General features: G+C 30.8%; 5 protein-coding genes across 15 annotated transcripts; 3 read left to right on the top strand and 2 right to left on the bottom strand.

The window, feature by feature from the left end:
* The first annotated feature begins 53,919 nt into the window (after positions 1-53,919).
* Bcs1 (mitochondrial chaperone BCS1) lies at positions 53,920-85,427 on the top strand. Its single transcript, XM_075370839.1, has 6 exons — positions 53,920-54,358; positions 61,529-61,668; positions 71,661-71,855; positions 79,232-79,465; positions 81,157-81,274; positions 84,174-85,427. Exons 1-6 carry the CDS (start codon positions 54,036-54,038, stop codon positions 84,427-84,429), a joined length of 1,266 nt encoding a protein of 421 aa, XP_075226954.1. The 5' UTR covers positions 53,920-54,035; the 3' UTR covers positions 84,430-85,427.
* Positions 85,428-94,362: 8,935 nt separating this feature from the next.
* Positions 94,363-109,381, bottom strand: IscU (Iron-sulfur cluster assembly enzyme). The gene is made up of 4 exons (XM_075370744.1): positions 109,136-109,381; positions 97,567-97,791; positions 95,732-95,810; positions 94,363-94,671 (listed from the first exon to the last, which is right to left on the bottom strand). The coding sequence occupies exons 1-4, from the start codon at positions 109,226-109,228 to the stop codon at positions 94,577-94,579; spliced, it is 492 nt and encodes a 163-aa protein (XP_075226859.1). The 5' UTR covers positions 109,229-109,381; the 3' UTR covers positions 94,363-94,576.
* Positions 109,382-117,299: 7,918 nt separating this feature from the next.
* LOC142328461 (CAAX prenyl protease 1 homolog) lies at positions 117,300-164,414 on the top strand. Of its 3 annotated transcripts, none has more exons than XM_075372258.1 (8): positions 117,300-117,543; positions 123,799-123,945; positions 126,407-126,607; positions 128,141-128,435; positions 131,292-131,545; positions 138,292-138,435; positions 147,955-148,163; positions 164,021-164,414. In XM_075372258.1, the coding sequence occupies exons 1-8, from the start codon at positions 117,457-117,459 to the stop codon at positions 164,046-164,048; spliced, it is 1,365 nt and encodes a 454-aa protein (XP_075228373.1). In that variant the 5' UTR covers positions 117,300-117,456; the 3' UTR covers positions 164,049-164,414. The 3 variants fall into 3 exon arrangements, with proteins under 3 accessions (XP_075228373.1, XP_075228375.1, XP_075228374.1); XM_075372260.1 differs by having other exon boundaries at positions 147,955-148,180; XM_075372259.1 differs by having other exon boundaries at positions 147,955-148,198.
* A 25-nt stretch (positions 164,415-164,439) lies between these two features.
* LOC142328459 (PTS-dependent dihydroxyacetone kinase 1, dihydroxyacetone-binding subunit DhaK-like) lies at positions 164,440-230,735 on the bottom strand. 8 transcript variants are annotated; one of them, XM_075372252.1, is made up of 13 exons: positions 230,589-230,735; positions 228,865-229,036; positions 221,419-221,488; positions 216,410-216,520; positions 211,693-211,781; positions 205,232-205,333; positions 198,649-198,855; positions 191,942-192,101; positions 185,858-186,078; positions 181,853-182,012; positions 173,949-174,172; positions 171,320-171,453; positions 164,440-164,578 (listed from the first exon to the last, which is right to left on the bottom strand). In XM_075372252.1, exons 2-13 carry the CDS (start codon positions 229,015-229,017, stop codon positions 164,461-164,463), a joined length of 1,749 nt encoding a protein of 582 aa, XP_075228367.1. In that variant the 5' UTR covers positions 229,018-229,036; positions 230,589-230,735; the 3' UTR covers positions 164,440-164,460. The 8 variants fall into 8 exon arrangements, with proteins under 8 accessions (XP_075228367.1, XP_075228366.1, XP_075228365.1 ...); XM_075372251.1 differs by having other exon boundaries at positions 230,524-230,635; XM_075372250.1 differs by lacking the exon at positions 230,589-230,735 and adding an exon at positions 230,359-230,509.
* Positions 230,736-231,439: 704 nt separating this feature from the next.
* Scm (Polycomb protein Scm) lies at positions 231,440-281,454 on the top strand. 2 transcript variants are annotated; one of them, XM_075371406.1, is made up of 14 exons: positions 231,440-231,808; positions 232,581-232,636; positions 243,681-243,823; positions 246,530-246,671; positions 248,272-248,459; positions 249,587-249,821; positions 251,184-251,369; positions 255,862-256,008; positions 258,877-259,062; positions 264,352-264,552; positions 264,700-264,864; positions 266,908-267,165; positions 277,701-277,795; positions 278,265-278,401. In XM_075371406.1, exons 2-13 carry the CDS (start codon positions 232,609-232,611, stop codon positions 277,754-277,756), a joined length of 1,935 nt encoding a protein of 644 aa, XP_075227521.1. In that variant the 5' UTR covers positions 231,440-231,808; positions 232,581-232,608; the 3' UTR covers positions 277,757-277,795; positions 278,265-278,401. The 2 variants fall into 2 exon arrangements, with proteins under 2 accessions (XP_075227521.1, XP_075227520.1); XM_075371405.1 differs by lacking the exon at positions 277,701-277,795 and adding an exon at positions 281,159-281,454 and having other exon boundaries at positions 231,442-231,808; positions 278,265-278,416.
* The last annotated feature ends 6,904 nt before the right edge of the window (positions 281,455-288,358 follow it).

The following is a 288,358-nucleotide window of genomic DNA, read 5'->3' as shown; positions in this document are numbered from 1 at the left end:
CACCATTGAAATTCGTAATGATTGCACAGGAGTCAGGTACAAATCCAATTAAAGGAAAGCTTATAGTTAATCTAGATTCGATTTTAATGTTCCCATTGCCGGTTTACATTAAACATTAGAGTTCGTTAACGATATTGAATCAGAACAATTACTGGCCAGAGAATAGATAATACCAACCAATAATAATTTGGGTTATAAAGGTTTTTTTATGATGTATAAATTCAATAAAAGAATTAGTAAAATATATCTACATTAAGAAAAGGAAAACGTATACCCATGATTTAATTTTTTATAATTGTATTGTTTTCAGGAAGAGATGATATGCTTTTCTTATCAGATCCTTTAATCAATGGAAAGACTGATACGATTCAGGATATTCATTACAAAAGTTTATAAAAAAGGCAGAGCAGGGAAACTGGCCGAATATTTTAGGTCGTATCTGATGTCTTATCAGCCTTTAATACAATAACACTGAGTGAAAGTTATGCCAGAGCCTTTCGGAAAGTTTAAAAACAGAGATAGCGCAAGTATGACCAAATGAATATCAAATTTAAGTATTATCCTTTAGATGGCGTGCTGTGATATTCTAGACGCAAGCGTTTAGTTTCTTATTTGTGGCGGTGGAAAAAAACAAACAGGTTCTGATATTTTCTGAAAAACACATAAAATTTAAGTTTGGACTGTTATGAAGTACATAGTTTAAAAAGGTTTAACTTCGATGGACATAAAAGAGAGTTAGACTTCCACTTTGAAGGATTCTTCCTCTTTGTTTTGACAGTAAAAAATTGGGCCGCTGAATTTAAATACGGTCCTTCATCATTCTTTCTTTTTTCTGTTTAGCCGTCGGAACCATCGTAAGATATTACTTCAGAGGATGATATGTACGACTGTAAATGAAGTGTAGTCTTGTACAGTCTCAGTTTGACCATTCCTGAGATGTGTGGTTAATTTAAACCCAACCACCACGGATTTGAATACGTGGATACCGGTGTTGTTTGGTGGTTGGGATCTCAGGAATGGTCTTCCTGAGACTGTACAAGACTACATTTATATTCATACATATCACCCTCTGAAGTAATACCTTAAGATGGTTCCGGAGGCTAAACAGAAAAAAGAAAGAATCACAAAAGAACACCGGTATCCGCGATCTAGAATTAAAATCCGTATAAAAGTAGTTAAAACCGTAGATTATACTTTTTTTATAAAAGTATATAACTATTGAACTCTTGACTTTGAAATCAGCTGATTTGCGATGACGAGTTCATCACTAAATCAACCCGGTGGGTTTCCTAAATTCATTGAAGATAATTATCGCTCAGGATAATTCTCGTGGTGTGGTGCTCATAGACTACCTGAAAAAATGCATCACTAGGGAGTATTACACTGCACTATTGGATCGATTGAAGAGTTCTATTCAGTCTCAACTTCCACATCTGGCCAAAAAACAGTATCCTTTCACCCCGATACCCCGATAATGTGCCTGTACGTACGTCACGGATTGTTGTGGTAAAACTACATGACCTACGCTTCAATTGTGAATATATATATAATTACATCATTATGAAATTATTTTACATTCTATTACTAATTCATTTATATCCTTAATATTTTTATATAAGACATTCATATCAATAAATGTTAAATTAAATTTATTTTTTATTTATTTATTTATTACAATTAACTGGATAAACTAAGTTAATACTTCAATTTACATACAACTATTGGATCCGGCAATGCTTTGCTATTGTCAGAATGTTCACCACGGTTCAAACCTCACCAATCTCACTACTATATAAATCATAGAAAAAACGTATAAATAAATAACCTAAAACTTATTTTACTAAATTTAATATCGTTGTATACATTGATAGATATCGTCTATATCTATTGTCATTATCTACATCGATCGTTGTCTATATCAATATAAACTTACTGAGTTATTATGTTATTAAATTCTAGCAGAGCCGGTAATGCTACATTTGAGCATATATATATATGGATTAAATGAACGCAATTAAAAGTTTGGTAAACATTAACAAAATGAACATTACAGAACTTAACAAAATTAACCTTTCCTTTTTACCCTTTCTCCGTTTTCCTCTTTTCCCTTGCGTTTCCCCCGTTTCCTTTTTTCCATTTCTTTTTTCCCCATTTCCCTTTTCTCATTTTCCCTTTTCCAACTTTCATTTTTACCTTATTCTCTTACCCTTTGCCAAATTTCCCCTTTTCCCGTTCTCCATTTCTCTCATCCCTTTCCTCTTTCCCCTTTCGCTTTATCTTTTATAGCCTTTCCCTTTTCCATTTCCTTTTCCCCGTTTTCCATTTTCCCCTTCTTTCCTTTTTACCTTCTTCCCTTTTATCTTTTTCGATTTTTCCCTTTTTTCCTTTTTTCCGAGCGTAAATCGGTCCAGTAGTTTTTTAGTCTATAGCGAACACACATATCGGAAACACTAAAATGGAATCGTAAAATATTTAGCATAGCGTATGTTTCTTTTAGGTCCAACAGATAAGCTGTTTTACAAAAAAAGCATTTTTTTACCTGTCCCAGGTGTCACATCTTAGGTAAATAAATAGTCTATAAATAAATAGTATATAAATAAATCTTCCACTGTCCGCGATGGGAGGAAACACGACAAAACTGACAGGTGCAACACCTGAATCCTCACGAAGTGGTCCAATACATGATTGCTAGCCTAAACAACTGGCAAAACATGGTCCAGTTCATACGAGAAGTCCTCACGACCAAGGAGGAAGAATCCCTGGAATGGGACACCACGAGAATACCCCCAAGACCTAGAAGGCGGGAACCGCTAGTCGGGAGCCCGGTCTATCCCCCGCTAGCCTGCCCGACACAAGTTACGAAAAAGGGCCCGAACCGGCGGGTAGGACGTACTGGGCTACCCGTTTGAGTGGGCGATTGAAAAACCACGTACCGGTGGATGACCATGTCGGCCACCCATTAGAGTGAGCAAAGGAAAAAACCCGAACCGATGGGTAAGCTTTTATCCATTAGAATGGGCAATCCAAAAGATCCAGATTTGGCGGGCCAACCTACCATGCCGGATTTACAGGCGGTAGGTGGGTAGGCCCGTTAGAGTCAACGGACAGGTGTCCGTTGACTCTAACGGGCCAATAATCCGCGTTCCAGAGAGGTCTCTGGAACGCGGATTATTGCTTCACTGCAGATACATCCCAGGGGGGCAGACAAGAGAAAAAAGATAAAAAAGGTATATAAATAGTATGTATATAAAAATACGCACGTATTCGAATGCAACGTTGTGTCAAAATTTAAAAGGAATCGGTGAAGAACTTTCGGAAATTTAAGATTTTGAACAAAACGAACATATACATTTTTATTTATATAGATTATGGAACTAATAACATGTGAACTCTTCCAGTTCAAATAATAATAAATTGTAAAATTTTCAGCGAAATCGGTTAAATAATTTTTGAGTTATTAGGGCACACACAAAACGAAGATTTTCCTTTATTTATATACAATTAGCTCCGTACCCGGACGTCCAGGTTGTCCCTCTCATCTGTCCCAAATATTACTAAAAATGTATAAAACGTTTCTTTTTTAATTGGGCAGAAGTTGATGCCTGATAAATTTTGAAGGGGAATATTTTATTTGGATTTTACTCGTTATTTATTTTATTTTATTCTTGATATTGAATCAAACGATCTAGTAATTTATGAATTTTCAATACCCTTCGCAAAGTACTGTAATCAAAAGTTTTGTTGGGTTTGAAATGTAGGAATCAATAATCTAGGTTTACTTAATATGTACACCAAAAATATGATCAATCGGTCCAGTAATTTTAGAATTTAAAATTTTTCATATTTTTGAGAACCTGGGCACGTTTACGAAATTTCTAACGATCAAAAATCCAACCGAGATAGAACCATCTTGTGAAGTTCATCAAATTTGATCGGTGACTCAGAAGTAATACTCTAACAAACAGAAAGACAGACTTTCATTCTTACTTATATAGATAATATATATATGTATATAAATATATATATAGACACACTCATATCTTTTACTTAATCGATAATCAGAGTAGTACAGATCGTTAAGCGTTTGCCTCCAATTTATAAGTTTTACATTTGACTTATCTTCTCATTAAAATATGTGTATAAGAGATATAATAATAAAATAATTAAAATTTTATCAAAATCATACCAACTGTTTTTGAGAAATTTAACTTTGAAATTTTTGAAAATATTATTCGTTAATCTAATTAAAAGTAATTATTTTGTGTTTGATTTGGACTGGTTCCAATAAAAAATTTTTATTAATTACCTAATAATTTATTCATTTATTTTTTTAAAGAATTTGTGTGATTATTTTTATATTTTGAAACATTACTTCGTAAAAAAAATTTAATTACTTAAAAAGTCAACGTTATAGTAAAGTACCAAAGTTTACTGATGATGTTTTCGTTACACGTTTTCGTTTTAGAATTCTTAGTATTCAAATGGTATTCGTGTAACAAAATTTCGTGTTGGATCAGTCAACTGTGTCAGACAGGTGACGTTTTCTTAAATGAACGTTAAAGTAAACATTTCCTTTCCTTTAGAAGTTTATGCCTTGTACACAAAATAACTTAAAGAACATTTTCCTACATATGAAATTTTCGTTTCTAAAGTAAAATATTTCATTCACAGCTGTAGCTTAGATTATGAAATAATATTTAAAATTTAAAAAAGTTTCAAATTACTACAAACGTTTTTCTTTATTTTCAAAGAATATATTTCTTTAGAAAAGTCTGTAAATAAATAACAATTAGTTTGCTTTAATTTGTCCAGTTGCTAGCAAACTAGTCATGAGATAGTGCCGTTAATTTAATCGAAATTACCAAAATAATTATGGATAAAATGGACATTTAATTCTTGTTAAAATTACATAAATATTTATTATTATTCTTTAGCCTGGATCTAGTAAATCATAATTCATCATTGATAATATTGACCACTCACCTGACAAAAAAATTATCTTTAACTGAATAAAATCAATCGACAGAAAAAAATCCCTTTCGGCACGCCGTAAGGCGGAGGTAGATATCACCGGTGCTAAGTGGGATAAAAAATATTTCCATCTTAAAGTTAAGAAAAACTTCAAATTTACTCAGTACGACAATGGTTATATGTGTAAAAACTTTCACATGTTTACCATACGAAAAGCCTCCCATCTTCGTACAATTCCAGCAACATTTTGGTCATCCTTTGCCGTAAAGGTTGGTCATATCAAATCTTGTTTCAGACAAAAATTTTGCGTAATGTTTAGAGGACTAACGATCACTTTAAACCGATTCGATACTGTGTCTATTAAGGAAGGTATGATTTTTTTCTTCTAAACCCCATTTTTTCACCCCCTGGGTCAGTGGTTGGTGATATCAAAAAACTTTACTTAGATAAGTTTTAGGCTCTTATCTAAAGAATAGTAGGAAACGAATTCGATATTTTACTTAAAAGAAAGTCATAGCGATATTTCTTTTTTTCGAAAAAGACCCCCCATTTCCATCCCCATGGTCCGATTTTGGCTGTTAACAAACCCGACCGAGTTATTGGGACGACTTATTTTTAAAGAATTTTATTTTTAATTTTTTTTTTTTTTTTTTTTTTTTGAAAGTGATCGGCGCAAAATTACGGCAGTTATCGTGTCCAAAAAAAGTGAAATATATATATATATATATATATAAACTTTTGAGCTGACAGTGGTATGGGATCTAGGGGTTGTGAAACGCAAGATATGTCCATATTTTCCGGAAGTGGAATCATGGTACCCATCACAATAGGTAGTTTTCTTATGGAATCTATCTTCTTTCTTTTCCTGTTTAGCCTCTGGGAATTGCCGTTCAGGTATTACTTCAGAGGATGAATGAGGATGATATGTTGCGTGTAAATGAAGTATAGTCTTGTACAGTCTCAGTTCGATCATTCCTGAAATGTGTGGTTTATTTGAAACCAACCGCCAAAGAACACCGGTATCCAAGATCTGGTATTCAAATCCGTAAATAATAACTGGCTTTACTAGGACTTGAACGCTGGAACTTTCGACTTTCGTTGATTTGGGAAGACGCGTTCGCCACTAGGCCAACTCGGTGGGTTTATGAAATCTATGTAATAGAGTGAAAGATAAGAGAAAAAAATTATTATTTTTAATTTATTTACTTTATCTGAGATATTTTTGAAAAATTCCATTTCAAAAAAGTAAAAAAATAAAATTAACTTAGTTTTGTTAATTGATTGTAATTTTACTCCACCAAAAACTGGAGAACTAGTTAACTTTTAACTGGAGAACTTAACTCTTATTGAGTTAACATTTTTTCAGTTGTATGAACTGTAATTCATTTTTAATATAATACATATTAAATATGTCTTCAAATATTTTAATTCCTTAATATTAACTCTTTTCGGTTTGGAGACTCTCCCCATGAGAAATTATACAATTTTTTCATTATCTTCTTTTCTATTTTTTAAAATTTTTTTAGTAGTTAATGTAATAACTGTAAAACATTTATCTTATTTAATATGTGAAGGAATGCTCTTAATGAAAATTTCTTCTCCATTTAAATTCTAGAAACACTGTGTTAACTACGTTTTGCTTGAAACTAAATAGCTAAGTATTTTCCATGTAAAACAGAGATTCAATAATTAGATTATAATTTACACACGTACAACTTTATAACTTAACACGTACATAAGGATGAATTTAAAATATTTACATCAGAATTTGTTGTAATTATTTACAACAGTCCCATATATTATTATTATTATTATTATTATTATTATTATTATTATTATTAATGATTGGTTAAACATTTTTTTTTACAATTTAAAATATCTATATCTTTTTTCCAATATTCTGAGATACAATAAAAATTTTATATTTCGTTCTAATTTTCATCTTTTTCTAAAATATTGAAAATTTTAAAGTTGTAATATTCTTTCAAATATATCGATATTTTTATGAATTTTTAACTTAATATAACTTAACTGATATAAAAAAAAAAACTTAAAAGAATGAAATGATTTAAAATATATTTAATCTGATAGATTGCACCAAAATATCGTATCTTGCCTAATAGATAATCTGTTTAAAAATATTGATGAAAAATCCATAATTTTAAGAAATTATTTTAAGTAAAATATATATCTGAAATTGGAGGAATATCGAATTTATTAAAAATTTATTAAAGTCTCTATCTCATGACATCGATATGTCAATCCGTTTACATTCTACAAAAACGTAAAACATATCTTATTGATAACAACTGTCAATAAACCCATTAGTTATTTTTTCATCTCCTGAACAAAAATGTCTCTCTGTTTCAATAATTATTTAATAATAAAAATAATAATATATTTTTTCATATTTATCAATAGCCTATTCTACAATTAAGCTGATAATAGATTTCTTATAATTGGAAAAAAAAAATTATGACCATAAAACTAATTAATAAACTTTATTTTGACACAATTAAACATCTACAATCTGTTTCTTAGGAACAATGAATAGATATATGTACTGAATGTCTATTATAATTGGTTTGAAGTAAAGAAAGCTCATCAGCAATTAACTGTTCTATATTCCGTTTTATTCTCACCGGGACCCTGTAACAGCTGCTGTTGAATGATGAGATGAATTTTTTGTAGCGCATGAAAAAATGTCATGCCTGACCGGGACGCGAATCCGAATCTCAGGATGAAAGGTAGAGATGCTATCATTTCACCATCGAGATTGACAATTAATAAATTATACTTAAAAAATAATACAAATAGATGATTTATACTCGATTATAAAAATAAATAAATAAAATAATCGTTAAGCAAAGAGTAAATAATATTAGTTTTGGATATCCTAATTGAAAGTATAAATTTTACCCGACGGGTTAGTGAACTCGTCATCGTAACTCAGCTGATTTCGAAGTCGAGAGTTCTAAGGTTCAAATCCTAGTAAAGGCCGTTTAAAAGTAACTACTTTTATATGGATTTGAATACTAGATCGTGGATACCGGTGTTCTTTGGCGGTTGGGTTTCAATTAATCACATTTCTCAGGAGTGGTCGACCTGAGACTGTACAAGACTACACTTCCAAACATGTACATCATCCTCATCAATCCTTCGAAGTAATCCCTTATAGTGGTTCCGGAGGCTAAACAGAAAAAAAAATAGAAAGCATGAAGTTAGTTTAAAAATGACTATAACCATTGAACCCAGCTCATATGGTCCTCCATATCCATTTTATAGAGTTAGGTAAAAAATTATCTACAAAAGAGTAGAAATAACATGAAGCATAAACCAATAGGATAGATATCCCCCTTCCAAGAAAACATTTACTGGAGGGGATGACCGTTTAATATTATTTTGTTTGAAGAATTCACAAATGTAATTTTAATCAAATTTAAATTTTATGAAGCTGTTATTGCTCCCGCTATCGATATTTAAGAATAATATTTTTGCATTTTATTCAGACTGTAATATTACTAGTTATTTAATTTAGTTAACTAAGAATATTTTTAAATTATCTCTTCTAATAACCTAATTTTGTGATCAATTACCAAGAAATGTTGGGTTACCATTGATTCCTATTATCTTCTCTGTTTATGAGTCGCATTCTTCAATATTTCTTTTAATTTTCCCTAAATTTTATTTTTTTCACGTTAATTTATAAATTTCACTGTTTTCAAGAAGTTTAGTTTTATCTTTAGTTTAACCGAGAACTAGAGGTCAGTTGCTAAAATATCATTAAGTTAGATATTATGTTGAAATTATATCTTGTTGAGATAACTTCCCAAGCAAGTGTTCTCAGAATAAGAGCAACTGTTCAGATAGAGTGGGATGTTTCCATAAGATTAAATTTCAAAATACTAAATTAAATAGTTTATATCGATAGTAAATTTTATAATAAAATATGATACTTCGTCCAATTTAGTGCTTTTCAATTATTTAGTAAGTTTATTGCTAAATAATTTTAACGAAATTCATGTTTTTTTTTTCACATTTAGAGGTGAATTTTTGAATTTTTTTCGTAACATGGTAATATATTGGTCTTAATGTAAATTTTTATTTACCATGTTGCTGTTACCAAAATTTGAAGTATTTTTGATTTTAAACTAGAAAAAAAGGCGGGTCTATGGCCCGCAACAAAAATGTTACGTGGTTTATAGTTCATTATACATAATTTCGTTAAATATTTTTGCTAATTTTAACTAAATAATATTCGTGAATTTAACGTACTAACAAAAAAAATAATACAACGAAAATCTTCAAAATCCTGAACATTTTTAGCTGTTTCTTGAGTTGTGAATTTTAACTCGGCTCTAATCCCATTGTTTTCCTTTTTTATACCCAAACTACAAATATAATTTTAGACAAATCGTTCGTATCATGAAGTCGTTCGAATGAATGAATCGTTCGTGCGCTTCATTCAAAATAAAAATATGAGCATATACAACAAACCAACACACCATGCTTTTTACTTTATTGTACAAGGTAAAGGATGTATTGTAATAGCGAAAAATTTCTGTTTCAGATTTCAACAGAAATATCCATTTTGACCATCCCTGAATCCATTTTGACTAGTTTTGGCGTGACGTCTGTACGTACGTACGTATTTATCTCGCATAACTCAAAAACGATTAACCGTAGGACGTTGAAATTTTTAATTTAGGTCTGTTGTAACATCTAGTTGTGTACTTCCTCTTTTAATTGCAATCGACTGGACCAAATGTGTCCAAAAAAGCACAAAATGAATAAAAATTTGGATTTTGGACTTTTTCTTAACTGTAGAATAAGCCTTCATTGAGAGCTTTACAACGATATATCATAAGCGTTACATATTTTCATTGGTTTCTGAGTTATAGACAAATAAAATTTTAATGAAATATTTCGATCTTACAAGGCACTTCGGTTTGAATCAGACTTCATTTCTTTTTTTTTAACTTTTTTTTTTTAATTTAAACATATTCATTTATTAATAATTATTAACCTCTGACTGTGAAAAAGTTTTACGATAAATGATAATAAAATAATAACAATAAAAAAAAATTAAAAAATTTCAGAAGTTATTAATGAAATAAAATTTTATGTACTTTTCATTTTAAAAAAAATGTGTATATGTAATTTAATAGGCGCCCACATCAGATTTTTTATTAGAGATATTGGAGAGAAACTGAATGATTCGTTGATGGAATTACTTTATGTCCTCCAAAACTGGATGCTGTATGTCAATTTGAAAATTTTTTTTTAATATAATTTAGTAAAAAACAAATTTTAAAAAATTGAATTATTACGTGATTGCGTATATTCTTTTAATTTATTCTTCTGTTTCATGTATAGATCACGTTAAATTTAATCGTATATTTTTATTTATAGAATTATTTTCTGATTCTTTTATCTTATTTAATATCACTTCAAATTATTTGAGAGCTTTTGTTACACATTGTGTTTATTACTTAATAAATAACTTTATGTAGCAAGTCATAACCTGGTTGTCATATCTTGATTCTTTTTAATAAATTATATAAAATATTTATACTTAATAAGCAATAAAAAATCTATTTAAATTTAATTTTTTTTTAAATACTAGAAAATTTTCTATTTTGGATCCATTTTTGTTGCAGAAACAAAAACAGTTTTCTTATTTTTAGTCGATCTGTGTTCCGTTTATCTACTTTATCAGAGAATTTATTCATAAACACGATGCAACTAGCCAGAATAAACGTACAGCTGTAAAATTTGGCGTTAAGCCAAATCTCTTTTTTGCTTTTGCTTATGTCGTATAGTAGGCGATTATTGATTTTCCAAAAGAACTGACTTAAATATTTTAGATTGTTTCAAGTTATAATTTAAATTATATATTGTACGATACTAAATGAAATCTTCTTAATACTAAGTAGGTACATGTCCAAAATTCCGTAATGTTCACAGCTTACAGCATTACTAAACAAACAAATTTAATAATTTTGTATTATTCATTTTTCAATAATTATTTGAAATTTATTACTGTAGATCTAATATTGTAATAATTTATTTAATAGTTATGAAAAAACATCCGTTACATACTTTTACATTAAATTTAAATGTAAGTATTTGTTTCGTCTGAAAAAAGTCGATAAAACGGTTCTGTTACAGAACTTGGTCAGCTTGAGTCTAGACTAGATAAATTACAACATGCTTAATTATAGCCGAGTAAATAACGTTTTGTAAAGTAATACAGTCAATCCAACAATAATTTTAAGGAATAAATTAAAAATTTAGGATTTTATTAAACGTTTAAACTCTAACTGCTTACAAATTATTTAAAAATTATTTTAATAATATTTTTATCAAAAGTCATCAAAGAAATTCAACTATTATTGACTGTACTTCTAAACAAATCAATGGGCGTTATAATGAAATAACCATCCTCTGAAATTCTGGAGTCACAAAATTCTTTTCTTTGTATTTATTTAACTATTTGGTCTTTTTTTAATTTTGTGTCTTAAGGAGACAATTTTTTAAAAACTGTTTAGCAAAAAAAAAATCGATTTAAATAAATTGTAAATAATCTACGAAAAATTTATTTTATTCTCGTGCTTCCAAGTCCAAAAAAATTATTTTTGTGAGACGTATGTACATAAGTACGAATGTATATATGTTTAAGTACGTAATCTCTATTTAGGCTTATAAATTTTGGACCCCTTGACAATTATCTCAAACTTGGTAGACAAGTACTACCTTTGCGGAGAAGGAATGTTTTTTTGCAAAAATTTAGAAAAAGGGGTAGAGGTGTTTTGGCCGAAATAAAATTCCAAATCTTTACCGGGGCACTTAAGCAAAAACGTTTTTCTTAGAAAACTTGAATTTTTTTTATCGAGTCATAAATAATTAACAACATTTTTATTTAATATTCACCTCCTCCAAAAAATTACTTAATTCATTTTTTTAAATTTTTTTAACGACATCTTGCTTCAGAAAAGGAGTTATTGGAAGTATTTTGTATCTATAATTTCTACACAAATAGGCCTTCAAACTACAAATTTTTTTGCCCATTCCACTCCAATGGCTTGTGGTAATAAAAAATATTTTTTTTAATTTAAAAAAAAGTCCACCGGACTGATCTAGTGGTTAACTTTTCTTCGCAATATTACTTTTTTAATAGCTAATTATCGATGTCGAACCTTATTAAGTTCGAATCCTGGTAAAAGTTAGTTGCTTTTATACGGATTTGAATACTAGGTAGAAGAAACCGGTGTACTTTTGTGGTTGGGGTTCAATTTCCCACACAACTCAGGAATAGTCGGCCTGAATCTGTACAAAACTACATCTCATTTACACGTCATACATATCATTTCATTGGGCTAAGCAGGGGTTGCTGTTCACTAGCTGAACAGATTGCAACGTACACATTGGGAATATAAAAATTTTAGTATTTATTTTTAACTTAAATCCATCTCGTAAGTTACCCATCGCATTTAAAATGTAAAAATATTAATTTTTTATAGACTTTATTTTTTAATTAAAATTTGGTTGTAATTATGTTTAATTTGTTTGTAATTATTATGTTAGTAATTATGGACCTTTTTAATTTATTATCATAACAGCGTTCAACTTTCATTAAGTCCTCCACAATTATGGAAATAATCAGTTTTTTCCTGTATTTATTTGACTATTATCATAAAATTAAAAATAAATATTTTTACAACAAAAAGCTGACAACTGTGGGTTGTTTCTGATGTACGGCTTAGACACACTTATACACATAACTTAATTTAAAATATTTATCATTTTATTTAAATATAATATTTTTTCGTTTGTTTTATTTAGTTATTCAAATAAAGCGCGCGCACATACCACATTTAATTCGCGTTAAGGTCTAGTCATACCGACTGAGCCTCGAAAGGACTGAGTTATACTTTTTCATACTTTAAGCATTCTTGTGCTCACCTGTGACATCACAACATAGCATTCGACTACAACAGCTTTTTTTTTTGGATGGGAGTTCGATTTTACAAATCTCTTTTTGTAAATATTGTTATTTTGTAATTTTTAATAAATATGCCTAAGAAAAATATAACCTTAATCAGGCGAAATCTCGAGATACTGAGGATGACCTTGCTCTACAGCCACATCTCCTTGATTTTTTAAGTTTAAAATTTAATGGTATAAATGCTCCATAAATAAAAGTAATCTGACCAAATTTGGTCAAAATCAGTCGAGTAGTTCTGGAGATATAAGATGATTTAGAATGCGACACCTAACACCGAACACACACACGTATATAAACGAACATTTGGAAAATTTCCATCCGGATTTTTGGGTTCCTTAGGTGTCAAAACGTCTAGATCCGGTGAAAACCGCATATGCCCAAATTGGACCGATTACAATACTTTTCCATCTAGAGTTATAGCGCTATCTGGACGGGAAAGTAAGAATATGAAAAAAAAGAATTCATAGTTTTCGTTATTTGTATCATAAAGATAAAAATACAGCATAAAATTATTGATTTGAAAAAATGGATTGCATAACTTGACCGGAAAAACCGGGAAGTTATGTAAATTATTCCCGGCTTTTCCCGTATAGTAATAATTATGTTTTATCTCATCTACTATTCTTTAAAGTCGGCTTCACAGATTTCCGATTAACCAGTTTATTTAAGAATTCTACAAGCACTTATATTATTAAATCTGTTTTTATAATCACTCCACCACAGCTTGGGATGATTATTCTTGTAGCAGGAATGCTTTCTTGGACATCAAAGAAGTTAATAAAAATAAATATTATTTTATTTATGTTGATACAATGATTATCAAAGACTTATTAAATAATATTCTATTCTTATACTTTGTTTTTTTCCTTGTTTTAGCCTCCGGGAATCACCGTCAGGTATTACTTCAGAGAATATGCATGATTGTAAGTGAAGTATAGTCTTGTACAATCTCAGGTCGACCGTTTCTGAGATGTGTGGTTAATTGAAACCCAACCACCAAAGAACACCGGTATCCACGATCTAGTATTCAAATCCGTATAAAAGTAACTCCCTTTACTATGATTTGAACGTTGGAACTCTCGACTTTGAAATCAACTGATTTGCAAGACGCGTTCACCACTAGACCAATCCGATGGGTATACTTTTACTTTACTGACAATATATTTATATTGTATGTACATTATACTACGAGGCTCGGCTGATAAATTTTGCACACTAGCGTGCTACACGGAGACAAAGGGTACTATCGAGTACCCTTTGATTTCATCCTTCTGTCATCACAACGGACCAAAAAGGTCTCTCTGTTACAGTAAAGGGTAAACAGTGTCCCTAATGAGCTTCAGGTAATTTTCACCATTGACGCAATCATCAAAGAAGAAAGGGTCGATGTTTCCTTGGTACATAACATCTCCCCAGACCGTGATGCCGAGGCTTTTTTCATTTATTCGATTACCACATTTGGATTCGACATACGCCAGTAAACAGAATTATGTCTGTTTATATTATCGGGCAGTTGAAAAATTTGGCATCATCAGTTCACACCACACTGTGTTCCACAATGGGTAATCTTCCAACTTGGTGAGACACTCTTCAGCAAACTACAGGCAGCGATCAGAATCATCTTGATTAAACCTGTTGATAAGTTTTGGATGATATAGTTTTAATTTATTATATTTGCGCATTCGCTCTAATGATGTTCTGGGAATTGTGCTGCGGACAGACGACGTATTGATTTGGATTTCTGGGATGACGACACCAATACCTGCTGCAGCCGCTCCTTTTTCTCGGCCGTGTTGAACGTTTTTGGTCTCCCTGCACGCGGCATATCCTCCTGTACGGTGCCCAGTTACATCAAACTCTATACCAAGTCTATACTCCAGACGCATACGGCAATGAACTTCCTACAAGTTTTCGGTTGCGGAATATAAGGATATTTTTTCGGAGCGGTTGCTCTAAAAAAAAATCCTTTTGGAATATAAGTTAAACCCGTCAGAAAATTCACTTTTGCTAGAAGTTATGATGATTCAAACTGTAGTCTACTACTTACGGGCCACCCGTAATTTACATAATTTAGAAATTTATATACACCCTGTTATTATTCCTTTTTAATAATCTTACTAGTTAATTTAATTATTTTATAATTTAATTAAACTCTATATTATTCATATTATCTTACCCTAGTTTTATTTATAGTTTACGCTAAAACTTCATTTTAGCTTTTATTTTTAATTAAAAGGAGATTTGGTTAACATATTAAATTTTAGAATTAATAATAAAATAAGATATTAGTATTAATAATATTCTAACAAATAATAATAAAAAAATAAAATGTTTTATTAATTTAATTTTATAGCTGCTGGTCTAATTTACGAAATCCATTTCACTTCTAATTTTAAACTAACCTAATGACGACGCGATGGTTAGACTGACTGAGTATAGAGGTCAATTAACGTTGTGCTACATCGAGTTTGTAAAACGTGTCTATGCATATGTGTACAATATACAAGAGGGTGAAGTTGTGGAAAATGAACACAATATAAGCTATGCTCGCTTAAATGAAGGGAGCCAAAATTAATATTAGGTCTAATGCATATTAACAGTAGTTTTAATTGGATTATATTCCGCAATATTACCACCTTACCAACCGACCATGTTAGCGCCATATATTATTATATGTCATACAAAATGTTTATATATATATATATATATATATATATATATATCACACGCACTTCAATGAAACGTAATATCATCTAATCATCATCCTGTATATTTATCCAACATTATAATCACGAAATTTACGATAAGGGTTAAGTGGTGGAAGGGTTGTGTAATAGAAGTAAGCATTCCTGGAAAACAACTGTATAAATTATTTCTACCGTTATAATATCTAAATATACCGTGTGTTTTATGTATATTATAAATAAATTTATCTTGACGTTGAATGACATTATCTTCTTTATAGCTTTCCCTCTTTATTAACATCCCTCTACCTCTCATGCATTCTCTTTCTCAATCTCTCTCACTCTCTCTCTCTTCCCCAATCTAATACAATAGAGGATTCGGCATGATCACCAAACAATTTTGAAGTGCATAGAAAAGTAAATAATCTTCCTTCATTTTAAAATTTTTAATATTATACCATATTAAACAGTATTTTACACAATTCTACTTATAATTTTTACTTTGATATGATAAATTAAACTGTTAAAAATTTTTCCCTATTTTTTACACACTTATGTAACCACTGTTTAAATTTTTTTCATTTTTAGTCGGTTAATTTTTTTTGTAGTATTATTAGAATTTTTCGTCGGTTAGAATCTTTCAGAAACGCACTTGAACGCAATCAATTATTAGCTAACATTTTATCTTTAAGGTAGAACCCAAAAGAAAAAAACGGAGACTACTTCCTACCAGGTCGAATAATCTTGTACGTTATGGAATATCACCGTGACATAAAATTGGACATCCGGAAAAGGATCTCGTAGAATATCTCCAGTAGCTCTTACCGTGCAGGAAGGTCACTATCATTTTGAAATCAAATTTACTAATCTTTAAATTCATTCAGCTTTGGTTGTAAAAAAAAAAATCAAGCAAAATCTTCACTCATTAATCTGAAGTTTGCTTTCGTTGTTTAATTATCCTATTCAAAAAAGTATATTCCGATGATTCAAAGATTTAAAGTTCCACACCACATAATAACATTCACTGTGAAATGAATGTAGGTGGAGTTCCTGAGAGAATGAAAATTCTATTTATTTACGAAATCAGAAATTTAAATTTTTCCTTTATTACCCATAATAATATCACTTTCAATGTTTTCAAAAAAATAACAACAAAATTATTTAAGAGACTTTCATTCATTCATTCATTAATTCACGCTTAATTCCTACGCAAACATCATTTTACAAGGATTTAATTGAAGGTATTCGATTAAAATTTGCCTTACGTTTCAATTTGTAATGCCCAAAATAAAAACATGCTCAGACTCTGAACTTTGTTCAGTGGTACACGTTATGGCATAGTTTTCTTTCTTTTTTCTTTTCTTAGATTATTTTTTAATTATTTTTTTTATGTATTACTGATTCTTTTATCTTATGAATTTATTATTAAAATTTATTGCCTTTCACAAATATACATTTTTTTAATCACTCGGCCAATCTTTTTGTCGATAGTCATATAATTCACTTCATACCATATTTTTCCTTTTTTAATAAGACTAATAAAATGACTTTCACGAATCAAAGATCCGTGATGCAATATTGCACTTATTACTTTGTAAGTGTAACCCTCAGTTTTTTATAGTACCCGTGGACACTTTATTTGTATTATTATTACATGAGCTTTTTTTTATTTTGCCATAAATTAGTTCAAATAGTTCTAATTCTGGAATAAAAATTTTACCAATCGAATTTATTTCTGTTTTGTGTAATAAATCTTTGTTGCCACATTTACAACACTTTCCTACTGTTTGTGTTTTATTAGCAGCTATAATCTCTTGTAAACTAATACTTTTATTTTTTCTAATCAAGTAATGGGAATTAAAAAAATTGTTTCATCTTCAGTACTTTCATTTACATAAGGGCATTTACTATTAAAAGAAGCTGTAGTATATTTCAAGTAGATTATCAAGTTTTTTATGTTACCTAGTACTATCAAGTACTGCTACCTAGCGGCGCGATTCGTAAACTCACCTTTTTGAGGAAAAGTGACATATTCGAGTCCCGCGGTTCATCAAATGGAATAAAAAAAGTTGTATAACAAAATTCGAGGTATTGTTTAAAGAATTATTAATTACAAATCTAATTGAATTGAAATATAATGTTTTCGTGCTTATTTTTAAATATTTTTCCATTCATTTCAATTTTAGGTTAGGTCATGTTTAGAATTGTAAGCATAGTTCGTTGACTTCGCCGTGCCGTCTAGTTCTACGGACTCTTACCGACGAAGTTCTAACAAACTTCTTGATTTAAATAAGTAATTAATAACTTACTAAATGATTTTGTTAAATAATTCTGTTTAATAAGTTTTATTTTTAGAATAACTTCCAAAACAGTATTAGAGATAAATTTATCAACCATATACTGACTACATGAAAATAAAATTTTTACAATGAAGGCTTTTTTTTCTTATTACAGTGATTTATTTGAGAATCTATTTATAAACAACTAACAATAAAAAATTACACTCTTTGTTCAATGAATAATAATTATAATTTAGCGAGCTGCATAAACTTATTTTGTAACTCTAAACAATTTACATCTCGATAAAATAACTGGGATTCATGTTTTATGTCGCTAAAACTTAAGTTTTTTTCTAAACTTTACATTTTACCTTTAACAGTTACTTTTTTAAATATCTTACGTATAATGTTCAAATATAAATAATTCTACTGAAAACAGATAGTATTTAGAAAATTTTTTAAATATTAATAAAAAATTTGAGAAATAAATCATAAAAATTTCTCTTTTTCAGTAATACTAGTTTTTGTTTAAACCAACACATTTGGCCTAGTGGTAAACTTATCGTCGCAAATCAACAGCTGATTTTCAAAGTCAAAGGTTCTGAGTTTGAAAACTTAGTAAAAGTTCACTAAGTGTACTTTTATACGATTTGAATACTGTACAGCGGATTACCGGTGTACTTTGATGGTTAGGATTCAATTAACCACACACTTTAGGAATGGTTGGCCTGGGTCTATACAAGACTGCACCTCATTTACATGACATACATATATATTACTGTATATCTTATTATATTCTATTTATATAATCCTTACGTCCTCACTGTTGTCAACATATAACGTTCCGACTAATGTCCCAACTTTTAATTCGAACGTATGGAATGCCTATGTAATCGTGGATCTCAGTATTCCTCGCGAACCATGGCGTTTGGGTTTTGTTCCGTAGTATTTTATTCTCGAACCGATGAATGATCTCAACATTGCGGTTAATAGTTGTGCCCCAGAGTTCAATTACATAAGTCCATACCGGAGTGGCTTCAAGAAAGCATTGAAAAGCAGAATCTTGTTGGATAAAGAAAGTTGAGATCCCTTACCCAATATCCAGTATATCTTTTTAAACTTAATGACAAGCAACTTCTTTTTTTCCCGTACATGATCTCTACAAGTTAAACAGCGATCAAGGTAAAAGCCCAGGTACCTTACCTTACTGCCATAAGGAATTCTGACACCGTTTAAATGAACTTCAGGACAATCTTTTGTTCTCATTTAAAAAAAAATTAAAACATCATTTCTTAAAAAGAGTTAAAATTTTAAAAAAATTTACTGAAAAGTAAAAATAATTTTGTTTTCAAGATAATTACTTTAAAAAAGATTACTACAAGGAAATTGCTTTTACAAAAATATTTCTATTTTATATATATATATATGTTTATATACATTTTTGTATTAAAGAGCGGGCATCAACAGCTATTGTCATTAGCCCAGTGGAAATTGGTAACGTATGAAAAGATACCATGCCTGACCAGGGATTCGAACCAGAATCTCCGCAAAAATGCCGAGTCACTACCTATTCATCAACGGAGGTTGGGTTTTCTTAAAAGTTTTCTTGAAAATCACAGTTTGAATAATTAATTTAATTATAGTTTTCTTTTTTGAAATGCTTTATTATTTCATCTTTTTTTTTCTAAAATTTTTTTATAAAACACAAAAGAAACAAGAACTAAAGAAAATAATCTTTAACAAAGATTAAATGAAAAACAATAAATTACAACAGAACTTACTTGATAAAGATGAAGAAAAAAGTATTATTGTTGGTATAATGGGACAAATAAAATTAAATAATTTTTGTAACGTAGTCAGTTGACAATGTGAAGTTACAAATAAGAATGATATTTTTTGCTTAACTTGCAAATCTTTTTACCTGATGTCGGGTAGCCCACTACCAGGCTGGTCTAGTGGTTAACTCGCCATCGAAAATCAAGTGATTTCGAAGTTGACAGTTCTAAGGTTCAAATCCTAGTAAAGGCAGTTAGTTTTATACGGATTTGAATACTAGATCGTGGATACCGGCGTTCTTTGGGTTTCAATTAACCACACACCTTAGGAATGGTCGACCAGAGACTGTAAAAAACTACAGTTCATTTACATTCATATGTATCATCCTCATTCATTCTCTGAAGTAATATATTACGATGATTCCGGAGACTAAACAGAAAAATAGAGAGAGGTACATTTATCTCCGCAACAGGACTAACGGGTACTTGCTTATAATATCAAAAATTGGGTACTTGTGTATTAGCCAGTCAGTCGGCCACAACCATAATGATTCCGTAACTTTGAAAATACTTCGAAGTTAAGGGATCAGTAACATATTTTACATATTAAAAATACAAGCATTATTGCTTATAATTATAGATACAAATCATAAATAACCTAACCAAACTTAACCACCGCTCGCTAAATTCGACTAATTAACAGTAATGTTCTGATTATTTAAATAATAATAATTAGGTGTTGACTCGTACTGATTGATTACGGTTGCGTGCTGTATAGATTTCTTTTTTTTCAGTTATTTAATTTCGTTATAATTGTTCTTGTTGTTCATTGGTTGTTCCGTTTTGTTGTTCCGATAGCACGGCGGAAATGGATGTGGTGGAATTTCGGCGAGAGGTGCTTCTTGGTGGAGAGATGGAGAAAAATCAGGGAGAAAGGCAAGTCAACTCGGCGACAGCGACAGACTATAGTTTCGCCAGTTTTAGCCGCTGGAAAGAGGAAACGAAAACCAAGCGACGAGGAGAAGGAGGAGGAGCACGAACTAGTGCCGCTCATTGTTGACTTGAAAGGTTTAAGTGAAGCGCGTTCCGCAAAGCGTTCGACAAAAATACAAAAAGCGAGATTAAACAATTGCAATTGGGCATGGCCAAAATAATAGATAGCGTACCAAAATACAAGTCAGAACTTTCAAACAAGGGGACGATGGTTCAGAAGACGAAAATGGTTACGCAGACGAAAGACTGACAGACGAAAGACGAAAGACAGATGTAAGACTCCCGACGGGCTGTAAGGTCTGCGGAACAGGAACCAAGATAGGCTCTGAGATAACAACCCAAACTCTCAGGAAAGTTGGAAATGAAGAATTGCTAAGGAAACTGGAAGAAGGAATCAGCGATTCCTTCTTTTTTTCTTACAAAAATTTACATCTGCAAGTAGACTGTTCATTGATTTTGGGTCCTTCCGAGTAAAAGAGTACGTGGATGTCCAAAGATGTTTCAAGTGCTGCAGATACGGTCACAGAGCTAAATTTTGTAAGTTTACCTTGGTGTGTGCGCATTTTGGTGAGGAAGGTCACAAGCGTGATGATTTTTCGCATAGGTCCGAGGCTCCGGCCTGTGCTAACTGTAAAAGATTGGATAAGAATCGTGAGTACTCAGTTGTTAGTAAGGAGTGCGGCTGTTACATAAGGGCCGTTGAGCTGTACTTTAAGTTCTTAGATGGTTAGGTTCGGTCAACTTAATGCCCAGGGGCTTATGTAGTCCAGATTGAGTTAGGTGAGGTGTACAGAGACGGAGCCTCGATGGTGTCCTTCTGCAGCACCCATATGTAATTAGGGGTGATCTGCCAGGCTTTCGCAACTGGAAAAAGGTTTGTGCAGGGCATAACTGTATGTCGCTATTCTGTGCAGGAAGTCGCTTGATAATGTCTTTACACGGAAGGTTTCTGACGCGAACCATGTTGTGGTAGTTTGGTACTTACAAACACCAAGTTTATTTATTACCCGTAAGCAAACCTTCGGTCAAATTTCAAAAAAATATTTTCGTAGGAATTTTTTTTTTAAATCTGCATTTCCTTTTATTCTTAATTCGTAAAATATTTTATTAAAAGTCATCCACAAGCAATAAATCAAAGTAACTTTCCTCACAAAATTGGGAAAGGAATCTGGGTTTCAAATTTCATAAAAATGTATATAGACGTTATTATTCTATTATTTTATGTTATTATTAAAGTTTTTTTTTTTTTTAAAGTGCACCCAGAAGAGTCAATGCAAGAAATTTTTGTTTTTGGGAAGAACTCTACGATTAATATTAAAATTAAACTAGCAGACAATATTTCAGTAATATACATTGCTGTCTAATTAAAACAAGAACATTCTTCATTCATTCAACTTTGTTAAAACAAGTGGAATTTTTTATGGTTCTTGTTTTATGTATAATCAGTAGAAAAGAAACAAAGTGAAATAATGAATATAAATTGAAATAAAGCTATTAAAGTAAAAACTCTCTTACTTTCATTTTATATTGAACGCAAAGGTAACGTGAAAATAAAACTCATCTTAGCAAATATCTAAAGACGTAACTTTACTTACTCATATGTACGAGTATATAAATAGAAGTAGGAGTTCATCAACCTCATGCCTAAGTAAATTGAGATAAAATAAAACTCTTTATTAAATAATTAATTAAGAATAATTGATTCAGTTTTTATAAATAAGATATTAAAATAGATACATTTTTTTATATTTCACTGTCGGAAACCGTGTAGCTATCTCAGAGATATTATAATCAACAGACATACATATAAAGATTCACGGATATTCTAATTTATACATAAAGATTACACATATAAGCTAGCTGATAAAGTGAACAGAATATCTTTATACAACCTATGAATATAATCGATATATTTAAAAAAGAATGTTTGTCTTTCCGTTCGTCTTTTACACGATCTACAGTTTTATTCCGATCGTAATGAAGTTTTGCTAACAATTCCAAAGAGTTCCAAATAAGAGGGAAATTGTTATCTACATTTCATTTTGAAAAAACCCACGCCCACTCCTTTATAATCGTTCAGTGTAACCTCTAATTAATCTGAAGTTTACAAAAATATAGCAAGAAAATAAAGTCGTTACAATAGAAATCGATTATTATTGAAAAATAATATTACAAAAATATTTAAAAACTTGCTTTATACTTTTTAGTCATACATTAATCAAATTATTATCACACCTTGCATAAATTTAAGTAGTAGGTTAATTTGGATTTAAAACCCTGCATAGCCATTTAGCAAATTTTGCGATTTTTTACACCCGCACCCTTAATTTACCCCCGTAAGGGGGTGATATTTGCAAAAGTAATTGTGGAATATTGTATTGTCACCCGACCTTAGTAACTGTACAAAATTTCATCACTAGGCAATGTCAGGAAGTATGTTAAATTAAGGATGCAAAATTTGGGGACAAAATGGAAAAATAATTGAAAAAAACAATGTGAGTTAAAACAAAGCAAGTAAAAATGATTTTCGAATAATAGGAAAATTAAAAGTAGGAAAATAGATATGTGTTGGAAAATTAATAATTTTAGAAATTTTGCTTTGTAAATTGGAACTGAATTTCTTCATTAAACGAGTACCACTGCATGATTTCGATGAATCTTTTTTTTGTATTTTCTTTCTTTTTTTATAAAAAAACTTTTTTTATATACTACATTATTATAGGTATTCATGAGTAGCCACGGGTAGAAGCTAATCATAAATAATGAAAAAACGTAAACTGACGATATTACAAAAACAGTTATGTTTGTTCGTAATATTTTTATTCTAAGTGTGTAGGAGCGGGTTAAGCGATCGGTTTCTTGTAGAGTTATAAATAAATCAACACAATCAATTAATTAAATTGATTATTTATGTTTATTTTACAACATCTCGAATTATTAATTTGATATAAACATGTGAACTAACAATGCTAGATGTCATGAAATAAAGTAGCTTTTGAGCAACTCAACAACTGTTACAAAATGTAAAAATTAAGTATTAAATGCGCATTTCGATTTTTAAACAATCATCAGTAATTATATATTTCTTTCTTTTCCTGTTTAACCTCCGGTAACTACCGTTTAGATAATTCTTCAGAGGATGAATGAGGAAGATATGTATGAGTGTAAATGAAGAGTAGTGTTGTACATTCTCAGTTCGACCTTTCCTGAGATGTGTGGTTACTTGAAACCCAACCACCAAAGAACACCGGTATCCACGATCTAGTATTCAAATCCGTGTAAAAATAACTGGCTTTACTAGGATTTGAACGCTGTAACTCTCGACTTTCCAAATCAGCTGATTTGGGAAGACATCAGTAGTTATATAGAATTATAAAAATAAACCTTAAAATATACAATTAAAAATCAATACAAAATAAAGGTTTTCCTTTAATCTCATTATAAAATATTTTTTGAATTAAAAATGGTTAAATTATATCTATATTGTGCAGTCTGAACATTAAAGAAAGGTTTTTTACGATAAATCATTTAGCCTATCATCAGCTTTAAGGGATAACTTAGATTTTTAGTTATAACCACCCGAGAGGTAAACTAGTCATCACAAATCAGCTGATTTCATAGGTGAGAGTTCTAAGGTTCAAATCCTAGTAAAGGTCAGTTACTTTTATACGGATTTGAATACTAAATTAAGGATACCGGTGTTCTTCGGTGGTTAGGTTTCAATTAACCATACCATCTCAGTCGACCTGTTTTCTTTTTCTGTTTTGCCTCCGGAACCATCGTAAGGTATTACTTAAATGGTTGATATGTATGAATTTAATGAAATGTAGTCTTGTACAGTCTCCGGTCAACCATTCCTGAGATGTGTGGTTAATTGAAACCCAACTACCAAAAAATACCGCTATCCACGACCTAGTATTCAAATCCGTATAAAAGTAACTGACCTTTATTAGGATTTGAACCTTAGAACTAGGAACGATCGACCTGAGACTGGACAAGACTACACTTCATTTACATTCATATATATAATACTTATTCATCCTCTGAAATAATATCTTACGGTGGTTTCGGAAGCTAAACAAAAAAAGAGAGAGAGATTTTTAGATATAAATTATGAAAAATGAATTCACTTTTTTCTTTGATTTCGAATTTGCATCAATAGAGAAATAACTACCTACAGATTTCACATTTTGCAGAACATCTTTTCTGAAATCATCGTTAACGGTTCACGAAAAAATTTCTGTATCCTATCTCAATGTATCAATACTCATCACTCTTTATTCTGTAATATTCTGCGAATCATTATTATATAATATTATTTAAACAGGAACTTAACCTTCATATTCAATAATTTTTTTATTATCCCACATATTAAAAAATCTGAATCCTTTTAAATCATTGTTGACCATTTTATATTAATAACATGCTTTATCGGAGTGCATAAGAACAAAAGATTAGAAGCTTTTGAAATGTGGTACTATGGGAAAATGTTAAAAAACAGATGAATGGATAAAGTGACAAATGAAGAGGTGTTGCGGCAAATTGATAAAGAAGAAGCGTTCGGAAAAATATAGTTAAAAGAAGAGACAGACTTATAGGCCACATCCTGGAATAGTCGCTTTAATATTAGAGAGCCAGGTAGAAGGAAAAAATTGTGCAGGCAGGCAACGTTTGGAATATGTAAAACAAATTTTTAGGGATGTAGGATCTGGAGCATATACCGAAATGAAACGACTACCACTAGATAGGAAATCTTGGAGAGCTGCATCAGACCAGTCAAATGACTGAAGATAAAAGAAAAAAAAATATGCTTCATTGTCAATTATCGAAAATGAGATGCCTGTTTTAAAATTACTACAAATTTTTATCGTACTCCTTTGAAAGCCCTCCTTCTTCTTGTCTAAAATTAAGGACCGTTAGAGTTGTAATTTAATTTTATAAATAATAAGTACAGTACACCTTCATCTCATAGATTAATCGTTTCTGATTGTTCCGACCTCTACATTTTCTTCAGCCTTCCAGCACCTCTCCTTTCTGTCAGCTTATATTTTCTTGCGAGTAATGGCAGTCGATTTTTACGTATCTTTCAAGACGGTCATTCTAAATCATTCTGTATAACCTTACTCATTCGTCGAAGGAAAAAAGTCTGAAACATCGTTCGATTATCTTCATTTCTCAACCTATCGATCTTGTTGATCGAATAAATTTAATTTCCGCTGCCTGAACGATACTATTATCTTTCTGCCTTCTCATACAAGTTTCACTTCAATATATAAATGTCGTTACAGTCAATGTTTAAAAATATTTCAGATAATATTTTGCCTTATCTTATTTCCTAATGATCTATGAATCATCTCGCATATTAAATTAATTTTGTTAACTTTTTTTTAATATCAAAATAATCTTCATAGGATATTTCATATCTTAAACAGTTAAAGGTGGATAACAAAGTTAATACGTATATATTGTCAGTAATTACTGTATTTTTATCGGTAAATAGTACTATATTAAAATAATTAATCTAAATACAATCGTTGTAAATTAACATGATAATCAGTTATACTCCCGTCTATGGAAGAAATATGTCTTAATCGATTTATTTGATGTCATCGGCTTCTTCCATAATTTCAACCTTATTTCATTTTCTTTTTTTTTGTAAATTTTTATTTTGAACATCGACGTTTTCTTCCAGTGTCCAGTGTCTTCCAGTGTATGAGTATTTTTTTTTATAAATAAAAAAATGTCACGTGATTATTGAAGTAGAATTTTCTATGTACTATAATCCGAAAATTAAATGTAAAAGTTTTGTTTGTTTTTTGTCTATGTCTTATTATAGGGTTTAAAGGAACTTTTTTTTAATTTTTACTGAAAGAAGAATAACGGTTAATATTTCATTGTAATAATGACATTTTTTTCTATTTTTATTTTCTTATAAAATAATAATAATACTTTAACAATAAAGTAAAAACATAATCAATCAAACGCCTATAACTATTACTAATACTTTGTAAAATAAAAATGTTGAAAAGCAACGTAAGTTATTAACATGAGATAATAAATAATAATAATAATAATAATAATAATACATTTGAACTGATGGAACAAACAAACCAATAAATTTCTGTAAGTGCAGTATTTACCACATGTAGGAGAAGGGCGAGCATGCAATATTGTGCAATGTATTAAAAACGTTTTTTGCATATTTTTATGTGAAGATTTGTATGCATGACATCTCAGCATAGTTGTACCGTTATGTATGAAAAATATCTAATGTTATGCAGCATAAATTTGACCCACAAACAAAATTTTTAAAATTGTTTTGTTGTATTCGGTATATTAAGACACGATAAAAAAATTATGACATATTAAGGAAGGAATGAGTTAGATTTGGGTTCGATAGATGGGTGCAATGGATGCAGTGGGCGAGGTAGGATGTGATAATGGTTGGAAGAGGAGGGGCGGTAAGGAAACGATAAAAGATTTCTTTCAATTACTACGCAAAGGACCGTCAAAGATTTGGGTCAACCCACGCAACAACGGATAACTCAGTAACAAGATATGCGCATGCGCGGTACGATACCATGATTGTGCATCCTAACTGTTGTGGTTGTATCTTCATTTTTCCTTCCCTTTTCTTCTTTACTTTCCTATCCTTTATATCCCCCTTCCACCGATACCCGAATCCCTCTTTTTCCCTTTAATCTATCTGTCCTGTGTGTGTCCTATCCTGGGCCACCCACACGCTTGACACAATTCACACCATACCCTTCCCTCTTATTTCATCAATGATAGGGAGGGTATTTTCACTCCAATCTTTTATATATCTTCCTTTATCTTACTCCTCCCAAAAATATTACGAAATCTACTAACTCCAGTATATATATATATATATATATATATATATATATATATATATATATATATATATATATATAAAAGGCTATTGCACATGCGTAAATGAACCGACAAACAAAGAAAGATACAAAAAAAACTGAACAAATATTCTCTGACTTTGACCCTTTGACCCTCATTTTGTAGTACATTGAAAAACATCCACACACGCATTTGCCACTTTAATAGTTTTATATTATAATATTTTTTTTTTTAATTTAAATCTAAAAACTATGTAACGGGTTTTAAAAAACGCAACCCCTTTGTTTGACGACGTGAATTTATTACAAAAATATTAATGTTAATAAAATACTTACATATTAAAATTATCTTTAATAACTTTACAATAGAAATTCAAAATGATTTCCTGTGATCCTGATACAGGTTTGTACACGTTTCATAATATTTGCAGCCACTTTTTGTAATGTTTGCTCAGCAGTGTTTGAAATATCACTTTCAATGTTAGCCTTCAATTCGCCAAGTAAATGAGGATTGTTTTTAAAACAACACTTTTTAAATATCCCTAAAGGAAAAAGTTTGTTGGTATAAGATCTAGAGATCTTGGAGCCCACAACCCTTTTGGTATCATACAATGGCAAAAAATGCCCGTCACACATTCAGCGTTTCATTAGTAATATGACACGTTGCGTTACCTGCTGGAACCAGCATTCTCATTCGCTTAAATCTGATAAGGCAATAAACTGTTCGATTAAGTTGCGGTAAACCTCACCGTTTACAGATTTGTCAAAAAATAAAGGCCTTGTTCCATAACACCGGAAGATCGGAAACCAAACACCAGATTTTCGTGCGTGTAATGGTCGTTAATGAAACGCGTGAGGAATTTCAACGCTCCATATTCGGAAGTTTTGGTTGTTAATGTAGCCATCCAACTGAAACCATGCCTCGTCGCTGAAATAAATAGGATCCAAAATTTCAATACCGTTGTCATCAACAAGAGAACGAAACTGACGACAATGTTGTAAACCTTTTCCGTGGTCCACTTCTTTCAGTTCTTGAACGACACCGATGCGATAAGCATACGATTGTAATTTTTTAGTAGCCTATAAAGCTGTAGATAGTGAAACCCCAGCCTGTGAAGATAAACTTCTGAACGATTTTCTGGGTGAGCAAGTCACGTACTTTCACATCCTCCAGATCTTCTATTGTTAACAGTGACGGTCAACCTGTGCTTTTCCGATCTTTTTCACTTCCAATCTCACAAAATTGATCAATCAAAAGCGATATTGTAGACTTATTAGGAACTGAAAAATAGGGAAATTTTATCCGAAACTCGTTTGTAAGATTTATATGCGCAATAAGTCCCAATAATAAACACACGTTCGTCCATGGTAAACCACATTGTTAATACAATAGAGACGAATTTATACTAGTATGACACTAGTGCATAAGAAGAGAAATAAAATTTACCTATGCGTGACTTCTACCTTCTTAATCTTACGGTTGCGTCCTTTTTGAAACACCCGTTAGAAAAATATTTTGAGCTTATATTGAGATTTAAAATTTAGAAATTAGATCTTTCTACCGGCAGTTTTGTGAAAAACACTGTAATTTTAGAACTGTGGGTGTAACGGTTTGAAAACAGAATTCTAAACTCTATTCTCAAAAAAAAAGAATTATTTGAGAAACTTTGAAGAAAATCTTTGTTGCATTTCTTACATCAGTGGTTTCCAGGAGGGGTGGTTAGTCAGGGGTGGAGATTTAGTCGGTAGGGCCCAGGCACATATACGCACTTAATACCGTCTTGCGGAACCTGTTAGCGAGTCCGACGGGAATGGAATGGAATGCAAAGTTGGCGGGAGTTTATTACTTCCTACTTTATCGCAGAACCTGGACAGAGTCCCTTGCTGCTGGGTGATTCTATCGGGCGTGTTTTTAAGGTTTATTTTTAGTTAGCGGGTCTAATTTTTCAAGTTTTCTTTATTATTATTTAGTATTTTAAGACGGATTTAATTGCATTCCAATCCGTTGTTGAACCAGCGTTATCGAACCCATTTTATGGGCCGACCGCGGAAGGCTAGGCTTATAAAGCCTGTCCTCCCGACGTAATTCCCCTTCAGACGCGAGTCCGACACTGGCTTGGCGCCCATAAATAGGTTTCCTCCACCTCTTTAAAAAGAAAAAAAAAAAGATCTTCAAAGACCACGCAAATAATCATTTCTTTCTTTTTCTTCCATAAGTTTTTCATTCTTTTGGACTGTTTAGCTTTTCTTTCTTCAGTCCATTCTTCTCTGTTGAGGTTTTTCTTTTCACCTACAGGAACCTTTAATTTAAAAATTTTCTATATACTGTTCGATGTAGACGTCATTTTCTGTAATGTTAAACGTTTTGAGCTCTTCTTTTGTATGTTTAACCACCTTGACCTATATAATTCCAGAGTTTATTAAAAATTTGTTTGTTTAGCCCAAACAGGAAGTCAAATAAAAAAATAAATCACAAAAACAACCCTGAAAAAAAATAACCTTGATTGGTTCATTCGGACCATTTGTCCATAGAATTTTAGCCGTCTTTTTCCTATTGTTACGTTCAGGTTTTCAGTTTTATTGTTCAGTGTGGCACAAGGAAACGAGAAATTTCGAAGTAACTCTAAGAAACTGAATTTATAAGTTTTTCTTGTTGAAAACAAAAAATAAATTGCATACCATTAAGTGTCCCAATACAAAAAAAAATCAATTTCTAAAATACTGTCCGTAAGATGATGGCCATTTGAACGTTTGCATTCCTGAAAGCGAATACTGAGATTTTGCATGGCACTTTGCAACACTTTCATGGAAATTGCAGCGATTTCTTCTCGAATCCTAGTTTTCAATTCAGCGATTGTCGTTAGACGAGTGGTGTGCACTTTTACTTTTGAGGTAGCTCCACAAGAAAAAAATCGCACACCGACAAATGTGGTGATCTTGGGGGCTAATGAATATCGCCAAACCGTAAAATTATGTGATTACTAAAGAGGTGTCGAATGACTGCCATTGACCCTCTGGCAGTATGGGCCGTGGCTCTATCATGCTGAAACCAAAGATTATGAAGATCAGAACATTTTTGAAGTTGTTCTGCTACAAAAGTTTGAGCATACCAACATATCATTCAGACGTAACTGTCGTTGCATTCCCTCTCTCATCCTCAAAGAAGTAAGGTTCAATCACACCTCGCGTTGATACGGCCCACCAAAATCTAACCTTCTGGCTGTGTAATGGCCGTTCGTACAATTGACGAGGGTTTTCAGCAGCCCAATATCAACAATTGTATTTGTTTACATACGAGGTATGTGAGGAAAGTAATGAGACTGACTTTTTACTTACCAAAGTTTTTATTTTTTTTAAACAACAATATTATCCCCTTCAAAGTAGTTCCCTTGGGCAGCTATACACCGGCGGAGTCGTTGTTCCCACTCCTTGTAGCAGCGCTGGAAGGCTTCTAGGGCTTTTAACTGGTCGGTCACAGTCTTTTGAATGTTCTCCAGAGTTCCAAAATGATGTCTTTTAACACATGTTTCAATTTCGGGAAAAGGAAAAGATCACAAGGACTCAAATCAGGTGAATAGGGGGGGGGGGGTTTGAAGAATCGTAGGAATGCGTTTTGAGGTCAAAAATTCCCTGATGGAAATGGCCGTGTGACACGGGGCATTGTCATGATGAAGCATCCAGTTGTCTGCAATGTCTGGTCTCACGTGAATCACTCTTTTCCTGGCCCTTTCAAGAACACCTTTGTAAAACACTTGGTTGACAGTTTGTACTGGAGAAACAAATTCTTTATGCACGATACCCCCTACTGTCAAAGAAGCAAATCAGCATGGTTTTGATCTTTGATTTGCTTATTCGACATTTTTTCGGTCGAGGAGATGACGGAGTGTGCCACTCTTCGCTTTGCCGTTTTGTTTCAATATCGTACTCAAATATCCAGGATTCATCACCTGTGATCACATGATTGAAGAATTTTTGGTCATTCTCAATCCTCTCAAGAAGATCAACGCACGCGTTTCTTCGATTGTCCTTCTGCTCCGTTGTGAGGTTTTTCGGCACCAATTTCGCACAAACCTTTCTCATGTCCAAATCGTCAGTCAAAATTCGATGTACGGTGAAAGTGTTTAAATTTAACCGTTCACTCATCATCCTTATTGTTAAACGACGGTCTGATCTCACAAGAACCCTCACACGCTCAACGTTTCGTAGATTTTGAAGTTGAAGGTCTCCCTTAGCGAGGTTGATCTTCAACGTGTTCTCGGCCTTCCAAAAATGATTTGTGCCAGTGTAAAACTTGTGCTCTTGAGAAGCAATGTTCCCCGTAGGTCTGTTTCAACTTTTCAAAGGTCACACTCGCGAATTCCCCAAGTTTAACACAAAACTTGATTGCACAAAGTTGCTCTAAATTTCGATGCTCCATTTTCGTAACACAACAAAAACACAACTTCACTGATGGCACTGTCAAAAATAATGTGCTGGCTGAACTGAGTTGAAACTCGTACTGAGCATGTGGAAGGGATGAACAAACCGGTCTAGGACAGACCAGTAGACAGAGCGTTACCAGATCCCTCGCTGTGTTACCAATCTCATTACTTTTCTCACACACCTCGTATCCACTGATATGGAAATGAGCCTCAACTGACATGAAAAGGTTGTCAACAAAATTGGGGTTGTCATTAACATTTTCAATCATTTTATCACAGAATTGTTATGGTACCACGTAGTCTAATGGTTTCAGTTCCTGTACAACTTGAATTTTGTCAGGGTGAAACTTCAAATCACTGCAGAGTATTCGGTGGACGTTGTTCGGTTTAGGTTCAATGCTGCTGCGTGTTTCCTTGCCGATCGTCGTGGGCTTCTTCCAGTTAAGGTCCAAACTGCTTCAATGATTTCTGGGATTTGTTGAGTTGGTTGACCTCCTGGTGGTTTTTTTTTTAGAACTGAACTCGTTTCCTCGAAATTCTCAACCAACATTAAGACATTCTCAATGTCTAAATGGCGTGGCAAGATGGAACGCGCCCATGACATCCTAAATTGTAATGACATCGGAATTCCCGTTGAGCAACAGTTGCACTGTCACCACTTTTGTAAAATGCCTTCACGTCAAACGCACTTTGTGTACCAACCCACTGGTCCATGATTACTAAATGGCAGTTAGCTGTGTACAGAAGAACTCCCAACTTTCTACCAGCTCCACAGGGCTGCCACTACTACTTTAAAAATTTCCCGTTTCCTGTGCCACTCTGTATGTCTGTTTATTTGATCTCAGTCTGTTGCCTTCTGTTGCATTTCATAATTAAAAATAATATTTTGTCCTGATTTGAAAAATACAGTTTTTTTAATTGCATCAATTGCTTTAGACAACAGGTTTTAATAAATGCCGACATCATCCAGTTAAAGGACATCCATCTTACATTGTTTAATTAAATACCTTACTAAAACTTTTTTCTTTTTCTGTCTAGCCTCTGAAACCACTAAAAGATATTACTTCAGAGGATAATATGTATGAATGTAGTAAATGAAGTGTAGTCTTTACAGTCTCACGACGACCATTCCTGAGATGCATGGTTAATTGAAACCCAATCACCAAAGAACACAGGTATCCATGATCTAGTATTCAAATCCATATAAAAGTATCTGCCTTTACGAGGATTTGAACCTTAGAACTCTCAACTTCGAAATTAACTGATTTGTGATGACATGTTAACCACTAGACCAACCTGGTGGATACCTTACTAAAGCTGATTTATTTAATCTAGCTTTTGTTATTGGCATTTTATATTGCTTTGTATTCTTCAATGAGATATTTATCATAAGACATTCAAACTGTGAACTATCAGGTTGTAATAAGATGCACCATATCACCTAATTCATCGTATTGTTAAACGCCTTGAGAGAGGGCTGTTGCACCATATCTCTCACCATTCTTTTCTATATCCAATTAAACTTTACTGTTCTTAAGAGTTCTCATTTTTTATCATCTATCACATTTAATCTTTTCCTGCCTCTCTTTTTTATGTCTTTAACTGGTGCACTGTTTTAATTTATTTCCTATTATAATTTTTTTTTTAATAAGTATCTATTTTAATTCACTCTCTTTATTATTTTTTTTATTTATCACTTTATTTCTTCACTTAGTCTTTCCTAAACTCCTTCATACCCACATTTCAAATTTATCTAATCTTTCTTTCTTCTCTTTTTCTTATATTCATATTTCATATACATACACTTCTCCATCTTACTACTTATCACTTTTACCAGAATTTACCTCTCAAAACATTTTTTTTTTTTTTTTTTTTTTTTTTTATTAAATACTTCCACAGCTGTCATTATTCTAACTTTTACTCCTTTCCACTTTTATAATTTTCTATTAACGTTGGAACTAATTACATGTATTGTTTTAATTATTCAATTCTTCTTTCCTTTTTATAGGTAATCATTTGTTTATTGTCTCCTAATATTATTTCCTAATAGTTTTCTTAATATTATTTCATAATCTGTTATAATGTCTTCTAATTTTAAAATTATCAGTTTAACAACCTATTCATCACTTAAAATCACCGTGAAATTTTTTAATTTATTTCTCTTTCTTACACTGATCTCTTAATACTCTTCTAGAACAGTGGTTCTCAAACCTTTTTCTTGTATCACTCATGTAAATTATAGATCAGTTAAGTATCACTGAACCACTGAACTATTAAATAAGTAATATGTCATTATGACAGCAATAGATTTATATTCCAGAATATAACGCAATAAAAATTACAATCTTTTTTAAAAGGATTTATTTTATTAAAAAAATCTTGTTCTTAATCATTTGTTCATTTTTTACAAATGCTCAATCATTTTTACAATCATTTTTTTAATAAGTTTTTATAAAAACTTATTTACTTTATAAAGAAATATTACATTATTTCTTTACATTTACCTATGTTACTGATTACAATATTCTAGAAGACTAAAAAATCAGTGAGAAGAATGGTGGTGCTGCATGCTTGAAACAAGTGAAGAAATATCTGATTCAGTTGAACTTAATTTTAAATATAAATTTGGATCAAGGTTCAATTTATTACAAAATTTATTTTTATTTATTTATTTATACTCCCAACAAGGAATTGATAGCAGTATATGAAATATTGATATGAAACCTTTTCATATCCAGTATGAAAAGGTTTCATATCCATAGGAATTCAGAATATAGACAGACACAGATTTTCTTTAAAATATTCTTTTTAAAAATTTCATCAAATATTAGGCAATGGCATTTTATTTCATAACATAAATTAATCTTTAATTTCAATTTTTTGTACTGTCACAAAATATTCTGTATTTGGAAAAGAGTGCAGGTTTTCATTTGAATCAGTATTGTTTTTATTAAAATAATAATTACTATTATCTTTTCTGCTAAGATCACTATAGTTTCCATGTTGAGTGCTGTTTACCTTTCTTAGCTTCATTCTTTTATCACATCTTGACGCGTTTCAGAACCACTCCATTGTCAAAACTTATTGTACTGAATCAGTATTATTCATTATTCGACATTTTTTGGTAAATACCTTTACTTTATCGTTTATTGAAAATCAATTTGTTGTTTAACCTTGCAAACTTAAATTTAATTGATTGAAGTGAATATTTTCAAATCAGATTATCATAGTGTATGTAAAACACTGAAAGTAACTGTATCTATCTGTCTGTAGGATGACCACAAACAACTCATTTAACTATTAGGAATGTTCAGCAATCCTTTTACAGTGGCCATTGAGAAACTTATTTGGTCATGTGCAACATGGTGCGTGCATGGTGTCCCAATCACACCACACATGTAGCAGACTTGTCTGTCAAGTCTGCTACATGTGTGATGTAACATATAAGAACCCATCCGGTGTTGCATGTTTATTCTTGCTAACCAAATAATTGTTATTCTCATTGTTGTTATAACAAATAATTTACTCAGATTAAAGGGAAATGAAGTGCATGATAAAATAATTTTGTATTATACAGTAAAAACGTTTGAGAACCACTGTATTAATAATAATTAATAAATACTAAGACTAAATATCTATTTCATTAATAATTTTGTATTATAATACAAAATTTTTGTATCTCTGTATTATAACAGTCTTTCTTTTGGACTGTTGTGTCTGTTAGTGAACCATCTTGAGAAGTTCTGCATACCATCAGTAGTGTATGAGAATCGCTGTTCTAGATCATTTTTTATCATATCTTCACAGTGTACGAGGGCTATTCAGAAAGTAAGGAGCATTTCCACCTGATGCTGCCAGGCGCACGCCAATCGCGTATATATTGGTATGCTCATGCTCGGCACTCAGTCAGCATTACACTTTTTGGGAACTGAGATCCTGATTGTTTTCTTTAAAAAAACTTCTGGCTGCATACCATTGATCATATTAGATAATTTCACCACCTCCTGTTATCCTTCATTAAGACATTTAATAACTTCTAATTGTAGTTCATTTATCCCTACAGCTTTTCCGTTCTTTATGTCTTTTATCACTCACAAAACTTTTGATTTTTGAATAGTTGCCCCTGTTTCATTCTTATCCATTTCATAATGATTTTCTGTAGGAAGATTGCATGGCTTTCTGTTGCAGGTCTTCTCTATACTCCTTCCACCATTTAATTATCTCTTCCTCTTTGTGCAATACTTGGGCCAATTCTACCATCAACTTCTTTAGTACCCGCATCCTTCCCCAATTTATCCCATGTTACCATTTTTACTTTTTTTCATTAGTCTATATCATTCTTTTCTTTATAAATCTTTTATGTCTGAGCATTTACCTGCAAGCAATATCTCCTTTCCATTCACTAAGTATAAATAATACATCTAATGAACAATATAAAAATTTATTCAACTTCTATAAAAAAAAATTTGACACTCTTGGCCAGTGGTTTCTAAACCATGTTGGAAAGAGAATAAGCCTCCAGAAAATATGAAAAATTTACAAAACTAAAATGGCCTTGCAGTCATTTAAAATGGTACAAGTCAAATATGTTCAACACACTGGGCTGGTCTAGTGGTAAACACATCTTCTCAAATCATCTGATTTGGAAGTTGAGAGTTCTAGCATTCAAGTCCTAGTAAAGACAGTTACTTTTATATGGATTTTAATAATAGATCATAGATACCAGTGTTCTTTGGTGGTTGGGTTTCAATTAACCACACATCTCATGAATGGTCTAACTGAAACTGTACAAGATTACTCTTCATTTACACTCATACATATATCCCTCATTCATCCTCTGAAGTAATACCTGAACAGTAATTCCCAGAGACTAAACAGGAAAAAGAAAGTCAAATTTGTTTGGAAATCAGATTCTGAAGTTATTGACACTTACTAGTTAATTACTAGTTTATTAGCACTTAATATGACAAGTTATTGACACTTTTGAACATGAAAATGTCTTTAAATACAAAAAAGAACATGTGAAGATGTATTTAATTGTAGTAAAAATAAATACTACAAAACAAAAAATTAAATCAAATGTTATGGCTATCCAGAGGAAAATCATTATTGAAGCTTTCTGAACCTTGTAGTGAGTTATTGTACTTAACATAATTTAGGAGAAAGTTTTATTGAATTTTTAACAGATTCTTCGTGATTGATGAATCTTGTATATTTTGCAGATATTTTTACAAAACATAAGAAATGAAATAAACTTATAACTACAAGGAAAGATTATTAAGATTTTTCATTGAATAGATAAAATTGCAGCTATTGGTAGGAATTTATGATTCTGGATTTTTCTTACTAAGCAGAATAATTTTGATTGTTTTCTTACCTTGAATTTTTGACTGAAACAAACTCTACAGTAGATGATCAAGTTTCTATTACAATTTTAGAATATTTGCATGACTTACAAACAACCCTTTTGCAATATTTTGAAAAATAGCTACTATTTTAATTCCGTGGTTCAGAATCCATTTACAAAGATACCCAAATCAACTGGTTTTAGCCCAAGTGATTATGAAAATCTAATTGAGTTAATTAGTTACACTGATTAACAAAAATTCAAGGAACTGCTACTAAATGACTTCCAGTCAACTTTAACGGAAAGGTACAGCGGAGTATCAAACTAGCTAAACATATTTTACTTTTTTTATGACATATTTATCCAAAGCATGATTTTCATATTATGCTGCAATCAAATAAAAATCCAAGAACAGATTCAACCCTACACCAGAAATGGAAATTCAACTTTTTAATATTGTGCCTGACATCAGAAAAATTTTTAATTCTAAGACAGTATAAATAATAATGCTGCGTTGTTAAAGTATTTTACAATATTTATGTTGGTTTTTACTTTTTCCTTTTGGTTGACGATTAATCCACTATATAAGCTCAAACCTTATGCATGGCCATATGGAATGAAAATTTTGTAGCACTAGGACTGACTGGGATTTGAACTTGGGACCTTTCAGATGAAAAGCTGAGACACTATCATTCTGACAAACAAGAAGTTTGGTTTAAAATAATCATAATCTAAGAATAAATTTTATTTTCCTAATGTTAGATTTTCTCATTCATTTTCTTTATTATTTATAATTAAATCTACTTATAAATTATATCTACTTGCCCTATAAAATAACCAAGGTATTTTCATTAATATTTCAATTTTAGTAAAGTGATCCATCACAGACAAAATTTGAGAAACATTGTTCTAGACCATGGCCTACTTGGCCTATTAGAAATCCATTCCTGGTCACAAACACAAATATTTAATTTTTATGACAATGGATTTTTATAACAAAAATAAGTCTCTATTCTGTTTTAGGCAGTTTTTATGGATATGCTAGTTTTGTTGTTCTTTCTCTGATGCTGTTGTACTTGATTATGTGCACTATTTTTCTCAAATTTATTCTTGATTTTTTTTCTATTATAATTTCACTGAAAATTTTATTACATTAATTTTTTCCTCCGATAAACATCCCCCATCACAAACCAGTATCATTCTAAATAAAATAACATAAATATCACTTAGAAAAAAGATAAAATCTCATCTAGATAATAAAATAAATAATTATTGAATTCACAAAACTACTGGGAAATAAAAGTTTACCTTACAGATCTTACAAAAGATCTTTTATAAAACACTTCTTTTGTAGATTTTCATAAATGAACAGAAAATGTTTTACTGCTTGCTTTTGAAACATTTCATTTCCAGAAAATGCTACAGAATGACTATTGAAATAGACAAAATAATAAATGCTCACTGATCTGTTGGTGAATTTTCTATTCAGTCTACTGATACAGTTACTTAATTGGTAAAAGATTACTAAACTAAACTCAGCCCTCTGATTTTTTATTCTCTTAGTTCAGTTTGCTCTGAAAACAACATAACCATATTTATGAAAACCATAAAAAAAATGGAATAAATGCAGAAAAACAAATATACAGACAACTTTTTATTTTACATTACAATGTTTAAATTATAAAAAAAAGATAAATACAGAGTATTCAATTTAAAAGAGGCCCCATCACTCAGAAATGTATACTAAATACATATTTTTGTTAAAATGTATATATCGGTATGAGGTGGGTAAAGTAATGTGGAAGATGTTGAGATGAAATCTCATGTTGCGTGTCGGCAAAAGTTTTTAAAAATTCATAGTCTTCCAAAACTCATAGTTTTCAAAAGTTCATAGTCTTAGTGCAAGAGAATGAGCATGACTACTGGTTGCAACAGGAAAGCGCCACTTGCCACACAGCTTGCTCTCTTACAGAGATGCTACAGGATTTTTTCAGTGGAATAATCATTTCTAAAGGATTGAAGCCATCAAGATCCCTGATCTGACTAGTATTTCTTTTTGTGAGGTACCTTAAAAGAAATTGATTGCATGAACAATCCACTCACCCTGCAGGAGTTGAAGACAAAATTTGCTGATGCCATCCAAGAAAAACACAGGATACAGTTAACAAGATTAGCCAGGAATATCGTGAAACGTGTAACAAGTGCATATAAGTGGATGGACATTATTTTCAACACCTTTCTGTAAATTATTATGTAAGTGTTTGCCAATAAACTATTATATTTATTAACTAAACTAAGTGATGGGGTCTCTTTTAAGTTGAACACCCAGGTAGTTGTCATTACAAATTCAACAGCTGCTTAATTTGGGCAGCATTCTGTACATTGACTTTTACTTTTGACAGCTTGGTTTTCAGTTGAGGATTAAGTAAATTTTTCTGGTTTTTATCTCTTGTCAGACAATTCATGAATATCTAAATGAGAGATGGTGAATATTTAAAATTTTTATTAAGAAATTTTTGACAGATGCTGAATTTGAATCTTTTCTAAATAACTGCGTTTGTACATATACATAAGCTACATAAGTAGCTTCAGTTTGTACATAAGTATTAGCTAAGAATTATTCATGATAATATTACCTCAATTTTTTAAAATATTTTAGTCAACATTTAGTTTCCAGTGGCTTTATCAGTTTTATTAAGAATATCTTGGTTACAATACTGTAGTTTTGGCTGCAGTCACAATCTGGAGAAAGAAATTCTTACTAATGCAGAATTGAAGTGCATTCCATGGCTGCTCATCAATCTATTTAGCATTGTGCATGATCTATGTGGATTCATAAAACCACAGAGCCTTCTTGTAGATTCACTTGGCTAAAAGACTTTGTTAAGACTAGCTTATTCTTACTGATCTCTCCACATATTCATGACATTAATCAAATCACTCCAGTAGTTCTCAAGTTAACAGCCAAAGGAACTTACAAGAGGACAATCGTCCCAGTAAAGTGTAAATATCATGATGGATAGATAACAGTAATTTGTCATTGTTTTTTTTTCATGTTGTGCTCAGGATACTAGTCTTCTCATATATGAAGGAGCAATGTTTGATAGAATTGGGAAAGCCAGTCAGCTTGAGAACATTGCAGAATGCTGATTATGATTCTCATGGTACAGTTGAATTGGCATCCAATTTTGGCATATGAGGACTCCAGCACCACACAGAAAAATAGTACTTCCAATGGACAAACACTAGAACGATTACAGAGCTCCAAAGTACAATGGCAGCCGCATACTTCCTCATATGTGCCAATTTTCTGATTACATTGTTTTTGTTTTGACTTTCTATGGCTTAGTAAAGAATGCTCATGAAAGGATAGTGTATGGTCTGAGTTACAATCATTTAGGTTGAGGTTTGCTTCAGACTAGTCAGTATCTCCTGATCAATCTACCGGGCTGGTCTATTGGTGAACGCGTCTTCCCAAATCAGCTGATTTGGAAGTCGAGAGTTCCAGCATTCAAGTCCTAGTAAAGTCAGTTATTTTTACACGGATTTGAATACTAGATCATGGATACCGGTGTTCTTTGGTGGTTGGGTTTCAATTAACCACACATCTCAGGAATGGTCGAACTGAGAATGTACAAGACTACACTTCATTTACACACATACATATCATCCTCATTCATCCTCTGAAGTATTATCTGAAAGGTAGTTACTGGAGGCTAAACAGAAAAGAAGAAGTGTCTCTTAATCATGATAGTCAGTCTACTGGTTAGACAATTATCTTGTTCGCGTCCTCTTTATATATTTCTCATACAATTAGAATTGATGATTTACATAATGAGATCTTTTGTATACTTTAAAAGCAAATATAAATTGAACAACTCATTTTCAAAATTTGTAAAAAGTGGTTAAATGCAATTCCTTTATCAATGTTGCATCAGTGATGAAGTGAATAAAAACTATAATAAGATCTTCTGGAAGCATATGTTTACAAGCTTAGAAAGAACATTTTTATACATAGATTCATTTTGTAAAATTTTGGAAGCAATTTTGAGTATTGAGAGAAACTGTGTAACAATTATAATCTTTCTGATTTTACATTAGTACACATTATAATTAATATTTAGGAGGTAGTTGTAATTGTTTTTATTTTAATTTTTCATCAGTTATTTGGTTCTGTAAATTTTTTTGGGTTTTTTTTTAAGAATAAGAAGATTTATAAAATTATTAAATGTTTCATGTACAGAATAATAATGCAAAATAAAATATATCTTTGTTGCAATGCTTAACAGTTACTTAAAATAGTTGCAAACAGTTTATGATTTTTAGTAGTTTAATTTAATTGGATTATAATTAAATATTACTAAATTCTAGCAAGCAATTTAGTAGCACAAATTTCAATTAAATATTCAATTAATAATCAGAAGTTAGTGATGTATTACCTGTAAAAGTTCTTGGTAATTTCATTTAGAATACTTGAGTCTGAAACACAGCATGATTTGGTAAAATAAACTTTTGAAAAAATAAAGTGAATCCTAAAATTAAATAATACTGTTTTTTTAAATTCTTCTTTAAGTTTTGCCTATTCAAAATCAATCCTAATTAAAATAATAAGTTACTGGTAGTTTACTTAAAAAGAGTTGAAATTTAAAAAACTAAAAAGTGTATTTTTTAGTTTTTGATGCTTTTTTTTTGTACCTGATTTAAGTTTATTTTGCATTTTTTAGTTTTATTTTTATTTAAAATATGGATAGGCCTCTAAAACACTATTTCTGTGAAAAAGATTTCTTCACAAGTAACAGTTAAAGCATGAAATTTGCATTTTATTAAAATTAAAAAATAAAATGTAAAGATATTGCTACAAAGGTGAGCTAAGACTCAAATTCTGAAAATATTATTTTTTTAATCTAAATTTGCCAGTTAATCTTGAATTTTCATGTGAAAAACCCTTAGAAAAAATAGTTCCATTAATTAATATATCACTACACTATAAAAATTCTACACAATGACAATAAAAAAAATAATAAAATGTTATCATGCATAAAGGCAATGTAATTTTTTACTTAAAAAAACTTCAGGATAAATTTTGTAGAAATTGTTAACCAATAATTGCTAGACAGATTGTAATAAAACTTTGTAATTTATTTGGAATCCAACATTAAGATTAAGCACCAGAAGATATATTATAATAAAGAAAACCCAGATGGGAAGACTTTGGGGGTTGGCAACCCCCCCCCCTTGCCATAACCTCTGCAGTGTTTCTTCTTACTACGCCCAAAGCTGCAGAACACATTACACTATACACGTACGCTACACCATGAACACTACACAAATTACAACATATACCCTTACACAACTACACAGCAACATCCTACACTGTTTCTTCTTACATTTACACTTGGTGGTGTTGCAAAATCTTATGAAATGCAACTATAACCCGAGATGGAAACTATTGTGTCAACAGGTGAATGGCTCTATGTAGTGAGTCTTGAACAATGTCCTCTGGGCACCATGGCAAACACAATTGTAATTAGCTCCAGTATGCGTGCGCTCTGCTGGAGTAGTCTATTATGGTACTCGTGGGACCAAGATTTCAAGTCCACAAATTAATTATATGATAATTGGTGGTCCATCTAGAAAAACCACCAATATTTGTCTAGTGAAAAGGCCTTGGTCAGCTTTGTCTGACAAGGATAAAAGTCCTGCATTGGTATTTCCAATGTGAGAGGTATGCCATACCACAACTTCTTGCCCAAACACTGCAGTATGTGCTAGATGTGCAAAAGAAGGCCACAAGGACACTGACTGTCAGGAGGAAGAAAAATGTGCAAACTGTGGGGGAACACATTCAGCTCGATCTCAAGATTGCCCAAGTTTTAAAGAACAGAAAACAATCCTAAAAGTCTGTACTGAGTAAAAACTTCTTTCCCAGCCACCTTTCTTTTTTTTCAGCCAACTGAAGAGAATATAAAAAATGCTTAGCTCTTGAAACCTGGTTAAACTGGATGTCTCTTTAGCTGCCATGATATCAAGTAAAGCTCTTGCAAATGCAGACAACAAACAGTGCGGATTCTGCAATGAGTGAAGAAGCTTATTCAGGAGTTGTCTGATCAAGTTGCTTCACTTACTGCAACTACCTCTGAGTTAACGAAAAGAATAAGAAGTTGAAAATTACAGCTACTGAAACTAACACTAGTGGGATCCCCCAGAAAGTTCCTGTCCCTTAAGTTCTACCTTTGTGGACAGGGGTAAATATAGCTGGTGGTAAGCCACCAAATAAGCTTCCTGTTAAAGGACCCCACACAACCACTGGGATGTTGTCTGCAACTTCCCATTTTTCAAAATCTCCCTCTCCATCACCACGTCTACTGGAAGATACAGTAGAGGAAATCTCCCTCTCCAACACCACGTCTACTGGAAGATACAGTAGAGGAACCTCTTTCAGAATTTCTTAAAACAAAAAATTCAAAAAAGAAAAACCAGATCACCTATAACTAATTTTGTCATATATTTATCTATATTTCTGTATCCAACTAACTTTATTTACGAGTATTATTCAGTGGAACATTAGAGGTTTTCAGTCTCGTATTGAAGATATGATGTTAGAATGTTGATGTGCATACATGAACCATTAATAATGTGCTTCCAAGAAATGCATCTATTACAACAAGATGCAGTAACACTCACAGGTTATACATATGAAAGTCTTGTGTCTCTTTAGCTGAGTATAGCTGAGAATAGTAGAGAGAATGGTGGTGTTGCTATTTTCATATGAAATGAGGTGTTGGCTACAAAGCTACAACTCGCTACCCTCATTCCTGCTGTTGCTGTAAAAATCTCAGTTCCCCTTTAAATTGCATATCTGCAATTCATATCTCTTACCGAACTCTGAGTTCAATGCGCAAGAAATGTCAAATCTTCTCATGCAAATCCATCGCCGTCATTAATAGTAGGAGACTTTAATGCCCATCATATTTCCTGGAGCTCATCTTTCTGCTGCTCTCATGGAAATATGGTAAACAGAGTGAAACAAGACTTAGACCTGTCTATTGAATGATGGGTCATACACATCCATGTCCTCATCATCAGGTACACTGTCAAACATCGACCTCTCCTTATGTTCAGCAAATTTACTCCCTCATCCCTCATCTTAATTGACAAATTTACCTCTTTTACATCTCTGATATTTGACAATGCTAATAGATATATCCCACAAACATCAGGAAACCCAAGCCATCCTTCCATTCCTTGGTGGAATGATGATTGCCAAAACACTATTAGCAATCGACAAGCACTGCGCAAATTTAACCGCAAGCCTACAAATGAACATTTAGATTCATCAGATGAATGGTATGTCATCAGGTATTCTTAGCCACAAGGAGGAAGTCATGGAGGAATTACATGGACACCATCTCACTCACTAGTCCCACATCTACTATGTGGAAAAAGATCCGTACAGTCTGCAGATCACCTAAACAATCCATTCTTAGACTAATTCCTGAAGAAGAACTCCTTACATCACCTTCCACAGTGGCAAGTATTTTGGCAGATTGTTTCCGTTTGTTGTCCTTCACCTCATCATATAGTAATGAATTTCAGAGGTACAAATTACAGATGGAAGTACTATCGTTGAACGTTGGTAATTCGGTTGGTGAATTAAACTCCCTCTTCATTCAACAAGTCACATGCACTTAAAAACTCACATGACACCTCCCCTCGACCTGACAACATTCATATCAGTATGTTCTCACACCTTCCTAATTTGGTGTTATAACACCTATTGTGTATTTATTATAGTCTATTCTCCACACAAGTTTTCCCTTTGGTCTGGTCAGATTTCATTGTCGTACCAGTACTTAAACCTGGTAAAGGCAAAGGAAGCCCCTCAAGTTACCGCCCTATCTCTTTGAAAAGCATTTTATGCAAAGTGATGGAGAGAATGGTTGACTGCAAGCTCACATAGTACTTGGAGAGATGACCTTCTATGTCTAGAACAATGCGGTTTCCGCCAAGGTTGTTCTTCCATTGACCATTTAGTGTCACTGGAAGCAGCAATTCAAAACAGTTTCCTACTCCGCCAGTGCCTCGTAGCTATCTTCTTCGATATGAAAAGGCGTATGACATGGCCTGGTGATGCGGTATTCTTAACACCCTTAAAGAATGGGGGAATACAACGATAAAGAAGTTTTGGACCGGGTATTTTTATTTCTTAGAAGTATTAGTACGTTGCAGCGAAAGAACTTTATACTTGTCTTACCTATCATACTATTGCTGTTAAAACAAAACTAGCGATTAAAATGTTAACCCTTTGCGGCCGGATGATGTATTTAAAATTAGTTCACTGGGGTCGGGTGACCATTAGTACTGGCCGTAGCCATTTTACCTGTCAAGTCAGAATTGTTTGCACATTCGCGTTCCTCACAGCTTGGATGGCCAGCAGTAATGGCCAGGTTAAAAATCCCCTGAACACCCGGACTACCAGCAGTACTGGCCACTCAAAATACATTGCTACAGAAACAGAGTATTTCTTTTATGTTCAAATGTTGTTGGGTTGCGGGACCGCTCTTGGGTACACCCTAATAAATATGTGATGCAATTTCTTTCCGGCCATGGTGCTTTTAGGGACACACTGCAGAAATTCGGCCTTAGTTCCTTTGTTTAGTTAAGTCCATGCAGTCTTAAGACTAGGTAAGATGTGTTTTTTTTTAGTTCATTAAATAGTAGTACACCAATGGGAATTTCACTCATGCTATTCACATCGGTGGCATCCTGGCCGGGGTGGACTGGAATATGTCAAAAGCCAAGATTTTGAAGACGATCTTCGGTAAAAACTGTAAAGGCTAGGAATGTAGGTGGTGGCAGAGGGTGTATTTCCCTACGGGAGTTAGGATGTTCTGTGATTAGTGCTGAAACCTATCAGACAACCTTTTAACTAATTGTGTATTACATTTCCCAGCGCAGTCTAACAAAAACTACGCTGTTTGCAGTGACAGAAGACCTGGAGGAGAAAGAAAACGAAGCAAATTTTTTGCAAGACTGTCAGAAACAGTCTATACTATGCATGGGCGAATGCTTTGAAAAATACCATTCTGAAACCACGATCTAGCTAGCAAGTTAAACAGATGTATTGGGTAATTCTCTTATACTATAAAGTTTCTTTTTAAATATTATTTTATTATGTTATATTCAGTAAAGTAAAAATAATCAAAACTATGTTAAGCTATTCTTTGTGTGTCAATAAATAAAAAATTATATATAATATTGGCGTTGTTGTTTTAAACTAAATACCCTATGTAAATATTTAGGAATGAATGAAAAACAATCCCGAGCTGGTGGGGCACAGCAGTCAAGATGGCAGCCAAGCCAATAACGTCAGGTAAGCGGCCAACCGTCCGAGCTGTGAGTACTACTAGTGCCGTAAATATTCCGAACTGACTGAGAGGGAGCTGTAGCCAGCTATACTGGCAAAGCCCGGTTACCCGTACCCGCAAACATTATGCTAGTTATGGTCATGCTAATGTCTTTTGTCAATAAGACTGAATTCTGATTTTCAATATTTAACTACCTGTAAATAATTCCTAACAATTACTTTAGATTCTGTTTTGTATGTAATCAGTGTTTATTATTTTTATTGTTGTGGTTATGATTATTATTTGTTTATTATTGAAATTTATTATTATTATTATTATTATTTGCTGTTGCCATTATTGTTATTATTACAAGTTGTTTATTGTCGTTTATTATTATTATTACTACTACTACTATTGTCATTATTATTATTATTAATTTGGGGGTTAATTCTGCCAATAAACCTCCAAAAAATCAAACTTGTGATTTATTCTAAGAAGACAACAATTTCCACATTTGACTATAAGATCGATTTTCATTCCATTTTCACGGTATCGTCTGTTAGAGGTCTTGGTGTAATCTTGGATTCAGGGCTGTACTTTGTACTTTATGGAGCATACTGAAGGCATAGTCAGTAGGGCTTGGCAGGACCTGGGTCTGGTTTTGTGGATCTGTAGAAGGTTTATAAATCTTAATACATGTAATCTTTTGTATAAGGCACTTGTCAGAAGTCATTTGGAACTTAATCTTGTGTTGTGTGGAGCAGTAATCATGCTTGCACATTTAATCTTATTGAAAATGTCCAGAATTGTTACTTCAACTGGATTAAACGCAAATTTAATAATTTGTATGGCAACATTAGTAAAGCAAATTTATCTAAACAACTCAACCTCTTGTCCTTATCCTCGAAGCGAACCTACTTTGACCTTGTTCACTTCCATAGAAACTTACATAACCAACTTCCTATAAGTCATCCTGCAACTATTCATAATCCATATCGCTCAACAAGAGGCTAAAAAATATTTCATACACATGTTGGTTCAACCATATCACCAATAGAAAGATGTACTAGTGTTGCTGTTAATTTTCAAAATCAAGTAGTTTTCTGGCTGCATGAAGTGCAATTTAAGAAGAAATTTATTGAAATAATTAGGGCCTGATTGCTTTCCTTATGCTCAGTCATGGAGCCTCCCAAACTGCCTGCCTCTTCTTGGTGGTCATGAGGGGTGGTGTTTTAGTTGCTAGTCTGGTTTTCCAGAAGCCCAACACTAAAAGTCCATACTCTCAATATTTGCACCCAAATGCATAAATGCATTTCACCTTCAGTACTCCCTAAAAAAAAAATTATTATTGATTTGTCTTGTTTTAATTATGTTCTTTAACTAATAAATTCTAATAAAATAAACATTTTTAATTGTCAATCTCTCAATATCCTGGTCGAGCCACGAACACGCAACAATATAGACAATATATATAACATAACATACATATATATACAAAATTAAATCAATGTAAATTCAAAATTGTAATAATGTTAAAAATATTAGTAGCTAGTTATACATTGAAGTGATTAAAATTTCAAAAATTTGTCTTCTGCTATCCAATACTAGCACCACAATATATATTACAAAAGCCCATTCGCTGTTAGATAATTAAGCAAATAATATACTAAAAGGATAGTAGAATAATATGAAATGCAGCTGTCACTGGTAATTTTCTAAAATTTAATTTGTTGATTTAATTTTACCATATCCTATCATTTTATATAGGCCTAAAGTTTGTGGAATAAATTTTGACTTATGTCTAATAAAAAGCTCATACAAAACACATATAACAGTTGAGAATTCTTCTGACTTTCTTAATACTTTGGTGAGATTATCTTTGTTATCCATGTACATCATTTTATATAGGCCTAAAGTTTGTGGAATAAATTTTGACTTATGTCTAATAAAAAGCTCGTACAAAACACATATAACAGTTGAGAATTCTTCTGACTTTCTTAATACTTTGGTGAGTGGTGAGATTATCTTTGTTATCCATGTACAAGTCATCCATGTACAATCTGTGTGAAATAATCCTGCTTGAATCATCTATTGTGTTCTGCATTTGCCTTTAATTAAAGCGGTGGAAAGAGGATTATGTGCCAGGCAGAACCTAGCACTAAGTAAATCACCCTGGATGATACCTATTTAATGATGATGTTGACTGCATGAATTGGTTCACCACATTGGTTGAGCCATAGTGTGGTCCACCAGTAAGTCATGAGGTTTTCTAAGATGCTGCAGATTTTCGAGTCTAGCTTAATATGCTCAGCACTTCCCTTAACCATGTGTGTGGAACGCTGTCAAAGATCTCTAATGTTCTGTATAAGCAATGTGATGTACTTCCTTATCCTCATTTTCTGTTACTCTGCTCTTCAGCTAGGATGTTGTTTTGATCAGGAGTGATGTAAGAAGCTTGAAAATGGATGTGTGATCATCAGATGCAGACAAAAATGTTGGTGTAAGGTACATTACGCCCTGTCATGAAGGTTGGTATTTACTCAGGATGTGCTATAGCCACTAGGAACAGTTTGGCTAACATAAGGTAGATTGATGTGAATTTTTTGTAACAAAAGTTTTGAACTCTATCTTTCCAGGTGTCTGCTTTCTATTTCTAGGTGTTGAATATTTTCTAGCATGATCTTGTCATCATTCTTATTTTTCTATGATTAATTGTTTTCTCTCCTCTTTGATTCATCTAAATTTGGAGTGATGATTCTGAGGGATAGTCTATATATCACTCTAAAACTGTTTTACCATATCAGGTGCTGAACCCTGATTATAATAATAATAAAAATAATTATTATTACTATTTTTATTGTTGTAAGTTTTTTTAATTCTTTAGAAGATGTTTGTTATCATAAATATTTTTTGCGATTAAAATTTTTCATTTAATTTATAGATCAAAATATTTATTTTGTATTAACTTGTACTGAGCATTGTGTCTGATTGACTTTTGCAACAACAAAAAACCAGACAAATAAATAAAATCTGATGTGGACACCACATGACTTCCTTGTAAGCCTATTAAATTACATAAACACAGTTTTTTTAAATGAATAATACATAAAATTTTACTTCATTAATAACTTCTGATATTTTTTTATTGTTATTACTGAATTATTATTTATCGTAAAACATTTTTTACAATCATGGACTAGGAATTATTAATAAAGTAATATATTTAAATTAAAAAAAAAAATTTAAAAAAAGGAGATGAAGTCTAATTTGAAGCAATGTGCCTTCCCTTGTAAGATCCAAATATTTCATTAATTAAAATTTTATGTGGCTATAACCCCCCTCTATGAATCATGAGACCTTGCCGTTGGTGAGGGGGCTTGAGTGCTCAGGGATACAGAGTAGCTGGACCGAAGGTGCAACCATATCGGAGAGATATCTGTTGAGAGCCAGACTAAGGAATGATTCCTGAAAGAGGGCAGCAGCTCTTTCAGTAGTTGTTAGGGGCGTGAGTCAGAATGACTTAAACAGCCATATCAACATCACTCAGTCCTCTGAGTACTGCGCAGCTGAAAGCAATGGAAAACTACAGCTGTTTTTTTTCCAAGAAAATGTGGCTCTCTGCATTTTCACACAACAATAATGCCTTCCTTGGTAAAATATTCCGGAGGTAGAATAGTCCCCCGTTCGGATCTCCGGGTGGGGACTACTAAGGAAGGGGTCACCAGAAAACTAAAAAATAACATTCTACGAGTCGGAGCGTGGAATGTTAGAAGCTTGAAAAGGGTTGGTAGGCTAGAAAATTTAAAAAGGGAAATGGGTAGGATGAAGGTGGATATAGTAGGAATTAGTGAGGTTCAGTGGGAAGAGGAAGGCGACTTTTGGACAGGTAATTTTAGAGTAATTAACTCAGCGTCAAATAATGGGCAGGCAGGAGTAGGTTTCGTGATGAACAAGAAGATAGGGAGGAGAGTGGAGTATTTCAAGACGCATAGCGATAGAATCATTGTAATAAGGATAAAATCAAAACCTAAACCGACAACGATTGTTAACATCTATATGCCTACAAGCGCCCATGATGATAATGAGGTAGAGTGTGTATACGAAGAGATTGATGAAGCAATTAAACACGTAAAAGGAGATGAAAATTTAATAATAGTTGGAGACTAGAATGCAAGCATTGGAAAAGGCAAGGAAGGAAATATAGTGGGTAAATACGGGCTGGGCAAAAGGAATGAAAGAGGGGACCGACTTATAAGAGTTTTGCACAAAGTATAATTTAGTAATTGCCAACACCCAATTTAAAAATCATAATAGAACAATATACACTTTGAAAAAGCCAGGCGATACTGCAAGGTATCAGATAGATTATATCATGGTTAAGCAAAGATTTAGAAATCAACTCGTTGACTGCAAAACTTACCCTGGAGCAGACATTGATAGTGACCATAATTTGGTGATAATTAAATGTAGATTGGGGTTTAAAAACCTGAAGAAAAGGTGTCAGATGAATCGGTGGAATTTAGAGAAGCTTGAGGAAGAGGAGGTAAAGAAGATTTTTGAGGAGGACATTGCAAGAGGTCTGAGTAAAAAAGATAAGGTAGTAAATGTAGAAGAAGAATGGGAGAATGTTAAAAAGGAAATTCTTAAATCAGCAGAAGTAAACTTAGGCGGAATAAAGAGAACTGGTAGAAAACCTTGGGTTTCAGACGATATATTGCAGATGATGGATGAACGTAGAAAATATAAGAATGCTAGTGATGAAGAAAGTAAAAGAAACTATCGGCAATTAAGAAATGCTATAAACAGGAAGTGCAAACTGGCGAAAGAAGAGTGGATTAAAGAAAAGTGTTCAGAAGTGGAAAGAGAAATGAACATTGGTAAAATAGACAGAGCATACAGGAAAGTTAAGAAAACTTTTGGGGTACATAAATTAAAATCTAATAATGTGTTAAACAAAGATGATACACCAATACATAATATGAAAGGTAAAGTCGATAGATGGGTGGAATATATTGAAGAGTTATACGGAGGAAATGAATTAGAAAATGGTGTTATAGAGGAAGAAGAGGAAGTTGAGGAGGATGAAATGGCAGAAACAATACTGAGATCTGAATTTAAGAGATCATTAAAAGATTTAAATGGCAGAAAGGCTCCTGGAATAGACAGAATAACTGTAGAATTACTGTGCTGTGCAGGTGAGGAAGGAGAAGTTCCTTCAAAAAAAGTGTTATAGTCATGGTACCAAAAGAAAGCAGGAGCAGATAAATGTGAAGAATATAGAACAATTAGTTTTCAAACTAGTCATGCATCAAAAACTTAACTAGAATTCTATACAGAAAAATTGAGAGGAGAGTGTAAGAAGTGTTACGAGAAGACCAGTTTGGTTTCAGGAAAAGTATAGGGACAAGGGAAGCAATTTTAGGCCTCATATTAATAGTAGAAAATTAAAGAAAAACAAACCAACATACTTGGTATTTATAGACCTAGAAAAGGCATTCGATAAGGTAGACTGGAATAAAAGGTTCAGCATTTAAATAAAATTAGGATTAAAATACAGAGATAGAAGAACAATTTCTAACATTTACAGAAACCAAACAGCAACAGTAATAATTGAAGAACATAAGAAACAAGCCGTAATAAGAAAGGGAGTCCGATAAGGATGTTCCCTATCCCCGTTACTTTTTAATCTTTACATAAAACTAGCACTTAATGATGTTAAAGAACAATTTAGATTCGGAGTAACAGTACAAGGTGAAAAGATAAATATGCTACGATTTGCTGATGATACAGTAATTCTAGCTGATAGTAAAAAGGATTTCGAAGAAACAATGAATGGCATGGATGAAGTCCTACGCAATAACTATCACATGAAAATAAACAAGAACAAAACAAAAGTAATGAAATGTAGTAGAAATAACAAAGATGGACCACTGAATGTGAAAATAGGAGGAGAAAAGATTATGGAGGTAGAAGAATTTTGTTATTTGGGAAGTAAAATTACTAAAGATGGACGAAGCAGGAGCGATATAAAATGCCGAATAGCACAAGCTAAACGAGCCTTCAGTAAGAAATATAATTTGTTTACATCAAAAATTAATTTAAATGTCAGGAAAAGATTATTGAAAGTGTATGTTTGGAGTGTCGCTCTATATGGAAGTGAAACTCGGACAATCGGAGTATCTGAGAAGAAAAGATTAGAAGCTTTTGAAATGTGGTGCTATAAGAGAATGTTAAAAATCAGATGGGTGGATAAAGTGACAAATGAAGAGGTATTGCGGCAAATAGATGAAGAAAGAAGCATTTGGAAAAAATATAGTTAAAAGAAGAGACAGACTTATAGGCCACATACTAAGGCATCCTGGAATAGTCGCTTTAATATTGGAAGGATAGGTAGAAGGGAAAAATTGTGTAGGCAGGCCACGTTTGGAATATGTAAAACAAATTGTTAGGGATGTAGGATGTAGAGGGTATACTGAAATGAAACGACTAGCACTAGATAGGGAATCTTGGAGAGCTGCATCAAACCAGTCAAATGACTAAAGACAAAAAAAAAGTGGCTATAACTCTAGAACCAATGAAAATAAGTACCATTTACGATATATCATTGAAAAGATCTCAAGAAGGGCTTATTACTGCAGTTAAGATAAAGTCCAAAATCTAATTTTTTGAGGATTTTGGGCTTTTCTGGACACTTTTGGTTCATTCAGTTGATTGCAATCAAAAGGGGAGGTACACAACTAGATGTTACAACAGTCCTAAATCCAAAATTTCAACATCCTACGGCTAACCGTTTTTTAGTTATGCGAGAAACGTACGTACAGACGTCACGCCGAAACTAGTGAAAATGGATTCAGGGATTGTCAAAATGGATATTTCCGTTGAAATCTGAAAACCAAATTTTTTCGCGATCACAATACTTCCTTTACTTCATACAAGGAAGTAATAAAAGACACATAATGTAAGTTTATTTGTTCAATCGGACTAGGCTAGTAGGGGCAAAAAAGCAAGAACCTTTCCCAAAAAATTACATTATTATGGTATACATTTTTTATCTTAATAAAGAACCTAATGAAATCACCAAAACGTGATGGTACTTAGAGTCACAATACAAGAAAATCAAATGTAAATAATTTGAATGTGTTTGAATGCGGCGAAGATCGAACAACATTTCGTAGTCCGTCGTGTTCATTCAGTTCAATTAGACCTGTACAACAGGAACAGGCTTTCAGTAACTTGCAGGAAGAGAGGTTAAGCCAGCATGTAATAATGCTGAGCTTATGACCTTATTGTAAACAGATTTTTTTTAAATGTTATAACGAATAAATTTGTTAAATAAAAATGACCATAGGAGATTATATATCGACATTATCCGATAATCCTTACTTCGGAGCTGGTTTCGGATTATTTGGTGTCGGAGCTGGAGCTGCTGTTTTGCGTAAAGGATTCCAACATGCTATAACTTTTTTCAGGCGTAATTATATGATTACTTTAGAAGTACCGTGTCGGGACAAAAGTTTTCAGTGGTTATTGCAATGGATTACTATTAAAGGTGCTCGAAAAACTCAGCATCTTAGTGTAGAAACTAGTTTTGAACAGCATGATACCGGTCACATAAAAACAAAATACGATTTTATACCTAGTGTTGGAGTACATTATTTTAAGTAAGTTAGAGTTATTATTTACTTAAATATATTTTTATTTGGCACTTGTGCACTTTAGCTGGTAATACAGTTTAAAAAAGATTTTTGTCTAATAATGATCGATTCTAGACCTATTTTACATGCTGATTACGAATTTTTTCTTTTGATCTGCAGATCGATATTTTTTTTATAACGGATAATATTATAAACCAAAGGTTTGCTCCTTATAATTATAGATATAAATTAGCCAAACTTTAACCTACGCTTGTTTCGCTCACTAACCTCGACCAATTAACAGTAATGTTTTGTTTATTTAAATGAATAGATAATTACAGTAATTACTGATTTATTATTTAAATGCTCAAAACATTACTGTATTAATTACTCAAGATTAGTGAGCAAAGCGAGCGTAGGTTAAGTTTGGTTAAAATATTTATAAAATAAATAAATATAAATGTTTACAAAAATGGTTGTATTGTAGTTGATATTAACAATAACCCAAAAGATTTTTTTTTTTTGGCAATCCCTGACCCATTGTCCAGTCCTGGCTGTTCTAATGACATTAAACTAATCTTGCAATCGAAACTCACTTAAGTCGTCAAAATTATGCTCCAAAACATGCATGGTTAAGGTTGTATTAAATGAAAATGAGTTTCATTCAGCTATACTTTAAATTACTATTGCAAAAGCGTACATCTGCTCAATGTTGTTTTTCTAATTTCTGTTTCTAAAGGCTTCATCAGTATAAATCAGTAGTAGTACCATGTGTATAAATACCAAGTTACAAATAAAGCTGATACTATATTTGTGATTAGCATGTTAAATAACCTTAAAAAATCAAAAAAATATCAATCTGCTAATCAAAAGAATAACATATTCATAATCAGCATGTAAAATAGGTCCAGAATCGATCATTTCTAGACAAAAGTTTTTTTCAGACTGTGGTACCACCTAAAGTGTACATGTGCCTGTCAGTGATTTGTATCTATGAGTTGCTTGTTAAATGTTGGCAGTATTGTTATGGAGTGCTTTTTAGAATTTATTGTACTTTTAAATGAAGTTTGTGCCTTGTTTTCCAATGTATATCATTGTTCAGCTAGGGCTATTAGCAGCATTGCGTTTGTTGATGGTGATTGTGTTTTGTGTACAACACTTCATTTTGTTCATCATCTGGTGTTCTGCCTAGTGGCTTCGCCTTACATCACTGCCATCACCAGCTATTTTTTGTACCAAGCCTTCTCCTTCATCCTCATTTAGTTTCCAAGTTTCACTTTATCCATATTCTTCCTCACTTTCTTTTTCCTTTTACTGACACTTCCAATGTCACTTGTTAAAGATGTCAAGATTTCAGTAACTTTTAACATGTCCTAACCTGTTTCCATTTCTTTTTTGTACCTGCCACATAAGTGCCCTTTTTTTTTTAATCATTACTTCCTCATTCTTCACTTTGACTGCCCAAAATCCTTCACCATTATGAAGGCAGAATTCTATCCAACTTCTTTAAATTCATGAGTTTAGTATATATTTTATTGTGATCATTTTTTGTTACTTATTTTTATTTGTGTTTATATTGTCAGTGAGTGTGTTGTTATATCCACTTGTATGTTCTGGTTATTTTACTATTTTGAGTTGTATATAATAACTGAAATAGATGTGTTAGTCAAATCTTGTTTCTAAAATCAAATAGTTTTCATGAAGTTGGGTTGTTTGAGTGTTTGTGAATGAGCCCGTCATGTAAATTTTCAGCAAATTTTGAAAGTGCAGTTTTGTTTGCTTTTTTGAGACAATAGATCATTTTTATAACTCTTCTCTTAACATTTTTCTGTATTTAAGAAAACACAGTAAAGTGTTGGTGATGGTGATTGTTTTTTTTTTTTTACAATTTATTAATTGAACCATATAATTTTAATTTTTAATGCTTTAAACTAAATTTGAATATTCTTCATAAGTAATGTAAAAAGAAGAAGACTTTTGAATGTGTATTTATTAACAGTCATTTTTTAGGTGTTGATCTTATTCTTATAATCCTCCTTATTGTGTAATTATAATTAATTCATTGTTAATGTTTCCTTACATTTATATGAGGGATATCTCTAAGTAAAGACTGCTGGGAAATTTCCCTCCCTAAGGTTGGCGAACCTGTGTCATTCATGACCATGCTAGTAATGTATGCACTGCATTGTTGTGTGTAAGTTGTTGCGTTGTAGTATCTTTGCTTACGTGTGAGTTATTACGATATAAAACAAATAGGAAAATCGATGTTGCAGCCAACTGAATTACACAGAATCATACGTTTTAAAAACCATCAAAACGTTAAGCCGGCTTAAAATTATAGGCAGTTGGTTGCTGGGTGCAGTGATAATGTAATGAATGAAAGAAATGTTTGAAAATGCTATGAAAGATTTAGAAATAACAGAATTAATGTGCATGATGAAAAATGTTCTGGGAGGCCCTCAATAATCATCGAGGACTTGTTGTAACCCCTCGATGATGAAATCAGAAAAGGTCGCTGCTCAACGATTTCCGACCTGGCCCTTCTTTTTCCTGATGTTTCAAGAGCTGTTAGTGGACACATTGTTCATGACCATTTAGGATTCAGAAAGGTTTGTGCACATCGGATGCCGCAAGTCTTAATGGAACGTCACAAACAAATCCGAATGGGATCTGCTTTCAAATTTTTGATGCACTACACAGAAAAAGGTGATGAGTTCCTTAATTCGATTGTTTCCATTGATGAAAAATGGATTTAGTATTACATGCCAGAGAGAAAATGACAGTCAAGTGAATGGCTCATCCTAAGTCACCAACTAAGGTCAAGCCACAGCCATATTTGGATGCCAACTGATGGCCATGGTCTTTTGGGATCAGTTTGGCATACTGTTGATAGGTTCAAATATAATTTAAGTATTATTGAACAATTTTTATTTTGCCAAGAAATTAAAACCATTACTACAGGCAAAGTTATTATTGTATTTATGACTGTGTGAATAATTACTTTGTTGAACATAATATTTCCTGGGAAAATTGTATTTCTCTTTGTACTGATGAAACAGCAGCATTAACAGGAAAACTCAAAGATTTTTTAATTTTTATCTGGGAAGTGAGCCGAATTACAGTGACAACTCAGTGTTTTTTGCAAAGAGAAGCATTGATTATGAGAACTGTTGATAGGGAATCTTTGGAATGGGTGTTAAGAATAACTATTGAAATGATCAATTTTTTAAAAACAAGACAAGTTAAGTGTAGACTGTTTGAAAAACTTGCAGCTCTATGGGAGCCGAGCATACCAATGTATTGTGCTGCAGTTGGAAACGCATAGCCTCTCTAGGGGTAAAGCTTTGATGCAAGTGGTAGAGCTTAAAGACAAGCTTCTTATTGTTTTTGAAAACAAAATGAAGAGTATTATTATTAATATAGACTTTTGAAAGATAATTTTTGGAATAAACTAGCAAAATATGATGTAAACTAGCCATACTAGTTTGGCTAGTTTGCTGAAATTTCTGACAGATTGAACTCTTTGAATGCAAGCATGTGGTAATAAAACAAGAAACAAGATATTATTTCAACCATAAACAAAATGGAACGGTTTTGCAAAAGATTGACTTTTTGCAGTTTTTAGTTGTAGAAAATAAATTAAATTATTTCTAATTGAAAATTTTGAAAATCAGAAACAAAAATTACCGAAGAATGCAAATAAACAGAGAATAACAAACAATGTCATGCAATTCTGCTATGAAAACAAAATTTCTAGACACTTCATTACAGTCCTTATGTATTTATATGCAATGTCATTATGCCACAATGTCAAAGAGGGCCATAAAGGTTTTGCTGTCATTTCAACATCATACTTATGTGAATCAGCATTTTATACAATGAAAATAGTGAAATCTAAACAGTGTAACAGACTGGTACATCTTGAAGATGACTTGCACACTGGCTTGTCAACCATAATGCCAAGTGTTGACAAACTCGATGGAACATACAAAGCACTAAATGTCACATTAATTTTAGTGGTGAGTTTTTAAAAAAACAATATGTTTTCTTTTTTTAATCAGACTTCTGGTATAAAATGGTTGTTATTACAGGCAGTTACCTTTGTCTTTATCTGACACCGTTCGACGTGCTGCTTGTATTTAGAAGAATGTACCTGCTTGAATGTTAAGATTGACCTATTTACACTGGATGTCTGATACTTAGAATTAGATATTTTTATTATTACCAGTATCATCATTATTAATAATAAAAAACAATAAATGTGTTGTCATATCGTGGTATTCAGTAAAATGTGTTGCCAGTCAAAAAAGGTTGAAAACCACTGCATTCAACTGTAACACTTATGCTTTTACTGTTCATAACATTTGTACATTCTTAACAGTGTTGGTATATAAATTTTGGACATGTTTTGTTCTAACCTGATTATACGCAGTAATCCATTTAGTTTCTTATTAGCAATGGTTTAGATACATTAACAATGATGGGTCTCCAGAATTGAATATTTAAACAGAAATGTAATTTTAATCAGTTTGAATACAATTAGATTGCTTTATATTTGCTAAAAACAAAATTAAGTGCAACTTGCATAATGATCAGGTACCAAATATTTTTATGAACATCTTGATAAATTATTATTTCCTGAACAAGGAGGAAACTGCTTATTTGATTTATTTTTTTGCTTAAAGCTATAACTTAAGGATGGTCGGTTAAGTTCAAATGATAAGAAATTTCACTAATTCCTTTAATACTGAAGGTAATTACTTAACCATTACTTGTGTTACTGTTATATATTTTTTGTTGTAATGTAGCTTTTTTCTCTGTCATGTTAAAAATGTGGTATATTAGAAGTAATATATATATATATATATCAAAGACAAAAGTATAAAAACCGTTTACCACCAATAGTACAGAATTTAATAATGCTTCTTACCTTACGCTTATTATTTTTTAATAACTTTCAAGGTTTTTCCTCATCATCAGTTAAACTTCTTTTTTCTCAAATCACACATTAAAATTACAATATATAAAAATATGTAGTCAAAATATTAAAAATATAAAGTTAAAAAATTAAGAATTTTTTATTATGTGTTTTTACAGTACTGTACTCTGTATCTGTGAACAGAGAGTAGCCATTTGGTACAGAACTGTATGTGTGGCTAGCCACATAATAAAAACTTTTTAATTTTTATTATGTGTTGTAATTTTTATTATTTTTGTTGTAATTTTAATGTTTGGATGTGAGAAGAAAAAAGTTTAACTGATGATGAGGGAAAACCTATATTAAAAAATAATAAGCATAAAGTAAGAAGCGTTATTAAGTTCTGTATGATTGGTGGTAAATAGTTTTTTATAATTTTGTCTGAGGTATTAGTACAGAGAGGAATATGGATAAATACAATAACAAAAGAATTGTTTTTGCTAAGTTAATATATATATAAAACACACATGTACTATATATATTTATGGTACATGTGTGTTGATATGTGCTTTGTTTAATGTCTCTGGAACAGGTTAATATATAATTATAAAATTTTGTTTGGTGACTTACATGGGGCGCTGTCCTATTACATCTTTTATATAAATCAGATAATGGGGTAATGTATTTCTTCATTAATCTATGATTCTTGCCTCAAAATAAATGCATTTTGATAAAAACTTTACATTTTGAACTTTTATAAACTGATAGTAAAATAAAAAATGCCTCTTCAAACCCCACTACATCCAAAAACTAAAAAAAAAATTATTCCAGAATTTGGATAAAATTATGAAGTACATACAGAGCACTTTGGGGTTCATGATTGCATGGTATCTCAATCTAGATTCAATTTGATGAAAATTTTCCTGGGATACTTTTAAAGATGATTAACAATAATGTAAAAATAAATCTTAAAATCTTCTGTCATCCCTCTCATTCTCCTTCCAAATTAAAAATAAAATTAATAAGTATTTAGGGTTTTGCATTTTTTAAAGATTTTAAAATAGAAGTACATATAAAGAATCATACTGGAGTGAAAGGAGGCAGAGTCCTTTCACAGTTCCATGGGAGAAAGAGGGTAATTTTCTAAAAATATTAAATTATTTACTTTTATTTTTTCAACAAAGATAGGTTAGAATAGCTATATTAAAGAAGAAAGTATGGTGATCATGTCAAAAACTGGTATCAAATTTTTTTCAAATCTTTATGTTGTATCAGTTCATCTAGACCAAAAAAAAAAACCATGTATGTATGTATCACACTGCTTTTGGCCTTATACCTACGTATTGACCAAACTGATTTTCTTCAAATTTACCTCAAATATTTCTACCGGTGGGGACATATTAATTTTTTTTTCAAAATTTGTTAAGTGGTTGGGGGATGAAAAAACCAACCCTTAATGAAAAAACCAATTTTGACTTTCTTCAGAGACATTTAAAAAAAAAACATTATTAAACCAAATTTGTTACCTATAATGCTTGTATAAATGATCTTAATTTTTTTTATAATCAACCCTACCTCTTAAAATTGGAATATGTGTTTGTTCTTTTGCCCGATTTTTCTTCAGTTTAAATATTTTTCCAAACAATTTTGAAAGTTTATATTTCATATCTATATGAATATCTATCAAGAAATAACTACAATTTTTTTTAATTGTAGTCCCTGGACCTAAAATTCCAAGATATTTTGTTTTTCTTATTTTAGTTTTTATTAAAGGAGATGTTAGATTTATAGAAAACTTTACTTAAGCAAATTTGTTAAACTTAACCTATATATGAATATCTTTAGAAAAGAGTTTTTCTTAAAATTTATTCCTCAACTCTAAAAAATATATATATTCTTCTTTTCTTTTTGTCTCCAACCCTTTTTAATTTTTTAATAGCTGGAGAAGTCATGCAGCACTTTGTAATCTTTTTTTATAAATTTAAGAAAGAAAATACTTTTCATTAGCTAAGGAGATCAGTAAATATATAAATAAGATCAAAGGTTAATAATTTTAAAATGTATTATCAAGAAATTATTAACTTTAAACTGTATCCATGAGGTGGGAAGGTTAAATATTGAACCTGATCATTGAGAGCTTTGTTAACTCAACTTTTTTTGGGATAGAAAAAACTGTTCTTTTTAACAGTGTTTTATTTGTGTAATTCCTATTATTTTCATTTTATGTATGTAACAGTTAAGTTATTGATGTTGATTACTTTTTTTATGTTTCTTATTAGTTATGAAGGTACGTGGATAAAAGTGGAAAGAGTGCGTGAACAACAAACATTGGACATTCATATGGGTATACCTTATGAAACAGTTACCATGACATCATTTGGGAAAAATAAAGAGTTATATTTTAAAATACTGGAAGAGGGTAAGGTAGGCCTAAATTTATTTTTTAAATTAATTTTCATCATAAGAATTTAAATATTTACATTCTAGCCTCTATGTAAAGAAATTAGCCTAAACAATTATAACGATGAGGTACTTTTTTTTTACTGGGAGGAGATAATGACTGTTTTTTTTCATGCTACATTCTTAGTTGTAAATTTATTGTCCACAATTTTTAAGTGACATTAAACTGTGCTATTATGTCGGAATAATGTTGTTTTTTAATTAAGTTTCTTAAATAATTAATCACTTGAATTTATTGTATATTAGTAAAATAATGTTCATAAAAAATCTGTTTCTTAGCAGACTTGTTCCTTATTTGGAAGAATTTCATTCTCACATGCCAGCGATTTATGCATTTATAATGTAGTGTAGATTTCTAAATTAAACATTACCAAATAATATTTTAGCAGAATTAAAGTGATTCTTTTGTAATTTTGATTAATTGTTCACTTATAATAATTTTTTTTTTTTAATATTGCTTTCAAATTTGAAAATATAGTAACAGGTAATTTTTTTCCATGTTTTCTTTTTTAATAAAGTCTTAAATTTATTTAAGATTACTGTTGAGTATTTCATCTTTATGTTGCAGTCATGGTCTGATTGATTCAATTGTCAGAAATGTGTTGTTACATTATCTGATGATTACAAACTGATGATCTCAGTTTTAAGTTTGCATTCAGCAAAGATTCTTCTGTAAATACTGAAAAGAAACTTGAGGGAAAAACTGTATCAAATGATTAGTTATAGAAGTTTATATTTTATTGATATAGAAAAAGCCATTGGCTGTATCAAATGGTTAAACTAATGGAAATAATAAATATCCAAAGAGATGACTGGAAAGGTAAAGTAAGGAATTAAACTGGAAAATAAAGTAAGGAAAGTTAAAGTAAAATAAGGAATTAGTTAAAGAATTTTACCAGAGTCCAAGAACAGCTATGAAAATAAAGAATGCTCAAACTTTGACCTAGGAAAAGTGTAAGACAAAAGTGCTGCCTATTATCTTCTTTATTATATGTGTTGAAGGTATTAAAAAATGATCTAGTAGATGAAGAACAATGATTGCATAAGATTCGCAGATGACATCATATATTTAGGAGATTATTCATACTCAATTGATAATTTCAAAATTAGAAAGATATGACAGAATATAGAATGAAAATAAACATTAGAAAGATAAAAGTAATCAAGATAGGTGACGACAACAAAGGAAAGAAAAATTGTTCAAAAGAAGGAAAAATTGAAGAAGTAAAATAGTACTGATACTTAAGTAACACATTGATAGAAGATAACAAAAGTGAAAATAAAATAAAAATAAAATAGCAATGGCTAAAGCAGCATTTAAAAGAAACAACTATTATGTAGCTAGATGGAGTTAGGCTTGTAGAAATGTTATTTTTAAATTGTTATTTTTTAAGTGTACTTTTGCATACATTGAAATGTAGACATTAAGAAAATAGACAGAAAAAAATTGGAAGCATTTAGAATATGGATATGAATAGACTGGAGAAGAGGAAATGGACAGTGTAAGTGAAAAATGAAGTAGTGAATGACAATAAAAGCTTAATTCAGATTTAATTCTGTGCATGTTTATAAATAATATTTCTGAATAGCAAAGTTAACTATCTGGGATGTATTTTGGAAGCAGAAAAATTTAATTAAACTATGCTTGAAGGATGAACGCAAAAAGAAAAGACCAGAAAAGAGTAAAAATTACAGATGATCTATCAGGAAGTGAGAGCTAACAGGAACTCAAAAGTTTAGCTGGAAATAGAGAAGAATGGAGATAGACTAGGTGCAAAGCTCTATCTCAGGGCAGATAATCATATGAATAGTAACCTCTTTGCTTTAGGAGCACACAGCTTTCAATTAAGATGTAACAATTTAGGTCATCCTGATTGATTTGTATGCATTGATGCAAAAATTCAAAATAATCTACATAATTATGTACCTGAAACAGACATAAGTCTTTTTGTTTGTATACAAAAAAAAAACTAATACTTTATGGTAAATTTTTTGATTCCATATAAAATTTCAATCAAATCAGTTTGTTTAGCCAAAATATATCGATGAATATTTTCAATATAATATAGAAAGTAAATAACTTTATTTTGCTTCTTTAAGTTGATGAAAAAAGAAATTGTTTATTTTGTGATTTTCATGTAAAATTATTAAAAATTTAAAAATATAAAAATATCTTTAAATAGATTTTACTTAATGATTTAATCATTAAAGCCAAAATAAGTATTACAGTAAATTATGGATTAAAAAAAGCTTTAAGATTGTTACTTATTTACTTTTCTTTATTTTTTTTGCAACATAAAACGATAGTTGATAAGTCTGTGCAAAGTCATGAGATGGCGCTCATAGTTCATTATAGCCATTCATTGATTACAGCATCTGTGCTAGGAGCATAGACAAAGTTTCAGTCAGGTATATCCTTAATTTCATCATTGGTAATCATCTGAGTCAATCCTGACCCGTGTAGGGGAAGACATTCTCCGCCACCCCCCTCCGTTCCTAATCCTTATGGGCTTATACTCGAGGTCTTCTTCAACCCTTCGGCCTTTCATTTATTTCAGTCTGTCTCCGCAGAATGCCACGAGTGACATACCCATCGGTGTACTACTATTTAATGAACTAAAAACAAAACACAGCTCACTGAGTTTTAAGTAAGACTGAAAGAACTTAACGAAACAAAGGAACGGAATTACCTACCCGTAGAAGATAAAAGTCAATACAAAATATAAAAATCTTACATGGAACAATAGCAACACAGTAACAATGAAACAAAGCAAAAGACAAAAACAACAAAAACAGAATACAAGAAAAATCCAAGCAAGACTCTAGGTTCCCTCAGCAATCCTCTCCTTTGCCAAGTACACCATAAAACTTTCTACTATCACCCATTTGGCCTGCCCCTCCAGTTTACACAATAATCCAACGCCTATCCGATAAGATCAAGCCAACAGATGGTCTCAGTGCACATTTACTTGTGCTCGAGCACTCATAAAACACATGGTAGGTGTCATCTAATTGTCCACACTGAGGACACAACCCAGAATCTACCAGGCTGAATTTCTTCTGCAGTCTGTCCCTAAAAGCACCATGGTCGGAAAGAAATTGCATCACATTTTTATTAAGGTGTACCAAAGAAGCGTCCCGCAAATCAACAGCATTTGGAAATAGATCATGCATATAACACCCACCCTCTGTCTCATCCCATCTGGTTTGCTACAAGGCATTGCCATGTTGTTCGATTTCTCAAACTTTATCTGAAGTCAACTCACCAGACTTACCACTGCTGCTTTTCAGACGCAATCAAGTCTATTGGTTTCACACCTCCAATCGCCAAGACTTTGATGGCTTTTTTTGATGCCGCTCAGTATTCAATTTCCTGAAGTTTCGGTCGAGAGAGGATTGCATATAGTGGAATAGGGAACTGTCAGGCATGAAGAGGGCTGTTTGTCATTTGCAGAGAGCTTCTCAAATTGAGGGTGATCCGGAACAATGGGCAGTCCTTGTCGCTGAATACAGGGATCTGAGATCTCGTTACTTTCATAAAGTTCGGACTGCGAAAGGAGCTCCTGGCGTTCCTTTGTTCATGAACAGGGGAACAGGGATCCCTGGGGCATAGTATATAGGGTCTTGGGACACAAATGAAGAAAGGTCTTTCTTCTGTCTGCTCTCTTGACCAGGTTTGGTGTCATTTCGGATACTTCTGAAATTTTACTGAAATTACTAGATGATTTGCTGCCTGATGATAGTGAAGCAGGAGAGACCGCATACCATCTGCGGGTGTGGTGAGACATCACTCAGTTCTGCGGGGATGCAGTCACCTTGGAGATTACTGAAGCTGAGATGTGTCAAGCTATCTATCTATAGGTTAGGTAGGGGCAAGGCCCCCAGGCTTTGATGAAATAATGGCGGAGCTTCTTGTTTACTTGGTTGGGGTGAGTGTAAGAGTTGTCACATAAATTTTTAATAGATTGATGGTTGGTGGATACTTCCCTGTGTGTTGGAAGAAGGGGACTGTAAAATTGTTGTTAAAGGTGGCAACAAGTATTCTGCTGTTACTTCTTCATATAGGCCCTTGACTTTGCTTCCGGTTATTGGTAAGGTCTTTGCAAAGGTTCTGTATCTGCATATAAATGAGGTTAATCTTGATTGTTGATGGAGAATAAGTACGGTTTCGTCCGGAAAAGAGTACTGAGTATGCCATACTTCGTGTGATGAGTGTGGAACGACCAGCGAGACGGAATATATTCTGGGGATTTTGTTGGACATTTCCGGAGAATTTAATAATTTATAGTGGCCTTCTGCTATTAACAACTCCAACAAAGAGAATGTACTGTAAGTGAACTGCAAGTTATGCAAAGTTACTTCAGACATTGGGATGTGTTGCTCTGTGAGGGCAGCCATGAGGTTGGCAAGACACTGTCCAAGGGATGTCCCCCAGGGCAGGGTATTGGGTCCTTTATTGTGGGTGGATCAAACTCCAGCAGGAGTTTGATTCTCTCCTGCAGCTGGGGTTGCCCAAAGGATGTTGCATTGTGACTTATGCTGACGATGGACTCCTGCTGGTTAAAGGATGCTTGCGAAAGGAGGTTGAATTGTGAGCCACGCAAGCTTGCAGGGTGCTTGAGCTGTGGGAGACATCTACACAAGATGAGTTTAGCACAGGATAGACCACAATAATGCTCCTCAAAGGCTGTTTGGCAGCGAGTCGGCAAGTCCGTGTTTTGATTACAAGCCAGTGTATAAAGTATGTTTATGTTCAAAAGTACCTTGGGATGTTTCTTGATGAGAAACTGCAATTTAAGAAGCTCGTTTAATATATCGCAGAGAAGGCCTGCAATGCCTTCTTCAGTATTCGGTGTGTAGTCAATCCTGAATAAGGTCTTCACTTTAAGACCATGAACATGCTGTATAAAGGCTTGTGCGAGGCTATTATGCTATATGTGGCATAATAATATGGCTATATTATGCTATGTGTGCTATTATGCCTGTTTGAGCAGATAGGCTAAAATATACAAATCATCGGGATATATTATTAAGGGCTCAATGTCTAAGATTGTTAATGGTAATGGCTGGTTACAGTACTGTTTCACAGGAAATAGTACCTCAATTTGAGAAGCTCTCTGCAAATGACAAACAGCCCTCTTCATGCCTGACAGTTCCCTATTCCACTATATGCAATCCTCTCTCGACCGAAACTTCAGGAAATTGAATACTGAGCGGCATCAAAAAAAGCCACTGACAAACCAACTGCCAGATCTTCCAAATCCAAGACATCCAGACTCCGATCCAAAACTTGGAGCCTGGTTGAAAGAAAATCAACAAATTTCTTCCAGTCTGCATGCCTATGCAGGAAACAACCCTGCTGAACCAGAACCTTACATTGGTAGCCCTCACCCAAGCCACCAGTAATCTCATAGACAACCAATCAGTGATGATCACTTGAGCAATCATCAACTGCCTTCCAATTACAAATATTGGCAGGGATACCTACCAACAGTAACATCGATTTTCATTCCACCAAACAATCGATGCCCATCTACCTTACCTACATTGGTGGGCAATTTACCAGGTACATTATATAGCTGTAGATCATGCTGGGCTAAAATGCCCTCTATTAATTCACTGCCATCATTGATGAAGCTGCTATGCCACAAGAGTGACTTAGCATTCACATCTGCACTTGTAAGGATGGGACCATCCCAGCCCCATAGGAGGAAAATACCCACTTTGTGATATGTTACTGGTCGCTACACCATCCCTTCCATTCCAAGTCCTGAGGGCCTTTATCAGAGGTCGTCTTTAGACCTTCTAACTGATTACATCTCACAGTTATCAGCCAGGCCTTGGTCGGGATGCCACCAATGTAAATGCCTCGGCAGACATTTGCATCAGTAAAATACATATCAATTTCACCTTTACGTAGGCCTCAAACGGACAGTAAGAATGGGACTAGTGTGATTTATGAAAAATGAATGAAAGAAAATTATGGTGATCAAACATCAATTTTGAAAAACAAAAGTGCATAAAAACTAAAGCCAAGCTGAAAAAATATTATAATGAGTCAACTATTATCAATTAGAACAGTTTATAAATATTTTGGTTATTTTGAAGTGGTCATATGAGCATCAAATGCCACTGTACTATCTGGATGACCTATTGAGGTTACAAGTTCAGAAAATATTGAAAATGTGGTAATGGGGGATTGAACATTGAAAGTACATAAATTCCTAAGACATAGGTTTCTCAAATGAACAAGAGCATCATATTTAACACGAAATATGTACGTATGCAAAAACTGTGTACAAGATGCATGTCGTATTTTCCCACAGTTTATGAAAAACATGATCGAATAAACATTTCTAAACATGGGTAGGGACTGTTTCAACATAATCAAGAGGAAGTTTTGCACAGTTTGTAACATTGAAAAAACTTGGATATTTCACTCCCAACCTGAAACCAAGGAGCAATCAAAACAATGGGTTGAAGTTCGGGAACTTGCTGTAAAGATGGCAAAAACTATTTCATCAGCAAGAAAAATTATTGCTACTTTTTTTTGGGGTGTTCATGACGTAATAATCATTAACTTATTGGAGAAGGGTAAAACGATAACTCGGTAGTATTAAGATTTTTGCTAAATCATCTAAATGAGGAAATATAAAAAACAACATATTTGATAAAAAAAAAAGGTACGTTTTCCGCAAACAAATTTATCCCACTCACTGTTTTGCAGCTGTGACTGCGGAATTGTTCAAATTACACTATGAAATTCTTTCACGCCACTACTTGCCATACTTAGCACCTTATCTGTTTCCAAATATGAAGAAGTGGCTTGCTGGAAAGAAATTTGCATGAAATGATGAAGATATTCTTCAAACATTCCCCCTACTTAGAATATTTGGATGAATCATATTATAAGGATGGTAATGAAAAACCTCAGCATCATTGGACTACCTGTATACATTTGAAAGAAGATTATTTTAAGAAGTACAAAAGATTTTTCCTGAAAAACTGTGTCTTATTTATTTTTGCGCAAACATTCCTTACATGTGCATAATAAATCTGTAAATTAAAGGTTCATGAAAGTTATATATGTATTTACATTAAAAAGATATTTTATAAGATCTAATTAATTTTATTTAGGTTAAAAGTATCAAATCAAATAAGGATAGTAGGTTTTACATTGGTTTTATACATTTTAATAAATTGTTTAAATAGTACATTCGCAACTGTAACAAAATTTGCTAAACAAATACAATGTTCTGGAATTACAAATTCTTGAAAACAAATGAACACTTCTGGGCTCCTACCTAGACGGTAATGGTGTGTAAAGCGAGTTCTGGAGCCTTGGGGTCGGCCCGTGGTCACATGAGTCCCGGGACCGCCCATGAGGAGCCCTTGGTTGGCACCGCGGCTGGATCAAGAGTCAAGAGGGCTCCGCCCCTTGGCTAGACGGTAGGGCGAGCGAAGTGAGCCCCGGATCGTCTAGTAAATGAATAACATCGCTACAGAACTGTTTTAAATAAACTGATTGCTAAATATCTGTGTATTGTTTAATATTTATTTTTAAAAAAAAATTGTAATTAATAATAAGGAAAATAATGCTTAAACAAATCTTTTGCCTATCCATGTTTCATATTTAATTCAGAGACTATTATCAGGTTGTGGTTCTGATGTTAAATTTGACCTGATTTATTAAAATTATTATCTTTAAAGATTTAAAAATTATTTTTTTATACCGTAATTATTCAAAAATAAGACCCCCTCAATTGTAAGACCTGTCAGTTTGACAGGCCTCATTCCTAGAAAAACAGTTCTTCAGGAATTTCTTTGTTACTGTATATACAGTTACTTGTTGGCCAAGGATGAATTTTAACCTTTCATGTGTTTGCAAAACAATGCTCTGGTATTTGATGAGAGGGGTGAGACATTGACCTTCACACAGTAGCAGCTTCAATCCTACCTGCGTTTTTTTACTAGTAAAACAAGACCTTTGGTTAGAACCATAGCAACTTCACTGAAAACAGAGTTTCTCTTGTATTTTATCTGTGTTACCAGTAAGATGAATTCACAGTTACATTAGCCATTTGTGGAGATGGAAAAAAATTGCCTCCTTATGTCATTTTTAAAGAAAACTACCAAGAGGTTTACTTGAAGAGGACTTCACGTTTTATATAGCTTCCATGGCCATCTTGAAGATTCTGTGAAGAATTGAATTGATGAAATGCACACAAATGCTGCAGTTATTCCAGGAGACCTCATTTCTGTGCTGCAACCCTTGGACATGAACATCAATAAGCCGTTCAAGGAACCACGTTAAGAAGTTTTATACTAAATGGATGGCAGATGGAGATCATACATTCACGAAGAGTGGACAAATGCAGAAACCTTCAATAGAGCTTCTTTGCAAGTGGATTTTCAAAGTCTGGGAGGAAATTACTCCAAAAATGATAATCAAGAATTTCAAGAATACTGGCATCTGCACATTGGATGGAACGGAAGATCACCTCATATGCCAGGATTCTGACAACACAACTGAGGGAGAGACTGACATCGATAACGATAAAGAAGAGGATGATGAAAGCAGCAGTGACTCCGAGTAAACATCTTTGTTTCAGGTAATTAAAACACATTACCGCACTTCTTGCATTGTTAAAATAACAGCAATTGGTTCGAACTGTAAATTCGTAAGTCATTCATTTCTGTTTTCAGAGATACTGGTACGTACGAACCTGAACAAAGCCACACTCCTGATGTCAAATAGCATGTATCCTCAAATAACAAGACTTTTTTATCTGTATAACTTACAATAGTTAGTGTTTAATAAAATGTATTAAATTCATAGTTTAGTAATACTTTTATTTTCATTTTCCGAAATACCCATTTGTAAGACCTGCCTCAAATATAAGAACCCCCTCCCAAATTTTGGGGTATAATTGTGTTTAAAACGAGACTCTTATTTTCAAGTAAATACGGTAATTAATTTAAATAAATTAGCCAAACAATAATTTACTAAGTTAATCAGATTATTCTACAGTAGCTTTTACTTCCTTCTGTACCGCTGTCTGTTGCAGAATTCTACCAGAAGCTGTCTGTTCCAAAAAAAGAACTGATTAACACAAACAGGTTATTTTAATGCAATTCATTTTAAGTTTACTTAAAAAATTTTATGAATTCATTTTTTTTTTTAATTTTACATAATTAAGTTCTTTTTTAACTGTTATATTATTGTAATATGCAAAAATGCTTTTGTCTCTGAAAATTTAATTATATTATTAAGTCAGTGTTTAGTTTGTGCATTGCTAATACACAAACTCTTAGCCCATTGATACTTGTATCACATTATTACGTATTCCTTTCCTTCACGGATACCAATAAGTACTCAGTACTTATATGAAGGCTCTTGACTCTGTATCTAAATTTTTTTATGTGATTTACAGTTTAACGCAGTTATTACATAGAGTAAATTGGCCTGTAAAAATTGCCGTAAATCTGACATAATTGCTGTTACAGGTCAGATGCATGTATTATTGTTTTAATTATTACTGTAGCTGTTTAATTCTGCACCATGAATAAGAAATATACCTTTATATCACAGCAAACACTACCAAATACCTTCAATATCAAATGTCGTGACTGGTTTCAACCACAACATTTATTTTTAAATAAAAATTGATATATAACAATTCAGATATAATATGATCATTTTATTAAAAATGATTGAAAATAATTAGGTAACTAATGAAACGCAATAGTGTATAAGAAAAGACTCCAGATCTCAACTAAATAAAGCTATGCAACACAGACAAATCCCGTAGACTTACTATATGATTAGATTGCTTTATGATTCATGCTTTTTTTTTATTAAATACTAAAATATATATTGAAATATAAATGTTTTTATTTTAGTTTCTTAATTTTTGTTATTATCATTAATATTTACTTATATTTGGACAGCCAGACAATTAGCTCTTCAAAAAAATGAAGGAAAGACTGTTATGTATTCAGCTATGGGTGCAGAATGGCGACCTTTTGGTCATCCACGTCGTAAAAGACCTTTAAATTCTGTTGTTCTTGATGAGGGTGTTGCAGAAAAGATTCTCAGTGATATTAAAGATTTTGTTAATAATCCATCTTGGTACAGAGATAGAGGTAAGGTAAAATTAATTTTATGTTCTTATTTAATTATTTATTTTTATTTTAGCTTTATTGTTATTTATTTATATTTTTTTTAAGAGCATAAACATAGATCATGAATACTTAACTTATTTCTAATTAGTGGAAACTAAGATGAAACAAAATTTTCGTGAGATCACATTCTCGTATTACCTACATGAGATGTGGATCTTTTCAAGATTTATTTGCATAATTTATTAAATTGGAAAACTATAAAATACTGAAAAACCCTAAGTGAAAGCATTAAGAAAATTAATCTTAAAAATAATATCCAAGTAACTTGATTTGCCAAAAATTGCAGTTATTTATATTTTTTATTTTTATCCTATAAATACAGTTAGAAATATTTTTGTAAAAAATATTTTTTAACTAAGAAATGTTGCAATATCAATTTTTTTATTGCTTTGCTTTTCTACTTCCTTGTATAAAGTAAAGGAAGTATTGTGATCGTGAAAAATCTCAGTTTTCTAATTTCAATGGAAATATACATTTTGAGCCTCCCCGAGTCCATTTTGACTAGTTTTGGCATGACATCTGTACATATGTATTATCGCCAAGTGTCTTCGACGGCATGTGGCACTTAATAACCTTATGGTAGCCCTGAAAAGGGCCGTTTTTGTTGTTAATTGGCTTCAACGGCTCGTAATTCATAACCTTGGGATGGCCCTAAAAAGAACTTTTTTTCATGTTAGCTCTGAGAAGTGCTGTTGAGTCCAGAAGCTAAACTCTGGTGAAGTCAGGAAGTTGCAGCTCATCCATTGAAGTCAGACTGGGCTTCCCCTCAGCGGCAGTTGGGTCCCACTACAGCATGCCAGTGGCGACCCCCAGAGCCCCGGATTGTCAGGTCAGCATCAGTCATCCTTTGCCGACGTGGCTGAGGCGATTCTCCTTGAGCGATCCCACGCTGGGCTGGCTCTTGCTGCTGATTCCATCAGCCAGGGTGATTGAAGCCCGGCAAGCTGGAACAGGAAGGTAGCGTCCGCATCCAGTAGGTCCCTCAGCTGGCGGGGTTACTGCTCTGGCAGGGATGTTGGCATCCACCAGGAAGTCCCACGTTGATGCGGCCAGGAAACTTCTTCTGTCTTCTTCCATCTTCTTCTTCTTCTTGGTCTTCTCCAGGTGGTGGTCAACGATGAATTAAAAATTCACTCTCGTGCACACTTTTTTATTGAAGCCTGAAAGTGGTGGACCACAGTGCCGCTATGATGGGAGAACTGTGCGATCATCTATGTGGCAGGAGTGATGCTTGTACCAGCGTGTACGTATACTGTGCGCCACCTCACATCTGAGTTACTACCGTGTTCGTCCGCCGATATTAAATTAGGCATGTATGTGGTAGCAGTATGTATGTATACACTGAACTATCTCACATAACTCAAAAACGATTTGCCATAGGATGTTGAAATGTTAGACTTAGGACTATCGTAACATCTAGTTGTGCACCTCCCCTTTTGATTGCAACAACTGAACTAAAAGTGTCCAAAAAAGCCCAAAATCCCAAAAAATTTAGATTTTTTATTTTTTCTTAACTGCAGTAAAAAACTCTCATTGAGAGCTTTTCAATGATATGTCATAAATGGTACTTATGTTTATTGGTTCCAGAGTTATAGCCAAATAAAATTTTAATTAATGAAATATTTGGATCTTACAAGGGAAGGCACATCACTTCATATCTGACTTCATCTCCTTTTTTCACCTTCTTTTTTTAAATTAATTTTTTAACTTTTTTTGAATTTAAATATATTAATTTATTAATAATTATTAGCCCATGATTTTAAAAAAAATTTACAATCATTGGTAATAATAATTAAAAAAATATATTAAAAAATCAAAAGTTATTAGTGAAAAAAAAGGTTATGTACTTTTAAAATATGTATATGTAATAGATTTGGTGAAGCTTCTGATTATTTAATATTAATTGAAAATTATAATTTAGAATCATATTATTTTTGGTTTAATGTCTGTTTAATTTTATCTACATTAAAGTTAACTACAGAGTGACTGAAAAACAGACCAGAAGAACAACATATGTACTGAGTCATACATGCTCGATCTTTAATAAATTACAAAACATTCTTATCTTTTAGTTCATTACTCCTGATATTGTCAGACAATATTTTCCCTAAGTTGGAGTTGATCATTATTTCATTTATTTGTTTATTGTTGTCAATCATTTAATCGCTATTTGGTTTGATATAATTCTTCTGATCTTAATTTGTGTACATGTTCTCTGGTTTTCAAATTTTGTTTCTCTTTATATTCATCATCCTCTCTTAATCTTTTTATTCTTTCTTTGGTTTTAACATTTTCTTCCTCTTTATATTTATCATATTCTCTTAAGTTTTTTATTCTTCCCTTGTTCTTAACATTTTCTTCCCCTTCATATTCATCTTATTGCTTTTTTTAGATATATTTTTTCATGTTATCTATTTTTTCCTGTATGATGTTTCTTTTTCATTTTTGATTATTCATCAAATAATCCAATAATAAAAACTGAATATTTTACACCCTTAGGTCGAAATTAACATTTGTAATCAATATACAAGAGTTCACTAGAACAGAATAGTTTAATTATTAACTTTTATTTATATGACACAACAGAAATTTGAAACTTTTGTTAATCAGCAACTCACGAAGATACAAATAATACTGAAAAGTAATACGAGTAATAAAAGGACTTTTACTCTATCCTAATATTTCATGTAAAATGTTAAATGTTAACAACGTTCTGTTTCATTGTTAAATTAATAATTTTATAAATATTTGATATTAATAAACACTAATATTTCAGCAATTGTGTAATTGTTCACTTTATTAAAGTATTGGAGAATCGTATCTCACTTTCAAATGAAATAAGTTTAAGTGAACTGCAGCAAAATGTGTATATGTAATGTAATGGGTGTACAAGGAAGTTGTGTGGTTTACACATCAGATTTTTATATTTTATTTCTTAACAGTATGAATTGATATTGAGAAGTTAATTTAACAATCAAAATGGCTATATACAAGGGTAAATCAAATGTGAACTGGAATTTTTGTTTTATAATTTATTGAAGGATAATAAACATACATTCTCGCAAATATTATTTTTTTACATAATTTCCTCTTTTGGAAACACATTTTTCCCAGCAGAGAGGTAGCTTTTTTGATCCCACTATCATAAAATGAAGGTGGCCATGTGACGTCAACCAATTGCGCACATATGCTTCAACAGCATCATTGTCTTCAAATTTCTGTCATCCAAGTGCTTCTTTTAGTAGTCCAAACCAATGATAATCACAGGGCGATAAGTCTGGACTGTATAGAGGATGCTCCAGTGTAGTCCAGATTAATGATGTAATTTTTTCTTGAGTTTTAGCTGCGGTATTGGACTGAGCATTGTTATAAAGCAGAATGACATCTTGGACTGAAAATTGACGTCTTTTCTGACGATATGCAAGTATTGCTTTATACAAAAGTTGGCAATAGTATACAGAATTCACTGTACGACGTTCATGGAGAAAATCAACATGCAAAACTCCTTTGAAATCAAAAAATATTGTGGCCAGAACTTTTCCAGCTGACAGTTAAGTTTGAGCTTTAATGGGTACAGTTTCTCCTTTTTTCATCTCTCCATACTTGCCTGTTTTGATTCTGGGATGTAATGGTGTACCCAGGTTTCATCGCAGATTATGATCAACACAAAAAAAATTCTTCTTCAGCTTGGTAATAACTCAACAACCGGGTGGCACAGTTCTAGCCGGTAGAGCTTCTGACCTTTGATAAGAAGATGAGGGACCCATTGTGCTGCCACTTTTTTAAATCCAAGATCACCAGTAATGATTGCCTGAGTACTGCCGTAACTTATTCCATTCTCAGAAGCAATTTCTGCAGCTGTTAATCAACAGTCATCCTCAATAAGGTGACAAACCATGAGAACATTTTCAACTAGTACTTGTCATTCTGAACACTGCTTATGCCAATATCACACACTTGAGTTTTTTTAAGTGTGTTGTCCCGGAACTGTGCATGAAGTCTTCTCAGAATTTTGGATGGTTTCACCCCTTCTGCTGTGAAAAATTTAATAATAATAAATTGCGCAATGCATGATGATACCTCCTGCTCTGACTAGAAAAAAGTAGTGAGCTGACTTTCTAAGAGTGAGATTCCCTCCATGCAGCTCTATGTACAACACTGAAAAGCCACCCTTTCTCCATTAGTCTTGCATCAACAACAACAAAAATTCTGCTTTATATTTGATTCACCCTCGTGTATATATATATATATATATATATATATATATATATATATAGTTTTAGATCTTCACATAAAATATTTTATTTACTAGTTTTTGAACTTTTTTAATAGTTTTTCAAATTTATTTTAATATTTTTCTATTATAGTTAATTCTTTATGTATAATTTATTAGTTAGTTAATAAAAACTATTTTTGTTTTTAGATGAACAGTTTATATTTGGTAGGTGTAAATAAATTCAAACATGTGTTCATATAATCTTATTATTATTTTATTGGAATTAATCCTTTTAAGATTTATATTATTTTTCTGTATTGTTAAATTATATTTAAATTCTATTGATAAACCACCTAGTAGAGAATATTGCGATAAAAAATCTTACGTTAATTTCTCCATGAAAGTACTCTCACAGGATCTTGCATCCTCAGTCATGATGGAAATCATTTTGTTATTCCATAAAAATTTTAAAATAAGACTACTAAAATAATGAAAATTGCATATTAATTTATACAAATAGTGCTATCTGTTGCAGTTTTTATATACCGTCTCCCTTAAACACTGCCTGATGGGTTATCAGATTGAAATTTTGTTTGTATTTATAATATTAATATGCTGGTTTCATTATTTTAGGTTTTTTTATTTTAATTTTTATTGTGTAATTACAAAATTATTTTAATTATGACTGAGGATACAGGATCCCATGAAAGTACTTTCATGGAAAAATTAAGGTAAGATATGTCTTATCTCAGTATACTGTATTAGTTTGTTTAATAGAATTTAGATATAATGTGATATAATCTCATTGTTGTGTAATGTAATCTGTAACGCATTATTTTGGTGCTGTTAATTTTAGTTATTGCTAAAGTTACTGTCCTAAAAATGTTTTTTTATTATACATGTTAATCCAAAACATTTGAATAGCTACATTGCATATTAGTATGACTGCATTTAATTAATAGTACTTTCTAATTTTCATGTTAAAAGTTTTTTGTTATTTTATTTTCCATTCCTTAAAATATAAGAATAAAACAAAGTTCTTTGTTGATAAAAAAAAAAGTTACTTTTCCATACATTTTCTTTATTCTCTAATTTGTTTAAAACCTTTAAATCTGATTTCCATATTATATCACTTTCTATTTAATGTATCCTTAATTATCTAATAATAAAGCTAATTTGTTCTAACTAAGATGGAGACTACCCCGGGAGTCCTGAGGAATGATCTTTCTCCCTCTGGAAGTATATCTACTTATTCTTTATTTTTTCTTGGATAAGTGCCATGATGATTGGGTCAATCATTACTATGGGCCCATGTATAGTTTGATACTGATATCTTCCAGTAGCTGGCAAGGCAAGTATCTAATACAACCCATCTGGGAATTGCTCAAAAAACTTAATTGGTTGGATGCGTAAAGCGTAGCAACATCCCCTTTCATAAAATCTTATGTAAGCTAAGGCACACGTGCGCATAACACATACCAGTTTTTATTAAAAAATTAGAGGAAATCATATATGTGTAGGGTTTAAAAAAATTGAAATTTGTAATGTCTATGTAGAAAAATTAATGAGGATTTTTTGTTCATTTTTTTTTTAAAAAAATTAAACTATATTTTGTGCAGTATAGTAGAATTTTTTATGGCATTAAATTGAAGTTTACAGAAAGTTGTTTGTTACAGTATTTAGTGTTATTGTATTAATATTTGTGTATATTTCATAGAATAAAAGGTTTAAAACTGAATCTTGGTCATTGTTGAAAAGCTTTAGTTTATTGCTATATTTGGTATTTAAAGTTATCATGAAACTTGACATGGACATAGTTAATGCAGTTAATTGTAGTTTCGAATAATTATAACTAATTTGTATGTACAAGTAATAGTATTATTGTTTATGAATGATCAGACTTACGAAGGAGTTTCTTTCTTCTTCTTCTTCTTCTTGAATATCCTTCTTTATTGTTACTACTCTGCTGTTATATATTTTATTTTGATTATAAAAGGGCTATTTGAAAAGCAACTTCTGATTTGTTATTAAAACAAAACCATTGATAAAAAAAAAAAAAAGAAATGTATTATATACTATACATCTTTTAGTTACTTTTCTACATAATTGCTGCCCAAATTAAGGCACTTCTCATATCTGTAAACAAGTTTTTGATTACCCTTATCATAAAAGTCTGCTGCCTATGAATTAAGCCAAGTAGTAACACCGTTTTTCAACTCCTTGTCATTTTCAAAACACTGCTTCACTAACCAATTTTTCACTTTTGGGAAAAGGTGATAATGGTAGCCAAATATGGCCTTTATGGAGGATGATGAAACAACTTCCGTTTCAAAATATCAATTTGGTGTTCAGTGCATACTGCAATATGCAGATTTTTCCACAAAAAATTTTTATACATAATTTTTTGCTTAGAATTTATTCCTCCATCAGTTTCTGCGGTTATTATGAATGCAATAATTTCCACTCCTGAGAAGGGATGGCTTCCACTCCGAAGGCAAAGACACACATCGGCACTATATAACTTTTCATGTCAGTCAGTGTTGTCTGAAAGAATTCTGAACGAAAAACTGTCAAACACTGGACTAAAAAATTACTACTAACACTTTGCAATTTACAATAATATGAAAATTAAATGTGATATCAACAATCCAAGAACATGTGGTTACAAAGAGGTTGATATGGGTTACATTAATTTTTTGCTTTTGGATTTTGCATTTTGATTAAATGTGAATTTGGATTTGTGGAACACAATGCTGCCAACCACACGTCACTAACTAAATATCTCTATAGGCGTGTTATTAAAAATGTTCGGTTATTTTCTAAGCAGACCTCATGTTTACATATAACAAATGTCCGTTTGACAAAGATAGGTTTTGTAGACTTGGGAGCATTCGAATAAAATAAATTTTTTGCTGATTATTTACAATTTATTTAAATCTTTTTTTTTCTAAAAAAAATTTTTTTAATATCCTCTTAAGGCACAAAACTTAAAAATAGATCAGTTTTTTAGATTTCTTTTTAACAATCTGTAAACATTCCCATTATTGCTACACCATATTGCTGTAGCTCAAAATCAGGACAGTAAAAATATGTCATCAAGTATTGTCTTCATTTTTTGTAGGTATACCATACCGTCGAGGATATCTCTTACATGGGCCACCAGGTTGTGGTAAATCATCATTCATTACAGCACTTGCAGGAGAACTAGCATTTGGAATATGTGTTCTTAATTTAAGTGAACGTGGACTTTCTGATGATAGACTTAATCATTTGTTAAGTATTGCTCCTCAGAACGTAATTATATTATTAGAAGATATTGATGCAGCATTCAGTAGCAGAGAAGATACAGCAAAAGGTGAACATAATTTATTTATAAGTGAATTAGTACAAATATGGTATTATTGATTTTTAGATACTTCCTGATACTTACCTTTGACTTATCACATTAGTATACAAATTTACGTAGTTTCGTTGATGTCTTGTTCTTTTGTGAACAAGATTGATGTCTTTTGGAAGACAAATATGTCTTCCACAAAATACATTATTAATTCCTTCAGAGTATACTAGATTGTTATATATATCTGTAATAAATTGCAAAAAAAAATTACATAAAACAAAATTATAACTTTTGTTTTATATATTTTTTTTTTTTTAATATATAAGTTTTTACTTCCTTGTATGAAATAGAAGTACTGTGATCGTGAAAAATTTCGGTTTTCAGATTTCAATGGAAATATCCATTTTAACCATTCCTGAATCCATTTTGACTAGTTTCAGTGTGATGTATTTGCATACATATGTATCTTACATAACTCAAAAACAATTAACCATAGGATGTTGAAATTTTGGATTTAGGACTTTTGTAATATCTAGCTGTGCACCTCCCTTTTTGATTGCATTTGACTGAACCAAAAGTGTCCAAAAAAGACCAAAATCAAAAAAAAATGTGGATTTTGAACTTTTCTGAACTGCCATAATAACCCCTCATTGAGAAATTTTCAACGATGTATCAGAAGTGGTACTTATTTTCACTGGTTCCAGAGTTATAACCAAATTAAATTTTAATTAATGAAATATTTGGTTCTTAGAAGGGGAAGAAGGCACAGATTCAGTTTGAATCAGACTTCATCTCCTTTTTTTTTAACTTTTTTTTTTTTAATTTAAATATATTAATTTATTAATATATATAATTATAATTATAATTAATTATAATTATTAACCTCTGATCGTAAAAAAAAAATTATGATAAATAATAATTCAATAATAATAATAAAAAATATGAAAAAATATCAAAAGTTATTAATGAAATAAAATTTTATGTACTTTTCTTTGTAAAAAAATGTGTATATGTAATTTAATAGACATAAAAGGAAGTCATGTGGTGCCCACATCAGGTTTTTTTTCTGTTGGAGTTAAATTACTGGGAACTACTGGAATGATCTATTCATAAGTTAATGTAAATATATTTAAATGCAAAAACTAATTCTTGGATTAAATTAATTCAGAATTTTTTTTTCCACCAGATAGTATAAGAACCAGTGGTCTATAGTAGTGAAGTTCACGTAACCTAAATAATGTACAAGGACTTTTTATCTGATAGGGGTATCACTAACTATTAGCAGGACATATGTGTATATATATTCATTATCTTATAATTAGTGTTTCTTATTATTTTATTTTCTAAGATTCTTTTCCCTGAGACCTTCTAGTTGTTGCACCTACAGGTTGTATGTAGAATGTTTATTATCTTGTACAGTCTGTGTTGTTATTATTATTATTTTTCCTAAGATATTAACTACTGAGCACAAGGATCCATGAGTTTTGTTGCATCCAAGAATTTAATGGCATCATACACTGCAATAAATTAAATCTGTTTTGTTAATGTGAGTCATGTTAGAATATATTTTTCTGTATTGCGGTAATTTTTTTACAGTATCACAAAGCCATGTTGCTTGGTACAGATAACTGATTTTTGTATGCTTATGTATCTAATATATTTTCAGTGTTTGTTTTTTGTTTACTTTCAAATATTTCTTTATGTTGTAGTTGCTGCTGCTTATGAAGGATTAAATCGTGTGACATTTAGTGGCCTTTTAAATTGTCTGGATGGTGTAGCATCAACAGAAGCTAGAATTTTATTTATGACAACAAATTATATTGATAGGTAAGGTTTAATAATGTTTTTAGCACACTGACTGCTGGTTTATATGAAGTAGTGAGATGTAACTTTCACTGTAATATATATGTAAGCAGTTACATTCACAACTCATCTTAGAGTAACTGGGTCTTGGGTTCAGTTTTTAGACAGACATTTTTTCATTTCATTATCTCATTAAATAAGTATAATGTTTACTTCTCTCGTGAAATTTGTTTTATTAAATGTCGGTTAGATTCGTTCTACAAGATAGATTATTCTTCTGTTGTTTGTTGTTGTTCATTTTTCTTCTGTTGTTTGTTATTGTTCATTTTTCTTCTGTTGTTTGTTGGCTTGGTGAAACACAATTACTGTTTTGCTTGGTTTGAGTATTTTCAGGGGTTTTGGTAGGGTAAGGGGGAAATGTTTTGTATATTTTAGTATATTTATTATATGATTTTTTATGATGTAGAAGTTTAAATTTATTTAAGCATAATACCAACCAGATAAATTCTAAAAGTATGAATAATATTTGCAAGAAAACATCCAGTTTTATTTTATAAATTACAAATAAAAGTTATACATGTACACCTATATTTAAAAAAATTCCAGAAATAATATCACTTCAAACTAAAATTTACTCTGCCATCTAACAGTTCAATATACTGGCTATTTGATTTAAAAAGCAACCCAAGCAAAATACATTTTAGAAAAGTTAATACAATAAATTCAGATGAAGAGGGTTGGCAGCACTACCTATTTTTGTTGAAAATAATCAGTTGATATAATCTTCTATTTCTTTTTGTGAACAATTAGTTATTTTTGGTTATCTGTGTTTTTTGTTAAGAAATGTTTTTGAACACTGAAGAAAGGATTTTTATTGTGGAAAATTATATAACTACTGAATTTTTTTGTTTTTTGCCTAGAAGCTTTCCAACTGCAGTTCCCATAATAATGTACCAAATAAATCTTCAGTTCATCATTTGATAAAAAATATAAAGGAACTGGTTCTGTTTACAATCAGAGACATGGCCAGAAACGTTCAGTACTTAATGAAGAAACATTAGAAGATGTTAGGGTAAGCCTTTTTAGACTCTCCTAACAAATCCTAGCAATTTCACATAACAAAAAATTTTACAAAACCTTACACAACAAAAAGGAATATGTCTGCGTAGTGCTGTTAAAGGTACCCGGATGCTGAAGCCATATTGAATTCATGTATCACGTGAATTAAACCCAGTTAGTTATGCTGCTAGGCTTCACTACCATCTGTAGTTTAATCAGTTTGTTCAGGAGAGTGTTAAAGTGTTGAATTACATAATTTTTACAGAAAAGGCTTGATTTCATTTGAGTGGTTACGGTAATAGTCAGAATGATTGCTACTGGAGCTGCTCCACCAATCTTCACATCATCCATTCACAACCTCTACACCCACAGAAAATTGGTATGTGGTGTGCAATTTCTAGGTGAAGAATAATTTCCCCATATTCTTTGAAAACTCTCTTAATGCAGACCTCTACCAAGAATTTGTAACACAGTTTATTCCAAATTTAGAATTAAATGAGAGGGATTCATAGTTTCAATAAAATGGGGCCACATGGCAACAGCAACAATGGACCTTTTGAGAAATTTCTTTGGTGAAAGAGTAATATTGACTGCCTTATAGCCAGTTAAGGTCACCTGATCTTTCTCCAGCAGATTTTTTTTTCTAAGGATATCTAAAAAGGTTGTGCCACACATCATTGAAGAACTGAAAGCTAACATAACTTAAATTACAAAAATTTGGATGAGGTACACTTCAAAAGATTGTATGGAGTATGAAAAAGAGGGTAAAGGCTTCCATTGAAAATTAGTGGGCACTTTCAACATTTGTTATAAAAAAGTTTGATCTCAGTATTGTTTTGCACAAATAATTATAATATTTATAACTAATTGCATTAAATATAGCACATTATTTTTCTTCAAATTGGGTTGCATTTTAAAACTAACACCTGGTATATTATCTTCGTACACGACCAGGCGAGCTAGCATCAGTTAGCACAGTTGTTTAAGAACTGCATCGCATTGAGCTTTGTGTTGTATTTATTGTTACTTATTACTAATAAATTAAGTTTATACAATTAACTTCCGTGGCAGAGTCATAGCGTCTCAGCCTTTCATCTGGAGAACCCGGTCAGGCTTGGCATTATTCATACGCTACAAAATTTCCATTTCATATTCTCATACACAAGTTTCAAGCTTATCCAACAGTTTCCTTAAAACATTCCACATTCTCATTACCAGTATTGTTCGTTAGCAGCTTGCCTTCCTAACAGATTTTTGAGGATTACCTGGAAAGGCACTCTGACATATTCAGCATTTTGTTCAGACCCCGAACTCTTCCATTTATACAATCATCCAGTCATTTCAAACTGATTATGCTATGAATGATTTTCAATGAATGTTATTGTTACTTGGAGGATCAACTTTGTACAGAATGCAAGTTAGAATTGTGGCTACAGATTAACATTTAGCAAACTTCAAAACACAAAAGGCCTTCTGTTCAGGAGTCACGATCTTTGCTGTTTGCACTGTCTAGCAGAAAGGTAGGAATAAATCGATGGCCGTATGTGCAATCAAACCTATCCTGTTTGCATTTTGATCAACACTATGCATCACTTCAACCAACAGAAATGAAATTAAAACCCCAATATTCTTTTTTGTATACCTGATTTTCTCAGGTACACAAAAATGATTGATTGCCTGTTTTTCTCAGGTTAATAGCAGAGAAATACAGTCTTTTTTATGTCAAATTATTTATATCATGCATTCTTGGAATTTTGGTGTTTTAAAGTACAATAATTTACTAATTATATGTTTAAATTACTTTTATTCTATGTTTTAGTTGTTTTTAATAGTAATTATTATTAAATTGTTTTTCTTATATTAGATTGGATCCAGCTCTTATTCGTCCAGGTCGTGTTGATTACAAAGAATATATTGGTCATTGTTCTGAAAAACAAATAGAAAAAATGTTCTTACGATTTTATAAACCGGATATTTCTGAATTAGCTAAAATATTATCAGAAGCTATTATTAATGAAAAAAGACCAGTTACTCCAGCACAGTTACAAGGATATTTTATGCATTATAAAAATGATCCTGAAAAAATGATCAAAAATGTTAGTAAACTTTGGCAGATGTAATTTCTTTACTTATTTTGTTTCCTGTAATTTATTTTATAATGTCTGTATATATTGTAATAAAACTATTAATACTATAAAATGTTGATGTTTGATGATGTTTTTCTATTAAACTATCAAATTTTTATTTAAAAAAAAAGCCGCCAACACAATTGTAGGACACTTTCCTAGAATGTGGCTTTAGCTGCATGACAGAATTTTCTAGCACCCTCAAAATTTTTAAAATTACCATGTATTAAAAATAATAATTGCGATTGCCGTTTTTAACAAGCGTTCTTAAAAAATAGCAATTGTAGTTACTGTTTACAATTTACTATACAATTTATATACATTTTAGTTTGAAATATTAGGAAAACATAATTTTTGCCTTTTTTTTTTAATCTGCCATCGCCTTCCTAGACCGCCTGAATGCCCCCAATTTTCTGTGGGCCTTCTATCGCCCTCCCTGAGGGCCTACAGTGCCCATAAGAAGGCGTTATTGCCACTATGAGAACAAATGGTATAAAGTAATGCTCTTGAGGTATACAAGCAATTTTAATGATATTTTAATATATCAACAATAGGAAAATCAAAAATTCTGAATGTGTTTACTTAAAATACTAATGTTTTAACATTTCAGTTACTCCACCAAAGTTACTCCATCTCTTAAGTCGTGCTGATTACGATATGCATTACCTTTAAATTTTCAAAAATCTAACTACTCACTTTTATTGAATATTCTATGGTTTGAGTTGTACTATTTATAAATGCATTTCATAATAATCTTTGTGATTTCATTTTATTAATATGTATATACTCTCGCCAATTAATAAAAACTCATGTACTTACCAGTAAAAAAGAGAATTAGTTGGTAAATGTAGTTTACTGGAGTAGGTAGTAATAAACTTTCTATAATATTTAATTTATTTCACTTTAATTGTTTGAAATAGATTATTTCAATAAAATTTAGATAACATCAATTTTTAGTTAGCTTTTAACATGTCTTAATTGTTTTACTGACATGTTTTTTTTTTTTTTTTGAGTTTTTTTTCATTTTGATTGTTTATTTTTCTAAAATATTTAATTATTTTTTGTAATATTAAAATTTTGTTGTAATATATAATTAAAATCTGTCATGTTTTGTTTTTAATAATTTCAAAATTCTCATGTATGTATATGTATTTCTAATTATATTTGTAAATTAATACATGTGCGTTTAGTTTCTGTATACATCATTCATATCATTTTACTCAGAATCAGGTTCTGCACAAGTTTTGTTTAAAATATGTGTTTATTCCATACTTAGAAAAGTTATTTTACATCAAATATGTAATAGTTTCTTTTTCAACCCCAATTTTTTATCTTTTCCTCAACTATCCTTTTTTTTCCATTCATATTTCATATAAAACTACTAAATTTATTCCATAATTTGAGTTCCAAGAATTATAATCTGGCTTAATTTTACTGAAGGCACAGAAATCAGGACAAAATCGTTCAACAGCCAAAACTCGCTAATGAAGCATTTCCAAATCTATGTTTATGTGAACTTTCTTCTTTATTTTCACCAGTAGAAAAGTTTGTTATATTCTTCATGATTCATCTGTATAAGTACTGCAAACCATTATGTTTTTGTTTTTTGTTTTGGCTTTTTATGAACAATAAACACTTTGGTTTTATCATCGCCCAAGCACGAAGTACATGTTTAAAAAATAACGAATTGTTAAAAATTCACAATTAAAAATAAAAACGTCTTTAAAAACAATTAAAATACATCTTAAAATGAAAAAAACTGTAGCATATGTTATGATTAAAATAAAAGCAAAGAAATATCACGCTACATATCTGATTAAGATAATAAAATTACCATCTGCTTTATGGCAAATGACATAAATAGCTGAAACACAAGAATTCAAATAATAGAATATAAATGGACAGCCCCAAGGAATCGTAAAACATAAGATAAGTTCATTTTATTATCCCCTAGAACAATTTGTGTGTTAGCTCCTAGTTTAAAATTGTGATGCAATGTTGCACAACAGATACAATCCATAAGGACGTTGTGTTGTGCACTGTTAGTTGGCAGTCACAGTGAGCACAAACTGATAACATCTGTTTGAGTCATCAGATATCCGTGAGTGAGCCTAGTGTGCTGTATTCACAAACGACAGATAATAACCTCCTCTCAATGGTTATTTCTGGATGAGGAGTTCCATAGTTCACTTAATTGGATGAAGATATTGTTCATGGTAGCACCCTACTCACTTTATCACTCATCATGAACTACCCTTTTCAGGAAAAGACAAGATTGTTAGAAGCAATGCAACTACAAAAGAAGGCTGAAAACAAGCCTCTTTTGCCGCAGTATCTGCACACTCATTGCCTGAAACTCCTGAATGGCTGGAATCCAGTTGAAGCTCACTGTTGTATTACATCTAGTCATTTGCGAAATGACACACTGAATCTCATAAACAGGGTGTCTGGAATATATATCACTAATTGCCTGTAAGGTATTCACAGAATCTGAGCAAGCAAGAACATGTCAAAATTCTGAGCTAACCAAATGTAAGGCCCTATTAACGGGCATATAGTTCTTCAAAGGAAATACTGGTTATGCTTGGAAGGCCAAACATGTATGTTCTGTTTCCAGTCACAAACCCACAACCTACATTAATGTTTCTAGAGCCTTATAAACTGTAATATCAGGATTCATGCTATTTGTATCATAAATTCCATTTTGCAAGATAACCAAAATTATGTTCTTATTATTGCAGTGATTAAGATCAAAGCAGTAATTAATGATGGAAGGCTGCCAAGGTAAGGACTGGAGGTAACTGTATATTTATAGCTGAGAAAAGCGTTAAGTTCTGTTGCCTAGCAGAGTGTATATCTCAGCTGTTCCTGGTATTGATTAGCACACTGGTCTGAGAATACCTCATCAGAGTTTGGATGAGTTTGTTATGCTTTAATGTGAGCCATATAGCAGCATATCATTTGCTTCTGTCTGTTACAAAGAGATTGTTCATCACTGTCCACCAGCAGACTTACCATGGCGCTAAAGCGTAAAGCACCCACCACATTCCTACAATATTAACCCATGTGCATGCCTTAACTGGTTCACCTTGTAAATATAGTTGAGAGTCAACACGTTCCCCTCAACGTTTTACATGCTATGTAAATAGAAAAGATCATCTACAAATAAAGAACATATAACCAGTTTTCTCATGTAATTTGTTACATTATTTGTGGCTACTGCAAACAAAGTAACACTTACAACAAGTCTCTGAGGCACTCTGTTTTTCAGCATGAAACCTTCAGATAATGTCATTCCAACTTGAACTCAGAAGAGCCAACTACTGAGAAACCCCTGATAAATGCAAGGAGATTACTTGTATAACCCATCCATGAAGTTTATTTAGGATTCCTCTCTTCCATACTGTGTTTGGATAACCTCTGACCAAAAATCTGTAAATGTCTGGTCAGAGAAAATTTTATTATAGATGCACAAAAGATGTCTTTGTGATCATGCATCTTATGAGAAGATAATATATTGAGCCTGATATTATCATTTGCAGGGGAAGTTTCTTGAGGATTATTCAGGGCATATTATATTTCATTCTAAGAAAAGGGGGTACATTTAATTCATTTTATAAGTCTTCCATCATCAATGGGATATTTTCTACCTACAACTTATATCTCACAAACTGAGGACAGTACAATGATGTAAATGATAATGACCTAAACGACCTTCCAAATGTTGCTACATCAGTTGGCATGGTAAAAATGTTTTTGCTACTTTGCATTTCAATCGGCTAATAACAAGGATATTGTAATGAGGATTGTAACAATCCTTATACAGTTTAAACCTTTTTCCATACAACAGATGATGGTGTAAAGAAATTGATTCGACGTAATTCATCCAAGAATTCCATTTAACACACAATAGCAAACAGCCCTCACACTGCGGAAGGCGCAGAGCAGTTTAGTTGTCAGTCTTAGATTAAAATTATGTAAAGCCCTACAACAATTCCTTAGTGCAGGCCTGCAGTCCACCCCACCAAGGAAGAGCAAGCCAGATGTTAAGGGGATGAATTCATTGGTGCTATTGAGAATTTGAAGTGTAAACTTGGCAAGTTGGTGGATCGCACTACCGCTTTTGTCAAACTGGCCAAAGGACTACCTGTACCAGATCCAGTCCACTTTCTGAATCAGCCATTTGCATGGTTGACTCTGAGGCAAATCACTATTACTGACTGAGATTACAAATTACAACCGTCTATGATCGCTTCCAAAGAAGGTTTTGGAAACGCACCAGGTAAGCAGGGGGTATAAGGTTGCTGAACATAGGGACAGATCGATTTATCAAGATCTACCATATGAAGATGATACGAATGTGTATCATCTGTGTTTCTGTTCAATAAACAGAAATCTAAGTTCTGCCTCCGTCAATCAACTATATTGCCTCGGAATGAACATGATGGAGAACTCCAAGAATGGTGATGGGCGATGAAATTGTCAATTACTAGGCAGGGTATGGGTATTTAGAAAAACAGACTGGATAGATATCCTCATTGATATCAGAATTTGGAAGAAGATATAAGTTGCACATATTCATTTGGAATGGTGCCGTTATCTTCACTGCAACTGCAGGGATGTTTGTCGCGAGCAGCTATTACAATTTCCTTCAGGAAAAAAGCAATACCCTCAGTTTGACAGTCACATCTTTCATAGATGTCTCTGCAAAATGACATATCATCCTGGGAATTGAGGTGAGTCTCTGCAGACAAAGAACTAAAGGATTTTCTTCGTTTATTAAGATTTTAATATCTTCATGGTGAGAACAGACTGCAAACGTTCCACTGAAAAATTCTTGTAGGAATTACTTTTCATATATAAAAACTGTGTGCGGATTACTTGTCAAATATTATACGTTTTTATCTTTTTGGTATTAATGATTGTTAAGAAATGCTTTGCTTCTTCAGGCACTTCATTGACCTTCATATCCTCAAAGAGGCCACGAGATGGTTGTGGGGATTTTGAAACCTGAGACGCCTGTGAAACTGCACCAAGCAATGATTTTTTTTGTAAATTTCTTCTTTGGATTTTGGTAGTTTGCTACACACAGTTGGTGCAGCGGAAGTTTTATTTACTGTACTGACTAAAGTGTTTTCGGTACATAACTGTTGGTCTTTTCACAAGAACTATCCTTCCTCTTGTTTGAACTGTTCTTTAGCTCAGAAATAGAGGACATGAGCAAAGTAACCTGATCAGACAGCATCTGAACAAGCTGTTTAAACTTACTGCACGATCTGCACTGTTGACCTGTATTTGCAGGGGCGTGCCTTGATGTAGCAGCGGCAAATGAGATGTCTGATTTAACCTGGTTCTGGAAGTTTAGTGTTTTTTTTATATTCTCTACGTGCGGCGGGAAAAGATAGCTTTGCACTGTACTAAGTTTAAGAATTGCCTTCTCTTCTTTGAATATTGGGCAATCTTGTGAGTGTGCTGAATGTGATCCATCACAGTAAGCACATTTTTCTTCTTCCTTCAAAGTTAGTATCATTGTGATCCCCTTTAGCACATTAAACGCATGCTATAGTTTTCAGGCAAGATGTTATAGTTTGGCCATACCCTTGACATTGGAAAACATCGCTTTGGGTTGAGGGAGAATGGTCATATACAAACCAACAGGTAATCTACTCTTATTTTCTCCGATGGTATGAGAAGACTGAATGTTAGTATAAGAGAGGGAGTAGGCTCTTCCATTCTTCCTCTGCTGTTTCAAAATACGTTTCACCTTGCAGAGAAAGCTCACTGGCAATCTGTCCCATCAATCTCCAAGGTCCTGGCAGAAAATTATATCACGGCTTGTATTTAAAAGATTTGTGACATAATACCTTTATATTGATACCATTCATATTGGTGAGAAGAAATAATGGTCAACTCTGTTCGTCATTAAACATCTGAACTAGTATTATTTCATCTCTTGTTCTCTTGACGGATTTTGGTGAACCACATGAACCCTCCTGGTTGTGTTTCAGAACTACTATAAACCTGATGCTGATAAACTGCATACAGGATTTATCATCACTTTTCACAGATTTTTTTATCCTCATCAATCAAAGCTGAGCGAGATCTCTTCACATGAAATCTTGTGGCGGTTTTTTCAAATGGACCACCACCCATCATAGGAGTTTCTTGTGAGTTACTAATTTTGGTCCCACAAGTACCAGGGAGCACCTGTACACCCATGCGTACAGAAGCTAGAGCTAAATACAACTGGGTTCACCCACGTGCCCAGAGGACATCTTCAAGTCTCGGTATGTAGAGCCATGCACCCATTAGCATGATGGTTTCTACCTTGTGTTACAGTTCCATTTCGTAAGGTGTCGCTGCAACACCACCAAGTGTAAGTGAAAGAAGAAATAGTGTAGATTGTCGTGTAATTGTGTAAGGATATATATTGTAATTTGTGTAGTGTATGTAATGTAAGTGTTCTGCATCTCTGTGTGTAGTGGAAAGAAAAGCTGCAGAGGCTAGGCCTATGGGGACGCCAACCCCAAAGACTTAAGACTTAAAGAATAAGACTTCCCACCTGATGGGAGGAATAAAAACACCACTAAACATACTACATTTCCTTTATATATTTTTTTAAATCCATTTAGAGAAAATTAACGTGTGATTTTTTTGGAGCAAAATAAAAATTAGCTTCTAATTAAATAAGATAAATAATTGTTAAGTATATAGTATGTATTTACAACATAACCATATTTGCATTTAATTTCAACTATTCGTGGTTCAACACATTAAAAACATATTTAATGAAATACAAACAGCCAATAATCCAAAAAACCTACGATATCAAATATGCAATTAAAACAGATAGTTAAATAATTAATTTTGAAAAAATGCAAAAATTTTTATTTCATATATTTTTTCCTGTTTTTTAACTTGATTCAATTGAAATTACCTTGCTGATAAAAAGGACATTTAATTCATTTCAGTTTTCTACTACCTCTCTTTTTTGTTTGTTTAGCTGCCAGAACCACCGTTAAGTATTAATTCAGACGATGAAACGTATGAATGTAAATGTTGTGTAGTCTTGTACAGTCTCAGGTCAACTGTTCTGGAGATGTGTGGTTAATTGAAACCCAACTACCAAAGAACACTGGTATCCACAATCTAGTATTCAAATCTGTATAAAAGTAACTGCCTTTACTAGGATTTGAACCTTTTCACTATTGACTTTGAAATTACCTGATTTGCAATGAGTTTACCACTAGCCCAGACCAACCTGAAGCGTTTTCTACTACCTACAAAGACAATCTTTAAGTAAGCCCAATAAGGGCATTTTTTCTCATAAAATTCAATCTAATCAACATTAAAAATAAAAAAAGCGTTTTGAAAATGTTTTTTCTAACTCTAATTAATCAGAAATTAGGATCTTTGTTATTTTTAATCTTTACAGAATCACAAAGTTTTAATCTCATTACAATCAGTACATAAGAAACACTTCACCAGACTGAAACTTGTCCTCATTGAAATATAATATTTAACCTGATGTTTACAACAATTACCATTAAGCTAAACATAATGCATTACTGTTGTGTCTTGATTATTTATCTTATGACGAAATAAGAATATGATTACCACTCTTAAATTTTCTAATGTCTTTCAGTTAATTACCGAGGGAAATTTAATTAACCAAAATTTCATTAATTCTTGTCATCCTTGCTAAAAAAAATCTCTTACCCAAAGTAACATTCATTCTTGTTGCAATACTAAAGATTAACAGTGTAATTCATAGAAAAATTTTGCTGTCTGAACTAGATAGAAATGATTCAAAGGAAAAAATCATAATATTCTTCACCAAACATGTTTATGTATGAATGAACACTCAAGACTAAGTTTGTCCAGATAAGATTGGTCTAGCCGACGTGAGAAAATGTTATGGAAATAAACTTAGTTTGAGGGCATTGATTACTTTTGAACAAAGATTTGTTCATATATTGATTACAAAATATTGTGTAGATCAACTAAAAATGAGCACCTATGGTGTTGTAACTGGAAGCACTACTATTTATTCAGAATATGCGCTGAAAAAAAATTATTCAAAATTTACACATCATTGTAGGAACATTCAAAACAATAGACAGGTAGACGCTGAGACATCCTTTTATTTATTGTACTCATACTTATGGCATGCACTGTATGAAGTGGCAGACAGCAGTTTATTTCAACAGAGATGGCACAAATGATTGTACGATCTTGCTACAATAGTACACATGTATTTCAGAATTTTTTGCAGTGTCATCAGTGTACAGTTATTTTTGAATATAATGTTAAAATTAAATGTCATTAAATACTTAAAGTATATATTTTAATATTTAATTGTTATTGTACAAAAATTAAAAATAAATCAGTTGAAAATTTCATGTGTTAACTTTTCCCACAAACTATATCATTATTTTTCAGGTGCGCATCATATCAAAGTGAATATGGTAATATTTTTTTTTATATTTGTTTACCTCTATTAAGTTCTGTTAACACGTTCACTCCGATACAGCGCAAATATGTGCTGTAATAGGGAGTATTTAACTTAATTCTTATGCTGTATTGCTGTATCGGTCTTACTGTTGCCGTATTGTCCTTGATGACTGTGCATTACAGCACATAATGTGCTGTATGTAATGAATATTTTCTTTTTCTTTAATATTTTTTAAAACAATTTTATAGTCCACGAAATCTCTCAGAAAACATGTGAACTAACTCTAGTTGTTGAAGCAGTTCTTTTATGCATATTCTTCTTTAGTTTTTATTCATAATAAAGTCAAAAATAAATCAATCTATTAATTATTTCATAATTTGGATGATGCACATTTTATGTGAAGTGATTCAGACCCAATATCTGGAAATAAATCTTATGTTTCAAGCAGTGTTTATATTAAAATATAGATTTTGAATGGATGTTTTTTTTTAAAGAAGAATATTTCACAATATACTTCATTTAGGAATAATAAGATGAAAAATCAAAACAGTGAGTAATGGATTGGGTGATGTAATATAATTAATTTAGAAATAAAAACCAGCATTTATAAGATTAAGTAAATTTTTATTGAACAACCTGTGATAAAAATATATGAAAAGGAACTAAAATTGTCAGAAAGAGATTAAAAAACTATATAACATGTGGTATGGCAAAAATGTATACCGAACAAAAATCCAAGGTCAAACAGTTATTCAGCATATGGAGTAAATCCATATAAATACTACATGCACAGTACAAAACCTCAGGAGAACCAAATATGCACCGTAATGCATAGTGGGTAATTAATATACAGCATCATAGTTGTCCATACAGCAAGATAGTTAAGTTCCCTACTTTATCAACTGCAGAGAATGTGTTAAAGACATAATTGAACATAGCACACTACAAACCAAACTTCACCACCAAATAATGAAAATACCCTGAATATATTTATAAACAATATTAATCGCACACTAACCAATCAGATTTCTGTTTTATTTTCTAGGGTTGGGCTTCAAAGTATTTTTTTAAAAGTAGTAATTATATTACATTTTTCCATTATTAAATTTTGTTGTATACTCCAAACAACCAAGACTGGGAAAAGCTACTTTAATACATGGAATATTTGCTTATGTTTAGAAACATATCTAAAAATTTTTAATATGTTAACGCTAGGTAAAGGTATAGGTTAAGTGATTGTGATTGAAACTTACTCATTTTCAATTGGTAAAGGCAGTTCACTATATCTACTCTCCTTTCAACTATTAAAGGAGAGTTTTCACCTAAGGAGAGATATTTCACCTAAAATATAAATTGTGTAACCCTTGCTTTGCCACAGACATCTGTTTGCTAACATATATTATAATTCATAGGAGGTTGTAAAAATCTATTTAAACACAACATAGAAATGGTTTTACATAATAATCAGACAATTTGTTTTTATTTCCCTGTATTTTATTTTTTTACAAGATAAAATATACCTAATACAATTACTCCATCTGGGAAATATAAAATGTCACACAATAATTTATTTATCATATACATAATACAAATTGTAATTGTTGTCTTTTTATGTAGTTATCTAACGAAGAATTATAACCAGTATTAAATTAATAGTGTTTCTTCTATGATGTACTGTTTTATCAACTATTCATTCAATTTTTCTTCAGCGGCTTTCTTTAATGAACTCTGTTTAATCCTATAATCAGAAAGTGCAGCTTTAACTGCATCTTCAGCTAGCACTGTAAACAAAAATACATTAGAATTAGAAAGCTAACATTTAACTTTTTTTTAAGTACTAATTTAAACGTACAGGACATAATACAAAGTAATAAACAAGATGTCCAATAAATGTAAAATTTTAATTTTATTAAATATCTTTATTCTGTTAAAAAATGTAATAATGAGAATGACAGAAGTACCAAAACGTGTAACATATAAATCATTCACTTAAATATTTTCAACACATCAAAATTTAAAAAAAAAATTGTTATATAGAAATTGTTATATTCATAGGCAGCTAACAACTAATAAAGTATAAATTTTAGCTTATGAATAACTGGTGATTGAACTTACTCATTTACCCTGAATAATTACAAAAAAATAATTTTTTAATTTTGATGAAACTTTTCACAACTCTATATTTAACGATGATATATCCAAAAACATTTTCAAAAAGAAAATATATTCTGTTTGATGGCTGTTAGACATATGTATAATGAAAAACGAAAAAAAAACATTAATATATATATATATATATATATATATATATTTTAGTAAACTAAGAAATGTTTAGTTTTTAAAGAAATGACTGTCCAAGCCGAAAGTAATATTAACAATATGCTGTAATTTTCAAAAACGTAATAGTAATCCAAGAATAATTATTAAACATTTAACTTTTTCTTATAAGAGAGTCAGCTCTTTTTTCAACAGTCTAATCTGCTTACTGCTGCATTGAAGAATTCATTAATTCCTCCCCTTTATAGAATTAATAATCCCATTTAAGAAAATAGAGATTAGTGAAAAGAAGAAACGTATCATGTAACCCATACAAGAAAAACATATAATGATATCAAAAGAGTTGACCAGAAATATTAGTTGAAGTGCCAAACCAAACCCTATCTTGTGGTAATTATAGATACATCAGTCTACTGTAACGTACTGAGCACAATAAATTAGCACATAATATAAAAGATGTGAGACATCAAACCAGTAAAATTACTGATATGATGAAAAAATCATTATAAAAACTGAAGTTAAAATCTGATTTTCTATATAAAAGGATTTTCACATAGTACATACTTGAACAGTGCAACTTGACAGGTGGTAAAGCAAGTTCCTTAGCAATATCAGTATTTTTCAGTTTTAAAGCTTCATCAACCTAAAACAAAAAAACCAGAAAATTTATTACTAAGCATTTACAATAACCCTAAAATTGTTAAATTAAAAAATTTAACATAAAAAATGGTGGATGAACTACAATTAATTTTAGAAGTTTTATGAATTATCCAGAAAGTAAAAAAATTTTGGCTGCAATAAATCCAAAACAAATAAAAATTATTTAATTGGTTTTACAACAAAACTTCAATGATTTTTACTTATAACCATTGTTTCACTTTTATATCCTTGGCATTATTTTTAGGTGGAGTCAAGTTTGGAATTAATAGTGGATTACTTTCTATAATGATGAAACAAGTAAACAATATGAGAAGTGTTTAAATTTAAAAGATGACTATTTAGATATATATAGTTTTATAATGTGCACCACATAAATAATTATTACTTGTGTTAGATTTGATACAGCCAAAATGCTTAACTTTCTGGATGATCCTAGTAATTTGAGTACCATATTATTATTTCTTGAATACCAGGCAATAATTAAAAATTTTAAATCTAATCTGGAGCAAAAAGATTTAAATATTATTCATATTATTATACGAATACTAATTATTAATTAGTATTCTTAATTACTTAATTATTAATAATGAATACCCACTAATTTTTGCCTCTATCTACTTCAATGACTTTGCCAAGGCCACCTAACAAATCTTAAGCACAATCTATTCTTAACCACAAAATCTATAGAAATATGATGATCAGTCAATAATATTAAAATTCGAGTGAAATAGCATAAAATTCAGCTAATTTTAACTAGTATTCATGACAAAATACAACCTGATTAACCAAAACAAATGAAGCAATCACAATAAACAGACTGACAGGTTAATCACAAGGATATTGAATGCAACTACTCGTGGATTATATCATTATACCATTTAGATCATTATGATCTCCAGAATGTTAAACTCTATAACTACGGACTACAACTTTGCAAACCCAGTTTATTAACTTTTTCTGACCCTTGAAATTGAAATTTATACACAAGTATATGTCCTTTATAAACTTTTTGTTTATTTTACCCGCTTAATGTGATAAAGTCCACATTTCAGTAATATATGAGAAATATAGTAATATACTGAATAATTATTATGGAAAAATAGTTAACACCACTTTGTGGATCAACTGGGAAAATTTATTTTCCAGCATATTTTCCTGACCACTCAAAATGCATTCATCATATATTTACAACGTCAGAGAACTATGAATCATCTGAATAAAATATATATATTTTTTTAGTTATCACTTTGAAAATACTATTTCTTAAATAAAAAATGTTATAAGAAAAGGTTGTAATTTAAAGGAAAGAAATTTGAAATGACAATGTAACATTAACAATTTCCCATTTTTTGTTTTCATTTTGATATATAACATTCATTTTTAAACATTTAAAAATTTATTGTTCAAGTCTTAATCAAATCATAAAAAATGTATCTTTTACAGCAGTATACAAATTTAACAGAAAATGTTTGTTTCATCTTTAATGCACAATATTTCGAAAACGACTTGAAGTACACGGGGAAAAACGTGTCTGGACAACCTGAAAGTTAAAAAAATCTCTTACAGTAACGTCTTTCCATGGAAGCTAATCAAATTATTATCATAAAATTAATGTGTGAAGAATGACAGAAACATATCTGATTTTAAACAATTTCATCAAAATGCTATTTTCTGGTAACCCATATAACAACCAATAGATAATAATACAAAATTGTAAAAATACACTATTTTATACTTACAGTTTTTCCCTTGACCCATTCAGTAGCAAGTGAACTAGATGCAATAGCTGATCCACAACCAAAAGTTTTAAACTTAGCATCACTAATTTTCCCATTTTCATCAACTTTAATCTGTAATTTCATAACATCACCGCATGCTGGTGCTCCAACAAGCCCAGTACCAACTCTTTTGTCATTCTTATCCAATGATCCAACATTCCTTGGATTTTCATAATGATCAATCACCTACAAAAATAAATCTTCATTAAAAAAAAAAATTATAGTTGTCAATGATAAATTTGCCTGGAACAACAAATTAAATTTGATATGTAACGAAATCAATCACTGTTTCACAAAATGCTAACTTCATCATCGTTATGCTTATATATGAAGGCAAGTCAATAATTATCTGCAATGAATTTACAGAAAATTATCAAATTACATTCATTTCAGTGAAGTGAATGTAACTGCTTTGCAAACACATTCAAGAAGCTATTTAAACAAAATAACTTGAATTATCAAAGGTAAATCATTGATCAAACAGGTTTAAAAATATTATTTTAAAATGGAAAGTAAGTAAACAGAAAAAGATTAGATGTAAGAAGCAAAACTTCTAACACCTAATACATCCCTACCTTAACTATACATAATGGAGGAGTTATTGAATGTCTCAAAAGACATATCCTTCTATTTTTGAAAAACATTAAATAAAATCAATGTATTGAAGAAATAAAATCATTTAACATTAAAGATTCTAATTATACCATTACAAATGTACAGAAGATAAAAGATATGACATTAATAAAATCTTTGAAAAAACTGGCAATTCAATTAGAAAACTAACTACATTAGAAATAATACTAATAACCTAAATTAGAAAAAATCAACAGTTATGGACTCATTTCTGATTTTCATGAAATTTGAAATATAGATTATTTAGTACCACACAATTATTCATTACCGTTCAAATTATTCATCGGAAACACCTTTCACCCGAATTACGACCCTCATAAGCTACACAGTACCTGAACCCAAAATTTCATTATTTTGCAATATATATATATATATAAATATGTGTAATATACATTTTTGCTGACTAAATAATTTGGTTTCAGTTAAATTTAGTTAAGAATAAGATTAGATTTGTTTACGGTTAAGTTGAGCAGAAGTCTTAAATTGTGACTTCATCAGATAAACTACTTAAGTTTCAGTCAAATTAATACATTTTTTTATAGACCAACTTAACCTAACTTCATTTTAACATTAACCTAAACTCAACTAAATCTCACTTAAAATTAATAATATATCAATTAAAATCAATAATAATCAATATAATATATCAATAATAATAATTATCAATTAAAATTAATAATGTATATTACACATTCACCAAAATCCACAACTGAAGCTTAATCTAACCTAATTTAGTCTAAGTGAATCTAATCCTATTCTTTAATTTCACTGAAACCAAATTATTTAGTCTGAAAATAATGTTCATTACATTAGTAAAACACTGAATTACAAAATGTTTGGGTAGGGTACTCTGTAACTTATGGGGGATGCAACTCAGGTGAAAGGCCTTTCTAACAAATAAATTAGATCCTAAATAAGCTATATTCTGAATTTCATCAAAATAAAGGTTGACTAACTGGATATAATTACCAATCAGTGATTCTTAACCTTTTCAGCTCTATGACCCACAAAAAGTAAAAAAAAAATAATAAAATTTTGCGGCCACCCCCCCCCCCTACCTTAACCCAATAAAACACAAATAAAATTATGTAGCTTCGTTTATAGTGGCAGGTGTGAACATACATGTATGAAGTGTACAAACATGACCAATTTTACAGGTTCCAATTTTATGTGTATGTGCTCCTTGTAATTTGAGCTGCTTGCATATTTGTTATGAGAGCATCACGTTCGAACATCCATAAGATACATTTGAACACATTGTGCTCTCTGTTGAGACACAGCTCCTGACAATTCACACAGCTCTACACAATTCATTCAGCTCCATATAATACTCACAGCTCCTGACAGTTCACTTGGCTCCATCTATATTATATAAGCTGCCTCCACTCTAGAAACTTGCAGTCTCAGAACATCGCTTGCAGACTTACATTATCTTGTCACAACTCATCATTGATACATTTGTGAATTACATAAACAAAAACTATAATAAATACAGTTTCTATTCATAATTAATTCAAGGCTTTTTATTTAAATAATTGAATCAGCACATAATCAACTACATGAATAATTCAACCTCACCAAGGTGGCACAGTTATTTAACACTCTCAGCAATATAAAACAGGCATAAGGGATTACAGAATGTCAGTTCAGTTTTGAATACAAAGTGTGTGTCTTTATTTCTTCCTTTTTCCTGTTTAGCCTCCGAGAATTACCATCAGGTATTACTTCAGAGAATGAATGAGGATGATATATGAGTATAAATGAAATGTAGTCTTGTACAGCCTCAACTCGACCATTCCTGAAATGTGTTAATTGAAAACCAACCACCAAAGAACACTGGTATCCATGATCTAATATTCAAATCAGTATAAAAGTAACTGCATTTATTAGGTCTTAAATGATGGACCTCTCGACTTCCAAATCAGCTGATTTACAGACACACTAACCACTAGACCAACCCAAAGGGTAATGCCTTTATTTAGATTTTTAAAAGCATACTTTCATTTAAAAAAATAATTCAGTTTTTGGTGTTTTAATGTGCAGTCAAACTGTGTAACCTTTTTTCCAATTAGATTCTTATGCAAAATGGGTAAATTTGTTTAAAAAACAAATTGAGCCATCTACATCCAGTAAATCGTTTTGGAAAACAAGATTTTACAATGACAGTTATTTAAATTATGGTTTGGCCATCATTGGATAGAAAGCCATAGTGCATTGTTTGCTTTCAAGTCCTCTCTGATGAAGGCATTTATTTATAATTCAAGCCATACTGATAAAAGAACACTTGAAGCATCTTATCTCTATCTCATAGCATTAAGAATAACTAAGATGTCCAAACCCCATACAATCAGAGAAAACTTCACATTTCCTGCTGCAACTGATATGGTCATTGTTTTAATAGGCGTGGAAGAAACAAAAATATATAAAATGAATTCCACTTTCTAACGACACAGTATCAAGGCAAATCGATGACATGCTTATTGATTTTTGCAATCAGATAATTCAGCGACTTCATGTGAATTTTTTAGTATTCAATTTGATGAATCAATAGAAGTGACAAACATTTCTCAGTTCTTATGTTTTTTGAGATATGAAAGCAATAGAAACAAACCAATCAATGAAGATGTGTGGTTTTGTAAATCAATACCTGTTCGTGCAACAGGTCAATGTCTTTTTGATTGTTTTTATGACGCTACTAAAACTATAACATAGATTGAACAAAATGCATTGCAGTATGGAGTGATGACATTAAGGCAATCACAGGAAAGAAAAGTGGGTTTCAGAAAAAAATTAAAAGATGTCTTATACCAAAGGTAGAATGGATGCACTGCAATCTTTACAGATATGCTCTGTCACAAAAATAATGTTGGAAAATCTCAAACAAATTTTTTGTAAAGTGTAAAAATGGTTAATTTTATTAAAAATCCACCATTATAGAATAGAGTGTTTGCCAGACTGTGCAATTAAATAGGCAAAAAGAAAAAACCTCTTCTTTTCCATATGGAGGTCAGATGGTTGTCACAGGGGAAAGTTTTAACCTGTTTATTGGAATTGCAAGATGAATTAATAATATTTTTGTAGGACAAGTGTCATTCTCAATGTTTTTACAGAAACATGTACATGTTGCTGTAGGCTTACTTGGCTGTTGTACTTTCGCATTTAAACTACTTCAATGTGAGTTTACAAGGACAGAATAATAACATTTTATTAATGACAGACACAGTTCATATTTTCATTAAAGAAGGTTGATATATGGATTATTCCAAATATCAAAATAAATGATATAACATTTTATATACTTTCATTCACCTCTGATTATATTAAGAAATACTTGGATAAAGAATTCACTATTATTCAACACAGGTTTTTGATAGCGTGAAAATGTATTCATGTGAGCTAAAAATTTAGTTGGCAGAGTATTTCTCAGAAGATAAAAATGATATATCAAAGAGATGACTGAATCCATTAACTGAAAACGTTATTTCAGCTGCTACGTTACTAGTTGAGATTTACAACCTATTCATCAAAATGTTTGCCAATCAAACATTACAACTACAATTCACATCTGAAGATTTAGATTTGGCTTACTCGTTGAAAGTGAATGAGAAAATTCAGTCACAGAAGCATTAAAAATATTAATCCCTTTCGAGTGAAAGGGATTTTTTATGTATATATATTTATAAATGTTAAGTAAAATGTTTATAATAAGTGATTTTTTCCTCATATAATGACTTCATTATTGTTTACATGTAAAGTTGTAGGCTAATTTCACAAACCCTGTAGGGGTTGCGATCTAGATGATGAAAAATTTTTAAGTATAACAAAATGATAAGAGGAAAACCAACTAACCACAAAATTTACTTATGTTGAAACTACCAAATTTTTTATTTTTTTTTTATTCTGGGCAAAAAATGCTTTGGAGTTACAACATATTTGTTGTAATAAACAAACAGTTATTACATTTTATGTCTTAATTAGAATAAAATTTCAACTGCTATATGGTAATTGGCATGAATGACTGATACGCACTACAGCAATTTAAATATTTGGGTGTAAATAGATGACCATTAAGAAACCATAAAAAATAAGATAAAGCATTTCATTGTCGCCCAGAATAGTTCACATACTAGCTCACAGTTTAAACTTTCAATGCAATGCCGCATAACAGATAACCCACAAGGATGTGATGCAAAGTCAGTTACTGTTAGTTGTTTGCCACATAACGGATATAAAACATAAGGATGTGGTACATAGTCAGTTGGTAGTCGCAGCAAGCACTATCTGTTTGAGTCATCAGATATCCATGCGTGAGCCTAGTGTGCCCTATTCACAAACGGCAGAAAATGACCACTCCTCTTGACGGTTGTTATTATTCGGGTGAATTTTATTGTTCATGGTAGCATTCCAATCACTTTGCCACTCATCATGAACCACCCGCTTCAGGAAATAAACAAGACTGTTAGGAGCAATGCGATCAGTGAAAGAAGGCTGGAAACAAACCTCCTTTGCCGCACTATCAGCGTGCTCATTGCCTGTACTTCCTATATGGCTGGGAATCCAGCAGAAGCTCACTGTTGTATTACATCTAGTTATTTGCAAAATGACAATAAACCTCACAGAAAACAAGGTGTCTAGAGTACACATCATTATCCTTGTTTGCACCCTGCCTGTAATTCTTGGCCGGTTGACTAGGGTGTTCAATAGGTGTTTATCTGCCGGGTATTTCCCGGCTTGCTGGAAGCGTGGAATTTTGAAGCTGTTGTTCAAAGGTGGCGAAGAGGACCCCACCATTAGTTCTTACCGTCCTCTGACGCTCTTACCAGTTGTTGGAAAAATTTTCGAGAAGGTACTTTACCTCCGCATTAATAGTAAGCTCACATTGAATCACATGCTGATGGACGACCAGTATGGCTTTAGACCCGGTAAGAGTACAGAGGATGCGATTATTAGGGTCCTGGATCTGGCTTCAGGCAGTGAGTGCAAATATGTACTCTGTGTCTTCTTGGACATATCCGGGGCATTTAATAACTTGTGGTGACCCTCTGTCTTGTTTCAATTGCAGAAGCGTGGTTGCACGCAGGAAGAAATTAGGACTCTCTCGAGTTATTTCAGCAAAAGAACTGGGCAGTTCGCAAGTAGGAAAGACCCTGTCAAAAGGATGTCCACAGGGCAGTTTATTAGGTCCACTCGTCTGGACCATCGAGTTAGACTCTCTCATGCGGCTGCACTTGCCCAGTGGCTGTCGTGTGGTGGCTTATGCAGACGATGGGCTGCTGCTGGTTGAGGGTAGTTCACGTGCTGAGATCGAGCTCAGAGCGGCACAGGCATGTAGGGTTTTGCGGTTGTGGAGTCTTCAGCATAAGATGGTTTTCAGTGCGGAGAAAACACTATGATGTTTTTGAAGGGCCGTTTAGCTGCAACTCGCCATCCGCGGGTTGTGATGGACGGTCGTTCAATTAGGTATGTCACCCCTTCAGAAATATCTAGGTGTTATCCTTGATGAGAGGCTTCTCTTCAAGGAGCACCTTCAGTATGTGGCGAAGAAGGCAGTTGATGCTTTCTTCGGCGTCCGTAGAGTGGTCCATCCCGATTGGGGGTTGAATTTCCGTACCATGCGGATTCTTTATAAAGGCGTTTGTGAGGCCATTATGTTGTACGCTGCGCCCGTCTGGGCTCATCGTTTGCGGTACCAATGTTATAGGGATATTCTATTACGAGCCCAGCGTCTTCTTTTGTTAGCGGTTGTCGGTGGTTACAGGACTGTCTCGCGAGAGGCAGTAACTGTGATCGCGGGCATCAAACCAGTAGATATTTCGGCTACGGAACGTAGCCAGCGATATGTTGCAAAGAAGGGAGGCCTTCTTACTGCTGGGCGTATGCGTGAGATCGAAGACCAAGGTTTCGACTCTTGGCAAGATAGGTGGAATACTTCTTTGACAGGTCGTTATACGCATGGTATATTTCCCAATGTTAGAGTTGCGAGCGGTTAGCTGGGTATCCCCCAATCGGCATACCACTCAGTTCCTCTCAGGACATGGTGCCTTTAGGGATAAATTGGCAAAGTTTAGGTTGGTTGATTCCGGCTTCTGTCCGGACTGTAGGGTCGATGACACCGTGCACCATGCCCTTCACATATGTCCCCGGTACGAAGCTGAACGTACCAGAGTTGCTAGGGAACTCGAGAGAGTAAACTCTATTTTGGATCTACGAGTCAACTGGAGGACTCGTAGAGAGTGGACAATAATTGCTGGCTTTCTTCGCTTCCTCGCCCTGAGCAGGGCTGCTGAAGGGATTTTGTAGGTGATAGGAACCTGGGTGGCTAGGGACCGCCTGGGCAGTTGACTGGCCGAAGGTAGGCGCTTAAGGCAGCGTGCCTCGGTTAGATGTATTGGTGGCATGTATTTAATCACGCTGTCGGCGGAGTTGCGGCCGTTGTCGGCGGGCGGGATTATTTCTTGCCCGGTGGGTGCGGTCGCGCTCCGACGGGGGCACTAATGAGCTAATGACACTGTCGGCGGGTCTTCTCTGGGTACTGCTTTGGTGGTATGCAGGGGAGTCTTGGCGGCGGTCTGCGAAAGATGGTGAATGTCACGCGGGACTGCGTGATGGCGCTGTGCGGGAGTAGGCGTTAATTCTCCTCTCCCAGGCAGACCGGAGCGGAGTCAGATAGAAACTCATTTTGAGTATTAAGCGGGTTTCTTAAGGGAACTAGGTCTAAATTTCGATGTATAAAACTTTAGTGGGAAAGTTTGTTGTTGAGGTTATTAGTACGGATCTGAGACATTCAGAAAGTGGCTCTTTAATAGTTAGGTCTAGGCGCGGGGTCTTCGTTCCGCGGTTAAGCTTCTAGCTTAGTTCCTAAGGGCGACGTGGTAGCTGCAGGTGTCCGTTGTCTTCATTCTGAAGGCATAAACACGAAAAACTATCTCGGGGTGAACTTTACCGATGCAGATGTCCCTCGGGGCATCTGCATCGGTGGCATCTCTGCGGGGCCTGGACTGAAAGCTGTGGTGCGCAATCAGTTTGAGGGCGAGAAGATGTCCTCCGTTAAAGCCACTACTGGCTAGGAACGGAGGGGTTGGTGTAGCGACCGGACACGCTACGAGGTGGGATCTTCTCCCCTCGGAGTGGAATCGAGTACACATCATTAATTGCCTGCAGGGCACTCGTGGAAACTGTGCAAACAAGAAATGTCTATATTTTGGGCTAATTATATGTAAGGCCTTATTAATGGCATACAGTTCTGCAACGAAAATACTGCCAATGCTGGGAAGGCCAAACAATTATGTTCTGTTGCCAACATCAAAGCCACAACAGAAAAAATTAAAGTTTCTAGAACTCTCTGTCTAAACTGTAATATCAGAATCCATGCTATTTATAATATTATAAAATTTATTTTATACGATAACAAATTTGTGTTCTTTTTATTATACTGATAAAGATCAAAGCATTATAACGAGAGAAGGCTGCCAAGGGGGGTAATAACAAGAAAAACTGGAGATAATTGTATATTTAGAGCTGAAAAAGGCATTATGCTGTGATGCCTAGCACAGCAGTAATTCTCAGCTGTTCCTGGTATCAATTAACATGCTGGTTCAAGAATACCACATCAAAGGTTGGATGAGTTGGTTGCGCTTTAATGCGAACCATGTAGGAGCACATATCATGTGGTTCCATCTATTAATAGATAGAAGAGGTGGCTCACTACTGTCCACCAGCAGAATTACCACAGGGCTTGAGCAAAAAGCAGCCATGGCAAGGTAGATAAATGAATGATGAACTATATTGAGCATCTTTAATGCGGTTGCCCACCATAGATAAGCTATGCAGCTGTAGCCTGCACATGTGTGTATGATCAGCACCCCAACAGGTATAAGATAGAACCGCCAGCATGTCTAAGATTTTATCTTCAGCTCCTTCAAATGAGTTACTCATGTTAGTCGTTTATCTAATCACTTTCCTAGACATCTAACCTGCATGCATGCCTCAACTGTTTCACCATGTAAATACAGGTGAGGTTCAACATGTTCCCTCAACCAGGAAAAGCGAATGCACTTCATTTTTTTTTTAGGGAAACATGAATCCAGTAAATTTACACAATGATTCTAAGCAGGTTATTGTGTTTTAAAGTAGCCTCTCACATTTTACATGCTACGTAAGTAGAAAAATCATGTACAAATAAAGTACACATAACCGATTTTTGCACCCAATTTGTTACGCTATTTATGGCTACAGCAAACAAAGTAATACTTAGGACACTTCCCTGAGCTACTCTGTTTTCAAGAGTGAAACTTTCAGATACCATCGTTCCAACTCAAACTCAGACGGACTCACTACTGAGGAAACCACTGATAAATGAGAGAGATTACCTTGTATATCCCATTCATTAAGTGTATTTAAGAATCCCCTCCTTCATGCTGTGATGTATGCCTTTTGTAGATCGAAAAATACAGAAACCAGGCATTGCCAAAATAAAAAGGAGTTTTATATAGCAACATCCAGGGCAACTACATGATCAATGGACTATCTACCCTGGCTGAAACCATTCTTTCTGGGGTAATTACATCATTTCTCTCAAGGTGCTACACTAGACGATGGTTTACCATTCTTTCAAACGCCTTGTACAGGGTACTGGTCAAGGAGATAGGATAACTTGTAGAGCATAATTTATCTTTACCAAGTTTTAGTAGGGGGATAACCAGTGCCTCTGACCAAGAATCTGGAAATACCTCATCAGAGAAAATTTTATTATAGATACACAAAAGATGTCATAGTGCACTATCGTGCATACGATATTATCTTATGAAAAGATAACATATTGAGCCTGATATTATCATTTCCAGGAGAAGTGTCTCGAGGGTTATTGAAGGCATACCTTATTTCATTATAAAATGTCTTATTTCTTTACAAATGTTTTATTCATTCTGCAAGTTTCCAATTACCAACAGGATATTTTCTACCTGCAACTTATATTCCATGAAAGTACATTGAGGCTATAAAAGCAATTCATTCAAATTTAAATAATTTATGAATAAAAAACATGTAATCATCAACACATCCACATCTTGCTTCCTTTATTTGGATAAAGAAATCGAAATATTCACCCAATAGATTACAAATTTTGTCACCATGATGCTGAAGAGAATTTCTGAATTTTTTTATTTGAGAAATAGTCACTGGGGTAAATAATTTTTGATATGTTATGTTTTATTTTTTTTGTTTGCGTACATTATAGAAGAACATTATAAACTTCTTAATTTCATTTACTCACATCTTTTTAAAATATTTTTCAAAAAACATTTTTTTGCTCCTCTGATCACTTACTGTTTTATTTTCCAACAACTGATATAATCCAGTACATGACAGATAACTAAGTCTCTATGATAGTAAAATGAACATTTCTTTAGTTATTTTTTTTTTTTGTCTTCAGTCATTTGACTGGTTTGATGCAGCTCTCCAAGATTCCCATCTAGTGCTAGTCGTTTCATTTCAGTATACACTCTACATCCTACATCCCTAACAATTTGTTTTACATATTCCAAACGTGGCCTGCCTACACAATTTTTTCCTTTTACCTGTCCTTCCAATACTAAAGCGACTATTCCAGGATGCCTTAGTATGTGGCCTATAAGTCTGTCTCATCTTTTAACTATATTTTTCCAAATGCTTCTTTCTTCATCTATTTGCCGCAATACCTCTTCATTTGTCACTTTATCCACCTATCTGATTTTTAACATTCTCCTATAGCACCGCATTTCAAAAGCTTCTAATCTTTTCTTCTCAGATACTCCAATTGTCCAAGTTTCACTTCCATATAAAGCGACACTCCAAACATATACTTTCAAAAATCTTTTCCTGACATTTAAATTAATTTTTGATGTAAACAAATTATATTTCTTACTGAAGGCTCGTTTCGCTTGTGCTATTCGGCATTTTATATCGCTCCTGCTTCGTCCATCTTTAGTAATTCTACTTCCCAAATAACAAAATTCTTCTACCTCCATAATCTTTTCTCCTCCTATTTTCACATTCAGTGGTCCATCTTTGTTATTTCTACTACCTTTTATTACTTTTGTTTTCTTCTTGTTTATTTTCATGCGATAGTTCTTGCATAGGACTTCATCTATGCCGTTCATTGTTTCTTCTTTAGTTATGTGGCCAATGAAAAATCATGTTACAGAAAGTATATATTTTACATATATATTGCAACTTGTATCCTTGAATAATACAATTTTTTAAGGCCTCTGCTCACTTCACTTGTTAAAGATAATGGATCATATTAATGTTTGTTTGTTGGGCACCAAATTAGTAAAAACATAATACAAACTTGAAATGAAATACAATTGTGCTCGTCAGTCTTCTAACCAAAAATCACTACACAATTATATTTTTAATCATATACCATGTACAACTTATTAATTATTAAAGCCCACTGGGCTATGAGAAATTGCAATTACACAATGAGCGTGCACGCACACACACACACATTTTTTATAGTATATTAATAACGCACATGTATGTCCATCTTAATATACTATATAAGATCATAAGTATTAAATTACGATTAAGTATTTTCTCAATGTCACACGCCAATAGATCATTTTTACAATGAAATTTACTCGTACTCTTTTCAAGGTAGAAAAATTCCATTAAATAGGTTTTTTTTATAATAAAAACAGAATAACTAAACCGAACTGTCAGACAACAATCATTTACAAATACAATTGATATTACGAATATTAAATTAACCTTCAAATAAATTCACTAAAAAATTCAATGTCAAGCATTACTTTCTAAAAACAAGATGACAGTAAATACAAAATAAATTATACTCTGTAACTTAATGACACCAGGAAAAGGATCTGTGTCAATGAATACAAAAAATAAAATAACTTACATTCTCATGATAAAATAAAACCGGAACACTAACGGAACGTTTTGTTAACAGATTTTCAGTAGCATTTCTTGCAACAGCCCTAAAAAGAGCCATTATTAAAAATATAAATTTAATTTAGCCCTTCAAATTACTTTAGTGTAATGTTACGCAACACTTAAAAAACTATATTTTAAAATTCGAATCAGCTGTTTCACAACACTTTACTATAACGTTCGTATCAAAACCTCGAACCAAATGGTTATGTATTGCGCATGGCAAACAAAAGAAAATTACGCTAGAACAGATGTTCCTGAAGGTTATTCGAGTCAAGCAGTGAATATTGTAAAAATGTTAAGACATTTATCAAAAAAAAACTTAAACTTCAATACAATAAAAATCAGCAACGAAACCCTAATAAATTGTTCAATCCTCATTTAAATTTCGTCTTTCAACAGATTGTGTCAAATTAAAAACAAGTATATACGATCAATTTTTTTTTTGTCTTTAGTCATTTGACTGGTTTGATGGAGCTCTCCAAGATTCCCTATCTAGTGCCAGTCGTTTCATTTCGGTTTACTCCCTACATACTAATCCCTAACAATTTGTATTACATATTCCAAAAGTTGCCTGCCTGCACAATTTTTCCCTCTACCAGCCCTCCAATATTAAAGCGACTATTTTAGGATCCTTAATATGTGGCCTATAAGTCTGCCTCTTCTTTAAACTACATTTTTCCAAATGCTTCTTTCTTCATCATTTTCGGCAACACATCTTCATTTGTCACTTTATTCACCCAAATGATTTTTAACATTCTTCTGTGGCACCACTTTCATAATCTTTTATACTCAGGTACTCCGATAGTCTACGTTTCACTTCCATATAAAGCTACGCTCCAAACGTATAATTTCAAAAATCTTTTCCTGATGTTTAAATTAATTTTTGATGTAAACAAATTATAATTCTGACTGAAGCTCGTTTCGCCTGTACTCTCGGCATTCTATATTGCTCCTGCTTCGTCTATCTTTAATAATTCTACTTCCTAAATAATAAAATTTCTCTACCACTGTAATCTTTTCTCTTCCTATTTTCACATTCATTGGTCCATCTTCATTATTTCTACTACATTTTGTTCTTGTTTATTTTCATGCGGTAATTCTTGCAAGGACTTCATCCATGCCGTTCTTGTTTCTTCTAAATCTTTTTTACTCTCAGCTAGAATTACTTTATCATCATCAAATCATAGCATCTTTATCTTTTCACTTTGTACCGTTGCTCCGGATCTAGATTGATCTTTAACATCATTAACTGCTAGTTCTATGAAAAGATTAAAAAGTAACAGAGATAGGGAACATCTTTGTCAGGCTCCCATTCTTTCTTATGTTCTTATGTCTTTCTTATGTTCTTCAATTATTACTGTTGCAGTTTGGTTCCTGTAAATATTAGAAATTGTTCTTCTATCTCTGTATTTGAGTCCTAATTTTTTTTAAATGCTGAACATGACTATAACATTATTTTTGAAATCTGACGGAATGTCCCCTTTTTCGTAAATATTACATACCAGTTTGTATAATCTATCTATTGCTTCCTCACTTGGACTGGGCAGTAATTCTGCAGGTATTATGTCTATTCCAGGAGTCTTTCTGCCATTCAAATTTTAATGCTCTTTTAAATTCATATCTCAGTATTGTTTCTCCCCTCATCGACTTCCTCAATAACACAAACTTTCTAATTCATTTCGTCCATATAACTTCAATATAATCCACCCAACCTTTCCTTATAATAAGGAAAGGAAAGGTTGTTATAATAACAACCTTTCCTTTCGTATTATAAATCAGTGTACCATCTTTGTTTAACTCATTATTAGATTTTAATTTATGTACCCCAAAATTTTCCTTAACATTTCTGTATGCTCTGCCTATTTTACCAATGTTCATTTCTCTTTCCACTTCTGAACGCTTTTCTTTAATCCACTCTTTCTCTAGTTTGCACTTCCTGTTTATAGTATTTCTTAACTGCCGATAGTTCCTTTTACTTTCTTCATCAATAGCATTCTTATATTTTCTACGTTCATCCATCAGCTGAAATATATCTTCTGACATCCAAGGTTTTCTACCAGTTCCCTTTGTTCCACCTAAGTTTTAACATTCCCCCATTCTTCTACATTTTCTACCTTATCTGTTTTACTCAGACCTCTTGCAATGTCCTCCTCAAAAATCTTCTTTACCTCCTCTTCCTCAAGCTTCTCTAAATTCCACTGATTCATATGACACCTTTTCTTCTGGTTTTTAAACCCCAACATTTCACTATCACTAAATTATGGTCACTATAAATGTCTGCTCCAGGGTAAGCTTTGCAGTCAACGAGTTGATTTCTAAATCTTTGCTTAACCATGATATAATCTATCTGATACCTTGCAGTATTACCTAGCTTTTCCCACATGTATATTCTTCTATCATGATTTTTAAACTGGGTGTTGGCAATTACTAAATTACACTTTGTGCAAAACTCCATAAATCGGTCCCTTCTTTCATTTCTTTTTCCCAGCCCATATTCACCCACAATACTTCCTTCCTTGCCTTTACTAATGCTTGCTTTTGATTTAATCCTTATTACAGTGATTCTGTCGCTATGCATTTTGAAATACTCCACTCTATTCCCTATCTTCTTGTTCAATACGAAACCTACTCCTGCCTGCCCTTTATTTGAAGCAGTGTTAATTATTCTAAAATCACTTGACCAAAAGTTGCTTTCCTCTTCCCACCAAACCTCGCTAATTCCTACTACATCTAAATTTAATCTATTTCCCTCTTTAAATTTTCTAACCTACCAACCTTTTTTAGGCTTCTAAAATGCCATGCTCCAACTTGAAGAATGTTATTTTTTAATTTTCTGGTGACCCCTTCCATAGTAGTCTACACCCAGAAATCCAAATAGGGGACTAGTTTACCTACGGAATATTCTTACAAAAGAATGGCCTAAACACAAATCACTCATTCCTGAACAGAAAAATGTGAAACATATTCATTGTGTAATCCTAAAAATGTGTATCTACCTCCGTTACATATCAAACTAGAATTCATGAAGAATTTTGTCAAGGCTATGTACAATACTCCTGGTTTCATGTACTTAAAACAGAAGTTTTCTAAAACCAGTGATGCAAAAATTAAAGAAGGAATATTTGTGGGTCAACAAATATGATCACTAATGCATGATGAGAAGTTTAAGGAACTATTTAATCCACTGGAGAAAGCAGGTTGGCAAGTGTTGAAAAATCTTACTTAGAGTTTTTTGGAAAATCAAAAGGCAGAAAATTACTGTGATATTGTCAATGATCTAATAAAAAGTTTACTTGTAATATGTCCTTGAAAGTACATTTCCTGCACTCACACCTAGATTTCTTCTTGGAAAATCTTGGTGCAGTGAGCGATGAGCGCAGAGAACACTTTCTTTAGGAGATTTCAGCTATTGAAAAGAGGTATCAATACAAATGGAATCCTAATATGCTTGCCAATTATTGTTGGACTATCAAGATAGATGCTCCACAGGCGAAATATAACAGAAAATCATCATTTCTTACCTTCTAGGTGAGTCAAATGGTTGAATATTGTACAGTTAATAATGCAGAAAGTGTTAACAACATGTTTGAAATTATAAATGTCTGTCTCTCGAAACCTTGCATGATGGGGAAAAACCGATATCATATTTCAATTCAGGCGAAAAAATACTATCATAATCACTTATTTTCTTCCTGAGATAAAAGACAATTCCATTTTGTTCCCCAGTGTTATCTGATGTTTTATGTTAAGAAGAAACTAATGCCTGAAATACTGCTTTTTATTTATATAAATGATTGTAAATTTTTGTTAAATAAAAAAAAACTAAATGAAAATAACCATATAAAAGTTATTCCTGTTAAACAGTGATCAAAATATTCATGCCTATTTATAAATTCTAGGAAAAAGGTGGGCCAATGGCTAGCTGTGAAAATGTTACATAGTTCATGTTTCATTACACATTATTTTGTTAAATTTTTTTGTCAATTGTAACTAAATAATGTTCATAATTTAGCGTACTAACAACAACAAAAAGCTTCAAATCCTGAACATTTTTAACTGTTTCTTGGATTTTGATTTTTTTAACACAGCTCTAACCCCAATGTGTTTATTTTTTATCCCCAAAACACATATCATTTTAGATAAATCGTTCGTATCAATAAATATAAATCGTTCGAATGAATGAATCGTTTGTGCGCGCGTGCAGCCGCCTGGCCCGCCATCATTGGTCCCCTCTGTCCCAATAGTAGCTAAAATAAAAATGTGAGCACATACGACAAACAAACAAAGAACCCACACACCATACTTTTTTAAGTAACGTGATATTTAACTAGTCGGTCAGAGTTTGCTTTGCTCTTCCGACCGTCTAGCCTGGACCCCCGACGCGTTCGTATCCTCTTGTTTGTGAGAATATTAAGTATTTTACAAAAATATTTTAAGAAAAGAATATTATTGTGTAAAGAATACCATTCTGAACATTTTGGTGTTTTTATATTTAAAATAGGCTGAAGGAATGAGCAGATATAGAAAGTAATAGAAATATATTTAACGCTAGCCATATTGGTAACAGGGAATTGGCTTGAGGACGCCATCTTCTTCATTTAGTCTTGCCTGTATTTGTTTGAGGTTGTGTTAGTAGCCAGTTCAATTACTGCTATTGGCGCAGAGTGGACCACGTGTTGCTTCGGCCGTATGTGCGCCGAAGCACACTTCGCCAACTAAATAAAAATTTTATTTCTACTGCTAAATATTAACTTTTTCTCTTTTTTTTCCTGTTTAGCCTCCGGTAACTACCGTTTAGATAATTCTTCAGAGGATGAATGAGGATGATATGTATGAGTGTAAATGAAGTGCAGCAGTCTTGTGCATTCTCAGTTCGACCATTCCTGAGATGTGTGGTTAATTGAAACCCAACCACCAAAGAAAACCGGTATCCACGATCTAGTATTCAAATCCGTGTAAAAATAACTGGCTTTACTAGGACTTGAACGCTGTAACTCTCGGCTTCCAAATCAGCTGATTTGGAAAGACGCGTTAACCAATAGACCAACCCGGTGGGTTTGCTAAATATTAACTAATAACCCCTTTCTTTTATTAATAAAATTAATAAATATTAAGTAAATAAAAATTCAAGTATAAATATAAATAATCTACGCTTAGAAATTAAATTAAATAATCTGTAAATTAATTGACAACGGACTGCTAATAGCAGGAGAGAGTCGCCATGCGCAGCCCCTGGCGCACCACCATTGGTTGGCTCTGCGCCAACAACAGCTAAAATAAAAATGTGAGCGCAAAAAACCCACGCACCAACCGATATTCTTAACTACTTTTTTTTTTACTTCAGTCAATCAATTTAAAAATTTTTTAAATAATTTAATTAATATCTATTAAAATAAAAGTTTATTTTTTGTGGACAATTAAATATCTACAATTTTTTTGTTTGGGCAATGAATAGATGTGTTTAATGAAAATAATCAAGAACAAAACGAAAGTAATGAAATGTAGTATAAATAATGTAGATGGACCACTGAATATAAAAATAGGAAGAGAAAATATTATGGAGATAAAAGAATTCTGTTATTTCAGAAGAGAATTACAAAAGATGGACAAAGCAAGAGTGTTATAAAATGCCAATTAGCTCAAGTGAGACGAATTTTCAGTCAGAAAAATAAATTTGGTTACATGGAAACTTAATTTTTAACGTCAGGGAAACATTTTTGAAAGTATATGTTTGGAGCGTAGCTTAATATGAAAGTAAAACTTGGATGATCTGAGTAGCTGAGAAGAAACAAATAGAAGCTTTTGAAATTTGGTGCTATAGGAGAATGTTAAACATCAGATGGATGATAAATGAATAAGTGACAAATGAAGAGGTGTTGCGGCAAATTGATGAAGAAAGAAGCCTTTGGAAAAATATATTTAAATAAGAGACAGACTACATATTAAAGCATCACATATTTATGTATTAGGCCACATATTATAGCATCTTGGAATAGTCGCTTTGATATAGGAGGGACAGGTAAATGGGAAAAATTGTGCAGGCAGGCAATGTTTGGAATATGTAAATATGGAAATGATGTTGGGGGTGTACCAAAATGAAATGACTGGCACAAGATAGGGAATCTTGGAGAGCTGCATCAAACCAGTCAAATGACTGAAGACCAAAAAAAAGGGCCATCCACTTACATTCATGTATTTAAATTATTATAATTTTTATAGACTTTAGAAGTGAACATATTCATGATGATAATACTAGTGAGGAAGAAAGTAGTAGTAGTAGTGAGGAAACTGAAGAAGAGGTCCAGAAATGTGTAGCCAAGTCTGTTTGGTCGTATGTAAGTATATCTAAAATTACTTAATGGAATATAGCAAACATTATAATAATACACTGATATTGTTACAACTACTGTTCATTTATATCACTAGATGTCATCCTATTTATTGTTTTACATACAAATGAAGAGGCAGTAAGATGTAATATACAAATGAAACTAAAGTCTGTGCGTTATAGGGTTGCTTGTTACTATAGGTGCAAACAAGTCAACAGTTCTTACTGCCCTAAGTAAACACTGTTGACAGTACTTACTTAGGGCAGTAAATACTGTTGACTTGTGGTCTCCTTTGATTGGTTGTTGTGCCTACTATAGTACAATGAGTCCAACAAGATTTCAAGAGTTAAAAATTATAGGATTTGATAATAAAAACACTCGCAATGAATGAAAAATAAGTGGTAAGTTTACCACCTTTCATGAAATTTTTTGAAAAATAAACAACAATTTCATGACTTTTTACACCAGGAATAAATTTAACTTCAAATGAAATATTGAGCCTTTTTAGAGGTTGTTGCCCTTTCAAGGTTTATATGAAGAAAAAAACCAGGGAACTATGGGGGATGTTAATTACAATGATATCTGATTCTAATTACAGATGATTTCTAAATATGGAACCATATGCTGGTAAACATGTAAATACACCACCTAGATTTAATTCTAGTGCAGTTGTTGTCAAATGATTGGTAACACCATTAAAAGACTCATAACATATCTAAGACAGATACTACACTGCTGTTGAATGGTTGAAATTCTTTGTACCTTTCAAATGACCTCAATGAATGTGTTTCACTTTAGAAAACATTCTCTTTAAAAGCAAATTCATAAAGTAAAAACCTGTTTTTAGGTAAACTAAAATTGTAACTGTATAAGTCCTAAAAAGACATTACATAGTAAAATGTAGATAAAACTGTACTAATTTTAATATATTAGTGTCTTAACAAGGGTAGTTTATATTTTATTGGTACCAATAAAACCTGACTGCTGTAGCCCACAGCAGTGAGGTTTCTAGAGCCCCTAGAAACCCCCCTTCATTACCATTGTAACAAAAAAGCTTGCTATTCTGAGGATTAAAAGTTTTATGGGTTTATTACTCATTTAATAAAGTTATTGTACATGAAACTTAAAAAAAAAGATTTTCCTTATTTATGCGGTTTTCAACCCAGATTTCTCAAAAGTACTGCAGATACGGTTCTGGGACCTATTTTATTCAATTTTTCAGGTAAAAACCAACATGTAATCAATAACTTAGCCCTTTAATTAAGTTCATAAAGAGTTCAGTACGATCTTATTTCACGGGGTAGCTGAAATCCGAGCAAAATCTTTCACTAGCCGTAATTCGCAAAAAGAAGTATTTTAGGACATACGTTTAGATTACATTTTTCCATTATTTTCACGAGTAGAATAGGCTATGAATTTCCCAAGATAACTTCGTAATACACCCTATGTAGAATGACTGTTAAAATGCTCAACATCACAAGTGTATTTATTGAGATATGACTTCTTAAATTACATTTATTGAGCATGTTACATTCATTTTACTTTTCAATTATAAGATGACAATCAATTTATAAACTGTTACATCAACTCATTCAATCGTTTTGCATTTTTATATTAATTCTAAAGTTAGAATGATAATTAATAATATCTGGTAAAACTTCAAGAGATTGAGCTCTGACTTGGCTCATTGAGAAAAGGGCCCCAGAAGTCGTGTAAGGAACTTACAGAGAGAAAAGAAATAAATGTAGGAAGGAGATCGTTCAAATCAACGATTCTCAATTTCAGCATAGCTTATAGCCTACTTGTATCGTGTAACAGTGTTCAGAGAACGGTGCCGGAAATTGTGTAGTGCGTGAGGTTGATTCATGAGTTTGATATATATTTTACTCGATATCAGTTTTCGAGAAACTGTCTGTATTTTTCTCAGGGATTCTCACTACTTGTGTAATTAAATAAAATGACGTTCGAAGATTATATATTTTACAGTATCTTATTATTTATGTGGGTTGAGTACTTATGGGAATTTAACCTATCTCTTCGTCAGGTATTTATTAGTGACTATTTATTTAATAATTTAGAATACATTTCCTTAAAAATGGTTTGCTAATTTTACCAAAATCTAGCTGTTGGGATGAGTTTCTTGGTTGGTTTATGTCTTTCTACTTTAGTTCTAGTATCATTTTATTTAACTTGAACATTGTCAAACAACAACGTTTTCGATGTTGGAAAACAGTAGGAAGTCGCAGATATTTTGGGCGCATAGGTAGAAATTTTGAATTACATTCCTAAAATGTTATCTTTTCGGTCGCCCTTCCTGTTTCATTACGTATTTGTTTACTTGTCAGTGCTAACGTTTTTATTTGTTGCAGTTAAATAATTCGTTAGCGTTTTGATTGCGTACAGTGTAATAATTTTAATGTATGTCCACTCTTTTGTAATGCGCTTTTAAAATAATTAAAAGCTAGTAACTGTTTGTTAGAATGTTAGTTTCATTGTTCTAGAGAAGGTTCAATCTTGTTATATATAACTACATTTTAAGATTTATGAAGAATGTATAATTTCTTGGATTTTACACCAAATTAGTATTACTCATACATATGTTTTCATTAAGAGTTTTCAGACAGTTGCGATTTTCAATTGTTTAATTTAATAATTATTCTTTTAAAGATAAAACCTAAATTCAACTGAATTTTAACATATTCTTTTGGAAGATAATTAATTATACTTGATTAACCATTTAGCTATTTTAGCTGTAAAAGATTACTGTAGGCTACCTTGATTGTATGAGTTGATGATAGATTAAGTTATCAGCAATGAAGACTTGTTAAATATTTATTACTTCAGGATTCGTGATAACTGTTATGTGAAATTCTGTGTATCAAGGAAACCCAGTGATTTAAAAAAGAATATCATTGAAGATGATCTGTCTGATTTTCATTATTCAAAATTATCTTCAAAAATCTAATTTTGAGGATTGTGTGTAGAAGAAAATAATCATTAAATAGATAGCAACTAATAATAGCACAGATATTTATTTTAGTAAATGTCCAATGTTTAAAAATGTGTGACATCTCAGCAAAACATATACAGAAAGGGTTGATAAAAAGTGTATCTTTTAATCATACACCTACATAGTGGATTCACTGGTGAAGGAAAAAATTTAAACTCCATTGAAATGCAAAAACATTTTACCTCAATTTTAGCTAACATTTTTACAAACTTGAAATCTTGAGACAACTCTTTTATGAATATAGAAGTGCTTTTTGGGTATTTATATGTTGCAGAAATATTCAGAATGTCACAAATATTTATCTGATGTAATCTGTTATATGTCATAAAGTAATTTAAACATTTACTATTTATTCCATGAAGCTGCAATTCATGAAGTTCTTTCCATGTACATGTTAATACATGCTTGACATGACTATAAAATGTGTGCATTTATTGCAGAGTTAACTTGTATAAATAAGGTTAATCTAAAGATCCTGATGCTTTGTTGGAGTTGATATTGACAATTAATCATTGATAAGTAATTGTGAATGGTGTTTCTTTACTGGTAATTTCATTATTGTAAACAATGTTGGAAAGAATGTTAGATGGTGGTGTGAATTTTTGTGAAATTATCTTGAATGAGTTTCGTTCACTGAAAAGAGATATCTTTTCGCTAAAAGTTATTAGCTAAGTCATAATCTTTTATTTATGTTATCTTTTCTCTTTTAGATAATTGTACGTAAATAAGGACTTACCTTAATTTTGATGAAATTGAAATTGAAATATACCATATTTAGGATCTAAGTTATTCATTAAAATTAAAACTTCATTGGAAATGCCTTTACATAGACATGGAATCATTCATTACTTAACCTCAACCTCAACCTTATTAAACTCAATTAAATTTCACTTAAACTATTATACTTAAATATTTAAATCTATTACATTATTTACTTAATGTACATTGCACATTTGCCAAAACCCACACTTTAATCCTAACCTAATTTAGTTTAGTGTTAAGTGGATCTAACTGAAAAATTTCACTGAAACCAAATTATTTAGTCTAAAAATAATGTATATTATGCTTGTACAGTGCAACATTTAAAAACTTTTGTTGACTGTGCTTATAACTTTAAGGGTCATAACAATGTAAAAAGCATTTCCGACAAATAATTTCACTTAGGTCCTACATAAGGTATATCCGAAATTTCATCAAAACCAGAGGTGAGCCCATAGTTGTCTATAATCTCTTGTACCCTCTTTTGTATTATTCACAAGAAATCATTTACTAATAAAATGTTAGGTCAGTTTTTGCTTTTAATTTCTTCACAATGTAAATGTTGATTATGATATAACATTCTAAATGTCTTCAGGTCACTTTGAAAATAAATAATATTTTTCCAATCCTTAATCCCATTTCAATCAGTATGTAAAGATATCAGATAAGAAAAGAATATCATTCTTAGCTATCCAACATATATTTTTGTAACATACATGGTTTTTCTATATTACACTTTCCTGATAATGATAACGTTATATCATTTTAAAAATTAAAAGCGTACACATTTCTATATTTACATAATACTAATTTATATAAATATGCATTATGTATTATGTGCATTATCTATATCTGTACATCCATTTTTTTGCATTATAAATTCATAGTTATCTTTACAAAGTGCAAAGTGTACTTAATATTTACCCTCATATTGTAATTTGATGAAAATGTTGTTAGTGGTGTACAAGTGTCATTAGGATTCTGTTCAATATAACTTCCTGAGAGCATACTTGTCCCCAGTTTTAACTAGATATACCTACAAACATAATTTATCATCCCATGGTTTGATTAAGATCACTGATATTACAAGTTCAAAGTTCGTGCCCTGCATTTCTAAAAAATGTTTAATTTTTAGAATTTATTTTTTAAACTCAAGAAATAGAAATGAAAATAAGTTCAAGTATTTCAAATATTTTTCTTCAGTTATGAAAATGTATTAGGCTTTTAATTATTCTGTAAAATATATTTAAATTTTTTATTCTGCTATTGCTACTTGCTATAAGATAAATGCTACTTTTTTTGGTTGTGTAATGAATTGCATAAACAAAATTATCAATGTGAATTGAAAGTAAAGTGGCTGTCAAGTCAACCTTGATTTCATAAATTGCTTTTATTCCTCCTTTTAATGTGAATCCTGTTTTTTTAATTATTAAAATTATCAACTTTTTTAAACTGGTAACTGAACCGCTTTTATTAAATAAAGAGTGTTTAAAATTTGTGTCATGGTCTTAAGTTGCTGTTGTAATGATCATCTTCAGTGGGTCGTGCCATTCTCATTTTAAGACGCATATTTAGAATGCGCTCAATAAATATTTTGCATTTATATTGTTTTTGTTCATTATTTATATCATTATGTTTTTTTTTTGCCCAAATATTGTTATATTTCCACAATGTCCAATTATGTTAAATTGTGATGTTTTTTTGTGCATATATAAAATATCAAGGTTTTTAATGTTGGTGTTTGTATGTATGAGGTGATTGGCGACTTTAGAGAGCTGACAAATGTTCATTGTATCTTTGAAGCTGCATATTGTTTGACGAATGTAGAAAACTATGCATTTTCAATAGTTCACTTAATAACAGGTCTTCATTTGGTAATTATGTTCTGTGTGTAATAATTTGTTTCGGTTTTTTTGTGAAGGCTGCATTGCACCCAGATCTTTTAAATTTTTGTGCTACTTTCTCAGAGTCTTTGTTTATGTGTGTTAGATATAATTTTTTGTTTCGTCTTGGTTTTTTTAAAAATTTCTCTTTATTTATTTTATGGCATTGTCATTCAGTGATTGTGCTCTTACAGCTATTGTTTGTGCGAGGCATTTTATCATATTGAGTTCTTTTTATCAACTGACATGAGTTTATTGAGTGACCTGCAGGTGGTACTTCTTAAAGCAGTTAGTTTATGTGAAACTGGAGAGTTTGAGGTGTTGCAAATGAAAATGCCCTTTATTATTAGTTTTTTATATTATTTTGAAATGTGTTTTTGTGGTTATTTTTGGATCTGGAAATTTGTTTATGTGTTTGTGTATTGTTGTAAAGTATAATTTATAGTGGGGTTTTACTTGCTTTTCTTTAACTTTTTTTTCATGTTTGACCTCAAATTTTACATCCTTAATTTTACATACTTCTTGATATTGCTGATAGATGAAATTTTGCACAGTTACTAAGGTCGGGTGACAGTACAATATTCTATTACTTTTGCAAACATCCCCCATATGGGGTAAATTAAGGGTGTGGGTGTAAAAAATTACAAAATGGCTATGCGGGGTTTTTGGGGTCAAATTTGATAGCCATTTGATTGTTGAACGCCGAATGTTGCAGTTAATTTTATCATGAGCACCAACTGTCCGTAAAATGCAAGGCAGCACTGTAGATTACACAGTTTTTCTGGATCCAATGCTTTTTTCTGAAGGTCAGGTGTATGTCAGTCTTAGCCAAGTTAGATCTTTTGATGGACTTAGGATCGAAGAATTGGACAACTCCAAATTAACAGGAAATAACCTTCCAGTAATGATGCATTATCAGAGATGAATCGAATGAGAAATCTTTTATATAAACTCATAAAAACATTTGTCAAAAATTGTGAAAGTTAATTAAGTAAATGAAATAAAAACTTCACTATTTCCTTACTTTGTATTGAAAATTTGTTTGATATTTTATAAATATATTAGAAATTTCAATATATGATGTTCTTTTGAAATCAAATTTAACTTAGTAATTAAACCCATGCGATGTATGATAATAATTTGATTAAAGTATGACTAAAAGTATAAAGCAAGTTTTGAAAAATTTTTATATTATTCTTATGTGTGTTAGTATTTGTTCACATAGCCTTTTGTTATCTTTGTAAAACAAGATTGTATCAATGTGTCTGTCAGTAAATTATTTTGTGAGATGTTTGTTTTTGGTAAGTATCTATGTTGCAAATAGTTACTAGTTTGTTTATGTACATAACTTAATCTGCTGTGTACTGGGTTACATCAATTGATGTTAATTTTGAGTTGATTGTTTTTGTCTTGCTAAAGAGGATCTGTGTTAGTTTTTTCCCAAATGTTAGTATTACTTTAATTAGAAAAAATCACTATCAATAACATCAGCTAATACGAGGTTGAGAATGAATAGCACCAATCTCAAAGATGCCACAGAACTACTAAAAATATTATGATGTAATATGAAAACATAAATTTTGATAAAATTGTTTATTTTTATTGTTAGAAAATGGCAATTTAAAATTTTTGCAACCAATCATACATAAAAACAAAGCAATTATTTAATTTTAGTTCACATGTTTTTATCCTGTCTGCATTAAAAACCTAAGTTTTGTTTCAAACATAAATGTGTGAAAGCACATTAAAACATTTTTAAAATTAAATCAAATATATACTCTAGATATTTATTTATTTTTTTTATATAAAATTTTTTCATTGAAATTTTACTTAATATATCTTAGTCATTTTTTTAGACAAGATTTAATATTTAACTGATGTTACATCATCAAAAATTAAAATGTCATAATGAAAACCTTGTACTGTTTTAAAAGTTGTACAACCTCTATCCTGTACTCATTTGCTGCTCCATTCCTTATTTTAATATTTAGAATTAGGAATAATTTTGTTATGCATTGCAATTGTGTTCTCAGGTGATACTTTAACCACATAAAATTTTTATTTTGAAAATTTTAGTGATAAAAATACCCTGAGATACTTTTATTTGTCTGAAGTAGTGAAAATATATACTTTATTGAACTTCAAAATAAATTTAATAATAGAAATAACAATAATAATTATTATTTATTAGCAGTAATGTAACAAGTTAAAAAGTTTGTTATAAATTTCTATGAGTAACTGTTACTAAATACATTACCATAATCGATGAGTATTGATTATGATAATTAAATGAGTAATTTGTAAGGTGAAGTTGATGAGGGTCTATTTCATTTGTATTGACTTAAATACTTTACCTACCTTCTTAAGGTATATTATTCAGTCAGGCAATTTTCAAAAACGTTTTGGACTGGTAGCAATGAATTAAATGTAAGTGTGTAATTTATGGTGTTAAAGAATTTATTAAATGTTTTGTAATAAGAATGGTAATATATTTAGTGTGTTAAATAATTATCAGTGTAACAGGATTATTCTTACAAATAAATATTGAGATGAATAATTATAATATAAAAAACACACTCCTTTTTATATTTTGTTAAAATATAAAATGTTGATTATGTTGTTTAATTTTTGTTTTATATCTTTTTAGCAAGCAGTGTATAAAAAATCAGTTGAAGTACCAGATGAATTAAGAGGTATAATTAAAAAAGAAACATATGAGAAAGCTAGAATTTATGGTCTCGATCGAAATACGTTTTCTATTATTAAAGAGTTTTATAGTATCGTTACAACAACGGTAAGAAATATTGTTTTTATGTGGTATGTTTTTTAATAGTTCCTGATGCATTTTTTGTTGTATATTTATAAGTTATGTCAGGAATTAACATTTATTAAGTAGAATTAATTATTGTTATTTATAACTGTACACATTGTAAGACCTTTGTACGTGTTAGCATATTGCCATACTTCTGTGCTTGCTCTGTGTCAGTGCCTTGTAACTATTACGTAAGTATTTTGTTTTTTAACAGATGTAGTTTATAATATTTAATGTTTATTATTTGAAGGTCAACATTATTTGACACCTACATGTGCGTGCATGCATACAGTATATTGGTTTGCCAAGAAAGTAATTTTAGTTGTTTATTGTGAAATAAAACAAATTTTTTTAATACAAAAGAAATGTAAACAGCTAGCTGTTATTCTTATAGCCAGTCCCAATCAAGGTAAATTTAATTTAAAAACATTTAAAATCACCAAAACCTGTAATTCAGGCTGGCCTACAACACTGATGCATGTCCATTGTGTAGAGCCTTTATTTATTGCCAAATAAGAATAAAGAATAAATATTAATCTTAACAAAGATTGATAGTATAATTATAAACCAATTAAACAGGTAGAGGTGGATTTACAAATGTCTGCCTATAGGCTGAACAACTGGTCGGCACTCTGCCACCGAGCCACCACTATGCAGCCCATTTCCGCCTTCAAAAATTTTCCACCATAGGCTGTAGCCTAGTTAGTCTATTTAGAAATCTATTGCTGTAAGCAGATGTCCCATTCAACAGATAAGCAAAATTGAAGTAATAGAGATGAGATAACTGTTTGTTCTTACAATTGAAAATGTTTCTTTTTTTTTAATAAATTAAACATTTTAAAAGGACAAACTATTTTTATAACCACTTTTTTGGTAATGTTGGGATCTCTGGAATTTATATGCATAATGTGTACCAGTTGCTCCTTTATTTTGTTTTATCTTTTTTCTAGGCGCTCTACTTATTCCAAATTAGAGTGGTTATCTTTAAAAAAACTTCCTGCTCTTTCACATTTCCAAAGACAGAAGGCCAATTTCCTATATGTAATCACTGTAAAAGTTGTGATTCTTCAAAATATTTTTTATCTTTCTGTTGTACAACAGAGAAAATGCAGTTTGTTTTTATGTTTTTTCCTTTTTTTGCTTCTCTGCAAGACATGCCTACTAAATAATGACTGATATAGTAAATATAAGTTATTTATATATATTACAATTCTATTGCTTTTCATTTTTAAATTCCCCACCAACACTTATACCAAAGCAATCTTATTTTCTGCTGGTCAAAGGCATGGAACAGTTTTTATCAGTTATTTTAACATTCTGCTGTTTTCCTTTATTGCATCAACTAACTCAGAAAATACTTTCTTTAAGCACAAATTTTGCTTTAGGAAAAAGAAAAAAATGTTGCATGGCCACTAATCTGGTGAACATGGATGATGTCCAGTGTAGTAATGTTTTTGTTGGTCAAAAGCTTATTTACAGAAAGTGCTGTATGAGCAGGTGCATTGTCCTAATGAGGAATAAAATCATTTTACCACAGTTCTGGTCATTATCTTCTTAATTTTTTCTCAGCTCTATCAAAACTTTCTTATAATAATGCAGATTTATTGATAAGCATTCTGAAACCCATCCTTCCAAAATTAGTCATGAACTGTTTTCATTCCTGATGAAAACTGTTTTCAGATGTTAGGTCATCTTCTGATCATACTGAAAGATCTTTCAGTATGATCAGAATTTTGTCACATGTGATGATGTTTTTGTAGAAGATTGGGGCACAACATCATGTTGCTGCAGCATAAAACTGGATATTTCCTTGCAGAGCTCGTTTTTCTCTGATGTGAGAACTCTACGGATCATTTTGGCACAGAGTTTTTTCATGTTAAGATCATCATGCAAACTTTTCCAAGCAATGTCTTTATCATTGTTCATTGCTCAGCTATTATTTGAATACTGAGTTGGCAGTCTTGAATCTGGTTAATTTTCTTCAGTTTTGGGGATGAAAATCATTCAAAGCATTCAATGTCTTCCACATTCTGACATCCTTTATTGAAGTTTTTATGCCACCCGAACATACATGCATAAGCCTTCACTGTAAGCCTCAAAAAATATTTGAAAAATTCTGTTTGTATTTTGCTCAATTTTACTAAAAATTTCAAATTTACCTTCTAATCAGCTTTTAACCTTGTCATTATTCCAACATACAACAGAAAACACAACAGTGCTAAATGATGACTCACATTCAACTGAACAGCCGAGAGTTGATGTTTGTTATGTAAGAGCTCTTCCATGTCAAATCAACAAATCTCACGATTTGATTTCATCACCAGTTTCTACAAAATTCACAAGATTGATCATATCTATAAAGTGATACAAAATTTTTTTTCAGATTTTTCAATTTACTGTGCAATTACTTGCATTTCCTTAATTACTACTTATTTGGTTACAGTTGTATTTAACGTTGGATGGATTAGTTTATTTTTGGAATATGGGCGGATCACTTGTAACACTGCTGCACTTGGAAAATGGTGAAATATTACAGAGTGCAGCATTTATGCTTATTATGAATACTTTTAACATACTTATCACACTACCATTCAGCATATATGATACATTTGTATTGGAAGAAAAACATGGATTCAATAAACAGGTATATTTTTGTTTATTTAATGTGTAATACATTTGACTAAATTAAGGCATCTCAGTTCTATCATCAGGGCAATGACATTTTTGTAATTGAGCCTGGGACAAAGCTTCTAGAAAGAATGTGGAATCTATTTATGAATTTATTATTTTGTTTTAATAAATAAATGGAAAATTTTGGTAAAAGGTTTAATCTAAATGGTCATGAGTAATCTTTGAAATTTATGTATTAACTACTAAAATGTGTACTTGTGACCATACAGAAGATAAGTTAGTGATCAGTAAAATATCATTTAGAGGTGTTGAACAAAAAAATATACTGTATAATTTGTTAATGTTAATGTGATAGATAAAATTGTTGTTTTTCTTTGGATGACTGAAGTTATGTTTAAAAAAATTAAATATACCGTTTCTATTGTGTTTGCTTGTCATTTATTTGCACTTTTAATGTAAACTGTACCATAATATAATACAAACGTAACTTCATCTTCCCCCCTCTAACTCTCTCACCCCTCCCCAGCCACATCCCCTCTGTGTTTTTTATATACTTTCTCTCTCTGATTAATGTTTTTAGTGTTTTTAATCTTTTTCTTAACAATTCCAAGAAATTAATATTACAGCCCATTATTGCATAAGTGAAATGATGCCAATTTTATCAGTATTATTTATTGTATAAATAAATAACAGTTACAGCATTTCATATCAGATTATTAGTTATTGTTTATGTTTAATGTAATAAACAGCACTGTAATACATGCGCTGTAAAATGTACTTCAAGTTTCTTAAAACAGATTATTTGCTCATGATTAATCTCATACTAGTAAGACAAGATTGAGAAAATAGCACCAATTGAAATTAAAAATTCTATTGAAACAAAAGTCATTTTGACCTAGTTGTGTATATAATAAAAATATAGCATTAAATAATTAGTATCTCTGGAATTTATTCAATTTTGATGATAGATGAAATACACAAGCAAAACTCAACCTTTGTTATATAAAATTCACTAATCAGCAGCCCCAAATCACAATATGGTATAATCAGCACCTGAAAATGATGCATCAGCATGTAAAAATTATGCTGTCTGTTTACTGCCTAAAAAGATAAAGTTATCTAGAAGAGTTTTTTATGCTTATAACTATTCTCAAATTTCAGTGAAAACATTTGATTTGTTAAGATCAGTTCTTGAGTTTTAAGTGAACATCTGTGCAAACAAATTTACAGATAAACATTCTGATTTATGTGTTAAACAAGTCAAACAAATTGAAATTTATTTATTTAACATGAGGTAACATCTAATTTTAAATGTTTTAAGTGTAAATTTTTGCGGATAATTTTTTAATTAATTTGTCCTAATGGTATAAAAAGGAAAAGGTAAAATTTTGACTTCTGCTAGATTAACTATGATGCTTCCTTGTGTTGCATTACCTTTGTTTCAGTGAATAATTAATTTTTTTGTAATTTTTTTATTGTTTCCAGCATTAATATGAGATTTATTATTTTATATCCATTTTTTACAGTATTTTTTATTTTTTTTCAGACTGTACCATTTTATATAAAAGATAAAATAAAAAGTTACATAGTATCACATTTGATTATGTTGCCATTGATATGTGCAATTGTGTACATTGTGAAAGTCGGTGGTGATTATTTCTTCATATTTTTATGGTTGTTTGCTGTTGCCTCTACATTTTTCCTTCTTACAATTTATCCAGATTATATTGCTCCATTATTTGATAAATATACTGCATTACCTGATGGTGAACTTAAAACAAGAATTGAACAACTTGCTGCTAGTATTCATTTTCCATTATATAAATTATATGTTGTTGAAGGTTTGTATGTTGTGCTATTTATTAAATAAGTTTACACATTAAACAATAATAAGATACACATTAACAAAAAAATGTGCTAATTCTGATAGTAATCAATCATTTTAATAATTTATGCATCAGTAGTATTCTTTAAAATTGTATATGATAAAAAAATGCACGTCTTGAAATTTAGAAATTTTATGGAAAATTTTACTAGATATTTTAATTGATAATCAAGATAATTTTAACTTAATAATTTTCTTTCATGTAATTTGCTATCAATTCTCTTCAGCTTTTAATTTTTTAAACTTGAAATTTTATTTTTATAACTTTTTATGTCATTTTATTTCTACGCATGTATTTTAAAACTTTTATTTATACATGAAATGAGTAGATTATAAGAAATTCATGTTAAATAAATACTTTTAAAATAAAAAAAATGTGTTATTTAAAGAAAATGGCTCAATGGGATTGTTGTAATTTAGTTTGAATACCATTGTATTCTACGTAAAGCAATATTCTTTTTAGAAGTTGTGTTTTGAAGTTCCCAAATCCTTTTATTTGTTAATAAAATCTAAGGTACAATGGAAGGGTTACCTAAATCAAGAGTTGTACGGAATTTGTCACAAAAGAAGATTTTTAGAAAGTAGTAGTCATTATGCTAGTTTTAAATCCTTTCTTTTTAAAAAACTAATAAAATTTCCTTAACAAAGTAGGGTTATCTTTCTTCATACTAAAGGTCATTTTCCCCACATGGGCTCTCTGAATATTTAGGCACATATTATAACATGTAGCAGGTTTTTTTTTAATAACCTTGTCTTTCTCTTTGTCACCAAAGCTTCACAAACATGATTGTTTCCTTCAGTTCTTCATCACTCTTATATATTCATTTCCTGTTGTGTTTTACAGTTTGTTACTTGTTATAATCCACGCAAAAACTTTGATTTTATTTAAAATTTCAACCTGAAATATGTTATTTACATATACCAATGAGACTGGTGAAATGATAATCTTAAAAACTTTGCTGGGAATCAAATCTGATACCAGTTGATCTTGAGACCTATGTACTAATTTTATAATAGTGATTATCATCTACTTTCTTACTATATTGGTCTTAAAATGATAGTACAGCTTTGTTTAAGAAATGTTACATAAAAATATGTATTAAAATATGTTACATGCTTTGCTAACTCTTTCCCGGTTATTATTTCAACTATCTATGATGGCAACTTACCTTATTAATTTAAAGAAACGTTGATTTTAGGTTGATCTTTACTCATATAATGTTTATTGTATTTATCACTACAGCAATAAAACTTGGTTTATACTTTAAAAACCTACCATTTATATAAAAAACTAAATCTAAAAAAAAATTCATCTATTTTGTATTGGGACACTTCAACATCTCTCTCTTCATGATTCTCACAGAAACATCCAACCCTACGTAATGGAAAACTACACTGTTTACACTTGAATGAAGGCCTAATTCCTCTTCCTGACTAACTTTTTATCTTTTTAGAGCTACAAAGTACACAATTCTGAACATATTTTTCAAGCTGGTGGGATAGGTTTGGGGATTTTATTACAGCTGGAAGACTTTGTTTACGTTCTGCAATTAGCATAGTTGTTTGATTCTGTGACAATCATTGAAAAATTCATCACCACCTAAAAGCAATAAAAAACATTAAAAAATCTACTAACTTCATTAGAAGTTAGATCATGATTAGAGCTATAGTCATGCACAAATAAATTAGATTCTGTAAAATTATTTGGATTTACCCAGTCAATAGCTGGATGTAATCTATTATCACCTCCAGCCCCATCATCTAAATTTTTTTCATTATTGGTAGAATCACTGTCATCATAAACAATACTAAAACTAACAGAAGAGTCACTATTATTTAAAAACACTAAATCTTCAATATCACTGTCAGAAATACAATCTGCACTCATAGAAGCCATTTTTACATACAATGTAAATCAACAACAAAGTTACAAAAAAAACACAGTTGTTCCCGACCAAATCAGATGGTTAAAAACATTTTTCTGTGTTAAAAATTAAAAACAGCAGTACTGTGAATAGTATTATAAAGGAGGTTTAGTTCATAAAAATAATACTAGGTAGCAGCAGTAGGCCTGTTTAGCTGACGTGAGACTTCATATGCTTTGACCAGGAGGCTGGCATAGGGTGCTATGCAATTTCATGTGTCACAACTGGGAGATGGTTAAGAATAAATAGACCCTTTTATAATTTTTTTTTTACCCACTATAATGATAATTTATAGGTTACGGTACGAGACACTTTTATTTGCATTTATCCTTTATTTCATTTTACGTGTGAAGCTAATTTTGTCTGATGAATTTATACATACATGATGTAGATCATCCTGTAATGACAGCGAATACTCAGTTAATTCTCCATTACAGATGCTGTAAGAAATATTACATTTTTGTATACCATTTGTACAAAAAAGATTTGTACGCTATAAATCTTGTCTATCTGTTGATGAATCTTAAAGAGGTCACTATTTTTATTTATAAATTATATAGTTGATATAACAGAGAAGTTACTGAGACTGGATGTTCTTGAATTATTCAAGATCATTGACCTGCATGACAGTGATGAACTAATAAGAAAAAAATCCATTTGATTCTCATACTCTTCTTTTCAGAATGATTATTCATGTCAAATCCCTGAGTGGTGTTATGTTCAATTGTGATACATAACATAAAATATTTACAATTATTTTTTTATGGAAATTTTAAAATTGTTCTTGAAAGTCAGATATGCCAAATATTTTTGTGAATCATAAATAAGTTCAATTATTGTTAGTATATTGTGTGGTTAAAAACAATATCATATTTAATGATTTTCAGGTTCAAAAAGATCAGTTCATAGCAATGCTTATTTCTATGGGTTCTTCAAAAACAAGAGGATTGTGTTATTTGATACTCTGTTAAAAGATTACATACCAAGTAATAAAGATAATAAGAAGGATGATGATAATGAAGAAAATAAACCAGAAGAAGAGAAAAAAGGATGTGATAATGAGGAAGTTTTAGCTGTATTAGGTCATGAATTGGGTCACTGGAAATTAAATCATGTTGCTAAAAATATTATCATTATGCAAGTAAGCAAAACATTGTGATTATAGGATTTAGGTATTTTTCTTTATTATTATTATTATTTTGTCATTTAACATTTTGTCAGATGGTTAGTGTTGGAGACAGTCTGAGGCTCAGCTTAGTCTCGGAAAAAAATTGTAATTTTTCTTTAATATATATATTTTCTGTTGTTTTTTTCTTAGACATATTTTAAAGGTAGATTGAAATATATTAGCCAATAGTAGTGGTGTTTTATTGTTTTGCTCGTTTTTTTTAGTAAATTTTGCTTACATTTGATATGCTGAATAGTAATACAGTGTGAGGACTAATTGTTTATTACTAATAAGAAAAATTAAAAAAATATTTTTTTTAATTTGTTTAATTAATAATAACAATCAGAGAAAGTGATTAAAGTGTTGTTTACTCCTAAACATTTTTGACAATGTTTAACCACTGGATTACAATTTAAATTCCAATAAAATTTTTAATTTTGCCATGTCATATAAAATCAACTGAGATTTCAGTTGACAGCTTGAGACAATTCAGGTCACTTTTGGATTTGTAGAAAATTATTTTCAAATTTTACATTCAGCTTATGTAAATATCAACAGGTCAATAGTGGAGAATTTTGGATCAATAGAATCTCCTGGATGGCCTCTCTTTAGTTTTTATTAATATTCTTAGTTTTTAATCTTTATTATTTTTCTACCAACATTGGAGTATATAAAATTATTCTTGTTTTGAGAACCTGAACATCATTATTCTCACTACTGTTAGAAAAACTGAATAAAAATTTTATGGTAATCAGCTTATTATTACCTAACTGTAAAAGTAAAAATTTTCTACCTATTACTCAATGTTACAGAATTTAAACCTGCATGCAGGAGAAACCATCATACATTACATACCTATTATAATAAAAGGTCTGTTCAGAAAATAACCTAATTTTATTTTTTTTAATTTTTATTATTCTTACAGACTATTGGTCCTTGTCCCCTTAAAAATACACATTTTTCCAGTGGTAGAAACACCGCGAAACAGTCCTGGATAGCTTCATTTGAAATGACCTTTAGGGTCTGTGGTGAATTTGCTTTAATATCATCAATAGTCTCAAAACGGTGTTCTTTCATCTCTGATTTTAATTTCAGAAATAAGAAAAAAGCACATGGAGCCAGGTCTGGCGAATGGGAAGGCTGAAGGATTTTTGGCATAAAACTGATGAATTGATAAAATTGAGTGTGCAAGTGCATTGTCATGGTGAAGGAACCATGAGTTGTCTCGCCACAACTCTGGTCTCTTTTTGCAGATTTTTTCACGTAACCATTGGAAAATGCCTTGATAGTACGCATGGTTCACTGTTTCACCTTGAGGCAAGAATTCAAAATGCACAATTCCACTAAAATTGAAAAAAAATAGAGAGCATCACTTTGACATTGGATCAAGACTGACTGCTTTCTTGGAGCATGGAGATCCTTTGCCAATCCATTGTGATAATTAAACTTTTGTCTAGATGTCGTAGCTGTAAACCCAGCTTTCTTCTTCCGTTATGATCCTTTGCATGAATGTTTCATTGTGATTGGATTGTTCAAGAAGTTGCTGACAAATGTCCACTTCATGTTCTTTCTGTTGTTCAGTTATCAAACGAGGAACAAACTTTGCTGCAACTCTATGCATGTTCAATTTATCGGTCAGAATGTCATGGCATGAGCTAATTGAGATGCTAACCTCTTCTGCAAGTTTTCTGGCAGTCGATCAGCGATTTGCAGGCACCAGATTATTGATTTTCTGAATGTGGGTGTTATCAGTTGAAGTCAAAGGCCTTCGTGGTCGAGAGTAATCTTCAATTTACTGACCACTTTTAAGTCATGAAAACCATTTGTAACATTGCGTACGACCCAGAGCATCATCTCTGTAAGCTTGTTTCAAAAGTTGAAATGTTTGTGAAAGTTTTCTCCAGTTTCCTTCACTAAAAATGTTTGTCAAATTATTGAACGAAACTCGTATTATATATATTGTAGTACATATAAGATAATTATTTATTCATTTTGGCAACTACAAAATGATAACTTAATCAATCGCATATTTCTTCTTACACAAGAGATGTTTTTTATTACTCATTAGACTGAAGGCAGTGTATATTTGTACTATATCCTACGGAAAGGGGTACATTAGTTTTTGCATCACTTTTTTTTAATGTAAGTGTCAGTCTGATTTATATACAGGAAATAATTTAGCTCTGTAGATAATATCATTTCTTATGTTCACCCCACTGATGATATCAGTACACATAAAGTAACTTTGAATGTAGCTCTTGTATCTCAAGACATAAGGTAGCACATGTGCTTCATATGTCATACATTAAATTTATAGTTTAATGTATGAAACTATAAATTTATAGTTTAAATTTACTATACAAACTACAAAATTAATGTATGCCATTCTCTTGGAAACAATAAATTGTACTGTTTCCACTAAGAATATTTATTGTTAAAAATAATGTTAATTACAGAACAAAAGATAAAATAAACAACCACTGAGACAAATGAAACTGTACTAGTATTATCTAACAAGTTTGTTATCTTAGGAACTAGTTAATTAAATATGGCTTCAATAAAAAATTTTTTGTTTGTTTTTTTTAGTAACAACTGGCTCATTCCCAATTACAATTGTATATGTTGATTAGAGATGAATTTTGGAGCTCATGAAAAATACAAAGTTTAATTATAATTCAAACTCACAATCTGTCATTTGAAAGACAAAGATGCTATCACTCCATCATGGAGTGATGACGTATTCGATAGAAAACTTGAGTTTTTGTTCAAAGTTCAGTGAAGATGAAAATGTGATTTTCATATTTTTTAGATTACTTGTCATTGAACAACTGCTATTGTGCAGTATTGATGTCTTAAAAATGAAAAAAATTATGTGTGCTGGTTAGAAAATTGTAAGAAAATTTGTTTCATGTTTGAAAAATTATGCAATATAATTAAATGGTGTATAAAAGTATGCAGATGTAGGTAAATTTGTCTTTATATTTCTTCAAAATTCTTTGCTGAATTAATCTGTATCTATAGTAAATTCTTATTATTCTTTTTTTAAGATTTCTGATTACTTTATTGCATTTTTCTAAAAACTGACAATATAAAGTCTTCATTTAAAATTCTGTTATACCTTTGGTGATACATTTTGATAGTCTCATATATGAATAAGTATTTGAAGTAATTCTTTTCACAGTATTGTTTTGTTGCTTTAATCAGTTTTCATTCCTTCAGTTAAGGGTCTCGTGATAGTTTTTTTTTTTTTTAGTGATAATTATTTTTGTAACCTTTTGATTTATATGTACAGGTGGTCCATTTAAATTGAGACATCTTTATCTCAAAATGACACACTTTAAGAAAAAATGTTTCCTATTAAAGTTTTTCCATTTAAAAGGGAAGTACATTCACAACTTATGTTGTCCTTGATAAGGTTATTCCAAGGTCAACTTCATTTTTTTTAAATAGGGACCTATAGTTTTATTGCAGAATTGAATTCTTTGTAAAAAAAATAAAATTTCATTTCAGACTTTTTTTTCTAAATTGATAGTTTTTTAGTTATTCATCTTCAAAAATGCTGTAGGCCTATAATTGGTGTTTTTAGTTTCATTAGGTCTGACCCAGCTGACTAGTTACATCCAGCTGATGTTACATTTTAAATAAAAAACAATCAATTAAAGGATTAACTTAAATAAAATCCATTTTTGTTTTAATGAATTTTTTAATCAAGTAGTATGGTACATAGTCTACATATGTTGCACACTTTGGTCAGTTCTATGAAAATATTTGGTTTACTGGTTTAATGAATTACTGATACGTTAAATTTTTTTTAATGCTCTTTATTTAAAATAATTACAAAAACTTACTCTACATAAATTACAGCAGCAAATGTTCTTAGTGGTCTTCTACGGATTTTTTTGATATGTTTTAAGAACGATCCATGAACATTTAATAGAGTTTCTCTCTTGATATCTCTGCAGATGTTTGTTATATGCTCCTTCATGTTTTCAGTGGTAATTGGTACTTCTAGGTTAACCTTTTCTCTAAGGTAACCCCATAAAAAAGAGTATTGGAGTAATGTCGTGGGGGGGGGGGGATGAACTGGACCAGCTCGACCAATCCAATGATCGTTGTATTCGCATTCCAAAATTACTCTGGTGATAACTGATTAATATGCAGGACAGCCATCATAATGAAACCACATCATTCTTCTCTTCTCCAAGGGTAGTACATCAAGCAGTAAAGGCAACTGCATTTCGAGAAAATCTGCGTATTTCTCTCTGTTAATAAAAAATAAAAAATGCTGTCCAATTAATGTATAGCCTCTGACTCCACATCAAACATTGACTGTCCATAGATATTGATGTTCTTCTCTTAGCCACTGTACACAATATAGTCAGATGTATCTACTGAAGTAAGCTTTAACATTAATGCTAATTTTAGTTAGATTCAATTTGGTGAGGATGAGATATGTAAGGGTAACATGGATCTTAGCATTAAATCAGTACCTGGTCCTGATAATATACATCCTTTGTTTATTAAAAACTGTTTTGTTTTTTGCTTCACTTTTTAACTAAATTGTACAATATTTCTTTAAAAATTGGAGTTGTCCCAGATATTTGGAAGGAATGCTTGTCACTCCATTTTAGAAAAAGGGGAATCCTGCTGATATTAATAACTATTGTCCAATTAGTAAATGTTATACCTTTACTAAATTATTTGATTGCCTTATTTGTAACACTATAACACCATATTTTTATAAATATATTAATCCTCAGCAGCATGGTTTCTTTTTGGCAAATCAACACTTTCAAATCTGGCTGTCTTTAATGATCACCTAAAACTTTGATTTACAGTGGATGCTGTTTACTCTGACTTAACTACTGCCTTTGATAGAGTGAACATTGGTCTGCTTGTAAGAAGGCTTGATGCATTTGGAATTTCTGATCCTTACTTAAATGGATTTCATCTTTTCTAGGGAATCGTGTTCAATTTGTTATGCTTGACATTTGTATATCTAATCCTATTCATGTAACTTCTGGTTTGGGGACCGTGCACCACCTTTGTTCTCAGTTTACATCAATGATTTAAAATCAGTTATTGAGTTCGCTTTACTTTTGCTTTTTGCTGATTATGTTAAACTGGGATTAACTATTAAGGACTTGACTGATAAGATTCTTTTGCAAAGGGATATGGACTCTATGGTAAATTGGTATCATTTTAAGGGTCGACATGCAATGTTAATAAATGTTTCTCTATAACTTTTGGAAAATGGATAACTAATAATGAAGTTAGTGATTATAGAATTGATGATATCTATTTCAATCAGGTTACTGAAATTAAGGACCTTGGGGGTTTATTTTGACTATAAACTTTCCTTTAAAAATCATATTGATTATATTGTTTCTAAAGCCATAAAAAAATTGAATTTTATGAAAAGGTTTTCGCAGAATTTTGAGAATAACATTTAGAACTTTATATTTTGCATTTATTTATCCACATTTTTTATACTGCTCTTGAGCATCTGGAGACCTAATAATCCTGAACTTTTTAAAAATGTAGAAAAAGTGAATCGCCTTTTCTTTAGAAATGTTTCTTATAAAACTGGTCACATGATGCGTATTCAGACCATGGTTATAATTGAATTGCGTCTGCATTAGGTATACCATCAGTGCAATCATTACTTTTAAGATGTGATTTAATTCTTGCCTATAAAATTATTAATAATCATATTGATTATCCAGAATTGCTTTCAAAATTTGATTTTTTTTGTTCCTGGTCGAAACTTTGAAACAATAACTATTACTTTTATGTAGATATTAATAAAGACGTTCAAGCAATTGTTCAGTAATTGTCATTAAATTGTAATAACACTAATTGGTTAGATTTGTATAATTTTAGTTTGTATCAAATTAATTTTAAATCTAGATGCTAATTAAAATATGAATGAAATAACTGTATCTGACAGTATAATGAGTAGTTGACCATTTATTTTGTATCATGGGATTTAACCCGTCTGTCTTTATAAATAAATAAATATGTAGTATTTATAAATTCATTTTGCTGCAGTTTTGTTTTATTTATTGTACTTTCAAGTTCTGAGTTTTTAAAAATTATTTTCATTAATTTGGGTGTTTATATGTCTGTAAAATGTGAGATGTGTTGTTGATTTTTGTAACCACTGACAGAAGAAATCTTATTCTAATGATATTTATCTGTTTCTTGTATTAAAAGTTATTTTTTGATTGCTTTTTATAATAGGAAGTTAATGGATTTATTATTTTTCAATTTATAGGTAAACTTTAGTGTGTGGTTAAAAATGTTTAATATTAAAATGAATTAATTCTGTATGGCAGGATTTTATTATATAAAAATTTCATCTAATCTGCAGAAGAGTATTACATGTATATTATTTTTTTTTATTTTTTAAATTAGATTTTATATTTCTGTCATTACCACTGGTATGCTCATAGATAAAACATCAGTTCATTTATAATATTTATTGTTGAAATGAAAATACTTTTGATTACTCATGCTTTTGACTGTTACAGTTATATTATAAAGAAGGTTAACCTTCATGATTGTTAATTAAATGTTTCTTTGTTGTTTTTTTTAAATATTATTAGCTGTTTGGTTTTATTTATCAAATGCTAAAGTACATGCTTTTTCATATCATGTCGACTGTATATATGAGGGAATTGTATGTTATTTAGTTTTTATACATATACGTTTTTCAGGTGAATTTGTTCTTGTTGTTCGTGGCATTTGGTTTTTTGTTTAAATACAAAGTACTGTATCGTGCGTTTGGATTTTACAATGAAGAGCCAGTTCTTATTGGATTACTGGTAGTACTGCAGTTTATATTTTCTCCATATAATGCTGTAAGTTTTCATAATATTTAATTTTTATCAAGTAATTACAATATTTAAATTATTGTAGATTGTTATTTTAGTGATACTCTGTAAAGAAAAATTTTGAAGTCTCAAGTAATTTTTATTTTGTTTTGTAAACTATGTGTTAGAAGTTTATTATTTTTGTAATTGTTCTAATAATAATTTATTTTTGATTTCCTTGTTTTACTGTTTATAAATGCTATGAAAATTATCTAATTTTAGAACAAATATTTATTGACAAAGAATTGTGTTGAAATATAAGGTTGACATTCTGTTTTGTTGAGTTCCTACTTCAAGGAATACATGTTCAATAATATCATTATACTTTAAACATATTCTTGATGGTAGTAAAAGAAATTCACTTATCAAATTTTATATTGAAATATCTTTAGAACATCATTACAAGCTTAGGTTAGATTGAGAGTTGGATCCTATTCACAGATTTCACTAATACAGTATGTCTAAGCCTGTTGTTCACTACTAGCAGTAGTATAAACAACTATGTTACACAAACCAGTTTAATAATTTTGTGCTCTCTTTCTCTATATATATATGTAAAAGAGAGAGTGAGGGGGAGAGCCAGTCCTTGGTTCAGTTACCTTTAAGGGTCCTTCAAATGTTCTCTCAACATTTCATTCTCATCTTCATTTTTTCTCCCAAACACTATTAGACTGTAGAGACAGTCTAACAGTAGTGCAGCCTGTTCCAACACTCATCTGTGTAGTGGTCTACCTCTACCTCTTCTACCATGCAGTCTATAACTTTGTATTCTGACTGGTAGTTGTTCCTCTGACTTTCTTTCCATATCTCTACACCAGTTGACCTGTATAATTTTATATCATTAACTATCAGACCCAGCAATGCTAGATTTGAGCATATTTTTTATATATATATGTAGTGTTAAATTAACACAATTGAAAGTTTGATAAAATATTAACAAAATGTACATTACAGAACTTTACAAAATTTAACCTTTCCCATTTTCCTTTTACCATATCCCCTTTCCCTTTCCCCCTTCTTTTTTCTCTTTTCCCTTTTTTCTTTTTTCCATTTTTACCTTCTTCCCTATTACCTTTTCCAATTTTTTCCTATTTCCCTTTTTCCCTGCATGTAAATTGGTCCAGTAGTTTTTTAGTCTATAGCGGACACACTTATTGGAAACATTGAAATGGAATTGTATAATATTTAGAATAGCATGTGTTGCTTTTGTGTCCAACAGATAGCGCTGTTTTTCAATAAAAGCATTTTTTTTATCTGTCACAGATGTGATATCTATATAATTGTAGGTATATAAAAACACACACGTTTTAAAATGCAACATTGTGTCAAAATTTCAAAGCAATCAGTGAAGAACTTTTGGAAATTTAAGATTTTGAACAAATGAACATTTACATTTTTATTTTTACAGATTGTTAATCAAATCTTGTATAACTAACCATCGCTCTTATAAAATTTCATTTCTACAGCCTGTATCAAAAGATTTTCCCTTGCCATTGCAACCCATGCTTCACTTATGTATTTCAAGAAAGGTTTGGCCATTGTCTTAAAAATTTCATTCTCATTTCTCTCCTTGTTTTATTTTTTAATATTTTATTTATAACACAACATACAAATTAATCCATTTTAGTATAAAGAAAAAGATTAATGATCTCTGTTATTGTCCCTATGTCGATAGAGTGAATAAATAAATAAATAATCATGTAGTTTCAGTTCTATTATAGTTTTGTTACTGTTTGAATTGCTTTCTAGAAGATTAAAAAGGATAATAAAAGATCTCACATAGATAGAATTTTTTTTTCAATGTATGTTTCTAAATCATACAACATTGATATGTAAATCTCCATTAAATGTTGCTGGTGTGGTATTAGGGTAGTATTTTGTTAATTTCGTAGGAGCATAGGATTCTCTTTCTATTATTACAATCTAGAGTATTATTGATTACAATCTTCTACCAAAATATGTTACGTGTTATCAGTGAGCTGCAAACAGAATTGTAGACATTCCCTTTTTAATAAGAGTAATTTTTTTTATATAGAAATGTTTAATTATTTACCTAAGATTTTGCACCAGCTCTTGCAAATCCCCATTTGTTATTTTCTTGATTTGTGATAACTTCTTTAATATTTTGAAAGTTAATGTACGAGGCATTATGTGTCTCATATTAATCAGTAAAAAGTATTTTCAGGAAAGTAAGTCATTAATGATTAACAGTAATAAGTCAATAATTTAAGTCATGTTGACTTTTAATAGCACAACACATAGAAAAAGGTCTTAAATTTGCGTACAATGTTATAATTAAATTAAGTAAAACCGGACGACATCAAACTAAGACTTAATATTCACTGAGTTATTGTGAAATGCTTTAGAATAGTTATCTGTAAACTGTTGAGTTTTCAGTTGTTGTTTTCACTAGCTTTTATGTTTCAAAATTATCATATGAAGTATGTTTCAAATGTAAGGGCAGTCATTAAAATAAACAAAGTAAGGAAATAAAAAATATATTACTTGTTATATACCAATTTTATTTATTTATTATTTTTTTACATAGTCTGCATTGTTTTCTTAGCATTCATGATATCTAAGATCAAGCTTTTTAACGTCCTCTTCATGAAAGTTCAACACTGCTTTTCTTAACTCATAACTACAATCAAATCCTTTAGAACAAAGCCACTTTCTCAGATGTAGGAAGATGAATAAATGGTAATCACTAGGTACAAGGTCTGTGATTCTAAGAGGTGATCAAAATATTTCTATCCCTATTGATGAATCTTGTTCACAGTATGGGTAACAGTGTGTGGGTGTATGTTATCATGAATAAAAATAATTCCAGGTGTCAGCAGTCCATATTGCTAGTTCAGAATTACATGTCTTAGGTTTGAAAGTGTTTCATAGTACACCTCTGCTCTAATTGTTCACGGCTCCATGAAGTCTACCAGTAGAGCATAATTTTACCCCAAAGAACAGCACCATGATCTCTTCTAAGCTGACTGGATTTGCTTGATTTTTTTTTTTTTTTTTCTTCGGTGAAAGTTAATGATGTTACTGGATGGATTTGTTGTTTAGACTAGTATAACATATGAAATCATCTTTCATCAGCAATTATAATAGAAGGAAAAATTTGTCCCTTTCTCTCATAGCAGATCAAACTGTATATGGAAATGTTATTCTTCGATTTTTGTGCGCGTCAATCAAACTTTTTAGGACCCATCTTGCACAGTTTACAATGTCCTATTTTTACCTAACAATTCTGAACTTTATGCTCTGTGAAATGTGTAAAAATTCTGTTGTGAGAACATTTTTAATTGTAAAGTGGTGGCTTTCTCGAACATTTATATTTTCTTGTTCAGTAATAACTTTTAAAGCAACTTTTTTGAACATTAGGCTTTCTACTCCTGTACTCATCATGAACATTTGTATGATCATCATTAACCTTATAACATCACTGTCTAATCTTTCCTTCACTCATTACTGTAGGCTCATAATACCACACAATTTACAATGAATTTCAGAAGCATTATGACCTTTTCCTTTAAAAAAACTAATCCCATTTTCTATTGTACGATTAGACATTAGAAAACTTATAGGATTTTTTACTGTCACCGCTATCATTAATCACTGCAAATTGTAAGGCATAAAAAATAGATTGCTATTAAGATACGCCAGTAGCTAACTAATGAAGTGGTTGAAACTGCTGCACATGACCAATATTGTTCTTTGTTGCCAATCATTGTTTACTAGCAATCGACCCTTACTTTTGAAACATCTCGTATATTTATTCTTTTTTATTGTAAGATAAAATTGTGCTTATCATGGAAAACATTCTGATTTGTATTCTATTTTCAGTAAAAAGAGGAACTGCTGTTATAAAAGATTAATTTCAGTAAAATTACATACACACACACATGCACATGCGTGTCTTCATGACCTTCTTGGAAACAGTTATACCACTCATAAACCCTTGCTTTACTCATAGCAGACTCACCAAAAGCAATATTTAACATTTTTAAAACATTTGCTTCATTCTTAGCAAAATTTAATACAAATTCTCTGATCCATTATTTATACAAATAAAAAATCGCCGATCGTACCAAAACATGTGTTATTCTTTTGACTGCTGACAACAGACTAAACATCCAATATGACTAAAAATGTACAGATACTTTTCAGACACGTTTATCAATACAGCAACGAAAAAGTCCCAAGAATCTGACTTTTACAACCCATGAAATTTCAAAATTAAGGTTACTTTTTAACACACCTCATACATAAAGTATTTATACACAGTAACATCATTTACTGAAACTTACAATAAAGAAATATTTAAACCAGTGTAGCATATCTAATAACCACATAATAAAGTATTTAAAAACATAAATAATAATAATAATAATAAAAGAAATTATCATGTGTGGAATTTATAAAATTAAATGTAACTATTGTGATTGTATTTATTTATTTAGCATAAAAAATATATCCTTTAAAACTACAATTTTTGAACATTATAGAAATTACAAAAATAGTAAATTAGGTTTATCATATATGGCAGACCATCTAATAAACAATAAACATTCTATTTCTGATATTAACACAAATTTAGAAATATTAGAAATTAATAAACATATATTAAATGTGCCAATTACTGAATTTTCTTGTGCTCCTGCACCTGCAACTGATATATTCCAATTTAATACTAGAGATTTGTACCACAACTCTCAATATACTTGTTTATATATTTAAAAATAAAAAATTATTTAACACGCTAATTTGACATAAGAGCATCCTACAATGAAATGCTTTTGAAAAGTTCTTTGATTGTCTGCATAAAATTATTATAAAATGTGCATGTACATTAAAAATATATTAATTTAAAATTTTGTTAAGAAATTAACTGACTCTGTCTTCTTTTCTTGACAATTGTAGGATTGGTTTTCAATTTTCAGCAAATCTCTTTAACTTCCTATAAGTGTCACATCCCATGTCTTTCATAATTTAGTTGATGTACTTAAGCCTCAGTCTTCCTCTAACATTCTTTCCTTCCACTATACTTTCTAATATCATTTTATTCAACTTATCATGCCATTCGATCCTGCTCATTTCCTGCCAATACTGCCGTATCAGCAAATCTCACCATTATCTACTCTTTTTCCTTTTATCCTTACCCCTCCCACTTACTTCCCCTACTTCTCTCTTATCTTGTTCAGTCCTTTCTATATATAACCATTAAATTAATAGAGTGCTGACTGTCCTACTGTTCACCTTTTTCCAATGCTGGCTTCTTCTTGATGTTTTTCATACCTTATCACTGCTGTTTCACCAGTACATAAACTATTTTTCTCTCTTCTGTTTGTATATTTGATACCCACCACTCTCAGAATTTCAAAGAACCTTTCCCAATTCAATTTATTGAAAACCTTTTTTAGGTCTGTGAAAGTTGTATGTGTCTTCTTTATCTTTCATTAATATTTTCACTGACAATCTGCAGTCCTAAAATACCTTCTCTCATGCCTTTTCTGGACCAATTGATTGTCAGTAAGCAATTCTTCTCTTTTATCCCTCAATCCTTCTTAATATTATTGACGTCAGTAATTTGGATGCATGTGGTACTAAGCTAACTGATATTGTTTGCATTTCATTGCAGATGGTCTCTACCCTTTCCTCTAGATACAGTTCATGTTCTTTCTTTGCTTCTTTGTTTATTTCATTCTTTAAAACATTGATTTTCAAACTTTTTTGCCCACCAATTTACTCCACATTGAGAATCAAAAATTTTCTAGTGCCCCAAAATTTTTAAACTTACCATCTGTTAAAAATAATAATTCCAATTGCTGTTTTTATGATGCGTTCTTAAAAATAGTAATTGCAGTTATTGTTTTTAAATGTGGCATATCCTATTTTTGAGTTGAAACTTACATTTTAAATGAGAGCAATTTCTCACTGATTTTTTTTTTTTAATTTGATGATTTTTGAAATCTGACGTTTACTGTCAAAAAGTAGAGTATTCAAGCTTTAATTTTTTTTAATTTGTCTATAAGCCTCTTTGCTTGCAAAATTAAAGTAGTTTGAATACAATAATTTTTTATCATAAAATATAGGTGTCCCTTTAATTTTTGTACTAGTGTAGTTGGTATTTAATTTTAGTTTGAATTATCAGGAAAAAATCAGGGTATCTTGCAGATCTTTAATCAGTGGATTTCTCTTGCCTTCTGCATTCCCATGCATCGATCTCTAGTGTTCATCACCATTAGAAGTGATTTCTCACTCTAAGGGCAAGAGAGTGCCTTACTTCCACCATCAAAAGAGGTTGTTGGCACTTGGTCACCATATACTGGGAGATACTCAGCCCCTACATTCGTTAGGTATTTGTTTCCAAGACATTGCCGCCTCCTCTTCTAATATGGAAGGTGAATGCTTGGATTGTCCCTTCATTAAGAATAAGAGTACTAGGCTTTCCCTAGTCTCTCGAGTACTTTTAGAGAAGCTTTTATCCAAATTATCTTTTGTCATTAATTGAAATACCCTATTGTTACTGTAGATAATGGAATCATAGTAAATGTTCTTACTTAATAACATTTAGAAAATGTAATAAAGTTATTTGATCTATAGTATAACTTCTTAATTCTATTCAAACATAGTGTTCCCACAGGCAGGAAAAGTCAGGAAATATAAACTTAGAAAAAGTCAGGAATTTTTACAAAAAAATCAGGGAAAGTCATCAAAAATTGCAAAAAATAAAGACAATTGCATTTCTGTTACCCAATTAAGATTATGTTATTAATGAAGTATTTTTTAAGTAATGGCATAATATACTTGATATACTTTCTTGTCATTGGGAAGTGGCGACCCCATTGCCCAGCACACTGCAACTACGTGCATCAAACAGCTATTAACATATTCTGTTCTTACGTGCATTCCCCAATTGTTCTTTTATATTAAAGGATGAGTATTCCACATTGCTGTTAATTTCTTTCACTGGTGAAATTTTAACAAAAAGTTACCATTGAAAAATTTAAAGGTTAACTGTTTTCTTAAAATGTTTCTCAAACCACCTTGAGTTTTTTTTTTGTATTTTAAGTAATTAATTGCTTTTAAATGACATCTAAAACACTGTTTAATAACCATTGGTTAGTTATAAACTTACACAAAGAATTCAGTTGCCTGAGAAGAGGTAGAGATATGTATTATGCTTTTTGTGATGTGTGTAAGAAACATTTTGAAATGGGCAATATGAACCGAAAGGCAGTGACTTCGCACAGTAAAGGAAAGCAGCATAATGGAATAAGGAATTCTCAGCCTTCATTGAACGTTTATTTATTTCCCAGTGGTACTTCAACTCAGCAGACTAAAACTTTAATCAACAGTTGTGAGAACGGTGGTTGTGATAGATAAATCTGTATGTTTTTGGATGGATCTTCTGGCCAGAGTAATAGCATTTCAGCAGCAATTGATACATTTGAATCCTCAACTTCATTTATACAAAATGACAACACAGTTACTTCTTTTTGTTATAAACTAAGGCGGAGATTATGCGGGTTTTTGATTATGTGTGTTTCCACATAATAAATTTTCCTTAAGTTCATGGGAAGATATTGGGTTCAACTTTTAAAATTATGTTTTCTGATAATTGTATAGCATAAAAATTCCAGCTTGGAGCTAGTAAATGTCTTGTCATTAATCATGGCCTTGCACCATACTTTGATGGCATTCTGCAAATACGCTAGAACAAGAATGACAAAACATTTTTCAAGTAAATGTTAATAACGTTTGTTTTCTGTACAAAATAAGGTGTTCTGTTCTAGTTTTCTTATCTATATCATTTTTAGTCAGTGTTTTTAGTTTTCCTTTTAAGTTTTGATCATACATATATTTTTTGTTAAATTGAAATCTGTGTTTCTTAACATTTTTATGTAAATCAAGTTATTAAATATTGTTTTTAGTTTACTTTGCAAAATAATGTGTACTAGTTTAAACAATTTTGGCAATCTTAGGTGCAACCCATTATTTTTAAAAATTGCTTAGTTTTTTTGCTCATTTTTATGTAAGAAACTTATTAAAATATTGTTGTTTTTTTTTTGTACTTTACACTGTATTTTACTGAAACAATTTATCACAGAAGGTAGCCTAATTTTAAATGTACATTGCAAAAAAATGATTAAAAAATAAACTTTAAAAATGGAGGAATAAATAATACAAAAGCATGAGTTGGGCAGCTATGGGGATGGTGGAGGCTGCAGAAAAATAAAATATCTATATATTTTGCAGAGTAAACAGCAGTAGCATAACATTATGAGAGTCAGGAAATGTTTACTAAATTGGTCAGGAAAAGTCAGAAAAAACGAATGTTAAAATTTGGTGGGAACCCTATCAAATAATAAGAAATTAGTTAAATAATAAAGAGTCATTGGTTAAATGTAACAAGAGTTAATTTTATCTGTATTTGTCCTGGCCTTATAGCTTGTAATTATATTTTTGTTACTCCATCTACTTTTGGATGGAACACTCCTTAATCGTATCATTTATTTTCTCTATTATTTATGATATTGTTCTTGAGTAAGCTTAATTGTTTAAAGTTTTCTTTTGAAAAAATTAGGCTCTGGCAACCACTGGGTTGTAAACGCTCAAACAATAAACTTAACATAATGCAATTAAATAAAAACAAAAACATGTAGCATCGTTATTGACCAACTATTATAAATTTTATTCTGTGAGGCTACAGCATTCAAATACTAGACATTTAAAATTACGTTAAATTGGATTTGAACATTTATATCGTTTATATTGGTGTTGAATTTTACACTGGAGAAGCAGGCAAATTATTGAATAAAACGTTCAGTGAATTGTTGCATTGAAAAGAGTTAACCAAATACCTGAGCTGTAAGTAATCTATCTTTTAGGAATTTACTCGCTAGAATGAAAAATTAATATCAGGACAATGATAGTCAGATGCTGTGACTCAGTGAATCCATTATGGATAATCATCAGAGCCCATATCTTTGGAATATGTTAAAAGAATGTGAAAGATTTTTAACACAGATTTTTTTTTTAACAAGTTGATATTACATAAGCACGAAATTCGTTTATTTTCTGGTGATGAAAAAAATATATATATATATTTTTTTTATATTTATGTGGTTTTTTTTTTGCTCAGCTCCAAAATACATGAAAATTGTTAATCTTTCTTGTCAAAAAATTGCATAGTCTCTTTGTAATCTTTTTATTACATTTTGTGATTTGATATTAGCCCGATTCTCCTTTATCCTTAAATAACATATGTTATTTTACTATTTTGTTTAAATTATATTGTTTTGTTTATTCATTTTTTTTTTTACATTAGCTTTTCACATTGTTTATGATGTCTCCTCAGTTTTTCAGATTTGATTTGTCAAACTATATTTTGTTTGTAAATTTAAGTAAATTAACAAAATATATTACTACCAAATCATGAAACTACATTTTAATCAGCATTCTTGTTTAGCCTTACAATTTTATCTTTTCTCTTTTTCTTTACAGGTGCTGGGTTTCTTTTTAACTAGTCTCAGCAGAAGATTTGAATTCCAAGCCGATGCATTCGCTAAGTCTTTAGGAAAAGCCACGTATTTAAAAAGAGCTTTAATAAAACTGAATCAAGACAATCTTGGTTTTCCAGTTTATGATTGGTTGTTTTCTATGTGGTATCACTCACATCCACCTCTTCTAGAACGATTGAAAGCATTGGATAAGTCAGACTGATTAATTAGTTAATTTTTATCATTCCGTAATATAATATTTATAAATAAATTAATTAAATTATAATTACATTTAATTTTAATCTATTAAAAAAAAATTATTATCACTCCTTATTAGAATATGTTTAAAAAAAATTATTTGTGAAAAATGATACTTTAGTTAATTATAAAAATATTTTTCATCATTTAGGTTTTGTATAAATAGTATCACGATCTCATGATATAATTGTTTCTTTAATCAGACGTTTTAAAATTCTTTTCCCATTTTTATCTGGCATGCATATTTCACTTCAAGTTTGTTTGTATATTTTGCAAATGTGAATGTTTTTATACAAACCTTTTTAGTCTTGGTAAAATAATTAGTACATATGTATATCAAACAGTTGATTTTTTTTTTTTTTATAAATCTTAATAAAAAGTTCTGACAGATTGGACAGATATCTTTGTTGGTGTCATAACCATGTTCTGATATTTGTTAATCAGTACTAGGATTGATAGATATTGAGGATAATGAAGTAAAATGGATAAAAAAAATAGTAATTATATATTTGTATGTAATTTAATTTTTTATAAAGTTTTTATTAATTGCTTAAAAAATAATAAATTAAGTAAACATATGTTTAAAAAAAAATCTTATGGGTCTTCTATATTATTACATCATGGTTAACAGTTACCGATGTTTTTCATTTTTATTGTCATTTATTTGAATTGGTTCAAGGGAAGTGGATAATAGATGGTTACCCTCAGTAAAGAATAATTTATTGACAGTAGATAATAATGATAGCTTGTTTGCTAAATTTAACTACTTTAAGATAATTCTTGGAAAGAATATAGATGCCTGTTTGTTATATCTTAGCAAAATATTCAAAAAATATTAATTTTCAAAACAAGTTTGTTTCGTTTTGGTGAGCACATTACAAAACGTACACGTTCTTGTATGGAATGCAGCATTTCAGAGGTTTAATTGTAAAAAACATTTCATATAGACTGTATGATGTACAATTTTGGATTTTAAATATACATGCAGTATATATACAAACATACTTGCAGAGTGATGCTTTATTCATTTATCTGAATTACATTAAAAAGGCATAATTTAGAACCGCTTGTTCTAATTAAGTTTATTTTTATACTGTATTAAAATTATATAAAACATGTTATAGGATGATTTTATCACCTGTTAAAATATTTTGTTTTATATTCTGTAATAACAAGTTATTTTGTAAAATGTTTTGAGTTTGTGTTAAATGTTATCCAAGTCTGTTTATATTGTGTTGCAAGTTTGTTTAAGGCAACATTTGCACAAAGAGTTATGTTTATACACATTTACTCCTCCCTTCAGAAATCCATGAACAAAATTTAGTACATATCTAATTAATGTAAAAAAAAAAGATTTTTTACTATTAACTTGCTGTTTTGCTTTTACCTGCTTTTATTCTATTTTCTGTAATTGTAAATATCTTTGTAAACATTTATATCTTATTTATTTAGTAGAAAAGAAGTGGCTGGCATTTATTCCTAAATTAACATTGTATAATGAAAGAAACTGTGTGAGTCATTCTGAATTTTGAAACTGATGTTTTATTTTGTAAGAAGTCCCTTGAAATGAACAATATATGAGATATTTTTAAATAAACGGGTATAATTTCTAGTAAAATTATTTATAGGTGAAATCATTGTGATGGTAGCTGATTTCTTAACTAGTTAATTTATAAATTGTGAAATTTTATACTGAGTTCATAAATTGTTTTCTAAATTTATTTTTTTGTTCTTAAAAATATCATAAAACTGTTAAATTTACCATAATATTATTTTTTTGATAATTGTTTGTGATTAGAAAGCAGAAGTAATGAAAATATTTTAAAGTTCAGTAAATCAAAATTATAGGATGAAAGATGAATTAAAGCTTGTTTCCAACTATTTGTAAATATCATGTCAGATGGGCTGGTATACCCACGACTTATTTAATTGTTTAATATTAATTATTCAGAAAATCTATTACCGACTAAAATAACCAATTGTTAGGAGAGTAAAATTTTACCTATTATTAATTAAAAAATTTGTCTCCTTCAAGTTAATGAGGGTGATAAAATGGAAACGATGATAAAACATAGAATTCATTAATTTAAATATAGCTTATATTTAATGTATATTTTTTAACATGCATGTGTTTGTTATTTAACTTGAAACTTGCATGTTTGTTAATTGTAACTTAAAAAGTATTAATTTCTGTACAACCATTTTTGTACACTAATAGAGAAGAAAAAAGTCAGTGCATGTTTTATGAATCTTTTTTTTTTACAAATGAAGAGCATACACTTATACCTCAGTACCTTAGTACTATTATCTAAAAGAGGGGACCATTGATCTGATAAAGCCAGTTGACTGTAGCTACCAAGTTGCGGTTAGGTTACATTAAAATAAAATTGCGTTATGAAAAATAGAAGAATAAATACAGAACTACACCTTTTAATCGAGCAGACTATCCAATTCGACAGTGTAAAATATATACTGTAATAGAGTAAATTCAGCATTTTTCATTTAGAATCAGACTTACCATGGAGGATAAAGAGGTGTTGTTGATACGTTGTGATTGTATAGTTAGACCTCAGAAATTTATTCTGAGTCACTGGAGATTTGCAGCTCCAATAATGTACTATACCGGTTTTAGGCTGTGTTGGTAGTTTGAAAAAGTTGTCTTTAACTCCTTGCCACATTGAAATCGTTCTTTAATTATGGTTTCTCAAAGAAATCTGAGATTTACATAAAGAACATTGATATGTATTCTTGGTGTATTTCACAAACTCTAGCACAGTATCCATGCAGCTATGCATTTGGTGATGTCACCAGCATCTTATCTTCCTCATCGCTGCTGCTACTCTTCTGGATACTAACCAGATCTACAATAGTCCCACCATAACCTCATTTAAATAACATCAGTGGTATCTTCTTTTACAGACACTAATGACATTGGTCCATTAGCTGAGTGATTCATCTGGTGTTTGTAGGAAAATACATCACGTATTCTGCCATCAACCCTTACAAGCTTGTCAGCACTGGGGATGGTCAGGTGTATTACGTAAAAGGAGAAGAGCTTTTACATCATCAGAGGGAAGTTTCAAAACGTCTTCCTGGTACCTTTGTACTTCTGGCATAAAGTGCTTGTAAAACCAGTCAGAGAGAATGGAAGCATTAAACCAAGCTTTATTAATGTGGTAATAATGAACTAGCAAGGTGTGTATGTGATCCTTCAATGCATGAGGGCAAGCCGATTACCAACAGCCACCAGTTTATGTCTGCATATTGTCAATGTTAGCACAACAAAGTGCTGAAATTCTTTCCTTGCACATTTTCTTTCCTATTTTCCAGGTATTTTATGCCTGGGATATAAGAAGACCCTCTTTCTTAATCAGCTCATTAAGCTTAACCTGATAAACCTCATCGCTTGCCGTACCTGCACTGCAAGCTACACCTCTCATCTGCATATCATGCAGTTCATACCTGTTACAAAAACGCCACCAAACATCACTAACACTGGACTGAATACCCAAATGCTTACTGAGTTGTTCACATGCATTTCGTATAGTTTCAGAAATTACTAAGTACCACAAGCCTTTTGTGTTGCACATACTACTTTACACAGCTTCATCTAACTCTTTCTGATTACCAACTTCATTCACTTGCGAGCCACTACAGAACCAGACTTATTTGAATAGCCATCAGCAGAATACTTCACAGCATATTCTCTAAGTTTAAATTTTGCATTATAAATATCTGAAATTGTTTGCTTTTTTACATCATAATCCTCACACACCCAATTCAGAGACACATCACTATCTAACTTTTTGATCAACTTCAGCTTCTTTGTTACTTTTAAATTCACTCTCTTCCTCTTTTTTACTTTTCCTTTAGACGGCATGGTTATAGCAAATTTTGATATCAAACACAACACATTAAAAAATGGCAAAAATCATGAAGCAATGAACTACATGTGTTGTCACACTGATGTAAACAAAGTGACTGCCTGTCAAGTAGCAGTCAGTACTTGAAGCAACTGCTCGTGTCCAGTGTTGCCAAAGCTCCATCTGTAGCATCTAGAACTTTTAAATTGAGTGGCTTTTCCAGATTTTGTCTGTTGCTTCCAGAATCCTGTAGGAGGTAGTACCAAGGTATGAGTGTAATGTATAAAGTATAAAAAAAGGAAACATGTTGAAAACACATTTAAAAGAACAACAAATAAAAATGCAAAAATAACAAGCACAATAACAAAAAAAGGAAATCAAGAACTTTATAATTTTATGAATTTTATTTAAATTCATCTGTTGATAATTTTTACTGTTCTATTATTTTCCTTTACATTAAAGAGTTCTTTTCCTTTTCTATGACTAGCTGGTGAATATATTGTAATAGTATTTCATATATTTCACTGCATGTTACTTCATTTCCTATTCACACTTACTCTGCAGTATTTTCAAGAGATTTAACCAAAATAAATTTATTTATTATGTATTAATATGTTTATTTAAATAAATTTATGTATTTAGGTCTACCAAGATAGAGATTTTGCTTACAAGCCATTATTTTTTCACTTAAAATACTGTATCTAACATACTGATGTTGGATACAAACATCTGGGTTGACACAAACCACTGGGTTTGTGTCTTTTCTTGTATATTCATCTGACATTTTCATAATGCTATCTATGTTTTCAGTCCTAATTATATTCTTACAGATTTCATGTAATTTTGTTATGAAGTACTTGTTTTATGTTAACATTATATACTTTAAAAACAGATTAGGTCATTTTACTAAATGAGTTAAACGAAGCTGAATGATGTTATAAAAAGAAATAAAAAATTATATAATTATAAACAATATTAACCAGGTTAGCTTTCCTACACAATGTTTGTTACATAAGTGAAAGAATGATAAGATATTACACATAAAAATTAACATCAAATGAAGTAGAGTTTATTATCTTTTTTATTTTTATGTATAAGTACTGTTTAAAAAACACTTATATTCAGATGGGTGGAATTATGGAAGGTGGGAAATAAGGAAAGTTTTAGTGTAATGATATTTATTATTAGACAAACAGTATATGGATTTATTTAAGTTAGTTATCAGCATTTTCTCCATAACCCCCCCCCCCCTTATTCCCATTACTGATGTTATGAATCTTTTTTGTTTCTACAATAACAGAAGTATTTTTAAATTATTTATTTATAAATCATCTATTTATGTTCTATAATTATGCTACCTACATAGTTTATATTAGACATAGTCCACTAGTCCATTTTCAGTCGGTTATCAGTTGAAGCTGAAATGTTAATAGCTGTAAAGTTTCAGCCTATTCTTTTTTATATTTATTTTAACAACAAAGGAAAATGGTTTAAAGCAATGAAAATAATGAGATAGATAATTGCTGGATAGTGTTACTCATGCATCACCTTAACATATAAATTTGGTGTTCAACTACTTTGATATTGTTTGAGAAATTGTTATTTATTAATCTTAATCTTATAGTAAATAAATAAATAAATACTTTTCTAACATTAAAGGAATTATATTGTAGCATACTGCATTTGTTATATGAATGTGTAAATATAATCAACTAAGAAGTTTATTGCATAAATATCTTTAAAATTGGCCACCAAAAGATTTTTTGGTGGTGGAATCACAAGGATTAGTTTCATTAAATTATAGAACTGTTAGAGCAGGAGGGAAAAGCAAAAGAGGTCATGATAATAGGTATGAAGAGTGGGAGGACTAACATCGCTATTTATTAGACGATTCCAGCTCAGGAAACTCAGTACCAAAAGTAGTTTTAAAATGTAGGTACTCCAATATACGTCAGCTACGAATCTTAGTTACAATGCTTGGAAAGGCAGAAAGTAATACTCATATTGATAAAAAATGAATTTAAATTAATTAAAACTCAGTATAGTCAGCATAAAAAATTGAACTATCAAAATATGTTGGAAAGGAAGAGTGAACATACTTTTTTTAATGAATTTGTAAAAATTAAGCTTTTGCATGAAAAATCAATTACTTGGCCTTAGGTTCTTCTGTTTAGAAAGTATTATAGAGAAAAATATACATTATATCTAGGAGCAAGAAGTAGACATAATCCTTATTTATAATTTTTCATACAGCATATTCACATGAGAGTTGTTTGTATGATAATTAGAATGTTTCTATTAATTCATCTGGAACTCTTACCAATCGGTTAAATGTAATTACACTAAAATCAATACTAAGTCAATCTGAATTACTGAAAATAGTCCTGTTAAAAATTTGTTGAGCATGGAAAAATTGCTATTATTATATGGGTTTTTGTATGCCTGAGATTTGCTGTATACATATAATAACTTTTTTTAATTGATTTTAGAACTAACTTACTTTGCATGAGTGCATTGATAGTAAATGACAAATAATTATTCATGTTTAGTTCTAATATTTTGTTTGCTTTCCTTGTCATTACAATTACAGTAAATGCTGTTCATGTTTTTAATGCCAATTCATATCTTTGCTAGTGTTAAATCCTTATTCATAGCACTTATAATAAAACTAAATGCTTTAGCATGATTCAGACTTCATTTGAATTGCATTGCTAATATAACATGTCACTGATACCGGGTTTAAATTATTATTTTCTGTATTATCCATAACTATTAATTATGCATAAACACTCAGTGGAATTGTATGCAAGTTTCTAACAGTAGGCTCTTAGTAGAATCTTTAATGCTTGGAAATATTAATTGTCACAAAGTGATTATTTTTCTATTACCAGTGATTGTTTTTAATTTTGAACTTTTGACTTTTGTAATCCCAATTTTAATACATGTATTTTAGTTTTATTTACATCTTTTAACATTTTACATGTTTTAGTTTAGGTACCTTATTAATTAAAATTTCATTTAATCCAAGGGAATTATTTTGCTACATTTCATTTGCTTCTTTTTTTTGTAGATGATCTTTTATGATTTGTTATGTAGTTGTTCAAAGTTTATCAAGTTTGTGTTTAAGATCTCCTAGTAAATTTTAGAAAATTTCCATTATTGCTAAACTTGATATCAGGTCACTGGGATCGCTTAAAATAATTATAGTTGAATATAGTTCTTAAAATGTTAGCTTTAGCCGTTCATTAACATATTGGGGATAAACTAACATGATATCAATAGCTTAGACTGACTCAAGTTGTTACTCTATAATGCAATGACGTAATTTACATAGGAGTTTGAAATTTTTTAAACCATTAATGAAATTTTTATAATTTGTTTAAAAGATCATTACAAAGAAAAAATGGTAAAAAGCATCTTATTTGGTATGAGTTAGATCTCAATATATATATTTATTCAGGTCGAATTACACAAGTTTTTCTGATATCTTGATGCATGTTTGCAAATTCTCATATGTGTTTTTAAAAAAATGAAGTTAGTGTTGAAGAAAATTATATTGCTTATTTATGGTTAAAAATCACTGATTCTCTCACAAATTAGATTTCAATAACTGTATCCTAACTCTACTTATTTTAAGTGGTCTTGCTGACTTAATTATATAATTTTGCTGTGCTTAATGATTAGTTACACTAATTTTTTTTAGAGTGATGAAATTCATTACATCTTTATATTCATTATATCTTTATTTATACCAGGAACTTTTATTTTGTAGAATGTTGGTGAAGCATTTCTGTCACACTGTGACAAGCATATGTTGGATAACCTTGGATTAAAAATTATTTCATAAATAAATAATTATTTGTGTTGCTGATGATGTCTAATATACTACTATTGTCATTTTTAGTATATGGTGATGTTTATAAGGTTTTAGTTTTTCACCTGTTTCACTTCATATCATAAGCTGTGTAAAATTAAAAAAATTCTTTAGAACAACCAGTAGAATAGTAGCAACTTAAGTTTCATTCTAATATAGATAGATATCTGTGTTTCATTTTCATGTAATATTTTCTTCATTAACGCCAAATTTAACTTTCCATACAATTTGTATGTTGAGTTCAGTGTGTTAACATGTTTGGGAATAACATAACCATATAACTTAGAAAACCACATTATCAACACATTGTCACATTATCAACACTAAGTTGTTCAGTAAATAATTCTTTGCTTTCACATCATCATTTATGATTATTTGAGCTAAACATTTTGTAAATACTTTTTATAAATAAACTGTTCATTGATTATATAAATTTTACAAAACTGTTTGTGGATTATATAAATTTTACGAAGAGTTCATTTTATTAATAATTATTTTCCATCATTCTCACTTTTGAGCTTATGATCTTACTGAAGTATTGTAATTCAGTTTAACCCTTGATTATAATTCAGAGAAATTTTCAGTACAGCGTATTAATGTTTGGTCACATTGATTTTTTACAATTACTGTGTTATTTTATAATAGCTGTCCATCATTAATGGATAATTTGATTGTTACAGTATTTTAAATTTATTTTAATAATGGACAAAAACTAAAGTTTTTTTGTCAGTTTTTCTTTCATCGGTTATACAACACCAACTGTAACATTGCGTGATTTGTTTACGCTGTTTTAAAGACGTCCCTTTCCGCAATATTTTTAATTGCAGGAAAAACCCTAGAGAAAGGGTTAGAGGTTAGGATTTAATCATAAAAAAGATTTACTGTCAGTGTTAACATTTTTTTTTTATATTGGTTAAGGGTTAATACTTTTTAAAATAATATGATTACTTATAACCACTAATAAAGTAAAATTAATGATAAAAGTTAAATTTATTTAATAATTATTGTAAATTTCAAAGCTTTATAGTGTTAAATTTATTTCATTGTTATATAAAACAAAAATTAATAAAAAGTTCTGTTCTTTCCCAAAACAATATAAATAATGACAAAAAATCTTTTCCATTGTGTGGGTGTGTGTACACGTACATGTGTGTGTTTTATATTGAAATTTATTAGACAATTTTATTTATAAATTGTCCAAAAAACAAATTGTAAAAAAAAAGGTTTTGGTACTTCTGATGTTTTTTGGAAAATGTTAAAAAAAAATATTAGTAACAAATTCTGTTTTCAGAATTTCCAAATGCTTTTTGTTACTCTTTTTCTTTTATTTTCAACTAACCTACTTATTGTATTTTTCTAGTCAAAGTTTTTACTTTCTTCAAACTCTCGACATTTTGATACCCTTTGTTTCTTTCTTTAATCCTCTCTGTTTAGAAGATACACCTCTTACCTGATGTTGCAGCATTCTTCGCTGATAAAATGTGTTGGCTGTAGCTAGATTCTGAAAATTAAACTTTCTCACAGCTTTAGAAACTGCATACTTGATTCTACAAGAACAATTATATTTTTCATAATATTTCCAGAGATAGCTGACTCATTCACATTTTGGATTATTCCTGTATTGCATTATATTTTTAGAAGGTGAATTGAACCATATCTTCTAAAAAATATAAACAGAAATCATTTTTAACTTTGAAATTGGTGCCAAGAACTTTATTTTAAGCTTATGCTTTGTTGAAAAAGAAACATCGACCTGCCTTCAGGAATATTAGAACTTAATGTGTTTAAGCTAATTAAATAACATATTTTATGTAACAGTAAAAATGAAATACTTGTTTCAAATTAACAAGTAAAGAAACTTTTTTTTTTGTTATATTAAAGGTTAACTATTGCTCTAATATTTATTGTTAGAAAAGCTTTTTTTTTATAATCTAAGTATAATTACAATACAAGTAAACCCACATACAACCCGTTTTGTATAATTACAGTACGAGAAACCCCATTACACTTTAATGCATATACACTTAATGCATATAAACTTGTGTCTAAACTTATTTATCCACGGAATATTTAATTATAATAATAATTAAATATAAAAAGACTGATCATTGAATATTTAAAATCACCATTACCTGTTTTATAAACACGTTCTTATTCATGTAAATTTTAAAGGTTTATTACATAGTATTTTTTAATAATATCTAAGTTTTTTCTTGTAATTCTTAAGTTTTCTTTTGTTTCCAGTTGTCTATTACTTTCTCCAATTCAGTAAATTTTTGTTATTTTTTTTATGTACTTAAGAAATTTTTTAAATATTTAAGAATAAACATATTAATGTTTCTATAAAATAGAAATATATTTAAGTTTGATTTTTAGTTTGTTTCCTATTGTTGTTACTTTTGTTCAGTATTTTGGTTGATTTTTTCTTTTTAAGATGAGTAATCTTATGCACTAATATACTTTTTTTTGTTAACAACCAAAAATGAATAAAAAAAGAAATGCAAAAAAATTAATTGTGGATATTTTTTTTCTCTGTAATTTGTCTTCTCCTTTAATGTGTGACTTTTTCAAATTCAGCAGCATCTGTAACTAGATTTCACTTTTTTTTATTAATGTTACAAAAGTTTTTTTTTTAAATAATTTTTTTTTAAGAATTTATAATGCTTTTATAAAGAATAGTGTGTATAAAAATTGGAGTGCTTAGTTGACTATTTGCTGAAACAGATTAATCAAAATATTGAATGAACTTTTTCATCATTACATCTTGTTTAGTGTCTTATTAAAATGAACATTTTCCTATGATTTATTTCTAAATTTTTATTTTTTGAATCATTATTAGTCATTGAATAACTGGTGTGATGCTTTTCTCTATATCTCTTTCTGTTTTGTGGTAATCTTTTAACAGCAATCTAAATTCCACACTTTACGTTCTTAATTATCTGTTTAATGTATTCCAATCTATGTATTCTTCTGAAGTTTATATACAGTCTGTACATCCCTCTATTACCAAAACCTTGATATCTGTTAAGATATCAAGGTTTTGGTAACCTCAAGGTTATGGTCAACCAGCCAAATCTTATAAGTATAAAGAGAATATTCTTGTGAATAGTTTGTTGTAACAGAAATAAAAAGATACAAATAGAAACAGAAATTCATGATAATAAAAGCATATTTTAAATTTTTTCAACAAATAATGCTAAATGAAAAAAATGTTTGAAATAAAATTTGATCATCATAAAAAATATAAATTTTATGATTTAAAGTATATGTGTAAAAGTACAGTGGATTTAAAAAATAGTTACAGAAGATGCTTATGTTAAAAGTATAGAAGTATGGAAAGAATCAGATGTGTCTGTGCTGCTAAATCAATAAAAAATAAACTTTCAATTGATAATATTTAATTGGAACTGATTTCATCTTTAATAAGTTAACCGCATCAATATGTTTATTGTAAATAATTGATATATCGTTTGAGTTTGTTTTTTTGGCCTGATTTTGATACAAAGAAATGTATTCATTCTTTTTATATGGTGTGCAATAGGAAAAAGTGTAGATATACAAATCGTTTATAGTACATGATGGTAGATTGTACGATTTAATGACAATATAACATTTTTTTCTTTCTGTTACTACTTTTAAAATAATTACTACTTCCAAGAATTGTTTATGTACACTGCAAATTATTAAACTTATTCCCTTAATGTGTTATCATATGAAAATTGATAAAATAAAAAAATACTACATTATTTTATTGAATTTGTAATATTTAGTTGGAACTGATTTAATCTTTAGTAAGTAACCTTAATTTATTTTTTAATTTAATTTAGATAAGTTTGATTGACATAGTTCAATACAATTACAGTAGAATTACACCATGAACTTTGTAATTGTCTATAAATTTTTAATATGCAGTTGACCTAAAATTATGAAGTTGATTATAAATTTAAATAAGTATTCGTCAACCATTAAATAAACATTGTTGTGGTAATGATAACATGTAAATAACATTATCTTGCGGATGTTTGGGTTCTTTATCCTTTAAAATTAGTCACCTTGTGATTATAAAACAATCCTAGAAGATTTGATGCTTCCTAGAAGGTCTTTTCTGAATAACTTTCTCAATTTCAATCATTGTGTTCACTTACTATCTGTTCAGCATTACATTATTTTCATTTTTAGGGCAAATAATGTTACAAAGAACTAAATCTTCTGAAAGCAGATTGTGGGATAATTGGCAGTTTTTTATTTACAAAACGCACCATTTAGTTTGAAAGATACTAAAGAGTGCATCGTTAGGCATTATGGAGTCTTGTGTATACAGCACAATTGTTTTACATGTCTAAGGCACATATTGGCATGTCTAATTATCTCTTTTAAGGTTTCCAGTTTATTTGTTTCAGTAATATATTTTATATATTAACTTTACTGGAAATATAAATATCATTTTATTCATATAATCTTCCTCATTAAAATATGTGCAAAAGCACAGCTGAAGTCATATAATATAAAAAGGAAGAATCCACTTGTTGGGAGATTTGCTCTGATTACATATGAATGTATTTTTATTGAAGAATTATTTTTTATATTTATAAATAAATGTTCCTTTATCCCTTTTCTAGTTTCTGATTAAAAATAACTAAAATATGCATCCATATGCTTTAAAATTTCATGGTTGTAAAACCTGGACTACAATCCTTTTCCTCTGCACTCTTCAAATAGTAAGGCAATTTATCAACTGTAAATTGATCTACAGTTAAAATTAAGTTTTTAAATTGGATTATTTTACATAAAGATAATGAATAACATTTGATTAAATATATATGCATGCTGCTATTTCTAGTACAATGCATGATACCAGTTGGCTTTTTATGGTTCACCAAGAAAGAAAAATTAAAAGCAGCCTGCTTAATTAATAGTCTAGTTACAGCATGTTGCACACAATCATCATGCTAATTATAAATCCACTTTTTTTTCTTAAAAATTTATAAACTATAGCTAATAATGTTCTGTTATAAATTATAAGAAAATATTTAATTGAAATTAAATTAAAAAATGAGTAAATTTATTCTAAGCTTTAAAACATTTTGTTTATCTTGACTCTATTTTCCCTTTGAATTGAAACAATGAGCTAATTTCTTATATAGGATTCAAATTCTAACTATATTTAATAATTGTACAACTACATGTTATAAGTACCTACATACAAATAATTCGTGCAGTTTAATTAAATATAAGACTGTGTAATAGTAATATATATGATTTTATATTATATCTTTTGGAAAAACTTCTCTATAGTTTCTTTTACTAAATAATTATATATCATATATAGTAAATGTACCTTAACATAATAAAAATAATTAATGTTTTCATAATTACTAACTTTAGTAAATAAATCTTTAAAGTCTATGTTCATCAGTATCATTTATAAAATATAATAATTTAAATTTTTGGGGGGTTTCTTCGTGAAAAACACTGCGTTATCATCACCCAATCATGATATATATATTTTTTTTATAATAAACAAAGATATATCACATTACTTATATCTCAATTACCATAAAAAAATAACCATCTGCTTTACAACAATTGACATGAATACCTGAACCTCACTACAGTAATTCAAATACTTGAGTGTAAATGGACGGCCCTAAGAAAACATAAAAAACGTTTTATGGATAAATTATAAGTGTCATAAATGAAATCAAAATATTTAGTTTAGTGTAGCTTTCTTGATTTGGGCAGCTGCATCCCTTTTAATTAGTACAAATAGCATGATACATCCATGGATTACCAGACCAAGTTATGTTGTTAATTAGAACTCGACAAAAAAGTGGTGGCTTGGAATGGTATTTGGAATCAATTACCATTAAAATTTAACCAGTCTGGCATAGTCTGAAATTGTCAACCACCCTCATAGCAAGGAAAGTGTTAATCATCTGTACTACACAAGATAATACAACTTTCTCAGTTCTGTTTACGATAATAATTGAGCATTTAACCATAGTTTGTTATTTTTGTCATTCAAATCTGCTTACAGTCAGTGCAAGCATTAAATTTGTTTAAACTAAAGGTCTGCTTGGCGGTGGGTGTTAATTCCCAAAAATTTGAAGGTATAAAAAAACTGTGCTTATACCTATAAATATTAAGTATTTATATATAACTGCCATTAAACCAGAATAATAAGTTAGCACCTCATTTTTTCATTATTTTTTTTTCACTTTGTAGTATTTAAAAAACTTAAACATTTAGCTTGTCAACATTCACTTCCATCAGTTTTGATTATATTATATTAAAATAAATACTGAGGAAGGCATTGACCTAACCATATGACATACTGACTCTTTCATTAGCATTTTTGTAGTAAATATTCATACAATGATTATATAAATTACATTTTCACCAGTAATTTGATTAGTTGGCGATTTACTTCATTGACCGATCTATCTTTTTTTTTTTCACTTTGTAGTATTTAAAAAACTTAAACATTTAGCTTGTCAACATTCACTTCCATCAGTTTTGATTATATTATATTAAAATAAATACTGAGGAAGGCATTGACCTAACCATATGACATACTGACTCTTTCATTAGCATTTTTGTAGTAAATATTCATACAATGATTATATAAATTACATTTTCACCAGTAATTTGATTAGTTGGCGATTTACTTCATTGACCGATCTATCTTTTAACATCAATACTTCAATATTATTTCATTTTACATATCCTAATACTTGTCTCATGCTTACTTCTATCCTCTACATTTACTTTTACTGTAAAAGTTAAATGTGAATAAATGCCTTAGTAATGAACCATCAAACTTGTCATTTTAATAAAATTTTACTCAAACTTCTTTTTTCTATAATTTATCTTAAACTTTAAACTACACAAGTAAAATCATGTATAGTCTGTTGCCACCATCAGTACAGATTGGGAGGACACTCCACCTGTTTGTTTACATGATAAAAACTATTTTATTTACAAAAATACAAAATATTTGAATACATCAGCTTAATTCACATAATTCCATTATTTCACCATTAATAAATATTTACTGAAAATATTAATTATTAGAAATAATTACATCAAAATAGTTACAGCTTTCTATCTGCTTAATAGCAATACAATATGATATAGGTTCTAAAAGTATAATACAAATTTAAATTAATTAAAAAGCTATTACTTTCTACACAAATTATATACACTAGAGTTTGGTGCCTTATAAAATAAAAAAAATAAAAATTTATGTAATTTCGTATTCTGTGTTTGATAATGATGTTAAACTTTTGAAGATATATTTTTGCTATAAAAACAGATTAAATTCCATTTGATGTTAAAGAATTATTCCACAGTCCCACTCAGACTTTTATTTCAGCTAGCCCATTCTATAGATTTATTATCCTTTAAATTTCAGATTTGCATCTTCAACCTTTTATGAGCAGTTACTCAAATATAAAACCAAACTAAAACTGTGCCATAATTTCTGTGCCAACAATATTAGAATATTTTTGTGATAGATAAGTATCTCAATACCAGAATTGAAATTATTTTTTAAAAGAGATTGTGGTTGACTCAGTAATATAAAAACCAAAATATATTTCACTCGATTATGGTTTAATCATCACAGACCTAAAATAATGTATACCTCTATTGTAAACATTTTTTAGACTTTACTGGACTAGAATGAATTATAGTCATTTATTTACTAAATCCAAGCTCTGGATAATTATGATATTAAGAGTGAGATATACCAGTCTGGGAAGTATTGCTAGTACTATTACAAAAATTAATCAAAATTTGATTAATAGCAGCACATAAGGGGATGCATTACCATAAAATTCACACCACTACTGTATAGATTTGTCATAAATTCCTTCCAACTTTTCAGACCTTAGAATTTACTAGTATCATTTTATGTAAATTGAGCAAACTAGAAAAATTAAAGGAAATTAAGATAATATTAAACATTTTATATTCTGTCTAAAAAAAAACTATTGATAATTACTCAAAATTTTATTATTTTTAATCGACCAAAATAAAAAAAAAAGTAATATTAAAATTTTTATTTGTTACAGGGCACAACCTAAAGATTATGAAAAATAAAGCCAAAAATACTGAAGTAAATAATAATATGAAAAACTAACTTGAGTTAGGGATAGAAAAAATTTAATTTACAGTGCCTGTCAATGATGTCATTGCTAGTGAACTATGTACAGTGTTTGTGACTTTTATGATTTATTTATGTTTTTTTCTAAATGAACCGTAGATTGAAAGGAGTACATGAAACAAGTTTCTTGAGTTGATATCCAATAATAAAGGCGTAAACAATATTAAAATAAACTTTTAATAAAATTGCTGGTGAATGCAGGGTAATAATTTATTACAAAATATTGTAATCTAAAAATAACAATCTTTTATTGAACAATTTATATTTTAAAAATAAAATTAATAAGTAATTATAAGATATGATACATTTGTTTATATGTATTTAGAATTAATATTGTGAACGCATATTTTATTTTATGACAGCTGATAGCGTATTATGTACTGATTCAAGCCATAATGTAACTGCAAATGCTCCAGCGTCAATATCTGTCTGATATTTTTCTTCAACATAAGCCGCCCTGCCAATTCTGTAACATAATTATTTGCTTTTTTAAAACTTGTTAAGAAATCAGATAGTATATACATGTAATAAAAGTGAGAGGATATATAAATAATATATTCAGGAACCTCCCACTACTGATATCCATATGTATATTCATGTTCAGAAATTATCCTCTACTTCTTGCAGGGATGGAGAGTAAAGTTTTATAGAATGTAGACCTCACTTCTACAATAATACAAAATATTTGAAAATCACAGTTTACAAGTGATTTTATATTTATTGCATATTACTCTTATTTTGGTGGGAGCTTAATGGGTGGTGGGGGATGATGGGTGATAGACAGGAAGTGGTCTGAAATATAATAGATCCAAATGATGTGAGCGAAGTATCAAACAATGTGTTAACATAGTATGCTCAAAATGTAAGCAATAGAAAACACTATCTTCCGCTGACAACTTCTACTGCTGACACTAACTTTAATGTGGTTTATTTGTATTTTTGTGGCTTGTTTAGTCAAGCTGCCTGCAGCCAAAATATGATATTATTTTATCATTGAAAATCATCTAAATGTTAAATACTTTGGTAGCTACATTGATTTATCAATTTCTTATTGGCTAGGAAATAAGCAAAATTGAGATTTGCTGCAGGTAGTAAGAAAAAAGGCTGATATTTGTTTCTCATCTAATAAATACAAGCAGCATTTACATATACTGGGTAGTGTTTGAAAAACAGTGTATCATAGCTTGTAATGTAAAGAGATTTATTCTAGGGAAAACAGATTTCCCTCATGGACCAATATTTGAATAATTCAGAATTCACTATAATGCAACAGTGGCTTGGAGTCAAACATTCTGAGCACATCATTCCATGCAAATAAATAATCTTCACTTCATTTATTCAATGTATTGATAAATTCTATACAGGTCAAACTAGAAAAAAATGTTAAGACAGATTATTGCAAAAAAAAAATTTGGAAAAAAGTGAAATTATGCACTGCATTTAATAAACATTATAATACTGTAATCATCACAAAAAATAAATTTTCAGTTGCAAGAGTTATAAATCATTTGATGGAAAAAATTTGTTATTTTATCATATTAACCTTGTTTATTTCAGCATCGTTTTTAAATTTTAAAACGAATTTTTAAATTCAAAGACATACTAGAAAAAAGTATTGTTTTTTTTAATAGTATTTGGAATTTTTTTTTCCCTACATTCCTGGGCCGGACATCCAATTAAGTATACTCGGCCCAGAGACGTGTCTTTTGACTCTAAGGCGGTCTTCCCGCCCACTGGTTTTACACCCGGCACGGCAGGTCAACCGCCCCGGTACTAACTAGATCTTTTCTTGCCTGCCTCTAATTCCCGCTGACGAGGGCTATGCCGTTCCCCACCCCTGCCGACAGAAACCGGGTCTCGGTCTTTATGCCATTTGCCTCAAACCGGTGCGACCAGCACAAGGAGCGTGCGCACCCCCAAAACCAGCCACACCGGCCGGGTCTAGGTCTTTTAATTTTATGCCCGCGAAATCTCCCTGGAGTCCCCGTCCCCTCACCGAAACCTAAACGCTAGGGCATACAGGCTCTCAGAGGCAGGGCTGTACACCTATCCATATTTACGATTGAACCTAACGATTCCTTCGTCGCGCCTCCTCTTCCTTAGTGCGAAGAACCATACCGGCGAAGTTGTTAAAAACGTTCTAGTTCTGCTCCCTCCTTAGCGACCACTCTACAATGTTATTCGCGTTCAGGTTATTGACTGCTATGAATTGTCTGTATTGTGCCCATCTCCGGCATTCGAACATCGTATGCTCTGCGTCGTCCACCTCCTGGCAGTAGTCGCAGTTGGGTGTGTATCTCTTGCCGAATCTTTTTAAATAGTAACCAAAACATCCATGACCCGACATCATCTGTGTTACGTAAAAGTTCACCTCGCCATGTTGGCGATCCAGCCATGCGTCCAAATCACTTATTAACCTTCTGGTCCAGGCCGCAGCGTTAGTCTCTGCCCATACTTCCTTCCACCACTGTCGGGTCATCGCCTCGGTTTCAGCTCTATTACACCCTTCCGCTCTCACTTTCCTGCTCTTGATCTGAAGTTCTATCGGCGGGACCGACGCAAGCACACGTATAGCTTCATATGACAGGGTACGATACCCTGCCACCACTCCCAACAATGCCGTTCTGTGCATTCTTCGCAGTTTATCCTTGTTTCTTTGTATCCTGATTGCATCAACCCAAACCGGCGCCGCAGACACCGCTGCCGACGCATCAGTTTCCGTTTGGAGGCCCCCGGTACTGTGTGTTCCACGAATAATCTCCTGATGGCTTTTATGGTGAGCCCTACTTTTTTGCACACATTTTCTATATGCCCACCAAACGTGGGATTTTTTATCTATTATCACCCCTAGGTATTTTGTATCCTTGACCTCAGTTATAACCTCTCCACGGATCACGACCCGAACGCCGCGCAGTCTTCTCCTACCCGTGAAGAGGATACACTTGCTTTTTGCCGGGAACACCTCCATGTTGTTGTTTATTAGCCAGTTGTCTATGAGTTGGAGGGAGCGATTTGCTTTATCCTCTGCATCACCAATTTCCTTATCTTCCACCAATAGTGCAATGTCGTCAGCGTAAGTGACTACGCTGACTCCTTCCGGATAAGGCAACCGGAGCATCCGGGCGTAAAAGATGTTTCATAGCATGGGGCCTAACACAGACCCCTGCGGAACTCCACCGAAGTCCGGAAATCTCACCACCCCCTCCAAAGTGCGAACCTCCGTCCATCTATCAGACAGGTAGCAGTCAACCTGGTTTAGCAAGTGGTCACTAACATTCATTTCTCTGAGCGCCGCTACATTGGCCATCCACGATACCGAGCCAAATGCATTTTAGATATCTAACTGGACCATCAATGGGATCCTTCTGGTCCTCCAAGTACCGCTCCGTACCTCCGCCGCCAGCTAACCACCCTGTTTATCGCATCCAGTGTTGAACGGCCCTTACAGAATCCATATTACTCCAAATGTAGGCTTCCGCTTAGGTCCTGCTCCTCTTGGATCCTGGTAGCAAGAAGCCTCTCAGCAGCCTTACCCATATTATTTATGAGGCTGATAGGACGATACTCGCAAATGCCTGGGCTTGTATTCGGTTTGGGAAGAAAAACCGTTCTGGCCTCCTTCCAGCATTGAGGGAAAGTGCGGTGTTGCAGCCCATAGCTCAAAATGTCCGTCATCTCCCACGGTACTATTCTAGCCAGGCCTTTAATGACCGCTGCTGGAACTGCATCTGGGCCCGGACTCTTCTTGTTATTTAACTTGTTAATTGCGGCAATCACCTCATCCTGTGCGAACCTGCCACGTTCGCACAAGACTGCCTCCCGTCTTATCTCCTCCTCCCGTGGGAAAAGTACGAACATCTGGCGCGCCGCTTCGTTCTCATTCAGCACTGGCACTCGCCTCCCCAATCGCTTCATTACTATTTAGAAGGCTCGCCCCCACGGGTCAGCATCGAGCTCACCACACAGTTCCCTCCACTTAGATCTCTTGGCATTCTTAATCAGGTAGTTCAACGTTTTCTGAGCCGTCCTATAGGCCTATAGTATTTGGAATTGTAAATCTAATTCTCAACTCCCAGATTAGGATTAGTGCTGCTCCCATGTATTTAAAAATATTTCTAATTCCCATTGAATTGTGGACAGGAGAGAGGCCTCGAGCAATCCTCTGAACATGGTAGTTTGTCAGATACAGCAGTTCCTACAAGGATTTCTTGGAGAAACCCTCTTTTCCTATCTTTTCCATTCACATTTTTCTTATCCTTACTCCCTTTTTCTATCACTTCTCTGAGTAAAGTATGACTGCTAGTTTTTCCACATCACCTGAAATGTCGGTGTACACTTTGAATCTAGTGGAGGGACTGACTCAGAGACTGTTTCCTGTCTATGGTTGTACAGTATAACTAATGAGTGAATTGCCTATCAGGTAAAATATAAAATACTATTGTACTTCTTACATTAAAGACATATTATTTTCTTTTGCTGCATTATACAGGATTATCATAAAAGAATGGTGTTGTTTCAGTAATTCATAGGAAGATTGTAGGGAAATTTCTAGATATTATATTGGTATCCCTGACAGCCCAAAACTTTGTTTATCAGCAGTTGTAACCACAACATCAGTTCTTGTATTGTTGTTGCGGTGAGTTTAGTGAGTTACTATGTTCTCAGATAAAGTCAAAGCAAAGTGTGTTTTATTGATGGCTGAATTAAAATCCGTAATTTTAGTTCAACGTGCCTTTCTACCTGAATTCAGAAGAGATCCACCACACAAAAATAACATAACACGTTGGTTCAAACGATTCGAAGAAACCGGATCGGTTAAAAAACAGAAATCAACTGGCAGACCAAGTGTACCAGACGAAACGGTTGAACTAATTAGACGATCGGCAATTAGAAGTCCTGGGAAGTCCATCCCCCGTCGAAGCGTCGAATTAGGTATTCCAAAATCAACAGTTCACAAAGTTTTACATAAAAATCTGAAATTACACGCTTATAAAATCCAGATACTGCAGGAATTGAAACCCGATGATGGTGTAAAACGTTACAATTTCGCTGTTGAAATGTCAGACAGAATAAGTGAAAACTACATTTTTAGATGATATAATTTTTATAGACGAAGCTACATTCCATGCGTTAACAGACACAATTCACGAATATGGGGCTCTGAAAACCCACACGCAATTATTGAGAAAACGGGATTCGCCTAAAGTTAATGTTTGGTGTGGTGAGATGAAAAATCGTGTAATAGGGCCTTTCTTCTTTGCTGAAAAAACAATTAATGGAGTTGTGTATCTTGACATGTTAACCGATTATTGCTTTCCTCAGCCGGATGAACTCGAAAACATTCATCAACTTTATTTTCAACAAGATGGTGCTCCCTCACACTTCAATGCATCGGTCACGGACGCTTTGAACGAAAAATTTGGAGATCGATGGATAGGCCGGCAAGGATTCCAGACCTGACAACTTGCGATTTTTTCTTGTGGGGTACATCAAAAGCGTTGTTTATACACAAAAAATTTGTGACCTAAACCACTTAAAAAACAGGATTAATGAAGCAATGACAACCATTAACGAAGAAATGTTAACTAATGTTTGGAGAGAAGTTGAGTATCGTTTGGGCATTTGTTGAGCGACTAGGGCAGTGCGCACATATTGAAATTTATTAGTTATGTAAAAAAATGTTTGAGACGATAAATTTGAAAAATAAAAAACATAAACTGTAAGTAATTCTGTTTTAATTTAAAACGTGTTCAAGACCGCACCATTCTTTTACGATAATCCTGTATTACAACAATTTTAATCATGTATAAGTCAAATTTTTTACTGAAAGTAGAAATTACTGACAATACTTTTTGAGAATAGAACTGGCTTCAAATCCTCTAATTACACTAATATAAGCAAAATAGAAAGTAAGCAATACTTCAGTAATATTTGTACATTTATTAATTTTAAATACTTTCATTTTATAGGCATTGCTATATCGAGACAAGGATGTTGCAAGCCATCCATCATCTGAGCTTGTCTTTGATTAAAGTAATTAGGTTTTCTCTTTTGTCCACTTCATTCATTACTCTCTTAAAACCTCCTTTTCTAAAATTTCTCCATCTCTAATTGTGCCATTCTCTATCAGTTATTTATATGATTCCTTTTCAGTAATTTTCTTTCATAGCTCTGAGTAATCTATTCACAGGCTAGTGGTTTCTATTTAATATCATTTTCTCATTTCTTCTATTTTTAAGTCAAAGGCTGGTAACATGTTCTAAAGATTTAAACTACTGACAGAAAACTGGTAGGTAATACAACAGTTCAAAATATCACATGGAACATAAGGGAATAGAGCTGAGAAAGATAAAAGGAAAAATGGATAACATCTTAAAATAAAACTGCAGTTACAAACAACAAAGTTACAGTGGTGAACAAAAAGATTTAATTGGTTAGTCAGTAGACTAAAAATACAAGACTAAATAAAAAGTAATAATCTTTCATCGATGGAATCACCCAAGGATGTTAAATGAGATGGTATTGGTTATTAGGAGGAGAGTTAGTAGGCCCAATTTATCCATCAGACTTTGTGCAGCCACCAGACGAAAAGCCCTCAATTTGGTATATAAGCAGCCTCCTTTAGAAACCAAGGATTCACTGACTCTTTCAGATCCTGATATCTAAGAATTTATTTAGGTAAGACCTGCATCCCACAGAATTGTGATGGAGAAGAAGGGATCAAGGATAAGAAAAAGGGATGGGTGTGAAAAAAGATGAACTGACTATCAAGGTTTACTGTTTTGCCCAGGACCCAAAAGAATGAGATTGTAATTTGGGTAATGGCAGGTTAGATAAGTGGCACTATTAACATATGTTCATTCATTACAATAAGCAATCTTAATATTTACAGACCAATGATATATTATTTATGGATATTTTTTTTTAGATTATTAATGTTTATTACAAAGTGATTTTTCTTAGCTGTATCATGATTGCCAATGTCATCATCAATTCATTTAAAGGATTAAAGAAATGCTGTGCACACTTTCTCAACTATTTGCTTGAACAATAAATACAGTGCGTAACAATTTAAAAGAACTAGTCCTGAGATATAAGCAATGATGGTTTAGAATGACAGTGCCAAAATAATCTTTCTATCAGAAAGTGCCCTACAATTTTTCAGATGAATTCTGTTCTAAATTAAATAAAATATTAAAATACTTACAATGCTTTCATATTACGAGTGTTTTCACAGCCGATTTGAGCAGCTAAAACTGCTTCTTTCAAAGAGTGTAACAAGTTTTCTTCAGCTGCAATGCTCGATTCAAATTTTTTGTAAGCAGGAATTAAAGCATCCATCTATAAATAAAAAGCATATGAATGAAAATGTATAGTGCTACAAAAAGTATAACAAATATAAGATAACACTTTTTTTCTATCATTTATTAATTGGTGGAATAAATTACAATGAAGGTGCTACTATGAAAAAAGTACTCTTTTTAAGATGTTCCGAAAACTTAATTTGAACTGAATAACTAAATAAGAATTAACTTAATAATAAATCTAATAAGAGAAATCTAGAAAACATGTTTTGGCAGAATATTATTTATCTGGTAATATTAAGGTTAAGTCTTACAGGACTTTCTCTTACAAAATTTGTCTTAATATGTAGAATTTTTTAAGATAACTGTCACTGTATTATCACAATATGTACACACTCATATGTGTTTAATCTACACCAAGCAGACTACTGAATGTCTGTTCCTTGTTTGTAATTTTACATTGTAATACTTAGTGTACATATGAAGGTGCATAAAGATTTAATACATTTGAAATTATTGACAGAAATTAGAAAGAAGTACATAGAACAGTTAGTTAGTTGAAAACTTTTTTGCCAGAAAAGTGACTTTATGAAAGATAAAGAAAAATAAAATTATTATTATTATCATATCAGAAGCACTGTTTTAAACTAAATGAAAAAATCTCATTGGAAAGTTCATCAGATAAAACAAAATTAAGTTCAGAGAAAGAATTTGCATTAAAGATTGTAATAGAACATGAAAGCAAGGATAATACAGATATATATATTATTATATATATACACAGACACACACATCACAGTTCACAGGCCACTTAAACAATAGTGTACCAAATATTAGTGACATCAAGTGCATTCTTTTTGCCTTAAACAGTTCCTTCTGTGTGCAAAGATGACATTGATGCAAATGGACTGTAGACTTCATATTGTCACAGTCGCACGCAACAGAGCCCACCTACATAAGTTTGCCCTGCATCTTGTGACGCTTGAGTGCAGCCTATTCAGAGATCATTGTTATAGATGTTGAAAAGAACCGGTGCAAGCACACTACCTTAAAGTACACCATTCTTCTGTGTTCAGCACCTTCTTTTTTTTGGAATTCCAGAAATAATATGTTTTGGAGAAGATTCCTAATCATGTAGTGGGCTGAGAGTTGAGTGACATTATTACAAGTTTGTAGTTGACAATGTCATAGGTTGTCGTGAGATCTATCAATACAGATCCTATTATTTGCCACCTTTCAAAACCATCCTCGATGTGCTGAGTTAATTTTAAGATCTGTGATTTAGAACAACTCTTCCATTCCCTGAAACCAGATTGTTGAGGGATGAGGCATGGTTTGATTTTATCCATTATTCTTTGGAAGATGAGTCTTTCAAGCATCTTGAAGAAATGGCATAGCAGTGAAATTGTCTATAGCTCTTAGGATCATTCCGGTCTATGCCATGGCTAGAGTTTTTCACCATATTTTCAAAATCTTAAGTGGATACAGTTTGTCATTTCAAGGACCCATTGTTTAACAAAAATTAAAAGACTGAAAGAATTAACTTCTTTGCTTACTGTCAGAACCCAATATTATGAGAAATACCTAGATTTATAAAATATTCCTGGATCTCTTGTCATAGCTGTAGCTGATTATTTATTGTTGAAAAATGTTGCAAAATTAAGAAAATGAAAAGCAACAGTAAAAGATTATATGAGCAAATTAGAAACATATGAAGAATAACTGTCCGACTGAGGAATTGCAGATTTGTAGTCATGGAATAGCTACATTTAATAAGGGTGCTGATGAAAGGAGATAAGTTAATGAAGCAAATGTAGCCCTGGGTGCAGTTCGTACATGGGAATGTGGTGGCATAACTAATGCTGGACAAAAAGATTTTGTAAATAAATTGAAAGAGTTTATTAACATCCACATTGTATATGTTTTGCTAGAAACATAATATTCTCTTTTTCAAATTTAAGAAATGACTTGTATCTCTTTGCATTAATTGCCCCCTATCCCTGATATGTTTTTGTCTTCTGAGTATTCGTAAATGTGCAATTTTTCATAAGTCAAAAATTCAATCTAGGCAACACCACACTTATAAATTTTCAAGATTTCTCTTAATGTAACAAAGTGACAATTGATTTTATTCAACAAAATTTTAAGGCACTGCCTAACAACACATGACACATTGATGTGAAGCAGGCCACATATGTTAAAGTTCAACTGACATAAAACTTTAAAGCTACTCCTAAAATGGGCATAGCCATTTTCAAAATTAATGAGCATTCAATGCCAGACTCACAGGAGAAAATGTAGAGTGAAGTGGTTTTCATTGTCTTCTTCACTAAGCTGAATACATTATTGTATATCAGTATGCCCAGCTCACTGAAAAAATGCAGATGATATTCAGTCCGTGAAGTGATATCTTTATCATATTTATTACTGGGTTATATTACAATGAACATCATTACTCTCAAGAAAATTAACTATGACTGATGTTTATAAATATTAGTTTTTAAATAATATAACAGATACTAAAATATTTACCATACATCTATATCCAACTTTAACAGGTGTATACTTTTTGACAGTTTGTAATGCATTTTTCCATGCTTCTAACCAGTCTGGAACATAGCGAGCTGCACCTCTTAACATTAAACTATAAAGACTACCACTTGTACCACCCATCCTTTCTGATGCTATATCAGCTAACTTTGTAAAACATTCACCTGGTTTCTCACATGGAAGTTCATCCAGTACTTCAATAATTCCTGATCAAATAGCACTTTCATAAATGACATATATAATTAGTAATAGATGAAACAAATGATAATAATTATTATATATTAAATAATAATAATTGTAAGCACTTATTGAAAATCATGATTATTAGTAAATGAAAGAGTCACATTTTGTAGTTATGAAGATTAGTAAGTCAGTATTTCTGTCAAAAGAAGTGACTTGTAATAAGAACAAATGAATACACATCTATATTAACTCTGATCAATATGATTTTTGTCTCCCAAGTACCAATAGGTGTGTACTTAATGTAGTTTTTTATCCTGTTTTCAAATATATATTTGGAATTTTTCCATCACCCACAGTTTGTTTTTAATTTTTTTAAATATTTTCATCCATTGTCAAGTAAAAAGCTCCTAGAGCATTGTAAATATGATGGAACCAAATGAGCTTACTCAAAGGGTAGCGTTGCCAAAATTGTGCAGGTTCACACGTGTATAGACATGTACAAACATGATCTAGTGTAGCACACATTCATCAGAATGATGCCAGTTGTAAGATAGTAGTGAACCAATAAACATGTCATTGTGAGTGCTTTGTGTGTCTGCATTACTGTGTATTATATATATACAACTTTACTTGTTTTAATCAGTCGTTAGTTACAAAATGCCTAGAGTTTGTTTAAATCATCCTAACAAATTTTGTTATGTATGTGGTGAATAACACTCAAGTCCCAAAACCAAAACCTTACTCCATTTGTTATGAAATTTATTTTGGGTGTAAAGTCAGGGACCAAACAAGGGCCTGATATGTGAGCCTCACATATCTGTTGTTTATCATGTACTAGGCATCTCAGTGCATGGAAAATTGGCACATGTCATATATGTGAGCCTCACATATCTGTTGTTTATCATGTACTAGGCATCTCAGTGCATGGAAAATTGGCACATGTCATTTGTTATCCCTAGAATTTGGAGGGAACCCAAAGCTCACTATTCTGACTAAACATTAAAGGGATTACATCAAAACATACTGGTGTACTCTACCTTCCAATCTGCAATGGACCAGTTGCACACTGCGAAGAATTGCCCATACCAAACAGCATGTGACAGATGAAGAAAGCTCAAGTCTGATGGAAATAAGGAAACAAAAGAAACAGATTCAGGTGATACAACTTTTGAACAAAGCAGTTCATCTGAGCCTCATTTACTGACATGAAAATCTTAATCTCTTTTGAGATTTAAAGTTATCCAAAAAAAAAAGTTTTAAATTCTTGCTTTCTGGCTAAAAGGATGGAATCTTCTTCAAAAGAATACAAAGATATGTACTTATCATAATCGTCATTGTGAATTTAGACTATTTTTGTGAAGAAAATGGCTTAGTGTTTTGTAATGACATTTCTTCTCTTATGGAGACATTCTGTTATGAATATAACCCAACAGAATGGCACATGTTCATTTATTCCTCTAAAAAGTTACTTTAAAAGTTGTGCTTCTGCATAATGGTAATAAATTCCCATCGCACCTGTGACTTGCTCTGCTAGAGTGAAAGAAACATTGAAAACTTTAAATTTGTATAGGAAAAGCTTCAATATGCAGTATATGAATGGAATATTTGTGATGATTTGAATGTAATTGCACTTATTCTTGTCTGCAGCTTGATTACACAAAGTACTGTTGTTTTTTTTTTTTTGTGTGAATGGGATAGTAGGGACAGAAAAAAACCATTTCATTACAAAAGAATGGCCTAAACACAAATCACTCGTTCCTGAACAGAAAAATGTGAAACATGATCCATTGTGTAATACTAAAAATGTGTATCTATCTCTGTTACATATCAAACTAGAATTAATGAAGAATTTTGTCAAGGCTATGGACAATACTCCTAGTTTCATGTACTTAAAACAAAAGTTTCCTAAAATTAGTTATGCAAAAATTAAAGAAGGAATATTTGAGGGTCCAGTAATGCATGATGAAAAGTTTGAGGAACTTTTGATCCACTGGAGAATGCCAGTTTGGCAAACATTCAAAAATGTTACTCAGAGTTTTTCTGGGAAATCGAAAAGCGGAAAAGTTACAGTGATATTGTCAACGATCGTATAAAAATTTGGGTTGTAATATATCCTTAAAAGTACACTTCCTGCACCCGCACTTGATTTCTTGTCGGAAAATCTTGGCACAATGAGCATGTGGAGGAACACTCGTTAGGAGATTTCAGCTATGGAAAAGAGATATCAAGGTCGATTATTGTTAGACCATCAAGAGGGATGCTCCGCAGGCGAAATATAGCAGAAAATCGTCATATCTTACTTTCTAGGTAAGTCAAATGTTTGAATATTGTGTAATTACGAATGCAGAAAGTACTAAAATGTTTAAAAATATAAATGCCCGTCTCTCTGAAACCTTGCGTGATGGGGAAAAACCGATATCATATTTGAATTCGGAAGAAAAAATACTATCAGAATCATATTTTTCTTCCCAAGACAAAAAAAATTATTTTTTGTTTCCCAGCGTAATTGTTTATGAATATTGAAGTAGTTATTTTTTTTTTAATTTTATATATACAGAGTAATGCATGGAGAAACTTTCAGGACATTTCCACTGGTGAAAATAATGAAAAAGGTTCATGTAAAAACAAGTCCGGAAACGTTTTGTTTTCGAGTTTACAGCTAGCGAAATAATTGGCCGCGATTTTCAGCTCTTCTAATAAAAAAAAGTCCTACTGTAATTTTTGGGATCCAAATTAAGAATTAAAGTTAATGGTTTATTATGCAATTTGAGCTGGAATATAGGAAAAACAACAGGTCCCAGAACTGTAACTAGTAGTTTTTAAGATATCTGACGTAAAACACAACATTCGGTATCAAAAATCAAATTTTTTTAGGTCTGTATTACAATAGCTTTGTTAAATGACTATATGAGGAAGCTTTGGTAATAAAACTTGAGAATTTAATTCTGAGTAAATTAATGTAAATACAGCTAATAAAAAGTAAATGAAAACTTTTAAAAATCGGTTTTTATTGAAGCAAAATAGACAGAAGATCGTATTATCCTTTCTGTACCTAATAAACATATAAATAAAAACCAAACCTAAAATAGTTTATCTTCCGGCAAAAGGTTTTCGTGTTTTACTTAAAGCTGAGAAAAGGTCACAGGCACTCTGTCGATAGTAAGGATTCAAGTCTATAATTTATAATGCAATGTTGCAAAAGTTCTTAACAATAGCCAATTTTTTACCAAAACACTTAACAGCAAACAGCCCTCTTTATTGTGGTAGGTGCTCTGTTGTAGGCCTGTGACTGAAATTACACAAAGCTCTGCGACAATCCCTAAATGAACTCCTTCCTGCATTCTTCATCGCACCAAGGAACAGCAGGCCGCCTTAGTTTTGCCGATGTTAGAGGGATATATTCACCTGCACTATCAAGTATCAGGTGTGAAAACTTGGAAAGTTGGTGGATCACGCTACTTTCGTTATATTGGTTAAATGACTCTTTGTACTCAATCCAGTCTGCTTTCCCAACTACCCACCTGCATAGCTGACTCTGAAAAAAATCATTATTACTGATCGAATTAACAACTAACTGGTCTGTGATCGCTTCCAAAACAGTTTTTGGAAACTCAACAGGTGGGACGTGGAAGTAGGGTTAATGAACACAGCGACAGATAGATTCACAAAGATGTGCCTGATGAAGATGATATAAACATTCACGACCCTTCGTTCAACAAGCAAAGATCCAAGTTCTGCCTCAACCGATCAACTATCGTGCCTCTGGAAGAACATGATGATGAGCCCCAAGAATAGTGAGGACGTTGAAATGGCCAATTATTAAGTAGATTAAAGATCATTCTCACTGATATCGGAATTAGGTGGAAGATAAAACTTGCAGACATTCATTTTAAATGGCACCAGTATCTTCACTGATACTGCAGGGATGTTTGTCACAAGCGGAATATGCATCACTTTATACAATTTCCTTCACGAAAACAGCCACTTCTTTATGTCCTCTGCGTTCAGTTTGATGGTGGACCTTTCGTGGACGTAACTGCAAAAGGGTACATCATTCCATGAATGGAGGTGAGTCTCCTGCAGTACTAAAGGATTTTCTCCCTTTAGTAAGATTTCAATATCCTCACGGCTAGAACGGAGACTGCAAACAAACCACTGAAAAATATTTTGTAGCCATAAGAAATACTTTTTCCTGTTACAAATAAAAACTCTGCGAACAAATTACTTAACATATACTTCCTGGTTTTTCTTTTTGGATTTTACGACCTTTAAGAAGTGTTTTGCTTCTTCAGGCACTTCATCTGCTACCATATTCTTGTAGAAACCTGGAGGGGTGGAAGCCTGGGAAGGTGGAGAAGCCATACCACAAGATGATGTTTTAATAGATTCCTTCATAGGCGTTGATTGTTAGCTGTGAAATTGGTAACTTCTAGCAGAAATTACCTTCTTGCCAGTACTCAATGCTATAATAGCAGCAGTGAAGGACTTCACTTTGTCAGATAAAGCTTCTGTCAGTTCTTTGCAAGATCCGTATTCATTCACTTTTTGTGTATTGTTAGAAGAGAGAGTCTGAACAAAACTTATACCAGGTTGTACAGTGTTTCTCATGCTGAGGGATTTTCTGTATTCCAAACGAGCCAAAGGAAAGTGAACTTTCTGTTCAGAACAGATCTTCAAAATACCTTTTTCTTCTTTGTAAATGGGGCATTCTCAAGACCTTACTGAGTGTGGACCTTTACAATCTGCACATTTCTCTTTTCAGTACCAGTGATGTCATTGTGTCACAGCTGGAATGCACACAAAGTTGTTCTTTCACGCAACCATCTTTGTTGTAACCAAAATCCTGACACTGGAAGCAGCCTCTAAGATTAAGATATATGGTCATACACGGATAGAAAGGTAATCTACTTTTATTTTGTCAGGAATGATCGGACTTGAAAAAGTTTGAACTAACGAAGATGCTTATACTTAAACAACATTCTCCTTTCTCATAATTCTCTGCACTGCTGTGACTGACTGCAGTGACAACTCTTCTGTTATTTCAGGTAATTCTACAGCAGCAAAGTCAAGGAAAAAATCACTCTGTTGCTGAAATTCAACGTCTTACGGGGTTCAACTACCCCATCAATTTTATATACTTAAGGGTTGGCTGTTTCCGGCACTGTTCTTCATTATGCACTTAACAAGCAGGGCCCACTTCTTAGCTTTATAACAGATTTTTGAGAACTACGAGCTGTTACGATGCATTTATTTATCAGGAATGGAGAAAGCTTACCAAATGATTTACCTTCCTCGCTGTATCTCACCACAAGAAAACTTACTCAGGAAAGTTTGTTGGTTTTTCAAGTAGACCAACAACCACCAAAGGAATATTTTTTGGAATTGACATATGGTTCCCATGAGTACTGGCAATATAACAGACCACTTCAGCAGCATGCACATACTGGAGCTAGGACATCATACAACAGGACATTGTTTGATACTCACTAGGAGACCCATCCAACCATCAGAACAATAGTTCTGATGAACACCTTAGGTTATAGTTGCATTTCATAACATGTCATTATGAAACATCAACAACACCAAGTATACGTGTAAGAAGAAACGGTGTACAGTGTTATTGTGTTGCTGTGTAATTGTATATGTTGTAATTTGTGTAGTGTTTGTGGTGTGGTGTATGTGTATGGTGTAAAAGGTTCAGCAGCTGAGTGTGTAGTGGAAAGAAAAGCTACATAGTCTAGGCCTGTGGGGACGCCAATCCACAAAGTCTTAAAGAGTAAGACTCCCCATCAGAAAGTATATAGAGATCTTGATTTTTTACCTATTATGTGTAAAATTTACAAATTGTGTTTTATGTTTTTGTATGTGTTACTGATTATTATTAATGATTTCCAAAAGTTTATTATGTTGTGTATGGTAGTTGTATATGTTTCTTGAATTTGTGCGAGGAACAAGCATCAAGTCTGACTGATGCAGTATTTAGTGCGTTCTTTATACTGACATATCTTTCCAAACTATCTAGTTACATGAGTCATTAAAAAAATAGTAAACTAAAACACATAACTGAAATCACAACCTTAATATTTTTTATATACATTTTATTTTATTTTTTATAAAATTTCATACGTATAAAAGATGGTGCTTGATTTTAGATTAGAGAGATGAATTTAACAAAGTTCAGCACTTTAAACATTTAGATGCCTGTGGTTGGTGGTAGAGATCAAATGTGATAACAAAATAAACTACATACTGCATTGTGCTTCTTAGGTAGAGGTAATATAACTAATCCCATGAGTAGAATTCCCATTAATGATAACATAATTATTTATTACGCCTACGTATATTATGAAGTATAATGTTATTTCTTGGGGTCCTTCAAAAAATCAGAATGAGTTTTTAAGCTACAAAAATGGGATATCAGATTGTTATGGTGCCTGTAAGTACGAACCACGTAAACCTATATTTTTAAAAATAAATATGTTAACTTGTCCTTGTATTTATACTTATGAAAGTGTAATCTTTCTAAAAATAATAGTCATTTGTGATTAAACAATAACTATATCCATATTACTCTACGTGAATTAAAAAAAATATTAATTAAAAAAAAAAATCACAATTTATCTGCATTGGAAGGGACGGAATGCAAAGATAGTGGGAGATGAGATTTATGTTATCCCCTACTATAATCACAGAGCTTAGACAACAGTACCTTGCTGCTAGGTCTTTCTTATCGGGCGGGTATTTGTTTAATTTTGTTGGTTATACATTTAGATTTGATTTTAGATGGAATAGTGGATTGCATTCTGATCCTTAAGACCAGATTGAAAATTTTATTCAGGCTGAGCATGGGAGACTAGTTTTACATATGTGCTTCGTTCTCCTATCATGATTCCCCTTCAGTCGCATCAGCTGAATGCCTTATCTGTATCCCATAATTTATAATAATGGCTTCTGAATTGTGAATTATTTTGTTCAATTTTTTATATTTTATGTACTTAATTTTGAACATTATTTCATGGGTTTGTATTTAAATAATTAATATGGACTTATCATATCTATTTTTTATATTATAATTTGTTTTTATATTTGTTATACTGATGTACGTAATTCTAATCAGAATAATGATTTATTCATTTATATCAACCAACAATCATACCTACAAAATTGTCAACATTTTCACGGAATATCATTTATTACTGCGTCAATTTCAAAAAAAGAAAAACAAAATCATGTAACAAACTACACACAGATTGACAAAACAGTAACTCGGGCATATTAAAATTAAACTGCAGTGATTGGCGTAATTCCTATTAAAGACCTGATGCAAAGTTTGCAAGAAACACATATGTACAACTGAATCAACTTTGGCAAATAAGCTGATAAAAACAAATCACACATAAAAAAAAACATTAACTGCAATAAGCAAAGCCTAACTCCAACAAGCAAAATTTATATGCTTAGAAACTGTGATCTCAACACACTTGAACAATATGAAATTTAAAAACAGATTAAAACAAAATAGGTTGAATGTATAATTTAATTACAATGCTTAAGATGTTTTCTAACTTTTTTTCTATTACTAACTCTAGTGTATAAGTGTTGATATCAACCACTGAAGAAAGTATTGAAAATCAATGTTATCATGTCTCATCATGCTATTTAATAATTTTTTTTTACATTTTTAAAAATGATTACTTTCTTACCTGTAGTAAACATTTTAAATGTTGTACCACAATCACCATCTCCGCAACCACTATCCAACTTGTTGAGTCGTTCTTCGTGTTGTGGTAAACAAATTGCTAAATCATATAAACATTTTCTAAAAATATCTGCTTCCTTTGGCTCAAAAATTGGTCCATTATACTAGAAAAAAAGATTTGGGAGATTGTAACAAACTTGCCCACATACGCTTTCCTTCCTGCTGACAATTTTTTTTTTTTTCATTAAAAGCCTTACTTATAAATGCTTTCACAGAAAAGTAAAGTATGCCTTACACTTACTATAGTGTCTTACAAAGAGTTTTTGATTACTAGTTTTATCTCAAAGAATTTTCTAAAAAATAACTATTAGAATATGTCCAATCTATGAACTTAATGTTCATATGTTGATATGTTTTTATAATAACGGTTGGTAAAATTAATTTAAAATGAAAATCTTTTCCACTGCCAAACCAAGCCAAACCTTACATAAAAACATTTCTAAGAAAATTTACATCAAGAGATGTTTCAATCATCTTTGTCATTCTCAGGTGAAGAATGGTTGAAGGCTTTTCAACCCTTCATTGGTGGAAACCCATATATGGGCTACTTGTACTTACGCTCGGTGGGGTGGAAACCCATATACGAGTCTCTGAATGTGTCCGGCTATTTGTCTTCATGTACTTACATATAAATTCCAAGAGATCCCAGGAGATGTTCTTCAATCATTTTGAGGCGGGAATTCCTGATACAATGTGATTGTGAACCATTTTACTTCAGTTATCAGATGAGTTCAATGACTGTGCATATGTAACAAGACACGTGCATTATTTTTTTCGTGTTTTTCACTTTTCACTCATTTTTAAGTAATTTGTTTACAAACTGTTCCTTCCAAAACTTCATTTTCAGCTTGCTTCGTTTGAATTCAAACAAAATTTTCAAAACAAAAATTCAGAAGGAAATGAATAAAAATATTTATACTATTATAATATTACAGTAATCATTTTATTTATATAATAATAATAAAACCATTATACTATTCCCTGCCTAGGTTCACTACTTCTTCAAAATTGCTATTGTTATTATATTAGCATTAATGTTACTACTGTTACTATTATTATTCAGTGCCTTTTACATGAAAAGAACCCAATGTAAAACATAACCAAAATCATCACCTATAGTTAGCAAATTCTAATGTGCTCAGTGAGACATGTGCTGTTTTCACTTAAACTTTTTCTCGCAAGATAATTAAACAATGTTCCTTAACCAATTAATGGCAGAATTCAGCAAAAACACAAGGTATATGTTGTTTTTATCCATGAATCCATGTTTTAAGGTACTTTAAATAGTTTTAAGTTATTTTTAATTTTTTGCGCGAATTTTTTTTTTTGAAAATGTCTTCTGTCCACAGCCACAAAACATCACCGCCCACAAAGGGTTAATGTAGTTGAAAACTGTGTGGGATTTAATTGTGTCTGTTCAAGTGTGTTATGATACCATATAAACATCTTTTTTGTGTACATATACATCAAGGTTGTTGTCAATGATAGTGGTCTGTGCCTATAGGTGGCTGGCAAATTGTACTTAATGGAAGACTTTTAAATTTACCTTGTGTCTTTTCCTGAAACTACAAACTCTGAAACCTTTACACGACCAAAAGTATGTTCTTTAAGGTCTGACAAAGTCTTGGTATCCGATTTCCTGAGGTTCATGCAAAATTTTATACAAGTGAGTTTTCCAAATTTATTAGACACTGTTGATCATACCAGTATGAGGTTATAAAATGACATATATTGACTTAACTGCGAAAATAATAGGATGTCACTTGGCAAACTTGAGACTAATGTCCTCTAATATTCCATGTATTTTTGTTGTAAAGTTATTGCAGGTTCAGCAAGAGAACCTGTTGATTACAGCAATGAAGTTAAATAATTAACAAAGACATAAAAAAGGAATCATATTCTCAAAGTATATTACATACAGTATAATACGTAAAAAAAGGGTACAATATACACCAAATTGCTACTTCTTTCAGCTTAAATAATTTTTAAAAATATAGTCAAACGTACGAGTTAAAATGGGACTCAGGAAACACTATATTAGATGAAAATTCCAGTAAATACAGAAATGTCAAAATTAGGTATTAAAATTGTTAATATTTATAATGACTGATTTGGAATTTTATTATTAAGCAATTAAAAATAAGTAGAATTAAAAAAAAAATTAATAAAGGGTTTGACAGGTATTTCAAAAAGAATACATCTCTAGGAATAAAAGGCTCTATTACATACACTCAATAAACTCTGTGTTGCTCTACATGTCAACTACAATAATATAGTCAGACACTAAAGAATAACATAAAATCAGCTTGAAAATTTCATGAATCTGAGAAGGTGCATGCATCCAGGTTAGAGAAAATTACTTTCAAAAAGTAATTTTTGTAATTGTGAAATTAAAGTTATATGACCTCTAAATACTTTATTTGTCTTTTATTTTGTGAAAAAGTAGTACAAACATTAATTATCAAAACTCAAGTTATATCCTATTTAACACTTTCAGTACTATGCTCACAATACATATAGTAACTGTAGCTGCAGTTTAAATGTGTTTTGAATTTATCCTGCTTCTTATGTAACTTGAGTATCATAGATTTACTTTCAAATAATTGACTGAATCACCTACAGTTCATATTTCACACATCAGAGCAGTTTTAAAAAATATTTACACAATCTATGATCCTTGAATAATGCATGTCTTGTTTACTACTGTAATGAAAAAATTGTTTCTTATAAGTGAAAATGTTTCACTAATTACAAGTGGCTTGCTTCTTGTAACTGTTTACTTATCACATTTACTTATTTTTCTTTATTTTCCATTATAAAACTTATACATTTTTTTTATTTTATCATTGCAATATGAAATATCTAACACACTGATTAATGTAGATATTTCCATAGTAAAACATGAGTAATCTATATGTATATACATAAAGTAATAATAAATATATAAGTAATTTTAAATTACTTTTGTATAAGGTGTGAAAATCCTTTTTTACCCCTCCCACTTCCTTTTTTTAATCAACATTACTTTACATGAATGTTGCTATATGTTCAGTTTAATTAAAATATTAAAAAAATAATTTTCATATAACAAATTGTTGGTATTAACCTCAAGCAAACGAGTTTAATGAATTTTTAAAAAAATCAAAAACTTTTCCCTACTGCAAATTCAAAAAAGGGCATAAAGTTGCTGGCATAAAAAAGAGCATAAGTTACTCATAAAAAGAGATATAAAACTGTAAAAGTTTTACTTAGAAATACGTATATTCTTAACATTTCACAACAATATTTAATAGCGTTAAATTTTGTCATCACTTGTTTCTTGTATCTAAATACCTATAGTAAAATAGTTTTCTTTTATTAAATTTCAATTGGATAATATTCTTACAATGTCTGAGAATCAATTTTTGTGTTAATTTTTTGATGCCCAACAATTATAATTTAGTTATATATGAAGAATTAAAAAGCGCTATTCAGGAATATATAAAATGAAAATAAAAAGAAGAAACTTAAAATTTACATAACTTCTTAAGAGAAAGTTATGAATTGTAAACAAATACCTTGTTTTCCTCAATAAGCAATTTATACTTATACACAACACCGACTTCATTTTACACAGATATACACATATATCTTTGTATGCTGTATCTAAATGTCTAACTAAATTTAAAAAATTCACAAACAACATACATTAAAAATATGAGTGCAATACATCATTTATTGAAAATGTAATTAAAGAAATTAATACATTATGAAAAAAACAAGAAATAGACTGGGACATATTCCATCATGCTGCTCATTATCACTCGTTAGAAGCAAGTAAAATATCCAGGAATAATGGCAATGTGTTCTAATGACGAAAATCAACAAGCATATTTTTAATGTAATTTGATGTATAATTTTTTTAAAGAAAAATATTCATAAAATAATTTATAAAGAAAATATTTTATACCTCTGCAACTGGTTTTTCTGGCATATCTGCAATTTTAAAAGTGGTTTTTCCTTTTAAAAGTACACTAGATGGCCATGCAGAAGCTTCAGTATAAGCATCAAGATGTTCTAACCAGTCTGCGTGTCCAGTTGTTCTTAATAAACTGATTTGTATACCACCCATCTCTAGTGATGTCATAAATGTACCGATATACAAACGTGATATTATGACACCCTTTTTTTCTGTAATCAAATAAGTAAAAAATTATTTACATTTTTCAACACCATTAATTCAATAAAAAAAAAAATGATGTCACTGTACAAGAGCTCATATGGACTTCAAAGGATTGTTGTTCTATTTGTTGAAAAGCCACTTTGGATTTAAATGTTCAATGAGAATATTTAAACAAAAATGCAGTGGACTGTAAAGGAGCTCCATAGTAAACATCAGATAAAAGATGGGATTTCACCTTAGGCTGACCCAAAGAATTGTAAAGTTAGTTTTAAAATAAGAACGTAATTTTTTAAAAAACGTAAGTAAACTTTACTAATTCAAACAACCATTATAGTTTTTACGTATAACTGAATGGTTTTAACATTCATACTATGTTAGGTTTAAATTAAATTTAACATACATTAATTTATTGCTTTACACTGTCTGTCCCAGTCTTACTTACGAATGTGATTCATATAAAGCACCGGATGCACAAGAGGCACCAGTCAGTGTTGATTTCTCTGAGAGCAAAGATGTCTACTAAAGAGTCATTTCCTTAGTTGAATGGAATGAACTTGTAGGGCTGAATACCCCTGCATTTTGGTATGCTGATATGTATCCAAAGATTTGGTTCAATGAAGAAGGAAATGGGAGACACTACTTTACTCTCCACTTTTCCTAGTAAAACTAGCATTGGTATGCTTGTTATTCTCAAAGGCAGCTGTGTTATTTTTAGGAGTGATTATGACTCATGTCAGATTGCCTACAACTATTACAGTTATGACATTAGCAACTTAACAACAAAGAGGTAGATAAAACATTTATTTCTTATTCATTCTTGAAGCAGGTGTAGAATTATATTACTTCAAATTCAGCAGTTCTGTGCATTAATGTAGCCACTTACATGCTTCCATGTCACTGAAATTACAATTAATCTAATATTATATGCATACTTTTAGTGAACAATTCAAATTACATTCCATAAGTAAATTAATTTGTTTTACCTAATATTTTAAGTCATTGAAAAACAATAATTTATAAGATCCTAATTTTAAGCACTGTTTATTTTAAAATTGTTATTCTGAGTGAGGAATTAGTCTCTTTGTAAAATGATATAGTTTATATTTTCCAGAAGATTGCAGCAATTTAATTTTAATGTTCAACAACTTCAACCAATCCCCTAAAGAATTATTGAGTGCACAATTCCTACCTCAACCATTTTTCTGAAAAAATTGTGCAAACACTTTACATTCAATTTATCCAATTTTTAAGGAACATGAATCATATTTTGAAACAATTCTTGCATCTTTAATAAAAATTTTTCGCAGATGCTCTAAAATAAAAACTTATTGCTCTAGTGAAAAGTCATTTTACTTCTCTGTATAATAAATATTTTACAAAAGGAGTATGACTGACTTTACGTAAAGTTGCAAATGCTGTGTTAAGAAAAGGTGTTCTAAAATTGTTGTTTACAGGTGATGACAAGGACCCAACTGTGAGCTCCTCTTACAAGTGTTTAACACCTATAAGAGGAGCAATAATGCAAGTTATTGGAAAGGTTTTTGAGAAGGAAATGTATATTAGTGATAAGATTGATTTCTAGAAAGTTGTTGATGGATGATCAGTATGATTTTCACCTAGGCAGGGTCACAGAAGATGCTATTCTTAAGGTCATGAACATAGTTTCCTCTTGTGGATCTGAGTATGTCTTGGGTATCTTTTTGAATATCAGGGGCTTTAATAATTTGTGGTGGCCCTCTGGCCTGTTTCAGCTGCAAAAGCATGATTGTATGTAGCATGATTGTATACAGTTATTTTAGCAATTGAGACGTTAATCCTTGAGATGACTTATCAGAAGCAGGAAAAATGCAACTAAAGTTTGTCTGCCGGGTAGTGTTTTAGGACTCCTGCTTAAGCTTGTTGAATGCAATTCTTTAATGTAGTTGAGGTTACCCAGTGGATGCTGCATCATCACATATGCAGATGATTGGCTTTTGCTTGTTAAAGGAGATTGAATTCAGGGCAGCTCAGGCTGCAACATACTACAGTTGTGGAGTTTATAACATAAGACGGTGTTTAGCCCAGAGAAAACATCGATGATGTTGCTCAAGGGTGGACTAGCTGTTACAAAACAACCTTGTGCATCAATGGCAGGTCATTGAATTAGGAATGTCCCGCAGTAGAAATACTTATGTGTTATCCTTGATGAGAATGTTTGATTGAAGGAGCACTTTCAATATGCTGCCAAAAAGGCTTGTTCTGCTTTCTTTGGTGTTCAGAGAGCAGCAGATCACCCCAATTGGGGGCTAAATTTCAGAACTATGCATGTTCTATATAAGGGTGTATGTGAAGCTATAATGCTGTATGCTGCACTTGTCTGGGCTCATCGAATGACATACAAATGTTGTAGAAATATTTTATTATGAGCCCAGCATTTTTCCTATTATCTGTGCTTGGTGCCTGTAGGACTGTCTCTTGAGATTCAATTCTTGTTATTTCTGGTATTAAGACCACTGATACCTTGCGACTGAGTGCCAATTATATTATGATGCTAAGAAGGCCAACTTAACTCTGGGCGCATAAAAGAAATAGACAACCAAGGTTTTCATTTGTGGCAGGTCAGGTGGACTGAATTGTCCAATGGTATTTTTCCTGATGTGAGAAGTATGCTGGTAGTTAGGTGGATTTCCTTCAGTCGGCATATTACACAGTTTCTTTCTGGCTATGGTGCTTTTTGAGATAGGTTGACCAGATTTGGCTTAATTAATTCAGAGTTGTGTCTGGAGTGAAGGCCAGTGATGATGTACACCATGTCTAATATGTCTGCCGCAGGTACTAAACTGAACGTACCAAAGTAGCTAGAGAGCTTGCAAGAATCAATTCTGGTTTTGATCTTTAAGTTAATTAGAAAACCGAAAGGGAATGGAATTTTTCCACTGACTTCCTTAGATTCTTAACCCTGTGGAAGATGGCTGAGGGGGTGTGATGCTATCTTCCACATGATGTGAAAAAACAGATGTAAAGACAGATTAACAACCCAGGTGGCTAGGGGCCCACCTGGCTGGCTGTCTACTTCACCAAGATCATCAAGTCCCATTTAGCTGAGATATTCGCTGTTAGGATGAGAATGGGTATATGGAGAATTCTGTGATGAACTGCAGTCTGGATGAATGTAGGCATTGATCTTGCTCCCAAAAGTAGACCAGAGCAGAGAGATATGGTATGTTTTAATTAGAGGCTTATTAAATTTGTGAATCTTTATTTTTAAGTAAATCAAAAGGAATTTGAGTAAATTGAATTATAAGAAAGAATTGTCATTGTTACGATCAACACTTGTTTTGTTGGTATAAGGATAGTATTATTGGCGTTTAAAAGATTCATTCAAGTAATTATCTGAGTGTATAATCTAATTGAAGTTAGATATATTAGAGTGTGAAACCTTTGGTGTTAGAGGAAAGCACAGGGATTTTGCTTCCAAATCAGTTCAAAATCAATTTGATAGTTGAATACACCCCTCAACCATTAACTTACACAGTTAATGGTAGTCCTTCGTGGTTAGAAGAGGCCATAGGAAGGGGATAGTAAGTTGTGTAAATTCACTGATGGAAATGTCTGCAGAGGCATTTGCATCAATGGCATCCTGACAGAGGCCAAACTGACGACTGTGTTGTGTAATCAAGTTTAGAGGGTCTAAAATATGACCTTCCGTAAAGCCTATCTGGACTAGGAACAGAGGGAGTGATGTGGTGACTGGGATCATCACAAAGTGGGTGTCTTCCCCTGGGAGTCAGGATGTGTTCAACATAAAAATTCAGTTGCCAACAGTGTAACATTGATTTTATACATTTTTCTGTGTTAAAAGATACATCTTCAAATTCTGGGTTGCATGGCTTTTGAATCACCTACTAATATAAACAACTGTTTATTATTTTTTTATCTTGCCTTCATAAAATTCAACCCCTTATCATGGTACAGCGTAAACTTAACTAGCAATCCAATCATCACAGAATTTGGCCTACTGCATGTTCAACTACTCCATAAGTATCACATCCACTTCATTAAAATAAAAATCAATAAAAATCTCTTTCAGTTTAATAGACGAGAGATTCTGAAACATGTGGAAAAGTCTCATGAAGTTCAGTAGTGAATCATCTTTAGTAATGAATTGTACATGTTCGTGACTGTAAACATCAATCTTGTTTAGGAGATCACCTTGATAATAAGCAGCCAGATTATATACATCTATCTTCCAACAATAAATAAATACTATGAATGTATTTATGAACACATTTCCATTGATAATGACACTTATTTATGAACACATTTTTATGTAGTATGACAATTTCATAATGAATTTCAGTAGGGCAAATGATCTTGGCATAAACAATACTCCTAAGACGTTCTAACAACTACAAATGCTTTACTTCAGATTGTTAAGAAACACCAGATTCCATATTTACAAAGAAAACTGAGATAATCAGTTGTACAATTAAATGCTGTAAATTTATAGCAACACCGTTAAGCTATACGAATGCCCAGGCATGACATACATAATTCATGCATAAGATGTTCCAGAAAAAAATTCTATTCAACATCTCTAATACAATAAGATTGGTGGTAAAAGCAAAGTCAAAATATTCCAGGTCTATCTTTTACATGTTATAATAAGATTTTTTTTATTCAATATAAGACATTAATTTTTAATGAGAACTGGATTAAATTTACTTAAACAGTTTTTAACTTATGTCGCATCAGTTCAGTTGCTCTAATGTCTATCTTTAGTGAAACTGGCGTGCTAGTTTTATTTGTATCAGCCGGTGCAAATGTTAATTAGAAAGACAAATATTTAGGATGTTTGTCAAAAAGTACTTGAGTTGTATCTGTTCATTTATTATTTATATCAATCCCTGCAAGGACCTGAATTCAGGGAGTATATGACTGGTCATTGATCTATGCAAACACACTGAATAAAATCTTTGGTACCATGGGCAGCTGTTAACCTCGAGAGGAATAGCGGTTATATTACAGTGCTGACTATGTTAATTAATTGAAATCTGGGTTTTTGTTATTAGCAGTAAATCCTATTAGTCAGAACAAGCCGAAAGAGTTCTATTTTACCTGGACTCTGCAAAGAGCAGATTTGGTGCTCATGTTGCTAACAAGTAGTATGAGACTGGTCTAAGTCTATATGGTGGGTTGCTTATGGGTTGGGGGGTGATCTTGCTTCAAAGTGACAGGGTTGGAACTGGATGATTTTCCAAGGTATAAGTTTCAGGTATGATTACCGTGCTTGAAACTTATGTGGGCCCCTAACCACACCTACACCTACAAAAACCCATTATTCTCTGTAAAGCTGTGTTGAATGTTGTGATAAATGCATCCCTAAGAGAGCATGATGAGTGACTGGATTCTGATTTGAAGCTTGAAATGCAAGGGTAAACAGCATTAAATCTTGTTCAGTCCAAGGCTCATAATGACATTAATACGTAAATGTGACAGTTTCAAATTTTATTGTAAGCTAAATACACTATGTACAAATAAATGTATATGAGAATACAGAATACATAGTGGCTTCATTTAACTGCTCCAAGTGTATTTCAATTTACCTGTTGTAAAAAGTCATTTTTAAAATAATAATACAGAAAAAAGTACCAATGATTTGAAAAAGAAACTGAAATTATGAAGCACTAAATGAAACAACCAGAAGCAATTCAGAAAGAAGACGACATTAGTGTCAAAAAATCTACATTTGAGTATAACACACATTTGTAATAAGAATTTTAATACCTAAAAGATTGCAACTGAATTTTTATTTTGAAGTAAAACAGTTGATCAACAAGAATCTAAAAATTATTAATCACTCTTATTTCACTTAAAAAAATATGAACTCACCTAATAACTTATTAACTTCATTGCCTACTATGTAGCCTTCCATCTGTGAAGACCCACCTAGATTATTAATTATCACACATACTTCATCACCATATTTCAGAATAAGTGAATTTACAATTTTCCTAATCAAAATATCTACTATTTCACTGGCAGGACGTAACTGAAATAGAAAAAGAAAAACATTTCAGAACATGTAACTACATGTTTTTTTTTTCTAATGTCAAATATGGCAGAAAAATGTTTCTTTTTACTTCTTATATTTCAAACTCATAAACAAAGTTTAAAACATTGAAAACAAAAGAGCTAAAATTTCTATTATCTAGAATATATATATTTTTCTAATCATCAATTATAAAAATACTGTTAAGTTTTAGTATTCTTATTTTTAAATAGCTGGACTTAGAAAATATACCTCTACATATTATATATATATATAATGTCCTCTTAGATGAATCACAAAGCCAGAAGTATTATTTTCATTCCCCTTTCAATCATAATCAATATTATATAATGCATAGTATTTTAGAAAAGTACAATATTAGATTGCAGTTTTAAATGAAATTAGGTCATATTTCAATAACAGCCAGCAATGTAAAAAAGATAATAATTTAACAACCAGACAGAGATTAAAGTGCACATTATTAAGTGTGGTATATCCAGATCTGTTTTGATTCCACTTTTGTTTTTTATGAATATAAATTATATCAGCAAAATAAATATACTCATATTCATCTCATACAAGGATGACATGTTTTGTGTTAACTTGTAATAAAAATATGCTTGTGCTATTTAGCAATGTGTAATAACTAATAAATTCGATTCAAACATAATTTAATAATAGTTAATTAATACCTCAAAAATTAATATTAAAAGATTTAAAAGCAGGAACAATATTAAGAAAACTATTTTGTACGATTGTATAAGTGTAATGTAATTAAATTCTTGGTGATGTAATTAGATGAGGCACTTACTGAAGATGATCATATCAATTACATTTATGTAAAAAATATATTCTAAAATACTATACATTATATAATATTGAATATGATTGAAAGCTTTGGTTAAGTGAAAGCAAATTTTACAAAATTTTATTCAAAAAAATTTGATAAGCATCTAATCAAATGCTGCTTTATAGCAGCATTTGATATCATTTTTATATTTGCTATCATTATTGATAGCAAATGTAAAAGTAACTAACATTTTGTGTTAATTATTACTGCGTTTTAAAACTTGCAGTCTTCCATTTATTTCTGTTAATGATAAAGAGATAAAAATAAATTAATAATGTGAGAGCAAACTGATTAAATGAAGCATTGTAATAGTGCTATTAACAATAACAACATTAATCCTTAATATAATTTACTGTTCAGTGTAGATATTCCACTGATACAAAATACTTCACAATGCCACAGTATAAGATATTCAGTAAGAAATTTTCTGCAGATAGAGGGGGGGTTTTAAGTTCAAAATCAGCAATACTGTATAAAATTTGAAACAAAACCAAGAGCACTATTCCCCACTGATAATGCGTATGTACCATATATATTTAAATTATTGTCAAATTTGCTATCAGTTAAACCATTAATTAATTCATTTTGTGACCTTATTCAGCCAGTTTGAATTTAATTACAGGGAAATCCTGTTAAATCTGTTAAAGATTATATGCTTTTATTGCAAAAGAATGTTTTAAGATATTCTTCAGCTTCAAAAAAAAATGTATTCTGGTAAAAATGTATTCATTTATTATTGGTTTAAGATAATTCCTTGTGTATTTATAACACTAAGTTAAAAAATATAGTATTATATTTAAAAAAAATAAGTACTATATTCCTAATGAATTTTAGTCTCTTTACAAGGCCCTCTTTTTATGCTATAATTAATTAAATTTAATATATTTATCACTGTAATTTTATTAAAAAAGTAGTTAGTATATAGACAAATCTCAAACTGTATTTGTTCAGCACTCTAAATAAATAAATTTATTATGTGAAAAAATAAGCTTTATACAAAGTAATTTTTTAAAGAAGCTATTATGAAAAGAGAAAGTTTGATTTACAGAAATAGCAGTTTTACATAAACTTGTTTTAATAAATTTTTTACTGCTTCTTGAAGGATTAGATAACCTAAATCATAAAAAAATACATGATAATGCATGTTGCTAAATTTTCATAACAATATAGTAATTAACATATGCTTACTGTAATAGCAAAGATTGAGAGCAAATATTTTTTCAATTAAATTGAGTTAATAGGTACTTAGAATGATAAAATACAAATTAGACATTAGACAATACTGGAATTTGTAAAACAGATTTCTGAACATGAAGAAGTAAAAGGGTTTTAATAAAGATGTCAGTTCATATTAAATTCTAATAAAAGAGTCTGATGAATATAATTCAGATTGGCTGATAATGAGTATAGTAAAAAGGGTAACGATAAAAAGGTTTTGTTTTGAAATTCCAGCAAAAAGAGTTATATTTTTCGATCATCAAGTTTTAAACTTTCCATTTCTGTCTAGCGTTGTAGCTTACTATAAATGTTAACTTTCAAAACACAATTTCACTGAATAAGATACTTCAGAAGAGAGAAGTACGGAATGCAACAACATTAGGCATAAGGCTATAGGTGGAAGAAGATCTGGCCAAATGGCAAATTGCTTGTATAAAAAAAGTCTGCCACCATGTTTAAGTCATTTCATTTAATGATCACATATTTAGACACGTATGGTAAACAAAAAAACCGTTCAAATATGGCAGCTACGCTTTCATTGGTTTACTGAAAATATCAACAAGAAAAATAATTGACCAGAAATTTTTACTTCCAGAGCGTACAAGTTCAGAATATAATAACAATCATGCTTGTATAGAGAGAGCTAAAAAACAGACTGGAATTCCTATAATGGTACTCTGAACTGGTTTTATTTCGTATGCACAGTTAGAAAAAAAAATTCTTTCTCAGTTATTGAAATTCTAAGATCTAAATTTTTAAAAATTAGCCAATTAAAAAAAATTGTAGATGAACATGGCAATAAACTTAAATGGTCTGATATAAAATGGCTCAGTTACTAAAAAATGTATTTAGTGAAATAAAATATAAGTACACTGTATATGATGAACCATTTAAAATCATGGACTTCAAAAGAAAAAACAGAGAGGCCATTGTTGCCAGAAAGTGTACCATTGCACTTATGACTACTTTTTCAATAAACCCCAAACAGAAAAAGGACTTGATTGATTGCAAGAGTGTCATGATTTTTACAAAAAATTGAAAAAGAAATTAATTATCAATTTCAATTAATAACTTAACTGGAATCAACAGACAGACAGTGATATGAAATTTTCAGAATATTCTTAGCATTTGGTATTAACTGTCACTATTTCATTCCTGTAAACATTAGTTTTAACTTGAAGTTTTGTTACTATTTACTTTTACTATTACTTTGGATCTAAAACCTATTTTCTGAATTTTTTTAATTTATATTTTAAAAAGAAATTATATTGTTCATATATAAAATTGTAGTTTTTATTATTTTTTATTGCTTATTTATTTTCAGATTACTCAGACTGATTTGTAGTATGTGCCAATAAACAATGCTAAGTAGAGGTAACGGTTTGTTAAAAAGAAGGCAGTAAGTATGCTTGTTGTCATCACTTAGTGGTAGTTCAATTTGTATAAAGTTGATTTTTGAATAAAAAAGGTAAAAAGAGTTTGTTGAAAAGAGTAGTGTACTTATTATTCTTAATTAGAAGTACATAATTTTTCTATTTTGTAATTTTAATAATAATTTCATATTTGTGTTTTTCAATTTGTGATAAGAGGATAACACAAAAAAAAAATAAATTATACCTTTAATAATATACAATAAATTGAAGAATAATAAATATGTTACAGCAAATCAACAAAAAATTATTACCTGTGGTACTTTGCAATCATGCTATTTCCACCTTTACACATCTCACGAAGCAGGCAAAACATAAAAATAGTTGAAAAATTGGAAAATAAACAGCAATATAATATAAAATAGCTATTTTTCTATTAGAGGTTATGTTTACAAATATTTATGCATTAATCAAAAAAGAAACAATTACCGTAGCCGTATTTGTAATTTTTAATTCCTTCACAAATGTTATTTTTATTCTTTTGTATAATTTAAAAGATTGTACATATCATGCTATGCCCTCTTAGTATAGAAATATATATATATTATTCCTATGAATTAGAGAAAATCATGGAAAATGATGGTTGCAATCCCAAAAAAAAGATGTTTGAGAAGAGCAGTTACACTATACAAAAAATGACAAAATTGAGAATCAAAATACCAACGCCACTCTAAATAGTACAACCTATACTAAAAATAATTACAGATTTTTAACTAAAATGGTTACATAATGTTTAGAGAATATAATAAAAAAATATTTCCAATAAGAGAATGGCAATTTAAATTAATAAGAAGGGAAGGTGGCCAAGAGGGATGAATTCACTTGTGCTGTGGCCACTGTACAAGTTATAAATTAAGCCATTTCTCACCACTTGTAGTATAGAATCTAAATTTCCTAATTGCATGTTGTTGTTCACACTGAATGATAGTAAAATATTTAATCTATTTTAATAAATAGTCTAGCATATTACTTCCTAACAGATGAATATAATTTTAAAAAAATGAAAATTCAATTAATTTTATACAGACTGAGATGATAAATATACATCTTTACATTTTTAATATTTTGGTACGTTTCCAATTTAAATTTTTACATAAATTTGAAATGATGCAAAGATGTCTGTGAAGTACTTTATGAGGAGAAAAAATTAAGCAATAAGTAAAAATGTAATACTTATGTAAAATTATTATTCTAGTCAAGGAGAATGGATAAAAGCAACTTAAGAGTCAAGAGTAGTAATCATAATCATTTCTTTCACTTTTTCCATGTTTTCATCGGTTGTTGATGTACTGAGGCGTCTGGGGTGCTCGTCATCAACGTCTTCACGACCTGTTTGGAAATGCTTATACCACTCATAAACCCTTGCTTTACTTGCAGCAGACTCACCAAAAGTAATATTTAACATTTTTAAAACATTGCTACACTTTATTCCATTCTTATAGCAAAATTTAATACTAATTCTCTGATCCATTATTTATACAAATAAGAAATTGCCGATCATACCGAAACACGTGTTATCCTTTTGACTGATGACAATAGACTAAACATCCAATATGGCTAAAAATGTACAGATACTCTTCAGACATAATTATCAATAGAACAATGAAAAAACCCACAGGATCAAACTAATATAACTCACAAAATTTCAAAATTCTCGTTACTTTTTGAACACACCTCGTATATTTTTAAATTGTAATTTGAAAAAGTAATGGTTCACTGGTCAGATTAATGTGCCAAAACAAATCTTATGTCAATTTTATAATATAAAACCACTGGGGAGGTAGCTGACTACCATAAATTAAAGATGAAATTAAAAATAAGTTAATTGGTCAACTAACACAATATCAGTTATGAGACAAACATAAAAAAAAATAGAATACAATCAGGGAAATAATATTTGTGACAATTATTTGTTTTGTAACTTTAAGTGGACCATATTAATTCATTATTACTGCAACAAGATTTTTCAAATATCATTAATATTAATATTTAGAATGCATGTGTCATAATCGAACTCAAACTAAAATAAACTGTTTTTTAATCAATAATGAAATGTGCAATTATTCTGTAATTGTTTTTCAGAAAAATCAAGAGCTTTCTAACTTTATGTCAAAATTGCTATGCACTTTTAAGCTGAGTATCTTTCTGAAAGAGAACCAGCCCAATAAAATATATTTCTTCCTCTTCTTCGACCTCCTCACAATCACTATTCAGCAGCTTGCAAAAATACTCCCTCCATCTTTCAACAATCTGTTTCATCTCTCCTATCAAATTCCCTTTTTATCCTTACAAAAAGTTGTTCAAGACCACCGGTGTGGATTTAAGCAGAATAGATCATGTACAGACCATGTATTTGCAATCCATACGATCTGGAAAAGTGTCACAAATTTAATGTAGACCTGCACAATCTATACGTTAATTACAAGCAGGCTTTCGATAGTGTTAAAAGGGAGAGTTTATTTAATGTAGTGATTGTATTCAGAGTACCATGCAAGCTTGTGAGATCAGTTAGGATGATTTATACTACTGATTACAAAGTAAAGATACAAGGAATGTTGTCTGATAGTTTTCGTGCTAATGCGAGGTTAAGACAGGGTGATGTATGTATTGACCATATATTTAATTAAATATATTTAAATATATTATTAACCATATATTTTAATACTGTCCTGGAGAGAAGGATGAAAAATATAGTAATTAACCAAGGTGGCTACATCATAATTAGGATGTTGTATGGCATATGCTGACGATATTGTCTTGGTGACCAGAAGTAGGAGAGTTTTAGGGGAAAGCTTTCAACAACTACAAGAGGGATCAAGACATGCTGGGCTCATTGTGAATGTCAACATAGTTGTCATAAAACTAAGCTCATGGTTTTCTTGCTGTTAATAGAGTGGTTAATTCTTGAACAAGTTTATTCTAACTAATATTTTTTAACGGTCCAACTTTATATCTAACAAATGGATCCTTCAATATTTTAATTTAGTAATTTTCAAACTGATCTTAATGGTCTTTATATAAACCCATTCTACTAATAAAAATATATTACATTAATTTTTGATACTCCTGCTTCACCATGTATTCCAACTCCAAATTCTAATTGATGAACAGGCAATGTAAACAATGGTGTAGGAGCACCTGGTACAGTACAAGGTGAGCTGCATATACCAACAGTTCCAAAATTAACAATGATTTGTCTGCATGTATTTGCTATATGTTCCAAAGATTTACCAGCTGTTGCAAGTGCTCCAGCAATCTATAAAAAATAAATAAACATTCATTTCCTAGTACGGACAAAAGTTATGGTAAGTAAGCATGTAAAAAAAGGCAGAAAAAAGTTATAAGGGTGCTAAAATTATTAAATAAATCAAATGCAAATGAATGAAGTATAACGACATAAAATAATTTTTACATTTTATCGGCATTGACTGCTATACTCAGTAGCCTCTAAAAATGTCATAAATATGCAGTGAACTGAACCCAGTCTTTTATTCTTACTGACCTTTCTTAGGAACCAATTCATTAAACAAGCCTTTGGCGGTAGGCGTTTTACCTTACTTCAATTATCCACAATTCTACTCTATGAAACATGAAATTCCAAATGTTGAGGAATCATCAGGCTGTAAGAATGCAATTTAATGTTTTACCCAGTAACCAATATATGATTAAATAAATGATTCAGATTACCTTCAACTTTATATAACTAATTACTTTACATTCAATAAATTAAAGGATTTCAGTAACCTTAGCTATATTAAGACTATTAAAATAGCATTAAATGGAGCAGTTATAAATCAAATTGAAGACCTATACTGATTTTTACTACTAAAAAATTATCTATGGCAGTAATTCGTCTTTTCTCCAAATACATACCTATTACTTCCAGTAAGTTTTAGTTTCCTTTTCACTACCCTCTTTCCTTTCATTTCACATTCCTTACATTTTAGTATTTTGCCTTTATATGTTTCATACAAACATTTTACCAAAACTTCTAAATTAAAATTATAATACAGTAGCACGCAAATTAATCTGAACACAAATTTTATTTAATAAAAAGTAATGTTATTTAGAAAAAAAAATCATACCTGTATGGGGTGGGTGGGAGGTCCCTTTACACTATAATAAATCCTACTTAATCAGGCTATACTGCTGCCACCAATTCTCACTGCTCCTGGAAAAGGTTGGGAGGATAAGCAGTGGTGTGGATCATCTGGTGTGTTCATTGGTGGTGGGATGACCTTAGTCACAGTCAAGTGAGGAATGATGGTGGATACAAGTGCATACACTGTCAAAGAGTGTTTGTTAGCTTATATGTGGTATGAATGTTCACACACTGGTAAAACATTGAGAACATTATGAATGACTTATTTATGTGTTTTGGGAAATCATCACAATCACGGCAAATGTTACTGACGTAAGAGAAGAAGGCCAAGAAGACCAAGCACTGAGCTGAGACAGCTGCTGCGAAGACATCATTCAATGATCACCTATGAAATCAACACACGCCAATGTTCTGCAAAATCAAGCATTCTAAGATTGACAATACGAGACCATATGTGGAAGGACTTGAAAGTTAAATGTTTTTATCCAGCCATACTTAATGAGTTAAGTGACAATGACCTTGATCGATGTGTGTATGTACCAGTTATTGCTTGAATGCTTTACAAGAACAAACAATAAAAAGAACGTCATGTTCTCAGACAAGTGTGTAATTTATCAAAGTTCTTGTAACTAAAATTTTTTTCTGGGCGAAAGACAATTCCTGTTTTTTGAGGAAATTGAATACCATTTGAATCGTGTTATGATTTGGGTTGGGATGACAGCTGAACATCTCCTTGGTCCTTTTTTTTCAATGATGCAATTAATCAACACAGTTATCTGAGAATGATTGATGAGTGGTTATTTTCAGAATTAATGGCAAAAGGAATCGCTGACAGTTATGTTTCAGCAAGACAGTACTTCAGTGCAGCCAGTCTCTTTAACATGAGTGGTAGCGTCTTGACCTTTCATTCAGAGGTCCTGGGTTCAAATCCTAGTCAGGCATGGCATTTTCACATGCTACAAAAATTGTCATTCATCTCATCCTCTGAAACTAGCCCTAACGGTGATTCTGGAGGTAAAAAAAAAAGTACTTCAGTTCATTTTCCTTTGAATGTCTGCAGCCTCAATGAAACTTTTCTGAGTCATTGGATTGGACACAGAGCAGAGAGTTACTGGCTCCATTGCTTTGGTCAGCAAAAAGTCATGACCTCACCACACCTGACAATGAACTCTGGGGTTTTATAAAAGACAAGATCCAAAAACCTACATATGTCAACAATGAGCAGTTCCAAGATGTTTTTCATTCAACATTTGAAATGATCACCCCTGATACACTGTTGCAGATGACCAATCATAAGTGGAAGCACATCATACACAGCTGTGCTTTGAAAATAGCAGAACCCACACAGACGTTTTAGTTCCATGGAAGGTAAGTTGCACCTATCCTAAAAATTTCATAACTAGCATAAACAGACTTCCCACCCACCTTGTACAATTTGTGAATATCTAGTAATTAATAAGTCCTCCTTTATTCTTAATTATTTCACATACATGATTTGGCATCGATTAAACAAGTGTACTATACATTTTTTGATTTCTTTATTGTGAAATCATATCAATATTATTTCTTTAATGAGGTTAATTTTTGTTGTGGTGCAATTCATTTTGAGTCTTTTTTGATTATTGCCCAAAAATTTACAATTAAGTTTAACTCCAGAGAATTGTCTAGCCATGGGAGAACTTTAATGTTTTGTTCTTTGAAAACGTTTTCCACTTTTTTTTGGCAGTATGGCATGGTGCCAAATGTTTTTAGAATACAATGTTTCCTTGTAGAAATTTGTTTTGAGGTTGTGTCACAACCCTGTCTTTAAAATCTTAATATAGCCACCATTTTTCAACATACTATCTACTGGAAGTAATGAACAAGAACCTTTAAATGTGAAACAACCACAAAACATCTTTTTCTGTGCCTATTTAACTCATTTTTGGACATGAGCCAATGTGTATATGTATTTTCATTTGATGCTTTTCTAATCTATAGGACACTTTGACCCAGAACATAAATATGTTACTTGTTGGAAACTATTTTTCCAGTCTTCTTTGGTCCAAAATTAGCATGTGTTTTGGCCCACAAGCACATTTTGCCCTGGTGCAAGAAGTTGGTTTCTAATAGTTGTAACAAGTAAATATGTTCCACTGAATGCTAATTCTCAATTTAAGACCACAGCAGATAATTTTGGGTTCAAGTTTACTTTTTCTCACTAATAACCAATCCTGGGTTGGAGTAGTTTTTCTTTTATGGTCACATTTACCTTGAAAGGAATCAGTTTCTTTTAATTGTTTTAAAATAGCATCCACTCTCCCTAATCCAGCACCACACTCAGATGCTATTTATTGTTGTGTCATACTGGTATGCTCAGAGAAACAATTTTTAAGTACTTTAAGTTACATCCATTATTATACATTCAAGACACACAAAACAAAAAATATGATTTTATAATAAAAAAATGAAATAAAACTTTCACAAAAGACTATAACATGAAAATTGCTAAATAATTAAAAAACAATAATCTTAACTACACAGACAACTTAAACAATGAGTGAGGTCAAGCAGTGTAGCCACAACATAGAAATAAATAAACAATTCCCTATGTTTGGATTAATTTGCATGCTTCTGTATTCATTACAATAGATAACTAACTATATAAAAACATGTGTCATGTAAACATTTCACAAAATAAACTATACAAGAAATTGAAATAAAAATGATAAAACACCTGAAAAACTCATACTTTCTATGAGTTGTCAGAAGTCACAGGATATAGCTCTTACAATCTGCAAAATGTAGGCGCTTATAACAAATTAGACAAATGTTAATATAGAATGACATAAAAACCAAAAGATAAAATAAACTAAAATACAAAATAAAACAGACTTAAAACAGTAGCCTGCAAAAGATTTAAAGTACCACTTTTTCAATCCTTTCTTTACATTTTTAATCTCTGAAACTGGCACAAAAAGAAAAATAACTATCGACAACTTACTAGCCCTTAATTAAATTTATAAATAATTCTTTTCATGTTGGTTTTTTTAAAGTTAATTTTATTCTGTTTACATCTACCTTTATTTAAAATACAGGTAGGTCAAGAAAAAATGTTACTCATATGAATAAAAGTTCATAAGAAAAATAAAGGTGAAAAACATTGCCTTAAAATAATAAAAGGAATACAGAAAATCAATGTAAGAGATTGCTATCAAACATGAACTAAAGGCTCTTGTTATGTGGGTATTTATAGTTTTCACAATTTTTTTTTTAATTTTCATACAAAATGTACATCTTTTTTAAAAAAAATAAAATAGTATTTTATTTATATATTTATATTGTATGTATTCATCCACTCTAAGAATGAAAATAGAATGACAACATTTAAAAAAAGAAAAGCAATTTCTTGTCTTCTAGAAACACAAGTCGCTTCAATTCACTTGAAATTGAACTGTTAAATGTTAGTTCAGAAAATATAAAATAATTTCCAAAATGTTCTACAATATAAATTTCAAATAGTGAAAAAAGTATAATGGGAAGGAAAAGTATATATGATGGTCAGTGAAATATAAACCTGACCTTTGTCGAATAAAAATACAAAACATATTTACTGCTTTTCTTTATTGAAATCCTATATGTTTTGGGAGCTTATAGATCCTGCCTTCATAGGAAGTTTTAAGAAAAGTCAAGAGCCAATTGTGCACATACTCCACTACTTCATTATCGCTCTGGAATCAAAGTTCTCCCAGCACCTCCTTCAACAGCTCAAACAAAAAGAAATTGCAGGGATAAATCTCAACTGTACAGTGGATGTTCTAAGGTTTCCAGTAGATTTTGTCTAATTTATCCCAAGTTATAACAACTATGTCTCTAGCATTGTCATGAAGAAGAATCGCAATCTCTAATTGGCTGATGAGGCCTTTTGTTCCTGAAAACAGCTTTCACTTTGTCAAAGAGCTGGCAGTAATATATAGCCTTCACAGAGGGATATTCATAGAGAAAATTTATATGAAATACCACTTTCCAGTTCTCAAAAGATAACTGCAAGGATTTTTCCAGCTGACTGATGCATTTTCGCCTTTACAGGGTAAGGCTCGCCACACTTATGCCATTCCATACTCACCAATTTTGACTAGACAGATTATTGATGGAACCATATCTCATCACATGTGAATATTCAAAGCAAAAATCATTTACCTGTTGTCGAAATTGATTCTGAAACCTTTGAAAAATTTTCCATCAGACCCGTTTCTGATTTTGGGTCAAAAGTCTTGGAACCAACCTATAAACTTCGTGAAACTCAAGATGCTTAGTGATAATGAAATGAATAGTTCTATGACTTATAACCACTTCTGAGGCAATTTCATCAACCATAAGCAAGCCGATTGTTCAGAAGTCAGATGTTGTCATCCATTACACTTGTCCTTGATTGCCTATTATGATTTACATTTTCTACAGCTTCATGCCCTTCTATAAATCTGCTGGCCCAATTGTAAACATGGGTATATGACAACATCATGCACTCAAAATGAACGTGCAGATTAGTCAAAATTCTGGAGTGTGATGCCCTCATTCAGGAGAAACTTCACAATAATATGTTAAAAAATGACAATGGAACTTCTTTCTTTGACATGATGCTACTTACCAGAGAGATGATGCAAATGCTAAGCTGGCTGGGCCACCATCAATATTTGTCCATTGCCAGCCCATTCATGTTGATATGCAAGTCACTAAGCAAAAATCAGATTTATATTTGACAGACCCTCTTACATAATTAAACATGTACAATAGGTCTAGAGAATATCTCAATCAAGATTGAATAACTAATATATGGGTATTATTGGATTATATCACCGACTCTACATTTATTTTATAATGGGTAGATTATGTGAAGTTAACTTTAAGGTGTCCTGAACTCAACTTACAAAGAACAGAAGTATGATGGATGGAAGCTGCATAGTTAAGGAAAGGTAGAAATGAGCAAATTAAACAGGTATTAGGCAGTTGTGTGACACTATTCAAGTAGAAGTTATTTGAAAAAAGATTAAAAGATCTGCGTGGATTCTATAATTCCCAATGATACTTTTAATATGCTGACCAGAAAATAAAATCTTGACATAGATGCTAGCTATGAAATTTTATGAAAATGTATTACATAAACACAGTTTTAAAAAAAATACTATTAATAGAATGAGACTGGAATAAGCAGTTTTGTCTTTTCAGTCAGTATTCAAAATAACTGAAAATGTTAAACTAAAGCATCAATGTGAATAATAAAACTTTAACATCAGACAGCCATTCAAACCTTCCTTTACATATAAATTTAAAACTGACTTCACTATACAAATTGGATGCTGATTAGCAGATTCAGAATGTTTTTTTTTTTAGTAGAAAAGGACACAAAATATAAATGAGGATGACTAAAATTTAAAATTTATCTTTTCAAAGAACAAGAACGTATTTAAAGGGATTATTTTATATAATCCATGTTTTATTTTTAATCATGTTTTATTTTTAATTTTGTAAAAAAATGTACACTCTTTCTTACCTTCAAAACAAATAACATTCCAGAAAGACCTCTTCTACCAACTGCTTTTTCAACAACTGCATTATATAATGCCAAATCATCACCAACTGTAACACTCTCAACCTTAAAAAAATTAGTGTTCATCAAATATCTTTTAAAGATTATCTTTAAAAACGATGAATTCTACTGTGTGTATATAATCAGGTCACACGACATATATATGTATGTACAGATAGGTAAAAAAAATTTTTTTAAATCTAAAAAATTTGGTTAAATTTTTAACTTTTAGCCTCTTAAGGAGATATTTAAAAAACCTTTATTAAAAAAAAATAATAATTCAATAAATTGTAAATAATTTACAAAAAAGTTATTATTCCAATGCAACAAAGCCTAAAAAAATCTATTTCTGTCAGATAGACATTTGTGCATATATATGTATGTATGTTGGCCTGTATTTGATCTTTTAATTCTCGACCCCCCCATTAACTGATATTCTTCAAACTTGGTAGACAGGTACTACCTTTCGGGGGGGAAATGTATTAAATTTTTGCAACATTGGAAAAAGGAATGGGGTGTTTTTGGCAGAAATAGAATTTCAAATCTTTACACCAGCAAACAATTTAACAAAATTTAAGTTTTTTTTTAATAAAATTACACGTTACCAAAAATTTTTATTTGATATTTACACCCTACGCAAAAAATTATTTTATATATTTTTTTCTTTTACCTATATCTTGCTTCAGAAAAGGAGTTAATGGGAGCTTTTTGCATCTGTATTTTCTACTTAATAGGCTTTCAGACCAATAGAGAATTTTTTTGCCCCTTCTACACCAATGGTCTATGGTAAAAAAAAATATTTTTTTAAATTTTTTTAAATTTAAACCCATTTCACTCCTTGCATTTAAAATGTAAAAAAACTTAATTTTTTTATAGTCCTTGCTTTAGTATTTCTTGGAAAATAAATTAGTAAAAAACTGTTGCCCCCTTCCTAGAAAATTGTAACTTGGTTTATTTAGAATTATAGGTGTGGTGTATCTGCATTTTTTAAACAATTTAAAAATTTTTTTTTTTCAATTTATTATCATCATTTAAGAATTATTTTCTTAAAAATTAATTTTACCCAAATGATTCCCACTTGGGTATGGGAGCCCCTAAAATGAAAAAAAAACTGAAATTTAAACTTTTGAATGTTCAAAACTAAATCACTAAAATAATAAAATTCCCCTCTCCTGATAGGGGAGCTCCCAAATTTTTAAAATCAAAAAAAATTTTTTTATAATAAATTATAAATAAATATTTTTATATAAAAATGTGAAAAGAATTCATAATTTTGGTTATTGTTTTTCAATAAAAAGTAATTACTTTTTCGTAAAGTAATGAATGCAAATTAAGGTGATTGAACTGAAAAATCTTTCTGGCATTTTTAAAAAATCAAGTTCTTGACTGGCTTAGCTGGAAAAGTTATATGGAATTCATTACAGACATTTTTTAAATATAAAATTTGGCTTCTAAAATAAAAAAAAATAAAAATCCCTTTGGCATGCCAGAAGGTGGGAAGTAGATTTCTTCGGTGCTAAATAGTGGATAAAAAAGATTTCCACCTTAAAGTTAAAAAAAACTTCAAGTTTACTCAATACGACGACAATGGTTGCATGTGAAAAAAGTTTCACATGTTTAACATATGGCAAACCCCATCTTCTTACAATTCCAGCAACATTTTGGTCATCCCTTGCAGTAAGGGTTGGTCATATCAAAAATTATTTCAAACAAAAGTTTTGGGTAATGTTTAGAGGAGAAACGACCACTTTAAACCAATTCAATGCTGTGTCTATTAAGGAAGGAATGATTTGTTCATCTTTAAAATCCCATTTTTCCACCCCCTGGGCTAATGGTTGCTGATATCAAAAAAGAACTTATTTAAATAGGTTTTAGGTCCTTATCCAAAGAATAGTAAGAATTTAAAAAATTTCAATATTTTACTTAATAACGAAGTTATAATGATATTTTGTTATCGCTAGGGAGGGCTATCTTGTTAGCCCCTCATTGTCTGATTTTGGCTCTTAACGAACTCGACTGAGATGAATTATTTTTAAGGAACAATTGGAAAGTGATTGGCACAAAATTACGACAGTTAGTTATCGTGTCCACAAGAAAGTAAAATATATATAAAAACTTTTGAGCTGACGGTGATTTTGGGGTCTGGGGGATAGAGTTTATGAAAAAATTATTCATCAAAGTTCTCTAAACACTGAATAAGAAGGAAAATTTTTATATAAAAAAAAGAATGATATTACCTAAATTACAGCTAACATAAAACTAATATGTTTTCACACATTACCTATAATTCTGTTAAGAGCATTTGCAGAGGAAAATAAAAAACTTGATGCTAACAGTAAATGTGAACTAAACTAAAATCACATAGGTATATAACCTTGAACTTTATGCACATTATGTGAGAATACATGTATTGAGCGAGTTTCAGGATATTACAACCAAGAAGAAGGTGGTATATCTTAGTACTGAAAGGAAACTGACCTCTGTCTTGCTCCATTTTTTTTTTTTTTTTTTTTGTTGCATTGACAGCTGGTTTAATAAAACATACCAAACGTATGCTGTGAACTGAACTCAGTTCTTCACTTCAGTGATTAATGGGTACTAATTCACTAAATGTGGCTTTAACAACTGACACTTTATTCTAACTTCACATCCATCAATTTCTAGGATGTTACTTTCTGGGATAATCCATATTTTGTCAACTTATGTTTGTAAAAGATGTCTTTTAGATGTGTTATCTATCCTAGAACTTGAGTGAAAATTTAAATTTAATTGAAAGTTCTTTAAATTTCTACTCATCAGCAACATGAATTCTCTTCCAAATACAATAAGAATTCCCAGCTAATTAACAGGAATGATAATGTTAATTAAGATTACCTGAGAATCACATCAACCTCTTTGCACTTCAGCTGTGAAATGAGAAAATAATCAATAAAAAGTAATCAAAAAAATATATTTATTGAACAAGATTTGAAAATGCTAATTGAATTAGGGAAGTAATACAATAAGTTTAAGTTTTATTTAAAATATACCCAATATTATGGTACAAAAACATTAGTTTCATTATCTGCATCAGATTGTAATATTGATTAGTTTTAAATGAGATTTTTAAATTATGTTTTTAATTTATTCCAAAATAAAACATTCATGAAGTAGAGATTCTGCTTAAATACTAAAAAAAAAATTGAAAGAAAAACAATGCAGTAGGTGAAAAAAACTATTAAGTATTCTTTTCATTCCTGCTAGTTTCATGATGCTTAGTACTCATTCATTCTTCTTATCCAATATATTAGAATACTTTGAATTGTAAAAAGAAAAATGTATCATATCAAAATTATCAAAAAAAATTATGGCTATGAAACAAATCAATCTCCCTGATAAGAGTGGCCTTTCATGTGAAGGTCCCGGGTTCAAATCCCGGTAAGCCATGGCATTATTTCTATATCCCATGCACACACTTTCAGCTTATGTGGTGATATCAACAAGAAAAGAATAAAAAAAATTCCTAATCATAACTGGAAAAAATGAAACAAGTGCCAAATAATGAGAAAAGGTTTTTAATTTTACTTTACATGCAATAAAAATCAATGCTGAATAAATTCAATGAGTTATCCCGCACATAAAAGAGAAAATATAATTCCTATCATATTCTGTTGAGTACTGAGAACATCAGGAGTGATAACTGCAATCATCTCCATGTTTCAAATAGTAGATGTTGATAAATACACATTTTGCTTAACAGAAATCCAAAAGTTTATAGGAATAAGTTAAGGGACCACAAATTATTACTTCCAACTACCTTTTCTGATCTACTGATATTGAGAAATATCTTAATAAGGAAATCAAGACAGTCTTCATAGACGAAACAGCACCATATTGTTGAGGATACATTATCATCTCCTGTTTGGAAAAATGCGAAAAGTTTAAGCATATACCAAGTGATATTGTAAGATATCACTTATATATATATATATATGTGTGTGTGTGTGTGTGTGTGTGTGTGTATGTGTGTGTATACTGTTAAATTATATATATCACTTAGATATATTTTTGTTTTATAAGATATTATGGTATAGTATTTAAAAAAAAACATCCAATTGTTTGGTCTTTACTAAGAACCCCACATTAATGTTTATTTTCAGAAAATTATAATTAAACTCAATGAATTCACATGAATTTTCTGTGATCTACATTCTGGCCAGATTATGATCTGAGGCCAGTATGTCACTGGCCACATTGTATGCGCACCCTTACAGCACGAGTGTGTGCTACCAACCAAAACTTCATCAATTATGAATTGTGAAATGTTTCTCTTTTACTGTTGTTTCATGTCTCCATTTTTTAAGCTTCAGCATGATTTTATGGACACACTTTATTGTACCTTAAGTATAAATAATAATAATCTCATGCTGGACATTGGATTTTGAGTGATTCTCACCAACAGTACAAACAACCATTTTATAAAGCCTAGACTGCTTTTTGAAGTAATGATACTACACCAAAATTTATGCAGGTAATAAAGAACTTGCAATAAAAAAAGCAGTTTATAAAGTATAAAAAGCAGTTTGTTTTGGTATTAGTTTGATCTCAATGTATGCAGTCTACATTGACTTATTTTCTAAGCAGACCTGTTTGTAACACCATATTAGCAGATCCTTCATCGATCAGAAAAAACAATTAAGAAGACAAAACAAATCATAGTTAAACAGTAGTTAGTTATCGTGTAAGTTAGATTTCAATAATTACTTTAAAACTTTAGTAATTAAAAGTTGACCCACTGACTAAATATCCTATTTTTTCAACAAAAAGTACTTTTTGATTTACGGCTAACTACTACTAGGTGGAGTAGAATGGTTAGACGATGTAAAGGTTTGTGCCATGCTCACATCTATGTAGGGGTGGTGGTGTATGTTGGTGGGGAATAATATGTAGGTGGGGAAACATATATAGCTCAGTAGATCAGTTTAAACTTTTGGGGCCACAGCCAGTACAAGAGACTCTCTCCGGAAAGCAGAGTGCATTGCTTCCTCCAGACACTTGGACCCCTGGAAAGGCGTATTTCTGTTAGACCGAAAGACAATAGAACTGAAGGGACTTCAGGGGATGGACTGAAGAGGAATCATGCCAGTATGAAGCTCATATGCGCCTAATCTCCCATGATCAGGCCCAATAAATTATTTCTAACTGGTCTACAGGACCAGAATGCAAATAACTCCATCCATAAATAAAACACAAAATTCTGTAACTGCCACTACATAATTAATGACCCACCCAATAAGCAGAAGATACAGGAGCACAGGACATTTGTCGAGGCTCTGTGATTAGTAGGGAGATAATAAACTTCTGCTACCTTTGCATTCTGTTCATTTCCAAACCCTCAGGTCATAATGCACCATTGGTTGGCTCCATTACACTTCTGCAGAGGAAGTGTTTTGCAAACATAGCGGTTCCCCACTGCTGTAAAGCAAAGAGTTTTAAGACATTTTGAGATCGGAAAAAATGGAAAAGTTCCCGCACGCCAAACAATATTGTATCGGGTCAGACAATTCAGGTCTAATGCATCCATCATAAACAAGAAGCTGCCTGTTTGGCCTCGAACTGAGTGAAACCTGAAAAATGTTCAGAGTGTGGCAGAAGTGTTTCAGTGTGGTCCTCAGTGTCCTGCTTGTCACCATTCAACTGCCTTACACTTAACCCATAGATCCAATGGACGCATCTTACATGAGGATTTAATATTCCTTCCTTATAAAAAGCAAGTAGCACAACTCTATCCACGTGATTTGAATTATCGTTGTGACAATCATCCAAGAAATATTTCTCCAACATGTTATCCCTCGTTTCAGAAATGTTACTTGTTCTTCCCGCTCAACTGATTTATCAGCATGCGACTTTTCCTATGGGGGTCAATTTAAAGAGAAGGTTTATACCAGCTGACCTCACTCTATACAGGAACTGAAAGATTTCATCCGAACAGAAATTCATACAATTCCAGTGGATTCTGTCCGTAAATAAAACTAATATATAACAAACACTAAATAAGCAAATACCTGCCTGATAACAAGAAAGACCCAGCAGCAAGGTACTGTTGTCCAGATTCTGTGATTGTAGGGGGATAATATATCTCTTATTATCCTTAAGTTCTGTACTGTTCCAACAGTAATGAGATTTGAAGTGGTTTGGCAAACTTGACATGTGTGAAATTTATTTCTTTGAAGCAATTTTGTACTTTGAAGATTAAATTTTAAAAGTAAAATAAATTCCCTGTTTCAGTTAACCTTTAGGTACTTTTTTTATCTTAAATGTATAAATGTATATGTTTATTTATTTCAAGTAGCATAAGAATTATATTTTATAAAATATTATACTGAATTAAAATATTACTAATTTATTTATTGAGTTGCTTATGAAAATTATATACCATTACTCACTTTAATGCCTTCATCTTTTGCAACTTCTATTGCTTGCCCAAAATTTAATCTGTCACCAGTATAATTTAATACCAAAACTAAAACACCACCTAATGGATAAAACAAGACAAATAAATATAATACATGTAATAACAGTATAATACATACATACAAATAAATGCTACATAAGTAAATTATTTTTAAAATGCTGATAACTCCTTTAAGAATTAGAAGTATGATGGAGTATAAAAATGGTTAAGGAATGGTTTAATAAAGTACCCCTCAATAATCACCAAATTTTTTATGTGCTACACAGAAGAAGGTAATGAGTTCTATAATTCAACTGTTACCGGCGATGAAACATGGATTTCGTATTACATGCCAGAGAGAAAATGACAGTCAAGTGAATGGCGTCATCCTCAGTCACCAACCAGACCAACAAAGGTCAAGCCACAGCCATGTGCATGCAAACTGATGGCCACAGTCTTTTGGGATTGGTTTGGCATACAGCTAATTGTTTTTATGCCATGTGAAATGACTATAAATGCAGAAGCCTACTGCAGAACTCTACGCAAGTTATTTTGCACCATCAAAATTGGCGACATGGGCGGCTAACCAATGGCGTTGTTCTGCTGCATGATAATGCATGTCCACATGTTGCGGATCCGATACATGATTTTCTGAGAACATTTGGATGGGAAATTTACGATCATCCACTACATAGTCCAGACTTAGCTCCTTCTGATTACCATTTGTTTGGAAAATTTAAAGAATTTTTGTGGTAAGCAATTCGCGGGTGATGATGAACTAACTTAAAAATGCTGTTAATCAGTGGCTAAATGGACTGGCGGCAGAAGAATACAGTGAGGCTATATTGAAGCTGATGTATCACTACGATGAATGTCTAATTCATATGGTGATTATATAGAGAAGTAGTATAAGCTATGTAATTTTAGAGAAATAAAAAATATTTATAAAGTTTTCAGAATACATTTTTTTATGAGATGGTGTTTACTTTAGAGATAACTTCTCACGTGTAAGTAATGTAAAAACAAGTGGGTACTGTAATGAAAAACAATTCCTTTGTTAAAGTAGTCAGAAGTATTTAATTTTTAATTCATTACAACAACCTTGGTTACTCAATCATTTGAAGAATGTAATTCCATCATTGGATAAATTTTATAAAAAAGAATGAAATTAGAAAATGCTATATACTTGCCAGAAGTCAAACCTACATTGGCTGATCTAGAAGGCATATATTTTAACCATTAAAGTATTAGACTGCATATTTCAGTTTTTTTTTTAATAATAAATATATCTTTAATTACCTTTTATATTTTGGCATTTTAAATTTACATGCTGGATGTGTTTAAGTTCTGTTTTCATTAAATTTATCTGATTGCCTATGTCAACATGCTTGTTTTAATTATATGATTAAGAATAATTATGAAAAGAATTATAACATGCCCTTAAATTGTTATTTTAATATCAAAAAAGTAATAATAAATCAAATTTAAGGACAAAATCTGTAGAAAATTTCTTGATTTCCGAAGATTCTATCAATTAGTGATGCGTTGGAAATGAACAAATAGTTTAACTAAACTGTTGTTTTTCAGAAAAAAGACAACTGTTTTTTATTTCACTCCTTTTTTCTGCCCAATAGTATTACTTCCTAGTAAATACACTGAATCATCAAACAGGCTGTCAGCTCACTCTAATGAACAGATGAAGTGAATAAACAGTTTGCCATTTAATGAGAAAAGGTCATCAAAAAAATCTTTTCATAAAAATACAGCAATATTAAAGTGCGGAATAAAAGGGTCATAAACTGTCAAATTTTGTGATAAAATGATTTTCACTGGCATCAACCAAAACATCCTGAGCCTGCAGCCAATGCATTTAGAAAAATATTAATCTGTTATTTACCAACAGTTTGTACAGAGTTGTTTTTTTTAAACAATTTTTTTCAATAAACAGTTCATTTTTATTTGGCAGAAACAACAGAAAAGCCCATCTCTACTTATTATTATTTACGTAGTCAATCAGTCATGTTCAACTTTTGGCAGTTTCATAGGCACTGGAATTTTCCTGGCAGGTTTTTTACGAGTGGTTTGCCATTGCCTTCCCAACTCATGAGAGAGGATATTATGTATGAATTAAGTGAAGTCTCAGGCTGACTATTCCGAGATGTGTGGTTAATTGAAACCCAACCAACAAAGAACACCGGCATCCATGATCTAATTTTCAAATCCATATAAAAGTAACTGCTTTTACTAGGATTTGAACCTTAGAATTCTCGACTTCAAAATCAGCTGATTTGAGATGATGAGTTTGCCACTAGACCAACCCGGTGGGTTCTACTATTAACCCCCTCCAATTCTACAAAGGTCTCACTACAGTAATATAGCTTTGAAAACCAGAATATACTAATCATCAATCAAACCTATATCCTTTTTCTATTAGTTTAATAGTATCAGAATTATAATTAAAATCCCTTTCTTTCAATTTATCAAAAAAAAATTCATGATATGCAGATTCAAGATTTACATCCTAAATGAATCTGCAAAATATGGATTAAAGGTTTACATTTTAGCTTTTTTAAGACCTATTACGTGAAGTATTTGGAAAGTGTTCAGCCAGATGGATCCTTCAAAGTCAGTAATAATAAAGCTGATGATATTTTGCAAATTATAGATCCTGAATAAGGTTGCAGATGAAACCTGACAATTGATAACTGGTTTAACTCCTACGTTGTTACTAAGATGTTGAAAAATGAAAAAACTGCACCACTGTGGGGATGTTAAAAAAAATAAACCTCAAGTTCTGCCAGAAGTTTTAATAAAAAAAAAAAATATTCCACCATGTTAGCTTTTCAGGAAGACCTCACATTAGTTTCATATGTTTCTAAACATAAATGTTTGTTACTTTTCTCATCAATGCACTTGATAATGCAATTGACCCTGAAATTGGTGGTATAAAAACCAAGCATAATATTATATTATGACAAAGCCAAAGGCAGCAATCATATTGTTGTATTGATGAAGTGTAGGGTGAATATATGGTGGCATGGAGAACATAATGATGGCCTTTGTCTTTTTTTTGCATTTTTAAACATTGGGGCACTTAACAGTTATGTTGAACTCTGTTCAAACTCTGAGATTATGAAGAAGAGAATATTGCCAGACCTTGGAAAATACTCTAATAAACCCCTACAAGATGATGTGCACTACACAAGAGAATCTTCCACATGAAATTCAGCTTGCTTCAAGCCTTTCTGGTGTAGAAGAAAGGAGAGCTGATCCGCAACAAGGGAAAAGAGGAAGATGTTACAAATGTAAAGACAATACAACAAAATATTTCTGTAAAAGTGCATGGTGTAGTTGTGCCTGACGCATGCAGAAATAGTGAGTGGAGACTACTTTGAAAAGTAAAGAATTCATTGATAAATATCTTGTTTGTTTATCATTCATTTCTCTTTTAAGCTATGTCAGATTAAACCTTAAGTTATTACCTTTGTAAATATGCACTTGGAATGCATATAAATAAGACATTAGAAAAGGGGTTTTAATTTTTTAAATAACATTTTTCACAGTACTTACATTTCTACTACATTAAAAAAAAAAAACATATTTTTTTAAATTTCTTAAAAATAGTTAAAACCTTTTCAAAATTAAATAATTTTATCTTATGAAATAAGATAATTTGTATTTCACTATTATATTAGTGATTTTTTGTAATTAACTACATTTAATATTGAATTACTGCGTTTTATTTCTTGGGTCCAACAGACCCAGCTAACCGTTCTTGTAGCCCGACCACCCTAGGGTTAATGAAGACTGTATGTACACTTATTGGTCTATAGTTAGCAGGCAATAAGCAGTCTCCTTTCCTTTTCTAAATAAGAGTTACAGCTGAGGTGTGCCAAGAAGTTGGAATAATCCTGCTCTTGATAGATTTGCTCATCAGAATTGTGGGAGGTTTAGCAAGCACCTCAGAACAGTTAGATAATAGGAGCAGGTGTATGCTGTCTGAGCAAAGGACTGAGTTGACATCTATATTAAACAGCTTCCACACAAATTCCTCACTGAATTGAATTAAGGAAATTGTCTCAACTGCTGTTGTCTCCCAAAGTAATGATGAAAAATTCTGGGAGGTTCTGTAGAAAACTTTTCAGCAAGGAAGTCAACAGTAGCATCGTTAACTGCCAACAACCATTCCAGTGGAATTCTTAAAAAGCAGCACCCCTTCCTTACGATTGAATTTCATATTTTTTTTAAAAACCATTTGCTGCTGGTTAGAACACCATCAGTACAATTAGTACTCGACTCATGTGTCCGCTCACTTAACTCACTAGACAATGATCTGAATGCTGTGTAATAGGCACAATCACCACTTGTCAAACAACTGAGCATTCATCCATAGTTTTCTAGATTATATGTGGTCATGGAAATATGGATAAAAATGCAGTTATTAATAATTTCAGACAATTTAGACCAGGCCAGCTCATCATCCATAACATCAGTAAGAAAATTTAAGTCTCTCTTTTTCAACATCTTATTTTACGGTAACACAATTTCCTCTTTTAAAGTAAAGCTATGGTTGACTGGTCGGAGGTACCAATAGGGGGTGCAGTCTGCACATGAGCATGATAACAATGTGATCGCTCAGTACAATGTGATCATATTTATAATAAAGAAAAAAATAAAATGGGTTATTGATCAATGTGTACGGATGTTACCTTTATACATTTTTGCTACATTTCGTATAGCTGTCAAACAATGTGATGTTGGTGGGGATGTAAATACATGACCTGCCACTGCTGCATTTACCATACCTTTACCAACAAAGCCTGAAAAAACATAGGTAAATTTATTTTTGAAAAATAAACTCTCCTCACCTTTTATTAATTCTAAAACTATGAAATTTAAAAAATAAATATCACTCCATATTTTCCAATTTAAATGTCACATTTTTCTGACAGGAAATCTAGTTTCCTCATGGGACTGACTGTTGTCATAATAAGCTACTTAGTCATACGCAACACCACCAAACAATACAACATGCAAAATCATTGCCAGAGTTTAGGAAATTATGTGAGATGCATATTCTAACTGTATGACTGAGAGAGAGTGAGTGGAATAGATATTATATAAATCCAGTTGGGCAATTATGTTTCAGTAACTCCCTGGCATTCTTTGCTAAAAAGAATATTCACTTAAAATTAAAAATTAACAATATCTACCCCTACCAAACCAGACAACACAATATTTCAGCTTATGAAAAAGAGCTTTGTTATGGTTATGTTGCTATTTTTAATAAATTACCAAATCATTTGAAAAATCCTATCACCAAGTTACATAAATTACAAGTACCAGATATTCTGTTACAGAAACAATATTACTTTCATTACAAATTTTTACATAATACTAATTTAAAAAAAACTTAATTGTTGATCAGCTCTTATTGACAACTTATGAAAAAATAATTTTTTAAATGTTTTAAAAGGGCGTATTTCAAATTTATTTTTATAATTTTACCATTTGTATGTAAATTGTTCTGCTTAAAATCATATCACTTTTCCAATCTAGTTTGTGTATCTTGTTTCTAATTAAAGATGAACTTCTCAAATTTGTGTTTAATTTTAATAGATTTTATTTAAATCAATTTTCTCAGGATTAGATTCTCTACAAAGTTAACTAGAAATTTTTATTTGTTTATTGGTAAATTAAGAAAGTTATTTTATTCCAAACCTAAAAAAGTGTATTTACAACTAAATGTTTTGTGTTTTACCTCATTTTGCTTAAAATCTAAGCGAGTCAGAGGTCTGGGACCACTTTTATTCAAGTTCTTAGATAGAAAACCATATGGAAGCACCAAGTTTAGTCCTTGATTTGTACTCCAAGAATATTAGTGTAGTTTAATTTCACAAAGGGAGTAGAAAGCAGAACTAAATGTTTCACGAGCTGAAACTCACTAACAAACCATTTTCTGACCTATGTTTATATGACTTTTTTTCTTACTTTTGGCTACTGAATCATCTCCCAAGAGATTGGCGTGTAATTTGGAATATATAGAATATATTATATATATATATATATATAATATATATATATATATATATATATATATATAGGGCATAACTGAGAAGGTTTTTAGATAGAGGGCTGTTTTTCAACCTCTGATAAGCTATAAAAAAAAGACACACTGATATAACAAAATTATTTTAATAATAAAATCATTATTATTAAAAAAGTTGAAAAGTATCTAACTTTTTTACATAATCACCAAAATGATTGAGGCATTTGTTGTATTGTGACACCACAATGAAGTGTGAATCCATTGCTTAGACTGTTCTTTGGTTTCTGGATTATTGTACTGGATCCAAGTCAGATCGCCAGTAACAATACACTTTTAATACTCTTCCCTCTCATTATTGTAATGCGTTAAAAACACTAAGGCTGATGCCATTCACTGCATTTTATAATTTTCACTCAATATTTCTGAGACCCAACATTCACACTTTCCGGTCTTTAGTCACAATTGTGTACAGAGAAGACCTTGAAAGTTCATTTATTGTAAACCTTTGTTTGTCGCGGACAAAATCATCAACATGCTCAACCAGGTATACAGTAGCAACAGACTTGTGTCCTTGCCCACCTTCATCATGGACATCCATTCGCCCTTCTTTAAATTTCCTACTCCATTCCCATATACTACCACCATTCATAAAGTTTTTACTATATACTAGGCTCATTCTGTGATGGATTTCAGCAATGCTGCAGCCTTCCACTTGCAGAAAACATATCATACTTCGCAGGAGCATCAATCGTAGTGGCCATGTTCAATTGCCCATACCTCAGCTCAGACTGATGCCGTGGAGTTGGCAATGGCAGAGTTTGTGGTGGGGATGGTGGTGCAATCGCACGATGCGCAGACCTGGCTCCCATCTATCTCTTGTTTACTTAGATGCACAATTGAAGGTTGAAAAAAAAAAACAGCCCTTGTATTTCATCTCCGAAAATCTTTAAAAAAAAATATATACTAGTTGGTCGCATCTAGCCAAGACCTGGACCCTTGGGGCTCAGTCAGCCCAGGCTATTCCCAGAGCCAACTCAGGGGCTCATCAGGGCCACCCCATGGCTGCAGAGCTTGCTTCTGTTGTTATACCCATCTACCCAGAGGGCTCCACTCCATGGACCCTCGCACTATATGTCAACTTTATGGTTATGAGAGTAATACTGATAAATAATAATTATAGTATTCAGGCATTATAGAAATCTAAAAAGAAACTAAATTAAAAAACATAGAATAATAGTAAGTCTCTCTTTCCTGTTTAGCCTCTAGAACCACTGTAAGGCATTACTTCAGAGGATGAATGAGGATGATACGTATGAATGTAAATGAATTATAGTCTTCTACAGTCTCTGTCAGCCATTCCTGAGGTGTGTGGTTAATTGAAACCCAATCACCAAAGAACACCCCCCCCCCCATATCCATGAAATAGTAAACAAATCCATATAAAAGTAACTGCTTTTACTAGGATTTGAACCTTAGAACTCTCGACTTCAAAATCACTTGATTTGTGATGATGAGTTAACCACTAGACCAGCCCAGCTGGCAGAATAATAATTACTATGGTAACTAAAGTACACATACTTTTGATGATGAAAAATTCATAACTTTTTCTTTGACATGGTAATAAAAATATAATGAATCTATCTTTTCTTTCCTCAATGAATATCTTTAATTCACACACTTTGGGTGTAAAAAAAATAATGAATATTTTTTAATATCTTAACTTTCAAGGAAGTTAGGGGCTTGGTCGATGGCTTAAAACCTCTCCTGGGATAACATGAATGCATCCTGCAAATTTGAAAGTAATTGGTTGGTTGCGATGCAATATAAATAAATAGGCAAACTTTATATATATACATTTCCTAATAACCATGATCTATTATATCACAGGTCAGCTAGTGTTACAATATAATAAATAGATGAATCTTAACAAAGATGCTTCAAATTTTTTAAGTTGTACAATTAAATAGTTTCCAACTGATCTATTCTAAGAATTCTAACCAATCTTTTATTGGAAGTTATTTAAGTAATCGAATTAAATTTAACCCAATTGAAAATAATAACATAAGTCATTCAAGAATTTTAGCATTTTCTAATATATTAAAACGTTTTGCATTTTTATATATTTCATGTTAAAATAGTACATATTGATGTTTTAATTACAAATTAACCAATTTTATATTATATTTAATGGAATTCTGAAGCAATTCAAAGATATTAGATTGCTTTGGAAATCTTCTTTGGTCCATTAACCCAGATTCCAACAGTTTTGCAGTATGGTTCCAACTGAAGTTATTGCAGGAGTACTTATTGAATTACTGACACATGTTAAATAAACATATAGATTATATGCACAATGTTACATAAACATGTAATTGTAGATGGGCATCTTAAATAAACATGTTAGATTTAAACTGAGTAAGTTCATTTAATATATTGATGTAATGTGTTGGTGTATTATATATAACTGTATACCTTTATTCTTCTGTTGATATTTGCTTTGTGGAGGAAGAGGGAATTTATTTTTGTTTCATTAAAATAAACTTAAAAAAATAATAAATAAATAGACTGAAAAACTCATGTTATAAAATAAAAAAGTTGAGATTTTTAACTGTTTTTTAAATTTAAATTTTTAGTTTGGTATTAAATTAAAAACAACTACTCACAAAACTAATCAATTCTAAATTTGACACTGACTTAAATGTTCAAAATTTCAAGATGTTGAAAAAGCAGGTTTTTTTTTACTTTTTAATGCAGTGTTTTGAATCAGTTTATTATTATTTTATGTATTTTACTACACATACTTAGTAAATACTAAGTATGTTAGGATACATGCATACATGGATACATACATACAGGATACATACAGCATGTCATACTTAGTAAATACTAAGTATGTTAGTTATATTAGTTAGTTAGTTATATTCAACATAAAAAAAATGATGCCTGTAAGAAAAAATGATGTTCATAAAAATTGCAATGAGAAGAAATTTGCATCTTTATCAAAAATAAAAAAGAAATGCAGAAAAGTAACAGATTATTAACTTAAGTTAAGAAAGGCCCTGTTAATGTAGCAATATAAGTTATAATTTATGAAATCTTGAAAAAACAAACAAGAAATGATTTAAAGAGACTGAGACCAAGCCTAAGGCTTTCTAGTATACGAGTATAGGCACTATATTTTATCAAAATTTTCAATTAATTTTATAAAATTTTCAGGTAAAAATACTTTGAATGCAAGAGTAGAAAATCAGTAAATATTTCATTACACTAACAGTTCAATACTAAACAACAATGATGACAAAAAGAAAGAAAAATACGGCTTCAAATAAGCTACATAAATAAAGTAATTTTTCTTTCAAAAACCTTCTAAGTTAACTGTAAATTCTACACAACTGGACCACCAAAGGAATTTCCTCTTTAAAAAAATGAACATATGTAAAAAAAAAAATATTAGAATAGCTCTTCTAGTTTTTTAAGTCAATTTTCAATGTCAAGAGTGTTGAACAATACATTGCATATTAAATCAGGTCTTAAAATTACATTTGTTAGAATCTAAACAAAGTTATATAATAAAAACAAGTTTGAGAATCTAGGTAGCAGAAAAAACTACTTAATTTTAAGATGATTCTATAATTAGTGAAATTGAAATAAAATTCAGACAAAACAAACCAGCACAATACGGTTCATGACCAGATCCTCCACCTGACACAATTCCTACACAATCTGATACATTTTCTGGCTGAAACAGATGTCATAAATACCCATATTAAAAATATTTCATATTAACTTAGTAAAAAGAATAAACAAAAAACAAAACTATATTCACTACCATATTTGAAAAAAATTCCTATACTTACAAACTTAGGATTAAATGTGAATGCTACTACAAATTCAAATCAATTTATTCACCTACAAGGGAAAAACGTACAAAAAATACAAGGGAAATACTTATTTTTTAAATTTAATCTTGTGTTACAATGAATAACACATTTTCAGATACTTCCATCATTACTTCACTTATAAAGAATTTTTTAGATTGCATGTATGTCAAGAGAAATAAAAAAGTTTAATTTGACAGTCACAGAGACACATGTAATAGTAGGATACTGATACATTAAATGTCCCAGATTCAAAATCTATAAATTACCTTAATGTAGGTGCTAATGAACTTTAGTCATTAAGAAGGCTTAAAGAAAAAACAATTTTAATTTAAAAAATGTTATTTGCTATACATATATGCAATTTTAAGAAATTTCAGTTTTTCTATAAAAGCAGGTGATGAAGGTACTTCTTCCACAAGTTATTCATTGTAATATTTATGAATCAGCAAGATAGAAATGTCTTTCTTGTATTTACAGAATACAAGAAAGTTTTTAAGAAACTTTAAAAAAAATGAAAAACAAAAATCAACTGTAGTAGATAAACTTCTCTTAGGATTTTATAAATGCTTAAATGAGGAAGGAATGAAAAAAATAGTTGATAGGCTATACTGTATGGGAGAATAGCTTTAAGACTATGAAAACGGTAATGATACCAATTCAGTCTGGTACCAGAAATTGTTCAGAACTCAAGAGCAATAAGTTTAGTAGCCCATACCACTAAAATATTGTTAAGATTCCTAAGCCAGAGGTTGGTAAGAATAATAGAAAAGAACACAGGAGTGGAACAGTTTGGCCTCAGGAAAGAGAAAAAGATCAAGAGAAAAAGACCACTGCGCTACTAATGATGGTTGGAGAAAGATAATTAGAGAGAGAGAAAGAAGAATGAGTTTGTGGATATTTAGAGAAGACATTTGATAGAGTCAAATGGAGTGAGTAAATGGCAGACATTATTAAGAGAAATAAGTAGACTGGAAAGACGGGAGGATAATTATAAAATTATACATAGGACAAAGTAGCAATGGAAGTAAGTATTGAACAGACACTGTTCAATATTTACATTGAAGGTATGATAAAGAATATATTCCAAAAAAAAAAGGATGAATAAGTATAGAAAAAAGAGAAAGAAAAAGAATATGCAAAAGAGATGATATAGTAAAATTCAGGCTGATGACACACACACACACACAATTGTTAACAGTCCTGCAGTATGGGATGGAAAAACTATAGGAAAACTACAGAAAGTAATTGAAGTAAACAACACAGAGGATTTAGTGGTGAGGATAAGTGAAGTAAGAATAGATTACACATATTTGGGAACTATGGTGACAGAAGGCTGGACAAACACAATGAAAATAAAAAAAATTAAATTAAAAATGTTTTACAATCCATGACAAAAAACCTTAAAAAACCTGTGAAATAATTAAATAACTGTATTTCTACCTTGTAATCCTCTGTAACATTGTTTTTAAGACAATAAAATTTAAGATTTTGTTTAACCAACATGCTACAATATAAATAAAACTTATCTATGCTGTCTGTGGGTCACACATGATGCTCAATCAAAATCTTAAATTTTATTGTCTTAAAAACATCACAATCTCACAGAGGATTATAAGGTAAAAATAGAGTTATTCAATTATCCACGTTTTTTTAAGGGTTTTTGTCATGTGTTATTAGAATTTTTAATTTTATTTTTTATTACTTTTTTGAAGATTAGTAGGGCTGTGCCCAACAGTGGGACATTTATAGGCTGATGATGATAAAAGTTTATTATACTTGACCAGCACAAATTATTTAATAATCCACACAATAATGAAGCCCTGCTGGAGTTAGAAAGACTTAGAAACATTCAAAAGCCATTTTGAAGAAACATATCTGCTGCAGCACCACCTGGCGGCTTATAACTGTAAAACTAATGTAAGAACCTCCTCTGAAGTGATATTCATGTAATGCAAAAAACCACATCAAAGTCAACCCAACTGATTTAGAAAAACACATCTACTGCAGCACCCCCTAGCAGCTTATAATCATATTACTAATGTAAGAACCTGCTCTGAAGTGTTACCTATGTAATGCAAAAACCACATCAAAATCTGTGTAATAGTTTTTGAGGAAAATTATAACAGACCTACACACAAATGCACACACAACCTCTTACGCCAAACGCATATACCATCTCTGTTCTGTCGTGGGTAATAAAAGGAAGAATAGCGATGGTAAAGACAAAACCTTCAGTAAGACAAAACAGTGGCAGCTCGCATGTAGGCACTGTGGAACTGCAGTACCCCTTATTTCCACTTGATATTATCGATAACATTTAATATAATGAGTCCTTTTTTCTTTAAATCTTCTTTATACTTGTACGATATATAATCCTTAAGCCTAATGTCAGTAGCCATCCTCCAGTTTATGAAAAAGATATAAAAATCTTTGTATGGAACTGTGTGCTTCAAAGTTCCAGCGGTATGATGTTTGGCTGTTGTGCGCATGCGCACATAGGAAAGCTGCAAGGGAGAGTGAGCACTGTTGCTCCCGCAGTGCTGACCCTTGCATGCTGGTGGAAAGTAATTTTTTCTTTCTTTCGCATGTGTATGGACTGTTCCTTATTCGTTCCCTTTTCTAGTTCAGTCTGTGGAACGAATATGAAAGTGGTTTAGTTTTTTTTTTTTAGTAATGATCAGAAGATGGCGGAAAGTAAGGGCTCCTTCATTGCCAAATCTGTCCAAAAACACACTGAAGGCAAAAGAGAAGGTAATTAGTAAAAACAATTATGCATATGTTTCTGTGTTCATAGAAATTTAAATTAAGCACCACTGGACTATAGTGTATTTAAGCGGATATTTTATTAATTTATTATCTAATAATACTAAAAAATATTATCTGTATTGAAATTTTATTATTTATTTGGTTAAACCGAATAAATAATAAATTAATACGGTTTTTAAGCACAATGTGCTTAAAAACTGTGTACCACACTATCTTATCCTTGAATGTGATAAAGTGTAGAATTAGATTATTATCCGGGTTCCAGATATTCTACTTAATTTTTTTTTCAGTTTTTTTATTTTATAGAAAACTTTAACGATGGCCTTGAAAAGGCCCAGAAAACAATTTTCTGGAGAAGCACTCCCACTAATTTTAGTTACGAGCCATCACTGCAAGGTAATTACTATGTAGTAAAAGTTTGGAGGAAAAAGTTAGTTAAATATATGTATGGAATGTCTTGATGTATGAAAGTGAAGCATTAACAATAAGGAAGGGGAGGCACTAGTAAGGCTTTTGAGATGTGGGTAGGGAGGATGGAGAGAATAAGATGATGGATAAAACAGAGCATTTATATGGGAAGTTCACAAAAGAAAAGGAAGCTGGTTAGGACATGTCTTTAGGACAGTAATTCTCAATCTTTTTAGTTTCCAACCCCCAAAAAATAAAGTATATACTAAATATTTTGCAACCCCTCAACCCCAACCCAATGTAGCCTAGTTAAAATTATTTAGCGACAATATGAAAATGCATTAAGAAATGTACAAACATAAGCAATTTACAGGTTCTAACTTCAAGTGTACATGCTCCTTGTAATTTGGCCACTTGCATAATATTTGCTGTGAGAGCATCATATTACAACATGCACAGACAGTAGGTATGAAAAATTTCACAACTAAACTCTGTAGTCTAATTTCTGTAGTCGATACACAAAGCGCCAACTCTCAGACAACAAAGGAACAATGTAGTACAATGTATGTAGTACAATGTCTGACACGTGTGTGTACAAAATTTCATCACGTTTCATCACTCCAGTCTCCATTACATTCAGCTGCATTCGTTGTGTTCATGTGACCTTGTGCAAGGTCGCAACATGAAACAGAGAAGCGCAATCAAATTTTGTGTTCCATCTCAAAAATCTTTTGCTGAAACTTATTCTATGAAACAGCAAGCATTTGGTGATGAAGCCAAATCTCATACAACAACATACACGTGGTGGAAGCGGTTTAAAGTTGGTAGAAAGTCGTTGGATGACGATGAATGAAGTAGGAGGCAGTCGCAGCAGTTCACGACAAAAATGTTGCAAAAGTGTGTGTGCTCCTGCCTGAACAACTTCATCTTACCCTTCAGGCCATAGCAGAACAGCTAAACATCAGTAAAGACGTAGTGCATACAATTCTAACACAAAAAATGAACCGCTGAAAGGTGTGTTCTCATTTCATTCCAAACTTCTTGACCAAAGAACAAAAACAGGTGCGTCTTTCTTGTGCTCAAACTTCATTGAAACTACCAATAGTGACCTGAAGTTTTTGTGCAAGCAATTGGAACTGGGGATGAAAACTGGTGCTTCATGTATGATCCACAAACGAAGCGTCAATCCATTGCTTAAGTCCACAGAGACTTAAGAGCACAGAGACTGGTGAAAGTCAAGCACAAAAATCAAGAGTGAAAACAATGTTGACTGCATTCTTCAACTCAAATCAAAAAATGAATTTATCCCAACTGGTCAAACCGTGAATTCTAAATGGAAATAATGAAATGCCAGATGCATCACATTTGTCAAATCCGGCTTAAGTACCGGGATCCGGGCAGTTGGACTCTCTAGAACAACATGACCTGGCACACATGCCAAGTTTTAACAAGTTGTTACACCACAAATCAAATCAGTGTCTTATCCCGTCCATCCTATTTACCTGACTTGGCTCCAGCAGACTATTTTTTGTTCCTGAAACTCAAGTTGAAGATGAAAGACAAATTTACTCACATCAGCCCTCTGCGGGGCTGATGTGAGTAAATTTGTTTACCTTTAAATCTGTATTTTTATTTAATTTAGTTTGCGAACTTTTCAGTTATACTGTGTACAACAGGTGTAAACATGTCGTGCTCTAAGTAGTATAAAAGAGGTGTAAGGGATTGCAGAATGCAACTTTAGTTTCAAATACAAAGTATGTATCTTGTGCCTTTATTTAAGATTTTAAAAGTGTAGTTACATTGAAAATAATAATAATCGAGGTTTCGGTTTTGTAGTGGGCTGTCAAACAGTGTAACTGTTTTTTTCTAATTAAAATCTTATGCTAAATGGATAAATTTATAAAAAAATGAAGTGAGCCATCTACATCCAGTGATTTGGTTGGTAAAAAGATAAGATTGTACAATGACATTTATTTAAACTGATGTAAAACCACACTGCGTTGTTTGCTTTTAAGTCTTCTCTGATAAGAAATGAAGCTATAAAAATTAATTTGAAAATTGGAAACTAAACATCCAGATCACAAAAATAAATCCTTGAAATTTTTCTTAAGAAAATTACATACTTTGAGAATGAACATGCTTCTATTTGTAAATCACGCCATACTGATAAAAGAATGCTTGAAGCATTTTATCTCCTAGCATTAAGAGTAGCTTAGATGTCCAATCCCCACACAACTGTAGATAAACTCATATTGCCTGCTGCAATTGATATGTTCAATGTTTAAATAGCCATGGAACAAGTAAAAAATTGAAAAAAATTCCTCTTTCCAACAACACAGTATCAAAATGAGTCGATGACATGGCTGTCAATGTTGACGATCAGATAATTCAGCAAGTGTGTTCAAGTGATTCTTTAGTATTTATTAGATGTGGTAAAAATTTCTCAGTTCTTATGATTTGTGAGATATGAATGTGATAGGGAAAGAGCAATCAAAAAAATATATTATTTTGCAAATCAATACCTGGTCATGCAACAGGACTTCATTTCGATGTTTTTTATGAAGTTACTAAATTTGTAGGCTTGGCATGCTTATGTGCAGTAGTATATTTACATTACACTTTTGCTGAATGTCTAGCAGGATTCCTTGTTGTTCTTCTCTGCTAGGCTGTGTTCAGGCATTACTTATTTTAAAGTCTTCTGTACATGTACAGTTATGAAACCGACTGACTAAACATAACTATTTAAAGTTATGAACTAACCTAAAGCAAATTTAATATATGTAGAGATTTTAGAACTCACTTTATAACATTTTCACATACTCTAGCAGAGCCATCTGTATAATAATGAAAAACTTCAGTAACAGATTTGGAGCACAATAACTTGTCATTAACATCCACTAAATAAATTATATCCAATACATGACAACCACTATTAACATTCCTTAAAAATTTCTATCCATATCATGTTGTCTTATATTACTGATATTTCATTATGGACACTTCAGATCTTCAATTGTGTGTGGCCTTCTTATACAGTTTTTTAATATCAGATAGCCTCAGAAAAATTAGTCACAAGCTGACAAATCTGGGAAACAAGTAAATCAAGAGAGGTCAGAGTGTCATGAAATAAACATAACTACTTTCATTGATACTTGTGCTGTATGCATAGTAATAATGCCATCTTGTTGATACCAAAAAGTAACAAAATTATTTTCACATTTAGCTAACTCGAGAGCAAGGAAGGTTTTTACCCGTTCCATATAACCTAAAATTATTGAAACTGCTTGCACATTAGAAAAAAAATCCCATTGGCCTATCACTCCCAAGCTGCAATGTAATGCACCTTATTGTAATATATTTACAATATTTACAAATGGTCTCTCATAAAGTTGATAAGAACTGCTGTCAGCTAAGAAGTAGAAATTCTGCTAATTTACTCATCCAGAAAGTGTTACAGGTTTTAGTAAAAATAACAGTCATATTTGGTTAGTTCTTGCAAGGCTAATCTTATATAGGTGAAAATTAAAATCCATTTATAGCACAATGTCTGATATACACAGGGCAGGAGCATTTTATACTGACTGACTCAACACTTACTGACTGACATTTACAAGAGCATGGTGTATGAGAAAATTTTATGGATTTATTTTTTTTAAAGATGTTGTTTCTCTAAAATTCTTACTTAATATGATAGTATTATGGTTACAGTGCAATAACACGTTTGCCAACATTTAATATGTACAACATAACCTCTAGGGTTAGGCTACAGAACTGCCTGTTTTATACATGTATGTTTCCAAAATGAATGCACAATATTACAAATTTCACTGATCCACTACAAAGTGGCACAGTAGAGTGAGGTTTCTAAGATCAATAGTCTGGCTAATCCCACTCATATAGGAGAAATGTATAACTGTTTCAAAACTATCCAGTTCTTTTGCCAGTCCATTTATATACATTATTATGAAATTAATAGTAGAAGTATGTCTTTATTATGAGTTAGTTAATTTATAAGTAACATAAGATAGATAATTACTTTTTTTTAAAAAAAAAGCAATACCTCATCATAGCGCATAATAATCCCTGATTTTAAGTTAACACTTAATCCTGGATATGCTACACGTATTCCTTCAAGCATGTCTTGAACACAAAAAGATGGAGAATTAATTATTTTTTTATGAGGTGTATAACAAGCAGAATGAGATGTAGACATATTTGTGGATTATATGTAACTGAAAAAAAGTAAAACAATTATTTAAAAGTACATAGTGAAATGTAATAAACTGATTATATTTTATTTATTTTTTATGGTACAACTAATATACTGATACACATGAATTATGTGTTAACCAAGATTGTGAGTATAATATTTTAATTATGATGTACAAAAATATGTATATATTTTTGGACCTATTAGCAGCTCCTTTTAGCAAGCTGCTGGTAGCACTGTTAATAGTAAGGATAATACCAAGATCAAAGAAGGTTACTCTCCTTTGTAAGCAACTGAATAATATATTTAATTTTTATCATTTTTTTATTTTTATTTAAAATATTATTTTCATCAAATTTAGTGTTTGTAAATTTCAAATTGTTCCAACCTGATGAAATCTTTGGTATCATGAGCATGTTTTTAAATTTACATGTTATGTTTGTATCTTTGGTTGTCTGTCCTCTACTTCCATGAAGTTAGTTTACAAGTAATATATAAAAACAAAGATTTCACCATTCTTTGATCAGTATGAAAATTCTCTTTTTAAATAATCCCCCCCCTACCACTACACCTCACACACAGCAAATCCCTGCCTTGAATGACTTAACTGGACCATTCTATAATTGTAGCTAACCTTTATACTAGCATACTAATAGTCTCCTCTTCTTCATTAGTTAGGGATGGCCTAAAACAAACACAAGACTGAGTAAAAGGTAAGGCGATTCACCATAATACTAAAATAACAAACTTTTTTTAAAAATATGATATAAACCCCTATTTAAAATTTTTTTTTTGTTAAAAACAAAAACTTTTAACAAAATGTAAATTACTGTGAAATTAAAAAATTATCTTTCATATTTATTACACATTGAACATTTAAAAAAAATATTAATCAAGTGGTAAGCTACTATACATAATACATCAAGTAACTACAGATCATGGTTGACATCATTGAAAAACTTATAATCGTGATGTCAAAAACACTTTTTAAAAATTTACAAAAAATTACTACATTAAATTTCCAACAAAACTGTCATACCGCTTTTTTAGCAATTACTAATAGTTTAGTAATTCAACTTTTTACAAGTTAACTGTACTCATATTAATGTTCGTCACATTTCCTCAACAGATAAGCGAAAGCGATAAGAATTGCGAACAATTGAAAGAAACATTATCTTTTATACAATAATTAACATGAAAACACTATCGTGTTTTATCAAGAATAAGTAGCAAATTAATTATAATACATTACTACGGGAAAGAAAATAGGAAACTTTGCTCTTTAAAATGTTTAATTAAAACCATTATTGAAATATTTAATTATAACCCCCATAAGCAACTTACGTACGAATTGGCACAATTAACTGTCAACACAGTAAAGTTTCACCTTGATCACGTGCGTATTACAATATCTTTTTAATATATTTCGGGTAAGGCAACTACATTTTTGAAATATTTTATCCATAGATTGAGCTAAACAAAAAAAAAAAAATGAAAACGCATATATACCCAATTTCTACAGCGGAGATTAGAACAACAATAATCAACTGCTAAATCGAAATAACGTGGATTACCTTTTGACTTTCAATACCGTAGCGAATTTTACGTTGGACACCTGTAAAAAATTTTTCTAGATAGCGAAGTTTTTCTTTTATGCTGTGCGCCACTCAACTGGTTGATGACTGTTATAATCACTAAACCATTATTATTATTATTATAACCATTAAATGAGTTCTGTATTCCAAAATTTTATTTTCATGATTTCTGGAACCTCTGTAAGGGCAGAATTTACTGTTTACGAAAAGCAGCGCGAAAACAATCTTTAAAAGCTCACGCGTTATTGGAAACTAATTATTTCTAGGCAGTAAATATTTCACTTCAGCTTTAAACAAACACCATTAAAAGTAATATATTTAATGCAAAAATGTATTTCATAAAGCAAAATATCTTTAACGCATTATATATAATTCCACATATTATGTACAGTTATTGATACAAAATTGAATCCTACTGATACGAAATAAAATGAAATTTGATTGCATTTACTTTTGTTAGGAAGTTTAATATTTAGAAAGAGCTTTGTTAGAACATATACGACGAAAAGCAAAGCAATTTTTTACAATCTACCTCATTCGTAGGATCACTGGGTGTAATATATTTTATCATTAAAAGATTTAATTGCCTGCTGAATACTAAAACGTTTCCTGAGCATTATCATTTTAGCAGAAACGTTGCACCTAGTTAATCTACATGCAATCTAAAAGTTGTACATTTTAGACGTTAGATGGCTTAACAATTTGAGTTCATAAGATGAACTAACAAACATTATTTAAAAAATCAAATATTTTCAATTATTTTTTTCCTAATTAAAATAAAATTCGTATTTTCTTATCTTTTTTTACTTTTTTTTCGAATAGGAGTTTTTATTACGTCTTTATCATTCATTGTAAAATGAGTGCTTAAGCACAAAGCTGAAATCATGTTTATAAATATTGAAATCATGGTTGCACTCGGAAAGCAATAAAGCTGGCAGTTAGTGGCCATAATGATTAATTTGTGGATATTTTATTTGTTTTGTTTTGGCCAATAGAAATTTCAATCAATTTTGTCCTCATTAAACCAGATAAACGCTTCATTACATTTTTTTAAATATTTTAATATTCTATGTTTTGGCCTTGAAATCGATATTGTGCGTGTATTTTGTGAAGTAAAATGGACGTGTTGATGTGTTTTGTCGGATGATCGTAATATCTTCGTTTACTAGTGTTTTCTATAACGTATGTTTGTAAATTTGGTAAGCTGAGTATTCCGTAAATTTTTTATTAAGAATTTGTGTGTGTTTTATTATTGGAAATGTTTATTGTTACTCTGAAATGCCGGGTGTTATACTTGTTTTATCGTCTGTCACGCTAGAAATTATGTGTATTTATGTAGTAGCCTACTGTACAAATTAAATGGTAAAAAATTTATGATTTAAAAAAGTGATCAATTATTTGTATTTGCGTAATGACGTTGTCATTCATTATTATAAATATTTTAGTAATGTTGCGCTAGTTGTGACATACTGTTGATTAAAATCAATTCCATTGAAACCTTTATTGTTAAAATTGTATTTTATTAGCGTAAGAGTGACTAATCTGCTATTTAATATCGTAAGCCAATTAAATGCTCATTAAGTACGTTAACCGGTTAAGTACATTATGTGAAAAAATATATATATTTCCCGTAATGTGTAGAAATTGATTATTTTAATTTTTTCTACAAAAAATATCAGGTTTTGATTTTGCTTATTTACTTTTTATGAAAATATTTTTTCGTGAATAAACTGTTTAGGATAGTATTTCAAATATGTCCTTGCTTTGGTAACGGAAGGTGTTTTTCTTTTCAACTTTTGGATGACAGAGCTATTCATTTGATATGTTATTTATGAGATTTTAATATTCTAATTTAATCTTAAAGACATCTAATATCATGAGATGTTAATAAGTTTTTAGTTTTCAGTTTTTATATATTACATGAAATAGGGATATATGTCATTAATGTTAGACTGTATAACTGTTTTGTAGGTATATTTGAGAAAATAATTGGTCTGAAATGTCTACTCCACAAGGGAAAGTAAGAGGTAAGATAAGTAATTTAAAAATTTTTGTTATTTATATCTGATGTTACTTTTTTGTATACCTGTATGTAAATGCTAATTACTTAAAATCTTTTACATGATAGGGAAATAATAGCAATCATATTTAACTTGGAATTCTAATCCACAAGTGAATTATTAAATTTATTTGTGAAGTTATGTTGGAAGATTATGAAGTGATTTTAAGGTTATGTTATATTGATATATAACCCTTTCCACACTAGCCTGTTTTTGATGTAGTTTTAATTAGAGTATAATTTTTTTAGAGTAAATTTTGAAAATAAAGACTTGTATTATATGATTTCAAATATCATTAAAATTGCTGTAAAAATATACAAAAAAATGAATGACCATGCAGTAAAAAGTTACACCATATTTTATTTTGTCTTGGTTTCCTAACCTAACATTTCGCTATAGATGAAGAATTTGCTTTTTCCTAGTAGAGAATATAAAATTTTTTGTACATTTACTTTATATTTTATCACTAAGTTAAAATGGTATATTTAAAATGAGTTAATGTTTGAAAATTATTTTAAGATACAAACACTGTATTTAAACAACACAACCTTTCACGAGAGGTTCTTTTGAAAATTATAGTTATTAGGAAACAATAGTCCAATAATTGATTGTAATAGTCAGATAGTGACGACTGACATCTGGTAACGATTATATAAAATAGATTTTATATTGTAGGAGTAAATGCATAATTGTGGCTACAGCCATCAATAGTACTTTATGGGTAAATTAAGGTAGTGTATGTTACTGCCGATAGCTCTACTCATTTACAGTAGAGTGTATATAGCTGTTAGTAGTGTACGAAGGGTTAAATATATGTGTCATAGTTTCATTTAATATTTAGTTATATTGTATATTTTTCTGATAGTTTAATCCTTAACACCATTTATCCAAATTATTGTTGTATGTAACAGCCTTATACGCATTACTTTTCTCATTAAAAAATAATGTATTGTGTCATTGAACAATATGTGTATTGGCATTTTAAACATCTCCTGTAGGTTTTTTCTTTATCTCTTATGTTTCTATTGGTTAGGATTTGCTTGTCCGAACCTTTCCTTCACATCTTCGTAGGATTGGTGACAGGAGCTGTATCATTTTTTAGTCTTAACTGCGATTAAAAAAAAAATTATGTTTGAATTAATATATTTCCATTTAATATTAGAACTGTCCCATGATATTTTTTAGAAGATTGATTGCATTTTTCATTAATTTTATTTCTTAAATTGTATGTGTTTTTGCCAGACTACATATATACAACATATGTTCATATACTGCTCGCATGGATAATGTGTATGTACACTCATGTGCTACAATTTTTTATTTAAAGAAAAAGTAAGTATCTTAATATTTTTGGACAAAAATTCATGGTGATACTTTTGAAGAAGATGCCTGCAGAAGAAAGGCAATCTGAGCTAGTTAGTTGTTAGATAGCGCCACTGAAAGGAGAAAATAAATTAAAATTATAATCTAATTTTATAATAATTAATTATAATTATAAATATAATCTAACCAAACTTGACCTACGCTCACTTAGCTTGCTAATCTTGACTAGCGAGCGAAGTGAGCATAGGTTAAGTAAGCTTGGTTAGATTGTTTTTATACTTCTAGATTTTTATATATATATATATATATATTTTTTTTTATTTAGTTATATAAATTTATTTATTACATAAAGTTAGATTATAATTTTAATGTATTTATTTTCTCCTTTCAATGGCGCCATCTTACAACTAACTGATTAACTACAGATCGCCTGCAGGCATCTTCTTTAAAAGTACCTTTGTGGCTTTATATTATTAATATATTTGAACTTGAAAGTTGTCTCATTAGTTGTATTCATATTATCTTGCATAAATTTCATCTCAAAAATATCAGTCTGAATTCATTATTGCCAGTATTATCCATTATTAATAAAATTCACTGAAAAAAATAGTCTATAACAATTCAATAATTTAGAGAAAATTTTCAAAAAATAGATCTTTTTACATAATGACTGTTTTTGTTTAATCTGTTTTGTTTATTGTTTGTCGTCGTTATAATGCTGTTTTTGGTCGAGTAATGTAAGAAATATTCAAAGTGATAAACATTGTATATTTTTCTACACGTGTTGTAACATGTCTGAACATTTATAATTCATTAGTTATTAATCCTTTTTTTCATTGTATTACTTTTCTCAGTACCATCTGATAGTTAATTAGTGTATGTATGTGTGGTTCATCATGAATTTTATTCAATCAATTGAACAAGTGAAAGATGAAATTTTGCAGTAGTAAAATATTTGTGTAATCCTAGATGTGTTGACAGCCGTAGGATGATTTATGGACTGGATCATGATTTGGTGGGATGTGCAAGATAGACGGATGAAATGAATTTAAGCAGTTAAATATCATGGTATCTTCTGTAGTGGAAGGAAGATAGGTATCTACAGTGTAACCTCTTTAACTGGTAGGTCCATCTTTCCTTTGTGGATGTCTCTCACCTGAACGGCTTCAGTTCAATTGGACATTGATTGTTTCTTATCTTCTCCTTCCCCTGATAGCGTTCTGTTTATAATCTCACCAACTGCTCTAATGGTGGTGTCCCAGCAACAACATATGCCGCTTAAGATGAAACAATCCTGTAACCAGAGCATACAAAGTGACATCCTTCTTTGAATGCCCTCGATAATTATCCCATTTTCCATTTATTCCCATTTATACTCCAGTCTGGAGCACTATACAACATAACATGTAATGCACCACATGCGCATACAACTTCCTCTTTAAGGTCCTGGGCCCAGCAACATTTCCAAGAAGATGGTTTAGTGCATTAACTAGTCTCTCATCCATCTTCATTACTTCCCATACATGGCAGGAAAATCACCTTCTGTGGTCCAGCTATATTACCAAATATTTTACTTCTGGGCTAGTTAGTAAATTGGAAATGTACCTCTCTACGTTTAAGAAGTTGTTTTTAATCGAAATTGTTCCACATTTACATTTTAACATAGCAGAGCTGTCCATTAAAGCACTAAATGTAGAAAAAAGTAGGAATATAATAAGCAATAAGTGACTAGAAAAATTAGTTCTTATAAATAGTGGGATTTTATTTACAAAACATCACGCTTTAACTTCAAAACTATCTCGTATACCACGTGCTGCTGTGTGACATGCCATCTTGAATGTACCATTGCATCATGTTTATCTTTAGAATATACTCTCTTTTGTAAAACATACATATAAAAATTTCTTAAATCACTTAATTGATTTTTAGTATGTGTAAGTTCTAAGGGTCATATTTGTTTAACTTTTCAGTATTTTGGTATTATAAATTACTTTTCGTCTCTTCTGTTTGCCCTGTTTTTTCTTTATAAAAATAGATGTTTGATCATTAGTAATTGGTATAAATAATTTTTCTTAATGAGGGCAAAACAGTTTTATATGATAAAATGTGGACTATTTGGTGAATAGTTACATGTCCAAAATTCTTGTTTACATGTGTACAAATTTTTCATTCACCTGAATTTATATTTAATTTTATTTGTTCGGTCTCATATTTTAACAAACAAATTAGAAACCTGAATACCTTGACTTGTATCGAATAATACATCAAGTCGCTTATGACCAAAGTAAAAACTTACATAGTCATTTTTAAGAATAACAAACATCCCATGAAGACTTAGGAAGTATTAGGAGGGAAATGGTTTCCTGTGTTATAAATACTTTGTAAGCCAAATTTAGAGCACGCTGAAAGTCAGCTGATATTCAGTCCTACAATTTATAACTTCATTCTGTTCATCATAGGAACTGGTTATAAAGAGTTAACTTTTTTTTTCAGATAAAGCAACCCTGGCTTCAGGTGTTGTACATCTGCCATAGCTATAAGAAAGACTAGGACGGATATACCAAGTAAAGCAACAAATAAGTACACTTTCCCTTTGTGAAACTATGAGTATATAGTCATCTGCCAATATTTATAAGGTTTAAATAATTAACAGTTTTATTAAAAATTTTCTGATATATAAATGAATGTCTAGATTTCATTTCAAAGTAAAGATTTGTATTTGCTTTTGATGATATGAATATTCATATAATTTTTTGTTTGTTTCAGTTAATGTGTTAAGTTTGATTATTGATTTATTTAAATATTAAGTCAGTTGTGTTAGTTATTTCAGCTGTGTGATTTATTAATGCAGATTGATTTATTCATACTATATAATCAGTTCTGTTAACAAATTTGCAGTACCATAGTTTCATACTAATAAAAATTTAAACAAAGTTATATTTTATAGTATTAATACAGTTACAATTAATTACCTTTTTTTCTCAGTATTGGATACTTTATTAAGAAATGATATTATTTTTTTAAATTGTGGAATTTCTGGTATTTAATAAATTCTGTACACCCTTATTATATCACTAAGATTTAATGTGTAAAAATATAATTCCCTTTTTTCTTTTACGTAGGCTTTTTGTTATCAATATTTAATGGCTGATATCCTGTTATGTAGATAACCTTTTATTTTGTTGTGTGTAAAAAAATTAATTCTAAAGTAGAATATTAAAAATAGTGATATATAATTTTTTTAAATTATATGAATGTCTACTGATATTAGGTAGTTATTATTTTTTTTAGAGTTGACATTCTCAAAAGTATTACTTTTGTTATTAAATCATCATTTTTTACCTGATAAAAGAAGCAATTAAATTCATTTTTATTACTGTAACATTAAATTCCATTTTTTATGTATATGTATTAAGTTGATGAGACCGATTTAAATAACCATGTTAGAATAACATTTAAGTTCTTATTTGTGTGAGAATAATTTTTAATAGTAAATGTAATTTTTTACACTGTATCTTCATTTTTTAAACAGTTTGTGGGTTTACTAATAAGACATCAAGATGCGGCAAGGTTTACAATATCTTAAGTGACAGAAATTTTCAATAAAATGGACTATGTAATTTTTATATTTTATTTCATTATACTTATGTAAAAATGAATGCAGTATCTGTCAAAAATTCAAAAGCTGCTGAATTCACCTTATACAGAACGATGTTTGAGATATTTTCAGTTACATGTCTTCTTACTTGAACAAGTAGTATGAAAACATAATAGATCTGAATAGCTCTGAGAGAAAAGTACTGGACACTATATGCCTGTTTTGATCAGTTTAAAATGTGGAAGGCTGTTAAGTTATCATTTTGACTTTTTTTTTATACAGTTTGGGCATTGACATTCATGTAAAGTAAAAAAAATGGATATTTTCCAATGGTAAATTTTTTTTTCTAAGAAATTACTTTCCCTGCAGCTTTTTAAAATTGATGGGAAGCTTGGCTTTCTGTTAAAACAGATTACAGTTTATTGAGTAAATGTATTACATATATCTTAATTTAACATTTTTTAAGCAATGTGAAGCAGTGTATTTCCTTAGAGACAGCTGAAATTTTCCAAATTCTTAATGGAAGTTATAATTTTTTTCACAACCTCTTTTCTTTAGTAGTTCTAATTAAAATATTGAAGCTATTATAATAGTGTTGAGTGATGAAAACACATTTCAGTATAAAAGAAAATTATATACATCTCAAGCCAAAAAATAATTTATTTGAAAAAAATTGTCTTTATATTGAATTGGACAAATTTTTTTAAACATATGTTGGATGAAGTTGTGTTCTTAAAGTGCTAAAACATTTGTGCATTTTTTTATAATGTAATTTCATATTGTGGAAAATTAAAATTGCCCTATGACAAAAAGTGGGATACGTTATATAAGATTATTGATAAAAAGAAAATTTTGGGAATATTGTCAGTTACATATCCTCTTACCAGAACAAGCAGGATAAAAACAGAACAGTGAAGTAAATTCTAAGAAAATTGCAAATACTAGACACTATATGCTTGCTTGTCTTGATCAGTTTAGACTATGTAATATTTCAAAGAAAATTTTATATAATTATGTAAAATCTTATATATAAACGCAAAACTTTGTTTAATTGCAACAACATCATTGCTTTCAGATTTTCAGGATACATTTCCGATATCCCAGATAAGGTTTTAAGCCATAGATCAAGGTCTAGCCCATTGTGGGAGTTGATATTAAAGATACAAGGCACGGTTCAGAAGTATTGACTGATCAGTAACAAGATGAGAACAATTGAAAAAAATTTATTAATGCTTTCAAATACTTGCATATTTACTTTATTTTTCTACATAATGGCTATATTTTGTTCCAAACATTTTTGATATCATGAAACAAACTTCTTTAAACCCACTGTATAAAATTCTGCTGCCTGGGATTGTAGATATTTTCACTGATATGTAGAACTTTTAACTTCCTCGAATTATTGAAACGCAAGCCAGTTTTTAAAATGTAAGAGAGATGGTAGTTACTGGGTGTGAGATCAAGATTATAAGGGACATGATCAAAAATCGCCCAACTGAATTATTGAATTGTTTCTATTATGCATGCAGTTATGTGTAGATGTGCTTTATTGTGAAGAGCAATTCTTGATCTCAACATTCCCTCGTCATGGCACAACACAGTTTAGAAAGTATTTCACAAGAGTTGTAGTATGATATATGTAATCAATTGGTTCTATGAGATCAATCAAAATAAACCCTTTTGGTCCTAGAATGCAATTGGCATGATTTTCCTTAGAGGCTGGACTGGTTTGAATTTTTTTGGTTTAGGTGAAGCAGAATTGCCACTGCATAGATTGTTATTCCATCTCAGCATTGATGTACGAAATCCTTGTTTCATCATGTGACGATATGGAGAAAAAATTTATCTCCTTCACGGTTAAAGCAGTCAAGAAAGGCATGTGCAGGTATCATTCTGTGATCTTTGTGAGCACTTGTCAACATTTTTGGCACCCATTATGCACACAGTTTACAATAGCCTAGAGTGCCAGTCATGATTCTCAACAATGTTGTCTTTGAAACTTTTGGAAATGCTAGAGAAAGATTGCTAATCGTTGGCGACTATTTTCTCTCACTTTTGTATTCACACCTTCAATGAGATCATCAGTCCAGACACTAGGCCTGCCACTTTTGTTTGTTGTGAACATTTGAATGACTTTCCTTAAACTTACAATACCATTGCCTCACTTTTCATTCACTCATTGCGGTAGGCCCATGTGTTTCACACAATTGCAGTGAATTTCAGCAGCATTATGTCCTCTTACGTTTAGAACTAGAATCACTGATTAAACTTTACAACTGGCAGGATTTGTTACTACCACACTCATTTCAACACATTGTTTTGCAAAGGCAAGCAATAATGAACTGACAGCAATGTGGCGGTTACATGATCAATAGATCCTGAAAGCTATTCTTGCATGAACCAATCAGTGTTGCCGTTCACTATTTATAACTCATTGACCCTTACTTTTTAACCGCGTCTTATATTAAAGAAAAATAACAAATTAATCCTTTTACTTCATTATTATATTTTTTCACCATGTCAACAGAAATGTAATGAAGTAAAAAAATAACTTTTTTTCTTAATGAATGTAAAGTATTTAATATGCTCACAACCACAAGGATAACAAACATGTTGGGTGTTCTAGCTAGATGGTCGGGCAAACGAAGCAAGACCAGACTGGCTAGTTATCAATAAACGTTTTTTTTACATTTCTTCAAACTTTTCAACTTTAGAATTGTATAAAACTCTAGAAAGGCAAGCTTTTTTTGAAGTACAGTACATGTACTGAGTGTAATTTTTTCCCCTTTAAAAGTTTGATACAATATTGCATTAAACATAATAGTTTGTTAGCTGGGTCAATCTGTTTGAAGTGACCCAAGGGTGGTTGCTTGACCAATTAAAAAAAATTGAAACCTACCCACTAGTTTTCTGCATATGTCAGGACCTTAAAACGAATTTTTTATTTAAGCAGCCTTTACTTGTGACATCCACTTTTGTTACAGTGCACACACTTATTTTTATGATTGTGGGGTTTATGTTAAAAATCATAACTAAAAACCTATTGGTCCTGGAAGGATGAAACAAGAAGCAATTTATTCATTTTTTGTCAAGGTAAAAAATTGGTCCAGTGGTTTATTTACCTATCTCTCTCTTCTTTCTATGAGAAAATTACCAATAAATTTGAATTCGAAAAACTGTGAAATTTCTCTTTTGACAAATTTTTTTAAGAGGCAGGGATGGCATATAAGTTTAAATTATTTTTTTATTTGTAGGTATTTGTTAGTAATTTTGCCATAAATAATATTAATGGTGATATGCCTAAATTTTATGATCTAATTTCATGCCAAAATATTATTCCTTACCCCTAAATTTTTATGAATTTTTGAAAACTAATTTTAAAAAAAATTCAAATTTTGGCTTCAAATAACTGATGAGGTGGTGATAAAAATCTCAAATTTGCACAACTTTCGCTTTTTGTAACTGTTTATGGCAAATAAAAAGGTTTCTTGTGTGTTGTGCTAATAAAAAAGTTATAACCTCTCAAAAATCATAAGAAACCTATAAAAAAGCAATATCATCTTGATTCACTAAATAAGTGCTCCAAGGGGGTTTCTTGTCATCTTGGCACTTTAATATTTTTGTACTTATTACTGTATTTGAAATAGACTTGTTTGAACAATTCAACTGCAGTGTTCATGTTATAACAGGCGCTTGGAGTCATTTCCAGCCATCAGGAAAATACATGTGGCAACTTACTCATTTATGCTTCCTGCATCATTTTTTGCAGTTACAGTCTGGTCAGCCTGACCAGACTGATTGAAACAGATTTGAAACTGATTGTTTCAAATTTCATCCTGTGTTTGGAAGTGTTTATTAAATAAATAAGTTTTACGTAATATTATATTTGCAGATTGGTATCAAAGGATATTTGATACCATTGTATAGTAGAACCACCTTTAAACTATGCTTGGACAAATCTATGAAAAGCCAGTCCTCAGGTTTATGAATTTGCCCTATTGCAACGTAAACTCATCAATATTAGTGCAATAAACCACATTATTTTCATCAATAAAGTATGAGAAAGTTCTTTTTGTTGGCTTCGAAAGCTGAAAATTTGTGTATTTCTTTTTCTTTTTTTTTTGAAGTAAATTCCAACCTTGCAGTCTTCATCCAACAGTTCAGCTTGATTTTTTGATAAATTTAAATCCCTAACCAAGTCATTTAATTCACCTTGTGTTATAAGATTTGGCTTATCGGAAGATAATTCAAAATCAAAATCATTGTTTTCTTCATCGCTGCTTTCGAAACATATATTCACAGATAACTCAGGAACTGAAATAATTTCACTGTGAGGTACTGACCTGATTGCAGATATCAATGAAGGATATTTTACAGTATGTTTAGATTTTTTAGAAATTCCAGATCTACTTGTTAAACAAAAGTAACAATTGATTACAAGATCCTTTGGTTCACGCCAAACCATAGGTACACCAAAGGGCAAAGCCTTCTCTGTACCTTTCAGCCATTCCCTTAAATATACAGAAAAATTAGTACGTACTATATGAGGAGCCCACATCTTGTCCTTGTCACCAATTTTACACTGAAAGTACAAATTATATGCTTTTTAATTAAAGGTGTAATGTTTTTTCTATTTGATTTTATGGTAAACTCACCAAATACATAACAAAAGGCATCCACATCATTTACACAATTACAAGGCCTTATGACACTGCAGTGTTAACTAACTTAAGACCAATAAGACTAATTTATTCATAAACCCAGTGCTTACTACAAACAATATGGCTGTGTTTTCAACAGTTTTGACCTGCACAGATATGATAATCTTATCCATGAAAGCACACTCTTCAGTATTAGATATGATATCATAATATGTGATTATGATATGATTTAATTCTTTGTCTAGTATTGTTTATTTATAGTTTACAAATTATACTAACAAAGTTAAACAATAAAGAATAAGCTAACAAAATACAATATAGGAGCTTAAAATGCTAACTACACGTTGAAAAATGAAAAAATTCTTTAATTCATATTTAAAAGTTTTTCAAAAATGGTGGGGGATAGAAAGAGTCTTGAGTTCATATTCATTTTCAACATCAAAAAACAGATTAAGATCATGTATCGTACGTTAGGAAACAAAAATTTTGTGTATCAGTGTTATTATTGATATCATAATTTAATAACTTAACCAATACCAGTAACCTAATACAATTTTGATTCAAAAATGTTTGCAAACTTACCCAAATTGATATTTTAATAAGTAGCCTACTATATCTTTTTTCAAGAATTCATTTTAATTTTTATATTGGTTTATTTTTGTAAACACTATTGAAGAAAAAATAAATTGTAGCAAAATTTTAATTATTCTTCAATGAAACAGCCTGTTTATGTAGCAGTGAAAGTTTATTATTTAGTGTGGTTAACCAACAGCTGTGGTATCTCTTCTGATAATTCTCTTCTTCTGATACTTTTTTAAATTTTAATACAAGTAGTATAAAATGGTAGGAAATGTTAATAGGTACATTATATATATTGTGCGTCCTACTGAATAGAGGCAGTATACAAATAATGCATTGTTACATTATTTGTATAGAAAGAAGTTGATTAATCTGTTGCTTTACATTATTTCATCTAGTCTTTCTTATGGCTGTGATGTATTTAAAGGATCTGAGATATATGAGGCCTAGTAGAGCATTGTTTTTTCCGAGTTTTAAATCCATTTTAAATTTCAGTTACTGATAAATGAAATGAAAATATCTTGGCTGAAATGTCACCTATATTTTGTTCAGTTTGGGATGCTAATATGCAAAAGTATGTTTGGGTGAGTGGGAGGAAGGTGTGGGAATCAGTTCATTTCCTCATCTTATTAGTAATTCTGGTAAAATATGCTTGTTACTATTGAGGGTGGCTGAATAATTTTCAAGAGTGATGTTAGATTAACTAAAACATTAGGCTTAATGCATATAAAGGCAGTTTCAGTGCATGTTTTATATGAAAGTATAAAATAAGAGTACATATTTTTTTTTAATGTCATTAAATAATTTTTTAGTGTAGTATTTTGTTATTAAAATTGTATATTTTTTGTAGGTCGACCACCTAAGAATAAGGCAGGTTGTACTTGGTGTGCTGAAAGTAGACAGTCATTAAAGTATATTTTACCTACCCAACATGGAAAAAAAGAGTTCTGTTCTGAAACTTGCCTTTCTGAATTTAGGAAGGCTTACAATAAGGTCAGTATTATTTGAACATTTACTGCTTAATTGTTTGCTCCTCCAAAAATTCTTTTTTTTAATCAAGTGCTGAGTTTCACGTAAAATGTATCTAAATTTTTTATTTGTCTTGAACCTCTGGAAGTTGTACAATTATATTGGGAAAATTAATTATTTAATGTTCTTATTGATGTGATGACAATTACATTACTTTATGGTTATTAATATTTAATCATATATTTAAAGTGGTAAATTTTCAATAAGAGTAAACCTGTATAATATGAAATTGAATGTATGTTTTTGGATTAACTCCTAAACTACAGAATTTGTTGAAGTAAAGTAAATTTCAAAGCCTGCTATTACTAGATTTGAATGCTTTCTTATGTGAATGGGGATATGGTAAAACATATGCAAACTTGATCTACCATTTTTATTTTTTGATTAGTACATCCAAAAGAGTAGAAGTACTTTTTTTACATTTACAACATTTGGGATTATTGTACATCATCAGTTGCATAAAGATTTTCTGATACACAATCCAATGTTTTTTTGTTTTTTTTTTTAAATTGTTGCCTTTATTAGTATAGCTCTGGCAGGAGGGTTTTATAAAATATTTAATAAATTTTGAATAAAGTTCTAAAATCATATGCTAACAGATTCATGCACTGACAAATTATAATCCATAGGAGGCCTTGCGGTTGAAAAAGAGAAGGCTTTTCTTTTGTTCCCAACGACAGACCAAGAGGACAAGACATTCACAAATCTAGAATTCTACTTATCTGAGCGGCATAGTCCCACTGGTTTTTTTGCAAGTTAAAGGAGACGTGTCAAGAGTGAAAAATTGCGGAAAGCATCGTATTTAACATATATTGTGTTCAAATATTCTTGGAACTATTGGGCATATCAGGCTCTGTATCTTCTAGCGAGAGCTTAGCCCTAAAAAACTATTTATCATTAAAAATATTATATTTTAAAGTATAGGAAATAATCAGAAGAATTATAGCACAGTTTCCTTTATGCCTAATTAACAGGAAAATTAAAAAAATGGAGTTATGAGCACAACCATCAGAGAGGATTGCATTTCTTAATACAGTGTGTATAAAAAAAGACCTGATTTTAAACAGTTATATGTCATAAAACTATTTTAAAATTAGAAGGCAAATTACATATTATTCAAAAATGTAATTCTTTATATGCTGTTTGGATAGCTGAATTCTTCTCCAATGGATTGCAGACAGTCTTCTCTTAAAGAAGCTACTACAGCTATATCCTGGTTTTCAACTCATCCAAATCAGCAAGTAATGGTGGAACATAAACACATTGTTTCATGCCACAAGGTGTAATGTCTGGGAATCTTGGGGGCCAAGAGTGTAGTACCAAGTCTTGGGCTCCTGTACACCATATCTATCATTAAGGTGATGTTTTATTTAATGATAAGCCGATGTGGTGGGGCACCATCTTGCTGAAATTTGTGATTGAAGAATTAATTTTTCAGAGTCTTCATTTAGTTGTAGAAAAAGCCAATCCCGCAGCTTCTCGACATAATGCCCTGTTACTTGTTTCCTTCAAAAAAGAAAGAGCCAAATTTGTTTTAAACAAAAATGGCACACAAACATTAACTTATGGTGAATCTTGCTCCTGATTTATGATTTCATGTGGGTTTTCAAGTCTCCATATGCAAAGATTATGATTTGAAACTTACTAAAAATTAACTGCGATAAGAATCTATCGTCTTCCACATCGACTAAGAACTTATCACAGAAACCTTTACGTTTTCTTTTGTCACTTAGATGGAAGAGCTTGCACCAGTTCGTGTTGGCTTAAAATAAAAGTGTTGACTTAACACCTGCCAAACAGTTGTATGATAGATTGCAACTTCTTGGCTAGCACAATGAGTGAACTTTTTTGGGTTTTGCTAAAAAGCCTCTTGAATTCATTGTATATATTTCTCTGAAGTGTATGGCTTTCCTGAACTTTTCCCCTTATAATAAAAATGAACACCCAATTTTTCAAACTGTTTATCAATGACATTGTTCTTAGTGATGATGGATTGTCCTGAAACTGTGTCAAAGCAAACTGAACCATTATTACATACTCTAAATTATAGAACACAAAACAGCTTTTGTTGGATGAATGCCATGTTTTATGACTTTGCATATGTTAGAGCAATAGCATTGCAATCTGGCGACAGTATTTGAAATTCTTGGATACACATCTACAAATGGTGCAAATTTCATTCATTGAACTTGGCTGGTTGTACCGGTTTATGGTTTTGAAGGACTTATTATAAAGGATGATTTGTAATGTAACACATCTTAAGTTAACATGTTTATATCAAATCATTCTTTTTGATACACATTGTATTTATAACCTTTCTTTAACAAACTGAAGAATTAGGTATCAAGAAATCTGTAACTATAATTTTTAACTGGTCCCTTGTATTAATCTATGTGTATATTACTTTTGTATGCTTTGTATATACGCACTTTTCTTTTATGTTTTATTTACACTCAACCATATAATGGTTCCTTAAATTCTCCAAGATAAAGCCAGGCACTTCTGCTAGTTATTCATCTTTAATTTTGCATTTTTGTGGGTTACATACATTGGTTTGTCTGTAATCATTATATTTTAATCTGGTAAAGCAGCGAATTAAATAAATAAATAATGATAAAAAAGATTAATAAAGATTTATTATTTCATTACATTTACTTATTTTTGTTGCAGGGAGCTTGTGTTCAGTGCGATAATGTAATCAGAGGTACTCCTGTCAGATTAGAATACCCTGATGCTCCTGCTAAAGACTTCTGTTCAACGATATGCCTTAATAAACATCAGAAGAGGGATTCTGACACTCCAGAAAAAAGAAGTAATTTAAATTTACATTTTTAGTGTTAATAGTACTTCTCATTTTAATTTAACACTTTTTTAATTTTTAATATCCTTTAACATTCTTTGTTTTTAAATTGGTGTAAATTATTGCATTATATAATGTAATAATTATATTTAAATTATGTTTTTTATTGGAACTGAAATTTACTCACTTATTTCCAGTTTGTAGCAGTAAAAATGGATTTTCGGGAAACATTTGTTATTCTGGGTGATCATTTGAAAAGTTACCACATTTATTATTCGACAGCTATCAGTCCCATCGTATTTTTGTTTGTAGGCATGTCTCAAGGGAAATCTTTTTAAAATTATTTTCAAAGGAGTAGATAATAATAATTATAAATAATTTTAAAAAGGTTTCCCCTGAGAATGGTATACATGCCTGCAAACACAATGGGACTGATAGCGGTTGAATAATAAATGTGGTAACTTTTCAGATGATCACCTGGTAGACTGATATAGACAAGATTTCTGCTTCGTTGGAATTAGACTTGTAGCTTGTCGTAAGGCAACATAATTTTGAAAGATAAAATCTTTTTTTTAATATAAATTTTTTAAATGTAGAAATAAATAAGATGCATTTGTGCGTGTTGAAACACATAATATATATAATCTATAAAATTCGTGAAAGAGGTTTTAGTAATTATGGTAAAAGAAAATTTGTTGCTCACTTCTTTAAACAGATAAGATTTGTTTATTTTATGTTGCAGACTTAAGTCTGTTTTATTATCCTATTTTAAGTAGTGGAAAAATTTAAAAATACAGTGAAAAGCAATGCGTTGGACATTTAAAACCATTGAAAAACTATTGTTACCATTATTTTGTTAAAAAAGAATATTTCCTCCAAATCTGTTGTAAGGTTTCAATGAATCATTAGAATTTACATGAATTACTGATATACAGGATGACCTGGTGTCTATAGAGCACCTGTTGTAATTTGTTGTTAATTTTTTATTACAGATGTCATTTGGAATGCATCCCTACTAATTAAAAATTTACATTATTAAAAAGTAAGCTATATGTACAAATTTATTATCAGTTCCTGATATGGTGTGTAAGATTACACTCCACAATGAATGTTAAAGTGTGCAAATGTTTCATGAGAAGAGGCTCTAGTGTTTTGAGTAGTATTGAAGAAATAATTAGTCATCAGAAGACTTTTTTAGAAACTAATTAAAATCTAATTTTACTATTTATTGTTATTGACATTTTTACAAAATCTATCTTTTATGTATTATAGAGATTCTTTTTTTAAGCGATTTATTATTTAATTTTTAAGAATTATATTTCTTTGATTTATAATGACTTCATTCATTTATTAATGAAGATAGAGTATATTAAGTGTTAGAAGATGTTAAATAGAATGATTTATATATGCAAATTACTTAGTTGTCATTAGTAGATAGAAAATGTATTTAAATGCTTTGTATATTACTTCAAAGTATGATTGCATAATTTATTATGGTAATAAAAGCATCTACTTAACGGTTTAAAATTGAATCAGTTCATTATTTGTATTACTTACGCATTTCAAAATAAATTTTGTTGTTAAACTTAATACTCTTTCTTTTTTTTTATAGATGTAAGTGTGGTTGCTGATAAATCTGAAAGAAATAATCAAGTTGTTGGTAATTTGGTTCATGGTTCTCATAATGCATCTGCTGCTGCATCATCGCCATATCCACCGGTTCCATTTCAGACATTCGATTGGGAAGCATATCTTAAAGAGACCAACAGTTTTGCTGCACCACCTGAGTATTTCAAACAGGTTAATAGAAATTTTAATTTCATCGCTTTATTATTAATTATTAAATTATTGTATTTATTGTCTTCACATAGAAAAAAAAACATGATTATTTACTTAAAATTTTACTTACTAAAATTTACTGATGTAACTGTGATGAATATAATTTTTTCTAACTGAGGGAGATATTTTGAAACATAATAGCATCTTTTAAAGAGTCTTGGCAGTATTGCAATGAGAGTGATTGTACATATGGCCAAGCATTACATCACAGGATTATTGACTGTGAATTTTCTAACATAACGCATACTTTCTCAAGTTTTTTTAATGTCTTATATATTGCATAAAATCCACACTTGACAGCTTCCAGTACAGCATCGTGTACATTTGTTTGTTATCCTAGAACACCATTTAGAAAGGTTTGTCTTTGCAGAGTGTTAACAATCTTTGAATTTTTTGAACTGCAGTAAACTGAAATGTTAATATTCCATATTTTGGCTTATTTTTTCTAGTTTATATGTACTCAATCTCATTACCATAGTAAAGAAAAGGTTTTCTTTATGCTTATCTTTCAGAACTTGTTCTGAACATTATTTTCGTTGTCAGTTTTCTTTTGTGAGTTATTGGGTATCTACGGTGAACAGATTTTAGGATAATCCAATTACTCAGTAATGTTTCCTTTACAATTTTTTTGACAGACATGTTTAGATGGGTGGTGATGTGATGTTTCTTTGAATCAGTTCATCCACTTTCTTTTGATGCTTCTCATCAATCACAAAGACTGGTCAGTTGCTGCAAAATTCTTTCTCAATATTCCGTTTAGATGCTTAAAATTCACAAAATTTTATTTCCCACTTTTTCACAGTAATTCACTTAATACTTCTATCATCGTAAATATATAATATTGATAAAGAAAAATTAAATCTTGTACTGTTTAAAAATCGGAAAATATTTACATTTCACAGTTACAACATTTTCCTGTTAATAATGTAATTTTTATTCATTACTATGAAAAGTGTTACAACAGTCTTACTTTCATTTATTTTTATTACACTTGCTAATTGTTGTCATACAGTTTTTTTAAAATACTTGTTTGATATGATTTTATTTGAACTTATTAGTATTATAAATTTTATCTTTTTTGTTCATAGCATCTTATACCACCAATGAATGAATTTAAGATCGGGATGAAATTGGAAGCATTAGATCCAAGAAATCTCACTTCAACATGCATCGCATCTGTTGTTGGTGTATTAGGACCGAGGCTTAGGCTAAGGCTGGATGGAAGTGATAATAAAAATGATTTCTGGAGACTAGTGGATTCTAATGAAATTCACCCTATTGGATATTGTGAAAAACATGGTGGCATGTTACAACCCCCATTAGGTAAATAGTAGTAATAAGTTGTCTAATAATATTTTTATTGAGCATGTGTGATTTTTGTCTTTATTTATTGTTGTTTATTTATTTATTATTGACTAATATAATATGTTTGAGTGTATTTGGAACACTAAATTTTAAAAGTTTTCTTAAAATTATTAATTTTATTTCTACTGTAATTTATCTATAAGATAAATAATAATGTATGTTAATAAAGAATGGAATAAAAAAGGAGAGTGATTGAATGGATTCATTAAGTGAAAATTTTTTAATTTTTAGGTAGTCCTCTATTTTTCTTTATTTCTAATGAACAAATTATTTTATTGCTAATGAAAATAACAATAACAATATGATATAATCGTTAATTAAAAACCAAGGCTAAAAATTAGCTAAGGATATGCAGATATCTCTTGTTACCACATATATGCCTAACTTCACATCAGCGAACGCAACATGCTAGCAGCTCAGATGTCAGCGGGAGTACAGTGTACATACGCACTTGCACAAGTGTCACTCCCAGCACATAGCTGATTGCGCAGATCTCTCACCATAGCAGTGCTGCAGCCCCACCACTCAGTGTCCAGTAAAAGAGCATACACCAGAGTGAATTTTCAATTCATCATCGACCACCACCTGGAAAAGACCAAGAAGAAGAAGAAAAGAGAAATTTGCTGGCCGCCTCTACAAGGGACTTCCTGGTGGATTCCAACATCCTCGCTGGAGCAGCAGGCCTGGTTGGCCCACTGGGCACAGATGCTATCTTCCCACTCCAGCTCGCTGGGCTTCAATTGCCCTGGCTGGGAGACTCAGCAGCAGGAGCTGGCCCAGCAGGGGATCATATACTTTACCACTGAAGTGGAAAACCACTTTGGCTGCACCAGTAAAAGACGACTGATACCGACCTGACATTGTGGGGTTCTGGGAGCCACCACTGCCATGCTGTAGTGTGGACCCAACTGCCGCTGAGGCAAAGCCCAATCTGATTTCAATGAACGAGCCGCAACTCCCCAACTACAGCTGAGTCAACTATGCCAGAGACCAGCTTTCAGACCCAACAGGGTCTTATATACATTCAAAAAAAGATAATACACTTTTTATTGTACTGTTTTAACATCCATGAGTGAATTTTGACCAATTTTTTTGTATGCTATTTTCAGTAATAAAATTCTTTTCAAACTGTTGATGTTCTCTGTTGTGGGTGCTAATGTGAACATCAGACAGTTTAAGTTTACTCTCGATAGGTTTTCCTCTGTTGCCATTTTTCTCTTTACTTTATTGAATAAACAATAAAAGAGGAGTAATGTTAATAAATATGTTTACCCATATCATATATATGTACATATATCCTGATTTTGTTTTATGTTATAGGTTTTCGTATGAATGCATCATCGTGGCCTATGTTCCTATTAAAGACATTAAATGGAGCAGAAATGGCACCTGCCAAAGTATTTAAAAGTGAACCTCCAACTCCAAGAGCAAATCTTTTTAAAGTTGGCATGAAACTGGAAGCAGTTGATAAGAAGAATCCTCAGCTAATCTGTGCAGCTACAGTCGGTTAGTTAATAATTTGTCTCATGTAACACAATTTTTATAAATTTTGTTGTTGAAAAAATGCCTATGACAAACAATTTTCTTTTAAATTGTGCTTGTTATTTTTGTTACTTTACAAGAGTGTCTGAAAAGAACTGATATAAATTTTAATATATATATTTTTAACTGAAAATAGTTTATATATATTAATATTTATTTTACTCATAGTTTTTGCTGTTGTGAAGTTTAGTCTAATATCAAGAAACTCAAAAAAAGCTGTTTGAATTCCATATCCTTTAACACCTCTTTTAAATGGCCATTATTTTAACATCAGTCGTCTCTTCCTGCAGTCATCAGATTACTGAATCCTTGTGACTTAACCTAATATGTTGTCTTACTGTATACATTCAAATCGGGAGAAGCTCTGAAATATTCAGTATATCCAGGGAAGTTATGGTGTGACTTTCTTAAATTTAACAGGGTGTAATTTTGACAGTTCAGTCGCTTAATTGACTGTCATTTCTTGCTGTCAGCTTTTTCCTCTACTGTAATGATGACATGATTTTTCAGTAGAAATTAATTTCATTTTTGTGCAACAGTCAGTGTTATTGGTTAAAAAGAGACCATATATGATCATAAGTTATGTTTAGTCCAATTTTGATGTTAACTGCAAAACCATACTTTGTATTCAGTGTCCAGTGTGACACTGAACATCTGTTATTTTTATAATAAAATGAAAATCTTTCTAGTGTTTATACTATCTGTAATATATGATGCTTTCAGTGTTAATAATCTTCACTCGCTTATCTTGGATTTCCTTTGTAATAAAGTTAGCTATTCCTGTGAATTCCACAATTTGATCTGATGATTTTTAATCCCTTGAGGTGTAATTCAAAGTCATCCAACCTCTAACTCCTTTATACACATTGTCATAGTTGCATTTCACTTAACTCCATTTTTTACTGTCATTGATTTGGCTTGTCATTGTTCACATAAAACTGCATTGTAGTATAAATGCTTTTATATTCCTGTACATTAACATAATGCAAAGAAATGGCCCCACCGTTTCAAATGCATACTTCAGATCCTTAGCAAATGGGATGATGGCTGTCCAAGAGCCTATACGGAAAATAAGTTAAAACCAGATGAAGGAGAATGTACAAGCTAGAAAAAGTTTGAAAACCATATGGCACCATTCTCAAAAAAGGTACATAAAAAAGAACAAATAATGTAGGGCATTTAACTCGTAAATAAAATAAATAATTACACTTTTTAATAAAGGTTCATTAATTTGTTTTTTAATGTTTTTATAATAAAACTTAACTAAAAGTATAATCTAAATCATTATGGAGCACAGCATTTTTATAATAAATTACAACAAAATATAGTTACGTATAGTTTAAATTTGTGTGAAAAACTGGAAAATGTAATTGCTTTTGCAATGATCTTTAAATTTAAGAGTTAAGAGGTAATACATTTTGGTTTCTTAACTGTTTGGTTTCATAATCAGTGTTGTAATAGTAATATCTTACCAGCTGATGTTCCATTTTGCCAAAAATCACTTTCGACTAAAACCATCTTCATTCCTGTTAATTCCAGCCTTGATGTCAGCTTCACAAGTCAAATTAACAAAAAACATGTTTGCTGAAATCGTCCTTAGTAAATGTCATTTCCTTTACTCATACATCAACTACTTTACTAATTAGTCATTACCACAAATTTTTATAATTTGTGTAATGACTTTTACATTACACAAATTAGACATATTATGATAATTTTAAATGAAAAAAATAAAGTTTTTTTATTATTACCTAATTGTTATAGAATTATTACTGATTTCTTTGGTGGATAAATAGCATCTTGGTCTTTATCCACAAGATTTTAGTGAGGGGGCTATATTCTGGTTAGTCGTGGCACTTTTCACCCAACTGTAAATGTTGTATATCATGTACTTTTGCACAAGCCTTGAATTAAAATAAATTTAAAAAATAGAAACCATGTTTAATAGTCTACTTCTGTAATTGTAGCAATTTTAACTCAAAACTCTTTAGCCTGATTTTCTTGAATAAGATAAGAGACCTTATTGTCTCAATCCTATGAATACTGCTGGATTCATTCTAATTTGAATAAAAGACACATTGGTCTAAAGCAGTGTTTCTCTAACCTTTCAGTATTTGCGACCCAATTTTCAGTCTTAATTTTCATCGCGCCCGCCTCTCGTAAATTAATAATGTATTTAAGTATTTTGACACTAAAGCTACACTACAACCTTAATTAGAAACCTTACAAATTACCAAGAATAAGTAAATTTATTGATATTTGGCAGAATCAGTACGTCTCTATTGCCCTCTGTCTTATGTCCACCGAATCGGACTTTCTCGTGGCTTTGCAAGAAGTTTCGATTTGTCTCAAACATTCTGAATAGTCTGCGTTAACTTGTATAAATGCTGCACCTTGTTCAATTCCAGCCACCCTCAGTCGAGTCTAACCTTCTATTGCTATTGAATCTATCATGAATGTGTATGTTGTAATTTGCGTATTAATTGCGATTCACGGTATTAAATATTCTTAGCAGTAGATTTATACAAAATCAGATAGTATGGTTCCGAAAATAAAACCAACAAAATATCCTCAAAAGTACTTAAATTTTGGGTTTACCAGTACTGAAGTAAATGAAGAAGAAAGGCCCCTAAAGTGTCATTTTCTCAAAAGTTTTGGCAGCAGATAGCATGAAACCTAATAAACTTATATGATATTTGGAAACGCTTCATAGTGAGTACGTTAACAAACCCCAAGAATTCTTCGAATTAAAATTAAAATCGTATGAAAAGCAAACACCATTTAAAAAAAAAACATTGTAAATGAAAAAGCTTATCTTGCTTCTTGTAAATTTTTATATAAAATAACCAGATGTAAAAAGCCTCACTCCATTGGTTAAAAGCTTATTTAGCAACTGTAATTGAGATTATAGAAACTATATTTGGAGATAAACATAGTTTTATTATAGATCGTTCAATGTCTGGAAGATTCCAAAGTATACAAGTAATTTTGAAACAAAAATCTCCACAGTATGCCTGGATACATTCCACAGAAAAGCTCTGACTTCCAAAGAAATGAGTCCTGGTGTGAATATTGTGCTAATGACGGTTGTAACCATAGTAAATTATATAAAAATTTGATCCCAAAAATCAAGAATTTTTTCTGTACTTTGTAAAGACTTGGATGGTGCAGTACATACAGTGTTACTATTTTATTGTGAGGCAAGATGGTTATCACGTGGGAAGTTTTTGCAACGTGTTTATGAATTAAGAGATGAAATCGCCATTTTTCTAGAAGAAGAAAACCGACCGGTAGCCGACCAGAACCCGAGAAGTTTCAAGATAGTTTATTTGTAATGGAATTGAGCTACTAGGTTGACATATTCAAGACATTAAATACTTTGAATCTTCAACTCAAAGGAGCAAATATACATATGTTGGATATGGGTGATAAAGTTAATGCTTTCTGTAGAAAATTGGAATTGTAGAGCAGACATTTAAATTTTTAAGTGTCAAGTGGGTTAGGAATCCCCAAAGGACTCTGAACTAAGAAGAAATCTTCATAGACTTCACAACAAGTGGCAAAATCAAAAGACAATTTAGTAGTAAATCACTCTTTGAATTTTGGGCAGAAGTGTGTGATGAGTTTTTTATACTGAAAAAAAACAGGAGCATTTCATATACTAGTACCACTTTCAACATCCTACCTTTGTGAAACCATTTTTTCTGCAGTGGCTGCTTTGAAGACAAAATATAGATCTCAGCTTAATATAGAAAAAGAACTCAAGAGTGTCTATTTCTAATACTAAACCTTCCTTTGAAAAACTTTGATCTACAAGACAGGCCCAAGGGAGTCACTAGTGATGATTAAATTTGCTTTTAATTTAGCATTGATAAGTTAAATATTAAATTATTTATGCAGTACTGATACAATCCTATTTATAAGTCTGTATTATATTAGTGTAAATGTGTATTTTATTATTTATTATTATGTCAGAATGTTTTTTGTTTTGCTTTCAGTAAACTAATAAATATTTTTAATATTTCCTTTTTGATATGCTAGCTCTCCCCATTTAGTGTTATCACGTGACCCTAGGGGGGCGCAGCCTACAGGTTGAGAAACACTGGTCTAAAGGGCTTTCGATACCTATTTATCTTAACTTACTGAGATATTAAATAAACAGCTTTATAAAAAGGCTTTAAGAAGCTAAATAAGACAGAAAATGAAATTAAAACTTTAAAAGATGTACAGTTTCTTATTCTTATTTAATATAAATATGATTAAATTAATTATTGGCTGAAAAATAATCTTTTGGGATTAATCTTGTTTGATTAATGGATGTTTATACATTCATTGATGCTCTGCTAATACTTAAAAAGTATTAATAACAGTCCACTCTTAATAATAATAATAATAATAATAATGTTATTTTTCTTTATTCAACTATTAATGATTTACTTTTTGTTTAAAAATTAAGGTGCTGAGAAGGGTGAGATGATTCATGTGACATTTGATGGGTGGCGTGGTGCATTTGATTACTGGTGTCGCTATGATTCACGTGATATTTTTCCAGTTGGGTGGTGTGCGAAGAGTGGCCATCCATTACAACCTCCAGGGCAGAAAAGTCAGTATCTTGTTGGCTGTTATAATTGTTTTATAATAGGTTTTTTGTAGAGCGTGATGGCATTTTCACTGATTGTTTAAAAATTTCATTTTGGTACAATGCTAATTCGTTTTTTTTTTGAGATATTTTTATCATTGTTTATAATATGATTTTGCACATTGACAAGTTGAAGAGTCTATGTTGTACAGTTCTTTTGAACTGGCATTTAGACATATGAGATCTTTATAGAAATTTTTTTATTTTTTCTAGTGATAAGGAAAAGTGGGGTAAATAAAATGATCCTGAAGTGACTTTGGCATGTTAAAAACCTTTCATTATGATTATTATCAGCATCAAAACATTGCTAGTAGTAAAAGTAAATGAGTAAGCCAATGCAGTTTGCAAGGGTGATAGAATATCATACATTATTATAGATTATGGAGCATAGTTGAAATAAAAAAACTAGATCAAACTTTAAACATGTTATGAATTATCTATCATGATGTAATATTGTGCATTGAATTGCACCTGTCTGCAAATCCAGTGATTGGTGTTAATTATACAATCCCTGTAGAAGAGTTGTTCAATCTCCTCTAATGGGTGGTGGTACTTCTTAAGTTTTAGTCACACTATCTATTACATGTTGTTTAGCTATCATTTGGTGAATTACTTTCCCACATTATTGTGGGAAAGTAATAAGTTACTTTGATTAAGTGCTTAAGATTCCTGACATGCTTTTTATGCATCTTATATTAATCTAATAGGGCTCCAGAATCTTTGTTTCACTTGTTATGCATTTCTATCATTTGGTACTGAATTGTCAAAAGGAAGCCTTCAATCTCCTAGAAAATTTACTATTATTACAATAAAAGTATAATAGAAAAGTGGCTATTATTACAATAGTCTTGTAGTGGACTTTCTTTTTGGCCATATGTGGACATTTAGTCTGAACAGCACTTTAATTAGTCCAGCAGTAAAGTGTTAATATGCCCCAGTGATGGTCTTATGTTTTTCCAGTTAATCTATGAGCACCACACCATGAGAATCCCAATAAATTGTAGCCATACTTCCTAAAGATGGAACCGTTTTTACCTTCTTTGGTGCACATTCACCTCTGCTCTCTCCTACTGTTTTGGACTGTGGTGTGTAATGATGAATCCATGCCTTATCTATTGTAATAAAAAAACTTTGAAGAGACACAGCAGATTTGTGTTAAAATAAGTCTAAACACCCTTGAGGAGTATTCAGTCACCTGTTTACAGATGCAGCATCCATCAAGAGGAAAGCTTCATACCGAAGTGTCATGTAAATTATAAAGGACACATTCAATTGAGATGTTTGTTTTCTGTCTACCTTCTGTCTGATCATTTAATACAGCATTGTGGATTTTAGTGGTGATTTCTTTGGTTGTAGCAATTTTTGGGCTTCTAGAATGTTCAACATTTGAATGGATCTACAAGTAAATTTTAAATTCACTAACTCACTTTTTTACTGTTGAAAACAAAGAGGGTTATTTAAATGATTTATTTAATTTTTAAATACTCTTGTAAATGTTCACTTTTTGTTCACTTCACTCTCTCCTTCTAGATGCACTTGGTTTCTGATGATTCAGCGGCTCCATATACAGTACATAAGCATGCTCATCACTTCATTTGGACAGTCCTGTTCCAGTCTCTGACTAGTCTACTACAATCTTTAAGAATTATTTCAATCATTAATACAATAACTTATCATTACATTTATGGATACAATAACTTATATAAAGATTCACATGTATATGAATAATATTTACAATTCACAATATAAATGATTATAATTCCAACTACACAAGACTTAATTTATTAAACGAATCAGCACCAATTTTCTACATACATATGTATATCCGTTGGGTGTGTTACACCTTTTAAAATAGCTCAAACTTTAATTTTATCTATTTTGCAGAAAATATCAAAACCTGTTCAATTTACTCAATCACCACAAACAAAAAATTAAACATATGTGTCTGAATCTTCGCAGTACATCATCCAAAGGATCATATTTGAATAATATAGTTATTTTGTCATTCTTACACCATTAACAGTCCAAAAAGTTTCCGAACAATCCTGGTAGTGCAGTTAAGTTTCAGTTGACTATCCTCATTGATAAATGACTGCCAGAACAGTAAAAAGCAGCAATTGGTATTCAACATATCGAAAAAATTGTTTTTTTCAATCCATCTGCAACTAGTTATCTATGGTATCAGCTAATCTACAGTACAGTAGATGTATTTGAATATATTAATATTGGTATTTATTAAGAACGTATAAAAGATTTACTTAAATGTGATTTAGGTTAACTAGCATTAAAACACTTGATATTGTGGAACACTATTAATTGAAATTTATTTTGTTTTACATCACCTGTATATTAATATGATAACAAGGACTAAATATTAAACCAGTAATATGCTAATACAAAATCATTTTTAGAAAGAATCTTAGATTTTTCTGTTTAATTCTAGAAGCGTGTTTCCTGGACATTGATTCTGCACATCAGAATCTGGAGCAGTATATCACATGTCGTGTCCACTATTTAGGAACATCTGAAGTTACAGTGCAGTAATATCCTACAAGCTTTCAGAAGAGTGATGTTCAGGTACCTGATGCTCCACTGTTGTTCAGAACTTATTTTGTCATTCAAAGAAAACAAAAGTTTTTTCAAAAATCTTTATTTTTAGTTGCTGAGTTAGCTGATCAAAATTTTTATTAATAACTTCATTATTTCTGGGAGGAAGACTGATGATTATTCATAATTTTTTTTTTTTTATGTATAATTACTGGTTGAAATTTTTATTTTTATTATAGTATTTATTGTTAATAATTTACATGATTGTTGAATGTATCTTTACAGTGGGTACTGGAGCAAGTCGTTTTAAAGGTAGAGTCTGTAGTGTGCCAGTGGTTGGGAATTCACCGGATGCAATACAGTTATCTCCTCCGCCTCCTCCACCTCCAACGTTACCATTATTAAGAAGTCCTTCAGCACAACCAAACCTAGATACAGTTACTTCAACAACCCAGAAACATTCTCCAACTGGTAGGTTTAAAAAATATATTTATTTTTGTGTAGCAGGTTTTTTTTTAAATTAGGCACAACACCATAGAAAATAGTTTTGTGCTTTTTTATTTGTAAACTTATATACTGTTGTTTTAACAAGGGTTAATACAACTTTATATCAACATGTCCTTAACATTACACGTCAGATATGGTTGAGATCTGTGTAACTTAATCATGTAACTAAATATTCTCATTGAAAATATCTATAGAAGTATCTTTCTCAAATCTTATCCATAGTTCGTATGATTATTATGAATTTTAAATGATTAAACTGTTATGATTTTCAAATATGAACGTTAACTTCAAAATAATTAAATACATTGAATATTTCCAACAAATAAAAGTTGGGTAACATCAATCGGGATTCTTGAAGAGTAGAATTACACGATACTTTATAATTATGTTTTTTGTCATTTAGCAACATTTTTAGAATTTATATTGTTACCTGAAGTATATATTAAGTTTCAGCAAATAATCATATAGCCAATTCTTTGAAGTAAAATATTTTTCTACCTTTGTGAACAGTTAAGACATTGTGTAAAGATGTATCTTTCTGTATGTGCACACGCATGCAACCATGTGTATCGTGTGATAGACATTTGCTTTATGTAGGTTAAAGTAGAAGTGGGGGTTGTATTAGAGCAGCTTTTCTCAATCTGGGGGTCATGAAATAGCCTACAACTTTACACATAAACAATAATGAAATAATTTTATGAGAATAAAATCATTTATTATAAACATCTTACTTTTATTTATAAGTACATATGTAAAGAAAATAAATTATTGAGGTGGTTGCATTTATTTTTCATTTAAAAGTTTCTGCATATGTGGATCTGTGTTTTGTGAACACACAAAAGCAAATTATTTTCAAGTGATAAAAGATGACTCCTATAATTAGTTTTTAGCCCAACCATAGATTAAAAAAAAACGCTTTTCATGGAGGTAAGTCATGGCAAAAGGGATTAATGTTTACCTTGCTTCTATGACTAAATTTCCATACTCACTTCAACAAGCAAGCAAACACATATCTAAATCTTCAGATGTGAATTGCAGTTGTAACATTTTATCTGCAGACAATTCGATGAGCTGATCATGAATTTCAGCCAGAAACTTAGCAGTTGGAACACCATTTTCACTAAATGGATTCAGTACCCATCTCTTCAAGAAATCATTTTTATCTTGTGGGAAATACTTCAACCGAGATATTAGCTCATGCAAATCCATGTATTCAAGCTATCCAAACTGAGGTGAATAATTGTCTTCATCCAAATTTTTCTCTTTATAAGCTGAAGTGAGCAGAAACATATCAAAATTTTTGCTTTGAAGATGAATATTCCAGATATCAAGCTTCTAAATAAAAAGAATTTATTTTAATACATAAATATATTTATATATATTTGCACCTGCAGCCATTTATTAAGTGCTAGTCTCTGTTTTTATGTTTTAAATGGTAAAATTAAGTAAAATGTCTCTGTGTATAAAATATTAACAATTATAATATATTTCATAGTTTACATATATAAGTAATACTATATATATTTTACATATTGCTAACAAAATTCTGTCTTTGTAATTTTTAAAGTATAGATAAGACAGTGATATCATTTTATATTTTATCTCATTTATTCCTTAACCTTATATTTTTTTGTTTTAGTAACTTGTTAAATCTTTTAAACTATTTAGGAATTTATTAAACATTTTGTATTGTATTTATAATTTTTCTCCTACTTTCAAGCTATTTTTAGTGATGTTTTGTTACTCTCATATTCCTCTTTTAAATGTTATACATAACTGCTTTCAAATTTCTCAAGTACAGGAAAGATGAACTTGCAGTTTAAATTGAATCTGGATTATTATTTTCATTTACAGTAATTTTCAATATTGTGTTTTGCAATCTGGGTTATTCCATAAACTTAGTTTCATAAACTTCCTAACAATAATACCATAAGTTTCAATGCTATTAATTAACGCATAATGTGCTTATACTATATATGCATATAATTATGACAATAATTGGCTCTTATTTTAAAATTAAATTATAAAACATGTATTATATAAATATCAGATCTAAGATGCTAAATTGTTAAGCATCTGTATAAAAATGTAATTTTTAAACTCCTTATAAAATTTGCTAATTTTAAATATTATTCATACATCCAAGAGTTTACAGTATCCAAGAATATTGGAATTAAGTGTTCAATATCTTTCCAGCAATCAGCTATGTTCAAAACAGCAGTATTATCAGCCTTATATAATATTTTACCTAGTAGTGAAATCAGATTATTTTTTTTTTTATAAATAAAACTAGAGGTTCTAAGATATTTGTTTGAGTAATACCTTTTTCAAAGTCTTTGTTATAAATTCTTTTTTATCCTATTACTTTGCCTTTCACAAAGTCCCAACTTTGTAAAAATCATCCATAAAGTTTTTATCTTGATAAATTTAAAAAGATAAATCAGATATTAATAATATCGCTTCTTAACAACATGGTCAAGGATCAAAGAGAGGGAGTATTTTTCATCACAAATATTATATTTTGCGTGGTAACTTCCTCAAATGAGTGGCTGATTTGTCAGTAATTGGTCAGGAAATAGTCCAGTGTTTGACAGTTTTTCCATAGAATTCTTTTGGACAAAATCAATTGACATGAAATTTTGACAGTATTTAGGGGATAGCTCGAGGAACAAAGGTTATATATGGCTGATGTGTGCTTTTACCCTGGGGGTGGACACCACCCCTTCTCAGGGGTGGAAATTATTACATTCAAAATAGCTGCCGAAATCGATAGAGGAATAAATTCTCTAAGTAAAAAATGTTCTATAAAAATTTTTTGTAGAGTCAATACTTATTACAATATTCATGATTGAAAATATTGATTTTTCATCCAACCATTGAACGATTTTTCATGAATAACTCAAAAACCTTAACGTTTTATTGAAAAAGTTATGATTAGTAAAAATGAAGCTTATAAAATAACGAAGAGATTGTTTTTTTTTTCTGTAGATGCAATACAAACTCTGAGTTGCACCTCGTTAAAGGTAACTTTTTGTTCATCATAAACTATGGAAAAAATAATGGAAAAAGCAGGAAAATATTTGAGGAAAACTTATAGGATATTTTTCAAAGTACTTGAAATTAGCTTTTTTAAAAGTCATTACCATGAAAACTAACAGAGTTATGATGAAATAAAATGGTTCTCTTGCTTTTTCAGAGCAATGAAACAGATGACTTTTCCGCAAGAATTGGAATTGAACGTAATCCTGTTATAATTTGCTTTAAATACTAACAATATTTTCTAGAAGTTTGACCAGTTTGGATTGCCTAGATTTGAAAAACAGGTTGATTCAAATTTCTTAAAAAAATTCTTTTTTTCACAATAATTCAAAAACTAAAGAAAATATGTACATGTACTACAGTACAAAAATTAGTTTTTTTTTACTGAAAATTTTGTTTTTTTTTCTTATTTCTGTAAAATAAAAATTTATTGAGATATCACCATTAGAAGTTTGCATTTGAGAGCAAGGACCACCTTCTCCAAGCCCTTTAAACTCAAAAATGAAGGGCTCAAGGAATCTGAACTTTATGTGCCTTGTAGCCCTTGAATTTCCCTGCAAAATGTTTTTTTTTAGCAATTGGATAGTGTAAAATTTAAGGAAGTTATTGTTGAAAAATCAAATCCCATTTTTTCAGTGAAATTTTCGGAGCATGCTAACTAATTATCAATATAATTATGAAATGTTGGTAATAAATATTTTTCTCTTCATAAATGGATCACAGAGTGATTACAGCATGTTATACACTGCTTCGAAATTTACTTCTGAAATAGTTTTGAAAGAAGGCATGAAAACCTGTATCATTACTTTTGATCAGCCATTATATATCAAAGCTCGCGATATTGTTGAATCAACAATTTTTTATGAAGTTCATATGATCGTGCATCTTGGAGGATTTCACTTATTGCTGTCTTACATGGGGTGTATTGGACACATCATGGCAGGGAACAGAATTAAGGATATTCTTTCCATTGTATGTGCAGAAGGATCAATAGACAAAATGTTATCTGGACATTCTTATGCTCGTGCAGTACAAGCCCATATCATTCTGCAGCAGGCCTTATCGCAGTTAATATTTGATGAATTGAAGAAAGAAAATGTTGAATTTCAAGAATTGCTTTAGAGCAAAGAAACTATATCTTACATGATGAATATTGAGGAGATTCCTTCAAATTTGGAGTTTCAAAAACTGAATAAAGTATTTGAATATAAACTTGACAAAATTGAAAAAAAGGAAATATGTGCAAATTATGGGTGTTATAATTTAGAATACTTTCTTTGCTGAAAAGTTTTCTAGCTGCTGAACAAATGGGAGACTGGGAATTACACCTTAACTGTATTGAACTCATGATACCGTTCTTTCATGCAGCTGGCCACTTTAATAATGCAAAATCTGCTCAATTGTATCTACAGGATATTTTTTTCATAAGGAGTGGTTATTAAGGGTGGAAACGTAATAAATCATAAATTATATTATAAAGAATAAAGGGATTTTAATTCATTATAAATGCACCATTTAAACATTTCAAACTGTTGAAAACTAATTTTTTTTTTTAATTTCTTAAGGGGTGGTGTCTAAGGGTTGAAACATAGTAAAACATCTTAAATTATATTCCACAACATAAAAGAATGTTGTGGATGTAGAATAAACATTCTACATATTTAAACATGATTTCACTCTATGAAACATTAAATTATGTTTTTTAATTTTTTTTTTACAAGGGGTAGTTTTCATTCCCAAAAAACAAAAAGCACACATCAGGAACATAACTTTTAAAGCAGAGGGTTAGATAAGCTTAATTACAAATTAAAAAATTAAAGTAAAAGGCTCTTTCCTGACCAATTGCAAAGGAATAAATAGATAAGAATTTTTCAGCTCTAGTTAAATGTATCACTTAATTTCATATTTTTCATTAATGTTATAATTGTTGTCTTCATTGCCTGAAAACTAATATTTGTTTTATTTCAAATCTCACCAGATTTGACCAATATAATTGATAAATATTCATTATTATAAATGATCCCACTTTTTTCTGTTGTATGCATTAATCCAAAGTAATTCATGGAAATGAGTGTAATGTTTATTTATTACTTATGCTGTTATTTTTTGTGAGAAGAATCATTTCATGTATGAATAGTTGTTATACTTTTCCTTTTTCTTAAATTCTGCTTTTATGTGGGATTTTTTAATTAATTTGTTTTATATTGTTTACAGTTACTGTATATTGTAATCCAACATGTTGGTGTGGTCCATATCTTGACCCGAGGAAAGTAATTCAACTTCCTTTGCAATTTGGCCCTACTACAATGAATAGGGTTCTTAGGGAATCTGTACAAAGCCTTGTTGATGCTGCATTAGATCAGAAACAGATATTTGGTTTGCTGAGGCAGGGAGAAGGAAAAGTTATTATAACAGGTAATAAATACTTCAATAAATATTATTTAATTTGTTTATGAAATAATTTTATTAGTTTTAAGGTAATGTTTTTAATTACAATAAAATTAGTTGCTTATAATTATAAATTTTGTTAAATTTTTCCCTCTTGGGTCTTTTCTGTTACAGCATCGTTTGACAGTAAAACAGTTACTGTTAGATTGCCAGTTATTGAGAAAAGTTCTGAGTTGTGGGGTTTTCTTGAAATATTGTTTGAGGAATTGATGTGCTGCGAACATTTTTATACACGTGAACCAATCACATCTTGTGTAAAATGTTCTAGTGTTAAAAAAGGTACAGTATTTGTGTAATGTTACTTTATTAATTTAATTTTTATTTATTTATTTTTGTGTATGGAAGGGTTGTGAAAATGCAATCTAATATCTTATTCCATCAATTCCGATTAATGGAAATTAAATTAAAAAAATATAAGTACACACTATGATTATTGTTTCATATAATATAATTTTTTTCCTGCAAATACATATTACAGATATTTGTCAAAATGGATATTTTACTACTTTTGATGAAACATGGACAACCATAATAACTATAATCAAAGCATCTGTTCATGAAATGGTGTTACAGCTTACAACTGAAAGAATGAATTCAACCCAATTGTTTCAAACAGCAATATTTAAATTTCTTAGGTTGGTAAAGACATTTTACTTTTTTAATTATTGCCTAAAATGTACAGTGATAAACACTACCTTCTACTTTGGTATCGTGCAGAAATTGCATCTTGAGCTCCAAAATGCAAAATTGAGGTTCTAAAAGTGCAACTTGTAGAGTTCTGTTGCTTTGAGACAGTGCTTGCCCACACAGTGTTTTTTAAATTTCAAGTTTTCCATGCAGTTATGAGACAAATTGAACATTTCTTACTGGGCAGATTCAATCCAGGATGATATATGAATTAAAAAAGGTTAACTATTTCAGTTATCTTTTTTAAAACACTAAGAGAAGTTGTTTATTAGAAGTTAACTTTCAGGGGTTTTTATGATGAAATTAAATAATCATTATAGTTATGATAAAAGTCTCTAATGTTGGATATTAAAAAAAATCTATAGTGAAAGTCCTAAAAAATAATATTAGGTTAATTAATCTACTTTAAATTGTAGTATGAAGTTTGAAGGAAGTTTTGACAGATGAATTAATAAAAAAAAAAACTAGATCCTTATTGGTAATTAAACTAGAAATTACCTGATTTATTGAGCTGATAATCCAATAATGATCTCTATCTTAGAAGTTGGATTGGAATTGTGTTTTTACTTTTATTATTATGGTTTTCTACTGGGTTAAAATTATATTAATAAAATAACCACAAAATTAAATTAATATTTTATAATGTGGAGTTAACTGTTTTTGAGGGCAGGGTAAAGGTAATCCTGTCAGCCTATTAAAATATTAAAGGCCTGCATTACATTTTGCCACTCTTAAATTGAATTATTCTCATGAAAATCTGTTATTAGAATCAGAGTATACTTACTTGTTGGATTTAATTAGAGCTATGAAATTGATTATTTCTTAACTATATCTTACACAGATTTACTTAGTAAATCAGTTGTATTTCTGTTGTGTCATGACCTTTGTAATGGTGTATCATATCGTATGTTTATTTTCATAAAAAAAAGGCGTCTTAGTTATGTAATTCATAGGAGAAGAATATCATTTAGATGATAAATTTGATTCTACAGTTTTTAGTGGTGATAGAGATACTATTATTTATATTTGTAGAATATTTTGTATATAAGTTGGAAAATAGTTTCATTGAATATTATTTATATAATGTCCTCTGTAAAAATAAGGTTATGATAATGCTTCAAAGTCAAATTTTACTTCTTTTAGTTTACTACTTTACTACTTCTTTTCTGCACTTTTCTTAAAAGTTAGATTTGTCGTTTGAAAGTAGTATAACATGAGATAGGCTGACTTTCATATGATTAAACTTGTTTTGTTTCAGTGGTTTATAATATGTTTGATAATATGGGTTCCTTTTTTTCATAATCTATACCTTTTTCTTAATTATCTTAAATATTGTTTTATATATTTTTTTTAGAGGTTCCTTATAATTATCACATTTACACACTATAAATAGTTATGTGAAATAAAGGGATTTAAAGATATATTTGTAAACTCGATTATGCTAATCTTCAAATCACTGTTGTGATCTTTGAATTATTATAAAATTAACAAAAATTATGTAATACTTAGTTATATAGTTAAAATACTACTCCAGACATACTAGTCTCAATGAAAAATCTTGTGTTAGCCTTTACAATTAGGTATTTTACCTTTGATTACATTAATTTTATTTATTTTTTTGAATTATTTAAATAGGAGAACTTATTGAAGGTGAAAATAATGAACTATCAGGTGGCAGTACTGCAGTTGCTGCTGCTACAACAGCTACTAGCATTGCTTGTAGTATAACAACAACAAGTAATAGTAATAGTAGTACAAGTAGTAGTTCCAGTAGTAGCAGTAGTAGTAGCAGCAGTGTAACAAGTACGAAGAGAAGATGTTCTGCTGAGAGTTCATCAGATGCTCCTCATACTCCACCACTTTCTGCTAAGCAACCTCGTAAGACTGTACCAGGTTAGTAATCATTGAATAAATTGCTACTTGTATATGTTTCATAGGAAAAGTATGTTTGTTATATTTATGTAATTTTCATTGCTTATTTTACTTTATAAATGAAGCGAAAGTTTTGCCACCCATCTCCAAAAAATATATAAAATTTGCTTGATGACTGACAAATTACAAATTCAATTATATCCAGATTAGAATAAGTTATTCTTTATTTCTAAAAATAAATTTTTATTTCTTTTTAAAATATTGTTGTCAAATGTTATATAAATAAGAAAAATAAAAAAGGAAATTTTATATAAAAAAAATGATTTATGTTGATCTCACTTTTGCTAGTTTATTTCTAATTACTCTTGTCCGTTTTCTCCAGCATATTATGTGATCATGACTTACTTCATATTCATATCAATAGTTTATTTACTAAATTTCCATAGTTAGCATAAAGTACAGTATATGGTTAAAACAAAATGTCCACATTTAGTTCATCCACAAAGTAATAAAATATAAACCTGAAAGTTAAATTATAGGCTGTATGTTAAGGAGTTAAATAACAGTAAAATAACTTGCATATTATCATAATTTATTCAAAGTATATCATGTTTGCATTTATGCAACATGTGGCTGCAGTACAACAATAAGTGTGCTTATGTTGTTGGTCTTCTTTTGGTAGATGTTTAAGATTTATATCACATATATTTATTGTTTTTTCACTTTGGCAAGTGATATCCTTTCAGTAATACCTTTAATTTTAGGAAATAATTTGAAGATTAGGAATGGATGACTGTGCAAGAAACTGCTATCAAGCCAAGCATTCCTGACAGCCCCAACATATTACCAATGCAATTATTAGCCAATGAATTGTTGTAAATGAGGAACTAACTTCCTGTTGCTGAGTACTTGGGTCTGACACATTGAATCTTTCTTCATAAGAGTTCCAGAACATTAAAAAATTGACAGTGATAATTTCACCTCAGTGACAAGTTCATGGGGAATAATTTGATTTCTGTCAACAATTTCTGCTTTGAGAGGTGAATTCTCTATTCTCAGTAATCCTTGTCGTTTTTATTCAGTACTTGGACATTTTAGTTGTAGGGGTGCTAGTATAAAAAACATTTTTAAAATGAAAAGTCTCATTTTTTAACAACTGAGATCAAATTTTTTATTTTTTATGAGTGATCTATAAGTAAAATCTTGCACATTGTACACAGTAATGTCTTTCATCATAAAAACAGAATGTGGTAGACATAGGAAAGTGACATTCAGGTACATCTTCCATTAAGATTTGATGAATTGTCATTCTATGAGAGTTGTTCTTTTTTCAACCTTCGATCAAGCATCGAAGTAAACAAGAGATAGGTGAAAGCCAGGTCTGTACGTCTTGCAGTTGCACCCCACTGCCGGCTCTATTGCATCAGTCTGAGCCAAGCTAAGGCAATAGAAAGTGGCCGTTATGATCGATGCTTCCACCAAGTGTGAGTTGCGAAGTGTGATAAGTTTTCACCAAGCAGAAGGATGTAACACTGCTGAAATATATTGCAGAATAAGCCTAGTGTATGGTGAAAAATTTGTGAGTGATGGTAAATGTGGGAATAGTGCAGAAAATTTAAAGAAGGACAAACAGATGTCCATGATGAAGGTGGGCTAGGATGCAAGTCTGTCACTACTGTATGCCTGGTTGAGCATGTTGATGATTTTTGTCCATGACAAACGGTTTACAATGAGTGAATTTTCTGCTGAAATCCCAGAAATTTCAAGGTCTTCTCTGTATACAATTGTGACTAAAGACCTAGGATACTGGAACTGTGTGCATGTTGGGTCCCAAAAATGTTGAATGATGATCACAAAATGCAGCAAATGGCATCAGCCTTAATATTTCTTATGCGTTATGATAATGAGGCGGAAGAGTTTTTAAAGTCTATCATTACTGGCGATGAGACTTGGATCCAGTATGACAAATCCAGAAACCAAAGAACAGCCTAAGCAGTGGATGCACATTTCTTCTCCAAACAAGCTGAAAATGTTCAAATAGACACTGAACAATTGCAAAGGAAAACTGAAACTGAAAAACAAAGGAAAATTGAAAACACTGAACAAAGGAAAACAATAGCTACACTTTTTTGGGACCTTAAATGTGTCTTGTTGGTGGACTTTATGCAGTAGAGGATGACAATAACAAAGGAAGTTTATTGTGAATCTTTACATTGCCTCACAGAGTGATCCAGAACAAACGAGGCATGCTCTCATCTGGCATGGTTTTGATTCACAACAATGTACGACCACATTACCAACATGAAGCAAGTCCTCAAACAATTCAAGTGGAAAGTTTTTGACCATCCACCGTACAGTCCAAACCTAGCACCTGCAATTTTCACCTCTTTCAAGAATTGAAGGCATGGTTGGGCGGACAACACTTCACCACCAACGAAGAACTTCAGGAGGCTGTCAGGACATACCGTACCTTACTGGCAGCAAACTTCTTTGAAGAGGGCATGGGAAAGCTGGTATTACGATACAACAAATGTCTCCATCGTTTTGGCAATTATCTAGAAAAATATGTTAGATATTACTCAACTTTTAACAAAATCATTTTGTTATGTGTGTGTGTGTGTCTTTTTTATAGCCCATCGGAGGTTAAAAAAAAAATAGCCCTTATATTAATACTAAAATTATCTACAGTCATTCTAGCTTCTTTAACCTGTTTTTAAACCATTTCTTATGACGAGTTTACTGTTTTGAACAGATGCTATATGTTGAGGCTTGTTTTCATCTACAAGGATTTCCTGCGTACAGAGGGATTGCAAGTTGCACAGAAAACTCTCAGAAGATGATTCTATAGCCAAAAATAAGAAAAATGCTCATATAAACGTAGGTCAGAAAATGGTTTGTTAGTGAGTTCTGGCTCGCAAAACATTTAGCCCTGCCTTCTGCTCCCTCTGTGAAATTAAACTCACTAAAATTCCTGGGGTACAAATTGAGGGTAAATTTGTTGCTTCCTTATGGTTTTTGATCCAATAAATTAAATAAACGAAGAATTGTTGTTACATTTGATTAATTGTATCAGAATATGAACTGCAGGCGAAAAACTAAATGTTGGTCAATGTGTTTCTTTTATATTATGGTAAACATAGCTTATGTAAATGCATGTGTAATATATTTACACAACTTTTTTTTTTTAACCTTTGGGACAACCGCTAGGTATTGCTTTAGAGGATGAGACAAGTAGAGTGTCATTTAGACAATGATGACAAGTAGCGTGTGAAAATGCCATGCCTGACCAGGATTCAGACCTGGAACCTCCAGATGAAAGGCAGAGACGCTATCAATCGTGCCATGGAGGCTGGCCAACATTTACTGAACTGTTGCCAGCGTCCATGTTACATGAATATGTCTATCGTGGCGCTACAGTTCATGCTAAAATTATATGAACAACTGTCATCATGGTGGCTGAAAAGAAGATTGGGTGAAAATCATAATTTGTCTTCTGAACTAAAGAAATGTTTACATAAGGTTTTGAAGATTCAGAAAAATCCGGTTAAAGCTGCAGATCAAGGGCCTTGAAAATATTGCAGTTGTTGCGACTCAAAGGAAAAGAGAATAACGACAATGTACTGCAGCTGTGGTAAATGCAATAAGTGGTGAACATCAAACAAAAAAAAAAGACCCGAGTGCTGCTAAATGAACATATTTTTTTAACAAATGTGTTTTATGTTCATATTTATAAGTTCTGATTTTTGTTCCTATTTTATAGTTGTTCATATTTAAGTTTTTTATTTTAGGGAAATAACATATATTAGACTAATTTATAGTTTTTATAAAGTTGGTTTACTTTTTAATCGGTTTTTAATTTTTTTTATTAATTAACATTTATTTTTATTTTAAAGTATTTTATGGATTATGAAATGTAAAAGTGAAAAACAAAAAACAGAATGCTGCATAAAATACACAGTTATGATATTACGATTTCCATAATTTTTTTACTATTACATATAAAATTATACATTGAATTTATTTACTGGTATGTATTATTTTTACTGATGTTTGCTGATAAAATTGGAAAATTGATTCCAATTTTATTAAATGAACTTATTTTAATTTATTTTGCTGCTTTTATGATCCACGTAAACTTTACATATCCCTAGTAATAAGAACCTCTTAGATGTGCAGTGTTCTAGGATTAATCTACATATTCACAATTGCTGTACACTATTATTATATTATTGATTGAGCTTTGTCATCTTTACATGCATACTTGATATAATTTTCCACAACTAGTTTACTGCTCTTTGTCATCAGAGCTTTATTATGGTTCACCAACATCTTTTACATCTTGTTAATTTCTGTTAATGCTTTCCATTGACAGTATTCTATTTTATATGGTTTTCCTCTTGTGAGGCCATAAAAATAATTTTGTTTTTTTTAAAAGTTAATATCTTCAAACTTAAATGTTAACTTAGTATGTAGAGAGTTAAAACATTATTCTTGTCACCAACTGCTGATGTTTCCTACATAGTCAGGTAATTGAGTGTGAAACTCATTTCACCATTAACTTACAAAATAATCATCCTTGTTGTTGTCTGGTGGCTGACTTCTTAAAATGTTCTGTTTGTTGCTCCTTTAAGTCTACCTTTTACTGTGTGTAATAAGTCTAAGTATCATTGAGATGTACTTTTGGTTAACTTTAAGTAATTAGATTTTTTTCAAATGCAAATATATTTGGTATTGAACATTTGTCATTCCATAATATTGAACTGTTTGAAGAAGTGTTTAAGAACATCTTAAGTTCGTTTAGCAAGTTTTACTGGGTTTTAACCTCCTTACCGGTTTTGTATTTTCACTTAAAATAATGCTACTACCTTGATCTATTTTATTTTTTGTACTTTAATAACTTTATTTTGACTAATAATGATTTAGTATACATAAATGATAATCTTTCATGTAAAACATATTTTATTATATTTATAAAAACCTAATTACCTAACCTACCATGAACATGTTATTGATTAATGATGTTTTCACATTGCCCATAAATATCACTAAATTATATTTTACACCGTAATTGAATTATTGTCTTCACTATAAAAGTTTTATTCTATCGTGATTGTTTTAAGTTTTTTAGTATATGAAATATTTTAAAACTTGGAGCTACAAACAGCCCATCACACTGCATACACTGTTATCTTGAGTCTTTATACCTTTTATTGTGTGAACACATTACTTATCTTGAAGCATATGTCTTAACGATATGTCTTCATACATATCATCTAAACTATCACTATCGCTATCAGATCGTAACTGGTCTAAAATGTCAATATAATGCCATCTCAAATATAAGAAAACAACATACATAAAGCTATTATAAAAAAAAAAATGAAAACTACTGATCCAGTTAACAAATATATGTTAAAGTTTATAACTTAATTTATAAAGCATATACACAATATTCAATCATAAAACAACGGCCACAACCTGAAATAAACATGTTAAAATGCTAGTAAAATCACTCATGAACAAGATGTAAACAACACTCCATACAAGCTGTATCAGCTGTTTTACGTATGATAAATACCTTAGAATGCGACAAAAACCATTTACTACCGATTTTTGCCATTGCAGAATAATGACGAACTACATTAAAAAATAATCCCCGGAATATTATGACACAGAGCGAATTAAAGTAAGACAAAACTCAATGATATTCAATATTCCGACAAAGGCCCTTTTCATGCATATTGGCTACCTTGGAATATTCCGTCACAGTCCAGTAAGGGGTTAAAGACTTCAGTTTGTGAATTGTGTCTTTTAACTTAAAAAAAAGTTATCTGTTATTATCAACAACAATTTTTTTTGTATTAAATTAATTATGGAATAACTAAGATTATCATATATTTTTCTAGTCATGGAAAGCTCACAGAAGTTTCAGTTATTGATTTTGTCTCCTCTTTTATTCAAGTGTTATTTTGTTACTGTTACCATCTTGCTATGATTTTCGTACAGTCAAAAATAAATGATTATTTTTTGTTTCTGTAATTTTAATTTTCATCACATTAACTAAATTTTCACATCACTGACTGTAAAATGTAATTAATTTTAATAAGACGTAATAGATTTTATAAATGTAATAAAATTTTTGTCTTAGACATTGACTGGTTTTATTTATTTATCTTCCATTTTATTATGCAAACAAATCCCTTGCTCCCAACGTATTTTTTACATCCTACATTCTCAATTATTAATTTTCTTATTTATTTTAATCGTTATCTTCCTGTACTCACTTTATCCTCTAAACTTACTCTTAGAAATAAATGTAATGATCATAGGCACTTTATAATTTATCTCAGTTGTTTGTATTTTTATAAAACTGACAAACTTTTTGTTCATTTTTTAAAACATCTCATTTTATAATCCTTATTCTACTTATTTCCTAATTCTCTCATCTTTTGTTTACCTTAAGATTATCCACGGTATAAGGTTTATAGATTTTGATAAATAGTGAACTACATATCTAATGGCAATGTAACAAACATGAACAAATGGCTAAATAAATGAATCATATACATAAACCAATATATAATAAGACAAAATAGGGAAAGCATATACAAAGTATTTATAATTTAATAATTTATTGAAAATATTATTGAAATTTACAGTAAAGAAATACTTAAACCAGCATACAAACCTAATAACCACATAATAAAATATTTAAAAAAACAAAAATAGTAATAATAAAATAATCTCGATGGAATTTACAAAATTAAATGTAATGATTGTGATGATATTTATATAGGAAAAACAAACAGATCCTTTAAAAGTAAATTAACTTTCTTGAATATTATATGAATTACAAAAGTAATAAATTAGTTTTATCTAATACAGCAGACATCTAATAAACGAAAAACATTCTATTTCTAATATGACACAAATTTAGAAATATTGGAGATTAATAAAGATAGCAAAAAATTAAATATATTAGAAAAAGTTTCATAATAAATAAAACAGAATTTCAATTTGATAAACCATCAGGCAGTATTTATACGTATTCTTTAAAAACAGCAACAGATAGCAGAACTAGTATAATAAGTAATATATTGATTTCATTATAATATTACAGTGCTGTAATAAACATAATACTACAGTACTGTAACAAACCATGTGAATAGTTTTATTTTAATGATGCAGTATGTTGTTAATTTATAACAAAATAACTACATAATATTTTTATTTTAATGTGCAATTTAATAAAATGAATTCAATCATAGCTGAGGATGTGGGATCCTGCAAAAGTAAAATTCCTGCATAATAAAATTAAGGTAAGAATTGTCTTATCTCAATCGTCTATACTTACATTGTTTCATGTAACAGTTTAAAATATACATTTTATATACAGTGGATTCCAGTTAATAGGACCACCGGTTATTCAGGACAGTCATTTTATTGCCTTATTTTTTAAAAAATCGAAACATATTGGTATAATTCATGTAAAATTATGCCAGTTTAACTGTCCAAATGCCATTTATAAGCCCCAATAGCTCGTTCATTTCATTCTTTTACTTTTAAAATATCACAACTTTATTACTGATTTAAATCGCTTGACTGTTGTTGAATGTTATATTGAGGGGTATCTTCCTTGTATCACTGGTCTGCACAGTACGTAGTGTGCGGCGATACAGATGACATCTTGCAGTTTTGACAAAGCAGATGTTTTTATTTTCTTCATTGCGAGTCTTTTGTTCATTATGTATGGTGCTGTAGTTATTGTTTTTCCATAATTATTTTTAATTACTTTTGCTTATATTTTTACTTTCGTTAAACATTAATTTTTTATATCGCTTTTATCTTTTTACTTTGAAGTGGTAGTTTAGTTAAAAGTTGGTGTTCATAATTTATCCGATTCATCGCCATACCAAGTAAAGACATGACATTGGCAGAAAGAATTGCTTTGTTAAACAAAATAAAAAGTTATCCACCAAACACCGATCAGTGTAAACTTGCAGAACTACCAGTCAAAAACTACAATAGCTCAGATTTTACAGCAAGAAGAAACTCTTCACAGTGAATGGTCTAACAAACGTGAAGAAGAAGAAACTTTTCAAAAAAGAAAATGTGAAAAGGAAATGACTCACTTGTTGAGAAGGGTTTAAATGAATGGTTTTCTACCATTAGTTGAGGAGTAAAAGAGTCAGTGGTCCTATGCTAAAACAAAAAGCGTAAGAGCTTGCAAAAAAATTGGGAAACTGATTTCAAAGCAACAGATGATTGGTTGTCGCATTGGGAATGGAGACGTGAAATAACATTTAAAAAAGCTCACTGTGAAAAGGCAAGCGCTGATAGTGACAGTTCCAAATCGTGTAAGAGTTCTAAACTTCCTGAAATAATGATAAGTATTCACCTAATGACATGTATAACGCAGACAAAACGAGCCTGCTTTATTGTGATATGCGATGTGTTACAAACACATCGCATTATATAGCTCAAAAATCCAATGGATCAAATTACTGTGTTTTGTTGCACGAATGTGTTTGGCAGTGACAAATTAAAAGTTCTTGTTATTAATAAAGCAGGTAAAACATGATGTTTTAAGCGGGTTAGAATGGACAGTTTACCTGTGCACCAGTATTTTAATAAAAAAGCCTGGATGATGAGTCTAATTTTTCGTGATTGGCCGAGTGCTTGGGACAAGTTACAGAAATAATTAAAAAAAGATTTGCCATTTTATTGATAACTATGCTGCCCATCCTAATGTGGATTTACGAAATATTCAGATTGAGTTTCTGCAACTGAATGCGAGTTTAATTCAACTGTTTGACATGGAAATAAACATTTTTTAATTTATTTACTGAATGAAGTAAACTAATAATTTACATTTTACAAGAAATTGAAGGAAATATGTTGATTTCTTTGACTATGGCTAAAGATGGTTAATACATGTGGAAATTTGATGCAGGCAATTGAGTTTGTAACCGATAGTTGGGATGAGTAAAAAGTAGCACTCTCAGAAACTGTTTTGCCAAAAGTGATTCAAAAATCAATGCCTGACAATGATACTGAAACAATCGATGCTGATGAGACAATGATTTCATTATTTTGCAGCACCAGGTTCAAAATTTTGAAATTTTCAAATATTGATGAAAAATTACAATACTATGATGGAAATGAAACTGGTGATGAAGAAATAATTGAAAACATTACTGGACTCAACAACTGGACGAGATTTAAGAAGATTAAGATAAACCCGATGTCAAACACATATCTACACAAGATGAAAAAATTCATTGACGGACTTCAGCAGTACTTTATACAAGAAATGGCCTTCATTTATACAAATAAAACCTGCTTGAAGAACTATTATTTATATTTTGTGCAAAATTTGTAGAATGCCATGTATTAAAAGGGAGACGACAAAGTAAAATAAAAGAATTTTTTTCAAAACGTTTAAACAAATAAGAAACATTAAAGTGTTTCTTTTATTTTACTGATCATAATAAATAGCAATCATTAGTGTATTTTGTATCTCTATTTTGCTTATCAATCGTTTTGTTTTATTTTTTTTTTTAATTATGTAAGATTACAAAAACTATTTGGTAATGCATTTTATCAGAACAATAGTTCTCTTTAAATGTAATAGGCCTGTTTTTATATGTAGCTATGTAATGTAAACGGATAGTAAATATTGTATTGTATTAGACACATATTATACAGTAGGGTATTTAAATTTTTATTATGTCCTAATTATAATATAAATTATTATATTAATTATTCAATTCATTTATTTATATTTTATATTTAATTTATTATTATTGTTCATATAATCTTAATAATTAGCAGTAAAATTCAGAATAGTAAATCACTAATTCAAGTTTAGTAATTAGAATTACACCCATATACTGTACTTATGCATAGCTCCTCATTTTCCATTAATATCGCTTAGCAGGGCTATTTAACCCCAGTCCTGAAGTGGTTCGATTATCCAAAATTTACTGTATATTATTGAATATAAAATCACTTGTAAAAAATAAAAATTGCTGTGGAAATGCTTAAATCAAGCAAAACATTAAAATAAATTTAAAAAGCTATAACAAAAAATATTTTCAAAATTTATTTTGCTTCTTGCAGTGGGTACATATTAGAGAGCTTGATTTCATACTGCTGCGTAAATTTAAATAGTACCCAGGCAAGATCTTATTCCATAATTATTTACTTCCAAGTTTAATTGAAATTTATGTGAGTTTTTCATAAATGTACCTAATCCCTTATATGTATGCGAGTAGGGTATCCTTATATGTATTATATGATGTATTATTCTATTATTTTCTCTTAGTGGGTTGTACCTTTTGTCTTCCTTTTGACTATTGATTCATTTGTTTTAATTTTTTAATAATACATTTTTTTTAATATTATGTGCATAATTTGTTTTGACTTAGAGAGAGAGATTAAGGACCTCACTGTACCATATAATGCATCTGCCATTAGGCTTACTGTGGAAACAGTTCTTTCATTGTTCCATAATTTCCCCCTTACCAAGTACCAATGATGTACTATCTTTTCAGGTCTTGGCATCCTCAGCATGGAAAACCTAACAAGGTGTCAAACCTACATCCACTGAACTGATAATGGAGAAGAAGGGATCAAGGATAAGGAAAGGGTGGGTAATGAGAAAGGATGATTTATATTGATGAGTAGATAAGGATGGTTAATGTGTTTACCATGGACCAATTATAATTCTTAATCTTAATTCTTTAAATTTTTTTCTGATATTTTTAGAATATTATAGATATTTTCATCATTATTCAGGTATTTGTTTATTATATTTTATCTTCTGTTGTAATGGAAGTTGCATACCCAAAAATTTACTAATATTTTGGGTTAATTTTCTCTTGGTGTTTATTAATTAATATTTATGTGTTTCATTGACATTTCACGTAGTTTAGATTTTTTAAGTTTAGTGTTTAGAACTTATTTTTTACATCAAAATTCAAATTTTATCTGTAAGATTCACCAATTCAGTTCCATTATTTGACTAAAATATGTACTCTTTACTTTATCTTCTTCTTTTCTGTGTAGTAGTTATAACATTTTTGCTTTATTATAATTTTATTAACTGTTATGAACAGCTGAGTTGGAAGCAGCTACCTCAACAACACCTTCTGAAGGTCCTCCCAAAATGCCTGCTGATCCTTCAGACTGGTCAATTGAAGATGTGATAGCACATATTTCATACACTGATCCTATATTAGCAGTACATGCCGACCTTTTCCGTAGACATGTAAGTAATTTTATTGATTTGGTTTTAATACAATAATGGATTTTAGTGCATATAGCATCTTATCAACTGTATGATGTATTATTTTTTACTAATGATTGGTAGTATAAAATATTTATATCCGAGTTAACAATGTTTGTTTATATAAACTTAAATAATATTGTAGGCTACAATATTTGATTAGTCTTGAATATTATTTTTTTTTAGATTAGTGTATTATACAAGTACAGAAGCAAGTAAAGAAATTATGAAAGTATTGTGTGTAACATTGAGTACAAGATAACTCATCTTCTGGATGCTATGGCATCTAATGGTTGTCTTTATTCAGACTGATATTTTATCTAGTTGTTTGATCTCTTAGATTTTTTCAGTTGGTATTTTTAAAAATTACATCAGATTTAACAATTTCTATGACTCAGACTGTACTAAGAAGCATTTTACTTATATATGTAGCTGACTGAAATATTCACAAACTATCAATGACAGTTATTTTATTAAGCTCAATGCTTATAAATGTTATGGTTGAAAGGAAAATAGACTAAATTAGCCATAAACAACAAATCATTAGTCATATATATATATATATATATATATATATATATATATGAGAGAGAAAAAGATAAATATAACTTAATATGTCACTTCCTTTTTTTATATTACAGCTGCTGTATTAGATTACCACTTCCCAGGTGAAACCTGGCTACTTCTGATATTCAATGGATAAAAATGTTACTTATATTATTGTTATTGTTAAATTCACTGTCAAATAATGACCAATTTTTAATCAATTTTATGGCATATGGAATGTTAACACTGAAGTGTAATTACTTGTGGGTGGGATATATGTAACCCTAAATCTGTAAGGGCGTTAAGATACTTATTTTATTTTTCTGGTTTGTGTCATTTACATTCTATATAGTACCAACAGATGTTAGAATTGAAAATAGTTAGAAAATTAAAAAAATTTTAATTTTTTAATGTTTCAGTATTATGAATATAATCCATGTTTTACAAAATATATATACAACATAAGGTGATACTATAAAATATAGTGAAATTTATTACCAGAACTAAAATAATAAATTTAAAGGAAAAAAAAATGTATGTTTTAATGTGATTATCTAATCCTGATTGGTTATAGCTGTTCTGTTCTATATTGTTAATTTAAATTAAATTTAGTAGACTGCATTATAAATTAACTGAATTAAATAATATTAACTAGTTAAGAATGATAAGGAATCAGATAATGAGAATATATTTACTAGATTTCTATATAAAATGCAGTAAAGTTCCAAGTGATATTTATGGTTGCTCCTTGTCTCTACTCTACCTCCTTTTATCCTTTTTCTTGAGTACCACATAAATTATGTTAAGACAATGCCCTGGCTCCATAAGTGCCGTCATATTGGCATCTTTTAGTAACTGAGAGGCAGTTGCTTATTTATTGTGGCTTGGGGGATAACTCTTGCCTTCTGGGCACTGTGTTTTTAGGGACAGGCTGCAGAGGTTGAGCCTGGTGGACTCAGGAATGTGTCTGCAATGCAGACAGTTGGATGACATTCATCATGTTTTGTATAAATGCTTCAAGTACGACTTGATGCACACAGAGACTATTTGTCAGCTCGAAAATATTGGGTCAGCATTAGATCTCCATGTTAATTGGCGAAACCAAGCCAAATGAGTCATAGTGGAGAGCTTCATAAGTTACTTGAATAAAAAAATATGGCTGAGGGGGTCTAGGGCGCCACTTGGCATTCCTGCTTTCTGTTTCTGTTTTTGTTGTTGTTTTGTATTCATGGGTTTTTTTTTGTTCTCGTATTCTTTGTTATTGCTTGTTGATCTCGAAGGCTAAGTATGGAGGGGTTGGTGTGGTGACCGAAATTCCCACATGGATGATGTCTTCTCGTACGGGGTCAGGATGTACTTGACAAAGGGTCCATGAATTCTTTGTCAAAAATAGAGATCCATATTTGTGGCTGAGATGCTAATTTTATTCTGTTTCATTAGTTGTTCATTTCTCATCTCTTTTCCTTATCCTTAAACTTTTCTATTATCAGTTTTTAAATGTAGGTCAGGGACTGCTAGGTGCACCCATCCAAGATGACAGTACTCTGATTTTTTGTTGTATCTTTAATGCAGAGTCACTGCATCCTTGATTTTGTCTTGTAGGTGATTGTTTGTAGTAGATCAACTTAGGGACTCCGTTTTATATTCATGGTTACACAGTAAGCCTAATGGGTAAGTGCCTGTTTGGTATAAAAAGAAAACTTTTTTATTCCTCTGGCATAACTCTCCATTAAGTTTGTACTAGCTTTCATAAAAATAAATTTTTTTTTTATTACTGATGAGACATTTTAATAACTTGATAAAATGATTTCTCAGAAAAAGGCCTAGGAATTTTAATATATTTTAAATCTATCATTTTGGACTTTATATTTTTTGTTTTTCATAAGAATGATTGATGGACAAAGAACTGATCCTAAAATCACAATTGTCATTTTTGGCTTCAGTTCCTGCTATAGGAATCAAAGCCAAAAATGACCTTTCATCTCCTTCATGTTGTATGTAAGTGTATGTTTAATGATAGCTATCTTTGACTTTGAAACTTAACATTTTCTGTCGCTCTTAAACACACTATTCTGAGAGTAACTATTGGCAGTAGTAATTTTTAATGAAAATAGTGATAGTGGTAAAAAAGTTTTTTATAATGTTTTAATTACTTTTATTGTTTAAATTAAATTTCAGGAAATTGATGGAAAAGCATTGCTTCTTCTTAATTCAGATATGATGATGAAGTATATGGGTTTAAAACTTGGTCCAGCACTGAAAATCTGCAATATTGTTAATAGAATCAGAGGTAGGCGACATTTTGTACTGTGATAAAAGGAAAAAATAATAATTAATATTATTATTAAATACATACTAAAAGCGCATCTCTGTTTTTACACTTTCACTTAACGTTAAGTTTTTTCTGTAACGTTAATTTTTTTTCTTTTTTAAAGAATAAATGAAAAAAGGAATGATGTAAGTGCTTTTTTGAAGCCTTTTTTGATTTCACTTTCACTTCTTTTTTTTTCTTTTTTGTTGTATTTGCATCTATTTATTTGTTGATTATTCTGATATTGTTTTATAAAAACTAACTTGCTTATTTCTTACTGTAGTTAATTGTATTTATATGGATCGTTATAGGATTTTGCTCTTTGTTGTTTTTGTTAATTTTTTAAATTTCAAAGCAGTTTCATTATTATAATTTTTTACTCCAGAATTTCAACACGTGTGTTTTCTTATACACTTTTACTCAGGTTATTTTTTTTTATTGTAAATAAGTTTATTTAAATTGAATATTTGTAACTGTATTCATATTATCTGTATTATTTCAGTGTAGATATTGGACATTTGTGTATTATGCTTTGATTTTGTGTCTTGTTTTATCTATAAATTTTATGAAGTAGGTATAAGGGTGGTGTTCATACTTATTCAGAAATTACTATATTATTTCCATTTCAATTACTCTTATTTATCTTAAATTTTTAATTATTGTGTGTTTCATTCTAAAATATTGCTTTTCATTTTTACTGGGTGAACCTATGGTAAATAATTTTTTACATTAACTTTTAAAGATGATCAATTTGTTCCTAATGTAACTTAATTTAAGCTGCCCACCCAACAGTTTCTTCTTTAAAACTAGTTTCTTTTATAATGATTGAAAAGAATCCTGTAGATATAGTAACATAGCTGCAACACCTATTAGTTGATTTTATATATATATATACATACAACTATCCTTAGTTAAGCTATTAATAATTCATGCTCCATTTAGTATATTTTAATTCTTTTGTCTAGGAAATTTTAAAATGATCAAATCCATATAGTGAAAATATTTTTTTAATTCAAATTTAATCCCATATTTGTTAAAAGTTCATGTTAATTTATTTATGTTTAGAGTTTGTTTATTAACTGAAAGTTAAAATCATAATGAAATCTATGAATACACTATCACTGTCTTCATTTTCCAGTTTAGTATTAATTAAAGTAGTTGTTAAATTTTGCTATCAATAAGATGTCAAAATGCTACCAAAAAAAAAACTTTAAAAAACTCATGAACTGGTATTCATTAGGTTAGTGTGATTTTATGTTATAAATGGCGGTTGTTTATTACTATGCAGCTTGAACTTAAGGTAATACTGTTGCTACAGAAACTTATCAAGATAACTATATGAAAGGAAGTCAGAAAATAGGTTTTAATACTTGAATATATTTTTGCATTTTTTATTGATTTAGAGAATGTATTGAAAATATTCATCCTTACATTATTTTTCAACTTAACTACCATTTCAAATTGAAGCTTGTGAGCTTCAATTTGTGCCCAGATGTGTCTGGGCACAAAATCCATAGATCAGTACCAACTTGGTAAAAGATGGTGAATTTTTGATCCAGTCATTTTTCACTTTCATTTTTACAGGATGCTTCCTACACTGCTTGAGAGTTTGTCTCAAGATTGTAATGGAATCTAGTAATTATTAATTATGATAATTCTTTATCTTCTTTAAACCATGGGAAATAAGTGAGGAACACTCCCTTATGACATTTCTTGTACTTATTATTCATTTGTTCAGAGTGTACCTATCAATAATGTAAATGGTCATGAATAATATTCCAGATTGTGCTGTGAAAAAACTGTAATTTCAATTTCAAATGTTTGACTGTGATAACAAAGTAATTTTTATAGTAATACTGTAATTACTACCTAAATCTTCTTTAACTACTTACGTGAAAGGATATGCTGCATTTAATGTTATACCTACCGCACTGTTGTTATATTAAGTCCATGAACTCTTTGCAAGTTAATGATGAATTTCATTCATTTTCATCCATTTTGCCCTCACAAGTTAAATAACTGATCAGGATTCTTGTTAATTTGCAGATAACACAGTTGCCATTGCCAAACTATCAGCAGAACATAATAACTATCAATAATCTTATTGATACCCTTCCAGTCGAAGGGTTAAAACAAGTATACAAATTAATTGAAAATTTTTTTTAGAAAATGCATGTTATCAGTTTTTTTCACTGTTCAGATGGTCCCTAATTAAATTATAAAAAATGAAAAAAAATTTTGAATCTATTTTTCCTGATATTGTGAATTTGTAACTAAAAGACAGTTTATACCGTGATTTATATTTTTATGGTGGATAATGCAATCAGTTTCTCTACCATTCACCTGTTATATGATCTAAAGTTTTAGTAGTGAATATCTTCTATTCTTTACTGATTATCAATAACCGTTACTTCTTTTATTTCTTCTTATTCTCCTTTTTTATCAATCTATAGTTCTACTTTTGTAATGCTTATTTTCTGCTGCTTTTTACACAGATTCCGTACTGTGTATGCATTGTATGTAAAAATGTACCTGTGTCTATAATACACATACATTGGTATGCATTGATGGTAGCAATAATATTGGGCTTATTGTAATGATGAATTTTACTTTCCCCAATTTCTGTTTATTGTTCGATAACATAGCTCGTTGGCTATGGGGAAATTGCTCACTTTGTATACATTATCATAGATTATAATTTGATGACTTTTGAAAACGGCATCAAGACTTGATATCTTGTAAGTTAATAAAGTGATAAAATATGTAACAATAATTCTCTGTTTTCAGCATTAATCAGTTTGTCTGGTTATTTTATTACTTTATGCTTTTTGCTTAGGTTTTTTTATCTATTTTTTTATCTTGGGATAATAATGAAATAAAAAAAGGCTTCAGAGTAGAATTTTCATTTATTATTTTACTTTTTTAAGTCGAAATAGGTAAATATTAAACTGATTAATATATCTTATTTCTACTGTTTTTTATGTATGATTGATTGCCTTGTAATGCAATATTTACATTTGTCTCTAGTACATTGACATCACGTGTTATGTACAGTAATTAAATAAAATAAGTTTGTACTCATGAAAAAAAAGTTTTGCATTTTATGTTCAGTAATTAATTATTACACATAAATATTGAAAAAAAAAATGTAATGGAATTGTAATATAATATTAGTAAAAGATAACACATTCAGTAAAAATTGTACAGAGTTTATTGCACTTGTTACGAAGTGTTTTGTGCTGTGATAAATGATTATTATTATTATGTGTATATATATATATATATATATATATATATATATATATATATATATACATATATTTATTTCTTTTTTGTATTATTTGTATTGTATATTGTAACTAATAAGATAAATTATATTTTATTTTTATCAGTGGTTTTTATTATATTTCTTCATTTTCTTTTGGGAGAGGGGAGAATAAAATGATTAAAACTAAGTTATTAAAATTTTGTTATACTTTTTTGTTGCTGAATTTTTTTATCATAGTTTTGTTGTAACAGTTATGGGAAGATAGTAGAATCTATATCCACAAGTTAATGATGGGTTTTATCTGTAATTATAGTTTTATATTAATATCATAGTTAGAAATGGCTGTAGTTGGTTTAGACAGTACAGTATTGTCTATTTGAGAGTGTTCTTATTAATCATTGGTTTATAAAAGATTGAATTTAGATATAACTACTGTTAATTAAAATCTACTATGAAATTCACTTCTGTTACTTTTAATTTATGATGACTTTATTAAAAACTTTACAATAAATGGTTTAATGTAATGAATTTATTAGTTGTATAATAACTTATACTCTCAGCATTTAAAGTATTTACAAAAAAGTTTAGTAAATATATTTTGATATTTCATTCGGAATGTTCCTGGAAAAGGGATTATTAGGTGCACTTATCATCCTAACATAATTTTTTTCTCTTTATGTCCCTAAATATTCTTGCTTAATTGAAGATATTTTTGAATGTGTATAATACCCATTTTAGTGTGTACAATTTTAAGTTGCTTTGATTTTTATATGCTTGATATATGTGCAGGTTTGGGGTTAAGTCCTAAATAATTATCAGGAAAACTACTACTGTCTAGCACTAAGCCCCCTTTTTTCCTTCAAGATATATTAATAGTAATTTTTTTCTGCCTCTATACTTGTATTTGATAAATCTGTCTGTAGAGAATGAAACCACAATATGCATATTTCTAATATGCAATATGCATAATATGTTTTCTGATTAATGATTTATTTATTTATTTTCAGTGTGCAATTTTAAGAAAAGCTAATTAGCACAAATTGTGTTATCTGTTACAAAGTTAATTTTGTAGTAAATTGTCTCAGTGGCCCTAATTACTTATGTAACACCATTATAGTATTATAGTAACTTATTTCTTCAATGATTTTGCTGGAAAAGATGCTTCTGTAAACAATTTTTTTGTTCCCGCTGTGGCCAGTTTTAAAAAAGTTATTCTAGTTTGTTATAAATCATTTAAATTAGTATTCGAATTACAAAAATCTCTGGAACAAATTTATCACTTATTTTCTCCACAAATTTTTCATTACAGTCTGAATGAATGAATGATTTAGTGACGTAATTTTAATATCTTCCATCTAGTTTCATTATTGAAACATTTATCTTCAACATTTAAACAATTTTCATCTGTTTTTTTAAAAATCAGATTTTTTTATTTCATCATCTCATAAAGATTATGAAATTGTGATGGAGAATTAAATGAGGAAGCAGAATGCCCCTTACACATCTAAATAAAAGCTAGCCTGGTTCAGGTGGTATCATATGCACAATAACCTTCTAAATTTTATGTTTTTATTTTTACAGGTTATGTTTAAAATTGTTAATTTTTTTTTATAGATTCTGCTACGAGTGTAATTTATAGACAAGTAGGTATCATAAATGTTATTAGTGTTCTGGTCAATGGGATAAGGTTAACCTTGATGATTTTTAGAGAACTATTTTTTTTTAAGTTAATTTATTTTGTGTTATTTTTATTGAACTTATTGCCCTGAATAGATTGAAATGTTACCAATTAAAATATGTAACATAAAAAATTATACTTACGTATATTGCATGCCCCTCCTACCATATTCCTACATCATGTTTACATAATTTCCTCACAGGATGTGTGCCATGAATTCATCATCCCTAGTTTAGTGATATAGAAAGGGGTATTTTCAGTTTTTATAGGTTACAATATTGTCATACTGGAAAAAAATCAAGTTTATAATTTATATATATATTTTTTTTGGGTTACATTTATTTAAGAATATAAACAATTAATATACTTAATAGTATACCTAATTTGCAATTGTCATTAATAGTTTTTTAAGTTGGTTAAAATAGAGTGTGTGGTAATCTAAGAAAAACGATCATGTGGTAATAATATCATTTTTAGAATTACTTGAGCGTATAATTTTTTCAGCCATTGCTTTTTAAATGTTATCTTTTTAAAATTATCATGGTGTTTTTTTGTAAAAACAGTAAGTTTTGGTTGGTAATGTAATATTTTGTATTTTGCTCAGAAAGCGGAAAAGTTTGTAGTTATCGTAGTAACATTTGTTTAAGTATAATGTAATATTATTGTGATGATTTTAATGTTAAACTATCTTTAAATTCTACTTATATATTATATTTTACTTACTTTTTAGGATTACATGTGTATATACATATATATATAAATAATTTTTTTAAAAATATAATTCTCTTCTATTGCAAAGGAAAATATTTTAGGAGAAAGAATGTAAATTTTATTTTAATTTTGTATTTCATTAATATTATTTTATTGATAGTTGTAATTAATTTGTTATTTATATCTGTATTATTGTATAGAATTTAAATGTTATTTAACTTTTTGTTTTATTATTATTAAAAACATTTTATTTTAGTTCCTTTTATTTAGTACATTTTATTGTATAATTTTGTTTTATCAGTAAAATTTTATTTTGTTATATAAATACTTAAATACTGTTATATTATTATTATTCAATATTATTTATTCGTAATAATGTTATTGTTTTGTGTTGCTGTCAATGAAATACAAGTAATTTCAGTTGAAGTTAATTTTTTTTACATTGCAGATCTTAACTTGAAAGTTATCAGTCATCAACTGTTAATAAGAACATAAAATTAAAAAAAATGTTCAGTGGTCCTATATAATACACTAATCGGCCACCATTTTATAGATCCACCTTTCTATAAAATAATTTTTTTTAAATTACGAATAATGTTTCATTTTTTTATATGTAGTATACTGCATTTTAGCAAAATGCAGTATACTTTTCATTGAAGAACTGAATGATTATAATAGATATGGTTTGGGAACTGATTTAATGAAGTGAGTGCAACCATTCTTAGATACCAGTTAATGTTGCAATATGGTATATTTTATTTGTAGCATTTGGTAACATTAATTTTTTCAATACTATATTTTTATGAAGTGCAATAGATAACACATAGTAAGCTATTAGTATGTAGACTACTTTTTTTTATGTTAGAAATTGAAAATTCACAATTTAACTAATTCTTTTGAAAGTTTTCAATTTTATTAGTCGTTTTTTTCATGAAAAGTGAATAATTCTCATTATTCCCAGCCTAATCATCACTTACTTATGAACTAATAATAATAATTACTTATTTATCTTTAGTCTGATGCAACCTTTAATAAAATTTAATTTTAATTATTTGTACTATCTATATAATTCATAAACGTAAATAAATGAATACAATTGCCCACTAGTTTTATTTACACATAGTGCTTGTTGATTACATTAAAGATATTGGTGACCTGATTTTCTTCACCATATGTAAATTTGATGTTAAATTTAGTATATTCATATGAGAAATAATTAGTATATTTTAAAATCAATAGTGAAATCTAATAATCACATGCAAAAATTATTCTGTTCATGTTATTAAGTGACAAAGTTTTAAAATAAGTTTGTTCTTCAATACGCTAAATGTATAGCTGATATGTATACGTGACATCAGTTTTTAAAAGTTTAAATCCTGTCTTACATCAGCAAAAATATCCCAATGAAAT

Source organism: Lycorma delicatula, chromosome 7 (genome assembly GCF_047948215.1).
Source record: "Lycorma delicatula isolate Av1 chromosome 7, ASM4794821v1, whole genome shotgun sequence".
Lineage (NCBI taxonomy): Eukaryota > Metazoa > Arthropoda > Insecta > Hemiptera > Fulgoridae > Lycorma > Lycorma delicatula.
The sequence above is the reverse complement of the archived record's forward strand: the minus strand, read 5'-3'. Positions and strand labels throughout refer to the sequence as shown.

Coding starts and splice junctions, on each gene's coding strand:
- Bcs1 (XM_075370839.1), top strand. CDS start 54,036: ATGACCATAGGAGATTATATATCGACATTATCCGATAATCCTTACTTC. Junction 71,856..79,231: donor ATCTTGGTACAGAGATAGAG/GTAAGGTAAAAT, acceptor CATTTTTTGTAG/GTATACCATACCGTCGAGGA. Junction 79,466..81,156: donor CAGAGAAGATACAGCAAAAG/GTGAACATAATT, acceptor TTTATGTTGTAG/TTGCTGCTGCTTATGAAGGA.
- IscU (XM_075370744.1), bottom strand. CDS start 109,228: ATGGCTCTTTTTAGGGCTGTTGCAAGAAATGCTACTGAAAATCTGTTA. Junction 97,792..109,135: donor TTTTATTTTATCATGAGAAT/GTAAGTTATTTT, acceptor TTATTTTTGTAG/GTGATTGATCATTATGAAAA. Junction 94,672..95,731: donor TGTCAAGTTGCACTGTTCAA/GTATGTACTATG, acceptor TTTTGTTTACAG/TGCTAGCTGAAGATGCAGTT.
- LOC142328461 (XM_075372258.1), top strand. CDS start 117,457: ATGACGTTCGAAGATTATATATTTTACAGTATCTTATTATTTATGTGG. Junction 131,546..138,291: donor AAAATATTATCATTATGCAA/GTAAGCAAAACA, acceptor TACGTTTTTCAG/GTGAATTTGTTCTTGTTGTT. Junction 138,436..147,954: donor TATTTTCTCCATATAATGCT/GTAAGTTTTCAT, acceptor TTTTCTTTACAG/GTGCTGGGTTTCTTTTTAAC.
- LOC142328459 (XM_075372252.1), bottom strand. CDS start 229,017: ATGTCTACATCTCATTCTGCTTGTTATACACCTCATAAAAAAATAATT. Junction 221,489..228,864: donor TTATTATGCGCTATGATGAG/GTATTGCTTTTT, acceptor CATCTGTTTCAG/CCAGAAAATGTATCAGATTG. Junction 171,454..173,948: donor AAGTTGGATATAGATGTATG/GTAAATATTTTA, acceptor TTTTATTTATAG/ATGGATGCTTTAATTCCTGC.
- Scm (XM_075371405.1), top strand. CDS start 232,609: ATGTCTACTCCACAAGGGAAAGTAAGAG. Junction 264,865..266,907: donor ATGTTCTAGTGTTAAAAAAG/GTACAGTATTTG, acceptor TTATTTAAATAG/GAGAACTTATTGAAGGTGAA. Junction 278,417..281,158: donor CCGACCTTTTCCGTAGACAT/GTAAGTAATTTT, acceptor ATTAAATTTCAG/GAAATTGATGGAAAAGCATT.